At 38.0% G+C, this 271,414-nt stretch overlaps 54 protein-coding genes and 1 non-coding gene across 75 annotated transcripts in view; 26 read left to right on the top strand and 29 right to left on the bottom strand.

Annotated features, from left to right (window-relative positions):
• The window catches only part of LOC18785088 (cytochrome P450 90A1), a 4,196-nt gene extending 426 nt beyond the window's left edge, over window positions 1–3,770 (bottom strand). Inside the window, exons 1-6 of the mRNA XM_007220328.2 lie at window positions 2,803–3,770; window positions 2,087–2,236; window positions 1,763–2,008; window positions 640–726; window positions 358–436; window positions 93–199 (exon numbers count right to left, since the gene is read on the bottom strand). Of these exons, the coding sequence (XP_007220390.1) occupies window positions 93–199; window positions 358–436; window positions 640–726; window positions 1,763–2,008; window positions 2,087–2,236; window positions 2,803–3,321 (1,188 nt within the window). The 5' untranslated portion in view covers window positions 3,322–3,770. The remainder of the gene's footprint in view (window positions 1–92; window positions 200–357; window positions 437–639; window positions 727–1,762; window positions 2,009–2,086; window positions 2,237–2,802) is intronic.
• Window positions 12,078–15,173, bottom strand: LOC18785344 (high mobility group B protein 1). Its single transcript, XM_007218446.2, has 8 exons — window positions 14,974–15,173; window positions 14,328–14,418; window positions 14,086–14,214; window positions 13,925–13,982; window positions 13,765–13,809; window positions 13,241–13,321; window positions 13,076–13,159; window positions 12,078–12,401 (listed from the first exon to the last, which is right to left on the bottom strand). Exons 2-8 carry the CDS (start codon window positions 14,399–14,401, stop codon window positions 12,360–12,362), a joined length of 513 nt encoding a protein of 170 aa, XP_007218508.1. The 5' UTR covers window positions 14,402–14,418; window positions 14,974–15,173; the 3' UTR covers window positions 12,078–12,359.
• On the top strand, window positions 15,545–17,789 carry LOC18787018 (chlorophyll a-b binding protein CP29.3, chloroplastic). The gene is made up of 2 exons (XM_007218722.2): window positions 15,545–16,237; window positions 17,211–17,789. Exons 1-2 carry the CDS (start codon window positions 15,710–15,712, stop codon window positions 17,529–17,531), a joined length of 849 nt encoding a protein of 282 aa, XP_007218784.1. The 5' UTR covers window positions 15,545–15,709; the 3' UTR covers window positions 17,532–17,789.
• On the top strand, window positions 22,321–25,484 carry LOC18787074 (protein yippee-like). The gene is made up of 6 exons (XM_007220415.2): window positions 22,321–22,565; window positions 22,775–22,895; window positions 24,229–24,272; window positions 24,823–24,931; window positions 25,016–25,071; window positions 25,164–25,484. Exons 2-6 carry the CDS (start codon window positions 22,800–22,802, stop codon window positions 25,246–25,248), a joined length of 390 nt encoding a protein of 129 aa, XP_007220477.1. The 5' UTR covers window positions 22,321–22,565; window positions 22,775–22,799; the 3' UTR covers window positions 25,249–25,484.
• LOC18785506 (arginyl-tRNA--protein transferase 2) lies at window positions 26,180–30,151 on the bottom strand. Of its 2 annotated transcripts, none has more exons than XM_020557711.1 (6): window positions 29,755–30,151; window positions 29,364–29,402; window positions 29,051–29,201; window positions 27,786–28,928; window positions 26,897–27,203; window positions 26,180–26,746 (listed from the first exon to the last, which is right to left on the bottom strand). In XM_020557711.1, exons 1-6 carry the CDS (start codon window positions 29,912–29,914, stop codon window positions 26,639–26,641), a joined length of 1,908 nt encoding a protein of 635 aa, XP_020413300.1. In that variant the 5' UTR covers window positions 29,915–30,151; the 3' UTR covers window positions 26,180–26,638. The 2 variants fall into 2 exon arrangements, with proteins under 2 accessions (XP_020413300.1, XP_007220533.1); XM_007220471.2 differs by having other exon boundaries at window positions 26,180–26,755; window positions 29,755–30,149.
• LOC18785319 (mucin-1) lies at window positions 31,879–36,121 on the top strand. Its single transcript, XM_007218891.2, has 5 exons — window positions 31,879–32,704; window positions 32,906–33,023; window positions 33,587–33,701; window positions 34,286–35,320; window positions 35,548–36,121. The coding sequence occupies exons 1-5, from the start codon at window positions 32,518–32,520 to the stop codon at window positions 35,800–35,802; spliced, it is 1,710 nt and encodes a 569-aa protein (XP_007218953.1). The 5' UTR covers window positions 31,879–32,517; the 3' UTR covers window positions 35,803–36,121.
• LOC18786247 (clathrin light chain 2) lies at window positions 36,911–40,155 on the bottom strand. The gene is made up of 3 exons (XM_007218696.2): window positions 39,581–40,155; window positions 38,298–38,451; window positions 36,911–37,517 (listed from the first exon to the last, which is right to left on the bottom strand). Exons 1-3 carry the CDS (start codon window positions 39,952–39,954, stop codon window positions 37,164–37,166), a joined length of 882 nt encoding a protein of 293 aa, XP_007218758.1. The 5' UTR covers window positions 39,955–40,155; the 3' UTR covers window positions 36,911–37,163.
• On the top strand, window positions 41,577–45,383 carry LOC18787408 (probable LRR receptor-like serine/threonine-protein kinase At3g47570). The gene is made up of 2 exons (XM_007219636.2): window positions 41,577–44,557; window positions 44,673–45,383. Exons 1-2 carry the CDS (start codon window positions 41,830–41,832, stop codon window positions 45,089–45,091), a joined length of 3,147 nt encoding a protein of 1,048 aa, XP_007219698.2. The 5' UTR covers window positions 41,577–41,829; the 3' UTR covers window positions 45,092–45,383.
• LOC18785144 (LRR receptor-like serine/threonine-protein kinase EFR) lies at window positions 45,574–48,720 on the top strand. Its single transcript, XM_020557437.1, has 7 exons — window positions 45,574–45,791; window positions 45,884–46,203; window positions 46,333–46,933; window positions 47,075–47,169; window positions 47,287–47,772; window positions 47,957–48,172; window positions 48,260–48,720. Exons 1-7 carry the CDS (start codon window positions 45,574–45,576, stop codon window positions 48,718–48,720), a joined length of 2,397 nt encoding a protein of 798 aa, XP_020413026.1.
• Window positions 49,332–51,562, top strand: LOC18785502 (pleckstrin homology domain-containing protein 1). Of its 5 annotated transcripts, none has more exons than XM_020557892.1 (3): window positions 49,332–49,941; window positions 50,768–50,857; window positions 50,959–51,562. In XM_020557892.1, the coding sequence occupies exon 1, from the start codon at window positions 49,446–49,448 to the stop codon at window positions 49,875–49,877; it is 432 nt and encodes a 143-aa protein (XP_020413481.1). In that variant the 5' UTR covers window positions 49,332–49,445; the 3' UTR covers window positions 49,878–49,941; window positions 50,768–50,857; window positions 50,959–51,562. The 5 variants fall into 5 exon arrangements, with proteins under 5 accessions (XP_020413481.1, XP_020413480.1, XP_020413478.1 ...); XM_020557891.1 differs by having other exon boundaries at window positions 50,768–50,868; XM_020557889.1 differs by having other exon boundaries at window positions 50,768–50,900; window positions 51,016–51,562.
• LOC18785562 (anthranilate synthase alpha subunit 1, chloroplastic) lies at window positions 51,694–56,496 on the bottom strand. Its single transcript, XM_007218887.2, has 11 exons — window positions 56,349–56,496; window positions 55,736–55,908; window positions 55,448–55,637; window positions 54,524–54,675; window positions 54,057–54,172; window positions 53,720–53,966; window positions 53,570–53,626; window positions 53,322–53,474; window positions 53,024–53,104; window positions 52,557–52,643; window positions 51,694–52,458 (listed from the first exon to the last, which is right to left on the bottom strand). Exons 1-11 carry the CDS (start codon window positions 56,494–56,496, stop codon window positions 52,135–52,137), a joined length of 1,728 nt encoding a protein of 575 aa, XP_007218949.1. The 3' UTR covers window positions 51,694–52,134.
• LOC18787234 (probable zinc metalloprotease EGY2, chloroplastic) lies at window positions 58,562–62,613 on the bottom strand. Of its 2 annotated transcripts, none has more exons than XM_020558441.1 (12): window positions 62,253–62,613; window positions 62,097–62,181; window positions 61,901–62,020; window positions 61,518–61,571; window positions 61,315–61,422; window positions 60,982–61,056; window positions 60,796–60,901; window positions 60,590–60,683; window positions 59,966–60,119; window positions 59,466–59,673; window positions 59,067–59,227; window positions 58,562–58,967 (listed from the first exon to the last, which is right to left on the bottom strand). In XM_020558441.1, the coding sequence occupies exons 1-12, from the start codon at window positions 62,408–62,410 to the stop codon at window positions 58,719–58,721; spliced, it is 1,572 nt and encodes a 523-aa protein (XP_020414030.1). In that variant the 5' UTR covers window positions 62,411–62,613; the 3' UTR covers window positions 58,562–58,718. The 2 variants fall into 2 exon arrangements, with proteins under 2 accessions (XP_020414030.1, XP_007219012.1); XM_007218950.2 differs by having other exon boundaries at window positions 62,097–62,169; window positions 62,253–62,612.
• LOC18784564 lies at window positions 63,026–65,965 on the bottom strand. Of its 2 annotated transcripts, none has more exons than XM_020556330.1 (6): window positions 65,766–65,965; window positions 65,375–65,470; window positions 65,190–65,303; window positions 63,925–64,195; window positions 63,676–63,801; window positions 63,026–63,539 (listed from the first exon to the last, which is right to left on the bottom strand). In XM_020556330.1, exons 1-6 carry the CDS (start codon window positions 65,787–65,789, stop codon window positions 63,316–63,318), a joined length of 855 nt encoding a protein of 284 aa, XP_020411919.1. In that variant the 5' UTR covers window positions 65,790–65,965; the 3' UTR covers window positions 63,026–63,315. The 2 variants fall into 2 exon arrangements, with proteins under 2 accessions (XP_020411919.1, XP_020411920.1); XM_020556331.1 differs by having other exon boundaries at window positions 63,408–63,547.
• Window positions 72,900–76,948, bottom strand: LOC18784874 (auxin transporter-like protein 2). Its single transcript, XM_007217882.2, has 9 exons — window positions 76,416–76,948; window positions 76,016–76,212; window positions 75,711–75,896; window positions 75,496–75,608; window positions 75,197–75,380; window positions 74,987–75,084; window positions 74,266–74,473; window positions 73,794–74,051; window positions 72,900–73,354 (listed from the first exon to the last, which is right to left on the bottom strand). Exons 2-9 carry the CDS (start codon window positions 76,190–76,192, stop codon window positions 73,139–73,141), a joined length of 1,440 nt encoding a protein of 479 aa, XP_007217944.1. The 5' UTR covers window positions 76,193–76,212; window positions 76,416–76,948; the 3' UTR covers window positions 72,900–73,138.
• Window positions 82,104–85,065, bottom strand: LOC18784557 (syntaxin-31). Its single transcript, XM_007218213.2, has 6 exons — window positions 84,586–85,065; window positions 83,796–84,046; window positions 83,533–83,678; window positions 83,340–83,378; window positions 82,600–82,797; window positions 82,104–82,481 (listed from the first exon to the last, which is right to left on the bottom strand). The coding sequence occupies exons 1-6, from the start codon at window positions 84,803–84,805 to the stop codon at window positions 82,322–82,324; spliced, it is 1,014 nt and encodes a 337-aa protein (XP_007218275.1). The 5' UTR covers window positions 84,806–85,065; the 3' UTR covers window positions 82,104–82,321.
• Window positions 90,691–92,614, top strand: LOC18784599 (nematode resistance protein-like HSPRO2). Its single transcript, XM_007217875.2, has one exon. The coding sequence runs from the start codon at window positions 90,891–90,893 to the stop codon at window positions 92,340–92,342; it is 1,452 nt and encodes a 483-aa protein (XP_007217937.1). The 5' UTR covers window positions 90,691–90,890; the 3' UTR covers window positions 92,343–92,614.
• On the top strand, window positions 93,560–96,394 carry LOC18784926. Of its 3 annotated transcripts, none has more exons than XM_020557950.1 (3): window positions 93,560–93,678; window positions 93,918–95,600; window positions 95,920–96,394. In XM_020557950.1, exons 2-3 carry the CDS (start codon window positions 94,186–94,188, stop codon window positions 96,173–96,175), a joined length of 1,671 nt encoding a protein of 556 aa, XP_020413539.1. In that variant the 5' UTR covers window positions 93,560–93,678; window positions 93,918–94,185; the 3' UTR covers window positions 96,176–96,394. The 3 variants fall into 3 exon arrangements, with proteins under 3 accessions (XP_020413539.1, XP_020413538.1, XP_020413537.1); XM_020557949.1 differs by having other exon boundaries at window positions 93,560–93,823; XM_020557948.1 differs by having other exon boundaries at window positions 93,560–95,600.
• LOC18785329 (glycosyltransferase family 64 protein C4) lies at window positions 96,552–100,344 on the bottom strand. The gene is made up of 5 exons (XM_007218268.2): window positions 99,366–100,344; window positions 98,385–98,781; window positions 97,906–98,069; window positions 97,703–97,773; window positions 96,552–97,072 (listed from the first exon to the last, which is right to left on the bottom strand). Exons 1-5 carry the CDS (start codon window positions 99,560–99,562, stop codon window positions 96,912–96,914), a joined length of 990 nt encoding a protein of 329 aa, XP_007218330.1. The 5' UTR covers window positions 99,563–100,344; the 3' UTR covers window positions 96,552–96,911.
• Window positions 104,885–106,782, top strand: LOC18785337 (probable aquaporin PIP1-4). The gene is made up of 4 exons (XM_007218706.2): window positions 104,885–105,428; window positions 105,557–105,855; window positions 105,969–106,109; window positions 106,356–106,782. Exons 1-4 carry the CDS (start codon window positions 105,092–105,094, stop codon window positions 106,449–106,451), a joined length of 873 nt encoding a protein of 290 aa, XP_007218768.1. The 5' UTR covers window positions 104,885–105,091; the 3' UTR covers window positions 106,452–106,782.
• On the top strand, window positions 108,068–111,140 carry LOC18787395 (eukaryotic translation initiation factor 3 subunit F). Its single transcript, XM_007218714.2, has 6 exons — window positions 108,068–108,456; window positions 108,631–108,710; window positions 109,202–109,431; window positions 110,219–110,340; window positions 110,420–110,533; window positions 110,740–111,140. Exons 1-6 carry the CDS (start codon window positions 108,232–108,234, stop codon window positions 110,827–110,829), a joined length of 861 nt encoding a protein of 286 aa, XP_007218776.1. The 5' UTR covers window positions 108,068–108,231; the 3' UTR covers window positions 110,830–111,140.
• Window positions 114,925–115,978, top strand: LOC18785280 (WUSCHEL-related homeobox 7). The gene is made up of 2 exons (XM_007220794.2): window positions 114,925–115,320; window positions 115,481–115,978. Exons 1-2 carry the CDS (start codon window positions 114,975–114,977, stop codon window positions 115,675–115,677), a joined length of 543 nt encoding a protein of 180 aa, XP_007220856.1. The 5' UTR covers window positions 114,925–114,974; the 3' UTR covers window positions 115,678–115,978.
• On the top strand, window positions 116,731–120,717 carry LOC18784970 (26S proteasome non-ATPase regulatory subunit 7 homolog A). The gene is made up of 10 exons (XM_007218656.2): window positions 116,731–117,097; window positions 117,985–118,077; window positions 118,159–118,240; window positions 118,786–118,882; window positions 119,033–119,108; window positions 119,270–119,328; window positions 119,414–119,536; window positions 119,693–119,750; window positions 119,887–119,972; window positions 120,261–120,717. Exons 1-10 carry the CDS (start codon window positions 116,911–116,913, stop codon window positions 120,330–120,332), a joined length of 933 nt encoding a protein of 310 aa, XP_007218718.1. The 5' UTR covers window positions 116,731–116,910; the 3' UTR covers window positions 120,333–120,717.
• On the bottom strand, window positions 120,710–121,799 carry LOC109947486. The gene has a single exon (XM_020557785.1). The coding sequence runs from the start codon at window positions 121,418–121,420 to the stop codon at window positions 120,830–120,832; it is 591 nt and encodes a 196-aa protein (XP_020413374.1). The 5' UTR covers window positions 121,421–121,799; the 3' UTR covers window positions 120,710–120,829.
• On the bottom strand, window positions 122,901–125,085 carry LOC18784943 (uncharacterized acetyltransferase At3g50280). The gene has a single exon (XM_007217872.2). The coding sequence runs from the start codon at window positions 124,690–124,692 to the stop codon at window positions 123,196–123,198; it is 1,497 nt and encodes a 498-aa protein (XP_007217934.2). The 5' UTR covers window positions 124,693–125,085; the 3' UTR covers window positions 122,901–123,195.
• On the bottom strand, window positions 135,172–136,624 carry LOC18787682 (formin-like protein 5). Its single transcript, XM_020556999.1, has one exon. The coding sequence runs from the start codon at window positions 136,510–136,512 to the stop codon at window positions 135,442–135,444; it is 1,071 nt and encodes a 356-aa protein (XP_020412588.1). The 5' UTR covers window positions 136,513–136,624; the 3' UTR covers window positions 135,172–135,441.
• Window positions 139,652–144,513, top strand: LOC18786352 (peroxisomal nicotinamide adenine dinucleotide carrier). The gene is made up of 11 exons (XM_007218210.2): window positions 139,652–139,958; window positions 140,047–140,124; window positions 140,238–140,312; window positions 141,248–141,378; window positions 141,611–141,665; window positions 141,981–142,091; window positions 142,873–142,941; window positions 143,009–143,116; window positions 143,257–143,325; window positions 143,865–143,919; window positions 144,048–144,513. Exons 1-11 carry the CDS (start codon window positions 139,878–139,880, stop codon window positions 144,227–144,229), a joined length of 1,014 nt encoding a protein of 337 aa, XP_007218272.1. The 5' UTR covers window positions 139,652–139,877; the 3' UTR covers window positions 144,230–144,513.
• On the top strand, window positions 144,633–147,517 carry LOC18785525 (probable signal peptidase complex subunit 2). The gene is made up of 5 exons (XM_020557530.1): window positions 144,633–145,015; window positions 145,105–145,256; window positions 145,461–145,542; window positions 146,809–146,951; window positions 147,086–147,517. The coding sequence occupies exons 1-5, from the start codon at window positions 144,914–144,916 to the stop codon at window positions 147,180–147,182; spliced, it is 576 nt and encodes a 191-aa protein (XP_020413119.1). The 5' UTR covers window positions 144,633–144,913; the 3' UTR covers window positions 147,183–147,517.
• Window positions 148,540–154,375, top strand: LOC18786976. Its single transcript, XM_020556403.1, has 4 exons — window positions 148,540–149,314; window positions 149,589–149,704; window positions 152,408–152,651; window positions 152,739–154,375. Exons 1-4 carry the CDS (start codon window positions 148,940–148,942, stop codon window positions 154,110–154,112), a joined length of 2,109 nt encoding a protein of 702 aa, XP_020411992.1. The 5' UTR covers window positions 148,540–148,939; the 3' UTR covers window positions 154,113–154,375.
• On the top strand, window positions 162,320–166,028 carry LOC18785811 (coronatine-insensitive protein 1). Its single transcript, XM_007220373.2, has 3 exons — window positions 162,320–163,457; window positions 164,141–164,612; window positions 164,815–166,028. Exons 1-3 carry the CDS (start codon window positions 162,985–162,987, stop codon window positions 165,625–165,627), a joined length of 1,758 nt encoding a protein of 585 aa, XP_007220435.1. The 5' UTR covers window positions 162,320–162,984; the 3' UTR covers window positions 165,628–166,028.
• On the bottom strand, window positions 170,152–172,522 carry LOC18787368 (transcription factor DIVARICATA). The gene is made up of 2 exons (XM_007219200.2): window positions 171,260–172,522; window positions 170,152–170,860 (listed from the first exon to the last, which is right to left on the bottom strand). Exons 1-2 carry the CDS (start codon window positions 171,649–171,651, stop codon window positions 170,380–170,382), a joined length of 873 nt encoding a protein of 290 aa, XP_007219262.1. The 5' UTR covers window positions 171,652–172,522; the 3' UTR covers window positions 170,152–170,379.
• Window positions 173,343–173,415, top strand: TRNAR-CCU. Its single transcript has one exon. It is a non-coding gene; the product is annotated as a tRNA-Arg (tRNA).
• LOC18787612 (laccase-4) lies at window positions 173,532–176,589 on the bottom strand. Its single transcript, XM_007220767.2, has 6 exons — window positions 176,360–176,589; window positions 176,007–176,158; window positions 175,468–175,712; window positions 175,248–175,376; window positions 174,128–175,048; window positions 173,532–174,014 (listed from the first exon to the last, which is right to left on the bottom strand). Exons 1-6 carry the CDS (start codon window positions 176,456–176,458, stop codon window positions 173,884–173,886), a joined length of 1,677 nt encoding a protein of 558 aa, XP_007220829.1. The 5' UTR covers window positions 176,459–176,589; the 3' UTR covers window positions 173,532–173,883.
• Window positions 177,969–178,484, bottom strand: LOC18784692 (the record flags this gene model as incomplete). The annotated part of the gene is made up of 1 exon (XM_020557436.1): window positions 177,969–178,484. A coding segment is annotated over one exon (516 nt), but the record flags the coding sequence as incomplete, so codon positions are not given.
• On the bottom strand, window positions 179,274–182,014 carry LOC18785964 (sedoheptulose-1,7-bisphosphatase, chloroplastic). Its single transcript, XM_007218014.2, has 8 exons — window positions 181,693–182,014; window positions 181,371–181,490; window positions 181,089–181,274; window positions 180,818–180,899; window positions 180,461–180,682; window positions 180,174–180,274; window positions 179,986–180,057; window positions 179,274–179,863 (listed from the first exon to the last, which is right to left on the bottom strand). The coding sequence occupies exons 1-8, from the start codon at window positions 181,807–181,809 to the stop codon at window positions 179,582–179,584; spliced, it is 1,182 nt and encodes a 393-aa protein (XP_007218076.1). The 5' UTR covers window positions 181,810–182,014; the 3' UTR covers window positions 179,274–179,581.
• On the bottom strand, window positions 183,281–184,772 carry LOC18785322 (bidirectional sugar transporter SWEET9). The gene is made up of 7 exons (XM_020557435.1): window positions 184,750–184,772; window positions 184,416–184,459; window positions 184,279–184,315; window positions 183,956–184,166; window positions 183,666–183,827; window positions 183,459–183,578; window positions 183,281–183,349 (listed from the first exon to the last, which is right to left on the bottom strand). The coding sequence occupies exons 1-7, from the start codon at window positions 184,770–184,772 to the stop codon at window positions 183,281–183,283; spliced, it is 666 nt and encodes a 221-aa protein (XP_020413024.1).
• Window positions 187,545–190,125, top strand: LOC18784623 (uncharacterized protein At2g39920). Of its 2 annotated transcripts, none has more exons than XM_020558690.1 (5): window positions 187,545–187,651; window positions 188,353–188,507; window positions 188,834–189,278; window positions 189,400–189,600; window positions 189,778–189,871. In XM_020558690.1, exons 2-5 carry the CDS (start codon window positions 188,441–188,443, stop codon window positions 189,782–189,784), a joined length of 720 nt encoding a protein of 239 aa, XP_020414279.1. In that variant the 5' UTR covers window positions 187,545–187,651; window positions 188,353–188,440; the 3' UTR covers window positions 189,785–189,871. The 2 variants fall into 2 exon arrangements, with proteins under 2 accessions (XP_020414279.1, XP_020414278.1); XM_020558689.1 differs by having other exon boundaries at window positions 187,546–187,651; window positions 189,773–190,125.
• On the bottom strand, window positions 190,237–192,985 carry LOC18785960 (L10-interacting MYB domain-containing protein). Of its 5 annotated transcripts, none has more exons than XM_020558685.1 (4): window positions 192,918–192,985; window positions 191,578–191,917; window positions 190,904–191,500; window positions 190,369–190,800 (listed from the first exon to the last, which is right to left on the bottom strand). In XM_020558685.1, exons 2-4 carry the CDS (start codon window positions 191,893–191,895, stop codon window positions 190,369–190,371), a joined length of 1,347 nt encoding a protein of 448 aa, XP_020414274.1. In that variant the 5' UTR covers window positions 191,896–191,917; window positions 192,918–192,985. The 5 variants fall into 5 exon arrangements, with proteins under 5 accessions (XP_007218000.1, XP_020414274.1, XP_020414272.1 ...); XM_020558683.1 differs by lacking the exon at window positions 192,918–192,985 and adding an exon at window positions 192,068–192,908; XM_020558684.1 differs by lacking the exon at window positions 192,918–192,985 and adding an exon at window positions 192,123–192,908.
• LOC109947731 (glucan endo-1,3-beta-glucosidase 2) lies at window positions 193,710–195,500 on the bottom strand. Its single transcript, XM_020558688.1, has one exon. It carries the CDS (start codon window positions 195,323–195,325, stop codon window positions 194,159–194,161), a length of 1,167 nt encoding a protein of 388 aa, XP_020414277.1. The 5' UTR covers window positions 195,326–195,500; the 3' UTR covers window positions 193,710–194,158.
• LOC18785046 (uncharacterized protein At2g39910) lies at window positions 195,961–199,525 on the bottom strand. Its single transcript, XM_020558687.1, has 9 exons — window positions 199,344–199,525; window positions 198,734–199,268; window positions 198,552–198,638; window positions 198,221–198,411; window positions 197,558–197,753; window positions 197,175–197,239; window positions 196,668–196,769; window positions 196,470–196,569; window positions 195,961–196,179 (listed from the first exon to the last, which is right to left on the bottom strand). The coding sequence occupies exons 1-9, from the start codon at window positions 199,382–199,384 to the stop codon at window positions 196,168–196,170; spliced, it is 1,329 nt and encodes a 442-aa protein (XP_020414276.1). The 5' UTR covers window positions 199,385–199,525; the 3' UTR covers window positions 195,961–196,167.
• On the top strand, window positions 202,018–205,204 carry LOC18785295 (LIM domain-containing protein WLIM2b). 4 transcript variants are annotated; one of them, XM_020558692.1, is made up of 7 exons: window positions 202,033–202,154; window positions 202,257–202,301; window positions 202,775–203,001; window positions 203,513–203,612; window positions 203,697–203,731; window positions 203,850–203,939; window positions 204,703–205,204. In XM_020558692.1, exons 3-7 carry the CDS (start codon window positions 202,867–202,869, stop codon window positions 204,919–204,921), a joined length of 579 nt encoding a protein of 192 aa, XP_020414281.1. In that variant the 5' UTR covers window positions 202,033–202,154; window positions 202,257–202,301; window positions 202,775–202,866; the 3' UTR covers window positions 204,922–205,204. The 4 variants fall into 4 exon arrangements, with proteins under 4 accessions (XP_007218462.1, XP_020414281.1, XP_007218461.1 ...); XM_007218400.2 differs by having other exon boundaries at window positions 202,018–202,301; XM_007218399.2 differs by lacking the exon at window positions 202,257–202,301.
• On the bottom strand, window positions 206,900–211,947 carry LOC18785200 (probable sugar phosphate/phosphate translocator At3g11320). Its single transcript, XM_007218672.2, has 6 exons — window positions 211,626–211,947; window positions 211,115–211,332; window positions 209,178–209,645; window positions 208,456–208,559; window positions 208,112–208,340; window positions 206,900–207,427 (listed from the first exon to the last, which is right to left on the bottom strand). Exons 1-6 carry the CDS (start codon window positions 211,672–211,674, stop codon window positions 207,281–207,283), a joined length of 1,215 nt encoding a protein of 404 aa, XP_007218734.2. The 5' UTR covers window positions 211,675–211,947; the 3' UTR covers window positions 206,900–207,280.
• LOC18787378 (60S ribosomal protein L35a-1) lies at window positions 214,719–216,659 on the bottom strand. The gene is made up of 5 exons (XM_007218565.2): window positions 216,545–216,659; window positions 216,401–216,436; window positions 216,021–216,249; window positions 215,872–215,914; window positions 214,719–214,978 (listed from the first exon to the last, which is right to left on the bottom strand). Exons 1-4 carry the CDS (start codon window positions 216,574–216,576, stop codon window positions 215,873–215,875), a joined length of 339 nt encoding a protein of 112 aa, XP_007218627.1. The 5' UTR covers window positions 216,577–216,659; the 3' UTR covers window positions 214,719–214,978; window position 215,872.
• On the top strand, window positions 217,591–220,188 carry LOC18787052 (uncharacterized protein At1g04910). Its single transcript, XM_007220777.2, has 8 exons — window positions 217,591–217,924; window positions 218,227–218,337; window positions 218,455–218,525; window positions 218,613–218,701; window positions 218,805–218,937; window positions 219,019–219,248; window positions 219,357–219,833; window positions 219,915–220,188. The coding sequence occupies exons 1-8, from the start codon at window positions 217,591–217,593 to the stop codon at window positions 220,186–220,188; spliced, it is 1,719 nt and encodes a 572-aa protein (XP_007220839.2).
• LOC18786939 (immediate early response 3-interacting protein 1) lies at window positions 220,503–222,959 on the top strand. Of its 2 annotated transcripts, XR_002270248.1 has the most exons (4): window positions 220,503–220,762; window positions 221,882–222,130; window positions 222,257–222,299; window positions 222,781–222,959. XR_002270248.1 is itself a non-coding variant. In XM_007220449.2 (3 exons), the coding sequence occupies exon 2, from the start codon at window positions 221,886–221,888 to the stop codon at window positions 222,117–222,119; it is 234 nt and encodes a 77-aa protein (XP_007220511.1). In that variant the 5' UTR covers window positions 220,613–220,762; window positions 221,882–221,885; the 3' UTR covers window positions 222,120–222,130; window positions 222,781–222,959. The 2 variants fall into 2 exon arrangements, 1 of the variants encoding a protein (XP_007220511.1); XM_007220449.2 differs by lacking the exon at window positions 222,257–222,299 and having other exon boundaries at window positions 220,613–220,762.
• Window positions 223,251–226,204, bottom strand: LOC18784819 (proline transporter 1). Of its 3 annotated transcripts, none has more exons than XM_020557685.1 (8): window positions 226,012–226,204; window positions 225,633–225,894; window positions 224,999–225,223; window positions 224,800–224,894; window positions 224,434–224,623; window positions 224,164–224,288; window positions 223,843–224,058; window positions 223,251–223,758 (listed from the first exon to the last, which is right to left on the bottom strand). In XM_020557685.1, exons 2-8 carry the CDS (start codon window positions 225,724–225,726, stop codon window positions 223,381–223,383), a joined length of 1,323 nt encoding a protein of 440 aa, XP_020413274.1. In that variant the 5' UTR covers window positions 225,727–225,894; window positions 226,012–226,204; the 3' UTR covers window positions 223,251–223,380. The 3 variants fall into 3 exon arrangements, with proteins under 3 accessions (XP_020413274.1, XP_020413273.1, XP_007220393.1); XM_020557684.1 differs by having other exon boundaries at window positions 225,633–225,915; window positions 226,029–226,204; XM_007220331.2 differs by having other exon boundaries at window positions 226,029–226,204.
• LOC18786904 (L-type lectin-domain containing receptor kinase VIII.1) lies at window positions 229,028–230,460 on the bottom strand. The gene has a single exon (XM_007218147.2). The coding sequence runs from the start codon at window positions 230,338–230,340 to the stop codon at window positions 229,276–229,278; it is 1,065 nt and encodes a 354-aa protein (XP_007218209.1). The 5' UTR covers window positions 230,341–230,460; the 3' UTR covers window positions 229,028–229,275.
• Window positions 240,450–241,217, bottom strand: LOC18785364. The gene has a single exon (XM_007220296.1). It carries the CDS (start codon window positions 241,215–241,217, stop codon window positions 240,450–240,452), a length of 768 nt encoding a protein of 255 aa, XP_007220358.1.
• LOC18785022 (transcription factor MYB25) lies at window positions 243,134–245,652 on the top strand. The gene is made up of 2 exons (XM_007218743.2): window positions 243,134–243,634; window positions 244,466–245,652. Exons 1-2 carry the CDS (start codon window positions 243,223–243,225, stop codon window positions 245,449–245,451), a joined length of 1,398 nt encoding a protein of 465 aa, XP_007218805.2. The 5' UTR covers window positions 243,134–243,222; the 3' UTR covers window positions 245,452–245,652.
• Window positions 246,736–250,801, top strand: LOC18787529. Its single transcript, XM_007218375.2, has 2 exons — window positions 246,736–247,449; window positions 250,131–250,801. Exons 1-2 carry the CDS (start codon window positions 247,082–247,084, stop codon window positions 250,366–250,368), a joined length of 606 nt encoding a protein of 201 aa, XP_007218437.1. The 5' UTR covers window positions 246,736–247,081; the 3' UTR covers window positions 250,369–250,801.
• Window positions 253,756–256,542, top strand: LOC18785123. The gene is made up of 3 exons (XM_007220929.2): window positions 253,756–254,395; window positions 254,645–255,025; window positions 255,698–256,542. Exons 1-3 carry the CDS (start codon window positions 254,096–254,098, stop codon window positions 256,355–256,357), a joined length of 1,341 nt encoding a protein of 446 aa, XP_007220991.1. The 5' UTR covers window positions 253,756–254,095; the 3' UTR covers window positions 256,358–256,542.
• LOC18786213 (18.1 kDa class I heat shock protein) lies at window positions 257,995–258,861 on the bottom strand. The gene has a single exon (XM_007218484.2). The coding sequence runs from the start codon at window positions 258,673–258,675 to the stop codon at window positions 258,211–258,213; it is 465 nt and encodes a 154-aa protein (XP_007218546.1). The 5' UTR covers window positions 258,676–258,861; the 3' UTR covers window positions 257,995–258,210.
• LOC18784604 (7-deoxyloganetic acid glucosyltransferase) lies at window positions 259,134–260,716 on the top strand. The gene is made up of 4 exons (XM_020557434.1): window positions 259,134–259,496; window positions 259,582–259,777; window positions 259,871–260,480; window positions 260,563–260,716. Exons 1-4 carry the CDS (start codon window positions 259,134–259,136, stop codon window positions 260,714–260,716), a joined length of 1,323 nt encoding a protein of 440 aa, XP_020413023.1.
• LOC18786183 (UDP-glycosyltransferase 76F1) lies at window positions 261,286–263,041 on the bottom strand. The gene is made up of 2 exons (XM_007217918.2): window positions 262,429–263,041; window positions 261,286–262,289 (listed from the first exon to the last, which is right to left on the bottom strand). The coding sequence occupies exons 1-2, from the start codon at window positions 262,898–262,900 to the stop codon at window positions 261,376–261,378; spliced, it is 1,386 nt and encodes a 461-aa protein (XP_007217980.1). The 5' UTR covers window positions 262,901–263,041; the 3' UTR covers window positions 261,286–261,375.
• On the bottom strand, window positions 268,045–270,069 carry LOC18785098 (UDP-glycosyltransferase 76F1). The gene is made up of 2 exons (XM_007220995.2): window positions 269,154–270,069; window positions 268,045–269,037 (listed from the first exon to the last, which is right to left on the bottom strand). The coding sequence occupies exons 1-2, from the start codon at window positions 269,611–269,613 to the stop codon at window positions 268,124–268,126; spliced, it is 1,374 nt and encodes a 457-aa protein (XP_007221057.1). The 5' UTR covers window positions 269,614–270,069; the 3' UTR covers window positions 268,045–268,123.
• Window positions 270,162–271,205, top strand: LOC18785066 (17.8 kDa class I heat shock protein). Its single transcript, XM_007218458.2, has one exon. It carries the CDS (start codon window positions 270,493–270,495, stop codon window positions 270,988–270,990), a length of 498 nt encoding a protein of 165 aa, XP_007218520.1. The 5' UTR covers window positions 270,162–270,492; the 3' UTR covers window positions 270,991–271,205.

Here is a 271,414-nt window from a genome sequence, read left to right as displayed (position 1 = left end):
TTCATTTTTAATCACCAATTAGAAAATAATTATAATAATTAAAGAAAACATAATAATAATTACGAAGACACGGGAATTAAATTAACTAGTACCTGCCACCTCCACGGATTAAAAGTGCGAGCGTCCTTGAAATGATCTTGGTCTAGATGTACAGCACGAAATGATGCAAAAACCTTCCACCCTTTTGGAATTGTATAGCCTGTTTCGATATTTTCGACCAATTATTAATACTTTGTGAGTTGAATTTAATTGTCGTAGGGTACATGTTTTGTGGTGGTTGGTAAACATTAGCTTGACAAATTCATTAACCTAGTGCGATAATTCATTGATGCTGTGTGGTGTGGAAGAAGTTGTTACCTTTGATGTGGACGTCTGTCATTGCCCGCCTAAACACCCCGCTAATTATGTTTGCAACCCGCAATGTCTCGTTGACAACCTAAACACAAACAAAACATAAAAATGAATCAACTTTTTAAGATTTGTATTTATTTAACTTAATTGAATGAGATTCGATTCATCTGTGTCTACGCGTACATAGATGATTGGTAACTGTTGATTCAAGTAAGTTTCATAATTGTGCATGAACCGTTGACATTCACTCACACACACGTAACTGTCTTGTAAATTAACAATACTTACGCATTGAGTGAATGGCATTGACTTATAATCACTCCATTCCAGAGTCTCTGACGACTTCTTTTTTGCCCTAATTTGGTCATGTTCCTCCTGCAATGAACAGTTAAAAAAAAACCATTACCATTTGATTCAGAGTCAAAGACAATCCAACGGTGACGCTTGAAGCATCGCGTGTGTGCAGCACAAACAACAAAAACAATCCTAGGAATCGAAGAGGGTACACTCTCTAAGGGTGCTGAATACATTGACATCACCTACCCCTCTTTGCACCGTCGGATTTTTTTCAAGGTCCTAGAAATCAGAACTACACGATTCCCAAGGACCCAGCTTTGGGACCTTCGGGTCCAAAAGCCATAAAGTAGGAAGCATGTTCAAATGACCGAAATACCCCCACCCGTTGCACGTGAAGCAAGGAGAGAGAGAGAGAGAGAGGCGATGTGGTCAAAAAGACCAAATCTGATGGAAGCCTGACAGTTTTCACAGGACGCCACACAGGTTCAAGCGTGCAGTTTGGAGGGAGGGCAGGCCATCATTTTGTCCGTTGGTCTTATACGAATGTTGTTCTCTCTCTCTCTCTCTCTCTCTCTCTCTCTCTCTCTCTACTCTCTACTCTCTACTCTCTACTCTCTACTCTCTGACTTTATCTTCTGTACTTTCCTCTCTCCTATTTTTGACCACCTTTCCTGATTTCCGTAGGGGCAATTTCGTCTTTCTAATATAAAATTACAGTGAGTTACTAAATTAGCTATATTTTATGATAATAAAAATGACATTTTTTTAATCAACAAACATGTACAAAAACAGATATTTCTGACAAATATTCTGGCGTAACGTAAGTAAGTAATTATCAGCCGTTGATAAAAAGAGATTTAATAATTTATCAAAATCATCGATCGATCCAAATTTATGAAACGCATCAAGAATTTAGATAATGAAAATGAGGCGTATATGTGAGTTAGCGTCAGAGACAGTGACCCTGCCCGTCTTATACCTAAATTCGAATTTCCCTCTCCGCAAATTAGAAATCCAAGATAAGCTTGTAAGACTAATAGGCCCACTGAGGGGAAAAAAAAAAGTTAAAGAGAGAGAAAGAAAAGGGTGGGGAGTGTGGGGAGGAGAGTGGCACCTTGAGTTGAGCCTGGGCCAGAGGTGTCTCAGTTAAGAACTTGACGGCAAGTGTCATGATTGTTGAGGTGGTTTCGTAGCCGGCGACCAGCAAAGCAAGCAAGAAATCCACGATCTCCTCGTCGGAGAATGCGTTGTCTCCACCCAAAAGAGCACCCAACATGTCCTCTTTTCTCTCCCCTGCCTCACTCTCTTCCCTCCTCTGCCTCACTATCAACCTCAATGCCTCTGCCACCTTCGTCCTAGCCTTCAGAATCATAATAATTAATAATTAATTAAGGGTAAGTATAATTATGAAGAAAAAAAAGAAGAGGAGGAAAAATACTTTAATGGCCCTGCGGTAGGTGGTGGAAAAGAGAGGGAAAGGAACGCTGAAGAAGCCTTCAATTAGTAGGACGTACTCTTTCCGTAAACCCTCAGTCCATTCACCTGGATCAAAGCTCATTAGCTGCTTCACTGCTAGCTCAAAAGTTATCTGCACATAATTTATTAATAAAAAAATTCATTAAATTTAATCCCAATTTGTAAAAGAATATATGGAGGCGAAAGTGACAGAATCATAAGATATTTTATATAATAAATATAGATGAAGATGTACATGTGCAGCATCTAGCATGAACATGATGACTCAAAGAGAATGATTTTGTTTTTTTTAGCCGTATACACTTTTAAATGTGGTAACGTGCCCTGCATGTATGTCACCCACTAAGCCTAACTAAAGCCCATGGGATCCAAGTCACCTCCATTTCTCTTTGACGTCAACACACAAACTTACCCTATAAGATAGATATCACCATATATTTTTCTTTTATTTTTGCCAACATTAGAATTTAAAACGAGATTTTCTCACACATTGTCCGTAAGTCAAGATCTTTTTACGCCAACTAATTAATAAAAAAAGCAGCGAAGATATTCTTAAAAACAAAAACGGAAAAAAACTTTGTCAAATCTCTTTTCTTTTAATTTCAAACAAGAAAAGTAAATTGGTTCAACCAGCTATCTATTGGTACTTTACCAAAGAGGTTTTAAGGTGTACCCTACCTTCTTGGCCTCCTCCATGAGAAAGACCCGGTCGGTCCAGGAATCCATATTGAGCCGGATCAACCGGTCTATATCGTCCAACAGATGGTCTCTTATAATCGAAGAGTTGGCGAAGCTCATAGTGAGAGAGTGCATTCGCTTATGGAGGCTGCCCTTCATGAGCAGCAACGAGTGCTTCCCCAAAAGGTTGGATATGGAGCTCGGGTAGCTACACTCGAACAGCTTCCCTTCGTTCTGCAAGATGAACCGGTTCGTCTCCGGGTCGGACGAGAACACCGTCGGCTCGCCGAACACGTGGGTGGTGAATATGGGCCCGAACCGGTTCACCCTCTCGTCGATGAACGGTTCGGGATTCTCAGTCTTGTAGGCTGAGATCAGCTGCAGAGTCTCCCCTATAAGTGGCAACCCGAGATTTCCCGGAGGCAGCCTTAGCCTCCGGCATCGAGAGTTCCTAAGGAAAACAAAAATGAAGCTAGAAAGGACAGAAATAGCCACTAGAAATGAGAAAAGGAACTCCATGGTGAATTTTAACTAGCTAGATAGAGAGATATCTCTAAGTATATATATATATATGAATATTTGTTTATATGTATATCTATGTATTTGAGTGTATATATATTGGTGGTGTGGTGGGTATATATAGAAATGGGAAGGAGGGGGTTATGGAGAGAGGGAGAGAGAGAGAGAGAGAGAGGTGTGATGGTGATATTAATGGAGGGGGATGGTGGGGAAGCACACGGGGGGTATCGATAATCGAATATGGATGGATGGATCTGCTGCTAATAAATCCAAGGAAGGAGGGAAGAGAGAAGGGGAGGGTTTGCTGGGAAAGAAAATTAATGTCGGATATTTTCGTATCTGACAATTCTTTTTTTCTTTTCTTCCCCTTCTTTCTTTCTTTCTTTCTTTCTTTCTCATAAAACGCTTTTTTTCTCTTTCCGTCTCTCTCTAAGATAAGCGTCATGAGACTTTGTTGGGGGAAATATGGGGGGGAAGAGAGAGAGAGAGAGAGAGAGTAGCTGGTTTTGGTGTGCTTCATGTGGTTTGGTATGGCTCGTATGAGTGAGTTGAAGTGTGCCTCTTTGGGCCGTTTGATTGGAAGACTTGATGGAGTTTTAGTGAAAAAGATGGTGGGTTAGGATGAAAACTTGGGTGGTTGTCTCTTGCCACTTGCCACTTGGGATGCTGAGTGAGTGGCAGGACAATTCACTTAAAAAAAAACCTCTCATTTGTCAACATCTTTTTTTCAACAAGTATTAAACATGTTCAAATTGTGTACTTTATTATAATATTTATATTTCCTTATTAGTCACATACTCAATTTCTAAATACGGCAATACATGAATATAGTTTTTCTTCTCTAATAATTTGCATACAGTCCTCTTCCTACGATAATTAATACTATATTTTTTAGATATGGAATCGTTAGACCATCCTAACCATGAGGAACGTATATAATTAATTGTCTTCATCATATGATTTTTTAATTAGTCATTAATTTGTTCATGTGGCGCACACAAATGTTAAGATATCTTATTTAGTGGTTGGGTTGGAGTATAAAATTACAAATTATATAATGCAACTTTTAAGTACACGGTGTGTGTATATATATATATATATATATATAAAGCAAATAAGATCAAAGTATATAAAGAAAGGAATAAGATCAAAATATATATATAGCAAATAAGATCAGATTTTAATAAATATTTTAGATAAAAGAATTTCTATTTAGACTCGACTCAAATACAAGTTCAAGTTTATTTTTGAACGAATGTGAATAGTAGATCGCTAAATTGAAAGTTATGTATTTTCAACTTTACTTATACAAAAGAATCATTAATTACGTACAAGCATTTCATATCTTGCTTAAATTGAGGTTTAATGTTAGCAAAGAGAATGTCACGATCATGATTCATGCCTACTCTGCTCAAATGCTAATCCTGAATGTTTGATACATATGCATTAATGTAAAGCTAGCTTTCCCTTCATAATTGTTTTTTTCTTTCTTTCTTTCCAGGAGGAAGACTATTATACGCTGGAAATCAATCACAAAACCTCTTCCTTTTCATTGTCATTATCAAACCGAATTATGATTAGCAAAGATAGAAAACTATAAGTCCATCCGAATTCTCCCTCCCTCTCCCTACAAGGCATGGCTGAGGGTGAAGCCAAGGGGTGGGTCGTGAGCCCCACAAATGAAGCTTCTAAAAAGAGGAAGATAGTTTAAACATAGTAGCAACCGGCCGGCCACGTGTATACAAATAATGAGAAGTATGATGCAATTATAGGGTTTGGACTTTAAATATGAGGTGATGATAGCCACATTGCTCTCAATCCACATGGTCCCCATAACACTACATTAGGCTCTCTTTCTTTCACCCACTCGACAAGTCACAACCCCATAAAATAATGATCCCTATGAGAAAGAATCTCCCACTCACAACCCAACCCCTCCTTTCATATATATATATATTGGTATATCAAGCTTTTCATGACAGAACCCCATCATCATGCATGTGTTTGTGTTGTGCCCTTCAACTTTTTTCTTTGGTTCACTTCAACTGTACGAAACCTATAATAAAACACACATTCTTCTTCAATCCCCATTCATTAATTTGATTTTAAATCAACCCTCTGACTTCTTAAATATTTCTTTGTAGTTCTCTCTCTGCTTTTGTTTAGAGTATGCGATTCTCTTGTAATGAGGTTGTAACTCCAGTAATCAAGAGTATTTATCCCTGCCTTTGAGCGCGCATAGAGCCTTTGATTATGTCTCGACGAAAGTCCGGTTGTTGTGAATAACGTATTAAAGCAATTTCGGCTGTTTGATCAGTATTATTAGTTTACACGAAATACGTGCAGGATCATCATTAGGACCATCATACTTGCCGACCATCGATGAACCGATCGGATTAACCAACCAAAATTAGCTTCAGTCATTATATATTGAACAGAAGCAAAAGCCTCTGTAACGGTCGGACGATAATAAAAAGTCATAACAAACCCTGTAACTACTTGTACTAAAAAACAAGTAAGCGTAATTCCTCCTAGACTGCAATAATGCTAAACTAAATGATACTAATTGATTTGATGTTGTAATTGGTAAATTAATGTCCAAAATGCTGTGGAAATTATTCTTGAATGAAATCTGAGTGATTAGGTTAGAACAAGAAAGCATTAAAAAAAAAATTGAAGTCAACCCCACCCCTTAAAAGAAAAGTTACAACCCTAATCGTGAGACATTGCTCATGCAAATCATCATCAAGGGGTGGGCTTCTAGTAGATGAAAGTTGCCCCCACAACATCTCATCTCACGTGTGAGGTGACAGTAGTATATATATATTTAATATTTTAGGGTAAGCTAGTAAATAAGCGATCATGTACATATGCAGCATATTGCGTCCTTTTTCAAGGGCCCATAAGGGCAACTCCATCAACTCTACATATGTGCTAGCTACTTGGCTCGACTGGTCGCTGTAATATCCAAATTCGCACTCACTATAGTGAAGCTCAGCCACATCAATGATCTCAAGTATGGTGCTCTGCTCCTCCATCAAAACCAATCTTTTGGATCCAACATCCCAACTTGGTACGGGTCCGTGCTCTTCCCACTGGCCACCCTTATATAATTAAGTACATCAATCAATTATACAAGCAATATTCAAAATCGGAAGTTGAGATTCGAATACAAAATTTCGAATGCAATTTAACAACAAATCATTATTAAATTATGAAATTTTCTAAAATTAACGACAAACGATAGAAAATATTAAAAGAAAAACACAAGCTAGTCAGGAGAGTGAAAGGTATTGAACATGAAAATATTATTTATATTAGGTTGATTTGCCGACACTAAATATATATATATATATATTCATATAACTATAAATGGCTAAGAGGCCAAGTATTTCCATTCCATTTTACCAACCGGTTTAGTTGCTGCATATCATGCATGATGATGAAGTATGAGTTTTCAATTTGAGGTCCCGACTTTTGTTTTCTTTTTCTATCAACTTTGGGACACCGCAAGGCCAAGCATCAAGATCATATAGATGTAATTGTACTGCACCAGCTATAAAGCTACAGAGGACCACGAAATCTTATCAAATCTTGGATTCATTTATTCAAATGTAAAGGGGACCAAATAATTCATTAATTTCCATCATTTAACTCAGATTAGAGGAACACCATAATTCAAATTAGTGTGTTTTTTTTCTTCTTATTTTCCTTTGATGAACACTTGAATTTAAAATCCTCTTATTAATTATGATTAAATTAATGTTATTATTTTAAGTGTTCTTCTTCTAATTGAGAAGAAAGAAGAAAGAAGAAAGAAAAAAGAAAAAAAAAAGGTTTTTGCTCCTAAGACATCCTTTTCATGCTGAAAGTGAGATTCATATGTATAATATTTAGGGTTCCATGATGAACGTGGATCAATCAGTGAAGGTGGACTAGTATTTCCATGGTCATTTTGGATTTATATATATGCGGAGGAGAAGTATTTGTGGAAGCCCATGCGTGCAATGCAATCATTGGCCAATTCTCATCCATTAATTTCTGTGTCTGTCAGATAGCCAAGCCAAGGACATAGATGAATTGGAATTTTTCGTTGCATACCAATAATGCAAGATCGATGAGCACATCAATAATTGTCCTATTGTGACAAATCAGTAGGAATATTCAAAAGAAGTTCTTCACTCGTCAATTTCTCAATTTCATTGTTCATGTTACTTAATTTGCTACATAGATACGTGCTTAACTTTCCCATTTTTGTATTTAAGATCAAATGGAAATAGTGAACAACTTTGAAAGCCCTCGTGTTAGGTTTATATAAACGATGAAAACGTCTCTGTTTACTATCTGTTTTATTTATCAACACATATTGAGTAACGTGAAAATATCTACCTACAAATTGATGAATTCAGAACAATTCAACAATTCATACTCCAATATTTTATACAATGAAGAGTCCGGTTCGAAAGCTACCCCTTCAAGTATGGAGAGAGATGGAGAGAGAGAGGGAGGGAGAGCGGTCAGAGTCAAACTAGGGTCGGGTATAGGGCTATAGGGTAAGGTAGTCAAGGTACTGGACACGAGGTCTGAGGCACACACGTGTGGGTGTGACGAAATTACAAGATACCCTCCCTCCTCAATCTGGTGTGTTTGGAGTGTTGTGAGTGTGCACTTTTCAACGTCTGCCCAATCTCAGACACGAATGGGTGTGTCTGTCTGTCAGAAGTGCACGTGTGCCAGTCTTTATAGCATTTGGAAAATTGGAACACTGACACTCTCAGCGACTCAGATGAAGAGAGAGAGAGAGAGAGAGAGAGAGAAGATTAGATTGGGATTTGATGGATGATATTGAATTTGATCATCATGTACTTCTGGGGCAAGTTCACATGCACTCCCTATGGTTTTTGTCTGTCCGCTGCCCAAATGCCTTGCTTCTCTTCTCTCTACTTCCTCCTGGTTTTTTTTTGCCTCCAATCCATTCACAACAGCACAACCAATTTGTGCCTATGGCTTGCTTTTTCTTAAAACTTGGTCACATTAATTCAACCTTGGCCCCTTGGATTTCCATCCGATCATTTTGTTTTCCTACAATACACAAGAGAAAAGATATGCATCACCTGGTTCCTGGTCGGGATAAGGTTTAGGAATAAAACTCGAATACTTATAAATTATATTAGCAAATTTGACAACCCTTGTGTAAGTTAATTTATATAGATTTTGAAGAAGACAGTTTTTTGTTTCCTTGTATTAAAATTTTAAGCTTGAGATCTTTCTCGATTCCATTTCTACAATTAGGTGTTTAAAAATTAAAGTTTGAGTTTATTCTAATTTCAAATATATCTTATATAAGTTTGAATGAATCATTTACTATCTCCGTGACATGCAAGTCATCTACCTGTCATACCTGTAGTGTTGTGGAAAATTGTGCATCGACAATCACCGATTAAAACCAGTGTGTGCTTATATATAGAGCTATTCAACACATGGGCTCATTCATTTATGTATATTCCACATGCCAAACTTTCCAATAGTTTGGTAATTGTCTAATTTAGATAGAAACCAATCAAGTGATTGATCCTCTGTTTATACCTATGGATTAAACTAGATGATAAAAGTCTAAACGATCCTAAAAATTTGCCGTTTAAATCTCTCCTATTTGACTGATTGGTTGGTGTCCCTATCTCCCACATGTAGAGCACATGTAATATATATAATCAATAGAACATGTTCGTATCTTAGCTACTATGTCTTATCTAGCTAGGAGTGGAAAAAGGCCATGCGATTATGCAAAGAGCACACTAGGAATCTTTTGATGTTTTTTTCTTTGTATTTTTTATATTTGCCTATTAAGAATGAAAGAGAATTACAATGGATTTTGTTGAAGAAATTACAAAACGAAAGAAAAAAAAAAGGCCAACTTGAGGGGTAGTGGGGTACCCTAGTGTGACTATATTCTTTCCAAAGAAGAGATTGGAGAAAGTCAAGCATAAAAGGTGGATTGCATCAATCAAAGTTGATAGCCACACAATGTCTGGGTTACTATTTTTTTTCTTTTCCCGAAACAGTAAGAACGTAACCTTAAATGGAGATTCTTGCAATACAGAAATTCTAAAAAATTATAAATAAATAGGTACAAGCATTACAGAATAGTGAGAAATAAAATATAGAATTTGAATCTCAACTTACTTGAAGTTACAGATCAGGAGGACCCAAAACCTGCAACAATCAGTACTTCAAAAAGATCAAGCCAGAAAACAATCTCTCAAACATCTCGGAACAAGAAACACACCTGGAAGTGGAGGGGCGGGAGAATTTGCTTAATTAGTACCATTTAGATAGATATACACTGTAATTTGTAACCCATTGGAACATTACACAATTGCACAATCTTTATAAAATAATATTCCACATTCATGGTACCAAAAGCATTGGAGTCAATTCTCATTGGAGATGGATGTTTAGAAACTCCTACCCCAAAGCCCCATTAAAATATTAATGATTTTTTGTGACATTTTTTTATCTCTAAAGTAGTGGTTATTGATAAACTTGATTGACATTGTCTGCCAAATTCCCTTTGAATCTTTAGGGTTTGGTTGCTTTGTCTCTAATCAAGTGGTATTAAATCCAAAACCCCACTTATAATTCTTCCTTCCTGTCTTTAATGCCTTTGTCATTTGTGCTTAAGTACTGCAGCATTGAGGACTTTCTTCACCTCCACCAATCATTTTATAATCGACTAAGTTAATCTCTTGAGCTTAAATTCCAATAAATAATCCACCCCATCATCTTTTTTTTCACTTTGCACAGAAAGAGGTTGAAACAGCAAAAGTGAAACACGGTTAAGGTTCATCTTTTGAATTAGAGATGCTTACCTTCTTGTTTTTTGCATGAAAAATGGGGGACAAAACAAAGCTTGCCTACTATTTTCTTGTATGCTAGGAGTCTAGGAGTAGCTGGGTTCATTAGATGAATATATTGTCGGCATTTCGCTTTTCTTTTTCTCTAATTTTCTCAAAAAAAAATTATGCCAATCACATCCATTCAATAGTACCTGCCAGAACCCGGATTTGAAACCCTTTTCCCATTCGAAATTGAAACCATTTCTTGACTCCTTGGCTAGAAAGATGTTATGTACTGACCCTTTGAATTACTGTGCATTTAGTTTCAATCGCTTCTCAATCCTGATAAAATTAAAACGATACAAAGAAGATTAACAAGATTCATGCGTAAAGATGACACACAAAATTAATTTAGTAAAGTACGCCTATGCTACAACTTTTGCTAGAATTGAAGCAAAAAATTATTAGATGAGCACACGTGCGGCCAGCCGTGAATCACTGCGACAAACAAATTCCGACATGAGGAGTGGATAAAAAAGATAGTTGACAGCACTAGATCCTAGTAAATAGTAGTAAAGCACAGTAAACATGGGGTTTAGACTTTGGTGGGAACTGACATTGGAAATGATTAGTGTTGAGGATTATGCATGGAATATAATCATAGAGATTGAATTATAACACATATCATGATTGACATTATAAACAGAAAAGGAAAAGCAAATTGGTTTTTGTAGGGATTGTGGGAAGCTTTTCTTTTAATCTTTTTTTGGCTCTTCTCTTTAGCCCTCTTTGCTTTTTGGTTGATGATGATGGCACTTGTAGTCCACTCGGGGCATGTTGCATATCGTTACTTGCGACCATGTGACCATCACATTCTCACTTTCTGGCGACATGTTCCCACATCGACAGGTGTGTGAAATCATGGCTTCTCAAATTCTCCATCACCATTTTCATACACAAGTAAAAGAAAAAGAAAAACCCTAAACCCTTTTTCTGTAACTAATCTAATCTGGTTTCTTTAGCATATCCTATCTGTTTGATCAGACTAATGTAAAAGCTCAAGTATATATTTTTTTTAATAATGGCTTGGAAAGTGGTTGCCCTTTCATTTGTACTGAAAAAAAAAAGCATTACCTTTTCTATAAACCCATGTTCCTAACCATAATATTTTTTTTATTTATATTTTATGTTCGGACTCAAAATACTCATCATAGATCCTTTCATGGGTGGGTTATTACAATTTGGGCCTTTGTTGCTATATTAAATTTCATCATTTGTTGGCCCAAACTAAGCACATTCTGAAATTTGTGCATAATAGTGGCCCTCTCAATTTGGAGAAGAGAGATCTGACACCGGTTGATTTTTATTTGGTCACAGTTTGGGAAGAGGGGTTGGTGCCATTGGATGTTCGAACTTTTAGCACTTCTACCTCATTGTGCCATGACAAAGAGTAAGGGTAAGTAACAGCAAACACTATTCAACATGAATAGTGATTTTCATAGTAATTTTTTGATGCATTTCCACCAATTGCCATGGCAACTCAAAGACAACTACTATTTACATGAGATATGAGAAGAGGAATTTGTATGAATTTTAATATGAAAAGTGAAGAACATGGTTATGTATTTATAGAAAAAAAAATTCTAAATTTTTTGTGTACTTTTCTAAATTTTTTAGGTATTTAAATTAGTCATTGACGTCACACTAACATCATGCCGACATCACCTTGCTGAAGCAACATCCCAAGCAAGTTTTGCCTTCGAACTTGCCCAGTTTGGTAAGCCCACTTCTTGTCATGGCAACTTTTCCTTTGTGAGGGTTGTTTTTGGAGCCTAGGCCCTCCTCTTTTGCCATGGAGGTGTGAAAGTGCTCTTAAGACCACCGATATGCCGGCAAATTGCCCCTTGGCGTACCAGTTGATTTTATAAGCAAAAATATTTGATAGATAACTTGCACAATGATTGTTAGCAAAATAGAAGAAAATATTGTAAGATTTCATGCACGGCCAATGCGCATGCTTAAAACAGGATATATATATATATACAACAACGGTAGGGATTGGGTACATACATATATAGACGTACTGCAAGGGCTCTGCATTCCCCCTCAAATAAACAACCATATTTAACATAAGCGAAAGGCGTGTAAACACAAAGTCCCATTCCGTGGGCTTGAGATTATGGGCCAAAATAGTACCCAGTTTCAGTCTTCATCATCATCGTCATCTTCTTCTTCATCGTCTTCCTGCAATTTCAAAATTCCAATTATGTTAGGATGCTCAGAGCAACCTTCGAGACGTAAAGTATAGAGAAGACGTTTGTACTCCTATTCCACAGAAAAAGAGCATTTCTTTGATTTTTTGTGTGCACCTAATCATTTGAGTATTGCAAGCTGAAAATTCAGGCAATCCAAGGGGCAGTAGCTAGGCTGGTAATTATCCAATAGAAATCCTAAAATATCTTCTTTAGCCAGGTATCAACAACCAGAAATGGTAATAGGGCACAAATGCTTTCCAAGTTCTTGACTTGTTAGTGATTGGACTGTGATGCCAGAAAAGAATGAATACACTGAATGAATTTATAGTTTCTAGTAGGATGAACTAATTTTTGTTCGGATAAAAACAGTGAATGTCACAGCAACATAAAGTTGGGGCTGAATATCTTCAATTATGCGTTCACAGCAACATAAAACGGAGTGGATTATACAGGTTTTCTTGATAATAAAATGAGCTCATGCATTATTTCAAAACCAGGAGGTTGAACTGACAGCAACTTCAAGGCAAATTACAATGATAACAAGGGCCTTTTTTAATTATCGGATGAAAGATCAGAATGCATGCAAGATGTGAAAAGTATTAAATAAAGACTCAATGTAGCAGGCAGTAGTACAACACAAGGATTCATAGCTTCAAAGATTACCTCTCCACTCTCCTCTTCTTCATCATCCTTCACAATGGGTTTTGACCTTTCAGCTACTTCTTCTTCTTCATCATCCGTGTCCTCCTGACAGAAGACATAAGAGTCAGGAAAGCAAACATGAAGAAAGGTGAAGGGTTTGTTTCTGTTAAAGTACAGTCTATGTACCTCTTTGTTGTTGTAAGCTTTCATAAGCTTTTCATACTCTGATTTCCTTTTCGCTGCTTTAGCTTCATATGGAGCTTTCTCCTACCAATGCCAACCCAATAAGAAGATCAATTAGACAAGAAATGCAAGGGATCAATCTATTGTGAGCCAGGACTGAATCCACAGAAACAGAATTGAGCTTATAGATGCTAAGAACTTATACATCCTTTGCACAATGACTAATTAATATTGTCTAAATTTCCAACTCAGCACACAATCTAAGATGCAAAAATTCGCATTTGACGGTTCATTCCTTTTAAACGAAATCAATAGAATCGTCTATATAATTCAAATATGAAAATTTTCAGCCCCATGTAATAACAACTATGAAGTGCTCATCACCCGAATGGCAATGACTTGGCATGGATCAAACTTCCAAAGTCATAAAAAATTTATGCATAGCCAGGTCCACTGAGAGCACATTCTACTGTCCTTAATACATCACAATATTTCAGATTACTTTCAGAGGATACTATACTACTTACCGCATGAGACATAGATTTCCACTTTTCTCCTCCAGCTTTCCCCACCTTCATTTAAAGCACCCATGATTCACATCAATATCCGACTATAGATGAAATGGCTAACCAAACCAAATGTCAACACTTTCTACTAAATGGAACATAAACTATGAAAGCTGCTTACAGCCGACACAGCTTTCACATTCGGATGCTCTTGCTTGTAAATCGTTCTGAACTCTTCTCTGTGATAATTAGTTAAACAGTACGTCAGTATATCTCATCTAAGGATTCATTGAAATAGTCTAAAATGATTCCCTTCTGCATTTTATTTGGAGAGATACTTACAGAAAAACAAAGAAAGCACTAGCAGGCCTCTTTGGTTTGTTAGGGTCCTTCTTGCCCAATTTTGCATTCTTAGCAAGTTTTCGGCGGCTCTTGTCAGCCTCAATCGCTGCCTTTCGCTTTCCAACCTTTCTGAATTGAAGAAACATAAACATGACATTACCTTTCAAATAAAGCTATTTAAGTCTCAAACCCGACTACAGGCTTTAAGAAAGTCATCCATGAATACCATTTATGAAAATTACCTGTCCTCTACTACAGGCTTTAAGACTTCTTTCTTCTCCTTCCTCACAGGACCTTTGCCCTTGGAAACCTTCATTCTCAATAGACTAATTTCTGACACAACACAATTCAAATAAACATAACTGCCAACTCCAACCAGAAAAGTAAAATGAAAAATGCAATAACAGTTAAAAAAAACTAATTATTGATTTTAATGAAATTTTTGATATTTTCCTTTTCCCTTTGAGAATCTTTTAGGAGTGATCAAAGTCATGCAACCATCCAGAAATAAGTCAAATTATAGCCCTCTAATACAAGCATATTGCTACGTTTGGTTGCCGAGAAAATCCAAATCCAGGTTTCTTAACCCATAAACCCCATATTGTAACAACTGGTGATGGTTAGGTCAAACAATTCAGCTTCCAAAACTTTAATCAAGTTATGCTATTGACATGAGATAAAGTTTTCTACTTTACTTTCTCAGCAGCCAAGCAGAATTCTTACCAGATCAAAGCAATAAGACAACTGGAAAACTAGATTGAATACCCACCCAGATGTTAAATTGTCAACAAGGAAGTGAATTATATAAACATGCAGACTACAAACTTAAAAATGAAGAAAAATAATAAAATCATCTGAAGAAATAAAAAAGGGGGAAGAATCACATGCCTCTTGTTTTGCAGAGAAGGAAACGCAACAGGGGAAAAGCAGAGCAGAAGAGACTACAGAGTAAAGCAAGTTAAGCAACCCAAGACAAAAAAAGTAAAGAGATAATTGTGGGAGGTCATCATGTCCATTAGAGAGAGAGATGCCAAGAAGATATTTATTGAAGGTCAAGTAGATGACACGTGGAAACCTTTTTGGAACTATTTGTAGTTGACCATTTAAGAATATATATGAAAAATTTTATGCTACATGTAGATGACACAGTCATACACATACATACAGCAAGCTGACTGGATGGGTTTTGGATTGGTTAGCAGCAAAAGCACAGTCAAAGTTTTATCTACCAAAGACAAAGTCAGAGTAAACAAAAATGCACAGTGAGAAGTGTTGAGACACTTGCTATTGTCACCAACATAGAAGCTCATACTTACATGATAAAAATAGTAATTTTTTGTGGTAAAATATACATTGCATGGGCAGTAAAAGTAGAAAACAGAGGACCACCACCCATAAAAAGAAAATAAATTGAAGAAAAGAAAGAGGTGAAGCAAACATATCCCACAGCTACCTGATATCCAAGAGATAAGGCTTTGGCAAAGGTAAGGCCTAAATTAATCATTCACATTTTCAAATCCTTCACAAAATACAAATCCCACACTATTATTTATTTTTCACATTTATATAAACACACTCACCAGTCCCACCCCCACTCTGCTCCAATTTCACACCCAACTAAGGCATGGCCACCACCACAGCCGCTGTCACTACCTACTTCTTCGGAGCCCGCCTCCCAAACCCCGGACCCAGTTTCGGGAGATTCCAAGCCCGATTCGGAAACTTCGGCGGCTTCAGCTTAGGCACCAAGAAGTCACCGCCACCTCCACCACCAAAACAAAAGCAGAAATTTGACGACGGGGAACGACCCGTATGGTTCCCGGGTGCCGAACCGCCCGAGTGGCTCGACGGGTCGCTGGTCGGGGACCGGGGGTTCGATCCGTTCGGGCTCGGGAAGCCCGCGGAGTACTTGCAGTTCGATTACGACGGGCTGGACCAGAACTTGGCGAAGAATGTGGCGGGTGATGTGATCGGGACCCGGATCGAGACGGCAGAGGTGAATCCGACGCCGTTTCAGCCGTACTCGGAGGTGTTTGGGCTGCAGAGGTTCCGAGAGTGCGAGCTGATTCATGGGAGATGGGCGATGTTGGGTGCGCTTGGCGCTCTTGCTGTCGAGGGCCTCACTGGGGTTGCATGGCAGGACGCTGGCAAGGTAATATAATTATTCTTTAATTATTGATCAATTATTAAATGTGAATTTTCGTGTTTATGTTTAATTTTCTCAAGCACTTGTTTAAGTTTTAATTTTTTACGTTCCTCAAATTAAATTTTCATTAATCTGATGGTTGTTTAGTATTATTAAGATCGAGCGCAGTGCAATGTGCTTGCTTAGCTTAGCTTAATACGCATATTGCACGTAAATCAAATAGTATGAAAAATAAAGTTAAGAGTAGAATGAAAATGGTAGTAGGCCTTTTTGTATAAGATAATACCAATATCATGAATGAATAACATAAGAAAAATACTTGTAGCTTGAGAGTATTTAAACATATATAGCTTAGATTTGTATCCAAATTCTTTTTTCATCGATACAATATATGTGTATAACAAAAAATAATAACGAAGTATAAATAGAAAATCTTTCTCGATTGAAAAAACCTTAAAAAAAAAAAAATCATTATAGTATACAATCTTTGAGAATGGAGTGGATAGAGATAAAGATGTGTGTAGAAGTAGAAGTAATATTTGCCTCACTGTCCATCCCCATTGAAGTTGTATATTTATTTATTTAAATTTGAAGGACACATAGGCCGTATCTTGTATTTTGTATGTATGTAAGGAGGTACGTGAATATAAGCAGCCACAGTTTTTTGGTGATCGTGTCTTCTTATTATCCATGCGAAAAAACATGGTGGCCCTAACTCCTAAGGTAAGGTCCTTATTGACGATGAATTTGGTGATAGCAATGATGAAAATGATGGCCAAAGAGATCACGCCAAAATTCATTTTTGTTCTCTACCTCGCTTTAATTTATTTACTTACTTGCCCATTAGACCCAAAGATTACACAAATTAATATATCTACAAAGAAGAGAGAGATTCGAATTTGAATGCAATGGAATAGGCTCACTGTCTCGACTAACTAGTTAAAAATGTTATAATTTGATTATTGTCGTTTAAAAACAGGTTGAACTGATTGAAGGATCATCATACCTTGGGCTTCCCCTTCCCTTTTCCATAACCACTTTGATTTGGATCGAAGTGTTGGTGATTGGGTACATTGAGTTCCAGAGGAATGCTGAGCTGGACCCAGAGAAAAGGCTGTACCCGGGTGGCAAGTTCTTTGACCCACTGGGCCTGGCCTCTGACCCGGAAGAGAAGGAGAGGCTTCAATTGGCTGAGATCAAGCATGCCCGTCTTGCCATGGTGGTCTTCCTCATTTTTGGCATCCAAGCTGCTGTGACAGGGAAGGGCCCTGTCAGTTTTGTGGCAACCTTTAACAAATAAACTTTCAAAATAATAAACAACCCACTTTCGTCCACAAAAATCACGATCTTTTCATTCATTCTCTTCCTCTCTACCCAAAGACTACGAGTGCCCTCCTCACTTCTCTTTTGTATATTCCTATAATGTTTAATTAATTGCTGTATTAGGTGTCTGCACCTCTATACTCTTGTTGCTTTCATGTCTTAAATAAGGTGTTTATAAATGTATAATGGAAAAAAGAAGAAGGGGAAAATCAGATTGTAACATTATTATTAGTAACTCACACTTCAGTATTTAAAAAAAAAACAAGGAATAAAAATGTGTAACATGTGTGAAGCTATCAGCCTATGAGCATGACAGCATTCTTTACACGAAAGTCCAAAATGAGGCTACATCTCATATTTAAAAGAGGGCCCAACAAGTTGATGAGCATTTATTGGGCAGTGGGTTCAAGGACTTATGGATTTTTAGCACTATAATGAGGGGCTTTTATATGTTGAGGGGTTAGAGCATTTTCATTTATTTGTCATGATAAAAGATAAGAGTTTTTATTCAAAAAAAAGAAAAAGTAAGGGAAAGTAAGGGTTATATTATTCATGTGAATAGGATTTGCCCTAGCATTTTTATTTTTATTTTTTTATTGCTTTTTACTTATTGCCATGACAATCCAAGGACAATTACTATTTATATGGGATTAATTTTATTTATATGTATGATATCAATTTTTTTCTTCACTGACATCATTGCCCTCAAACAATAGCTCGGACTGATCTTGCTTGCGGACCTGCCCAGTCTTGGTGGAGCCCACCTCTTGCATGGGCTGGATTTGCTTGGTGGGATGTGTTTTGCCACTGAAAGTGCTCTTATAATGAGGGGGTAAAATCCAGCAGTCCAATAATAAGTATGCACTTAATCGGACGACTATTAACGACCCCCTCATTATTTCCCCTAACTATTACCCCTCATTGTAGCCTCTTAGTGCTTATTGTAGGTTCAAGGACTTGTACAATGACAAATAAAAATAGGGGAGTACGTCGATTCGAAACCAATACAATTTAGTCAATTCGCATCTGATCCAATATAGATTGGATTGTGATTTTTTCAATCCGATTCATCATATTAGATGTTTAAGTCCAATTCGATCTGATTATTGGATTGGATTGGATTGGATTGGATGATTGGTTTTGATTATGAAAAAAGACTAATGAAATATTAAACATTTATCATTAGGTTTAATCTACAAACATATTAATAGGCATAAATGTAAAATAAAAATAAAATTATAGAGAAAATTATTTTGATTATATAATATATTAAATATAAATCCATTAAATGAATTAAGATAGTCATAACTTTTCAAATACAAATACCTATAAGAGCAAAATAAGCATAAAACTAATTAGATTGGATTGGATTGGATTTTCATGAGCAAATTCAACATCCGATCTAATCATGTTGATTTTAAAAATTAGGAATCCAATTCAATTCGCCAAATTATCGAAACCGTTTGAAATTAAATTGAATTGGATTGAATCAGTTAATTTGAATGAATTGGATTAAATCTTGTACACCCCTAGTGAATAAGAGGAAGCTTACCTTCTATGAAGCTATCACCTTGTTCACCCATTTGATATTTGCTCATGTGATGGTAGGGTAAAGTTCCCCATTGTCTCGAAAATCATTGAGTAGTCAACAAATCAACTTTCTTTTGTGTGCGAGCGTGCTATTGCTAGCAATGAAAATCCTAGCAGACTTCTTAAAAATAGATAACTTGCGCCCCCCAAGTTACTGATTTATAAACAAGCGATTGTGAATTTGGGTGAGGAATATCTCCCAAGTAAGTTCTTTTCTTGCCTCAGACTGGTGAGGAATTCACAATTTTTCACAGTACAAACTGGTAGTTTTTGTCAGAATAAATGATAAGAAAGTGAACTGTTTTTAGGATGAACTGACTTTTATAAAGCCCAAAAAGGGAAAACCAACTCTAAAAAAGACAAAAAGAGGGATGGACTTCCATTTCTGCCTGGATCGATGATTCTGATTCGGGTTAGATTGGGTAAGTCTGTACTAGACTGGACTGTCAACAACTTCAACTGTCAAGTTTCAGCTGTAAATCGATACCAACATTCGAGTTTGGCAGAGCTTTAATATATTTCAAGCCCTGGAAAGCTTTTTGAACTGGCATAATTGGGACCTTTTCAATCTGGAAGGGGCATAAGTGACTGGACTTGATGATTACTGAGTTGGAACTGCACTGTGGTACTTGTTCTGCTTGATCAGGGCTCTTCATAAATTTGTTGAAGTTTTCATATTTGTAAAACCCAAACTCTACTTGATTTGGCTTATGCTGAACCAAATTTGTAACGAGAGAAATCTCATTTTGAATGACTTATTTGTCTAAGTCTGAACTGAAGTTGGAGATTTTGATTTGTAGCTGGCTTCTTTCTTGTGGCTCAACGAGCTTTTGGTTGCTCAGTGTTTAGAAGTTTTTTGAGATCAAGAAATCATTTTGAGTTTTTATTTTTGATTGATTTTTTGGTTGTCCTTTGATCTGTTCACCTCCTCTCATATTTATAGAAAATGCTGGAGTGGGTATTTTAATCTTTTAATAATGGACGGCAAAATTTTCTAAGAGAAAGATCTTTTATTTTAAATGCAAAGAAAAAGGGAAGTTATCTTGTTCTTGCAGAGAAGAACCATCAATAATCAATTTCCATGGATGTTTTTTTCTTGCTTTTCTGAAAGAAAGACCAACTCTTCTTTGTTATCTGTTTGTTCTTGGTAAAGAGAAAGAACACAATTTGACGTGATGGTCAGTTTGCTTTTCTTGTTTGAACAACTCCCTTGCTCCCCACTTATCTCTTGAGATTGTAGTTTGCTTATCTCTTGGAAAGATTGTCACATCCCGGGATCGGCTCCGCGCTTTGGGCCCCTCCTCTCTGGCCCGTACAGTTTTGTTTCTGGGAGCTCACGAGCAACTTCCCAGTGGGTCACCCATCCTAGGATTGCTCTAGCCCCCAACTCGCTTAACTTCGGAGTTCCTACGACTCCGAAGCCAGTGAGCTCCCAAAAGGCCTCGTGCTAGATGGATGCGGGTGTGCACATATAAGGCACATCACCCCCTCTCCGTTGGTTGATGTGGGATCTTACAATCCACCCCCCTTAAGGGCCCGACGTCCTCGTCGGCACACTCGCACCACATGGCAGAGTGGCTCTGATACCAAATTGTCACATCCCGGGATCGGCTCCGCCGTAGCACGATATTGTCCGCTTTGGGCCCCTCCTCTCTGGCCCGCACGGTTTTGTTTCTGGGAGCTCACGAGCAACTTCCCAGTGGGTCACCCATCCTGGGATTGCTCTAGCTCCCAACTCGCTTAACTTCGGAGTTCCTACGACTCCGAAGCCAGTGAGCTCCCAAAAGGCCTCGTGCTAAATGGATGCGGGTGTGCATATATAAGGCACATCACCCCCTCTCCGTTGGTTGATGTGGGATCTTACAAAGATTACCTGCTCTGATGCCGAATTATATACAAAAGGATTCTGATCTTTTAGCCGCAGAGTTTCAAAGAAGTCTTTCTGCTAATGACCTGCTTTTATTAATTCCCAATCAACTTTCTTGTGATAGTTGAAATTGTTGACTTTCCAAAAAATCTGCTGATCTTGTACTCTGAGTTTTGAGATGAATGATGAGTATTTAGATGCTGGGCCCAATCCAATTCTTTTATTGATCTGTTCTAGTGGTCAATTGCCATTTAATTTGGCATTTTTTACAACTCTGCCATTTCGTAAAAGACGTGAGCCTCTGATATAGTTTTGGGTTTTTTTTTTTTTTTTTTTGAATCAAAGCTCAGTCCTCTGTTCTTTTCTGTTTTGTGAGTCTTTCTTTGCCTAGATGGACTTGCGTGTGAATTTCTTTTTTTCCCAAACACACCTAAACTCCAATCATCTGTACAGTGAATTGATTTCTTATTCATAATATAATAAAGCAGTTGGTTAAGATTTGACAATCTATGTATAACCATTTCTTTGCAATTTTAGTGGGTGCTAGATGCCTAAAAGTATCTCATCAGCATAGAGTATAAAAATGCCCAATGGGGTCGGCTTTGTTAATGTGTGTCACACTCCCACCCACCCTCTCTCCTCCTCTCCAATAATAGCATATAAATAACTTGATAAAGGGGTCCAAATTTGGTTTCCACTACCCTTGGAGTTTTGCAAGCCTCACTCAACACATTCGAATCTAATTACCCCTTTTAACTTATTTTTATTTGGAGAAGCTTAAATAAAACTAAACTAACTAGGTATAGCTTGAAAAATATGACTCAAATCTTGGGTAGGTACCAATTTGAATTTGTCTTCCTCAAGTTATGAAGGGCCTTTGGGAGATGGCAACACGTTTCTCTTTTGAAAAGCTTGATGCGCCGTTTCTAAAACAGAGAAAATGGAAAAGCTTGTTTACCACTCTTTCTTGCAAGAAATTAATGTCAAAAGTTTCTTGACACACGAGACGAGGATTAAACAAGTTAGCAGACGAGATTAAACAGGTTGTTCGCTCGGTAAGAAAAGTTAAAAAAAACCATAACAATTAGTGCTGGCGATCATGATAAGGAAGAACAGCTTATATTGCAAGTGTCCACGTGATTGACGCGTTCTTAGAGACCCCTTTTTCTAAGCAGTATCATTCATTTGTCTGTGAAGCATAAGCATTACCTAACCAAAACAATAATGCAGATAATTTCAGTTTTCTATATAACCAAAACATACATGAAATGGAAAAAATGCGTTGATGTAATTCTAAATATGCAGAAAACAGAGGTGACCATTGCAAAACCAACAAAACTATGAATACGAATTTATTTTTTCAACAAAGCAAAAAAAGAAGAGAGGCTATTTTATTGCATAAAGGGCCATAAAAAAAAAATAAAAAAACCGTAGTATACACGTCTTGTCTGGTTGCCACTGTAACATAAAAGTGGTATTATTTGTGAAAATGTGATAGCTCAGGTCCACATTTCTTGCAACTACAGACTGCACCAGAAACAATAAGAGGCAAAGGTAAATAAATATTCAAGCAATTCTCTCCCTGTCTTTCTCTTTTTCCTTTCTTGCATCTGCCTTTTCTTTCTCTGTTGGCTTTGTTTTCCATTTCTTCTCGCGCAGTAGATTCATCTCTTCCGTATCAATCTTCTTTTGGGTTTTCTTTGATTTTAACGACGACCCTTTATCTGAATCTTCATTTTGTCTTCTAATTTTTGCTGGTTAAGAAAATTTTGGGTGCATAGTGGAGGCATGGGGAGGTTGTTTGTGCAGAGTCTTGAGGGGAAGATCTATAGCTGCAAGCACTGCCGAACCCACCTAGCTCTTTGTCAGGATATAGTTTCCAAGGTTGTTAATTTGATCTCTCTCCAGCTTTGATCAGTCAAAGTATTCTTTTCTGTGATATTCTGCTTAAATTTTTATACGGGTATTGATGAATTGTTGCCTGTTTCTGTTTTTTTTTTTCCCTTGGAAGATAATATGTATGCTGTTTGATGGTATCCTGGGTCGAAGACTCAAATGTATTAGTTAGTCTGCTTTTGTGATGATGAATTTATGTTCCTTTAGTTACTCTTGGAAGTTGGTTTTGTCTAACTTGAACTGTAAGGCAGCGTTAATGTGATAAAAAGAGGGTTAATTTGGTGTTTGATAATCATTAGCACAAGATCTCATTAAGTATGTAGTTGATTCCCTTATTGTTTCTCATAGTTCTTAAATGGTAATTGCTTTTTTTTTTTTTTTTTTTTTGGTGAGCTTGATAGTTAGATTTGTGTTGAATATTTAATTACCGCGTTCACAGTAGCGTATCTGTTAGTTGAAATTTATTGATTAATGAGGTAAGGGATGTTATTAAGGCATTTGGATCCTATATCATAAGGTAGAACTTGTATCCAGGACAAAAATAATGCTGCATTAATTATTTCACTTGCGGGAATGCAAAAAGGACTTGATACTAGTTTTTAATGAAGAGGACAGCTAGAACTAAATTGAAGCCTTATCCTCTTTTCAACTGAGAGAGGACATGGTGGCTTATGATATAGCTGTTAGAATTTGGGGTATTTCCCAGTCCTCTCTGAGGGCCATGCTACTGGAAAGAGATTATCCAGTATGCCCAGTTTGGTCACGTCACATGTGAGATGGTGTTTATGGTTGGCTGCTACACTTACTCGAATTCTTTCATCAAGTAGTATGAAATCTGCAAAAAAATTCTTGTTCATTGCTTTCAAGTGCGTCTTTAATTCCATGGGTGCTTCTCAAACTTACCAAGCACAAATAGATCATGGCCTTCAGTTTTGGCACGTTTTCTTTTAGCTTTGATCAAACTCGTGACACATAGCTTTGGACTCTTTGTGTCCAGCTGACAAAACTAGTTTTAGAAGATTTGTCCATGAATGAGTGTACCTATAATTTAAAATAAGGTAGGGCTCTAAGTAGAGTGAAATGACAGATGGTACTAGTCTGTGCTATCTTTAATTTTTAGATAAGGAGGTAGAAGAAGATGACGGTTAGGATTTATTTTGATAATCATTCAGTATTATTAAGGCTTGTTCTGTTTCTTCTTTGATGTAGTTGCCACTTCTTTTTCCCTTTTCATTTGGAGTGTCCAACAAATGTTGATTGGTAGTTTTATTGGAATGGAAGCACATTGTCTGACTACATGTTTTGCCTGTGTTTCATTCAGTCTTTCCACAGCAGGCATGGGAAGGCTTATCTCTTCAGTAAGGTGTAAGTTTTTCTTGATATTTGGACATCATTTCCTTGTCTGATGCTGAGACTAGATCCACTGGAGAATACTTTATGTAAACCAGCAACCCTTACCGAACTTAGCCGATACCAGATGGAAGTTACAGATGCTGGAATAGTAAAAGAATATCCTGTTTATGTTTTTACACATGATCAAGACACAAAGCATGTCTCAAGCTCATCCTAGAATTTGATTTATTAGAAACATTAATTGATTGCATGTGTGCTTTATTGATTATACAGCACTGGTCAGTTTCGGTTTCACTGAATTTTACAAGAGAGCTGCCATCAATAGCTTCAAACACTCAGTCTCTTACTCTTAATTTTCATTTGTAGCCTGTCAAATTATGCCTGAACACAGCAGAAAGTCAAATGAAATGATGTGATATTGCAGTCTGAAATAGGATAATCTTTGATAATCATCATGGGCATTCTCATTTGCAAGCTCACTCAACAAGATTTGTCATTAAGCAGTATATGATTGCAATGAGTTGCTTTTAGATATGTGATTCGCATCTCCAATCATTTACAGAGTGAACGTAACCTCCGGAGAGAGAGAAGAGAGAATGATGATGACAGGGTTGCACACTGTTGCCGACATTTTTTGTGTTGGATGTGGATCAATAGTGGGGTGGAAATATGTAAGATTATGAGGCATGAATAGAATTGTCATTATTTACGTATACTTGTTTTCTGCTGTTATTGGTTTTGATGTTTTCTTTCAGGAGACTGCCCACGAAAAGAGCCAGAAGTACAAGGAAGGAAAATCCGTACTTGAGCGGTCAGTAGTAGAGTCATATGGAGAAACAAAATTTGAAATCCAATCTAATTCAGTTCAGTAAAAATAAGGTTGTGAGTTTCATTCTTGAGCAGGGTTAAGATGTCGGGGCCTGACGGGAGCAATTATTGGGTCAGTCATGAAGCACAAGTTGGAAGCAGTGATGCAGATGATGTTTGATGGTTACCCTTTTTCACATTCAATTGTACATTCTTTGAATCTCATCCTTCTTCTTCTTCTTCTACTCATGTGAATTATTAAGCTCTTAATTCCTCATTTCGGCAACTATCTGAACTTGCCTTCAATAACATCTAAATGTAAACATTTGACTGTGTTCAAATTCGATTCAGTTTGCTCTTAATGTAGCCTCTTTTCAAAATAATACATCTGGTTCCAAATTATGTTTGTTCTTAAAAGGTCTGTGTTGTAAAAGGAACTCTTTTTTTTAAAAAAATTTGGTTAACAGTTGTGTGATGGAAGCACTGGTGTTGCAAATTGCAATATTGCCATCATTCGAAACTATTCCCAACAATATGGCGGGAAAAAAAGAGAAAAAAAGTTGGCTGATGTGACTTTGAAAATCCATCTCCATGCCTCCTTCCCTGCTGCTCAAATAATTATAAAGCATCCACCTTTTTCTTCTTTTAGTATTTTTTCATTTGCATATTGAAAATTTGTGGAAAGGCAGCTACCAAACTAATAATTCGGCAGCCCACATAACAAGAGAAACTCAAGCAATGGGAATAACATTTTTTAATATTCTTAGCCAATAATACAATGACATGCGTAATAATTTTTTCATGTATCATTGTGTTATTGACTGAAGATAACAAAACAATGATATCCTTGTTACAATTTTTTTTTCCTGCGTAACAGATGGTGACCAAATTAGGTCTACGAAGCCTAAAGCTACAAAACCATCTTTATGGGCGTCATTCTTTATCATTTTATGACTTCAACATTTTTCTCAAATTTTTTTTTTTCTTGACTCTTATGGTTGCCTGTGCATCTCATTCAAGTGGGCAAGCCTGTGAAAAGCTTTTTCTCCTTTTACTGCCCTTTTTGTTTTATACAATGTGGTGAAAGTAAAAAATGGTAAACTAATCACAGAAACGAATCACAATATGCGATGACTGCTCTGAAAGACAAAGCAAGCAAGCTTTGTATTTTACGCAACTCAGACGAATTTACAAAGCATAATGGATGTCTTAAATAGAGGAAAGCTATCGTGTACCAGGAAAACACGTGTGATGCTGTGTCTAGATTTTGAATCTGAAAACCCCATTCGTTTCAATAGAGAAATGATGCAAATGGATAACTTGACATCAAGAAAAACATACAAACTGCAAGATGAATCTGGGGCAGGAGTCTGTATTGACTATAGAACATAAGCCACGGAACAGCAAACAAGTGTCCAACTCAAAATATGGGGGAACTCGAGATTGGCTCTGGCTTCTAGCCCCGGCTAAAATGACCAGACATTGAGTCGAGCAGAAGAGTCGGCTCCAACTACAATATATAATGTTTCATATGTGATGAAAACTAATGAAGGCTCGTAAGAACAACCAAATCACTCCAGTGAATAAACCATTCGCTCGGCCAGGGCTTCACCTACAACTCTCATATATCTGCGCAGCTGGAACTCCAAGTAACTCCTTTCCGACGGGCGAAAAGCAAACTTTAGATCCTTCAACAGAAACACAGTGGCGTAACCATGAAGACAAGAAAGGGGTTGGATTTGGGTGGGAAGCTTAAGTAGTTTTAAATCAGGTATCTGAAAATTTCAGACATGCTCAATGAACACCATAAAAAAATTGAATACACATACCTTGAATTTCACACGAGATCCCTTCAATCCGATTAAAATGTTATTGACATCTCCATCTTCTACATCAACAGATGGCAGATGTTGTTCGTTGTCTGAGCTTCCATATTCAGGCTCCATCATCCCTTCATCGTCATACATAAGAAAATCATTAGTGTCTTCTTTCCCAATGTCATCATGTTGCACTTCCATGACATCTTCAGAAACATGAGGCAGCAAGGACTCTCTATCTTGTAAAGTGGAAAAATCCGATAGAACAACATACGGCTTTCTATCAAGCAAAGGCTTAGCAATGGCAAAAGGAACCCACCTGAAGTCAAACTTTCAGTTTGTTAGCCACCAAAAACTTGGAATGTCAGGGCACTAGCAAATTTTCTTGATTAATATGAAAAGTAGCTTCAATTGGACATGTAGATGAAGTAGAAAATGATCTCATATGAAAACTACAGCTTGCATGTTTCTAATTATCAAGAGAGCATCCCTCACATGCTGAAGATCCAGGAGCTTGAGAGTCCAGAGCATGTTAGGAGTAACTCACGGTTCTGTTTTCTTAAGTTTCCCAGATTGCTTGATTACATGTTCCCAAGTGACTAGGGTGTAGTCAACCTAATCACCACTCAGAAACAGATTAGATTAATGGCCCTTTACTTTAACCTAATTCTCCCATTTCCCAGTGTGCTTGTGTAACCACCTCAACTAGATTATTTGTAATCTCAACCTGGATGCCCTCCACAAAAATCATTAACTATGGTAGGCAAAATGTACAAGCAGGCATATCAACCACAAATGTACAAATGAAAATTTTCAACCTTATTTGTTTTCAACCTAATTAGTAAAGTGAAACTCTTAATAGCTTTCCATGGTCAGCTGGTATATGCAAAGGGGAACTTACTGGTAACGTAGAGGGCAGAGTAGCTCAGATGGGGAATATGCTGCTTTGTATCTCATCTTACTGCAAGAGTGAATGTAATAACCGAGATAATAATACTGAAGAGTGGAGCAATGGGCTTGATTCTCTTTCACCCAATTTATTTCTTGCAGTGCTGAATACTTCCCAGGTGATAGGAAGGCAAAATCTGGGTCCCAGAATAAATATTTACTTGACAAACATCTAGGGAGGATATCTATAACACCGACTGCAACAAGCTTTCCATCAATCACATATTGCTGATGGAAAGAGCCAAAGCCACAAGGTGGAACTGTACCATCACCAGTTGGAGGAACAAATATTAAGGGAGTATCAACCAAGAACCTCTTATATGAGCTTTCCGTAACATGATCAGGGGTATCATTATGAACCATCATTTGATACCGTCTATACAAGGCATACTCTTCTGAATCAAAACTGGACCTTTTCAAATGAATCTCGAGCCTCCGCCTCTTTACCTGAGTATTTTCAGAGCTATTTTTCAAACTGCACCCTTTACTTTCAGAACTGGCAGCAGATCCTTTAGAGACACTAACAGTTTGAGAACTTTCATATGCAGAAGCATGTTTTGCAGCAGAATAAAAATTTAAGTGTCCATTGCAAGCCCTGACTGACAGACCAGAAGTTTTTGCCAACTGATTCAAGAAACTTTCTAGCTTTTCAGCAATAAGTTTTGGAGATGGCCCATTTTCATCTGTAATATTCCTCGACAATCTTCCCTGGTTGCCGTCCTTCTGATCTGGTAGAGACCGCTTTATAGTAGCCGCTATTTGGAAAGCAATATTGGTTGAGTATAAGAGATCTTCTGGTCCTTCGACCAAAATCTTTCTTTTGGCTTGTGAAACCTTTTTAACGGAAGCCTTTGGAAATTGAATGTCAGGAAATTCCCCACTTTCAGAGCAAGCATGAACTATGTTACCAACTTGATCGGATAAGAATCGCATAATGTTTTCTTCCCCATCCTTCTCTACATTGTTATTGGAAGAGGATTCCTTCACAGCTAAGCTTGAAACTCCAAGATGGGTATGGCTGCATGTGTCCTTAGAAGCATTTGGATCCTCTACAGACTCCACTGGTCTTTTACAATCCAAGGTACCTTCTAAAAACCTAGGCATAGATCATTTGCAGTGAATCAGGATAAAATATATAAACCAGAATAAACATACGTTTTTCTAGAAGTTTAATGACATGGAGAAGGTGGAGTGTAATAAAAGGCAACATAACAATACCTTTGCATTCGCCTAGACACCCGAAGTTGCTCTTTAGAAGGAACAAAATCACCGGCCTTCAGACGAATAGTATAAGCAGGGCAGCATGTTTTTTCCATCTCAGGTTTGTAAAGGAAACAGCCAGATCTTCTCCAACCCCGGTCAAGAAGGTCTAGCAAGAGACACATAAAATATAAACAAAAAAAATTCAAGGTACGACTATAATCACTAAAATGATAATATTTTGATCAAGAGAGGTTCTTTATCATGGTTACCAATACAATAACAATAGTATTGTTCACAAAATATAACGAGAATCCAAGAGAAAACCAACCTTGGTAGTCATTGATCGTAATGCTTTGTGTCCCCAATCCTGTTTAACCAAAGTGACATTAAAAATGTATCAGAAATATCAAATGCACGTAAAAAGGAGCAAAAGAACTTAAACACAGGCGATGACTAATCACATAAAAGACATATGCATGTTTGTGCTAAAAAGTCTGCCAAATTCGCATTGCTTTTAGAAATCTCATAACTTGTTAGCAGATAGGAACAAGCACGACGATTTCAAATTTCAAATTAAACCATATAATTAAATTCCTAAACCTGTTCAAATTTTAGCAAGATCAACCAAATTATGAAGTTAGAAGCGAAAACTTGATCAAGCACAGATAAACACAAAACGGAAGAGAGAGAAAGGGTTGATTAGAATCAGAAAGACGGACCATGAGAGATACTGGAGCGAGCAGACGATTTGCAATAGCCGCAAGAGCTTTTGTTTTTACCATAATCGACCACCACGCTTTCCCCTCTGTGGTTACTGCTACGGCTGCTGTTTCTGCTGCTGCTACTGCTTGCCTCACTTTTCTTCGTCTTCCCCGCCATTTCCGATTTGATCCTCTCAGCCCAGCTCAGTTCTGCTTTTGCATCGGAGACTCTGGACCGCGTCTTGCCTTCCGAACGACGTCGTGGTGCGCGGTACCAACCGTGCGACCCTCTCCTTCTGATCTCGGCGGCCGATTTTCAATTCAACTTAATTGTTAATTCATTTGCATATCTGACTTGATTTTTATATAGTATTTAAAATATTTTATTTTCTGCGGAGAAATGAAGGAACAGAGACTCGGGAACTTGCTGGTGAATTTAAATTGGGTGTATTCAATTCATACTTATAAAGACTTTTTTTAAGTGAGTGACTTTTATAGAGATGACAAATTCTTAAATACTTTCATAGAGTTGATAAAAGTCACTAGTAAATTGGCAAGACTTTTGCTCTTAACAATTAGCTTTAAAAGTATAGAAAAGTCATTCATTTAATAAGCTTTTTAAAAGTCATTAACTTTTTGGATACCATCAAACTTTTAAATACGTTTTAAAAGTCATAATTGAATACCACAAAACTTTTAAATACTTTTTAAAATCACAATTGAATACCACTAGACTTTTATATACTCTTTAAAAGTTTAAATTGAATACCTCCAGACTTTTAAACTCTATAAAAGTCATTAAAAGTTTGAATTGGATACACCCCCCTAAAAGTACAATTACTCATCTTCTTTCAGCAAGTTATTCTCTTTACTTTTTTTTCATTTTCTTTCCTCCCAAAAAGAAATCCACGGGCGACCAAAAACAAAAGGAAATCAATCAATGAGCGGCCGAAAAAAACCTAAAGGGGGTATCAAACCATCCAAACCATAGTGCGTGATTTGATACATGTAATGGGAATTCAAAGAAATGAAATATAATAAACAAGAAATAGGAATCGCATCAACTATCCCCTCTTAATTGATTTGATTTTTGATTTTTTTAGTATTCGATGAAAGATTTTAAGTCGGGGTCTACATATTAAATGCAGGATAATTCGATAATGAAAATCATTTCTCTTTCTTATGATTTCAGTGGATAAGTTTTCGAAATTGAATCAAACCATATTGGTTCGGTCCAAACGTGGTTTTAGAAATTAATTTAGTATATAATATTTAATTTACCAGAAAGTTAAATGTGTAATCGAACCATATCATTCATACAAATTAAAAATATACAAATGCATTATTTTTTGTTTGAAGGTAATATATTATGATGCCAATAGTCCTAAACACCCTTTCCTATTGTCTAATAAACAAAATGCAAGACATAACAACAGTTTTCTTATCATGAAAGTTCAACTAGCAATACTTCAAATTGTGTGAACATTGAGTGTAAGAGAAGTAGAGTTGAACTTTAGGTATCTCTCAATTTGAAAAGAAAAATATCACTAAATCAAGGGTTGATTGTTGAACCAACTATTCCTCTTATACAAGCTGAATTTAAATTTGATTGATTTGAAAAACCATAAGTAGCTATGATTAGAGATATATCAAAAGAAAAAATGCAGACATTTTTCGAAATAATCGAGAGATAATATAGTTAATAGTCCTTTATATATTTCGTTTAATTAAGGGATCCAAAATTTAAAATCCATCAAATCTTATAATACATCTCATAAAAATCAACAAAAAATACCTATTTTAGAAAACATTAGGAAATGAAAAAATGGGAAAACCTCTTTATTATCCAAGGTGAATATTGATTTCTTCCATAATTTTTGTCAAAATTGAACTAAATTAAACTATTATATTATAATTAATTCAATAACAATTTTGAAGTGAAATCGATCCGATATGCCCACCCCTAGATAATGTAACTCTGGAGTATGATCTACGGGACATCCAAACAAAAACAATATTCATCTTGACAGAAGGAAGACAATCCTCGACGGCATCTATCAGAATTACATAAAAGTACATGCGCTTAACTGCAAATACAACCACTTCAAATTTCAAAACAAAAATGAAATAAATTAGAAAAGAGGGCATTATCGTGATTATCTACCCACCAAAAGCCACAACCTGAAAACGTAGGCTTTAAGTGAGAGAAACAACGAGAGCTGCACGGTGCATCTCCGTTCATTTTCCCCATTTCAGACTCCAACTCTTTCCTAAATTACCATTCGATGCCACTCCTCTTCCCCCTCACTCTCTCTCCACTGTGAAATCTCCGATCTTCCAAGGATTCTCTCTACAACTTCTACTCGACTCACCTGCGTTTCGAGCTTCGCTTCGCAAAATGGCGGTTCCTTGAAGCTCAATCTCTTTTCTCCTCTAAGCTTCCACACACTTGAGCTCCGTTCCTCAACAATGGCGGTTCCTTATAGATGAGGACAGTTCAAGATTTCATCATTCTCACCCTTCTTACACTCCTATTCAGCTTTTACGCTTGGAAGAAAGTGAAACAAAATGCTAATTCGTAGCCTTCGAATTTGTGCACCAATTAACCCTCGGTTTCAGATCTAACAGTTGCTGAACTTCGTTTGGTGACGACGGCAACACGTTTTCTGCTACAATAGTTGTTTGAGCGGTGGTTGGAATCAGGTTTTAGTTTGTTTATTATTATTTTGATCTGTGATTATTGGGCCTAGTCTTGGGTTGCCTGGACTTTGCGTTGTCGAGATGAATCGTAGTTTTAGGGCTCAGGAATCGCAAATGCAAGCGATGATGAAGCAGAGGCAGCAGCTGAGAGCCTCAGTGAGGAAGGAGAAGGAAGAAGAGCTCGCTTTGTTCCTAGAGATGAAGAAGCGCGAAAAAGAACGAAATGATCTTCTTCTTAACAGCTCTGAAGAGTTCGATGCACCATTAGGTACTCTTTATGCCCAAATATTTAAGTTTTGGACTGCAATGTAGGATTGCAAGTTTCGTGTTATTGATCGTTAATGTGTGTTTTGCTTGAACTGATGCTATGATAATCTGTACTTCGCTTGTATTGTTGGGAATGTTGTCTATTTAGGCGTTGGTCTTGATTATTGATGTGTTTCCAATTTGGTAACCCCTATATTTGCAGGGTCGAAACCCGGAACTTCTCCCATTTTCAATATTTCCTCATCAACGCCAGCACCTCAACGCAAAACTGGTGCTGATGATTTTCTCAATTCAGACAATGATAAGAATGATTATGATTGGTAATGCCATAATGTGTTTTACATTTTCTTAAAGTAAATGTTATGTATAGGCCATATATATATATATATATATTTTCATTTATAATGTTTGTAGGCTATGATTCTGAAAATTTTCTGTATATTATGGAACTTCTAAATTAGGTTAATCGTATCCTTTAAACTTAGGATGGTTGAAGAATTTGAGTTTTGTTCCAATTATATCATATGAAATGTTTTGGATTATAAAGTTTTTGAACACAGTCCAACAGTACGCGATATAGTCTGTGGCCTGCTGATTACATGCCTAATGTGGGGTGAGTTGGTGATTATCAAGGTGGCCAAACCCTGTTGCCTTCCCTTCGTTTTACTTCTATAGATCTTCATTAGAAATTTTGCATACCTATGCAATATAGGAACTTCTGAGGAAGGAAATGCATGACCATGGAGGTGTTTTAATAAATAAGAAGTCTGTACAGACATGTGCGTTCGTTCTTAAAAAGCATCTTAAATGACTAGTGTTGTCTAAGTTGGCATTAGTTAATTTATTCTGCTTTAACAAAAAAGCTTTTTTATTCTCCTTTCAGGCTTTTAACTCCACCCGGGACTCCTCTTTTTCCTTCATTGGAGATGGAATCACATAGGACCATGATGAGTCAGCTTGGAACCCCAAAGGCTCGTCCTACTGTACTCAAATCTAGAGTAAGCATTTCCTTAAGTGTATCAACTGGGTTGCAATTCTAAGTGTAAGTGGGTGGGATTTATCATTATATGCATGGTAGTCGACAAACTTGAACATTAGCATCGATCTTTAACCTTTTAAAAGCAGAAGCCACCAGTTCGTATGGAATTTTATTTTTTAGGACTTTCTTCTTTTCTCTGACAATTAATAGTTATGCTGGACTGTTGTTAATCTTTCGAAAAACAAGGGTTTCATTAGGAATCAGAGAAGTTGCAAAAGATATCCTTAGGATATGAAGCTTAATTGGCAGTTACATGAGTATCTGAACTTTTGAACTAATTCTACATCTGTCAAACTTTACGTTGCTTAACTTAGAAACTGCATTTAAAAGAAAATTACTTATCTGTAATATGCAAGTTAGAGGAGATTCGACTACTATTGAGCTTAGAATGTTCTAATAATTGAAATAATGATGATGTTTCTCTCATTTATCAGTCTTTTGAAATGAGGGTGGATTTCATGGTAATTTTAAGTTCATGAATTTTGAGTTCTAATTGTGCTTGCGTTTCAGTGTTTCTAAGTTATTTCTTCATTTTGGTCATAGTTAGCAAACCCCCAGCCAGAACCTGTTGCTAGGAGCAACTTAGTGTCTAAACAATCAACTTCTTCCCCTGGGTTGAGTTCTTCAAGTTCAGGGACCCGGAGGCCCTCATCATCAGGAGGTCCAGGATCGAGAGCTGCAACACCAACTGGACGGCCCACATTGACTTCTGCGCCTAGACCTTCAAGATCGTCAACACCTACTTCTCGAGCAAGCTTGCCATTAAACAAGTCCACAAATTCTGCAGCTAAGCCTACAGTTCCCACAACAAAATCCACAATTCCTGCACCTAAATCTACCATTTCTGCAACTAAATCTACTATTCCCTCAAGATCCTCTACACCGTCAAGGTCTATGGCAAGATCTTCAACACCAACTTCCAGACCCACTGTACCCCCACCCATGTCTGCATCAAGTTCAAGAGCATCAACACCAACTCGTCGACCGTCCATGCCATCCACTACACCTAGTATATCAGCTCCTCCATCAAGGTCCTCTCCATCAGTTTCCAAGCCAGTTCCTGCAACAGCAAGAAATCCAGTGCCATCACGTGGTGCGTCCCCTACAGTGAAATCTAGACCATGGAAGCCCTCAGAAATGCCTGGTTTCTCACTTGATGCTCCACCAAATTTAAGGACAACACTTCCTGATAGACCACTTTCAGCCTCTAGAGGTAGGCCTGGAGCACCCAGTTCTCGATCTTCTTCTGTTGAGCCTGGTTCTAATGGAAGACCAAGACGGCAATCATGCTCTCCTTCAAGAGGACGGGCTCCCAATGGCATTAGTCATACAAGTGGGAGCTCTGTTCCTGCATTCAGTCGGGGGCATTCTAAAGTTAATGACAATGTGAGCCCTGTTTTAATTGGAACAAAAATGGTCGAGAGGGTAATAAATATGAGGAAACTGGCACCACCAAAGCAAGAGGACAAACATTCTCCTCATGGTAACCACTCTGGGAAGTCATCTTCATCCCCAGACAGCTCAGGCTTTGGTAGAACACTCTCAAAGAAATCCCTTGATATGGCTATACGTCACATGGTAAGCATGTCTTTGCATTTTATGAGTTGAGACTAGAATCCCTGGTGTCTTAGTACACAATTGTGCTTGTTATTCTATGGAAGTATTTCATATTCTCTGTGGCCGAAGATAGTTTTCCCTCATTCCCTCAAAGTTGCTGAGCAGTCAGAATTTACTTGATTTTAGAGAAATTGTTTGATTCAAGTTTGGTATCCTTTACATTTTCCTGATTCAACTGTTTGATGCAGGACATAAGGCGAAGCATTCCAGGTAATTTACGACCTTTAATGACAAATATTCCTGCATCCTCTATGTACAGTGTGAGATCAGGGCCTGCGCGAAGCAGAACGGTTAGTGTTTCAGATTCTCCTCTTGCCACTAGCAGTAATGCTAGCTCCGAAGTCAGTGTAAACAACAATGGCATTTGTTTAGATGGGAGTGAAGTAGAAGATAATGGCAGTGAGAGAGGTGGTCGATCTCCTGCTAGTGTGCGGGGTAGGTAATGGTTCGGGGTCCTATTATCCCACATAAACTGCATCTCTAATCTACCTTGTATTTTTAGTTTGGGTTCCAATCATCTTGATAGTCAAAAGAAAACCAATTTCCCGAGACACCTGACTAGAATTGTGCCTCTATGCTTAATGTAAAGTTTATTGCAAATGCTGGCGGTGATGTAATTCATGATATTTGTAATATTAGGAAATCTAGTTATGTGCTGAACAGCCTTTCTTGGCTCATTTTCTATGGATACTTGTATCGAAAAGTTAGATCCCTGTTATCGGTGAACCCGAGATTATTTTGCTTCCTAAGTCCTTACCCCGATCTTTGTTGAGTTGAATGTTACCATTAAAAGTAAACTTGGTATTTGCTGATTACTTTTACAAGGAAAAATGTTTCCTTCTCTAAACGGCATCATGGAGAAATTGATAGTGTAGCGGAAGTAGTTGTAAAAGCATACTATGCTCATTTGAAAATTAAAATTGCTTTGTATGAGCCAATGTAAAACAATCATTTTTTTTTTCTTTCTTTCTGGAATTTAGGAGTCAACCATTGGCTGTTTTTGTTTGCTTGAAGTCCTAGTTTCATCTACTGCGTCTGCGTCCTCAAACTTTAAGGACCACTGGTGTTGGGCATTTCAGTAAAAGCCAGATGTGCGACAGAAGAATTTCTCACCTAAATTTCAGAGCTGGACCACTTTAATATTGAGTTCCATCATGCATGCATCTTCAGGATCACGACACCCAGCCCATCAATGAGAAAAATAAATTTACCGTCCCAAATTAATAACAAACACACATGGAAAAATTATCGCACATATCATTGTGTTATTAATTGAAATAGCAAAAAGTGTTATCCACATGAGAATTTTTTAATCATTTCATTCCAGTGCTGTCTCACCAAACTCTCAAGATTGCAACAGTTGCTTCTTAAGGTTCCTCTTTCCACAAGTCGGACGCCATTGCAGACGCAACTAGCAGTCTGATTAATCAATACCCCACGAACCAGGGCCTTCAATTACATTCAACACGTGCATACCATTTACTTATATGAATGAAGTCATTTTTACCAACCAAAAAAAAAATGAATGAAGTCATTCTTTCAACCAGTAGATGAAAATTTAACTAAAAATATTATTAATATGAGCATTCTTCAAGAGCTGCAATGAGAGGTGGATTTACCAAACCTACTGAAAATGAAATATTATCATAAAATTTGGATTCTAATTCACTTTTGTACATATAAAACACAAAATTTTAGAACTGAATATATCCATCAGAAATACGTTCAGCAAGAAAAACTCCACAATACTGCATGAAAGTACTTGGTTACTACGAAATAATCCTGACAAAGATGGCCAGTAAAATTATGCAGCAGCAACTACAGCCTCAGGGGCGGCTGCCACAGCAGCAGCCTTGGGTGGAGCAGAAGAACTACTGGGTTTAGCATCATTAGCAGGGGCTGGTGCTGGGGGTGTAGGCTTAAGGTGGGGAGGCGTATTATGCTTCAATTTTAAAAGTATCTGCCTCATCCTTGAAAGTTCAGTTGGCTTTCCAGGCTTTGGACCTTGTACCACAATAATGGAAGGTTTCTTTTCCTGATCCTTCTTCCCTCTCTTCTTCTCTATAGCTGGCACCTCATTGGGAATGAGATCTGCAACTGCCTTCCAGTAGTTCTTGTCTACCTCAGCATGGAACTTCTCTTGACTGGCCAGGAACAGCTGAGAAACGCAAAAATACAAGTTCAAAACAATATATGTTGGGAAGGTATATATAACTCTTTACTTCTTCTAATCTTAGAAATCTTAGAAGTTAGAAGAGAAATCAATTAGGATATTTAAAGGAGAAAGAAACTGTAAAGTAATGTCATTTTTAAATCCCAACAAAGTCCAAATGAGATCCCCAATTAACAAGGTAATGACACTTGAAACATCAAGAGTTCATTCTGGTAGTGGAAAACTCACAATATACATGCACTTAAATGCTAACGCTGAATACACTGAGAAATCTGTTACCAATATCTTAACAACAAAAAATCAAAATCAAAATCAAAATCTTACAATGAGAAAGAGGACACATTTCAGATGATTTCTACAGTACTATTAGTACTTAGTTTACAATGAGGGATAACAAGGAAACAGTCTACCTGAGGTTCATGTAGTGAATCCCAGATAATTGTGATTATCACTTAGTTTAACTAAGTCTTCAGTCCTAGTAAAGAGAATAAAAGTTATAATCTTCTATGTATCAACAAGATCTGGCTCTTCTTCAACGCCTATTTGGACCCATATTCAATTATTGAAAGAATCAGCAATTCAAGAACTAATGCTAGATGAAATAAATACACTACCGGCATCAGCTCAAATGATCTTATTATGCATGCCAACAAAAACTTAAACTTGAGACAGTGAAGTATGAAGTTAACATTAGTACTCAAAAGAGCTCATTTAAAACAGAGAATAGTGCTAATCAAATCTTTCTGAAAGTTCATTTGATCTAACCTTCTCCCTTTCCCTGTTAGCAGCTTTGTTATTCTCACAAGTGATCTTCCTCTTCTGGTAGAAGTCAATCTTGAATTCATTTGCTTCCTCAATTATTTGGTTTAACAACTCCTTTTCCCTCTTCTCCTTCTCCTCCAGCTCAATTGCATTCTGTCTGAATGCCACAAAAGTTTGGTTTATGAGAACTCCTTTACAAACCTCACATGATTCAACCATTTAATTTTCCACCATATTCTATGCAAACTTAAAAACCAGACAGTGACGAATTGTTTTTTGCTTCGCATTGACCTCCGAAATTTTATACAAACAAATGGCATGGTAGGTCCTGTTTAATTTATCAGAAAATATACAGCAATTCATAAAGAATTTAACAAATTCACTTCAGTAATTTAACCAATGCCCACTAGGCATGCAATTCTTAGAAACTACTGAAACTAAAAGAACAACTTTCTCTCATTCAACAATAATATTTTAAAACGCAATTTTAACTGAATTGCACAAAGAGTCATAATCTAAGGGTGTTGTTAAACGAACCCTAAAATTAATTGAGTACACCCTATGATCTAAGTACACCCTAATATTTAAATCAAAATGTAAAATTAACTAAGTACACCCTATTTTAACTACCAAAAATACCCAGGGTACACCCTAATACCCTATCACACAACACCAAAGAAGAAAAAAAAAGAAACTTTGTCCCATTCGTGGTGGTCCACAGGACCCTTGTGAATGAGCTGCTAGCGCTATAATTCTGAATTTATCTGCGCTGCCACAATGTCCAATGTCTGTAGCATGCCCAGAATTTGTTTCATTAAGAAGAAAAAAGGGTTTTTTACCCCATTGAATAGTGTTTAAAAACTAGCGAGAGAGAGAGCTCTAAGAAAGAGATAATAAAACCATCAAAAGTAGATTTCTGAGTTTTGTAAAGACCATTATCTCCAGATTTACATAATAATTTGTGCCTAACAAACTTTCTGATTTATGTGCTGCTTATACAGCAAGATGCAACTCCCACACCAGTATGATAGCAAATTATGTTATTTCTATATTTTGAGCTTCAAACCTTCTATCAATATAGTTTGCTCTTCTAAGAAGAACTAAATACAGGTCTTCTAATCTCCAATAAACCATTAAAAGAAGAAGAAAAATCTTTTTCCGCACCTGGATTCTTGATGGCCCATTTTAGATTAGGATAAATTAGTAATTCAATACATAGTTTGGCAGATAGATTGCTCAACAGAAATATTGGTTCTATTGCAAACAAGCGAAATTCGAAACCCTACCTCCTCCACTCTCTGAGAGCAAAGCCTTCCTCAGGCAGCATATCCGACGGAGGCGGCAAAATCGGATCGTTGGATTCGCCGAACCCTCCATCGAAGCCCTGGCCGTTCGATTCAGGGTAGATCGACGGAGGAGAAAGGCCCTCCGTCGCCTGCTGAGCGGCGTACGCGTCCTCTACGGCGGAGCCGTGGAAGAGCGGCGAGTCAGTGGCCGAATCCTTGACCGACTCCGAGTCGGCAAAGTTAGTGGCGACGAAGGAGTCGAATCGCACGGAGGGGAGACGGGGGTCGTAGCCTAGGTAACCATCGTCGTCGAATGGGCGAGTTGACCCGGTGGTCGGAACTGAGTCGTCTTCGGGTTGAGTGAACGAAGCCATGATCAATGTACTGACACGTATGAGAGGCCCCTCTCTCTGTGCTCTTACCAAGCGAAGTGCTCGCAAAGGCAGCTAATTGCTGGAGAAATATCAGTAAGTTGCGTTGTGCTGGGCCGCAATATTGGGCTTTAATTGGAGATATGGGTTCAATACACATGTTGGGCCCACATCCATTTCACATGCTTTTTTATATCGGATAGGTCTGATTTTCAGACGGATGGGAATCACGGAATTCCAATTTCAATCCAAAAAAATTCGGAATGAAAATTCAATTTCAATTTTGTTACAAAAAAGTTCAGAATTTCAATATCCATTTCAATTTGGAAAACTCAAAATTTTTGGAATTTTTTAGAACTTACATATTTCGGAATATTTTTGGAAAATTACGAAAACTACTTCAAAAATCTAAACATGCCCAACCATTTGAAGGATTAAAATTGACTTCAAATTGAAAACTCATACGGTAAGCTTGGAAAACTATTATAATGATAGTACTTATATGTTGTTATCAGTTATGAAATAACTTGTTTATGTCTATTTGGTGATCGAATTATATTTAATTCAACATGAAATTAGTAATTGTGTGTACTTTAAGCTTGAAACCCCAATATATTTAGGAATTTTGAATTTTCGAAATCTCTATATACATTCCAATTCCAATCCAATTTATATCGGAATTTTTAAACTTCAGAACTTTCGAATGTTGGAATTGATTTGGACTTGCCAACTTACACCCTTAATTTTGGACTTTTCTCAGTAGGGGAGAGCCCGATATTTTTTGGGCCACCATTTGTCTCTGCTTATGAAGTTCACTACAAATGACTCTTGTCAACATCAGCTGTTTAAGTCTTAAATTTGCGTCAACTTACAAAAGCGCTTCATGCTTGCTTCGTAAAAAGAGATTGTCAACCTCTTCTCTATTCAATCCGTTTCTTTATTATTATTATTATTTTTTCTCACTCTACAAGAACAGTGTCTTTTATCACGTACGAGATCGTTTATAAATACCTTGGTTTCCAGTTACCTGAATATCAATAGCTAGAGTTGATGCAAGTTTTATTTTCAGGCAAAAGTCTTTGCCTCAGCTTCATAACTTGAGCTTTACTTCAAGTATGGTTATAAGAGTTTGCTCAATGTTTTTCATGCAACTCCTCCTCCTTACTTCAGCCTCCTCACGTTTAGTAGGACATGAGGTGGATAGGAATGACTGGTAATAACACATGCAAAGGGTCCAAGCGGAAGATGGGGGAAGTAGCCATCCGCACAAAATGTTGGGGACATTTTGAAAAAGATTAAAGGAGGGAGAAATATTTTTAAAAGAAGACAAAATGAACAAAAATACCCTTATTTATTTTTAAATTTTTTAAGAAATCATTTATATTTGCATGTTTTTGATTTGGAAGTTGATGGGTGTTTCTGTCTTTTTTAGAATTCTTTTTTTATGGATTTTAGGGGATGGTGTGGGACGCGTTTAAAAGATGTGTGTTTATTCCTTGCAAATCCGCGTGGTTCCTATTTATCCTTGATTTTGTCTCTACAAAATAAAATCAATATTATTGGCAGCCAATTTGGACTTTTCAAATTCCTCGTCAACATCAACTTTTTAAGTCTTTGCGTCAACTTACAAACACACCAAGGCAACTTCAGTAATAAGCAGGGACCATCAAACTCTTCCCTATCCAATCTGTTTCTTTATTTCTCTCTCTCTTTCTCACTACAAGAACAATGGCTTTCATCACTTACCAAATTGTTTATGAAACCTTGGTTTCTAGTTACCTAAATATCAAGAGCTAGAGTTGTTGCACTTGCAAGTTGTAATTTTCATGCATAAGTCTTGCCTCAGCTTCATAACTTGAGCTTTACTTTGCGACCTAAATGGGGTTCCCTCCAAGTATGATTATAAGAGTTTGGTCAATTTTCATGCAACTCTTCCTCCTAACCTCAGCCTCCTCACGTTTAGTGGGACATGAGGTGGATAGGCTGTCCTTGCTTGCCTTTAAAGACGAAATCGTGAGTGATACCATGGGCATCCTTAGCTCCTGGAACGAATCCCTGCACTTGTGTGAATGGCCAGGCATTTTTTGTGGCCGCAGACACCAGAGAGTCACAGGGCTGGACCTCCGATCAAGCCGGCTGCAGGGCCGCCTATCTCCCCACATTGGAAACTTGAGCTTTCTCAGGACATTGCGCCTCGAAAACAATCTATTCCACCACACCATCCCTCAAGAAATTGGTCGTTTGTTCCGGCTACAGATGCTGAGTTTTGATAACAACTCCTTCAGTGGTGCTATTCCATCCAGCATATCGCGTTGCTCTAACCTCCAAAAACTTAGTTTATTTGGAAACACTCTTAGTGGCAAAATTCCAATTCAAATTGGCTCATTGTCCAAGCTTCAGGTACTTAATTTAGGCACAAACAATTTAAGTGGGGAAATCCCATCTGCCTTTTCAAATCTTTCTTCTCTTGAGATGCTAGATGTGCAACAAAATAATCTGCATGGAGGTATTCCAAGTAGCCTTGGCCAGTTGAAAAGTTTAAAATATCTTGCATTGGGTACAAATAATTTGTATGGCACAATCCCTCCCTCCATATACAACCTCTCTTCAATTAAACTCATTTCTGTGCTTGCAAACCGACTTCATGGAACTCTTCCTCCTGGCTTGGGCCACACTATATTTCCAAACCTTGAATCCTTTTCATACCATATGAACCGATTCAGTGGACCAATACCAATTGCAATCTCCAACGCATCCAACCTTTCATTGTTTGGAATCTCAGGAAATATGTTTACCGGAAGAGTGCCTAGTCTGGCAAGGATGTCCAATCTGTTTCGGGTAGAAATGGACAATAACGGTCTTGGAAATAATGAGGATGGTGACTTGGATTTTCTCTCTTCTCTTGTTAATTGCACCAATTTAGAGCGATTGGATATTAGTGGCAATAATTTTGGAGGACTGCTACCTGACTCTATCAGCAACCTCTCAACAAAGCTCACGGTAATGAAACTGGGAACGAATCATATACGCGGTAGCATTCCTGTTGGGATTGGAAATCTCATCAACTTGGGGGTTATAGACTTTAAGGTAAACCTATTGAGGGGAGGTATACCAAGCTCAATATGTAATCTAAATAACCTGTATGATCTGTTGTTGAATCACAATGAGCTGTCAGGTGCTCTCCCATCTTCTCTGGGCAATCTAACTAAGTTAGGCAGATTAAATCTCATGTCAAACCACTTACAAGGAAGCATACCACCAAGTCTACGTGAATGCAGGAATTTGCTAGCTTTGGTGCTTTCTAACAATAATCTTACCGGTCCCATTCCACATGAAGTCATCAGTTTATCATCCTTGTCCCAAGTGTTGGATCTATCCAGAAACCGTTTCACAGATTCCATTCCGTTTGGAGTAGGTCTTTTGTTGCAGCTTGCTTCCTTGGATCTTTCCAACAACCAATTATCTGGTGAGATTCCGAACTCTATCGGGAACTGCATAAGTTTGGAAAGTTTGCATTTGGAAGGAAACTTGTTGCAAGGGACCATTCCTGAAGATTGGAGTTCTTTGAGAGGCATTGAAGATTTTGACCTTTCTGGTAACTACTTGTCTGGTAGAATTCCCAACTATTTGGAGAGTTTCCTCTTCTTGCAGTATTTGAACCTCTCATTTAATGATTTAGAAGGTGCAGTGCCAATGAAAGGATTTTTCCAGAATACAAGTGCACTTTATATCATGGGAAACAAAAGGCTATGTGGAGGTACACCTCAGTTACGATTGCCCCGGTGCATCTCCAATCAATCTAACCAAGAGCCTAAGCCAGAATTATTTCCATGGCTGAAATTACTTACCTCAATTGCTTGTGGGGGAGTTATTGGACTTGTCTTACTCTTGTTCTTTGTGCTTCTTCATCCATCAAGAAAAGCATTGCGCTTTGTGCTTCTTTCAAGAAAAGCAAGAGTGAAGCCAACTTCAGGATCATCGTGGGGGGTTTCACTCTTGAAAGTGTCATATGGGGATCTCCTCAAAGCAACTAATGGTTTTTCTTCTCGGAATTTGATTGGTGCTGGTAGTTTTGGTTCTGTGTACAGGGGAATTCTCAATGAGGAAGAAAGAATTGTTGCAGTCAAAGTACTCAATGTTCAGAGTTCAAGAGAAAGCTTTATAGCTGAATGTGAAGCCTTGAAAAACATTAGGCACCGAAATCTTGTCAAACTATTGACCGTGTGTGCAAGTATCGATTTTCAAGGAAACGATTTCAAAGCTTTGGTTTATGAATTCATGATGAATGGAAGTCTAGAAGAGTGGCTGCATACTTCAGTTCACAGAGTAGCTGGGGCACCCATTGTACAGGGGCATTTGAACCTTATTCAGAGGATAAACATTGCCATTGATGTAGCTAATGCTCTGAATTATTTGCACAACCACTCTCACATGCCAATAGTTCATTGTGATTTAAAGCCCAGCAATGTTCTCCTGGAAGGTGACATGACTGCCTGTGTTGCTGATTTTGGTTTAGCAAGGTACCTCCCGGATGCTTCGCTTTCACTTCCTACACATGAAAGCACTTCCAATGTCATAATGGGTTCCATAGGCTATATTGCCCCAGGTAAGTTTGATTGTTGCTTCAACCTCCTTCTGACATGTACAAGAAAATAATAACTTCCTTTGCTTTTTAACTTATAACTTTATGATCCAAATGTTTCTGTGCAAACAAATTACAGAGTATGGCATGGGAAACCAGGTGTCAACATATGGAGATGTGTATAGCTACGGAATCCTGCTATTGGAGATGCTTACAGGCAAGAGGCCTACAGATGATATGTTTAAAGATGGTATGAACCTGCACAACTTTGTTCGAATGGCTTTGCCTGAACGTGTAGAAGAAATATGTGATCCGGTGCTTCTTCAAAAAAAAGAAAGCAGCACTCGTAGTAATGCCACAAACAATAGGAACAATATCGAAGATGATCAAGGACAAAGAATAAGGAAGTGCTTGGTTATCATTGCTAGGATAGGAGTTGCTTGCTCTGCAGATTTTCCGAGAGAGCGGATGGACATTGGCAATGTTGTAGACGGATTATACCTAGTAAGGGATGTACTAACCGGAACCTGGATTCCTAGAAATCATGTGACCGCCTAAGCAATACGACTGAGTCAGGAAATCAGGCCTATTTGTTGAAGTTATGATTTTTAATTAATCAAACTCTTAGTTACATTTCACAGCTAGCAGAAATGAATAATGTAGCATCAAAATAACATAATCAGAATTTGAAACTGATAACCTTCAAATTTTGTTCTGTTCAGATTCTTTCTTTCGAGCATACATCACCAGTTTGTCCTTTTCTTTTCTTTGACTACCAGTTGGAGAGTAGCTTTCAAATCCTTGTTGAAACTTGAAAGTAACAAACCTTATCATCTATTTGCTCTCTGTGTCAAGGGTCAACAGTATGAATAGTTTCAACGACCTTTGAAAATTGAAGACAAATAATTGTCCGGCAACCCGAACACCTTTGTCATGATGAAAGTACACTGATTGTCCTGCCAACTTATACTTTGCATTTTGATACTTCACTCTGCCTGCATAATTTTATCACCGGCCTTCCTGCTTCTGCTTTCTGAATAATGGATCTCCATGGTCCCAGCTTTTGTGCATTTTGGTCTATACACCTTCATGTTATGACTCTTCTCTTTTTTATGAACTTTCTTTCACCTTCCACTGCTGCAAATCCATTTGGAAACGGAACTGATAGGTTGGCTTTGCTCAAATTTAAAGAATCCATACTCACTGATACGCATGGGTTCTTGAACTCATGGAATGACTCCTTGCATTTCTGCAACTGGTATGGAGTCACGTGCAGCAAACAGCATCAAAGAGTAGCAGCCTTGAACCTAGAAGGCTCTGATTTGCATGGAACCATATTTCCTTTCTTAGGTTCATCAACCTTCGAAACAACAGCTTGTCTGGCAAGATTCCACAGCAAGTTGATCATCTGTTCCGACTGCAGCATCTCACTCTTAGTGACAACATGTTGGAAGGGGAAATTCCAGTCAACTTGAGCTACTGCTCTGAACTGAGCATCGTAAGTTTCAGATCAAACCGTCTCACAGGCAAAATACCATCAGAGCTTGGCTCGTTGACAAAGCTTTTGACACTCAACCTTGGCACAAACAATCTGACAGGAGGCATCCCATCTTCCTTGGGAAATCTTTCATCAATCACACAACTTTCCTTGGCATACAACAATTTGGCGGGCAATGTTCCAGAGGAATTATGCCTGCTGAAAAGCTTTTTTTTTTTTTTCAATTGGGCCCAATAATCTCTCTGGTATTATACCTTCCTCCTTTTTAATATATCATCTATGAACACCTTCTCACTTACAGATAATGAATTCAAGAGCAGCATTCCACCTAACATAGGCCTCAACATGCCTAATCTCCAACAGATCGGAATTGGTGGAAATGAATTCTCTGGGAACATCCCAGCTTCGTTTTCGAATGCTTCTCAGTTTCGAATACTTGATATTACAGAAAATAATTTTTTGGGGCAAGTCCCAGAAAGTTTTGGAAATCTTGCAGATCTCCAGTGGCTTGGTTTGAACAACAATAATCTAGGAAATTATTCAGATAATGACTTGGGTTTTATAACATCCTTGACTAATTGCAGCAACTTGGAAATTCTTGATATGAGTTTGAACAATTTTGGAGGTGTTTTACCCAACTCTGTAGCCAATTTGTCAACCCAACTCACTAAACTCTACCTTGGAGTCAATCAAATATCCGGAACGATTCCTGCAACACTAGAAAATCTCAATAACTTGATAGTCTTGGGTATGCAGGCTAACCTGTTTACAGGTTCCATTCCTACTTCTTTTGGGAAGTTCCAACAGCTGCAAATATTGGCTTTAGATGAAAACCGATTATCAGGACAGATTCCATCTTCCATAGGAAACCTCTCTGAAACTGCTTCAACTCTACTTATCAGGCAATAAATTAGAAGGAAGCATTCCTCCAAGTATTGGAGACTGCCAATATTTGCAGTACATGGATATCTCACAGAATAGATCATTGGTCTTTCCTCCTTATATGTCTTACTCAATTTATCACATAACTCACTAACTGGCAGCCTGTCTGTGGGAGTGGGCAAGCTAAAGAATATCAATGCACCGGACGTCTCTGAAAATAATCTGACTGGAGACATTCCAGAAAACATGGGAGACTGTCTAAGCCTTGAATTTCTTTACCTTCAAGGGAATCTCTTTCAAGGAATCATACCTTCTTCTTTGGCTTCTTTGAATAGTCTTCGGCGTTTAGATCTTTCATAAAACAACTTGTCAGGTCAAATTTCCTTCAATAATCTGGAGGGTGAGGTAATAAAAGAAGGAGCCTTTGGAAACACAAGCACAATATCATTGGTTGGAAATACCAAACTTTGTGGTGGTGTCTTGGAACTGCAGCTTCCAGCATGCCCCATCAAAGGACCAGAACACAGAAAGATCCATAGTTTCAACCTAGAGTTCATAATTGCTTTAGTGGTTGGATGTTCTCTTTTGTTTTCGTTCTTGCTTGCACTGTATTGGAGGAGGAAACCCGAAAAGAAATCACCATCTGCAGTCTCATCAATCAACTTCCTTTCGAAGGTTTCATATGAGACACTTTATAAAGCTGCCAGTGGATTCATTCCAAGCACTCTAATTGGATCAGGTAGTTTTGTCTGTGTATATAAAGGGGTCCTTGATAAGGAAGGAAACGTTAGTTGCTATAAAGGTCCTGAACCTCCAACAGAAAAGAGCTTCCAAGAGTTTCATGGCCGAATGCAACGCAGTAAGAAATATCCAGCACAGGAACCTTGTTAAGATCTTAACATGTTGCTCCAGCGTGGATTACAACGGTAACGAATTCAAAGCTCTAGTTTTCGAATATATGTCAAATGGAAGCTTAGAGGAGTAGTTGCACAGAGAAAATCAATCAAGGAGTTTGAACCTTCATCAAAGATTAAACATTGCAGTTGATGTGGCTTCTGCATTGTATAATCTCCATGACCATTGTGAACCACCAATCATTCACTGTGACTTAAAGCCAAGCCACGTTCTTCTTGACAATGACGTGATTGCTCATGTAGGTGACTTTGGGTTAGCAAGACTCATATCAACCGCCACGCATTCCTCTGAAAATCAAAGCAGCACAGTTGGAATTAAGGGAACCATTGGCTATGTTGCTCCAGGTAAACTCTCCTACTACTTTAGAACTTCTTAAATTTCTATCAACTGAATCTTAAACTGCCAAACTTTGATTGTTTTATGAGTTGCAGAGTATGCAATTGGTGGTGAGCCATCAAGACAAGGGGATATATATAGTTATGGGATTCTTGTATTGGAAATGTTCACAGGAAGAAGACCGACAGAAGAAATGTTCAAAGATGGTTTCAGTCTCCATAACTTTGTTAAGATGGCAATGCCAGAAAGAGTTATGCAAATTTTGGACCCGGCTCTCCTCGCCACGGTAGAAGAGAAAGCATCTCCTGCTGCAGCAACAGAAAATGAAGTAAACTACATCAGTGGCTACAACATTGAAATTAAGGCAGAAGAAGAAAACATCAACTCTGAGAAGCTAGGCAAGATGAGCCCATATGTGAGCAAGTGCATAGTTCCAATCCTTAAGATTGGACTTGCATGCTCAGAAGAATCACCAAAATATAGAATGAATATGCAGGATGTCACCAGGGACCTGCACCATATACAAAATTGTTTCATTGGTGTTGATATTCGTTGAGAGCGACTAAGAAGAAACTAAATAAGAAGTTAGAAATTATTATATGGTACTAGAATACGGTCACATCATTTACATTTGCCAATGTAATATTTAATGGTGTTCTGCTTGTCTTATGGTGCAAGAAAAATAATAGATACATGGACAGAGGAAATAGAAAAGAGGAAGTCATATTCTATTTCTTTTCCTAGTTACCAAAGGAGAAACCATGTCATATGGTACACATGATGCTCTTAGAATTGTACAGCTGTTCAACATCATAAGCATGGCCAACCTGTTCAACATCATTATAGAAATGTACAGCTGCCCAATCTTAATTATCATAAATAAATAATTTAATCTTGCATCTAATACCTAACAGTCCAATGACAATACCATCAAATAACTAATGTCAAGGTTATTTTGTGCCCTTGATCCACATGGGTTATATTATAAATCACAAAAGGACCTAAACTAGAAATTGAACTTTTTAAGAGGATAAATAAAAGTCAACTGGATCCATTTTCAATTTTACAATCTTCATGGGCTAAATCATTCATTACCACATTCACATTTGTTCCCCAAAATACGTAAAATTAAGTAAAAATATAAGATAAAAATCTTAAATCTGTTGGTCGGGTACGGACAGATTTTTATTTATAATTCTCCTACCTTTACGGTTCCGTTCCGTCCGCAAGCGATTCAATTCAGCGCTTCTGAAAGCCAACCCGAACCTGACCCAAAGTCCGATGGCGAGCCTATGGCGAGCCGCGACGGGCCAGACGGAGAAGCCCAATGACTACGACGGAGTGGAGTTCTGGTTAAACCCTGAACGCACTGGCTGGTTGACCAAGCAAGGCGAGTACATAAAGACGTGGCGTCGCCGGTGGTTCGTGCTCAAGCAAGGCAAGCTCTTCTGGTTCAAGGACTCAACCGTCACGCGCGGCTCCAGCCCACGTGGCGTGATCCCGGTGGCTTCCTGCCTCACAGTCAAGGGAGCCGAGGACGTCCTCAACAAGCAGTACGCGTTCGAGCTGTCCACGCGCTCCGACACCATGTACTTCATCGCCGACTCGGAGAAGGAGAAGGAGGACTGGATCAACTCGATCGGACGGTCCATAGTGCAGCACTCGAGGTCCGTCACCGACTCCGAGGTCGTCGATTACGATAGCAACAAGTGATGGGGGAAGGGGCAATTTGGTCAGATTACTACTCTGATGTGAGCCAAAGAGCTATAGCCTATAGGTGAGTGAGAGCTCCGACACTCGTATTCATACCCCTTGTAATTTTGTACGTGCATAAAATTCGGTGGACTCGTTATGTGTTTGTGTTTCATCTTCTGTAAATGAATTTTCAGATCTTATGGTGCTTCGTCCTTGCAGCAATTAAACTCTTTGTTTTGTAACGATCAGATGTCAATTGAATTACCTTCCATTTCTGGCTTTTGATTTTTCATTTAGGTGTTAAATTGAGCTGCTTTACTGTAAGGGTTTATTGCAATTTCTGATTCACTTAAACTGAGTGTTACAAGTTGTTTAAATTAGGGATAAATTTGATCTAGTTTGGATTGATTAATTTCAAGTAAGATCCAATTGCTTTACTCAGTCGATTGCGTGCTTCAAAAACTTCATGATAGTTCGTATGCTTGAAGTATAAATGACCCATAATCTCATTGAATATGTTACAATTAATTTTTTGGTGATCCAAGGTGGGTTGTGATTATGGCAGTGCTTAAGGATTGTAGTTCAGCACCCCATGGAAGGTGTAATTGTTCAGTATTATTATTGAACAAGTTTAGGTTTCTAAGAGATAGTGGACTTTCTGAATTTTAGCTTAGAAGTCATCAGATGAAATCTTTTGATTGTTTCTACTTATAAGGGTTCGGAGGAAACCTGCTGCTCTAGTGGTTAGAATTTGATTGTTTCTAATTACTCTAACTTTGGGATGGAGTTGGAAGTTGAAATCCTTAAGAAAGTTATCGGTTTTGTTCATCGATGTCATGTTTGTGCTGTATTTAGATAATGGAAAGCATCTAATTTCATGCCTGGTTTGGCTTCCCTTTGTTTGTCAGTACAATCACAAAGAGCTTTACAGCCTCTCTGGAGCTGTGTGGCATTGCTCCTGTGGAATTGCTTTACAAAAGTTAGCCAGCTTAGTGTCTGTAAGCATTAGGTGGTGGAATGAGGAGGTCTCTTTGTGAAGTGGTAGAGCAACAGAGATGACATTTTTCCTCTCTGATTTAGATTTGATGTCTGTCTGTAGGATATGATTGATGGAGAATAGCCCAACATGACACAGCTCCCCTTGATTTTTTTAAAGGTAAACGGTAATCCCAGCCGGCAAGCAGAGATTGCTATTCTGAAAAGGTGTATTTCTTGCAACATGGGTGAGCATATTCCTACACAAGGTGTCAACAGTTTCCCCCATCTCTGGAATTCTAGGTTGAGGACGGTTACTCTCTGACAATGTTGGCTGGCAACTATACGAGGCCAGTTGACACAAATCAAAGCTAAGTGAGTTATTCCATGAGCTTAGTGTGCTCCAAGAACATCATCATCATCTATGGCATCCTTGAAGGCAATCAAAGCAGGTTTAGCAATCTCAGTAAGCACAAGCCTGCGGCAGCTGCCTTAGTAGATCAGACTTCAGAGTTCATGCAGAAGCCCACAATGAGGACAGCAGGCATTAGTGTTAAATATCCCCTTGCCTTAGTAGATTAGACTTCAGAATTCATGCAGAGTTCACCCTAATTACCAAGCAGTCTTTGCTCTTAATTCCATATTGAAAATCTTAGTCAAGTAATCTGATCAAATAATTGCTTTGGCGTTAAATAAATGCTGGCCATCCCTTGGTCGAATTCGAATGACCTTTTTTTTCTTTGTTCTTAGTCATAACAGTATTTTATTAGATTGCAAGTCATGATTTTGAGGTTATCGAGTCTTCTACATCCATTGGTGATCACTTCACCAGAAAAATTATGCACGCCAAGGGATGTTTAAAAAAACCATGGGTGTTTTTCTTTTCTTATTTTCCCCCCTTTCTGAAGACCTGAACATAAGCAAAACCCAAACCACGCCACTTGAGCTAAAATCAGATGCAGGTTTATATTTTTACTGTAAAATATTTTTAGCCAATTGTGATTTGAGGTGAATTTAGAAAGGAGATTCAGATATTTCAGAATTTTTGGGGCAATCCATTAAATTGAGTTCGAAATCCGAACCGTTTTATTATATTGAAAGGTAAATATTATACAATATCATGCGTATTATTCCTACTCCTTTAAGAGTTCTGCCTTTGGTTACTGAACGCGTATTACGAACTATGTATGCTATCTTTCTCTTGACAAGTTGACATTAACTGTGGGTGCCTGAGAACTTCACTTCATAAACAAGTTGTTGAAGGTCACAGCTCCATCTACTTGAGCCATCAAAACAGACATCATTGATCAACAAATGCTGCCTCAGCCAAGTCGATGGCACGAGCAAGACCAGCAGCTTTGTTCTGGCACTCTTGGTTTTCGTCATCGGGATCACTGTCAGCCACAATACCAGCACCAGCTTGAAGATGAGCGACCCATTCCCGGCGCTGGCTGGCATCTTTGTAAGAGTACAATGTGTCGAAACGGGATCCTGTTGTAAACACCATGGTCCTTAGAGCTAGCGCAATGTCCATATCACCAGAAAAGGAAACCGCTCCAAATCCACCGCTGTACGGGCCACGCCTTGCTACCTCCAGCTCATCAATCAACTCCATGGCCTTCACCTACATTAGATCATAAACGATGATAAGATTGAGGAGAAGATTTCTAAAACTTTAGGAAGGTAAATTGCAAAGGGAAGAAGTAAAAGTTAACTGGCAACCTTTGGTGCACCACTAACAGTTCCGACAGGCAATGCAGCTCGCAAGGCATCCCAACAAGTGAGATCATCTTGCAGCTCTCCCGTAACCTGCACCAGAGATTGTGATATTTTCACTGGAAGCAGATTCTAAGTAATTCTATACCAAAAACAGATTGTAAAAGTAATTTTTTCCTTAACTATGGAACATTTAGAAACCACAACATTTGGATCTGAGTGCACATTGTGATCAAAGGAAGGAGAAGAGGTCGGAATACAAAAGCCCTAACCGACCCCAAACTCAACCAAATCGGAGAAAGAGGAAGTTGCCGGAAATTTATTTATTAAAAAATAAAAAATAAAAAGATTTCACAAACAATACATCAATTTCCTTCCATTGGCAACCTAATGTCGCACATAATTTGAACAAGTACAGAGAACTGCAGTGACAAGTCATTCCTTTAACATCATCTAAAGGCATAAAGTCTTACCGTGGAGCTTATGTGCATTACATGGGAATACCGTTCAATTTCCATCAATCTATCTACCTTCACGGAGCCGAATTTGCAGACCTATTTCAAGCCACATTACCAATACAAGTTTAAAATTTTTGACATTTTAGTTTCCAATAATCAACTTGAACAAGCAACAATGGAGTATGCATAACATGAAAGATGACTTGCAATTACTTTTATCCAACCAGGACATTATATATAAGTTAAGGAAGAGCTGAAAGTTGAGTGATTGCACAATAATGTTCACAAGATTAGGTAATTGTTTAAGAGAAACCTTTCCAACGTCATTCCGACCCAGATCAACTAGCATGATGTGCTCTGCACATTGCTTTTCATCATCAAGTAGCTGCTCTTCTAACATTTGATCTTCTGCAGTTGTCTTCCCCCTTCTACAAGTTCCAGCTAATGGCCGATTGATTATCTTTTTCTGTTTATCACATTAGAAATATGAACATTCCCATTTCACCAAGGAAAAACACTAGAAAACTAAACAAATGTATAAAAATTGTATGTTATATTTACCTTTTTTGCACTCATTAGAATTTCTGGACTTGAAGCAACCAGGATACACCCTCTAGCCTACGTGGATATAGATAAAAGTCACCATTGTAATCCTAAACCTACAAATATTGGCCAAACCAAAAAGAGATTCACAAGGAAAAAGACACAAACCTGCAAGTAAGTCAAATATGGACTGGGATTTACAGTCCTCAAGGCTCTATAAACTTCAAATGGGTCAGCAAATGTTCGGCGTTCAAATCGTTGACTTAATACAATCTGGAAAATATCCCCTGCGACTATATGTTCTTTTGCATGATTTACTATGTTCTTGTAAGCCTCGCTTGTCATGTTTGAGTTCTTTAATGGAGGACCAAATTGGCGAGTATGTAGATTCATGGAACCTGGAGATAGCCTTGGGCTAACAATTGCAAATTGGATCAATATGGTCTAAATGAAACTACAAAAGGAAAATGTACTCATAGATAAAATAAGTACAACAGTTACTCACACGTCAATGTCGTGTACTCTAGCCACTAATTTCTCCAAACGTCTTACTCCATCTGTATAAGCTTTCTCAACTGAGGAGTACCGATCTAGCCTCACCCAATGAATCGCATAAACTCTCTGAAGTGAAGAAAGTTACTAAAGCTCATAAGAACCTCAACAACCCACAACCGAGTCATAGTAATTAGATTACCACTCAAATTTTGAGAAAACCATTCATAGGTAATTGGCAATGAAAATTTTGGCATAGGCCTCCTTTTTAATGTGGCTCTTAATGAGCCAAAATCTTGGGAAGAATGTAAGAGCATCCAAAGAATAGATAGGAATCAAATGCTTTCCTTCTTGTTAAGAACAGAATTATGAAACCTGTCTACGGTCATATTTGAAGAGAATGCATGTATGGCAAAAAGATAAGGAAAAGGTATGCATATCAAACTTCGTGTAAAAAGATTTCTGTAATCGGAAGAGTACCTTCTCCACATGATCAAATACTATTACATCATCATACAGCCCTAAATGCATGTCTGGAAGATTTCTGTCATCCTTGGGGGCCTTTGAGAATGGCAGCCTTCTTCTTTCCACATACCGAACTGTATCATACGAAAAGTAACCGACCCAGCCACCTATTCATAAACAGTTTCTCATTAAGTGTGGTTCTAGGAACTGTAAAGAGAAACTACTATTGTTAGAATAACAAAGGAAACACCAATTACAGCATGCAAAATATGACCAACCAAATGGATCCTAGTAGTAGATTCTAGATAAAGATGAGAAATAAAGAAGTGTATCAGTCCAGCATCTAGTTAATGCTGGCTTTCATCAACTGAAAGCCTGCAATTCGTAAGATTCTTTCAGAGAGCAAGAAACAATTGGATTCAAAATTTAAAATTACTCAGAAATAGCGCAGAGCCATTGAAGGCGGTAAGAGAGTTTTGACAAAAATATGTACATATATTGGTAGAGATATATCTCTACTTTTCAATGTCACAAAGTAACTTCCTCTGTAGCGTAAGTGCCAACTGCCAAAGCTTCTCTACGCACACACAATAGAGTGGTTATCCTTGCATTCATAACATAAGAGTTGAAATTGTGAAGTAACTTCAAAGGCTCAGGTTATCGAAAACTATTTAGTCAGTCCAAATTGACAACCAATGTTCTTTCTCCTGTGCATCTAATGTCAAATATACGTTGTTCACGGGACAATACAACAATTTAATGCTTTATCCTTTCCATATACTTGTAGACAACCATATTAGCTTGAGCATAGTGAATCTGACAAACAAATTTGGAAATTCCAGTAGCATACAATCTAGCAGAAAATCTCTTAATCACAACTATGATACTTAGCAAGGTATTATCATAAAAACCTATAACTCATAAGCTCACTTCTCTTACCACAAAATGCATCTGGAAGGTCATCAATAAGTTGGGGACTCCAAGTCTCTGAGATTCTTCTTGGAATAGCCATTGGATCCTCTACAACCTCCTCAGTCAAACATCTTTCTTCATGATCCATTATCGTCACCTTATTTTCTTTCGCCACGATTTCCATTGTTGGTTGAGCTCCAACAACACTGTAACGCCCCTGGTATATCCAATGCCACACTGAATTATGATTTACAATCAAATAGACCTATGAATTCAAAAAAATAAGTATCAGAGCATGTTTAGCAGAATTGAAACCTGATTGTTTTGCTCCACTGACTCAAAGAGAAAGCTTGGAGCCTCTCGATCGTCTTCCTTAACCAAGCATCGGTACGCCAGAACTGGAGTGAGGTGGTCAGAAAAAATGCATTTGGAAAGGGGAACCAAATTTCCCTTCTTTGAAGCTTCCTCAAACTTCTTTACATCATTAGCTGACAAATGAAAATCAACAGTAAACAACCAGAATAAAACAAAACTTAAAGTCCCTCAGAACCAAAGCTCTACATAATTAGACTCAAAACATATATGACAAGAGGTTGCTTTCTTTCCATTTTCTAAACTCTTCCTTCGCAATTCCATTAAGCCTCCCTCAAAACAGTGGAGCAATTAGAAAATAATTTGTTCTTGATGTTAATTCTTTTCTTCTTTTGTTTCAAATCAAATATACACATAAAAGAAAGACATTTGAAATTGGTAACATTAACTTAAGTAGTATAAATTTCGTTTCTTTCCCGTCTCTTCTGCACCCAAAAAACGTAAGTAAATTAAAACAAACAAAAAATAGGAAGTCTTTTTTTAGCTTTTGTTCTCTATTTCCCGCATTTTCTAAGCAACCAAACGGTGGAAATAAAGCAGAGAAAGGTCAAATAACCTAAGGACTGGTTCGAGAGAGAGCAGCATTTCGTTCTAGGGACACATGCAAGCGAAGTTGAGCTTCTGCTCGAAATGCCGATGACCGGAACCGGAGACAGCCGGTGGCTCGCCGGAACCAAGCGCCGAGAGATGCACGGGGCTTGCATTCTTACAAGGGAAAAATGGGGTCTCTCTCTCTCTGTGTTCGGTGTTTGTGGTGGTGCTCTGGGGTGTGCTCTCTGCGAAAAATGGGGTCCAACTATTGAAACTGGACAAGTACCAAGAAAAGTGTGTGCATGTAACAGTTTGCTTGTTCTTATTTATCCTTGTCTTTTTTGTTGCCTTTTAAATGATTTTTTTTACCCTTAATTTTCATTTACATTTGGGAATTGTCAAAATTTTCTCTTTGGGATTTTTTTTTCCCCTTTTGATACGAGTTACTCCATTTGGTTTGTCACCAACCACTTCATGCAAAATTTACAAATAGGTGAGATCAGGCGTAAGAGCGTTGGGATTCAGTCAATCAATGTCACCAGATTTGGCATTTTCAATTTACATCATGGTCCTGCACTATGAGTTGGTCGTTTTCTTTCATTATTCCAAAGGGGAATTCGAATTCAGAATTCGTTTAATAACATTGGAAAATGAATTTAGAATTTTAAAATTGTCAATTCATGCACGTGAATTAAATCAAATTGTTGAAATTTTGAAGTACACCCTTTGGAAGCTTTGTGGAGCCAAGGCCTTTGGGCCCATACATCTCCTCTCTTCCTAGTGCACGGTGCCAAGTATCTGAAATCTGAATAGGCAACATTTTTTTGGCAAATAGATGGTAACATATTTCCTTAATGAGGGAAGAAATAAACGGTACATTTCAATGCCAATTAAGAATCATATTTTTGGATATACAAATCACATGCCAAATATTGTTATGGCAATTGAACGTATATGGAGAAGAAAGCAGAGTGTATAGGAGGGACTAATCTTATCCAACAAAACAGGAAAAACTTATCCAATAAAATACGAAAAATGTTATCAAAGCAAATAGTCACCTACCTACCCCTACCCCACCCTACCCCTATAGAATGCATCCTACATTTTTAAGGGTGGTATAAATTAAACATTAGCTCAAATATATCATTTTTTGTAATTATCGTGTAATTGTTGCTTGTAAAAATAAATTAGTATTGATTTTGAAAAAAAGTTTTTTGTTATTATAACCCAGTCAGACGAACTGGGTTTGATGATTTTCGAATTATTATTTTTTGGAATTGCAATCATTAATAACAACGCCGCTCTCAAATTTTAGAGTTGGCATGGTTTTGCTATATATATCATACATGTCTGTCTGTGGTCCCGTAATGAGGAAATTGAGCACAACCAATGAGAAATTGTCCTTTCGGATCCCCTTTAGAGTTTGTTCACTTTGCCAGTTCCCCTGCCAACATCTGAAAAGCGTTTTTAATTTTTGAAGGCATGTTCTTTTTCTTTTTTGGCAAAAACTAAAAACAAAAGCAGAAAAAAAAAAATGGTGTCCGTATTTTCTATTATTATACACTCTCGTTTGGTACACCGTGTTAGACTCTGGTATGAGTAAATAGTCAATGTCTGGTGTTTGGTGTTAACTTGTATTATTTAATTACTTACTATTTTATACGGGTTGGGCTTTTAATACTCTCCTTACTCGACTAACTAATACAACTCACACACTCTGATTTAGATAATACACGCTTAATTATACAGCTATGGAAAAAGAACACACACGTTTATGTGAAAAATCCGACAACATTGTTTTCATCTTCATCTCCCTAGGGTTCTTCTCTGCTATCTTCTCCAAGGTTTTTTTACTTCACTCTTCTCTGGGTATCCATCTCTCTCTCTCTCTCTCTCTCTCTCTCTCTCTCTCTCTCTCTCTCTCTCCTCTCTCTCTCTCTCTCTCTCTCAAAAAATATGTTTCTTCCCTCTTCTTCTTTCTTCATCTTCTCTTTCTTTATATATTTCCTCTTTTATTAATTTTTTGTGAAAATTAGGTTATGAGTTTTTTGTAAAAAAATAGTCTAATTCGATGTTATCCGGAATAGCACCAAAACATAATGTAACTTAGTCAGACTATTTATCCAGAACAACACCAAACGCCTTATAATATTATGGATACTCTCCGGAACAGATTAATACTATCCGATAGAAATTAGTCAGTATAGTCCGACGTACCAAACGAGAACTAGAATCTACTACACAAGGTTTTTTTTATTTATTTTAAAAAATCACTTTTATTAATAAATAATAATAATTCACGTGAATCATTTGAAGAAGAACTACATGCTATATAAGGATGTTGTATGTGTCAACTAGAATCTGAGCCAATATGTATGCACGAGTCAGTTTTCCCTTAGAAACTTGTAATGACTTCCTCTGTGAAGGGAAAGGGGTAAGGTAAGCATACCAGCAACCCCAGGAACAAAACTAATAGGCCAAGGCCAACATACTTATCGTCAGGATCTGTGATCTCCTCATAGAGGGGAGCAATCGGACCCCTCTGCAAGAAGAATATCAGAGCTACCCAATAAAATGCCACATCACTAACTAGTGATGATAATCCGAGCAGCGCGATTGAGGCACCTGTGATGCGAGTTGCAGCCTGTCATATGAAAAGACCCATCATCAGTATTATTTTACATCAGATTTCCAACTTCAAGCTTCTAGTTTAAGTTGTAATGAACTTGAAATGGCCGCATACCTTTCTTCCCCATATGGCAAAAGAAATTCTCCCCCCATCAAGCTCTCCTGCAGGAATGCTGTTAATGGCATTGATAACGAGTCCGGCCCATGCCCATAGCAGCAGAGGGTTAAGAGATATGGGAGTGCCTTCCTTGAGCGCATCACCAAGAAGAAGCTTTGCTATAAAGAAAAAAAAATGTCAGAGTCAATATCTTCTCTTAAGGAAACAAAGCCCTGATTTTGATTGTTGAAATAAAGTCAATTCCCTACATAATCAGATTTGGTGATTGAAATGAAAAGTTAAAATAATCCACTATTCTAAGAGCTATGGAAGATTCAGCCACACTTGAACATGCAAGCACATTATTGATCACATAAAGCATCTACATGCCATTTATCTCTAAAATAAAGTGCTTACCAATACCCCCCACAAGAAAGCACTCGTGAAAAACAGAAGCATCGACAACAACACCGATACCATCGCTAGGTGGTAAGAAGAACCCTAAAAGCAAAAGAACAAAACCCAAGGAAAATCCAGCCAATGGTCCTGCTGCTGCAACTTTCAGAAGATCTTCACGCTTGGGTACAATATTTATAATTCTTGTAATTGTACCAAAAGAGCCTATCTGCCAGCAAAAAGCTCATTAGAAAAGAAAATTGAAATGTATCAGTACGCACACCTAGAAAGCAAGAATGTCTGCCTCGTGATACACCATGCATTTTGTACATTAAATTTTCATTTCTATACTTCTCCTAGCACAAGTAGATGATTCCAGATGGTAATCAGCCTTACATGCACACATACAAACAGATATTTACATCTATGTAACTTGTCTTATAATAAGAGAAGAGGGGGGGGAGGGGTGGGTGTGGGGGGGTGGGGAAGGGGGGGCAACCACATCTTCTTATGAAATTCACCTGCCAACTAGGGACGAAGTATGGCACTCCAAGCATGACTCCAGTGTTTTTTGCAACTAAAACATGGCTGAGCTCATGTATCCCCAAAACAGATGCAGTTACAAGGGCTCCAGGTAGACCATTCTTTAACAGTTCAAGATTATCATAAGCTGACCTGGGACATTAAAAAAACGACGTCAAATAGCAAAAAGAAACAATAATGTTGTCCCAGGTAGTCTTCTCAAAATTTAAAATAAACGCTTAAAAAACCAACATATTAGAAACCATAACTCAAATTTAGGGAAAGAAAACTAAATTAGCAATTTTCTTAAGTAAACTTTATCAACAAGGACAAAAGTGAGATGGAGGAGACTTGTGGAAGAGGACAAGGGAAAAGGGGGGCATATCTGCTGAATTACTTGTCCTTGCACAAGAAAAGTTGGCTCAAAGTAAAGTAATCACATATACAATGGCAAATAACATCATGCAGACGTCTGTTTCAAACAAATTAGCAAAGAGAAAAATCTCCTAAAGTATTTCAGATCATGAGTGTGCTCTATGTTCAAAAGGATATATATATATCTAAGGGTATAGGTAAATAAGAAGATTAGCATAATGAGGATACAAGAAAAGAAAATTGCATACAGTAAATTGGATTGCAATTCAGGAACATTTCGAAGAAGTAGAGTAAACAATGTGACCAATCCAAAAGCACCAGCTGCAAACCATTCTGGGACCGCTGCAAGATTGACACCAAATCCATCATCGTAACAAATTGTAAGGTTTAGAAAATGATTTCTGCCTACAATTTCCATGGAAATCCCGTAACAGAGCAGTAGCTAAATAATCACCAGTTGACTCTGGCTGTAATGTCCTCCGTGGAACTACAACTGCCACTGGTTGATCATCCTCAGGATTGACTAGAAGGAAAAGCTTATATTCATCCCCAAACTTATCCTGCAAACAGATTGTGAAGATGTTAACAAGGAATCGGTCATAAATTTGAACAGTGAAACTAAAGAAGGATAGAAATATACCTGCATTCTCTTTGATATCTTTTCGTAACTTTTGGCAGCCACTCCTCGCAGGTTTCCTTTAAATAGTACTCCAGCCTGGCAGAAGTAACACAACAATCGGAGATGTACAACCACACGGGCTAGAAAGCATATCTTAAGATTTCAAACGCTTGCTATATTATCAGCATTTTTTCAATTCCTTTCTGTAGGATAGTTTAAGTCCACGGATAAGCATGTAAAAGTTCCTACCACCCATCCATATTGTCATTACCCAAGTTTTCTTTTTCACTTATTTCCAGTAGAGAAATGATATAGACATAAAAAGGTAAAATGAAATTTAACCAGTCAACTTACCTCATATGGATCCTGGGCTGTCACAAAAAAGGTATCAAAGCCAAAAACTTGGTTCTTAAGAATATCAAGTGTTTCCTTTGGAATCCGGATTGATTCACCCTGCTGTGGCTGTTTAGGAAATTATTAAGAAGAAGATGTTAAAAGAAGAGATGAAAGGAAGAAGTATCTTCTCATATAGGAAAATTAAAGAACTTCATAATCACCTTCACACCTGGCAGAGGTGATCCACTAGAAACTTCTACATTATTATCAACATCCTGTTTCAAACACAACCTTAGCGCATTAAGTATCAACAGAGCTAATTTGAATACCCTGCTCATCAAAATAAATTATTTATCGTCGATGTCTGTAGTAGAGAAAGATTGAATATTTTATGAGAGAACAACTTTCAGGCAGGTGGCCTCTTCTGTTGGGAAACTGATATCTGAAGGACAATTTTATGACATGATTTCATGCAGGACCACCAAAGGTCAATATTTTCATGTATAACCAGTGAATGGGAGTCAATAAATAATTATTATTAAGAAGTGAATCTAGAAACTCCAAGATGTAAAGGGAAGATGAGTTTTTCAATGACAGACAGTACCTGCACACCAAATTCAGCCTTAGTTTCAGCATCATTGTTTATTTGGTCTACAACTATTGGCGGAGAATCAAGATGGGGTTCCTCAGAATCTCCACCTTCATTTTCATTTACTTCTTTTTCCTACAATATCAAGATGAATGAGAAACATACTAATGCTGAGAAATCAACACTAACAATAATAAAATTGAAATTGCACCTCATCATTATTGCTATCTGGTTCGGTCTGCGTCTCACTCAATCTACAAACAACCTCTTGCTTCCTCAAATTTCTAAATTTCGCACTATAATCAGATTCCAAATAAGAAGAAGAAAACAAAATAATTATTTGATGAGCTCATACAGAGAACCTTACCTCGCAACGTGGTAGAGCTTCAAACTGCTTCTACGACGGTGCCGTTTTCGCCAAGAACCCATCGAAGCAGCCAAATAAGGCTGAATACGAAGATCGCAGCAAGAGCTGCACTGCGATAAGGGGACGAAATTCCCGTGAAAAGTTGCCGATAAGTTCATTTCAATTGAAAGATAGTCAGCGAGAAGCTCTAATTCAGTTGAAACCCTAGCGCCATTGAAACTGAGATAACGAGGGTTTATAGTTTGAGAAGCTTTCGTTTGAAACTTTGAAGCTTCGGAGTGTCGATGAGGCGAAGGAGTCTTATCCTCACAGAAGCATACAAACGCAGAGGAAATATCTGTTTTCCGTTTCGTTGGGTTAAATACGCGCGTAATGATATCTTTTATTTCTTTTTGTTTATTTATTGAAATTTGAACCTCGGATTACGAATCAGGATCATTCGAGCATATTAAATAAAGTCCCTAAATAAATTATTTGATTTCGCCAAAAAAATGATGTTTCAATCTGTGGTAACGAAAAAGGAATATACTTTCCTCTTTATCAATTTTATCTTTATTATATGAAATTTTTTTTTTATTCGATATTGGAGGAGAGAGTTTGCTCACACAGACTATCAAAGTGTTGTGAGGTTTTTAATCAAACTTGAAGGAAACATAGCACAGAAGTGTTTCAATAGTTGTCTTCTTAAGCAGTGTAACAATTTTTCTCTTCTTTCCTTGATCTTCTTGTAAATCAAAATGAAACGAAAGGCTGAATTTTAAGATGGAAAAATAAGTGCAACGACAAAGTATAGAACATAAAAAGCACCAATCAGATCATTTACATAAGCACCAACAAACTAACTGACAAAAGCACCCACAATCTTTCACTCTCTTCTTGTAAATGTAATTTGGGTTCCAATAGCTTTCCAAAATGTGCATTCTCTTCTCTAGAGTTGCACTGGTTAGCATCGAATATCGGCATGATACCTATGACTGACACAACACCATATTCGAATAATCTAGTATCAGTGTCACCAAAATATGTGATTTCTAGACAAGACTCCTATTTATACATATTACAATTACGACATCAAAGTGAAAGAGCTTTGCATATCTTCAGGTCTCACACCCCACCCTGACTTGCGCTTCCTCTTCTCAGCTGGCCTGATAAGTAATTTACCTGACTCTGCCAATGGACCCGGTTGTAGTTCCACAGGACCTTCCCCATCATTGCTAAAAGCCCAGCCATAGCACGGTTTATGCCTCCGCGGTGCAAGGGTATCTACCGGGAGACACTCCTCAGCACCTGCAAAACTAGTGCACATTCATAAAGGAGTGGAACTGAAATGATAAGAGTATGAATGAAAACTGCCAATGGCTGAAACTGTAACATCTATAAATATTTAGGAATAACTTCTCAGCTGGCCTGATAAGTAATTTACCTGACTCGGCCAATGGACCCAATTTTTGTTCCACAGGACCTTCCCCATCATTGCTAAAAGCCCAGCCACAGCAAGGTTTACACCTCCGCAGTGCAAGAGTATCTACTGGGAGACACTCCTTAGCACCTGCAAAACAAGTGCACGTTCATAAAGGAGTGGAACTGAAATGATAAGAGTATGAATGAAAACTGCCCATGGCTGAAACTGTAACATCTATAAATATTTAGGGATAATTAGACAATCATTTACCTGTAATCTTAATCAGTGATGCATGAATAAGTCCATTAGTCTGTGATGTAGAGTCACAAGCATCCTGAGTCTGCAATTTGCTGTCCACAGCCCCTGAGAAGGTAGGTAGAATAACAATGCTTGAGGGCCCTACTGCTGCTGATGCATCATCATACGGAGCAGCATCATCTGGAGCTGCATCATCTAGTGGAGCAGCGTCATCTGGTGGAACAGCGTCGTCTGGTGGAGCTGCATCGTCTGGTGGAGCTGCATCGCCTTGTCGAGCAGCATCCTTCAAAGAGTTCAAACCAGTATTATGACTAATTTTATACAATTAAGAGCAACACAAGTCAAGGTGAAAACCAAAATAACACCGGTGAATGCTGTTTTAAGGCATAAAACTAGTGCAATCTCACTGAAACATCAAGTAGAAACGAAGAGAGAAAACTAGGATAGAAAACTCAGAGCTTTTGATTTTTCTGCGAAATGAATCTTAGTAGATTGAAAGGACGGAGTAGGAGATTGCCACGGTGATGCAGTAGGGCATATAGTAGATGAACCAAGAATTCCAGGGCCAGAATGTGGAGGGACATAATATTGACTATGAGGTACACTCTGATGGGCCAAAAAAGAACCAGGGTGTTGAAAACCAGAACCACCTGAATTACCATAATGACCACCAGGTAACCAGGTTGATAGAAAAATTGGCCTGAACCATAAGTGGAATTACCTTATGAACTGCTACCATGTCTACTCTTATTATATCTGTTTCTGAAGTTATTCCAGCCTCTGTAATACCTGTTTCCCTGAGAACCACCTCTGGAATTCCATTGTCTATTAGAAGACGAACCATTATAACCTGAAGTACTATTAGAATAACTGTGATCTGGAGTCGGATGCTGATAACTCTGATCCTGAGAATATGGAGAACCTTGGGTTTGATGAACAGGAGTTAACTTGGTCTTTGCCATCATAGCAGTAAGGAGTGGTGTGTTCATGATAGATGCAGCTCTATTCACTTTCTTCAGCAAGAAGTAGAGCGCGAAGCTCAGAAATAGTAACAGGTACAGGTCTTGCTCGAATGTGAGATTTAATTCACCAGGCTACCAAATTAATGTCATTAAGATAACGTCTTCGTCTGAAGCCACAAACCCAATAAGAACGCCAAATCGAAGAGAGTAGGAAGAATAAATCTCAAGGCAGCAAGAAGCCCCAATTTTCCCCCAGCACATTGTACAACAAACGAAGCAACTTTAGCACACAACAATAACAAGCAATCAACTTACCCTATTTTCAGCACCATCTTGTTGTTTTTCAAGAAGCTGCTCAATTAGGAGTTTATAAGAAAACTCTTCGATAAAGGGCCATCCTTGGTCTGGAGATCCTCGCACTCCATAAACCTGAAAGCAAAACCTTTTGATACGTCAAACAAAACCCAGAACCCAAAACTCTCAGAAAACAATGAAGCCACCTTCAGTAGCTCTTTTACTGTGGCACGAACTAGTCTCTCGTCAAAACCCATTTCACGGGTCATAGCATCAATGGCTGCATCCATGCGGGAATCCCTCTGCAAATATTAAGTGGAGTAGAAAATAAAATAAAAAACGTGTGAGAAATCAGCTGAACAAAAATTTGACTTTTCTAAAAAAGGAAAAGAAAAAAAAAACATAAGAAGAAAATGTGAGAGCATGGCCAAACAAATGCAGGTCGGATTGAACCATCCGAAAAGGAATTAGGAAAGACAAACATAAACTTGGGAAAGAAAAGGAATGATGGGGTAGTAGGACGAAGAGGGTGCGCTTGACTAGTGAGAAAGTGAGGGAAAATACGGGAAAGTGTGAGAAAATTAAAAAAGGCCAAACCTTTCTGGGTCGTCCTCTAGCCATTGTCACGCTCAGTCGAACAGAGTCTGAAGGCCCAAATCAGCTACTATTTGCTTTTACTCGAAATGGAAACCAGCAAAGGAACTTGGAGAGGTAGGTGAGCTGCGAACTTAGTACCTTGAAAATTCCTCCAAAAAATACACTTCAATCCAGGTGAGAGTCTGATCATTGCATATCAAGTGTTTTAGAAACCCATTTGAAATAAATTTTTAGCACCCTAAAGCTAAATCCAAGCTCAATTGTATTGGGGCTTCCGGTTGTGTTAGTTCCTATGCTGGGCTAGCCCCAACTTCTTATATCTTTGGGCTTGAGCTCGGTTATCCATTTCTTTTATCCTTTTCGCAATGAGGATATAATAATTGCTTTACATAAAACTTCATAGATGTTTATGTTGGCGTGACTTGTGGATATTGACTTACTTTCCTTACACACTAAGAATTCCTATTATAATTGTAATTGATTTACTTTAATTCCTGATTTCCTACTGTAAATAGATTTAGGAATTTATTATTTACTTACCCATTCAGGTTTTGTTGTATTATAAATATGACCTCCTACAAGGAGAAGAATACACAGAAAATTCCCACAAACAAATATTCTCTCATAGTTTTCATATTTTAGCATGGTATCAGAGCGGCGATCTTGGGATTGCTGACTCTAGTTTCTAAACCCTAGCCGCCACCATGGGGGAGGATGACTCTTCTAATCCTCATGGCGGTAGCACCACTGCTTCCTCCTCTCCTTCTCAACCAACCATAGCCGAGTTGAGTGCCCAGGTGGCTCAACTAATGCAGATGCAGACTCAGACCTCGAAATTGATCCTAAATCAGGATCCTACCAAGACGACCCCGACTTTGACTCAGACGACGACCCCGACCTCGAATCAGACGACGACCTTGAACCCGAATCAGACAACGATTCCGACGACAATTACCTATGAAGCTTCCGCTGCACAGATTGGCATAAAGTTGGATGGCACCAACTATGCCCTATGGTCCCAAGTTGTAGAGTTGTATATCTCTGGCAAAGACAAATTGGGATATATTAATGGCGATCTTCCGCAACCTCCTTCGACTGCTCCAACGTTTCCTCGCTGGCACACCGAGAACTCTATTGTGAAGGGATGGCTTATCAATTCTCTGGAGCAGAGCTTGATTGGCAATTTCATTCGATTTTCAACGGCAAAAGCAGTGTGGGATGCAATTGCCACAACTTACTATGATGGCACTGACACTTCTCAGGTTTATGATCTGAAACGACGAGTCTCTCGTATGCGACAAGCTGGTGGCTCCATTGAAACCTATTACAATACTCTCCAAAGCTTATGGAGAGAAATTGATTTTCGTCGTCCAAATATGATGGAGTATGAAAGTGATATCAAGCGCTATAATGATATTCTGCAGGAAGATCGAGTTTACATATTTTTGGATGGCCTTGATGATCGTCTTGATAAGGCCCGAAGTGATGTTCTTCACATGACTCCATTCCCTACTGTTGACCAAGCTTATGCCTATGTTCGCCGTGAAGAAGTTCGACAAGCAGTGATGATGGGTTCATCCGATCGAGCCACTGGTGCTGGCTTAGCGGCCAAGAGTGCGCCTCGATCAGGTCCCCCTACTCGTGCCGGCCAGCCCCATAATTCCTCTACTGCAGCCCACCTTCAGATCCAGTCATATGCTACTGCTGCTGGTGCGCCACTTCCTAAAACTATCCCACCTTCCCGTCCCAAGGCTCCGACTGATGGAAGTGGTTGCACGCACTGTGGCAACCTCAAACATACCCGTGACACCTGTTTTAAGCTAAATGGTTATCCTGATTGGTGGGAGGACCTCCGCGCTCGCAAGCTCAAAGAAACTGCTAGTAATTCTGGCCGTGCTGCTCTTGTCTCTACCGAACCCTCATTAGCCTTGTTCCCGCAGGTAGATTCTCCTGATCGTCCTGCGCTTCCGGATGTCTCAGGTAACTGTGGTTATGCATTTCATACTTCTGATCTACGAGATACTACTGGTTGGATAATTGATTCTGGCGCCACTGATCATATGACCTTTGATCCGAATGATTTTTTGCACACCACTACACCCCGCCGCACAAGTATTGCCAATGCAAATGGAGTTACCTATCCTGTGACAGGGGCCGGCACTGTTGCCCTTTCACCTTCTCTGTCCCTTTCTAATACTCTACTCGTTCCATCTTTGTCCAATAAATTAATGTCTGTGAGTCAGGCAACTGAACAACTAAATTGTTGTGCACTAATTTATCCCAATTTTTGTTTACTACAGGATATTCTCACCAAGGAGATCATTGGGCGTGGTACTAAAAGAGGGGGGCTGTACTATGTGGATGACTTCAGTATGGGACGTGCCAATAGTGTGAAGCATCCGTCTGATGACAAGCACCGACAAATTTGGCTCTGGCATCGACGTTTGGGGCATCCATCTTTTGGTTATATGAGACACTTATTGCCTGAATTGTTTTCTGTATTTAAGGACTCAGATTTTAAATGTGACACTTGCATTTTAGCCAAGAGTCATAGAGCATCCTATCCTTTAAGTATGAATAAAAGTACTATTCCTTTTGCTTTAATTCATTCTGATGTTTGGGGACCCTCACCTATTTCTACTCATTCCGGTATTCGTTGGTTTGTCACATTCATAGATGATTGTACACGGATGACATGGCTTTATTTGATGAAAAATAAGAATGAAGTATTTTCCGTGTTCCAATCTTTTCACAAACAGATGGAAACACAGTTCAATGCTCGAATCCAGATTCTTCGCTCTGATAACGGTGGAGAATTTGTTAATCATGATTTTCAGACTTACTTCCAGACACATGGCATTATTCATGAGACAACTTGCCCCCAGACACCACAACAAAATGGTGTTGCCGAACGGAAGAATCGTCATCTCCTTGAAACAGCCCGTGCACTTCTCATTGGTGGCCATGTTCCTCGTCATCACTGGGATGATGCTATTGTCACTGCTGTCCACCTTATCAACCGCATGCCATCTGGGGTCTTGAACTTCAAAACTCCATTACAAGTGCTCGCGCAACACGGGCCTCTGCCCTCTGTTTTGGTGCTTACCCCTCGCATTTTTGGCTGTGTGGCTTTCGTTCATCTCCACAAAAATCAACGAAGCAAACTTGATCCATGTGCGCTTCGTTGTGTTTTTTTGGGTTATGCCACTCATCAGAAAGGCTACCGATGTTATCACCCTCCTACCCGGCGAACCTATGTCACTTTGGATGTCACCTTTCTAGAATCAGATATGTTCTTCTATGACCCAGCATCCAATTCTACTCTTCAGGGGGAGATACCGAGTGAAGAGCTCAATTGGAGCAGCTTGGAACATGAGGAGATTCATCTATGCACGAAGATTGCTCTCGGCCAAGAAACAATAACAATCGATCGTCCCGAGTCTGGCACGTGCGAATGCTCTCTGCCAAACAACGATCGATCGCCTGACCCTTGCGAAGATGTTTTTGATGCGAGTCATACTCTTACAGATAACTCAGAACAACAAGATGAAGACCCCCCCTCTCATTCAACAGTACCAACGAACCAATCTCCTGAGAATATCTTTGAGGTAAATACTCCTACTAGACTTGTGCATTTAGAGGATAAAACTATTGGATATCAATTACCTTTCAGGCAAAATCGTGGGAAGCCACCAAACCGTTATTCACCTGATATTGGCAAGACATCCAAGTATCCAATTGCAAATCATGTATCCACTGAGAAGCTGTCTGAACCACTCAAGGCTTTTGTGCATCAGTTGTCTGCTATCCATATTCCAACCAAGGTCTCTGAAGCATTGAAAGATCCTAAGTGGGTCCAAGCTATAAAAGAGGAGATGAAAGCTCTTGAGAAAAAATCAGACTTGGACATTGGAGACTATACCACGAGGAAAAAAGACTATCGGATGTAGATGGGTGTTCACTATAAAACATAATGCAGATGGATCTATCGAGCGATACAAGGCAAGACTTGTGGCAAAAGGGTACACACAGACCTATGGTATAGACTATGAAGAAACTTTTGCACCAGTTGCAAAGTTAAACACCGTCAGAGTCTTATTGTCCCTTGCAGCTAATTTGGATTGGCCACTACACCAGTTTGATGTAAAGAATGCTTTTCTACATGGCGAACTCACGGAGGAGGTGTACATGGACATTCCTCCTGGATATAATACTACTCAGAGTGGAACAGTTTGCAGGTTACGAAAAGCATTGTATGGATTGAAACAGTCACCACGTGCATGGTTTGGACGGTTCACCATGGCAATGAAGAACAATGGTTTCAAACAGTGCAACTCAGATCATACTCTGTTCTTGAAACATCGAAAAGGGAAGGTAACAGCATTAATAATCTATGTTGATGATATGATTATTACTGGGAATGATAAACAGGAAATATCACAGCTACAAGACTATTTGGCTACTGAGTTTGAGATGAAGGATCTAGGTGGACTCAAGTATTTCTTGGGAATTGAGGTGGCTCGATCGCAGCAAGGCATATTTCTCTCTCAAAGGAAATATGTCTTGGACTTGTTGACGGACATAGGAATGCTAGATTGCAAACCTGCGGACACTCCTATTGTTCAGAATCATCATCTTGGAGAATATCCGGATCAAGTTCCAACTAACAAAGAAAGATACCAAAGGTTAGTGGGAAGATTGATCTATTTGTCACATACTCGACCAGACATTACTTATGCAGTGAGTGTTGTCAGTCAATTTATGCACTCTCCAAGTGAAGACCACATGAATGCAGTTCTTCGGATACTTAGATATTTGAAGTCTGCACCTGGAAAAGGACTTATGTTCTCAAAGCATGGTCATCTAAATATTGATGGTTATTCAGATGCAGATTGGGCAGGTAATGTAACAGATAGAAAATCCACATCGGGTTACTTCACATTCGTGGGAGGTAATTTGGTGACATGGAGGAGTAAGAAACAGAATGTAGTAGCTTTATCCAGTGTAGAAGCCGAGTTCAGAGGCATGACTAAAGGGATTTGTGAACTTCTTTGGTTAAGAAAGCTGCTTACTGAACTTGGGTATAAACCTACATCCACAATGAATCTCTTTTGTGACAACAAGGCTGCTATAGCCATTGCACAAAATCCGGTTCAACATGATCGTACTAAACATGTTGAGGTGGATCGACACTTCATCAAACAGAAGCTTGAGGCTAAAGTGTTTCAGTTTCCTTTTGTGAAATCCGATGATCAATTGGCGGATATTTTGACAAAGGCAATTTCCAGTAAAGCATTCCACAATTCACTGGATCAGTTGGGCATTGGCGACATCTATGCACCAACGTGAGGGGAAGTGTTGGCGTGACTTGTGGATATTGACTTACTTTCCTTACACACTAAGAATTCCTATTATAATTGTAATTGATTTACTTTAATTCCTGATTTCCTACTGTAAATAGATTTAGGAATTTATTATTTACTTACCCATTCAGGTTTTGTTGTATTATAAATATGACCTCCTACAAGGAGAAGAATACACAGAAAATTCCCACAAACAAATATTCTCTCATAGTTTTCATATTTTAGCAGTCTAGAGTTAAATGTTCACCTAAAAAGAAAGAAAAAGCAAAGTCCCCATTATTAACACACTCTTCACTTCACCTTGGTTCTTTACTTCTTTATGTTGGCTTCAATTCCACAATTCACCACACTCAATGTTTTAAGAGCACCTCTGACTGATGTGTTAAAAGTGCTACATAAATTTTCAACAGTTAAAAATGATTTTTCATTTCACTCCAATCAATATGTTATATGTGACTTTCTACTCTTTACTGTTTATAAAAAAGGAAAACGTTATTTTGTGTTTTTGGTGCTCGTTTGACCACTCTATGAAATTAGTCATGTCATTTTTCACCTTCTGATTATGTCTTAAATTGTGTGATAGGATTGACCAATACTTGACAAGACATGACCCGCTAATGGAATAATAAGCATGAACAATTAGTGTCAAATATAATAACTCAGTTTTGACTCAAAAAAAAACTTGTTGAACTGGTATTAAGTGAAGACACTGACTCATTTTCATTATCATCTAAAAAAGTCTTTTTTCCAACAGTCTGCGCAGTCGGCAGTGCAAATATTAATGTTACAATTAAATGCTTTTGTAAATTGCACCAATTCATAATAAACAACAGATATCGATGTGCTAATTACTAATTGCCAAACAACAAAATGCAATGATAATTTTATAATCTAATGGTGCGTGGAAACGATACAGCTGTGGGAAGGAAGAAAAAAATGAGTGAAACATAAAAGATAGGCAAGTTAGGAACTGGTTCCAATCACAAAATCACATCAAAACCAAACCTTATCGAAAGCTTTAGTCTTTCTAAAACATGTTCTGCACCTTACGATCAACCCATCAAATTGGAGGTCAGCTTCACCTCAAGATTAGAGTCCAAGCTTAGAGGAGATTTGGGTTTGGTTTCACAATTGGATTATGAACTTCGATAATGGAGTTTGATTTTGTTGTTACCTAAAAATGGTTCAACAAGAATTAATCTATAGAAGCGCAATCGCATCAAATATGTAACATTTTGGAGAATGAGAATAGAGAAAATATCGAGTAGGGCTAACTCATGCGGCAGCTCTAAGTCTCGCACCCAAACTCACTTCTTTGTGAGTGATGAAACCCCGTATGAGACAGCCATACTCAAGACTTTGGACATTTGTAACAGATTTTGAGCTGACCCTCAAACATGTCCAAATCACTGCTGAGTTGCACTCCCATTCCACATCATCAAGTAGTAGCCCCCACCATTTAAGTTTGACCAGTCAAACCTATATCATACGCAACACAATTAGGCGGCAAAATGACAAGCGTGAATTGGGTTCATATGATTGAGGAAAAAAAGAAAAAAAAAATAGAGGTAGTGAAAGGAGATTAATTTCAGATTCTTCATCATCACAATACATAATACGTTTTGGGTTCATGTGGGCTCGCATGGAAAGGTGTTTGATAATAAACAGAAGTGAATGTGGTAGCCATGTGAGTCATATCATCAGATGCCCGGATTGGGTTCTCTCTTATAATCAAGGGTAGTCTTTTTTAAAAAAATTTGTAGGCACCATGTTTATATTAAAATCAGCAATGGCCTTTGATAATTGATTGCACTAGCATAGTTGATTAGATAGAAACACTTATAAAAACAAACAATGAAACACAAAAGAAAACATCTCCAACTCCAATTCACCATTCACAATAATGTACTGATATTTATAGAGGCTACACGGAATGACAAGGCTGATACAGCACAACCATTTGTGGGGGAGAGATGCTGATGCCTCCCTGAGAATGATACAAAAGAAAACTTAGTGATGTACTGGTGGGGAGGCTGAGACTTTGGGAGGGCACTGGTAGCACTTGGCGAACAACCCAAAAGTGTCAACTTGCTTGATGAAGTTGGTCATGCTAGCCCACCCACCGAATCCGAACCCGACTATGAACACCCACACCACTATAAATGCGTTCACCACATACATCCCCGTCCAGCTCGGGAGGAAAAATGGAAGCTTCTCTGCCGCATTCTGCACACACGAAAATTACCCGATTGCAGTTTAGTAATGTAATTTTCTGCAATGCTGTATGATTAAATGAGTTGCATACATAATGTGTTGGATCAGATCACATGCCTCACTGTGAGCTAGTTAGGGAGTATGACCAATAATGTGGGTATGTAGGCCCAACTTAATCAAAGAGGTGAGTTTGGCCTAACTTATTACAAGATCAGAATAAGTGTGAAAGGTACCACATACTGCAAGAAATGGAAATTTCACCAACCTTATCCAGGTCACACAAACATTTAAATCCCAACCATTAATAAAACTTGTGGGGGGGAAAAAACCAGCCTGTTGCATTGGAAGTCACTTTCAACTTCCAAGGATTACTATAGAAGTAAAACTGTATATTCCATGAAACAAGACTCAGAGTGCCCTGTTCTCTAATGAGGCTAGATTGGAGCATTACCTGACGAGCAGATGCAGATCTGAAAGTGAGCATATGGGCTAAGGCGGGGATGATGTAGACAGTGAAGCTCACCAAAAGAGACCCAACAGCTGAGTTAATGGGACCAAAGAAGGGGAATATGATGGCCAAGAACCAAATTGGTATCACCACAGGCAACCTGGCAAGAGCCCTCAAGCATATGCTCTTGGTGTCATGCATTCCTATGACTTTCTCCCACACAAAATACAATGGCGTACAAGCAAACCCAAATGTGATAAACTGTAACATGCCAACCACATGAGAAAAAATTACATCAGCACAATCAAAATGTTCTCAATCAATCCCATGCTTGAAAATTATGCCTATGAATTGAAAGCAGCAAACCATTATAAGCTTAGGCAATAACAACTTTCTACATGTTCTATTAACAAAGTGGCAAAATGGCTAGGAAACAACATGTACAAACAATTAGAGTCTTGAGAAGGATCATCACCTGGTGAATAAGCATCAAGGTGACCCCGGCATCGCGCCATTTATTCCGGGGAAGGAGGGCAAAGGCGTTTGAGTGAGTGAGGAGTTGGTCCCCAAAGGCCCAGTACACAGCAGTTGCAGATGGAAGGGTGAGAGTGAATACATAGAGGGTAGCAAAGAGATATACATACTTAAACTTCTGAGGCTTCCACATTGCATGCATAATTTCCCTGCAAACAATAACATGATCCTGCAGTAAAAATCTAATCTGGATACACAGCTTGCCCACCACAATTGCACTAAAGTGCTTTTAGAACAGAAAGTTCTGTTTTTCATTTTTTATTTTTCCTTATCTACCTAAAAGCTTTATAATAAAGAAATTAGACTTTATGACTAAGAATATATAGCAGAAAGATTATTTTTCTTAATTCAATGGTAAGGTGTTGTCAGTGACACAAAGTCAAGATTATCTATAACGTAAATGAGAATATATTTTTTAATATACACCACAAGGTGCACAATCACCATCTTATTCGAGTTTTATTCTGTCATTTTCATTTTCCTGTCATGATATTCTCTTCTCTCACCAACCCATTAACGGCAAGCAAAAGCTGCATAATGAATATGGCCACTGTGTAAAAAAGAAAACCATTCTGGAAAAAAAAAAAAAAAAAAAAGAGGGAACATCATGATTATATTATTTCAAATTAAACAATAAAAATATAATGAAACTAAATACTCACACAGTGACGGCGTGGCCGCCGAAAGTGTAGAGTATGTTGGTGGCGCCAGTGAAATACAAGACCATTCTCTTTGGTCCCGAGTGTGTTACACCCTCAGCCTGTAAAGCATGTTTTAAATCTTATGAAGAAGAAACAGAGTCGAAATCAACGGAGGATAAAGAACAGAGATATGACTCTGGAACAATCAGGACCGTTGATGAAACTAATTACCTGGCCATGAACTATGGCTGCAATGGTCATATACCAAGCAGTGTAGGTGGTCATGCCAAGCCCAAGAAAAGACCAGATTCTGTAGTTGTGGAAAGAGGGTATGAACACAGTGGTGGCACAGCAAGCTCCGAATATGTACGTCCATGTCCTCTTGTCCAGATTGTCATTTATATAGTATATGTTGCTGCATAATCACCCATTAAAAAACCCAAATCAGTAATTAATTATGTATTAAACAGAACAAAACCCATGTTTTAATTTTGTCTATAAAAATTAGTCATAAAATAAAAAAGACAGACCTTGCACAACCTATGAGTTGGATAACAGATCCAAAGAGAAGGAAAGTGCAGTTGAAGGCCAATCCAACGGCTTTCCAGTATGGACCCAGTAAACCATCTAACACTTCAAACCACTGCTCAAAAATTTTCAAAGAAAGAGGTTACTTTTTTAACTTTCTCAAGTGGAAATGGTTTTGCATTGTGAGAAATGTTGGAAGCTAAGTAGTTTACTTTACCTGTATGACATGGTTCTTGAAGCTGACATTTTCTTTTTCTTTTCGACTTCGGTACTCAACGTAGAGAATACTGATCAGATAAGCAGTCCAGCTTCCCAAAATACCATAAAAAATTTGGAATATGATGCCTGAAAGCATGCCCAGTTGGGAGAAAGAGTATGGCAGAGTGAGCAGAACCTGAGCAACCTGTTTTTTTGTTTTTCATCAAAACCCATCAGAACAGAAGAATGTTCAATTATCAGAGAGATAACTCAAAGATAGTACTTTAATATTTGAATTGTGACTTGGGTTTTTGTTAAATTTACCTGATTTGATGCACAGCTAAACCAGGCATCATAGACGGAGCCACCATGCCAGAGAAAGCTTGTGAGGCTAAAAGCAGACTGCTGATCTGGTCCTTCTTCTTCCTCTCTGTCATCATGATGATCAGTTTGGTTGAAGCTTGAGACTATGGCCTCCTCTGCTTGTTTCTGAGGTTGCATTGTTGACAGGTGAAATAGATCTGCAACATGTAGCAGACAGATTAATCACTCCAACAAGTTAAACCAAAAAAGGCAAAAACAGAGGGCTCAACTCAAAACAAAATAAAATTTTATGTGGATGAAAATTTGTGAAAAGAAATAAAGGAAAAGCAAACAAAAAGAAAAGTCATTTCCTGTAACCAAGTAGAGAGAAAGGTACCCAAGTCTGAGAGGTTTCAGTTACCTTGTTGGGAAAAGAGAGTTTGTTTGAGATTTATAATGAGGAAGCAGGAGGAAAGGCTGAGAAGCTTTTTATGGAAATTGGACAAATGTCAGGCTCTTCGCAAATCGTTTACTTTCTTCAACTCCTCAGTCGGGGAGAGAGAGTGCTTTATCTCGTTTTCCCTTTCAACGAAAGAAACCAGAGAAGCATGCAGAAGCAGTGCCACTGCCACTTGTATTGGCCGTTTCACAAAGATTGTCACTTTGGCAGTTGCCTTAAATACTGAAACTTGAAGAAGACTTAACTCAGACGCAGCCAAATTCGATAGGTTAATGCCCTCTCCCCTGTCAATGGGCAGAGTCTGTGTGGCAGAGCCAAAGAGAAGCACAACAAGTAAAGGGGGTGTCTGCCTCTTTTAAAGAAAAGAACAAGAAAACTTTGAGTTGCTGTTGTTTCTTGGGGATTGATTTCTGGGCTTTGAGAATAGAGATCTGACAAAAAGGAGCACCTGAGGCTAAGGGAAGAAGAGTGGCAGAAAAGTGCACTGCTTAATGTTATTTAAGGAGCAATGTTAATTACCTACCCTCTTATTTTTCCTTTATTACTTTTCTCATTCATTTTATTCCACGTGTATTTTACTCGCACACAACTCAAAGTATTTAGTATGTTCAATATATACACATTAAGGTCTCGTTTAGTTCATGAGAAAAGAGACTTGGGGATGAAAATCAATTATTTTCCCATATTTAGTAAGTCCAGGCATGGGAAATCGTTGTCTAGCCCATGGAAAAGTAGAGGGAAAAGTGAAATCATCCTTCCAACTTGGGTTTTGTTTTACCTCCTCATGAAAAAGTTTGAGAAAATGAACCAATATTAAATAAACATTTTTCATTACCATTTTGTCCTCATTAACAATTTAGAATTACAATATATCATTAAATGCATTCTTTTTTTATTTAATTTAATATGGGTATAATTAAAAATTTATACAAATTTTGTTTTCCATTCCTACTCAAAACAAATATGGGAAAGGAAATAAAGTGATATCTCCTGATTATTTTCCTAACATTACCAAACGTGAGAAAGGAATCTTCCATTTCTCATCCCTTGGGAAATGATTTTCCCTCAAATTCATTCCGTGAACCAAACGGAGCGTAAGTGAATGGAGAAAGTAAGGAAAGACAAGAAGAAAAGTAGTTAGCATTCCTTTTATTTAAGAAACAAATTTCAAACACAAATCTATGTAACATTCCTTTTATTTATGCTACGTGAATTTCACTCACACACAAATTTATGTACTTAATTTTTTCAAAAATCTCTTTATTCTTTTTACAATACATAGATTTCTGTGTGGGTGAAATACACGTGGCATAAAGTGAATTGAAAAGACAATAAGAGAAAAGTAATAGAAAATATCGCTAGCATTCCTCTTATTTAAGAAATAGATAAGACAATTTAATTACCACAACACCAAATTTATACTCTTCTCTCGATGTCTCAGTCTCTGTGTTTCCATTAACTGTTGCATAAATCTTAGCTTCAATCAGTGTACTTACTGAGATTCATTTTTAGGGTTCACATGGTGCAAGCAAAATATTTATACCATGAACCGACAAATGTGCTGGTAATAAGTCTCTAATTAAATTCAAATGCAAGGTGATTACAATCATTTTAGGGTTTGCTTAATCTCTTAAGAAAGCTCTAAGGGGCCCTCTGCTAGTCACTTGCTCAAGAGTAAAGAAGACTGAAAATTGTACTTATTTCCATTAAATTACACCTAATATTATTTAGTACGCAATCGTCTATCTCAGCATTTTATTTACTGTATATAACGTAACCTAATAACAAACTTCAATAAACTTTTGCAGATTGGTATCCATAATTTTCTTTTTTGAAATTGGTTCGAAGAGATTTGATTTTGATGATTGAAATTTTTTGTCGAGAAAGTCTCGTTCTTTGAGAATTTGGTGAACTACTCTTTTAACATGCAGTCAAAAAGTTGGCAGAATCCAACCTTTTATTAGACACTTTCTTCTTCCTCTATCAATATCACAATTCATTAACGTCTTTTTTTTTTTCTTCCTTTCTTTTTTTTTTTTCTCCCTTCCCTATCATGAGATTAAATAATAAGCATGCTTAGTGGGTGGAGGGGCCTCCTCCTCACTTGGTTCCTCATCTTTACTTAGCTTTTCCATAATATGCTCCCTGTCTCCCTTTTCTCATCTGACTGATCTGACTCATAATTCATGTTAATTTACTTGCATGGCTCATTAATTAATTTATTTAGCAACATTATCCTACCCTAATCCAATAGTGCCTATCAAATCAATTGCATGACCAAACTCACATATCTTTGCCATCTTGTAGACTAAAAAGGGAATCATGAGGAGTTAATCCAGCTCTTGTTAACTTGTTATTATCAAAGTAACCCTACCTTGTTTAGCTTTGCGAATACTAAAGCATATATATTACACATCACGCGTGCCCAACAGTTCGAAAGAAAAAGAAAAAGAAAGTATTAATTTTGGGATTAGGGGGAGAATTAAGTTAATGATTAAAAAGAAGAGTTTAGTACACATCTGGAACAGTAAAGACAATTTTCAAAACAATGCCAGCTAGGACTTTATATATACTCACACTCAGCTCAGTGGGTATTTCATTCATTATTTGGTTGACTAGCATCCACCCATAGAGAATATATACAGTATTATTCCACGAATCTAGCACTGAATATATAACAACAAGATGGTGAATTGAAAAAGAAACCATTTTATCTCAAATCCATGACAAATATCTAGATTCAACTTACCCTTTTGTTTAGTAATAGTTGTCTCGATTTGGTTAGAGAACGCGAGACAAGTTCAATATTCACTAGTCATTCTATTATAGTGATAAAACTTTGTCGTGAATGTATTGACCCGTAGTAAAAATAACGTTAAAAAGAATCTTTTTTTATCTTTTCGTATAATTCAAAATAAAAATGTTAGGTCCTGCACTTATACAATCTTTGCAAATTGCACCACTACATCTCTAATCATATCAGCATGACAATTTTGGGGGATGAAGTGGATGTTATTTGCCAAACTCATACGTAAGAGAAAGGGTCCAACCATCCCATAATGATCAGAAGGAATTTATGGGGTTACCCCACAATAAAAGAATATTACTTGAAATAAGACTGAAAAGGAAGAGATTGGATTTATTTGGCTTTTTTCCGTATCAGCAAAAGCTTCTATTAGGATTTATTTCAGAATAGAAAAATATTTAAGCTCCAAGCTTTGCTCTTTATATCTTATTATTCTTGGAATTTTCCGTCACTTATTTTTCCCTTCAGAATCTGTCTTATAGTTACAAAGCATCCTAGGACATAATTTTTTAACCCAAAAAAAGGGATCTAAAAAAAAATAAAAAATTGTACAAGATCCATTACATTTGACATGTATATATGTCACGCCAACCTTTTTACCCTTAATGCAATTAAATCAATGGGAATTAATAATTAATTTTTAATTAGGACCAAAAACTATTAATGCTGACTAAAACTTTCATCATTTCTAAACACATTTTAGAGTGCCTCACCGGGCCACACTACAAATCCATTGGTTTTATTTAAGAGTGCAGTACACAACATTTTAATACAAAATCAATCATTGGTTTGGAATAATGCTAGATGTTTAATATTTCATTCTGTTTAAGCTGCTACTCACACATTATGAGTGCTATTCCATATAAAATGTCTGCAATAATAATAACAATTCCTCGAGGGAAAAGACATAGACGTTATAAGAAAAGCTTTTGCTCATCTCATTCATGTAATATGTTTAGGAGTGTTTTTGGAAGGGTTAAAAGCGTTTTTTGACAACATTTGATAAAAAAACTTAGAAGTGCTTCTGGGTCATAAAAGCGCTTTCTGACTTCCAAGTGCTTTTTCACAAAGTATTTCTATTTCTTAAGAAAATTTCAATGTATTTATAATAAAAGCGCTTATAAGCATAAGTACTTGCTAGAGAAACAATTCCAAACTATCATTGATCGGAAGCAGCATGAAAATCTAGTAATCTTTGTTCTAATTTTCAGGTTAATTTGGATGAATAAATATTAATTATTAGGTCGACAATTTGTGCAAATAATTAGTGATGATGGAACATTATTATACTTAATTACACATGTTTTTGTTAGATCATGATGATAATCATACACACTTACATACACACTAATCTTCTGCTCTGCGTAAACTTTGATTATGCTTATTTTATACTTGATTATTTCGTTTACCAACCACAAAAAAGATGATTAGTGAGCCTTTGGAAGCATATACTTCAATACCTATATAAAAGTTCCATACGAAACTGAACAATCCCATCTCAGTTATGCAACAAAATCAAGGAAAGATTTACATCAAACTAGGTTGGGGAAATCAAAGCAGACAAAGACATCAAAATGATTCCAAAAACTTCAAATCATAGTCAATAAGACCATCATGTCCTCTGCACTACAAGCAAAATCGATATTTTTCAGCTCTGAATATTTTTTTTTCTTTCTTGCACCACACTTGACACTACCATATTATGTATATTGTGTAGGGTTTATCTCTAGATGTCTGCCATGAATGTGCCTACTGTTGTTGTAGGCAGCTAGGCAATTAGGTCTACGAGTGTCAAATTCCACTGTTCATGTGTTAGTTTTTGCACGAGTCTTTTCAACGGGCACCTTCCACCACCTACCAAATCTCAATATATCATGCCTTGCAGACTTGACGACTTGATTGTTGGACTTGTGTCTGCCATTAATGGCTCCGTTGGTTTTGCATCTAACGCTCGCAGAAAATGCGCAGCAACAACTCACTTACCTTTGTCCTTTTTTTAGTTTTCTTTCTCTTCATTTGTTAGGCTGTAACTTCTGTTACTGTTCTTACTTCAGAAAAAAAAAAGGCAATCAAAGTCTCAAAACGAAGCAAATGACCCACTAGTGTAGTGTAATCGTTTGGAGCAATTGTTTCTTTATGGGTTCAAGTTCTAACACTCATGTAATGTGTGTGAATTTAGTATTATATCGCCTCTCTCAATAGAAAATGTATTAAAAAAAAAGTTCTCAAAGAGAAGTTCTTGTAATATAGTATTGAAAAAAAAGAGGAAGAATCATTTCATTAGAACAACATTCAATTAAAAAGAGACAGATAGATGCATTAAACCTTTGGAAATTTAACCGCCCATTGAGACATACGTTACTATAATAGAATTTTATAAGTGATTTGTAGTTCAAGTGATTAAAATCGTTCATAAATTGTTAAAAGGACCCAACTTTCAATTCTAACAGTTAACAGCTTAAGATTCAAATGGGGTAAACCCGTGAGTTTGCTAGGTGGGGAGGACTTGACTTGGACGAAAGCTAGACCATTGTTGAAGGTCATCGCTTCGCAATGCAGCTAGTACCTAGCCTTGAACCCTTTTGACTATGGGGAAGTTAAAGTTGCACATCCAACACCAAATTTTCAACGATTTGGTAGAAGGGGCTATCAGCAGTACAGCGAGTTCATCAATCTTAGTCGCATGTCAAGGGTTAGGTTGGTGGGCCAAAGTTGAGATTTAACCAATTCTTAATTTTGGTCCATTTTTCTTCTTTCCGTTAGTTAATCACACTCACAAAGTTCAAATCACTTGTGCATGTATATGCGCGTGTATCTGGGCCAATTGTGGGGAAAACAGAGCAAAGAAGACAACAACCAGAGCTTCATATCAATTTATCACGCAGGCAAACATATGCAGGCTATAAAGAATGCTAATACTTGAGAATTGAAAAATGGGCATGCCCATTAAATATACAGAACAAAGAACCCTTTTCTACTTTCAATGATCAGGTTTGGGGAGGAAGAAGCCTGAATACACCATGCAGCAAGAATTCTACTGCTGGGTTTTTGATACCAAAATTTAAGCCACAAAGAAGATGAAGACAATCAGGAAAAATACCAAAATGGCAAATATCTTGATTATAAGCCACCTATTTGATGATATTCGGTTGAGATTCCTTAGTAAAGCGTTGTGTGCTCCCTCAACATTTGCCAGTGATTCTTCCATGTTGTCATCAATCCTGCTCACGACAACCAGCTTAGTAAAAGTGCATCCAGTATTCTATGATCCAACTTTCATCACACTAAGAGACTGAATAATAAAACATCACAAATTTACAAGCACCAAAAAGAGAAAACCTGATAGCCAGTTCCCCTTGCTGTGCAACCATTGTAGCCAAATGTGTAAAGATGCCACTCAATTCGGAAATTGTAGATTCTACATTGTGTAGAGCAACAGCCCGGCTTTGTGTATAATTTTCTTGCCTTGGAACTACCTGCTGTAACATGGACATTTCCATTTGCTGTGATGGAGGGTTATCTACAGCTAACCTTCGTCTGTCTTGGCAATGTTTAAAACAAGCAGTTATTTTCCATCAACATACATCTATAAACAGATATCAGAAAATCAAATCATTTAACAACTTATTTCTGGCAACTAAATAAAATAATCATCAATACCAGAAATTCAGAATGGAGAAAATTGACAAGTGCATCCTAGTTTTTGTTGAGGGATGACAATATGAAATATGAGTTCGATTGTAATAGCTGCATTCCAGATAATCATCCAAGTTGATGAAGGCCCTATGCGGCCTTCTTAGATGCTTTCCGGAAGTAAAGCAGACAGTGGTGCACTTCTAATTAAAAGGAGGGTGGTTGAAAGTATTGGTTATAGCCGATGTAGCAGATACAAGCATTTCAGGCACGAATAAAAGATGAATAAAACTAATACTGAAAGAACATGTGCTTGTCATATTTATGACTGGAAGTACGTGCACATATGCATGCAAAGTGTATGCAGCAGGTATTGGTAGAGAAATGAGAGAAATGACAAAAGGAGATGAATAAGAAATTTCAATTTTCTTTCGGAGCTAACATACCTCAGTTGGCTGCCAGCTTGAACTTCATTTGATGGCAATCTGGTGAGAGAGAGAGAGAGAGAGAGAGAGAGAGAGAGATGAAACGATAAATAAATTACTGGTACATGAACGGTGGAAGGCCTAATATACTACTAATTGACAAACATCAGAACATAAACAGAATTAGTAGATCTCTTGAATACAAAATACTCACGGTGACGGTTGCAAATTTCCAGGTGCACTAGTTGTAGTTGACCAGGGAGCAGGTTCGCTCACACTTTTTGCAGGTTGCCGGAAAGGGTTATCTCTTGATGCATTTGTAGAAAATATCTGTTTCCTATTCTCGTGAGCCTTGATATTCTGAGGGGACAAAAAACGTAGAGTTGTAAGGAAAAAAACGTAGAGTTGTAAGGAAACAACCAGGGACATGGACAAAAAAGACGCTGACCAAGTGTACAAATCAAAACAAGCACTGACCTCTGTTCTAGTGGTTAATACATCTTGAAGCTGTTTGGTAGCCGTCATAAGTTTGCTTTTCAAGTCATCACAGACGGCTGTTGAATGAACAACTTTGTCCTGGGAATAACTTCCATCAGCTATTTCCATTCTCTGAATGGTTTGCAAATCGGTAAGAGCCACATTCAGTGCTGTAATGTCATTCTTCACTAAAGCAGTTAATTCCTGAATTTCCATTATCGGATCATCAAACATAGACGACCTCTTTGCCACTGCAGATTAAAACATGGCAAGCACAAGCCTTAGGTCGACATAACCTCAACCACCCAATAAAATTCTGAGGAGAATTCAAACCCAGTAGGAAAAGTGAACTCACAAATTACAATACTAGGTTTTGTGAGCAAAATTTTAGGCAATGCAATACAATCAGTTGGAAACGTAAGTAATAATCTGAACACAAGTATAAGAAATCATATGTGACGCTTAATTTTCTCCAATCATCGTCAATTATCAACAACAAAAATCAGTAAATCAATAAGTATTTCAGAACTCTAAAACAGCTCCTTAGCAATATCAAAGATTTAGCTTTCATATCGCTCTCGTAATGGAGTGGTTGAACAAAGCTTAGCTGAACTGTTAACAGTTTAAAGTAAACAAATGCATCACATTCGAACTTCAATTTTGTAATTTTCCTACATTTTCTCAGCCACCAAACAGCTAGGCATAAATACACAAATACAAGCACATACGTATATAGAGCACGGAAGATTCAATTTTGGAAATGAAAAGGAGAGGAGCAAATGCAAAATACGCTGGGTAAGCCTTGAGATCTTCTGAGAGGTTTCCTGTATCCCCAACCCGATTCGGGAAGCCTTCTTGTTGAATTCGGATCCAGAAGAGGAGGGTCCCGGAGGTTTGGACGGAGATGAGACATTCTGAGGTTGCTGAACGGCTGTGATTCCTCCGATTTTCTGGAGGGTCTCGGACAGTGATCGGAACTCCGAGGTCCGATCACGGTACGTGAAGGCCATTGGAAACGACAAGCCTCAGATGGAAAACGGTCGAGAGAGAGAGAGAGGGAAATATAGGTATTGGTCGTTTGTCGGTGGTTGGATCACCTGCAAACCGGAGGTCAGCAGCAACAGATTGCTTGCTTCCTAGCCCTTGGAGTCGGGTCCCCTGACGCACTAGGCCCAGTCAACTTCCGCCATGACAACCACAAATGCGTGAAATTATGCCAATAATTTTAATATTGAAAATGAAATTGGTTTGTATATTTTCCACTTTTGCAACTTCACGTTTTCAAATTTCATATATGAATTTTAGTAGAAAATGTATAATCCCTTTTGATTGTCAAATAATTATAGACATGAATGAGACATGATCACTAGATGTGATGAAAATATATTCGTCTTAATTAATGATTTAAAATTTGTAGTAGAGGTGGGTATTTTAGTTGGATAAACCTACTAATCCAAGTTCAATCTCCATCTTAGATGGGACTAAGATTTCTTAGTTCAAACCCGATAATTTGCACAAAGATGAAGAAATCTTCAACTCGAACAGCAACCTGAAGAGTTTAAGGGGATTGAACGCGCATGTAAATGAGATTGGTACTCTATTTTAGCCAACTAATCTAACTCCCATAGGCAAAGAGTTTATATGTTTAATCACTCGACATTATATCTTATGAAAATCAAATCCTTTACAATTGTTGTTCAATCCCTCAAATGCTATTGGGTTAAATTTTTGCGTCCAACATGTTCAAATCACTATAATTTGGGCAAGTTTGAGTTTCCAACCAGCCCATGCTCATTCGACCCAAAAAAAGAAAAACCAGCCCATGCTCATACCTCCTCTTGGGTCAAGCCTAATTTGTTTTCACGAATGCATTATCTTTTGCGCCTGTACAGCCCAGTTTCAATCTCGGTTAGATCACAGCCATCGGATCCAAAAACAACAAGAAAGGAAACCGTCAGATCTAGGTTTTCACAAAAACCCCAACTTTCTCTCCCTCTCCTCCACCCTACTATATAAATCTCACCACCATCAGCCATTTTCATCTTCTACACGGATGCCCACGAGTTCTTATGTGTAAAGATGCTCACCTAATGCTCTTGACTTTAGTCATATTTTTTTTTACTTGTTCTCTTCCTCAATAAACTTTTATCGCTTCTCATAAATAAATATAAATAAAAATATTCGTAACATACAAGCATACTCTGAAACATGTTGACCGTAAAATGGTTCGAAACAGCTTGCTCTTATTTTATATCCAAAGTGGCTCTATAAGTAAAACCAAGCTCATGCATCCCATGTTGTCCTTAACAAATAAAACCACACCACACAAACATATCATTTCACATTCATATTCACATCCAAAACAAACATAATCTGATAAAAACTCATAAAGTAGGTTAAGCTGCTCCTTTCATGCCTCAATATTTCCCACGATTTGGTCCCCCTGGTTCCCTTGGGCCCGGACTTAACAAGATTTCTGGAGTATTTTTTATGTCCTTTTGACTTGCAAAAGAGAGGCAAAACGGCGGCAAGCCTTTGAGTCGTCGCACGTAATGTCTATCCACTAAAACATCAAACTATAAACAGGGGAGGCACGCTGGTCTTTGTTTTTGTTTAAATTAATGTTTTTATTAGTCTGCGTGACTGTTTCTGAGTGTATTAAAAGAGCCATTAACCTTAATTAATGCTAATATTTTATAAACATTTCAAACTTGTGGTGGGGTAGGTACGTACGTTTTGGTTTCTTCAAGTTATCTCCCACAACAACTGATGCGCATGTCTAATTAGGTTTGTTCAGTCATGGGTCATGACGCAAGAATGGCCGACGAAATTATGTTGAGGCAACAAATCTCATTCTTAACCAAATCATGTTTGTTCTCTTAATCTCGGATTTGAGTGATTGATTACGTTGGCCTCCCATTTCTCTAATCTTAGATGAGTTTGAGTAGTGCACGTACGGTGTTCAAATTATAATGTTGTTCTCTTGTTTTTTTATTTTTTATTTTTCAGAGATTTTTTTGTGGTTGCTTCTAGTGCGGTGCACTATCTGTGATGATTGATGGATAAGAGAAGCACCTGGAGAGGAAAATGAAATGGTTTGTGACTAGGGTTTGGAATAAATTATTATTCCTGGATAATATCATGCAAACACGGCAAAGAACAGAACAAACAGACATTTTTGTTTTGTAATTGGGGGGCGGGAGATGCTTTGATTGGTTTTCAGCCATCAATTTCAGATAATGATGTCGCATGGTAATTCCAATATTGATTTCAAAGCAAATATTCTTCTCATCCCGATGATCAAAATGGCTGCACGATAGGCTAAAAAAATGGCACGTAATTGAATGGTGGTCCGTTCTTCTTTTTGAGTTGATTTCTAATGGTGCTAACTATATAATGGTATTGGTAGAATTCAAGTCACAAAATGCGGACTTGGTCAAATTCATAGAGCATTGGTGGACCTAATCTTATATTCCCATTACGTTTGGTAGTCTAATCACTTGTTAAAAGAAGATCAGCACAAAAACACTAGCATAGAGTTGATCGATAGTCATTTATGAGTGGTTCATAACCGTTCATATTTTATAATACTCATTTGTATCAAAAATTGACAGTCATCCAGGTGCGAATGAGCACAGAGCCTCAATAGCATATATCTAAAAAGATACCGATTCAATCCTATCAACAAGTGGATAAAAATCGTGGAAGAAAAGGTAAGAACAAGTTGGGGCCAATTCATGGCATCCGGTGCATGATAGCCAATAATGCCCCACTTTCTGCCTCAAAACATGCTTCCTTGCTAGGAAACCACTCCTAGCCCACAATTGACTTTTCCCCAAAGTCAAATAAAGCAACACAGACGGCCTTTCTGCCCCAGTTAAGTTTAATAAAATCCTTCAAAGAAAGAAAGAAATAAATAAATAAATAAAGGAAGTTGTATTATTTGCTCACAATAAATAGGGTTACATGCGTCCACGACTGTAACCAATCAATCAATTTACACTAGTTATTGTTCATGCCCATCTACCTATTTTCCTCATTAAAAATGATTTTAAAATAAGTTGAGTGCAAAATAAAAAGTACCCAATTTTACTTTCTCAAAAAGAAAAGAAAATAAAAATAATAAAGCACCAAACTTTTTTATTTGGATTGCTTTTGCTTTGATGAGTCGGCATACGAATATATCCATATTACCATACACCTGCACGATAATTTACGGCTAAGCCAACTAACTGTTACCATCCCAACTGTCTCTAACTCGCTAACTTGTAACAATGTACGTGAAACATGGCAGCATCGTGGTGGCTTGTTAGGCACCGCCGGCGGAACAGTGATAAGCCCACGTGTAAACGGGGACATGTGAAGTAGATGGCGCACGTGATGCGCACGCCACGTGTTGGGAGGTGGGGGCACGTCACATGGTACCCGTACCCCGCGTGGTTCGTTGGCCAGAAAAGGGACGCCGAGTTGGAGGGCACTTAGATCGCGTCCCTTGCTTCGGTTGGCCAATGGAGGGAAGACACGTGTGGCAGTTAAAGGCGGTGGGATTGGCGGATTTTTGTTGCGGTAAACGCGGGAGGGGATTGAGTCCAATCCTCCAACTAAACGAAGCTTCTTTTGGTTTGGGAATTCGGATTTGGCCGACGCAAACGACGTCGTTTCGAAAGAGGGCGAGTGAGTGGGTGACAAGGACTTAAAAAGTTAAAAGAAGAGGCTTCTTCTTATCCAAAGCCAACGGAACGTGTACAGCGAGCAGTGCAGTGCCCATAATTTGAATTGAATGGAACGATGAAATGGCCACTTGGTTTTGGTTCGATTAAATTATTGTTGTTATTTGTTTGTCTGTCCGTCTGTCTGTCTGTCAGTCATATGGATAATGTAAATGCGAATGTAAAAGTCCGCCCTCATTTTGCTGCTTTTGTGCAAATCTTGGAAGGCAACAATGTATGAAATAACAACTTTTATTGCAAAGATCTAGCATATAATAACAAATTGGTTTTGAATCTTACGCTAAAAGATAAAGCTCCGAAAAATCACCTTTCTCGTAATAACATTCCAAGCCTTTTGAATATATATAGTATGGCTGAGTGAAACAAAACACATTAAGAACCAATATTAAGCCCTTTGTCCAGACCCTAGAGAGGTCGGGGCTTTATCTAGTTGCGAGAGTATCAGAGCTTGCTCCACATTTACGGCTTAACTTTGACCATAGTTATTTTTTGTCTCTTGATTTAATTTTGACTCGCGTTTGAATTGTGTGTTGAAACTTTCATTATTTGACAAATGTTACATTACGAAATTAATGAAAGATGAAAGGGTGAATATTTATGTTATCCATGCTCTCTTTATAATTATTTATTTCTAAAGAGCATATGTTCTGATTATCCTGTACAATATTCGATTGAAATAGCAACAAACTTCTTCAATTTATTCATCAAAAACATAATTAGCACCCCAACAAACAATACATTCAAAAATCAGGTATTCGTTTTGCCCTCTTATACTTGGAAAGAGAATCGCGGCCTTTTGGACTTGAGCAGCAAGTAATTATAAGAAAAAACCCAAAAACCCAATCAAGTTGCCTTATTTTATCATTGTATATCCAATATCAATGAGCCTTCCATGGCTCACACACAAGATGAAAAGCCAATAAAACATTTGCAAGCTGTACAATCCTATCCAAATAACAATACCCAGTTGGCATTTACTTGTTTTTTTCTGTTTGAGAGTAGCTGGTTTGGCTTCAATCAAATCTCTGAGGAGCTGATTATGAGTTGAGTATTGTTTTCCCGTAATGGATAATCGTAGAAAATTAATTGTATTTTTGTATCTTCCATCCCATGTACTAAAAGGACATGTGTTCGGTCGTTTTCCTGCCCTAAATGCCTGGGACAGATTTTTGAGTCTCCTAATTCTATCCCTAGTTTACCGACAATGCCATGCTTCATAACTCATGTCACCTTCTTTGGATTTTGACCGATTGAGAATTATACACAAACTGTTAGCTTCTTTAAATAAAGAAACACAAAATTATAAAAATGAATAAGAACGGATTTGACAAGGGACAAAACGTGGAAAACCCAAGAAGCATCCTAGGCAAGCACACCAATAATTTTTCATTAAAAATCAACTACGACAACTATTGATCGTAAACTAAACTTTTAGGATTTTTGAGTATTTTGAATGTTTTATCATTTTATGTCTTTTACTTTATTTATATATATATGTTCTTATCCAACAAGTTTGGATATAAGATTATGAGAAACTTCTTCTCTCCTCCTTTGAGAAAGTAAAATTCTATCATGCAACATCAAAATATACGTAATTTTATTGTCGTCATCCCTACAATTCATGACAATTCTATTTGAATTTACCGGTTGATAAATCCGCGTGAGGTGTTTAAATAATATTTAATTGCAAGACATATCCAAATTCTGCCAACTTTATAGGATACACATCCAAGTATCAATCAGAGAAAACAAAGAAGATATATGTCGCCGTAAATTAAGAACGTAATTATAATCATTGACAGATTAGTAAGGGATTATCTATATAATTAGGAAGCTGGCTTTAATGTTTTATTTCCTCAGAAAAAAGGAAAAAAGAAAAGTCGGATGGAATGGAAGGCGGTGTGGATGTAGTGGTGGTGGGTAGTAGATGGATGTGCTTGGTTGACCATGGTCAAACTTCAATGGTTCTACTATTTTAGATTCCATTTCAAACAAAGGCAGTTTCCTACTTACGAAGCTACGTACAGTACACATACGACGCGCCGTATTGATAATAGGCTAGTCGTTAGGTGATATGGATAAGCTTTGTGTGTGCATAAATCTATTATATAAAAATGAAAAGAAAAGAAAAATAACGTTTTCTTTTATTTTTAAAATTTTGATTTTTTTCAAAACCACGACTTTCAAATTCCTCGTTCTTCATGCCCATATTCCACACGCCTTTTCTTCTGTATGAAATTTCCGTTGCCCTATAAATACCCATCTCTCTCTTCCTTCCTTTGTTCAAAATATAAACAAAATCCAATTCACAAAGATAACAGCCCTTATTCAAATTCCTTAACCATTTCATTTCTCTGCTAAAAACATGGTTGATTTAGATTGGAAAGCCAAGATGGTCTCCTCTGACATACCCAGTAAATCCCCAAAGCTCTCCAACAAGCTCCACGTTTCGATACCCGGTTCGTTTCGCGCCGCACAAGTCCAAACTGATATTTCGGAGGCTTCCGAAATGGCTTGCTCCACTTACGAGCACTACCTTCGCCTCCCGGAGCTCCGAAACCTCTGGAGCTCCAACGACTTCCCCTGCTGGAGAAACGAGTCCGTTCTAAAACCGTCCCTGCAAGCTCTCGAAATTTCGTTCCGGTTCATCTCGACCGTTTTGTCCGACCCGAGGCCGTACTCGAACCGGCGCGAGTGGAAGCGCCGGCTGGAGTCGCTCACCACCGGCCAGATACAACTCATCGCGATGCTGATCGAGGACGACGAAGAAGACAGCGAGACACGTGGAGCCGCTCCCATCGTCGATCTGAGCACGTCGTACGGCGAGCTCGCTCGGAACGGGAGCTCAGCCGAGGTGTGGAGTTCGGGTGAGACGACGGTAGTGAGCCGCACCAGCGAGGCCAGCTTGCTTCCGCGGCTCGCCACGTGGCAGAAATCAGAAGGCATGGCGCAGAAGATCTTGTACTCGATCGAATGCGAGATGAGGAGCTGTCCGTACACGCTAGGTTTGGGAGAGCCGAACCTAGCCGGAAAGCCGAACCTGGATTACGACGCCGTTTGCAGGCCGAGCGAGCTGCATTCGCTGAAGAAGAGCCCGTACGATCACATCGACAACTACGAGAACCAGACGGTGTACACCACGCACCAGGTCCTCGAGTCGTGGGTGTTCGTTTGCCAGGAGCTTCTCAAGCGAGTCACGCGCCGAATCGAGGCGAGAGACTTCGAAAAAGCCGCTAGTGACTGTTACCTGATCGAACGGATATGGAAGCTTCTGGCGGAGATCGAAGATCTCCACCTTCTGATGGACCCGGACGATTTTCTGAGGCTGAAGAACCAGCTCAGCATCAAGACGGTGGACGATACGGAGTCGTTTTGCTTCAGATCGAAGGGGCTGGTGGACGTGACGAAGCTTTGTAAGGAGTTGAGGCACAGGGTGCCGTACATCTTGGATGTTGAGGTGGACCCCAAGGGTGGGCCCAGGATTCAGGAGGCGGCGATGAGGTTGTATTCGGAGAAGAAGATCGGATCGGATTCGGACTCGGAGAAGATCCACGTGCTGCAGGCGCTTCAGGCGATTGAGTCGGCGCTGAAGCGGTTCTACTACGCGTACAAACAGGTGCTGGTGGTTTTGATGGGTAGCTTGGAAGCGAAGGGAAACCGAGTCGTGGTGAGTACGGAGATATGTGACTCACTGAGTCAGATATTCTTGGAGCCGACTTATTTTCCGAGTTTGGACGCGGCAAAGACGTTTTTGGGCGACAGTTTGAATCACGAACATGGAGGAGGAGGAGTCAGACGGAGTCGGAGGAAACAGTGAGTACTGTTTGGCGCGTTGACTGGTTGGGTTAGGAGGTTGACTGGGTCTCCTCTTCTTAAATTGTGTGTGACGGAGACTTATATTAAGAGAGAAATTTTTTTGAACTTGTTATTTTGAATGTTTCCCTCGTGGATTTTTGTTATATGTTGTAGGTCTTCATGTATGATTAAATCCTGTAAAATATTACCATTCTTATAAAATATTTAATTTTTTATTTATCCAAGGAGAATGTAATAAGCCCAGAATTGGAACAGCAGCACATGATTCTTTTCTCTTCCTCTCCTATGCTACATAACTGGACTTGATTGGTTCTCATGGTTTAACTTGTGGTCTGATTACGAAGAGAGGAATGCTTCTAGGGACGAACTGGTTCCAGGGAAACTTGAGTGCTCGTATATCCGAGAAGCACTTGTGTGAAACGAGAATATCACTGTTTTGTTAATAGCGTACGAGTCTCCCGCAAATAAGGCCTACCAATGTGCTGTGTTGGACTATGTTAGCTTCACATGGGCTCGGATTCAGGCTTCAATCTCACCAGTGTTTGTGAATTGGGCCCTCAATGACCTTGGGTCCAAAATTGTTAATGTAACCTCTTATGGTAGCGTCAAAATTTAGTTTCAAACTCTGTAACTCAGGTGTATCCGAAAAAAGAAAATGGAACTTTCTAGACTAATGGGAGGAGAGAGAGAGAGAGAGAGAGAGAGAGAGAGAGAGAGATTTCCTCAACAACATTCCACCTGCACAGTTACACGTGTCGATAGAAATAGACGACAGGTGTGTGGGCGAGTCTGTATTATTTCGCCAAGTGTCAACTTCAATAGTAATAGGAGAAAAAGGCGGTTGTTAGTCATCGCAGTTCGCATGTGACTCGGTAGTCCCACGTTTTCAGAAACCTTATTCGTTGCGAACAAAATCTGATTTTATTTACCAAGCGAAAGAGAATTTGATTTTCTGGCTGATTAATACAAATCAGAAAAAACTGTCATGGACAGACGGTCCAATGGGGTCAAGTAGGAAGGCGAATTCATACACGGAAAGAACTATAATTAGCGGAAGAAATGCCAATCGTCGCAGTGTACCAGTAGCATTTCTCCACGTGTGGGTGCAAGTCTCTCACCTGAAAATACCAAACCGAAAATTTCTACCTTTCTACGGCCAACAAACAAGCAAAGACCCTGAAAGGTTCTTATTCTTAACTTGTGTTGTATGTTTTTGCTGTGTCTCATTACAGTTTTCAAATTCGGGTCTCTCACTCAATTTCCGGAGAAAGAGAATAACTCCAAATTTCCGCTGAATATTCTCTCCTCCATGGTAAAGGACTTTGTCACGTAAAACGGTGAGGGTGGGAACCCATTCAAGCCATGGTCATCATCAATGCAGATCATTTCATGATTTCACACTTGTTTTTTTCTCTAATCACTCTCCTATCTTTTTAGAAAAAAAAGGGTTTTGTTTTGCAATGATTTGAGGCGGTGGGTTGGGTGAGATATTGTCATGTATATATATTTATATGTATGGATTGGAGATTATGAATTTTTTACTGATTAAACGTGTTTGCCCTTTTACCCATTTCAGGTTGGATTAAAAGGGACTTCTAGAACCCGGTTAGACTTTTGCTGCATCCAAAATCATAAAAATTTGCAGTCCTTATATGAATATGATATGACACCTTTTTAGACTTTTTTGGTGCACGGGATTCGTGGGACTAGTGTGTGACTGTTTTTTTTTTTTTCCTCCATTCTACTCTTTCTTTTCTTCAATTGTCAGTTGCTGCATCTGTGCCTCTGTTTTTGGGTTTTCTCTGTTTCTCATCGTGTAGCTTTTTTAGGGTTGATTATTAGATATGGGATCCGGGGTCGTTCATTGTTCTAAGAGTTTGGAAAGCATACTTCAGGTTTCAGTACCGCATCCACTTTCTTCTTCTTCTTCGAAATCATCGCATTCAATTTCTTTTCCTTCGCTGACAAAACCCAGTGGAAGCAGTGGAGCTTTGGCTGATGGGTTCGTCCATCGTTTGGTCTCTTCTGGGTCGAGTAGTTTGAAAGGTCGTAACTCGAAGCAACGTTGTAGAGCCAATTTTGATGATTTCTCCTACGAAGAATTATCGAAGCAGATTGAAGATTTGGCACAAAATTTCAACCTTTCTGAAGAAGATGATGAGGAAAGTGAAGAGGAACCACCTTTGGTTGTATCGAAAATCTCGAAAACGTCTCCGGTTTCCATGTTCCCAGAAGGTCAAAACAGCAAATCTAATGGCTTTTCATTGCAATCTTCAAGCTTGAAGCTCAATGCTTTAGAACCTGCTCTTCTCGGTATTCATCCAGAGCCACCAGACTGGCCAGAAAGAAATGAAATTGTTAGAGCCACCATTGAAAGAAAGGCCAACAGCCTTGAGTTTCCTATGTCCCTTAGGTTAATAAAGAAGAAGCATCGCCAATGGGAAGAGAGCCCCAGAGGAGAAGCAGGGGAGTTTACTTCTTGCTCTTTGAACAAGGCATTCTCTTCCATGGTGTTCATCGTACGCGAGCTTCATAGCAGCGCTTTAAGTATAAGGGAAAGTCTTTACTCTGAAGACTTGCAAGAGATCGTAGCTAAGGTGCAGAAGAGAGAAATGAACATGTCATTTGTGTGGTTGTTTCAGCAGGTTTTCTCGAAATCGCCGACTCTCATGGTCTATGTGATGGTCTTGCTAGCAAATTTCACAGTGTACTCGATGAATAATAATGCTGCTGTTGCAGCTATACCTTTGCCTGTTATCACCGAGATTTTGACTGTGACTGAGAAAAAAGAACAGCCCAATTCAAAATCTGATGATGCTTCCGAAGCTGACATATTTTCTGTGACTGATTCTAATGGGGTTGTGAAAAGGACCTCGAATGAAGGCGTAAATGGTGATGGTGGTGACAAAGTGAGCCCAACAAGTTCAATCAAGAATGCCATTGTTGATCCTGAAAAGATGTATGGTATTTCGTTGTTCAATCATGAAGAGTTCACAACCGAGGAGGAGGTGAAATTGTGGAACTCTGTGGTAGAGGAAGCTTCAAGGATGCAAGCAGAATTGAGGGATGAGGCCCTTGATCATGAAACCCTGCAACAGTTTGTGTCGCCGGTGACGGTGAATGTCGAACCAGATTATTATGACGAATACTTTAGAACTGATGTTTTGTACCAGATAGGTTTAGCTAAGGAGCCCGATAATGCACTCCTACTCTCCAACTATGCACAGTTCCTCTATGTCGTGATGCGTGATCATGATAGGTGAGTATCATATTATCTTCTCCAATATGCTTACTGTTTACATTAATTCATATTTGTTTGTTGCCTTGTTTGCTTGTCTGAATCTAACTTTTACCAAGGAAATAAACCTAGCCCATCATTTTGGTGAAGATGAGTAAGACTAGCCAGCCATATATGTTTAGGAATAATACTTGTCCATGTTTTGTAAGGTTGGACCATGGAGGAATTAATATTAGACTTAGATTTGGTTCTGTTTTTCGATATGAAAGCTATGGCAAGTGTCTGATGAGAGGACTTAATTATGTGGTCCAGTTTGTGATCTGTGTTTTTTGGGTTGCAGGGCTGAGCAGTGCTTCAGGCGCGCCGTGCAAGGGGAGAAACCAGATGCCGAGGCTGTGAGTCGATATGCAGACTTCTTGTGGATAGTAAGGAAAGACCTCTGGGGTGCAGAAGAGAGATACCAGCAAGCAATGGCAACTGAACCCTGCAACCCCTACTATGCCTCCAAGTATGCCAACTTCCTCTGGAGCACTGGCGGCGAAGACACCTGCTTCCCCCTCGATACATCCTATGATAACTACAACCAAGTTTTGTAATTTGATAAATAAGTATGGGCTACCATTACCATCCGGCAGTGCCAGGGACGTGTTACTGCTCCAATTAAATTATCTATAGGAAAGAATTTGACCAAGAATGTAAATAAAAACCTGTCATTCTCATTCTAGACCAGATTGACTGCAGAGTTAGCATATACCTAGTTTTGTACTCCAGTTTGATCGCAATAAGAAATGAGTTTGGCATTGAGTTTTGACCAATTTTCTGTTGTCTTTTTTTTCAAGGAAATCAATTCAATTCCGGGAGACTGATTTACTTTATAGTGTCTAGTCCATATTGAAATTCAAAATTATTACCATTAATTATTCTATCACGATCATCTCCATATGAAAAAAAAAGTAACAAGGCTAAATCATATAAGGAGATTCAAAATAGAATAATCCGTACTGGAGGTATAATTTCTGGGATGTGGTAAATTCCTTGAGTGTCATTTAACCAAGATGCCAAAAACACAAAAACACCGTATGTTTCTACAACAACCTGATACTAGATTTGGAAAATACCTATCTCATTACTCATATAGCAACTGCCTGCCTCGTGTTACAAGGTAAGAATACAAGAAAATCAATCTATATATGGGCGTGCTAAATTAGCTGCTGTCACAAAATGGCACACATTTCCTAGAATCCAATATTATACAACTCGGGAACAAAGAAGTACCAGAATAACTCTAACAGGACTGAAGCAATTTGATTGATGGAAATGTAAGCTCTGGAATCACCAAAACCAGATGTTGCGACTGTCAACAGCCTTCACAGCCGTCGGTTCCAATGGCATTCGTCCAAACTCGGCAACAAATCTGTCGATGCAGTGGGTTCTTTTTTCACTGTGACCTCCTAAGCTACTGATTCCAGTTGAACCAATCTCAAATATCTTGCCTGAAGAAAAGCACGGCAATACATAAGTACCAGAAAAGAAAATAACTGAGATAGAATAATGCGGTAGTGTATTGCAAAGCACTTCCTGATATACATCAAGCAAGGTGACAATTTGCTTTGGTTACAATGTTTACGAAAGTAAAAGGCTATGGGAGCAGGAGTTAGCCTTCCTCCCCAAAATCACAAGAGAAATTTATGGCATTTCCATCATTGTTATATTACTATTGGTGAAAGCTTTAGTTCACATATAAATGTTTATATTGGACTCAATTTAGCAGGGGTGTCCTTGACCAAGGCACTTAGAAGTTAGAACAGGTATCATCTCAACATTTAAACGCTCTGAACCGTCATTCTAAGTTTCATCATGCCTGCTGCATTATTCGATTAAAACTTTATTTATGATCCAGAACTCATTATGGCTTGTCTGCAACTCTTGTAACATCTTTCTGTAGAAACAAAAAGTTGTTTTTTTTAATCTCATTTCAACCCTATTCAGATTATAAGGACCCATAAATAAGCAAAATACCCATTCATTGCATGGCATATAATAAAACTACAATGCCGAACACGAAGATGCAAGGAAACAAAATTAAAACCAAGTATGTAAATTAGCATAGGATATGTGATTACCTTTCACCCATATTGGAGGAGCACCAGTTGCATTTGCTACGAGAAAAGACATCGCAATGTCTTCACAGTTCCTGGTGAAATCCAACCCAATATTAAGTTCTTTTGCATATTAATAAAACAAACATATGCACACAAACACAGCTCAATAGATGAATGCACAAAAACAGAGGTAAGCGACAAATGAACAAAGAAAAAGTGAAAACCTGTTCTTGGTTATAAATTCTCTGATTGATGCTGGCATTTCATTTGTGTACAGACTTAGGTACTTTTTGTGGAAGAAGGCTGCCTTAGACAGTACCATACTGTATGTACCTGTCCACCAAACTGACCACCATCCGCCATAAATGTAGTGATTCTTATCACCTTTCTGCACAGAGAGCATATTTTTATAAGACAGCTGACCAAGTGTGCCATAATGAGTTCTCAATATTATGAACAAGAAATGAGTTTTCTTCAGTAAATGGTAATGGTCTTGTTGTAAAGGTTGTCTAGCCTAAAAAGTATAATTTCGAGCTTAAATGGATCAATAAGAACTTGAAACATCAAACAGAAATTAAGAACAATATTCCAACCAAGAAGCTTGAAGTAGAGGGAAGACGGCAAGAACTTTGGTAATACTATCTCTACAAGTGGACAAAACTTTAGAATAACTATTGCAGCAAGAGGAGAAAATGAGACATACGGTCGGATCAACCCAGTGCATGCGAGGCACGAATCCAACCATTGTATCTGATGCACTTTGCCAAACATCGAAAGCAAATTCTACTGAAGGGCAAGGGAATATAACATCATCGTCAATTGAGAAAATGGCATCTGTTCTCAGATCCTTAATTTCTTTAAATCTGTTGTTCAAGCTGTCTTCGGTATTGATATCAAATTTCAGTTCAACTTGTCGCCCATCTCTAGTATTCAATTGTACAATGTGGTATAGAAATTTTCTCAGAGAATCTGAAGGAGGACTTGGCTCACTCCACACAATATGTATCGAATCAAGCCGAGGGCATCTAGAATAGTGAGAAATTGACTGCTTCAAAAGATCATATCTCTTCCAAGTGTTCATTACAATAGAGTATCCTTTCCTGCATAGAGGTTGCACATTTCATTTCGGCATGAATACACAACAACTGGTATCTCGATGTAAGCAACAATACGCCAATCAATAGCATCCAGCAAATGATAATCTCTGTTAATACATTAAAAACAGTCTAGGAGTGTAAAATTTAGAGACACATATGAGGGCAATATAGAGCCAACACAATCTTCCCAATCTTTCCATAGCTAATGTTCAGTTTCCATCGGAGTCATACCTGCTCCTAGGAATGATCTAATATGGAAATATTCTCAACAATCGAAAATTAGATTCATCAATTCATTTATCTCCATTTGACCATATAACAACTCAATTTCATCTCTATATACTCAAAATCCAACAAGTTATAGAGAAGTTTGGGATTTTATTGAATCTCTCCTAAAAAAAGTCGAAAAGAAAAATAAGTTTATTCAGCAAACATCAAATATAAACCCCGAGCTTAATTATTTTCCAAAAAAAGAATAATTGATGTGCAAGTGGATAGCTGACTAATCCGATACTTAAACCTATAATTAGCGACTAATGCGGGAAGGATATGTGGAGCTGTGGAAATATCTAAACAACAGTACGAACCGTGAATCAGAGAACCGCTCCAGAGCAGCAGTGTGATTGGTCCATCCCATAAAGTCCGAAGCTCGGCTGGCGAGCGCGATGAGCGTGAAGCCGATACAACAGCAGAGCAGAAGCTTGATCTTCATGGATCCAACGGTCGAGATCAACGCCTGCCGCAGCCTCTGTACCGTTCGACGGTTCCACGAGCTCCCTCTCATCACCGCGTGGCTTGGCGTACTCGGCTGTCGCGAGCTCGCGAGCCAAGCCCAACCCGATTTGCTTGCCCGAGTCAGAACGAGTGTTTCAAGCACAAGTTTCGAACTCAGTCTCCGCCCTTCTGCAACTTCCCATTAATTAAAATCTCTCCGTTTTTGTGACTCGCCGGCAGAGATGGAGAGATCGTTATGGTGCGACGCGGGTGTAAGTACTATGGGGCAAAGCCCGTGCAACGACGAGAGATGGACGGCTGTGATGAGATTAAAGTTGGAGACGAGTAGCTGGTGATCCTATCGTCCGCGCTCTAATTGACGTCGAAGCAACGTCCGCACTCACATTTTCGTCTCAGATCGGAGGGGCAGATGGGAGATAACTTCTTGTTTTGGCTCCTGTGAGGTGGCCGGAGATCAGTTAGGGTGTGAGGTGGTAGACGGAAAGTTTGGTGCAAATGAACGTGTACGACATCAAATAGGTTGGCGTAACGGATTGTCTTCAGGTGATTGTTGATGATGATCGATGAAAAAAGAGCACCATCTTTGAAGGGAAAAATATTTATTCTTTCCGGCTGTTAAAGTGGACTAGGAGAACGAACCTCTTTGTCAATTTTCAATGGGCTTGACGACGTCGTTTCTCGTCTCTCCATTCCATGCGTCTATGCCGACTCTTTGGGAGTGGATCTACCTGTATGAGGATTAAGGTAGCTATATGATGTTACTATCATTGTGCCACGAGTTAGGTTTGAGTCTTTTCTTTTTCTTTTAACTTTTCCGTTTGTAAGAGTCAATGTTCGTATAGGGAATTAGCCTAATGTCAAAAACATTGTACATTTGGAACCACAACAAATCCGATATTCAACTACTACGTTTGAACAACAGTAGATTGATGATGATCGTTGATGCTGTAAAACCCACCTACAATATTGGTCAAATCGAACTCACACACGATTGTCACTAATTCTAAGAGTATCTTCAAGGAAGATGTCAAATACTAAACATCAAATTTAAATTTGATGGCTGATGTGGCAATTTGATATCTTACACAGTTTTACACTTCACCCGATATGTCAAATTAAATTATTATTTTATTACATTTTAGTGTTGATTTATTTTTAATTAAAAAGAAAATAAAATAAAAAATAATAAAATATTCATTTGACATCTTGTTTTTGGGATGTCAAAAATAACATCTCAACCTTTAGCTTTCATTTCACATCATCTTTGACACATCGATTGAAATGATGTGAAATGTTATTTTTAGTCGTTAAATATTTATGTAACGACACATGAATTGGAGATGCTCTAACATGACAATAACCGATGTATATGTCAAATTCCGATGTAGTGTCACTATTTGCAAAGGGTACATCTCAATTGATTTGTGAATATATAGGGACACATAGCGCAACACTATTGGACACCTCACGTTCAAACTTCACGTTGACCCAATTCCAATTCCTGATCTGAAGGCCCCATGAAAAGGACTTATTAAATTATGGTCCAAAGTCCAATCAACTACTTGGGCCTTGTAGCAACTTAAACAGCTTCGGATTAAAGACCTTCATTATTTAGCCCCAAAATAAAAATAAAAACTACTCTTATGTTTTTTGGGAGTACAAGCTAAGCGATAATCTCTAAACTCGCACATGCTACTACGACGGTGTCACAGAAATGAAGGTTTAAACTTAAGACTACTAATCTGTAAATCAATACCATTTTTTACACTAAACCCCATTAACTATGCAATGCAACAACTCGCTCTAGTTGAATTTAACACAAATTAGCTTCCTTGTTTACAAAGTGTACTAATCACACGTCCCCAGAGGCACAACAAATTAATATCGCATTCGTGACATGGGAATGGGATAAAAATTGGAAGTACTTGTGTATTTGTTTCTTATTTTCTAGGATTTGTCGGCTATAAGATTTGTGCTGTTAATGTCATACGTCGTCGTCGTGTGGCAGAAAATCTAATTTTCTTACGCTGAAGGCAACAAACTCATGAAGAAGCCAAAGAAGATTTGGTCAAATTTGTCGTCACCTTTTGTCAGTGCTATACAGTAGGAGCACTCAACAATGCATTTTAAAAACATGAACAATGCGCATCACACGAAGAAATTATGAAACTGGGCGGTGAAGGTCGGTTGTCTTTAATTGCATTATTGCTCCTGGGATTTTCTTTTTCTTCTTCTTCTGAGTCGGTAAATTAAATTCATCGTGGGAAGAAAAAAGACACACCAAGCCCCATTGATATATAGACTAGACATCACAAAGTACAAAGAACCAAAGTACATAATGAAAAAAAAGCGCACCAATACATTCTCCTGCCACTCCCAAGGATAGATTGTGGGCAATGTGCCAATTAATAATCAAATTAAATATCTACATTAGGTTAGCGAAAATGCCGAAGTAGCATTCAAGTTACCTATGCATTCTCTTAATGTCACTTATATTAAAAAATTAGACCTTTACAATTCTAGGGTTGGATGTGAAATTTCAATGGTCTTCTTTTGATAAATGAATATATTATTCATTTGGTTATCAAATATTTACATCTCCTTTACACCTCCACGAGATGTAAATGTCATTTTTCCTTCAATGGGTTAGATGTAAATTGGAGATATAAAAAGACATGGAAGGAAATGATTTTATATCAAGTTGAAGCAAACGGATATTTCATGTATTTTGGTAACTATCTCACCTTTTATGTGTTTGGAGCCCACCATTTTTGCATTATCTATCATCCTTTTCAACATGTGTGACTCAACGAATGAAGATGTAAAATCAGATGTAAATGTCCCTTTTTTTAACATTTTCGCCCAAATACTATATTTGCATTAATTTACACTCCACCACTTGAGCAACTTCCATTAACTATAAGTGTAAATGCCCTTTACATCTCCCCTTACCCTTGCAATGGAGATGCTCTTAATTTTAATGTGGAGTTGGTTCATGCATGCTTAATGCATGCGTTTTATCCATGTTAGTATAGATATAAAAAAATATATAAAAAATAGTTATTGTAGGAGGGAGGGGAGGCCAAAGTTTATTTCTAAGGGAAAAAAATAATTATCTGCAAGTTTCTTTGCTTCATTTGCTAAGAACAACCAGGATATGTTTTTTTTTTTTAATTAAAAAAATAAATGAGATCAAGTATGAGCAAAAGCAATTTTATCTCGGTGATAATACCTGGGTTCAGATTTAAAGAGCATGCTTTGATTATAATGTCTGCCACAACGGGAGTCATTTAATCTGTTTGCTTGCAGCCAAAGTTTAAGTTCACAATCATCATTATATTGAAGCGTTATTTCTTCTTTTGTCTTTGTATATTCATCCCAGTGGATTGGTTGCTAGATAACTCCAAAACTGGTTGAATTATTATTATTTGCATTAATCCCTCTGTGTTAATTTAATAAATTATCCTTGACCCTTGCTAATGTTTGTTTAATGGGGACTGATAGAAGCTAATTACCTAACCACCTGTTAATCATATTTCATCCGAATATGACAGAGCATCTCACTTTTTGGTTGCAGCTTTTTAGAATTATTTATCTGTTTCTAGGGTTTTAAATACAAATCCATCTGGGTTATTATATATTTAAATGCAGCAAAATATAAAGACTACCTGGTCAGGCTTGCCCCAGGAACATCATGTGCTGCCAAATCAGCAACGAGCAAAGCAGTGGCCCTAATCCACCGGGCGGCTGCAGCTACCAAATTATTAGAATCAAATATGTGATAAGCGGTTTGTCACCACTTAATACAAGATTAACAACCATAATATTTGTTTATGGTTTTAAAATGGGAATAATTGTCTCTTGTGTGTGTGAGTGTTATCCCACATGGTCTTCATTTAAACATAAATTACGATTTTCCAGCCACTAAGTATTTTAGGTTAAGCATGGCAATTTACAGGTTAAAACTTCTGCTCATATCAATTTGTGAGTCCACTTGTAAAGCTGACTAGCGACTACCATGGTGCCCATGTGGTCCAGATGGCACCACGACCCCATTGTAGCTTTCATTCAATAATTCTGGTGCCGACTCAATATAATCATTTTATGATACAAGTAATATTGACAAAGGAATAAATTTAAGACATCGAATACAAAGATAAATACGACATAGAAATTCCAGACAAGTATTTAAGTTAAAGAAGAAATGATGGCGTGGCGGGCCAGGCCATCCAAATTCCACCCACATGTGATGCCTCTCCGAGTTCTATGTGGCCTATAATTCTGAGCCAGAACAAAACGAGGGAACATTTATCTCATAAAGAATTGGAGATGATGAAATGCAACAGCGACGTGAAACATTATTTATCATTATCCAGAAATGTCATTGCAATTTACAGATAACTATACCATGAGTCTATTACAAATGCATTGACAAATTTAATTAATATATGCATGAATATAAAAAAAAATCCTATGATTCCATTACAACCGTTGTTAATTGTTTTCTAAGAAAAGTGGCAGCTGTCAGCATACAGAGCAGCTCGATCCTGCGAGTGATCTTTGCACATTGAAGAGATGATTGTTCATGGGATATAGGTTATAAAATTCTCATAACCAACCAAAAAAGTATCAAACTCATCATCACAGGATAAATGATTGAAGGTTTCTTAACCACCTGCCACCTAGCAATTAGCATAAAGCTCGGTTAATTAAAATCACGAGCCAAACATGATCAGCTCTGCTGGAGCAGACTTATCATTGATCGTGGTCCAGCGCTAATTAATTGAAAATTTCCGGTGAGACAATCTAACCACATTGTCCGTGCAATCACTCTGATAAGAAAGAAAAGCAATCCGACCACATTACATGTGCAATCACCTCTCACGAAAAATAAAGATTCTCACTGTTGAAGTCCAACTCAACTCTACACTGGTCCAATAGAGTTGGTGGCACGATATTATAGCATCGCCAAAAACCTTACATGTCACGAGTGCATATTTATGATAGCATCTTGAAAAGAAAAAAAACGTACATGTAAGTTGCATCGGGCCCATATATCTTTTCTATGTAGCCGGTGTATGTAAGCTTTTTCCCCATCCAATACGCAGTCTTCAGCTCGCTGGAACCAGAACTCATGAAGTGGACCCATTTCTTTGTGTAGTTCTGTCTCATCTCAGCACTGTGGCGGATGTGATTGGACGGTGCACACTGTTCAGTATTATCTCATACATTCGTGAACACAATCGCGCCACGTGGAAAATAGTGGAAAATAATTTATTTTCCTTACGTATGTCCCATTTCTATGAAAACTATTGAAATGCCTATAAAATGATTGGTCGGCCACATGACAAGAAAATATAATCAAATTAAAACACCCGTTGGGTCCCGCCACCACCCGCCCTCACTTCATCAGCTTCTAACTCAGTCGCTACACTTGCTATATATAATTGCACGCCACAACCCACTCTCCACTCAAACACCCACTGCTCTCTCTCTCTGTCTCTCTCTCTCAGAGTCTCTCACATCAGATAGATCAGACGGTCTCTGTGCTTGGTTTAGTTCTGTAATTAAAGCGAAAATGGAGGGCAAGGAAGAGGATGTCAAGTTGGGAGCCAACAAGTTTTCGGAGAGGCAGCCGATTGGGACGTCGGCTCAGACCCAAGATGAAGGCAAGGACTACAAGGAGCCGCCACCGGCGCCGCTGTTCGAGCCCGGTGAGCTGACGTCATGGTCGTTTTACAGGGCTGGGATCGCCGAGTTCATCGCCACCTTCCTTTTCCTGTACATCACCATTTTGACGGTGATGGGCGTCGTCAAGTCTCCGTCAAAGTGCTCGACGGTCGGGATTCAAGGGATCGCTTGGGCTTTCGGCGGTACCATCTTCGCCCTAGTTTACAGCACAGCCGGCATCTCAGGTAACTACACTCCCCAAAATGCACCCAACTGAGTTGCAAGTCAAGGTCTTCTGAGTCAGACTCCGTTGGCACCATGTATCAGTTATTTTTCCATGATTAAGTTAATTAATGGTTGTTTAATTCGGCAGGGGGTCACATAAACCCGGCGGTGACGTTCGGGCTGTTTTTGGCCCGGAAGCTGTCGCTGACAAGGGCGGTTTTCTACATCGTGATGCAGACGCTTGGGGCGATCGCCGGTGCGGCGGTGGTGAAGGGCTTCGAGAAGAGCCGCAACTTCGAGTTGCTTGGTGGCGGGGCCAACTCTGTAGCCCATGGCTACACCAAGGGATCAGGGCTTGGTGCTGAGATCGTTGGCACCTTTGTTCTTGTCTACACAGTTTTCTCGGCCACTGATGCCAAGCGCAGCGCCAGAGACTCCCATGTTCCGGTATGTATGCTAATTAAGTGTTTGATCATTTTCCTTAGCCTAGCTGGATCGTGTTAATTTGTTAACTGGTGATTAATCGGTTGTTAATTTGAATAATTGGGTTTGATTAACAGATTTTGGCACCTTTGCCTATTGGGTTCGCTGTGTTCTTGGTGCACTTGGCTACCATCCCCATCACTGGAACTGGTATCAACCCAGCTAGGAGTCTTGGTGCTGCCATCATCTACAACAAGAAGCATGCATGGGATGACCATGTAAGCCTTTCTGATTGATCTATTTTTCTTTTTAAAAATACAAGCCGTATCATAAACGGCTATAAATTAAGGAGAGAAAACTCGAATTTGAGTGCAAGAGGACGTATTCACTACCTAATGCTAGATTCAAACTTGGATCCAATAGTCTTTAATTTCCCTTTCAAGGAGGACCCATCTAAAAGTTTGAGAGCAATTTAATGATTTTTTTTAAACCCTAATTTTTTGTATTTTAAAATAATGTTGCAGTGGATTTTCTGGGTTGGACCATTCATTGGGGCAGCACTTGCAGCTTTGTACCACGTGGTTGTGATCAGAGCCATCCCCTTCAAGTCCAAGTCTTAAATTTCTGTGTTAATGGTTTATGATGATCGTCAACATGATGCGTACGTGTACTTATCGAGCTCCCTCAAGAAGCCGATCGATCGAGTTTGTTTATTTACTTTTCTGTGTATGGTTGTTAAGTGTATTTGGTGGTATTTTGTACGTATTTCAGCAAGTGTTAATGAGCAGCAAAGCATGTGTTTGATTTGATCTGCTTCAAGAATCAACGGCCCTGGTTTCCTTTCGTTTTTAGGCAAAGGCCCCCATCTGATGTGAGTGCTCATTGTATGTAATTTGGCAGTGAAATGTGTCCTTTTCAATTCAGAAATAACACCGACCATTCCTACTTTCATCTCATCTCCACCACACACAAGCAAACAAATTGAAATTCTTTCTTTTTAAATTTTGAAAAAACCGAGAGAGAGAGACAGAGAGACAGAGAGAGTTGTTGAAGTTAGGTGGCCACCTAGCAACGGATGAGGCTGTGGTTTTGCTCTCTCGGTAGGTTCTTTGACTTTGAGAAGCTCCAGTCCTTTCATCATCCTGTGCTGCATGTCAGCAATTTGCATAATTGTGAGACAGATTAAAAGAAATGAAATGAGCTTAATTACATATCTCAATAATTAGTCTGGAAAAATAAAACCCACATTTCATCTAATCATAGCATTACAGGACCACTGACCTAATCTCATTTAAGACATGCCAAACTTTTGTTGAAAAAGAGAGAGGAAAATTCTCAATTTCCATCCATCATTATCGTCTAACATCTTAGCATAAGAGCTAACAGAATCTGGACTTACAGATCATAGATCTCAAGTTCGATTCTCTACGGCATCATAACAAGCACCTCAAGTTTGCTCCTTTGGCGGCCTTCATGTGACTTCAAATTTGACAACCATTCATGCAATAAGCTAGTTTGCTTAATAGAAAATCCTAAACACATCCAAACTCATTTGTCTTTAGAGCTAATTATTCATCATTCTTTATACGCTTTTTGGAGTTAGTGTTGGCAGCTGGCACATCAACATGTGGGAAATTTGAAAAGGGAAATGAGCAGGTTGCAATGGAGATGGAGGGCAAAATAAAAAGGAATATAACAACAAACGCATGGTTGGGATTGGACAGGTGACCATACTTTATGTTTTACTAAATTTCTTACAATGCAACTTGAGCTAGAGCCTGTTTCGTGAGGTTGACAGAAAGTAATAAGTAAGAAGATGAAATATCTAATCAATTTGCCCAAAGTTTAGTAACGGAAGTTGTTATTGACATTCAAAAATAGTAATAATGTACTTCTCCTTTATTGTTTAATAACTTAACTTTTTCACAATTCAGAGCCACAAGAGGAGTAGATGACTATTTTGAAAAGAGTTAACATTGTTTATGCTATGAGCATAAAAGTAATACTCTTTTTTTTGGTCAGAGTATTTGATTACAAATTTTGCTACGAAACTCCTATAATTTCTTTTATTATTCCACACGTGTAAGTAAACTCAAGAAAAGAAATTATAGGAGTTTCATGGTAAAATATAGTTGGCTATATTTCTCTAGTTAGCGTTTTTGTCGGCCCATTAGACATATGGTGACATGCTAAGCATTGGGCTAAAGTCAGCCTATTCACTGTTTACAGTTAAAAGGCCGACATACAACTTCTTTTCAAAAAAGAAGAAGGTAAAGTCCAATATCTCCTCTCATCTCTTCTCTATCCACCAAAACCCTAATTGCTCGCGCCATCCTTGTGCTCCTTCTCTCGCAAACTCTCTTAGCCCCAAGCAAACCAGATCCATAACGCTGAGAGAGAATGGCGGTGATCGAGCACACAGTTTTGCAGTTCTCCACGTCTTCGTCATCGAGCTTGTCGGCGAAGGTTCATCCTCTCGTCATCTTCAACATCTGCGATTGCTATGTCAGGCGTCCTGACCAAGCCGAGCGCGTTATTGGCACGCTCCTCGGCTCTGTCCTGCCTGATGGCACAGTCGATATTAGAAACTCTTACGCCGTTCCTCATAACGAGAGCGCTGACCAGGTCCTCTGCTTTCCCTGATGTCTTTGTTTTGAATTTTGATATTAATTTATAGTGATTTTAATTTTCCCCCTTGCTTCGTGCTTGGTTGATGTTATAATTGTAGTTAATTAACTTAATCTTCTTCAAGATCAGCTGACTGATTTAGTAATTTTTTGTGTGATGTCTACTTTGCAGGTTGCTTTAGATATCGATTACCATCACAATATGCTCATATCCCAGCAAAAGGTGAATCCAAAGGAAGTCATTGTTGGATGGTAAATGTCATGATGCCTTTCTCTTATTTTAGTTTTCTTAGTTATTGATATGCAAATTTTCAGGCAATTTTTGTTGGGAATTCTAACTATTTTGCGTGTAATAATAATACTCATTCTGACTGAATGTTTCTTCATTAGTGTGATTTGTGTTATAATTCAGTGCGTAACACATAACTTATTGACATTTGTGGAGTAGAAAACTTCAGAAATTTATCAAGTTTTCTAACTCTTCCAATGGGATTTTCTTTAACTAGTGGTTAAGCTCGTTGCCAAATATTAAGAATTTGTAAAAAGGAAAAAGGATGTGGTGGAAAATTTGTTTAGTACATTTGTGGTGATAGCATGAAATCAATGGTCCCCATGTTAGTTTCGTGAAATTTGAACATGTATTTTAACCTTATATATGCTAGTATAAACTTATGTGATGGAGATTTGTAATATTTCCAAGTTGGTTAACATGTTTATTGTTGTGGCTGTATGAATGCTTGTAGGTATTCTACTGGTTTTGGAGTTACTGGGGGTAGCGTATTGATCCATGAGTTCTATTCTAGGGAGGCTCCCAACCCTGTTCATTTGACCGTTGATACTGGATTTAGAAATGGGGAGGGTACCATTAAAGCCTATGTTTCAGTGAATTTGTCTCTTGGAGATCGGCAACTTGCAGCACAGTTTCAAGAAATTCCTCTCGATCTTCGTATGGTTGAAGCTGAGAGAGTTGGATGTAATCTTCTAATCCCTCATTGTTTTCAGTATCATAGTTGATCCATGTTTTCTCTCATACACACACAACACCTTCACTTCAGAATCCTTGAATAATTTTCTGAATTGATTGAACAAAAGTAACTTGTTCACTAAGCTTTGGAGGAAACTCGAAGGAACTTGTTATTCTGAGCATTAGTACAAATACGTGATTACATATTTCAACAACAGTTTGCTGACCTTGTGAAAATATGGGGGTTCTACTCGTCAAAAAGGAGCAGTTTGTTTGTGGTTGACTAACATTCTGTCAAGCATTGCGTTCTGAACGGTTATTGTAGATAGACACACATGCACGTATAGAACCCATTCACACACAAAATTCTCTCTCTCCCATCCGTTGGATCAAATATGGCAAGTTGGAATGTATTTAGATGCATATGACTCCCCGTGCATCTGAGATTTCTAGATTTGATTTGACAGTCGAAATACGTGACATTGCTTGTGGACTTCAGCAGAGAAGAATTGTGTGTATTTGTATATATATTAGATTACAATACTGATGAAAATGAAGGTTTGGTTTAAAATAGGAGCTGCAGTGTTGCTTGTTTCTTTTAAGTCTGTTATATTTCCGTACTGCTATGTGCTTTTCTCATCAATCAGAAATCGCTTATGTGTCATGTTTGTCTTAGCTTTTATTCAGTATATTGGTTGAACTCAAGCTTTCTACTAATTTTTTTGCATATGATTGTTTGGGCATTTAAGCATGATGCTAGTCTGGTTTGAAATCATATGTTTTTCCATGATGGCAGATGATATTCTAAAGACCACAATGGTTGACAAACTCCCTACTGATTTGGAAGGAATGGAAGCCTCAATGGAGCGACTCCTAGCTTTAATTGATGATGTTTACAAATATGTTGACAATGTTGTGGTTAGTAAGGAGGTTTAACCTTTTTATGAGTCAGTCTTGCTTGATTTTTCTTAAATTTGATAATGGATCTTGTTTTCAGGAAAGTCGTGTTGAACCCGATAACAACATAGGGAGATTTCTCTTAGATGCAGTTGCATCTCTTCCGAAATTATCTCCTACAGCTTTTGATAAGCTTGTGAATGACAGCCTGCAGGTACTAATATAGTCTGATTCATTTTGTTGCATCAGGAAGGATTTAGTTTTAGTATATTTGTTGACTTTCTTCAATATGTTTCCAATTGATGTTCTTATATTTCAATCTTATAGAACCTGTGGAGTGGGTCTAGTTACTAATTTTGCTACCTGGTTTGCGGGAGATTGTCTGACATGAAACTTGTCCTTTTCTTTTGTTCCTTACAGGACAATTTGGTCTTGCTCTATTTGTCAAGCATCACCAGGACACAGCTCACCCTAGCCGAAAAGTTGAACACGGCTGCGCAGGTTCTGTAATTCCTATTTGCTTACAGAATCTACTGTCAAGACAATTCTACTTTTAAGAAGTCATCTGTTAGGGATATATGGCCAAGTGTGAGAACGTGGCCTTTGTTTCCAGAGAAGGTTGTAATATCTTTATTTCATTGAAAGTATAGGTAGGATTTTTCAATCATTTCAAGATTGCTTTTAACTGTCGGCTAGAAACATGATCATTTTTGGAGCTAATGTTATGGTTCATATCTCTCGTTTCTGTGCATTGGCGTGTGAGGATTCTGCTTTATCTTTGTACCTTTACTACATCTAGAATAGGATGTTACCTTTTTGCTGCTTCTGGTCATTTCTGAATCCGTTATCCATACTTCGCTTTTTAGTAGCAGAACAGTAAACTGATTTGGGATTCCTACTTGGCTTGGTCTTGTATCCCGTAGAATGAGAGAGCATATGCCTTTATTTTCTTCCAATACAGATTCACCATGGAAGCCTTCCCCGAACTGCGCGTGATTTTCAACTTTATGATGAAGGTGAAATCCGAAATATGAACGATGGGTGTTGTATTCCGTAAACAATATGATAATCTTCATGTTTGGGAGAAACGAGTGGAAAACTTGAAAGTTAATTACTGTCAAATTAACTTATCACGGGGCATCTACAACTATATTACTTGCATTTGATAGTCGTACGCGATCTTTAATAAAGTGCCCTTGGGGACAACTCCAGAGTTCCCCAATGAATCTGTTGAAATTACCGGATGGGAAAATGTCACAGATCCTGGTAGTTACATAAAAAATCGATGCTAGAGTAGAGAATTCGAACTTGAAAATGTTTTTGAAATTGTGAAGAGAATTAACTCTACTAAAAAAGATTTAGTGAGCAAATGTGTTTGGTCCAACGAAAAAGGGCATTGACTTATAGAGTGTGTGAGAAAATGGAAGAGGCTACAATGGGGAGTTTAAAGTGAGGAGGTCAATCCTACCATCAAAACATTTAAAATGTTTAAGTCTCATGATTTCTTTACATTTTTTTTATGTTGAGATTGACCTCTTTAAATAGCCTTCTCACTTTAAACACCTCATTATAGCCTTCCTGGTGAGGAAACCTCCACCCCCAACATTGCTTGTATAAAAATAAAAATAAAAAATCTAGTTGGTTATCAGTGGTAGCAACAAACAGAAAGGATGCTAAGTACATATGCAATTAACAAGTGGAATTATTATGATTATAGTGGGTTTCAGTAAGTGAGTTTGGCCTTTGCCCATTAATGAGATGCCAGCAGGCAGCAGCAGCAGCCAAGCATGATTGGATGGGATATCCACAACGTCTTAATCCCCCAAAATCATATTCTCTGCTCTCTTATAAAATATGAACGGTAAGTAAGTGGGCTGGCTTTTGGCCTTTTTGTCTGGATGATGGCGGTGAACCTTCCACTGCTGCTTAGTGCTTAATTATAAGCTGCAATGGAGACAATAAAGTCGAAAAAGGAGGGAGATTTTTAGGGGGCGGCCTGGATTTCACGCGTGCCCTAATTCTAGCTAAGCCTTCTCGAATCTCACGTTTTCCGCATTCACCCTCTCCACATACACATAATAAACACATCTTTCTCGTTTCTCTCTGTCTCAATCTCATGTCTCTCAAACTCATCTCATATATATATATATGAATGAAAAAGTTTGTGTAGGGTGTAGATGGACAATTGCAAAAGACAGCCAAACAGGACAGCATGGCACTTTTACCAATCTCCCCTTTCAAATGTTTGATTTTAATTTTGAGTCTGGTTTGGTCTCCTCTCATCTCATCTCAGTCAAATGTACTTGTTAGTAATTATGCATTCATCGAGAAGCATGCGTTCCATTAGCTGCTGGCCTTTCAGCCTAGCTATATGATATCATATGATAATCAATCAAGTTTCACTCATCTTAAAATTCATCTAAACAAAACAAAAGACATGTTCCTCCAAGTAAGTCTCTGCTTCCAAACAGGAACATGTTCAAGATGACGGGTAGGATGGGTTGGCACTAACCCAGCAAACCCTAGTGCGCTTGTACTATATCATATGTGATCATCGTCACCACTCACTCACTCACTCACTCACTCACCTGCATAACATGTTCTTTAATTAGGTTTAATTAGTTTAGTTCAAATTAATTAATTAGTTAAAGCTCCCAGGAGTTAGCCAGACCACATTCACAGACAGCAGTCAGCTAACTATTGTGCCAAGTGCAAACAGACAAATATTTTGCTCGTGAATACAAACATATCCTCGGGAATTGTCGAAAGTGTGCAACACAACTTGGCACTGCGCTACTGCTCTTCTCTTGACTACCCAATTACTAGATTTACTATTCAAATTCTTGAGAGACCAAACCAAACCATGCATGCTCCAAGACTTTTCTTGGGATTTTGTCACACGCTAAATATAACTATAATAAATCAAATGGATCAAGACCATTTCCAGATTCACAAGCAAGCATTCACAACATTTATTAACATTTATTATGTTAGGAGAGATGTCGAGTTCGAATTCCACCTTTTCACGATAATACAATAACATGAATTGATGTTGTTTCCAATTTCAGATCTAGGACGGATACTATATGCAAAGTCTCAATACCAAACCATGCACTAAACTAAACCCTTTTCTTCGTTTTGAAGGTATGTTTCAAGTTACTATCAAGTATATTAATGTTACATACTATATTTCAAAGAGATCTCAAGTTCAAATTTCACTTTTTCATGATAATACGATAACATGCACCGATGTTATTTCCAATTCCATATCTAAAATGGAAACTGCATGCAAAGTCATCATGACATGACTATGTATTCAACCATGTATGATATATTCCCTGTGTAAGGACAAACCCAAAACTACAAAATATCACCTAGACTTTTGATCACTCCCAGAATCGTGTACCTACAAGCAAATGATAAGTGTGTTTTAAAATTTGTTGTATATATATTTGAAGCTAAGGATGAAGCAACCAAGTGACTGGAAAAAGGGGCATGTAGTTGCTTACGACAGGAGGCACATGACATAAGAAAATCCAATTTGTCCCCCTCTTTTGGCTGGTCATGACTTGTCCCTCCCCCATATTTCAATTTGGTGGCTTTATTGTCGCTTTGTTTATGTTCCCACACACCCTTAAAAGGAGATTTAACCCCACACTATTTGACTGAGCTCTACTTAGTCTTAGGGTCAACCTAACTCGGTATCTTTGTCAGTCTGTTGCGATCACAACCGTCCAATTTGGATCAGACAATGTGAAATTTTGACTTTCACTTGCATCGATCTTTCTTTTGAAAAATTGCCCAGTTAAGATAATCCATCAAATTGCACTCTTCTATATGATCTTTAGCAACACACCAACATAATTAAAAATGATGCTTGGCTTTACTCACGTGTCCTGGTGGTCTTGGACGCACTAGATTAGTCTACTATTCTAGAGCATGAGATTTACAAAACTCAACATCTTAGAATAAGCATATATACGAGAATTCTTCAATAAGTATTTTATGTTAAAAATTAGTTATATATTTATATTGTCGATCGTTGGATTGCATATATATTGCATATTAAATCTACCAATACATCTAGTGAAAGCAATCACACAGTCGAGATTAAAAATACGTAACAAATTATTACCTTAAATACTTATAGAAGAATCTCCCCGATATATATTTTAGTGCAAAGCATAAAAACCCTAAAGAAAATTTTATATATCCATATGAACTCAAGGAAATAAAAAATGCTGTTAGAGAGTTTCAATTACAATTTTATGCATTATTAGTGAAAACTCACATCTTGTCTGCTCGACGACCAATGTTGAACAGTGGCAGCTTTCACGCATGTCTCTCTATTTATATCTCTCAGCACAAAAAACCGGGAAAAGATAATTGAAACGAACAAATCCACATAATTCAATCTCAAATTCCCTAAAAACAACGCAGATTAATATATAAACAAAGGGTTGATTTCAATAAAACAAAAACCTACTCCGCAAATAAAAAATGTAACACAAAAGATTAATAAATAAAGTATCCACTTTATGGTATTATATATGCACACGGGTTCACACTGTTTTGAGTTCAGAAGCTCAGAAAGGAAGTTCTGAGGCAGCAGAGACTTGTTTCGTTTCTAGGCATTTGAAGCTGAAAAATCAAATATGGATGAGGGCATGTCAGGGTTTTGCATTAAAGCTGCGAGTTTTCGCGGCAGTGGTGGTGGTGGCAATGGCAATAATAATGGAACCAAGTGCGGGCGTTGGAATCCGACTACTGAACAGGTTAAAGTTCTAACTGACCTGTTCAGGTCTGGACTCCGTACGCCGAGCACTGATCAGATTCAGAAAATCTCCTCTCAGCTAAGCTTTTATGGAAAGATCGAGAGCAAAAACGTTTTCTATTGGTTTCAGAATCACAAAGCCAGAGAAAGACAGAAACGCCGCAAAGTTTCCATCGATGACAAGGATTTCACTCGTCGAGATCATGACAAGATTTCTTCTCCAAAACGTACGCTATTAGTGGCTGTTAAAAGATATTTTCTCTTTGAAGTAACTGTTTTTTTAATCTCTCAGATCACTTTCTCAAGAAACAAAGAGAAACTTATCTTTTTTACTCTTTTTTTTTTCCTGCTCTTTTAAATGTTTGATTTTTGTGGTCGTCTTTGCAGAACTAAATCAAGTTTCGGAGCCGGCGAGAGTGATTGAGACCCTTCAACTTTTCCCAGTAAACTCCTTCGACGAATCAGAAGCGGAGAAGATGAGATTTCATGCAAACGAATACTGCAAAGAGGCTACAGCTTTTGCTTACAGGGTTGGGACAGAAATGGACCATCCACCATTGGATCTGCGCTTAAGCTTCCTTTAAATTACAGGCTTCAATTGTTATAAGAAAAAGAAAAAACTTCTAGTTAGCCAGCTTTATAGTGTAGAGCCATGGCTGTCATTTGTAGAATTTAGGGTTTAGCTGGTGGCAGGAAGAAGGGTGAACAGAAAGGGAGGGTGTGGGGGGAGATAGCTTGGAGTGGAAAACTTTGTAGCTGAAAATTTTACGTAGTAGTGAAATTAATTTTAAAGTTGGTTTAAAATATTGGAAATTCTTGGACATTCTCCTCTGCATGTGCTCAGAAAACTTTGTTGTTATTAATTTCTCTGTGATTTACTCTGTTGGGTTCTTGTTTTCCACATGAATGCTTGGAATTTGGAATTTTTGCGTCCTCACATGAGATGTGTCTCCTTGGGCTGCATAAATTGTCCATGCTATGCTTACTCTTGGCCTTGGGTCTGCTTCCAGCTTTGAATTTCATGTCCTAATCTACTTCCCCACTTCCCCACAACCCTCATTTATCCTTTTACAAAGTAAAACTCATCCGCTACTCTCCTATCCCTTTATATTATGCTACTACCAAAACTATTATTCAGTAATTTCATTTTGAGATTCTAAACCTGCCCTTTCATAGTGTTGTAAAGTGATTATTCTTCAAAGGGCATCTAGAATCTCAGGGATAGAAATGGAGAAGTGCATGAGGACCTTATAGAGAGGGGGGTCATACAGTTTTCCCTCTCACACTCTTCATCACGTGCGACTCATATAATGGTGATAGGAGCCGGGTATATGCTTTGCCTGTTGAATTAGAGAGGGAGAAATCGAACACTAATTTTTAAGCGCATTAGTGACTATTCGTAACTACTTGAGCTATAAGCTTATTGCTTATGGATCGAAGATTCTTCATAAAAGGTCCCAAAAAAAGTATATTTTCAACATGTTAACCTAATAATACCTATTTTGACCCAAGCTCAAGCCAGTTAAAGGGGCCCAAAGGTAATATAGCTGTTCCAAACAAGGCCCATTAAGATTGAGGCGGTTTTTTTCACAACTTGGGCTTTGATGCCCAACTAAGAATCCCGAAACGAACAAAGCTTTTCATAATATAAAAAATGTATTGTTCGGTGAAAGGCGAGAGGAAAGCGAAACTGAGGAAGAGCAGCAAAGCAAGCAGGTTGAGTTGGAACACGCCAGCTGAGGTTTCCTGGAGAAGAAGCTAACTCAAAATTCAAGCAAAAAAAGAAAAAGTTCAGTTCAAGAAGAAGAAATTAGGAAATGGATGTGATAAAAACGCAGCAAATCTCAGCGAGGCCGATCGAGAAGGTGATAGTTCACCCTCTGGTTTTGCTCAGCATCGTCGACAATTACAACAGGGTCGCCAAGGACACTCGCAAGCGCGTCGTCGGCGTTCTGCTTGGCTCCTCTTTCAAGGGCACCGTTGACGTCACCAACAGCTATGCCGGTTCGTATATTTCTGTCCGTCTTTTAGTCCATCTGCTTCTCTTTCGGTTCCTCGGCTCTGTTTGGATCTCATTCCTTTTTTACTTTTGAAATATGTTTATTTTATCTGGAGATGAATTTTTCCCATTTTGATCTGATTATGGTGGTTTTGATTTTGAATTTTGCTCCAATTGTGGTGGATAATTCATTGCTGCTACAGAATATTTTGTCTTTAGGTTATGACATTGTGAAAAACAAGGTGTATTTTTCTTAATTATTCAAAAAAATAAGTGTGCTGTTGCCGCTATGAGCTTAAACTTGGAATTGGCTTAACAAAGTTAAGTTACATTTTGAATTGTATGCTGCTATATGAATTCCTACTTGTGTCAAATTTCAAATTTGCTATGTAGAAAAGTTAAAGTGATAACAACTGATTGTGGCATTCTAGACATGCTATTTGATCAGGCATTTATAATTTTAACTCAAGAGGTACTGAGGTTGTTGTAGCCTAAATATGCAAAATTTGTGCTTTTATTTTCTTTCCAATTGTATAGACCTGCGTAGTTTGAAAGTGTATTAGTTTATTTACGGTACCGTGCACTTTGTATGTTAATTTCCTGTTGCATTGTAGGTGCTCTAGTTGTTAGTATCTACCACTTATATTCATGTACTATTTTAAGTTTCTTGTTTATTGATTTTCCAACAGAAAGTTAGGCAGTATCAGCCTTGAATTCCATGATTGTATCCTTAAATTTGACGAATTAGTTTAGATTTTGTGTTTGTCAGGTTTTTGTTATACTAAAATATTTTCTTATTTGGCCTTTTCTATGTTCTTGATTTTAAAACCTTTATGTTTCCAGATCAAGTGCATTACTTTTTACACAAATAATATTTGATCTCTATTCACAGTGCCCTTTGAAGAAGATGACAGGGACCCTAGTATTTGGTTTCTTGATCACAACTACCATGAGGCCATGTATGCCATGGCGAAGAGAATAAACGGTATTAGTCGAGAAAATTCTCTTATTTCCACATATGTACATTGTCGGTTATGATGAAAAATTGACAAATAACTTTTTCCAGCAAAGGAGCATGTTGTGGGATGGTACAGCACGGGTCCAAAATTGCGAGAAAATGACTTGGACATTCACGCTTTATTTAATGAGTAAGTCGACCAACCCAATGCAAACCAGCGCTCCTTGTACTTAAGATTGCATACAAATATCATGAATGTTTCTAACATCTAGTCTGATTAACAAAATTATGTGGAGGGATAACATTGAAATAATTTGAGTATTCTAAGGTTGACATTGTTCAAATTGAGATTAGAGAAACCGTATTAAGTTTTTAACCAACAAAAAGGAGCAGAAGTGTACCTCTTTCTTTCCTCTCTCCGACATGCACGGTACTATACCATTTTGCTGATCTAACTTGAAGATATAGAAAAACAAGAACTAAGATGTCTGGGAATTTGGAAACCTTGTGGTTGCGTGTCAGTTTTCTACAAAATAGTGATGGTTGGTTATAAGGAAGCACTGTGCCTTTAAGTGATATTCTTGTGCAGTGGTACAATATGCTGCCTTTCTGCCCCCCTTTTTGGTTTTCTAACATGGGGAAGCCTGCAGCCTACATGAATATCTGTTTCCTTTCTTTGTCCTTCTAAGTTCTCATTAATTTTTCTTCCTTTCTCCATTCCGTTTGATTTTGCAGCTATGTCCCAAATCCTGTCTTGGTCATAATTGATGTCCAACCAAAGGAGCTGGGTATACCCACAAAAGCTTACTGTACTGTTGAAGAGGTTAAAGAGGTAGAATCACCATTTTTTTTTTAATTAAAAAAAGCTCCATTTTCTATTGTTCTTGTGTACTATTAGCAACGAAGCTCTATGGTTAGTGTTACTTTTAACTTGAAATCCAGTTTCATGCAAATTTGAATTAACATTTTAGTTTGATTACAGAACGCTACCCAGAAAAGCCAGAAGGTGTTCGTTCATGTGCCTTCTGAAATTGCTGCCCATGAAGTTGAGGAAATTGGTATGCCGATGGGATAAATAACCGGTGCTCCCCCTTTATTAGCATTGAATCAAAAGAACTCCCAACTTATTGCATGCAGAGATCAATTTCTTTCTTTCTTTTGTGGGTTGGTGAGTGAGTATCTAGTTCTAGTTTTGAGTTACCATGTTACTCTTTAACAGGAGTGGAACACTTGCTTAGAGATGTGAAGGATACAACCATCAGCACTCTTGCAACAGAGGTCTGGTTTTTACTTCTTATTCACACACAGACACATGACAAGTCTAACATGAATACAACAAACTTAGTTTCCAAGTCTTGTACAGGTTACAGGGAAACTCACAGCCTTGAAGGGATTGGAAGCAAGACTTCGAGAGATTCGGGGTTATCTTGACCTTGTTATTGATGGAAAGCTCCCTTTAAACCACGAGATTTTGTACCATCTACAGGTTCGGTTTTGGCGTAACCTATATGTAGTATAAGCTAGAATCATAATGTCTCTGTCTTTTATAAGGTTTTGAGTTCTTTCTAATTTTTGCCTAGTCTTAATATTTTCACCATACCACCTGTACGTTTTCTTATTTCTCTATTCAAAATCCTTGTAGGATGTGTTCAATCTACTTCCAAATCTTAATGTTTCCGAGTTGATCAAGGCTTTTTCAGGTAAATAAACCTGCTGTGTTTATTCTGCCTCTGTAGATATTTTATCATTTAAACTGCTTTACAGTTAGATTTTTGATCCGTGCTCAAGTGCCTATTCTGCTAAAATGTTGAATCATGTCCTTGTTGTCATGTGCAGTGAAAACAAATGATATGATGTTGGTTATCTATCTTTCTTCTCTCATCCGAAGTGTTATTGCTCTTCACAACTTGATTAACAACAAGGTAAGATGCATTTCCTTGAATGTGTAATTCTAATATAGGATTCCTCACCTTAGCAATTATTCCTTCGGTGTTTGAGGGTGAATGAGAAAACAAAAGGAGCATGAAAAGGCCACTATTCATTCTTGTTCTGTCCATTATGGTTCTAGCTTTTCCGCTGTTTCATTGAGCCTGGCTTGTCAAGCAATGTGCATGGTGCTATAATATTGTCACAAATATTTGGATCTTCCTTGATTTTCTTTACAAACTTCACATAATGTATTCTGATTTGAAAATTTTGGAATATTTCAGATGCACAATAAGGAGCATGAAAAGGCAGAAGACTCAAAACAAGTTGCTGTACCAGCTGCAGCCGGAAGCTAAGAAGTATCTATATACGGGTTGGAGCTTTGAGGGGCGTCATCTGTCGACTAAGATAACTAAAATGCATACTCTCACTTCTTTCCAGCCTCGATGAATTTCAAGTTGGAATTGGAGGGATGCATAGGACATGGCCGATTTAATAATTACCCCTAATTTTTTGCCATGTCCCGGATGGTGCTCAGTTTCTTTTAAACATATAATTTACGGGTTGTCAAGTGATGACGGACATATTCATTTTGTACTCTAAAACTTGGGTTGCTTTGCTTCCCATCTTACTTTGTAGACCCATTTCATCTGTTTTATTAACCTTATGACTCATTTATGCGTTGTTACAATTCTACCATTCTTGATTGTGTAAACAAAAAAAACAAATTCCCTTGCCTAAGAACTTTATTAGTATAATTGTGTAATAAAAATATCTAGAAAGAATTACAACATCTCATATATATGTTTCTACAGTAATCCAAGTACAATGTTACAAAAATTCACGAGTGAACTCAATCTTGTTCCTCAGGCTGAACTGATTGTTGGAACTCAGCATCCATGATCACTCCATCCATGATATGCACAACGCTTCCCTTCTTCCTCAGATCCACTCTTCTGGATCGAACCCTGTTGACCGTCAACGCTCCATCTTCCTCTTTCGAGATATACAACACAAACCCAGATATCGAATCATACGACAGCTCCTTGTCAATCGGCACATTGACTGAAGCAAGCCTCCGAGGAACAGCCGAGAACCCCAATATTCGAGACATAATTGCATACGTGTCGTCATTCATCTTCTCCCCCACTAAACTTTCATTTGGGCTGAGCCTCAGATCGCGCTCGAAAGCTTCCTCTGAAGGAACAAACACAGTGAAAGCAAGATCTTCAGGCAACATTTCAAGCATCATCTTCCCAAACCTCCCTATCGAAAATTTGTCATTCTCTGAAGTTTGTTTACTTGTTTTTGTAGTGGGATATTGCAACCCAAGCGGGATCTCTGGAAGCCTCAGCATTGAGATTGTAACAATTAAAAAGCAACAAACCAACACAGCCCACCAAACGAACGCAATCGGATTTCTCAGAATCCGGCTTCTGCTCATCGTCTTTGACGATCCTGAATCGCAGGCGAGCTTTCCGGCGCTCGGGATCTTCCCACGTGGCTCTTCTGCAAGCGTTGGATTTCGGCTGCTGAGGTCCCAACTCTAGGAGCTTCACACTGGCGTGTTCAAGCACCTAGCGAGCCAGTTGAGAGAGCCTATGATTTGGGATACGTAATAGAGTTTCTTGCATTGCATCAAGGTTGGAACGACGTCGTATGGTTTCTGGACTCATCGAAGAGGCTAAGATGAGTGAGGCCCAAAAAGTGGGCCTTTCAAGACGGACAATATTATTTCAGTAGGCTAGGAATCGGGCTTAATCTCAATTCAATAATGTTTGTGAAAGGCCCAAATGAAGATTATATTTTGCCTTTGTGTTCGTGGTGCATATGCCAATATTAAATACACAATTTTGTTGGAATTTTTAAAAGCTCTATATACTTGTTACATCTCCAGAAAAATTTCAACCCAAAAAATGATTAAGTTCCTCAACTTTTTTGAAAATTTTATAATCTTATTTTTATCTTTAAAAATCTTAGGACACCCGGACATGAGAATGATATGGGTTAATTGTAGGTTTCCTTACCATATGATAGGATAGGTCCATTTGGATTTTGACATCATAGGTCTCTTGTTTGGCTTTTCACTCTTAGAGATTTCATGTATAAATTTGAGAATTTTCGAGTTTCAAGTATGAAGTTAGTATTTTTTTTGGGTCCGAATATGAACTAAGCATTTTTTAGGGTTTCATGTAAAATTTTGTGGTGTTGATGTTAGATTTAGCTTTTTTGTCATTTTTGGGGTTTCATGTATGATTTAGTTTTTTTTTTTTTTAAAGGGTTTCAAGTAAGGACACACATCATAACACACATTTTAGAGTATTAGATTAAAGCACATTTAATGATTGAGATTGCATATATATACACAAACTCTACTCATTCATAATGAAAATGCCAAGATTTATACTCGATATCACAAAATGTTATATTAAATCTTAAAAATACTAAATTCATCCATGATGCTTCAAAAAGCAAAAATCTATACTCCAAGCGCTCAAAATGCTAAATTCATACATGAAACCTTCAATTGCCAAAATCTATAATTGAAACCTAAATATTCGAAAATCTACACATTAAATTATAACAAATACTAAGTTGATACGCAAAACTCTGGAGAATTCCAAAATCTACCATCGAAACCCCAAATTGATCAAATCTAGACACGAACCTGAAAAAAATACTAAACTAAGACACAAAAGTCCAAAAATACCAAAATCTTACTCGAAACCCAAAAAAAAATGCTACATGAACCCATAAAAAATGCTAAATTCGTATATGAATCCCCAAAATGACAAAATCTATACACAAAAGCCTCGTGAATGCTAATAATGTGTACACGAAACGAAACGAAACCTGGTGATAAGACTAATTAATTTTGTTAGAACGTTGGCCCCACAAAATCAGAACAAAAAAAACAAAAGAAATATAGTTGAAAAAACAAAAGTCAATAAAATTATAATTCATATCTAAACGAGACACACACCAGTAAACGAAACAAAATGACACAAATACACAGATCAACATCCCCCCATCCATTGGCCTCTGAACCAAATCACCCCCGTTCATCCCAAGGACGCATACAATCCAACGGTCAGCAGCAGAGTGCAGATATAAAAATAGGGACCTTGATCAACCGCACCCAACCATTTCCCCTTCATCCACATCCCTTTTTCTTCTTACTTTTGTTTTTATATAGAAAATATGACATCATCCACAAGCTCAGCTCGACACGTATTGCATGAACTCAGAGTCCGTTTCAAGCAGAGCCATAGTGTCAGGCGCCAAAACCACCTCAAGATCAACGCTCCCAGCTCCTTCCCTCCCCGGAAACGCCGATATCTTTCCGTCAAATTTATTCGCCCTCCCGCTCCGAATTGCTAATGGTCTCCCCCACCCGAAATCGTTGTCGTACATCGGAAATCTCGGCGAGCTCCCCATCGTCATCGTCGCACCGTCGAAGTTGCCAAGCGGAAACACCCGCGGGTCCATCTCCCAATCCTCTACGACACCTCGCACCTTGTCGTTGTCGTGCTCCTTCACGTTCTTGTTCAGCTGCTCCGCGCACCACCGTGTGTCGTTCGACAGCACCTCTCCCGCCGTCGCGTACGTCGGGATGCTCTGGATTGCGTTCCCGAAGTAGTACGCGTCCAGCTTGGGCTCCAGCCTGTGACGGCAATTCACAGCCATTCTGAATGTCGTCGTTTTCGAGGACGGCAATTTCCTCGCGCGCGTCACGGATCGCCAGAGGAGCGCGCAGAGAGACTGAAACGACGAAATTTCGGGTGCCGTTTTGGCGTTGGAGTTCTTGAACCAGTTTTCGATAATTGATGTCACTCTGGCGCCGTTTGAGTTGTTAATCTCGTAGGGGTCGTTGCTCTGCTTCCCGAGAATCTCAACGGCGCTTATTAAAGCGTCGTCGTTTTGGAATTCGGCCCATTTTTTACTGTTGGTTCGGGATTTGAGGTTTTGAATCGCTTCTGTGCTGAAGCTGAAAATTCGCTCGCGCAAAGGCTCGGTGAGGGAGAAGGTGACTTTGGGACCTCCTTCCGGGAACCGGAGCACGGCAGGCGATATGATAACGGAGCTCCGGCTGAAGTCGGGCTGCTTCGCTATGGTAAGTTTCTTGTTCTCATTAGGTGATGATGATGACGACAGTCTGCAGAGCTCGGCGAAGGTGTTGAAGAAGTTCCAGAAGGAGGTGCCGTCGGTGACGGCGTGATTGAGAGCGCAGCCGATGAAAACAGCGTCGCTGAGCTCGGTGACCTGGACGGCCAGGATTGAGTTGTGGTGGCCGGTGTAGCTGACGGTGCGGTCGAAGGGGAACAAGTCCTTGACGCAATTGGGGACGTCAGTGGGGCCCAAAATGTCTCGGGTGGAGAGACTGGGGGCAGAGGCGTGGATGAAGTCGACGCCCGCGTCGTTGCAGGTGATGTGAACGTGACCGTCGGAGTAAGTGGTCAAGCGGCCGGCCAAGGGAGGGAAACGAGAGAGGCTCTGGGAGAGAGAGGCTTTGAGGAGGGGGATGAGAGAGTGTTGGATGGGGAAAGGAGGAAGAGGGAAGAGGAGGCCCTTCTGGATGTAGTGGCAGGAGAGCATGGGGAGGTCGGAGACGGAGAGCTTGAGGTCACCGAGTGTGGAGGGCTGGTCGGGGAAGACGGTGGACTTGGCCACCATTTGAGTTTGAGTTAGAGACGTTGGCGAGTTTGAAGAAGGCATTTTGATTGAATGATGGGCGCCAAGTGTCTAATGGTGTGGAGGAGGGTTGGAAATGTGAGTAAACACTGAGGAGGAGGAGTGAGGAAGGTGTGAGAGTTGGGAGTGGTATTTATAGGGGGTGGGTTGTGGTTTTGGATGCATGAATGTGCTGACGGGGGCTGGTGTGTTTCTTAATTTAGTAATTTATTGCTGATTTGGTTGTCATCGTTTATTTAATTACTTTAATTCTCTTTTATTTTTTTTTATTAACGTTTCATGAAGAATATGCGAATGGATGGGTCGTGGGTTTGTATCTGATGATACATTCACTCTATCTCTCCTGTCTGCATATAATTTCCTAATCATAATCATCATCAGCATCCCAAATCGTAGCTGCGATTGGAAACCACGTGTTAGATTTCCCGGCTAGTTTCTGACATGCAAACTAATGAAATTACAACGATTGTAGTTTTATTAGTGGAAAACTAAAACTAATTAAAAGGCTAGGGTTTTTTTTTAAAGTAAATACATGATGAAAATTTGAGAGAAATTCAACGAAACGAGGAAAACTTCATTGATAAAACGAAAAGTCCGAAGACACAATAAGTCTAACCCAAACTCAACAAATCACATAATAAGACGTCTTAAATAAGAAATTTACATTAAAGCCAATGAGCTGAGCTCAGCCTGCGGATATTTCGGATGGTTCTCAAAAGTCCTTCTTTATAAGAGATAATATGAAGTCTAAGCACCACCATGCCAACTAAAAAATATTGAACGTGTTGACTGTCGACAAGTTAAGTTACAAATTAATTATTAATAATTAGAGTTATTTACAATAATATCCTTTAAAAATTTCGGTTTTTTCACAAAACTCCTTGAGGTTTTAGAAATTCCATGTACACCCCTTAAGGTTTTAAATTGTTTTCACAAAACTCACTTTTAGTGATTTTTCATCCAAAGATTGATAATTTTATGCAAAAAAAATTCTCCAAATGACAAAGTTGGACTTTGATATCATATTGCATATACTTCATTGAGGATAATGTTGGCATTTGCATAAGTTTTTTTTTCAATGAAATCATCAAATTTTGGACAAACAATCAATGAAAAGGGATTTTGTAAAAAAATTTAAAAAAACCGAAACCTGAAGATGTGTTCATATAATTTTTTAGACTTGAGGCAATTTTGTGAAAACATAAAAAATCTCAAAGGGTGTCAGTGAAAATAACTCTAAAAATTATTCTATAATTAAGGAATGAATATTGAAACAGCAGCGATGCATATTGGATTTCAGAGATTTTACTCACTCCAACAAGAATCTGTGAGATTTTCTCTCATATATTCAGAATCTGTGGAGATGAGATTTTCTAGTTGAAATCTCTCACAGGTAGCAGTAGATCCTCCAGCAATATCCAATGGAGTCCGCCTTGAATTACACAATTCCCATACATAACAAGATACTCATGCCTCCCCCCACGCATCCAATTAAACACATTTATACTACCCGCACTCCTTTCCATCAATATACTGCGGATTTTTCACCCAAATCAAATCATGACCATAAATCATATTTACACACGTGCAAATTTATCTTTTTCTTTCTAATTTTAATAATTTAATTATTCGTATGTGTCGGCCTGTGATTAATTTGACTCTTATTTATAAAGAGCTAAGAAATATTAGTACATATAATGACAATTAAGTGAAAATAAGGGAGAAAAAAAGAAGTGAAAATAACAATTTTGGCAAACGAAAGTTGATTGAGTTGGTAATGATCATTCTCTTTTGCTATCCAGGACTAGGTTCGAGTTCCGCGGCTTACAATTTCTCTTGATGTGTAATATGTAAAAATAAAAAAGGAGCTGAAACCCCATTTGTAAGTCCTCAAATAGATCTTGGTATGTCATAATTCTGGGATGAGGTAGCCTCCCCTTTTCCTAAACTTTTTATCATTAAAAAAAAATAACAATTTGGTTTTTCATTTTTGTCCACTTGATCTCTATCTGATTGCATCCAAGTAGAGACAGTTGTTTTTGTTTCTTCATCCCAAGTTGTCAACTAGCTAGGCTAGGGTGATTGATGTTTAATTTACTATATATTATTTTCTTATTATTATTTCGCCAGGAGCCTACGGTAATATTGCCACAGAGTTTGCTTAAACAGCACTCACTTGCCAGTTAGCGTACTATGAGATAAACTTTGTGAAGATTCCACGATAATCAATTTTTTTCTCATGCAAAAACTTAATTGAGTAATTAATTATCCATGTAATTAAGAATAGCGCCGACTATTTACATTCTGTAGGTTGGCTGTCATTCTTCCGATCCCTAGAAAGGTCGGCCCCCCAAGAATCTCAACTGTTTGGTCAGCTAACCTTGAACTGTCCTCTGCAAAATTAATTAAGCTTTATTTGCCATATTATTATTAATTATGTTGTCATAAGTACATTTATTTATTTTTATTTATTTATATAGCATATGTTTGAGATTACCTGATAGAAATATGGTCGGTTAATTAAGTTATATGCAAGATTCTTCTAAACTAAAACCGTCAATTATGATTTGTCGGCGTGTGCCAGGTTTTAATTGCTAATTACTATTTAAATGCTAATTAAGCATAATTAATTGTATGTATGTGGCTTAATTAATTGTTTGACTTAGACGGTCCATTGCTCATTTATATCATTATATTGAGAAAAATATTGTATAAATGCAGTACCAAAAATAAAAAATATAGTATTGTGACAGCCCGTGGTGTCTAAATACTAAGACCCATTTTCTTATTTGGGTTTTAATTGTTGGGATCCATATAGTTTTGGCTGCAGCCTCCGTTGATGTCTGCCACGTGTATGACAGACAGATCAAGAGTTCCAATCACCAAGTGTACGTTGCAAGTGAACCTTGATATCTGCCACGTGTATGCCAGTTAGAACCCAGCTGCCACGCGAGCTAGTTGTTCAATGGCAAATTGGCCATGCTACTGCTTGCTTGTGCATTTGCCCCGAAACCACCATCATCGGGTGCCACGGTCCTTTGAATCTGAGACATTTTTATTTCAGTTTTGTTTCTTCTGGAATAAAGTAAACAGTAAAATTTTGGTACAATTAGTTCTTATTTTAATGGTTACTTTCTTTCTAATATCTTGACCAAAAAAAAAAAAAAAACTTTCTTTCTAATATTAGAAACTCGAATGGGATTGGGTAGCATTATCTACTAATCTTTTTAAAGAAATATAATTGTTTTTTATATGATGGGTGGTGTAATTTAAAACACAAATTTATTCCCAATTGCGGTTAAAATTAAAATGTTCTCACTTAACTCCTATAATATATAGAAACCACTAAAACTTTCTCACTTTATCATTTCTGTCCATTTTCATCACTTAACCCCCATCACACCTCCATTGCACCCCACCCACTCTCTCTCTCTCTCTCTCTCTCTCTCTCTCTCTGTGCATCCATTTCATAAGTAAAACACGGGGCATCCATTTCATAAGTAAAACACTAATTAAGCCTATTAGGAAATACCCAACATGTCAAACTAGCATTTCTATTATTAAAAATTAGATATATATGTTCCAACCAACATAATTAACGTTTTTCAACTTTTTGTTTTGTTGATGGAAGTGATGTTCTATTTTAATATAAATTAGCCTTTCCGTACACGTTTCTGCTTTTGCGAGAGGCCTTTAAAAAAATATATATATATTTTAGAATTAAAAAAGATAATGGATAGTTGTGTTTCAAAAAAATAGGATCCATAATAATTTCAATTCTTAATATTCATTAACCAATGACATTTTCTGGTATTTTGAATGTTTCACCATGCCTTTTGCTTTACATATGTAGATTATGGAAAAGGAAATTCAACTTAGGTACAGAGTGAGAAGCACATTCAATTTAGTCAACTTAACTAAGTCCATTTTTATAACTTTTTAAAATTATTAAAATAAGAGGTTTCCTCCATTTCTTCAATAGAAAAAACGTATTGTGCATTGGGCAATATCATGGCCGTATAACGTTTGTGTTCCATTGAACTTTACGGATGATGACAAATGTGTCCACTAAATGTTTTTGGTGTTTCCAATCAAGACATACAGATATTATTTTTTTGGAGAAAAGATGGTATTTCAAGACATCCAGATTATGCTAATCAGGTTCAGATAATTCAACAACCATCACAATCACAATGGGCAAAGGTCAAGTCTTGTCATATATTAATGTGCCAAAATTACAAAATGGCGACTTCCATTAGAACCATTGACTATTTTATATAAGAAGCTTTGATGAAAGTATTTAAAACATGTTGACGGTGCACCCCTTTTTTTTTTTTTTCTCCTTCCCTAACCTTCCTACTTTGTAGTTGTTATAGTAGCCTTTTTCTACTTTACTCTTGTAACACCACATTAATTTTTTGGTTTTGGTATTGCCCCGTCGTTCTATTGGTCACCGACTTTGTTTACATTGGCAAAATTTACTGTCCACCGACTTTGTTTACATTGACAAAAATTATTGGCAACACCATGTAATAAACACAATAATGTAATATATGACTTCTATGTGAGTAGTGACGAATCCATTTTTGACTACCGGTACATTATGGCCTTTGCTATTACAGGCCTCAGATCATCCGTCACTCTTTTTGAAATTTTCTAGTAATGTTTTTTAAGTTTTCTAGTAATGTATATATGCATGTTCTCTTTATGTTGTTATGCAAACAAATGAAATTAAAACAATCGTGAAGCACAAACTGAGAACAAACCTAGGTTAACTTTCATCTATATTATAGGTATGTCTTTTTATTTATTTATAACTTTTAGTACGTGTATTTGACCAATGTAAAATGAAAGAGCTATAGATGTTGCGTTACTTAAGAGCATTTTTATCTATAGTGCCACACTAAAGGATAAGGCCAAGTAAAGGCAGACACTATTCACGCGAATAGTGTTTGGCTTAGCAATATTTTTTATGTCTTTCCACCCATTGTCATGGTAACCCAAATGCAATTATATTCACATGGGATTAATTTTATTTTTATCTATGAGATTAATAATAATAAAATTGCTAGGTATGTATAAAAAAAGATTCTGAATTTTTTGTTAAATTTTTTTTAAAAAATTATTCTCTAATTAACATCAGCAATCTTAGACCACAACTCAGGTTATTCTTGTCTTCGAGCCTCTCCAATCTTTGTGGAGCCCACTATTTGCCCAGGCTAAATTTGTATGGTGGAGTGAATTTCTTCAGCCTGAAAGGACCTTTTGTCGCGAGACTAGACTATGCGGTGAAAGTGCTCTAACAACTCATGCCACCGACCCTTGGTATTTCACATGATGAAGAAATGAAGGTACATTTTTCTTGAAAGAATCTATTAATGGCCCTTTTTTATGCTCAGTGACGTGACCTACTTCTTAGGTTTACTTTTTGTTTTTTATGCATGAGAATGACACATTGACAAAGGTCAAAATGTTGACAATACAGAGAATACAGAGTATATGAATATTATCATGTAGTGAGCAGTGAGCGTTCATGTATCTGGGTTTTGGACAATGGACAATGAAGCAGTCTGCATGAATATATTCCCGTTGACGTTCTTTGAATTAGGGCATAGCCTCCTAGGCCGGCCAAGCAGTGCCCATTCTGAAAGGTTCAGCCCACCAAACTCATCCTGCCGTGAAAAGTATTTTGTTATGATTGACGTTACGTTGTTTATATTTTTTTTACGACTTAATGCCGATCAGCGTATTTCTAAATCGATATGCCCTAATTCAAACGTCGTCAATCATAATGAATTCATCTAGTTTGTCTAGATCCATCTAGCGTCTTAAGTAGCATACAAAATGTATAAAAAAAATGAATTGCCCATTTCCTTTTTATTTTTGATAATATATAAAAAGGTCCTGTTGATGAGCAAATCCGCAGAGTTAGTGCATAAAAATGATAATATTGTTCTCACATGAAAGATTATGGGTTGATTTTTTTTAGTAGAGGTGCAATTTTGGTCAAGGTTTAAAGAAACAACAACAAGTGCGCTGCGCAACACAACACAGCACAACAGCAGACTGACTTCGTTTAGGATTTTCACTGAACACCTAGAGTGCACCTCCTAGGTTGAGCAAAGGTGCAATATGCAGCACCTATAATAGATTTTCCGACAAGGGGAGACACCTTAATAGGTTTGCCACTGCGTGTAGTGTGTGTGAATTTAGTATGTCATATCTCATTTCAATAGGAAAGATTCTCAAAAGAAGTAAACATGAGCAATACCATATTATGAGACCTCATTAATCAGACTACTCGCAAGCCAAATAGTGAATTAATGTCCATAACTACAATTAAAATGTTAATTATGATAGAAAATTGTTAGCTAGGTTGGTTGAAGAAGGTAGTTAGCTTAGGTAATTTGGATATATATGATGATGAATATGGTGACCGAGGTTTGTAGGACAGCTTGTCCTATAACTCTAATTAAAAGACAATTTCATTTATTAATTGGCATTCGAAGCATAAATACGTACCCACGCTCTGCAGGCCATGTAAGAGAGAGAGAGAGAGAGAGAGAGAGAGAGAGAGAGAGAGAGAGAGAGAAAAAGGGTAATCAAATATTGATGCTCTAGACGTGGTCATTTTCTGTCACATTGCTGCTACCTCCCTCCCGTCAACTACTACTACAACTGCTGCATCCCGACAATCAAAACCAACTGCGCCTCAGCTTTGCCTTTGACATCAAAATATGTATGTATATTTTCTTATTGCCTTCATTAATACATCGTAGAAGAAACGAAGCATGATGTTTGTCCAAATAAAAAATAATATACATGTATCCACTTTCATGGGCACCAAACTTGTAGGGTAGGCGCACCACAACTATAATGGACCACCAAAAATTGTCTCGAGCTCCAATTTGTACAAAATTCATATACAGTGATATCCATGATAGTTTATACAGATATGGTTATTATGCCTGCCCCAAATGCATGCACAGGGATAGGGATAGAGCTAGCTGTGGTCCAAAACTAAGTAGGATGCCCTATTTGATAGAATGGTAACTTTTCCTCCTTTGTCATCTGGTGGTATTCATTCAGAGCTCCAACTTTGCTTTTCTTGCAGCTATAACAGTGCTGGTTCGAACTGCATGTTGTACTTTTTTCCGTTGTCGTATCTAGTTTTGTTGTAGTATAACTCAGAATTAATTACGCGCTAAAACTAGCGAGAAATATAGAATTACATTAAGAAAAGAAAAGAAGGAAACTTGAAATTCCAAATGCTAACATGTTTTGTTGGTGGGAGTAGTAGCTAGTAGGGTATTGTTCTATTGGGAGAAGAATCAATTGCAGGAAAGAATGTAATGAGCACCATTCCCTTCCACCCTAGCTAGGGTTTGATATATTTCCCTCTTTCACTTAATGTCCACCAAGAATGATGGTAAGTAGCTGTAGCCTGTGACATCTGCGCAAAAAATCATTATAGTTTGGTGCTTGCCAACAAAATTATACTAGACAAGTTAAAAAGAAAAGAGAACAAAATTATTCTAGGCGTGCGTTGCTGCAGTTTCCTAACCCTCCTCTAGTTGCTGATTGCCCTATTTTAGTACCCTATATGTCACGTCAAATGTATATATATAGCCTCCTAATCTTTGTTTGATTCTTAATCATGATTTTCTTTTTTTGTTTTGTTTCCTGCTGCATTTCATGTTATATGGACTTGGTGCTTGCTCGAATATCTCTGCTTTCTGTGGATACCAAAATGTTCGAATTAAGAACAGATTACGAGTGGTGTGTGTTCCTAACTATGAATTAATTGTTTTGTACCATATATCTCTTTGTTTTCAAATGATGATTGCATTCAACTTGTTTTTTCTAACTTGTATCGATTCACACCGTAACTTGATTTGTGTTAAATTTCAGAGAGATGGAACAACGATCCACTACTAGCAACACATATATTGTCCCTAACTTAACCACTTACAAAAGTCAGTAAATATAGGATTTTATCACTAAATACCTCGGTTATATTAGTTGTGGAACCATTTGGGACTTATCAACAATTTTTCTTTTTTTTTTTGGCTCTAAAGTTGTCTCTGTCTTGGTCACAAACAACCACTCAAAGTCAAAGGAAAACCCAGCAATTGAAAATGAATCTTACGTATGTATATACATTGAAAGAGGCCAGAAGAGGTTCTCATCACTCCGAGTGGATAAGTTAAATTTATTTAGTTATTGGTAATAATGCCTCTAATCTATTGGGATTTGTTTTTTTTCCAATTAACCTAATCATGTTTAACATCATTCATCCAATAATTTAGGGAAAAAAGTGAGATAAGTTCTTGACATCAAAGTGGATTGAAATCCAATTCCAATTGAGCTTCCCTTCTAAGATGGATCCATGTCTATGTCCGAGGAGATGTACGTACATTGGACACCATGATTGGATTTGTGCAAATGGTCCCATCTCGTAATCCGTGCTCCACTCCTTTGGAATGATGAATAATTGTGTTGTGGTAGTCAAATTGAGTTCATTAGGGGCACCATGTTTCATTTTATAATTATTTTTTCTTTCCTAAAAAACCTTGGTGCAAATCCAAATCATGTGGAAATATAGGGTTTTGGCACTTATTTGTGTTCGTTTGACGTAGTTGTTTTTCTGTTTGTCGCTTTGCTCGAGTGCTTGTGCTTTTCCAGCACTTGTTACGAGGACAACACAAAAGTGGAGGCAGAGCCATGTAGAAATCAAAAGTTCAGTGTTTGTAATGATGAGCTTCTAATTTTGGCAAACGTGGGAAGAAAACAGTACCATTGAAGGTAGTAGACGTTTCAAATTTGAAGTATAAAGGTTTCAAATTTGAAGTGTAAGACGTGGACAACATATTAGGTAACATGAGAGCGCGTATGATCGTTGAGTTTAATACGTAAATAGTCTTGTTTTAATATTATAAAGAAAGTTGCGATTTCAAGAAACCCTAACTCATTATAAACTCAAATTAACTTCCTTAATTTTTAATATGAGACAAATAATCTCAACAACCACCATACCACTTGTCCAGTGTTCAGTCGGCTTCAATTTTAAAATGAGAAAAAGAAAAGAAAGGAAAAGAGAAAGTGTTTGTTTAGGTTGGATGGATATTGGGTTTGGGCTTTAGCAACGCATTGGGTGATAAGGCTGGATTGGACCGGACCAGTCAGTCTCAGATGGTTTCTGAGAGATCCATGGGTTATTTTTTGAGGAGTCTGCCTTCCATTGCAGTTCATCTGCTCGCAAGTGACCCAGCCCATTTGAGAGGCCTCTACTTGAACCCGTAGGAGTATTTAAGTGAAGATCCTCAAGTCTTTCAGATATGTTGGAAGGAAGAGGATTGGAATAGAACAGAAAACAGCACAAATTTTTTTAAACATAATATATATTGTCTTCTAAGATTGATGGATCTCCAAGTTCATCTATATTACTTTCGGTTTCATTCCACTCATTAAACTTTTGTCAAAAAACCAAGATCCCTTCAAGCTATCCAATCTTTTATTACTCGACTCTGACAAAGATGATAGAAAATTACAAAACTGTGATTTCCCGGTCCTCCTCCATGAGTTTCATGTGTTAAGTAACCAGATGGCAATTAACACATGAAACTCATGGAAAACGGCTGGAACTATTCCTGTCGAGTTGTACAAAACAAATGGTCTTGTTGCTTCTTCATTGTCTCCTCTATCGCCACACAAACCACTTTAAACATAGCAAAAATCGTCTTTTCATTCCTCAAGAGTATCAATGACAGATATGACTTAGGTATGGAGGTATTGTATTGATTGGACTCCATAGGGTTGAAGCTTGGTAGGTTTTTACAGTTCCAGGGCAGCTCCTGGTTCAGTTCCAACAGTCTTGAGCATTGGGAAAATCCTTGTTGCATTGGAAGAGAATAAGGAAAGGCTTCATAAAACCTTGAAACAAACATCACTGTCTAATATCAAAAAGCATAGGAAAACCCTTGCTGCACCACACACGAGACAGAGGTAGAGAAGGCGAAAACCTAAGATAACCTTTGAACCATACACACCAGTCTAGAATCACAGCAAAGATTGCAAGATACATTTAGCTACGGTTCAATTATCGTCAGATTACAGATACCCAACTTTCATAGTTGTGAATGTGAGCTAGACCCAAAGTTCAAACACAAAACCCGTTTCCCCAATTCGAAATTTCTTCTGCTCTCAATCATATCTACTAAAAAGAAAGCCTAAACTCAGAGCATGAATTTCCATCCCACGAGACGAGCACACAACTCTCCGGCTATACAAAGTTGCTTTGAAGGTTACACAAAACCTTCCATCAGTCAAAAGCTCAAGTTGAGCTGCTCAACCATCCATTCATCTAAAAACTGCTTCAAAAAAATGTATGCTTCTTTCTGCCAATTACCAATTAACTCTCTTAAACAATCCAAATATCACCAGTAAACCAATCAATCAAACCCTGTTACCGTACCAAGTATTTGAGATCAATCATACAATTCATTCCAAGAAAACATATGCATTCGACAAAAGCGAACAAACACATTACAAGCTCCACATGAAATTCATTAATAACAAACCAATATTTATTCCATAATAAAACACTGATTTAACATTAAACTCTTGTCTTACTTCAACCAAACGTCCATAAGCGCCAAGCTTAGATCAAATTCCACATAAAATATATATACATATACACCGATAAACCGCAAATTAACATTGCGCTTTAGTCATTAAACCATACCTCAACCTCCGATTGAATCAATCAATCAATCAATAATCGGCACGATAGTTGCTGTAATCGTCACGCTCACGCAACTCATTCTCAACCCTCTCCGCAATCTTATCTTCTTCGTACCTCAATCCCTCATCCAATGCCAGTCCACCTATACCTCCCGCCACTGCGCCCACAGCCAATCCCGTGCCCAGCCCCATCTTCCCACTCTTGGGCTTCTGATCATAATTCGAGTAGTCCAGTGGTGCGGAAGGCCCGCCAGGCCCACCAGGACCACCCGGCCCACTGTAACCTGCCTGCCGGTCGAAGAACGGCCTCGGTGGAGGCGGAGGTGGCGCGCTGGAGTAGTACGCCGGATAGTAACTCGAGTACGGATCGGAATACGAGTTGTAATGGTACGGCGGCGGCGGCGGTGGGGAAGCCGATGGAGTCGGAGCCGAAGCTTGTAGAGAAGAGTACGGCGACGGCGAGTATGACCTGTAGTCACGAACAGAGGGTGGAGGCATAGGGGCGCCTGAGTAAAAATAGCTGGGCGGAGGGGTCATATGGTAATCTGGCGGCAGAGGTCGTTCTCGAACGGCGAGCTTTACGCGGATCTTACCTTGTGGACGGCCCGAGGGGCGGACGAGCTGGAAGGTGCGGATTCGAGTGGAGTCATCCGGGTCGGGCAGGTCCTTGAGTGGGACCCGGAGGGTGCCGACTAAGGGCTTGGGAGTGTCGGAGGGTTTGGAGTGGAAGATTTCGAGGGTGAGGAAGGAGTCGTGGACGGGGAGGGTGAGTGGGACGGTGAACCGCTCGTTCCAGACCGGGCGGGTTGAGCCGGAGTCGTCAGATTTGGTGGCGAGTCGGCGGTCTGAGTCGACCCAGAAGACCGCGTAGGGCTTGAGGTCGCCGTTTTTCCAGTTGACGTTCTTTAGATGCTTGGCTGAGACGATCGTAAGGTCGAGATCGAGATGCTTCGGCGGTGGAGGGCGAGAGGTGGCCATCAGGGTTAGGGTCTCTGTGCTAACGTGCGCGGGTAGGGGTGCGGAGGGTGCGTATGATAATGGACAAGAAGGAGAGATGGGATTATTGTCGTGTTGGGGGAAGAAGGTAACGTTGGGCCGCATATGAAATGACGATAATACCCTCCCCTTAGTAAATTACTGAAAAAGAAAGGGTAAGCTTTACACGTCGGTTCAAATCCATTGTGAAGGATAGTTTCACCTAATCACGGAGAGATTGACATATTTATATTTGGTTTGTGTTGTGTAAAGTCCTTGTAGGTTACGGATTGTGAAATTTTCCTTTGGAAATTGGTAATTCCTCAGAATATTAGGAATCTAATTTTGGGTAAAATAATATTCCTACTTTTCTTTTCGATTTGACCACACAAGAAGTGTTGATTTCCAGGGTCGGACCTCCAAAACCCGATTGGATTAGGAAATGTCCGATTTGAGTCATGGGATGTGGGCTTGTTATGTATGGTGACTTGACTAGGCCCACTCAAATTTAACAAACCCAAGGGTGTATGTGTGGAGTTTTTTTGTTTTTGCCAGAACAAACGATAGTATATTTACAAGATATTTTTATAACGGTCAATATACCAATGCAACAGTCTAATATGATCACAATAAAGCTACATTACAATTAAGTATTGAACTCATAACGAATTAATCTGAGATTTCTTTCAATTAAGAGGAGACAAATATCATTAGACCAAAGAGTAGTTGGGTGAGTGGATTTTGTATTGACTTTGTTATTGCTGCAAAACAGACGCATTATGCTCAACATAAAAACTCTCTTGAGTGAAGGTTGTCTCTAACAATAATATCTTTGATTAAATATTGCTGCAAGCAACAACCCAGTCTTGAAAGTTCTTTGATGCAGTAAGTAATCTATATTTCATATTCTAACCTGTTATGAAGAAAATTGATTGATTAGCGTAAGTGCTTTTGCCACGTTACTTAAGATGAAACTAACGACAATTACTAATATATCAATAAATTGCATCTCATCAAAGACGTCCTAAATTGTATTTCGAACAATCTAATTGTACCAAACAAAAACTGGGTGAAGAAACAAACAAACAAAGAAACCAGGACCTACTTAGGTCGTCTGCAGTCTAATGATCAGCGTTCCTTCACTTTCATAGACAAAATTATGTGGCCTTCAGCCTTGACCAGCCCAGGCCCTTCATTCCTCACGAGTCCAAACCGGCCTTCCTTTTTCTGATCCATCTTCTTTGGCAGAGGGATTCTAGCCCTGCTCACGCTGGCTATGCCATTAGAGGTTCCTGGCTCGGTGTCGTTACTCCCCCTCATGACCTCTACGTTCAGGTGCCCCCAATCCAAAAGGCTGGTCCTCAACGGAATTTCGCATTTTCCGTCCCATCTAGGGTCTGGTAAGGCACGAACAAAAGGAGTCCGATACTCTGTGCCGGGTTCAACCCACACAAGAGCTCTGTAAATCCGATCGGAAGCACAGATGGTACTGCTACTTGGGTCGTCAACGCCGTCCGCATGGTATATGGTCACACTCAAAACAACTTGATGGTCTAAGTCACGTTGAAGCAATAAGCTTTTTCCTGCAGGTATTCTCGTGTTCCTCATCAGGGCTTTGCTCCGATGTCCACCATTCTTCATGTTAGAATGGTCATGTGCCGATGCCATCCTCCCCATATATACCTACCTATACCGGATACGAGAGAGAGAGAGAGAGAGAGAGAGAGAGAGAGAAACCTTATGCAGTTAGAAGAGAGTTGCTGTGTTGAATCCTTATCGTAATAGGTGAGGATGCATGCTTAGACGTTGGCTAGCATTTATATACGAAAGAATTTATGTGGCCAAGGAACTCGTAATGGTGATGAGGCCAAATACAAGACCAAATTGATTTGGAATGAGGTATAAGTAAGCAGGGCACCGGGAAGAGAGAGAAAACCCAAGCAAAGCTTTCCTATCCTATATAGGAACTACTTGCCTATTTTCTCTTCCACAAATCTAACACTATTATAATAGAATTATTCGTATTAATTGCTATGTGTAAAACATCTATTCTTATCACTTTAAAAATATTTTAATAATTTATCGCTTTTCTTATAAATAAAAAAATATAAATATAAATATAAATAAAAAATAAAAAAAATAAAAAAAAATATATAAAATAAATAGTGTTGAACATTCATGGTCGACCATGATATGCCAAAAAACAAAAAACAAGAAAAAAACAAAACAAAAACAAAAAGTTACAATGGAACAAGGTAAAAAACAAACAAAAATAATCTAACAAAAAACACTTCGAATTAATGCCTGATTTAATCTATCATTGTTCAAAATAGGAATCGAAAAATAAAGAAGACATCAAAACTATGCAAACCCAAACACAAATTGTGGCCCGTAACAGCAAGATGTTCAACATCGCAATATTTATAAGTTAATGAAGTTACCAAAAAAAAAAAGATGGACAATTAGATATTATAAGAACGTATTTGTGTTCCTTCACACAACTTTGAGAACTCGCTAACTCAGTTTGGGCAAGAGCAAAGGTAGAGTTGAGATTGGATTAAACAAACTTTAAAGGACAAACGGTAGAGTTCAAATGGTACGCCAATGAGCATCCTTATTTTGATATGGCCTCATCATTTCTCCTCTCATTTAATATATCCGGTTAGTTTCCAATATTACCCTTTAAAATTAAAATCGCTAAAATATTTATTTTCCTTCGCTTTATTGTTTGTCATTTTATGTAAATGAATCTTTCATCCAATTTATTTATTTATTTTTAGAATTTAAAAGAGTTGTTTCTGCAAAATTATATCAGTGATGAGTTTTTTTAAATTATAATTTAACTCTTAATAATGTTAAAAGTGTCCAAGGCTATAGGAGTCCATTTCATCAAAGTCTTTATTTAAGATTTTTTTAAATTGCAATTTCTCACTCACCCACCACTAATATAGAATTTTAAAATAAAATTAAAAATTAAAAAAAAACACACTTAAAATTACAAGGTGTGGTGCAATTGGTAAATTGTCATCTCCAACTGACAAGCTACCTAGTGTCTTAATGATAGGAGTTCGAAACCTGTTAAAAGCACTTTATGGCTAGAGACAAGCCGAACCTTAAATTAATCCCACCATTCTAGTGTGGAGACACTCATTTATCCAAAAAATAAAAACACACTTGACTAAATAGTGGATTGGAAGGATAAAATGGTCCTAAAGCGAAAGCACCTACCAAAGCGTCATATGCTTTCTTGAACGGAACAACTAAACGAGGAAAAGTTATGGGACTTCTGATAGCGAGTGCCATCAGCGTGACTGCTCCCCGTTGATTGGTTTCGATAAGGCCAAAGTCAGAGATAGCCTTCTCTCTCTCCCTTCCTCTCCAAAAAAAGTAAAAAGGAAAAAAAAAAAAAGGAAAGTAGATCTCTGATCCCTCATGGCTCCCTACACTTTGCCGAGAAAATAAGAAACCCCTGTATATTTTATCGAGAAAATATGTCGGACGCTTTGATCAATGGCCTGGCCGGAGCTGGCGGCGGAATCATCGCCCAGCTCATCACATATCCTCTTCAGACTGTATGAAATTTTCTAGTCTGTTTCAATTGTTTCTCTTGAGCTTTTATTTTATTTGATTTTTGTTTAAATTTGGGGTCGTGATCTGTAGGTTAATACTCGTCAACAAACAGAACGTGGATTGAAGAAGGAAAAGAGCAAGCTCGGAACTATTGAACAAATGCTTCAGGTATATATATATATATATGTTCGCCGCGTTTGGTTGCTGAGAAAATGGACACATTTCTCTGTTAATTTCCATATATCTTATTGTTAGGCGTGTGCGTGGTAATTGATGTGCAGGTTATAAAACATGAAGGATGGGAACGGTTGTACGGAGGTTTGGCGCCATCATTAGTGGGCACAGCAGCATCTCAGGTGAGCAAAGCTTAGCTTCTCATTCTTATTGTTACTAATACTATGATTATAAAATAGGAGGGAGGGAATGTGCTAAATATTTATGTGCTTCCGTAAAATTCAAAATCACTGTTGTTAGCTGAGAAATTAAAGAAAAACAGAAAATTTGGAATCTTACAGCTTTTAACAGAACAGGAACTAATTTAATTATCTTGTAAAGGAGTTTGGCATATATACAGATGTCTTTTATAATATCTCAGCGACACCTTGATTTGTATTCTACATTGGCCAAAACCCTGAAGGAAAAAATGACAGAGAGCGGTGGTCGCTGGTTTTTTTTCTGTTACGTTTTATTGGCACCTTTTTGCATTGATTTGATACAGTTATTCTCTTGATTAGTAACGGCTAGTGACTGCGATAGTGATATCCCAAAACTATCTGACCTCCATTGTTAGGCTGTCTGCATGAAGCAGGCATGGCTGGCTTTTGACTCGTGTATCAGATCACCTAATCAAAATACGTTGTGTGTATTGGCCCAGTTATCTTCTATTTTGTTAGAATATGTAATTTGGATCGAGTCCATCAATCATGTGTTTTAGTTCAGAATTCAGATCATCTAAGAAGTCAATATTCACAAATCAATGCTTTCGTTACCTACATTGATCTGTACCATCAATGAAAAGTGAAACGAAGTATTTTGGTAATGTATATGCAGCCCTTTGAATAAAAAGTGAAACAAGGATGCCAGCTGGAATGTGCTTACTCAATACTATCTACCTAAACTTTAATGCTCTTTATAGTGCCGTTTGAGCCAGAACTTCCATGGTGTTACATGATATAGGGCAGCTTACATCCTTTTAGCTCAGAACTATAAACCTTTTTTTGCATAAATCTGCATCATATTTGTTTTAATTGGTTGTTTGGTTTCTTACGTAATTGCTATTTTATTGGTACAGGGTGTTTACTATTATTTCTATCAAATATTCAGGAACAAGGCTGAAGCTGCTGCACTTGAACGTAGGAAGTTAGGGGTTGGTGATGGATCTGTTGGAATGCTATCTTCATTAGTGGTTGCTGCGTTATCTGGGTATTTTCTTATGCATGTGATTATGACCTTACGACATTCATTGTTTCATAATATATTCAAAGCTATAAATCATCATTTACTTAAATAGCTGCATTGGATTTTTCTGAAAACTCTTAATAAAATGCAAATATAGCTAACAAAAAAGATTTCTCAGCGCTTATGGTAGTATTTTTTTTTTTCCTTGTTCATGGGATTTGCTGCTGAAAATCTCACCACAATTTTATTCTTGCAGGTGTGTGAATGTGCTGTTCACAAATCCTATATGGGTAGTTGTTACACGCATGCAGGTAAAGATGAAATTCATTGAATCTCCAAATGTGAAAGTGACACCAAAATTTGTCTTTGCTGTCTTATGTGCGTATTCCTCCTTTTCTTGTATCTATGTTTTATGCTAAAAGTGACCTTTGAAGAGCACTGTATTCCGGGATTTAGAACTTATCTCAGAATTTTGAAATACCTATGATGTTAGTTACCAATTTAACCAAATATTCTCTTCTTCTTATGTGTAGCTAATTTCATAAATTGTGCTTAAGGATCACTCTCACCAAGTATACAAATTTGATGTTATTAATTTATCGTTTGCTCTCTTTTTACACTGTTAGACATACAAAAAAAACTTGAAGAAGTCCGAGCCTGGTCCGGAGCTATCAACTGCTCAAGATGAAGCAGTCCTTGCTGCAGCTGAGCCTCCTCCCTTTGGGACAACTCATGCGGTTGGTATTATGTTTTGTGTTACTCTTAATTCTTTGGCCTCCACCCAGGTGGGGGTATTGGGGTATTCATTTACTGATGCATAACTCTTATATGGCTGCATATTACTAAATAAGTTGGCTTGAAATGTTATCAAATTTGTGTATTAAATTAAATATTATATGATTGCATGATGTATCTCTTTTCAAAAAAGAAAGATTGCATGATGCATCACTTGAATGAATAATATTTTCACCCACAGTGGAGGACTTTTACGTAGATGATAATATTAGGTTGATATATTGTGGATTAGCAATACTGTTCTGGTCCAACAGACTTTATCAATTGATCTGCAAATTGATTGATCACCCAATTGGTAACAAAATGGAACATTTGCATAAACTACCAACTAATTGTTAACTCAAATGTTTGAATTTTGAAACTAAACTGGTTGTGGAGCACGGTTTTTCCAAGAGATGGTAAACATGATTGGTCATTCATCTAGTACTACTGAAGGAAGAGCAACTGTGCATGGTTGATAGTAAAGTGGGGTAAATCAGACAGCGAAATATATACCAGGATAAATACAGTTTGGAATGCTGCTAATTAGCTTATTTTTATATGATGATGTTGTCATTGTTTAGACAATTCACAACAACTTAATTATTGAGTGGGCTGGATAGTTGTGTCTATAGATTTCAATATTGGGTTTAGTTTTCTGATTCATACAAGTTTGGCTTCAGTGCCAGACAATATTTTTCTTTTCCAATATTATTTCCTTAACTTTGTAAGGAACATGTACAGATCCAGGAAGTTTATGATGAAGCTGGAGTTTTGGGTTTCTGGAGAGGTGTATTCCCGACATTGATCATGGTATGTAAGAAGTGTGTCTTATACAGGCTAAGGGGGTATGACTAATTGTTTCTGCTTTTGACCACAGGTGAGTAATCCTTCCATGCAATTTATGCTGTATGAAACTATGTTGAAGAAGCTAAAGCAAAGACGTGCTTTGAGTAAGAAGGATAACAGTGGGGTTACTGCTTTGGAGGTTAGTTTCATCTAGATCTTAAACTTTTAAGCATCCCTAACCTGATGTAAATTTTTCATGATATACCTTTTATTAGAGTACTTACAGTACTAGTACTATGTTTCTCCCCCTTGAGCTAATAAATTGCCTAATTCTGGTAGATATTTCTTCTTGGTGCTTTGGCGAAACTAGGGGCTACAGTCATGACTTATCCTCTTTTAGTTGTGAAGGTAAATGACGTGACCTTATACAGATCTGTATTTGTGAAGCAATGCATACTTGAGTTGTTATGTGAACGGATTGCTATTGAAATGTGAAATGCTTGATCTAGGTCAAGGCATTTGAAGTTAACTTAGTGAACTGGAGTAAATGGATAGAACTTTTAAATCTCCTCTGGATTGAAAAGACATGGATATGTGCCACCGTTTTAAATTTTGGCTGCTTGTTAGTTTTGACTTGAGCAATACACTCCCCCACAAAAGAAAAATGAAAAATGAAAGAAATATTTTTGTGTAAAGAAAGGATTGGAGGACTTGGGTTGAGCTTCTGGCTAAGATTTGGTTAATGAGGGGAAACGAATAGTAAAAGATTGAGGAGATGACACTGGGAAGAGACAAGATAGTCTTGGTTCTGTATTGGATTTGGTGTCATTAAACTTATAAGTATATAAAGAAAGACTTTTGAAGTATATTGTGATCTCATCCATATAAATACTAGTCTTTTAGTGTAATTTTTTTTCAGCTTCTTATTGATTCTCTTGCTGATGCAGTCGCGGCTTCAAGCAAAACAGGTTACAACTGGTGACAAAAGGCATCATTATAAAGGTTTGAATATGACTATTTATTCATACATTGAGAAACTAAAATATCGAAACAACAATTCTGTATATTTGCAGATGAAAATATCTTGTTTGTGAATTATGATGTTTCATTATTTTTGGTTTTACGTTTAGGCACATCAGACGCTATGCTAAAGATGATTCGCTATGAAGGATTATATGGGTTTTACAAAGGGATGGGAACAAAAATAGTACAAAGTGTACTTGCAGCTGCTGTTCTGTTCATGATTAAGGAAGAGCTTGTTAAGGGTGCTCGGTTCTTGCTCACTAACAAAGTGAAATCAAAGCCTCCATAGTTGTGAACCTAACCTCTCTTTTTTGGCCACGCCTTCACCTCCCCATTCCCAATTGGTTTATTTCATAATGTTATCATTGCAAGATCAAATATTTATTCGAAATGTATTCGTCATTGTTGGCAAACTGGTACCTTGAATATAAGGGGATTTAGAGGGATCAATTTGGGGTAATCTGGTAAGTTTACCCTATTTTATTTTTAGACTTAATTCACCATGTGTATATTATACTGGAGACCCAAATTACCATTGGGTAAAATCAACTAATAACATCAATAAGTTTGTTTTCAATAAAAAGTTTTGTCACTATGCCATTTTTCATATTACTGCATTTTGTAGTATGTTCGAATAATTTTACTATTTAACTCAGGATCAAATTTTTGTTTTTGTTTTCAAATTGGAAATTATTATTAGTACTTACAAATTACAATGCTTATGGAATAAGACGATCATTTCAAACATCTATGAAATTAACCAAAAAATACATGCAAAGGCAAGTATTTATCAAGAATTTTCTTCCCCCCAAAAAAAAAAAATCCCTTTATTACTCCCACTGAAGCTGTGAACGTTACCCGCTCCTTCACTCACTCTCTCTCTCTCTCTCTCTCTCTCTCTCTCTCTCTCTCCCTCGGAGCCATTTTCAGACAAAAGCCGTCAAACCCAGTTCTCCAAATCTCCACCAAAAAAATGCAAGACAAAAACTCAGAGTCGGCCAACAGAAACCCTAAGAAGGCCAATCTCTTAGATCATCACTCCATCAAACACATCCTCGACGAGTCTGTTACTGAGGTCAGTAGTAATTCCCCTCGATCTGTTTCGGTTTCCAGGTTTTCCATTTTGTTCTATTTATTTATTTATTGTTTTTGTAATTCGAATAGATCGTGACGAGCCGTGGATATGTGGAAGACGTGAGGATGAGCAATATAAGATTGTTTCTCGGAACAATTATAATCGTAATTGCTCTCTTCGCTCAGTTTTACAAGAAGAAGTTCCCTGAGAACCGAGACTTTCTCATCCTCTGCATCGTCTTATATCCTCAAAATTCATGACATTATGCTTTTGCTTGTGTTTATCTTCGTTTAATTGATGAGAAAACAGTTATTAGATTATTTAATTTGATTTGATGCTCTTTTTGCTTGGTTTCATGGCTTAAAATTTGATATGTATTTTACTGCTGTCGCATAGTTTTGGATTGATGTTAGCTTCAAGTGTGTTTGATCTTTGACTCTGGCAAGTATATAGTCTTCAATGGACTATTGCAGCTTATCATATACACAAAAGAGAAGAATGCCATCCTCTTTACGTATCCTCCAGCGGTACGTTTCTCTTCGACATTCAAAATGTAGCTACGATGATTGATTACATGCTGATATTTTACTTGTCGGTTACTGAATCTTTGTCTGTGTGATCACGCTGATATATGTATTTTCTACTATGTGCTGATAACCTAATCGCACGTAGGGGTGTGATTTGATAAACTCTGATATCAGTCTATATACTAGGACTTACCATGCTTTCAATTCCTCATGTCTAGCTTCCTTTGTTATATCTACTATTGAATACATCCATACCCTAGTTTCAATATAAAATATTTTGTATCCTTGTCTTATATCCCATTTAAGGGTTAATTTTCAAAGTTTTGCCTTATGCTACTGAATAGTGGCTTTGTCACCTGCAATTTGGATTAGGGTGTTTGCTTGGTATTGTTGACTGGAGTTGAGTGACGACTTATCAAAGTCGGGGGGCTCTCTGGAACATTTTACGTGTCTCTATTCATATGTACATATTAAGCTACCATACTGTAACATAAGTGATAAGCTACAGTCATCTCAGTTACTCTAGTAGAAAGTCTAAAGAACCCGAATAATTATATCTCCTTGTTCTGTAATAAGATGTATCCTCCCTCTTGTATATGCATTATGCAATTGGGACATGTCTTAGACATTAAGCACAATCTTGTATTCCCAGTAGGGTGGAACATGAAGAGTTCTCTATTGAAATGCCCATTAAGGGTTTCTTGTTCATTCTTCTCGCCAACCCCCCGTTGACTCTGACTATCCATGGTTGTTAGGTCACGTGTGTTGTGTGTGCAGAATGATGATTGCTTGATAACGGGGAGATTTTGACTTTTATTTTCTCTAGTTGAGACAATATGTTTATCCTTGTTAGGAGCAAGAATTAAAATAGTAAAATCCATTTTGGAATTTTGTAACTTTCTTTTGACAGGTTTAAAGTAAAACAGAATTACTCTCTCTTATCAGACATGTGTTACACCTCATCTTTGTTTTACACCCCATCTTTGTTTACTCAGTTGGTTTATAGGATCCCATTATTTTATTTTCTTGTTTATTCTTACTATTTGGAACCTAACCCTATATATCAGCCATCTGCAGTACTCTTTCATGAAGAACTTTTATATTGAACCACAGATGCTGCAATAGAATTTTATGTGTATATAAAATATGATTGTTCCTACAAGTTTATAAGTTATAATGATCAATATATATTGGTTAGTTCACGCATCTAAATTTTCAACTCGTAAAATTTTGTAAGTTTTATACAAAAGGGAATTATTCACACAGGATTCCTTCACAAGCACTGGATTGGTGGTCTCTTCCCAATTGCCAAGATTCTCTGATATGTACACACTTGTGATAGCAAGTGCAGACCCCAAATCTATTTCCTCAAATCAACCAGTAAAGTTTACCAAGAGTGTTACTCAGTGGTCTCTCTCTCTCTCTCTCTCTCTCTCTCTCTCTCTCTCTCACACACACACACACACACACACACACAAGAAGAAAGAAGAAAATATGCAAATGCATGCATAATCAATTTTGGCAACATTTTGGAACATTTCAGGTTCACCAAGGATGGGATTTTGGTGGAGGGCCTCTTCTGGAAAGATGTTGAAGCTTTAATAAATGAATACCAGAAAGAACCAAAGAAGAGCAAGTGACAGGAAAACTGCTGAATAGCACATTTGATGGGGACGCTGATTGGAAGAGAGGGTTTCATTTAGAGCTGTCATGTGATCATAGATGTTGCTCTTTGACAATGTGACTTTTTGCTCTTTAGAACCAAACCAGTGTACATTATATTCCGTCATTTAGAAAACAACCGACCGGATGAATTGATGAAATCTTGAACAGTTAGCTTCTTTTGTTACCCAACTTTATAAAGTCAAAGTTCTAGGACTGCCTAAGTCTGAATATACTCATATTCAGTTCGGTGTTATTTGTCTCCCGTGACCTGTTTTTTTCCTTCTGTTTTATGAAACTTTACTTTGTTTAATTGGAATCATTGCATTGGAATATTAGCATCCCCTACCCCAATCAACGGCCTAAAAAGGTAAAACTAAGAAAAGCGAAAAGTAATTGTCTCAATAAATACAAAGGGACCTACAATGAAAGACCTTTTTTCATGAACTAACAAATGACATGTTTACTTACTAGGAATCGTTATTAAAAGATAGATAATTTTTCCAATTATTGAACTAAACCCTAAATTCTAAACTTCATTTTTATGTTGATTATATATAATTAGTAAACAACGTAATGAGAATGGCTTCGAGCCAATTTGGCATTATTGTGCTATGAAAATAATTGCTATCAGATTTGCTGTGAGATAAAATAATTTGGCATTTGGTAAACTTTTTGTTAAAAATGTTGTTGGTACTATTTTTCGAATAATCAGAAAATAATTCATGCATAATTATTAAATCCAACGTCTCTTTCCTGCATAATTATAAAATAAAAACACCTCATTAGTTGCTTTCCCTTATAACTTTCTTTCACAATAATTTTTAACAATAAGTGATTTTGTCATAATTTATCAAACGAGTTGTGCTTCACAAATTTTTTAAAAAATCACTTATCACCCCAAATAAGTAATGCCAAACAAAAACTTCATATACCAATTGCTTACTTTTCATATTCCAAAGTTTCTTGATGCCTTACTTTCTCATTATAAATAAATAAACATATCAAGTCCTCACAACCAATCTTGGCCAGAAAAAAAAAAAAAAAAAAAAAAAGTTAAAGCACCAATCAAATATACGTTGTTTAGTGGATTAATTGTACTTTGCTTTGTTCGGTTGTTCCTCAACCATCAGCCTCCTTTTGTCCAAAAAAAAAAAAAAAGAAGCCCTCAGCCTCCAATGCGTGCGGACGCTACCAGCCAATCTCTTATCGGGCGGAACCCGTGGCGTGGTCCGTTGAGCGACTGACGTGGCACCTCCTTCAATGTTTGGCTTGACGGATAATCGGGTCCCACAAAGAGATTGATGAGCTGACGTGGTGCCTATGCAATCACGCCCCGGATCTGAAGACCAACACAGAATCGCATTTTATAGGCGGTTTTCAAGTCCGCCTCATATTTCATTAGTCTAGTCCCCTCCCAGGCCCAGCTGTATTATAAAAACCGACCCCAAGTACCATCCGTCCTCTTCCATTTTCGCAACAGAGACCATTTATTTCCTGTGGGAGATATTTTCTTCCCTCTCTGAAAAGCTCTTATCTCCTTCTCTCTATCCTCACCCACGCAATTCAATCTTCGTTCTCCGACTCGATCTCAATCTCAATCAGGTTCTGGTGCTTCAGATTCAGATTTGGAAACCACAATTTAAAAAAATAAAATTAATAAAAAAGAATTAAATCGAATTAGGGTTTCGAATCTATCAAAGGCGATTTAACGGAAAATTCCCAATTATCCGCGATGACTAGCCCTGGAAACCAAGATTTACATACGAATGACGAGATCGATGGCGTCGATCGCATTGCGGATCAATCAAACGGTGAAGAATTGGAGAACTCGTCGTCCTCGAATGGCGCTGAGAGCTCCGGCGTTGGACCAGCGTCGAGGAGTGAGATTGGGCTCGAAGAGCGATTGACGGACATACTTGTTGATGAAGGGGATGGAGATCTGTTGCTCCAGCAGAGCAATCGAGAGGACCGTGTTTTGCAGTGGCTACAAGCGCTCGATATGCAGGTTATGGGTGCGTGTCGTGCCGACGAGAGGTTGAAGCCCTTATTGAAGAAGAATGCCTCGAACGACGTCGCAGAAGGTCGATTGTTAGCTCAATTAAGCCAGGTATGTTATAACCATGATCTCAAAGAAGTCAATGTAGAAATTCACTGATAAAGCAACTTGATTTGAAGCTCCGTGTTGCCATTTACAGTATTTGTTGGGGGGGCGGTTTCAAAAATTGGCACTGAGGCTACAAATAATTGCTAGATGCTTTGTGAATAGGCTGAACTGTTGTTGAACATCGGTCGAAGTAGGGGATAATTTTTGGGATTGTGGTTATTTTTTTGATTTCTGGTTTTGCAAAATGATGATCTCACACGTTGTGTTTGATGAACAGCATTTCGAGCCAGCAGAAGTTGGAATGCTAGCGAGGTGCTTCTGTATACCTCTTGTTTCAATTCGTGTGGGAAAGATCAACAAGCAAGGGACTCTCTTGTGCCCCACTGCTGCTAGGTAAATATCAGATTACTATATCTCTTGATGCACTTGTTTGGTATCTTTGTTTGTTTGAAAAGTTGTTTGTAATTAGTATTAACTCTAAAATCTCTTTTCATGTCTTGCTCTTTTGCATAGTTGAATAAGAAATGAACATAGCCTATCACTTAGAACAAGTAGTCTGTGCATTTAGATAGCTTTTCTGAAATCACCGACTTTCAAATTAATGAGTGTGCTTCGTTTTGCCCTCTGTATCCCCCTTTCATTTTACTGACAAATTCATGTGTGGCAATACCTTCTCACATGATGATGCTGCATTGGCGTTTATATCTATAAGTTTTGACAGAAAAGGAGAATAAATAATGTTTTTCATCATGTTTCCAAATGATTGAAGTGCGATTGTGCCAGAATATCATATTTCTAGTCTGGTCCCTTCCACTTAACGCTTTATTTTATATTGGGGGAGGTTATATTGATATGAAACAATCAATTACCATTCTAGCCTGATTACTAGGATTTTCCGGAATCACTCTGGAATCTATTATGCTAATGCATAAATTTACCTCCCTGCATTCCATGTATATATGTAATTCAAGCATGTCTTGGATGTGTTACTTGATTGTACTATACAGTCTTGCTTTTGACATTTTATGCAGGCAGCTGGTTTAAAATATACCTGATGTTAGTAATGTTCTGATGTTTCGCAGTTAATCAAACATATTAATTTATGCCTGTAAGTTCATATTTGTCGATATTAATTTCCAGGTCCCCGTGTATATAAGTATTGGTTGTTTGCTTGTGGATGTTTAATTTTTGTTCAAATCATTCATCTAGCATTTGGAGGACTGGACTGCATTTTCATGTTGATTATAAACTTAAGAAAGTGATTTTCATCTTTATAGAAATTTTTTGAAAGGTTCACTTAAGATATTCCTGAATTTTTTATTGTGATTCATAATCGAGTAAGCTCTCTCTCGTATGGGTAGTGACATACTGTAGGTACTTGAAACACAGTTTGTTATGGCTTGACGAATGGGAATGGGAATGTGGTACATCACCTTACTCTGAACATGGAACAGTTAAGGTTTGAGTAAAAAAGACTTGGTGTTCAGTTAGAAGTTTGCATTGAGAAGACAATCTTAGGTCAGATCTCTTTTTTGGTTTTGGCCTCTTCCGTAAGAAAACATTATAGTCGCTAAAGTGTTACTTATCATGTTTCATTTCAGAATTATAAACAAGAGTGGTAGATGTTTGGGATCACCAGTCTTAGCATGTAATTGAAGTGTAATAAGAAGTTTGGAATGACTAATATTGTGGATTGTGAGAGTAGTAGCATATTATGGTAGCGATGGAAACACTCATTCATATGAATCATGTTTGACTAGTAGATTGTATTTGTTTGTTGTAAACATTACCACATCTTGATGTCACTTTGCACTGCATGGCGGTTTTTTGCAGTCAGACATTGGGAAGACGTTTTTGAGGTTAGTTAAATGATATCAGTTTATGAAAAGAATAGGACATTCATTTACCATATTTAAGCAGAATGATTTCAGCTGAAGCATACAGTTAACCTTGAATGCTCTTTGCTCAGCATTTGTTTCTACTTATCTTTTACTTATTATTAGTCTTTTGTTCATAAAATGATTTATGGCTATTCTGATACTCTTTGTTGCTTTTCTGTTATTAGTGTCATTGAAATTACTGTCATTAACTCGTGGGGGAGCATGAGTTCAGTGGGTAGAAAACTAAAAAAGTTAGTGGAGAGAGTTTTGATCTAGCATTGAGTTTGTGAACAAATGTAATGTTCTGGGGAGTGTATTGCGTGATTAATGTTTTTTGTAGGTCGTAGGAGTCCATTTTAGCTTATTAATGGTGACAATGTTCATTCTTCCAAGTAAATATGTCTTTTGACTTGTAGGTAATGTGGCGTATTCTATTATGATCTCTGAATTAAGAGGAAGTAAAGGTAGTTTCATGATCCTATATTATATAGTTTGCTACTGCTTTTTAGCTATAAATGATTGGCATTATAATAGAAATTAAAATGGAGTGTGACAAGTTATTGTGTTTCTGAGTTATGTCATTGTCTGCCTACTGTCTTCCCGAAGTTTGTTTGATTGAACAAGCTGATTTTTATGTTATTAACAGCTAGTTATTCTTTCCTTAATTGGCATTATTTTGCTACTCGTATGTCTAACTTTCTTCCAATTATATGGTGTATAGACATCCTGTCACTTGATTCTTTTTGTTTGCTTCTACATCCATAGAAAAGAGAATCTTTGAGCATTGTTTGTATACCTTTCATTTATGCTGATCACTGGAAGAGCCCAAATGTTGGAGGCAACTCTTTAGTTGTCATGTTTTATGATTGTTGAGTCAAAATTAGCGTTAGTTCAACTCTGAATAATAGTGTGTGGTCCTGCTTTGGTGATTTGTTCTCCTAAAATGGAAAACAGATATACAGAAGTTAGAGAGGGTTGTTGTGACCTTTGTCTCTGACCTTGTACTTAGTAAATTACTTGCTTGAATTTAGTTTTGATTATTGTCAATGGAAAAACCAGAAGAAAAAAGAATAATAAGGAAATACCTGTGGTTAGCGGAGAAAGAACAATTAGATTAACATTAAGTGATTGGGCCTCTGCAGTCGTTGAAAGTCACTTAGGTTTCTCATGCTTATTTCTCTTTCTAAGCTTTCGTTATCTTTTCACGTTGTCTCAGGGGTAATTTAAATCTTACAGTCTTGCCAACATCTAATTTACGGCTTTCATTCGTTGGGGATGATGGTCATACAGATAGACTTTTCACTTTAAGTAGCAAATCTCAGTGTTCTGCTGTAGAAGTCAATGAGATTCCAACGGACAATTCTGGCCGGTCTTTCCTTACTAAAATCCCAGGTGGCCGGGTTTTTTACTTTTGGTGTTCTGAGACATCCCGACTTTTGGGAATTGAATTGCTTGCAAAGGTATGTATGACTTACATAATGAACCTGTCTGGACAGAGCACTTGTTTGCTATTATAATTGCTAACTGATTCTTCACCCCTGTAACAGATGAAGGATCTGATCAAGAGGAAGCCCTCCATAGCTGAGTTAACTGGAATCAGTGAATCACGCCTTGGTTGCTTTGCAACTCACCTTCGTGCCTATCTGGTGGGATCAACAGTGGGTGGCAATGCAGGAAGTTCTGCAGGCTCCACATCTGATGGGGATACCACCACAGAGCTATCTGATACAGCTCAAGATGGACAATTCTCATCCGCATCACCAAAATCCTTGCGTTCACGGCATAGTGTCAATCAGGCAACGAAGGCAAATTCATCATTTCAGGGTAGCCTGAGCCCAAGACCAAGTTCCTTCAAAGAGGGCCTACCCAGAACCTTGTCTTCTTTGAGGAACATATCCAGGGAAAAGTTGAGGAGGCGAGGGGACATGTACCTTTCGGGCATTGACATCCCAACAATTGCTTCATCAATCACAGTTGGTGCATCTTGTCCCAATAATGCTGAAATTGACAAATGTCCGGAAGTTATTAGAAGTTGCTCTTTATCTTCTTCAGGTTTCCTAGAGTCGCTAGGAAAACTGGCTGTCCCATCAACCTTGAACCCTGCATCACAAGTTCCTTACATAGTTACTCCTCTTTTATCTCCTTACTATTGTTGGTGCCCTCCAGGTTCATCAGATTTGCAGTTCTCACCAGAACTTCCTGAGCTTCCCGGCTCATCAATTGAATCAGCTTTGCTTCCACCACTTTCTTCTTTATTACAAGCCAATGTGCCCTCAAGCATGTTGACAACAAAACCACCACTTAATTTGGCTGATGCTCCCTTGGTTGATTTCCCTGCTTTTCTCCCAGACCCATTGGTCAGGTTACCAAGGCCAACTTCTCAGCAGATCCCAACTTTCACACCGTTGATGTGTGACCCAATTGTTCACATTCCAGTTATTGATATTTGCTCTTCGGGTCAAGGGTACTTGGTCAGCGCTGGTCCTGCTATTTCAACTGCCATTTCTCCTTTGCACCCGAAACTTGTGAGCATTCCTGAAACTGATTCTATGGTGGAGAAGGGTGCGAGAGAGACACTGCGGCGACTGCTAATGAGTGGTTCGACACAGAGTGGCTCACAGCTGATAGATGTATTGCCTGCCATGCTGTCAAATGCACATGAGAATCGAAATTTGCTGGTTGGTGGGAGCCGGGGTCTGTATAGTGGAACCAGGGACGTTGATGTAATTGCAAACAGCATTGCAGCCATGGGTCTGGTTTCACTGTCTGGGATATCTACCAGGGGAACTGGTTTAGATAATCGTAGTATCCACGGAAATTTTGATATGCAGGAGGAGGGATCCAGTGGATTGGATGGATCTTGTTCGGAAGATAAGGGTACCTTTTGTTCGGATTTTAGGGTAAAAAGGGCCGATGAATGACAAGAAGAAGAAGAATAATAATAATAGAATGGTGTCCGTTTGTTTGTTGTGTGGTGTTGTCCCAAGCAAGTAGGTATGTGTTTTTGGTTCTACTTACAAATGTAGATGATGATATAGGTGGCCGTAGTTTAGGCCTTTGGAATTGTAATTAGTGCTGCTGATCCCATCCTGAGGCTGTGTTCCATATTGTGCCGCCTCCATTGTTCTTGTTCATGATTAGAAGAAGATGAATGAAATTTGTTTTACGAATCATGTTGTCGACATCCTTCGTCTACTTATGACTACTTCCGAATTCCGATCTTGTTTATAGCAATTGACTGTTAAAATCCGTTATTTTCACCTCCATAACCATGGAAATCAACACTTGTTTATAGAAAGATAGGATACTTTGAACTCATAATTAAATTAATATAGTAAAGTTCAGTCTGCCCAACTCAAATGAAGCAGCTTGAGAACAACAGATACGAGTACGAGGACACAGGCAAACAGTCTTAGATCTAGATCCCTGACCCTGATGAGTATTTTAAGTAATGGACCAATATCATTTGAGGTGGTTAAAATTTAGCAATTGATTTCTCATCTCGAAGCCTCCTTTTTCATGATACAAACGGGACTTTAATATTGTGTGACTAAAACTTAAACGTATGTTCCTTTTTTATATTTATTTTAATATATGGATTAGTGTTGATTAGTGTGTTCCCTTGGAGGGTTCTGACACAATTACTCTCATTCGAATTTGAGTGGAGGAGAGGATTAATTAATTTAACAAACAGGATTAAACCATAGCTGAGCACAACAACAAAGTACATTGGCTGATAAATAAAAGGATTTGAATGAATCACCCAGTTGAGTTGTGACTTAAGAATAGCTGAGCCTCAGGAGCTGACCAGTAGACAAGTTGCTAGGCATCTAGGCATGAGAGAGTGGGGCCTAAATAGTTGGTTTTATTTTATTTCTTTATTATTATTATATATATTATATGGTATTATTTAAAATGGAATTCCAATTAGGAGGAGCATGCCTGAGCATCTTCATGTCATGCCATGCCGACTCATATAAGAACAACCAATGAGTCACAGATAGAGGAGATACAGCTACGGCCACATCACCACCTTCACACTCAAAACCCTAATTTAATTTGGTAGCTGCCAATGTCATCAAGTCCATATACTAAAAACTAGATGATTCATATTATTGAAATACAATGTATAGGATGTATAGGATGTTTTTCGAATAATCTTATTTGAGAAATTATTCAACTGAAGTTCTATATATAATAATATATATATTATAATTATGTAGTCCCAGGATATTTTTCACATAAGTGGACCGAAGCTGATACTATCACTACAGACAATTACCAACTACTAGATTTTAAAATATTATTTTTGAATTATGTTATGACATTTTTTTTTGGGAAGATTATATAGATGACATTTACATGCAGATTTCAAATTGATTCTTCTTTTATTGGAGAAAATATGTGATTACTAGACCGACTACGCACATACGTTGCTGCATACACCAAGAACCTTCCCTTTTCTTTTTCTTTTTTTGAACTTAAACTATAATTTTATAGGTTCTAAAAAAAACTATAATTTTATAGTTATTGTCCCCCACAAACGATCATCATCGATCTCACACACATTTGAATTTGATAGATCCTAATTTTGATGGTTTCATTTACCGGCGGATTCAATTTTTTTTATTTTTTATATAATAAATGTGTAATTTTAAAAGGTTAAAAGGTTAATTATTTTTTTAAAAAAAAGAAAAAAAAGAAAGGGAAAGTACATCTGCTTTCTCCTATGTATGAAGTTATATTTTCTTTCTTTCTATTATTAAAAGAAAAGGATGTGCTAATTAAGTCATGTTCTTTTAAAAGAACATGACTTAATTAGCACATCCTTTTCTTTTAATGCTCGGATTGAGAAAAGATGTTGAATTTGCCATCTTGAGAAAGAATGCTCGGATTGGAAACTAACTCCATTGGATTAATTTAAGCCAAACGATTAATTTAAAAAGAAGAAAAAGAAAGCTTGTTAAAAACCTTTTTGTTATAGCCCTTTTTTCATTTCTTAAGTAGCCCGTACATTAAAGCTTGTTAAAGTCCACAAATTGTTTTTTTGTTTTTCTTTTAAATTCGGTCCAAAATGACGTCGTTTTGGCCAACATGTTTTTATAAAATTTAAAAAAAAAAGCTACGCGCAACAACAGCCAAGGGTGCATCAATAACAGCGCCTGCAAGCCTTGGTTGAGGCAATTCGTCGAACACCTGGAGTGCACCACAAAACCTCAGCAAAGAAGCAATATGCAGCGCTTGAAGAGACTTTTCTGGGAAACCTTAATAGGTCGGCCAATGGTTCCATTAATATATTTCGGCTTTTTGGTCTTGGACTCATCATTTACGTCAGACGAAAGTAAAGAAAAAAAAAGTTGAAAACGAAGCCCTTAAAAACCCTAGTGCTGTGAACTTAAAGATCCATCCATGCCCACCAAAGTTTTGCTTACGTGTGTCAAAACCACAAGCTTTGTAAAGGAGGCCTTAATTCTTCGTTCAATTATTGGTCCCCATGATCTGGATATTTCAATAATAATGGTGATGAGGGAAGGAGGATGACAACGACTTATTCCATTGTCATGTTGATTTTCAAGTACACACAACTGGAGTGTTAAAGTCGCAGCAAACTCCTGCTTCCTCTCTCATCCACACTTCAAACAATTAAGCCATTTGTGTTTGTGAGGCCTACGATAACTGGCTTCTCTAAACCACCCAACCTTAATTTGTTGCTTCTATCCACCAAAACAAAAAAGTCAATGCATTAGTTAATTTAGTAGTGTGTGTGTGAGAAACCTCCCTCGCCTTAGACTATGTTCACCAAAATATAAAATCAATTGCTAATCTTTCATTCAATTAGTCGCTTCAATCATGAAATGTGCCAAAGAAAAGTAATTGATCATACCTATAAAGCCTACTTGCTTTTGTGACTTAAATTGGCGCCACTAAATGCTCATGTTTGAATAGGGTTCTACATAGGGGGTGCACAAACAAGAAAGCTTGCCACATAATTTGCAAACCCTTGTATGAACTGCAAAAACTAATTAGACTTATTAATTAAGTATGAAAAGCCGTTAGGGTGTTTAATTTGGTGGTGGACCATCGACCATGACAACAAACTATTGCAGCCAATAGGCTAATTAAGTAGCTTGGCATTATTAGTCATAAAGGGAAGTCATTGTCCTCTACATAGGTCAAAAAGAGATTAATATGTTGGGAAACACAGGCATATATATATATATATATATATATTTTGGACTAAGATGCCTCATCTGAAAGAAATATAAACATATACTATATGCCTCATGGGACATGGATGATGAGAAATATATTCTCTACTTCAAATAATAATATTATTCTATCAATAATCACATACTCTGCACCATTGGTTAAGACATCTTAGGGGTCAAACCTTTTAAGCACTGACTGCCCTCTGATTAGCATCTGCTTAATTCAAAATCATCAGATTAATGGGTGCATGTACACCAACCAAGATTAAGTAATTAAACAAGGGATTAGTTAACCATAACCAACATATATATATAATTTTTTTTAAGAACAAGTGATCGTCTAAATTATAAAAGAAATGAATTTTTCATACATATAGACACGATCAAAAGATAATAAGATTTTAACTTAAAATCTCTTATCTGCAAATAAAAGACCTTTCTCAATGAATTAGACCTCATTACCCATCCGGCATATTCTTGTATATTCTTGAACTTAACATTAACACTGCTTTTTTGTTTTTCAACGGATCGAGTGCCCGTTAAATCAAAAATGGAAATCATTGCCAAAACTATGGGCCATATATATATACAGTCCCGATCTCTTGGACCACAGGAGTCCAAGAGATTTGTGGTCACTCACCGTTGGATGTAAATTCAACGGTTCACTCAATCTTGAACTCATTTTAAGAAACTTTTTTGAACCATTAGAATCTTTGGTGGAATGGAAATAAATTATAGTTCAGGGGAAAATTGCACGGCATAGCATAGTAGGAGATCTGTTGTTCCATTCATTGACAAATATTTGATGTGATTGACTAAATATTTTCCACTAGAAAATAAACGATTCTTACCCTTTTTTTTCTTTTAATTAAAAAATATTAAATTTGACATTTTCACATGCAATGAAACTTCTTAGAGCAATTCCACCGCTTCAATTTGGCCCGAGCAAGAGAGGGCCCAAGCCCCAGGTCGGGCTTCAGCAGCTTGGGTAAGAGGTGGGTCAGCAAACCGGGCAAAACGAGCCCAAACTCGTGCTTGGGGGTTGTTGACGTCAACAACGAAAGTTTTATAATAAAAAAATCGAAAAAAATTCTTTAAAAAAATCAAAAATTTCAGAATTTTTTTTAAAAATAAATACCTAGCTATATTATTCACTTCCCACACCAAAACTCTATACAAATTCATCTCATCATATCTCATGTGAATAGTGGTTGCTCTTGGGTTGCTATGGCTGTCACATCCCGAGATCGGCTCCGCCGGAACACGATATTGTCCGCTTTGGGCCCCCTTCTCTGCCCTCACAGTTTTGTTTCTAGGAACTCACGAGCAACTTCCCAGTGAGTCACTCATCCTGGGATTGCTCTAGCCCCAACTTGCTTAACTTCGGAGTTCTCATGACTTCGAAGTCAGTGAGCTCCCAAAAGGCCTCATGCTAGATAGAAGTGGGCATGTGCATATAAGGCACATCACCCCCCCTATCCGTTGGTCAATATGGGATGTTACAATGACAATGAGTGACAACAAGCATTTTACAAGGGCTGCCACTATTCATGTGAATAGTAACAATCTTTACCTTAACCTTGCCATTTACCATGACAAATGAGTGAAAGTATTCTTAAACAACACTAATAAACCACTTGTTGTTCTTATTTGTACAGTGATTAACAATAACAACAAGAATTAAAAAGAAATTAACAATAACAACAAGAATTACAAAGAAATTAACAATAACAACAAGAATTACAAAGAAATTAACAATAACAACAAGAATTAGAAAGAAATTGCTTTTCTTTCTCTTTTTTTTTTTAAAAAAAATCTGATAAAGAGATGTTTGCAACTTGTTAAATAAATTATTATTAATTCACATTTGTCACATTCACTCCTACTACGTAAAAAAGAAAAAAGGACTTGGACTTGGACTTGGCTACACAACTATCTTTTAAAAATTAAAGAAAAAAGAGAATTGTGTAGCTAATATAAAGATTCACATTTATGATTCATATATGACGTTCTCATTATAAAACGACTTTAGAGAAGCATCCACATCTTCTTCTCTCTCGATAATCTAATAACAATAATAATACTTGAAAATTAGACCAAGCAAAATACTATAGTGATTTGACATCGTCCTTTTTAGCTATTGGACACCCATGTCATGCTCAACTCCATCTAGACAACTCTTGGACCTAGCGCTTCAATTTTGTCCAACACCATTTTTATATTAATCAATAACCTTGTAATTTCGTTCGACATTATACTATATAGTAATTAGAGCATTTACAATGGACTCCTTAAACCATCTTCTTAGATAAAATTTAGGGAGAAAGTAAGAAAACTCACCTCCAACCATGCTCCCTATCTAACTCCTAAAATATGGAGACCTCTAGAAGCTCCTAAATCTGAGAAGAGAGAATGAACTTCTAGTGGCTCCTTATAATTTAATGCTACCCTATTTAATGAATATTTTAAAACCTTTAATCAATATTGTCTATTTTTATATTATTTTTTCATAGAGATTGACCATTTATGTCGAATTAAAATATAATTCTAGCATTTATAACTCTCTAAACTAGAGAGAATGATTGAAGTTGAAATTTTATAAAGAGTTCATAAAATAACTTTTGTGTATTTGTAACTAAATTTGAACTAAAAAATAGAGAGCATGATCATAAATGCTCTTAAAAAAAGAAAAAGAGAGAGAAAACAGATAGAGAGCGTCGTCCAGTGCATTCCAACAAGAAGTCAAGAGAGTGAGGTAAAACGCAGCGGATAGATGAGGCAACAGCGCAGACAAACCTCCAATCCCTCTCACCACGTCATAATAAGATTTCCATTTATTGACTTGGACACGTAAATCATCCTTTGCGGCACAGCTGTCCAACAAGATCAGGTTGCTGTGGCACAACCCCTTGCCACGTGGCTTCCCTCTCATAAGTCCAAGGTTACAGCACTACACCATAACGTGGCTGCATTTTTTTGTAAGGAAAATACTGGCACATTGTTTTAGAAAATATCCATTATTACTTTTATATTAATTACAGTTATTTTATTTTTTGGTATTTAATAAGTTATTTTTATGTTTGTGTCAAATAATGATTTACAGAACGAAGAGAGAATGACTCTCACTAGAAAATGAGGCAAGTAAGGTTAGGGTTTAAGCATATAATTCATATATTTTTTTTAAATGAAACTAATGAATTGATGCGGGTTTAACGACTAAACATGATATTAACACTGTTTAAAGTTACACTTTTAGATGATTAGAACACAGCAGTCTCGATCTCTTGGACCACAGGAGTTCAAGAGATTGTGGTCACCCACCATTTGATATTAATCCAATTGTTCAAAAAAGTTTCTTAAAAGGAGTGCAAGAGTGAGTGAACTGTTGAATTTACATCTAACAGTGAGTGACTACAAATCTCTTAGACCCCTATAGTCCAAGAGATCAGGACTGTAGAACATAGTGCATACATATCTCAACTTGTTCAACACTTTTAATTGCATTGTTACCTACATAATAATGGTGGTTTCCCGATTTGATGCTAATGATCTATTGAGCTTGTATGGGCACAAAAACAAGACAAATAAAGAAAGAGAAAAGTTCTTCTACAACAGGTTCTATCTTTATAAAGATTGCCCACTTTATGCTTTCTGGATTTTTTCATGTAACAAAATCTTAAAAATATATTGTTCTTTCAAATTATACTGGATTCTTTTGTTTCTGGGTTCATTTAAATTACGAGTAGGTGAATTATGAACGTCATTATCAACCTATAAACTAATAAAATGATGAAAGCAACATGCTTGAACAAATGGAAAACAAACAAAGCAAAAACTTTTGCTTAAGGCTAATGCAGATTTCCTAAAAGCAAAACAGAGTGCATACATAAAGCCAAAAAACATTATGATTAAATTTCAAATGACCTTTAAATTGTCCTCATTTAAGGTAAATTTTCAAAACATAATAACTTCGGGACAAATATGTTAATAGCAATCTATTTTTTTTTATTTTTATACAAATGATTTTCTATTTTTAACACGACGCGAAATCTGCATGAAAAATTAACAGATTAACCCGCACGATTAAATTTAAGGGTCATTTTCGGGTCAACTCACCATGACCCGTTTAATAAACTAGTGGATTTCGAGTCAACCCGCTAAAATTCCTATGTAACCTGCAAACTCTCTAAAATACCCTTGTAACCAGCTAACCTGTTTCTTTGTTTATTCTTCATTTTTCTAATTGTTTTTAGTTCAGTTGCTACCACTTAGCGGGTCAACCCGATACACAACTCGAATACGAACCTGACATGACATGACCCATTGTCAACTCTAAACTACGGAGAGGGATATTCGAACTCGGGTGCATAGTGGATAGCACATTCATTCTAGCAAACTTAACTAATCTCTCGTTAATAATAACCTATTGGAAGATTCTTCAATAAGTATTTTATGTTAGGGATTAGTTACATATTTATAATCTTAACCGTTTAATCACATGTATGCTGCATATTAAATCTAACAACATATCTAATGAATACAATCCAAATTTAAAATTAAAAATATATAACCAATCCTTAATATAAATACTTACTAAAAAATCGCTCATAATCTATTAACAACTCTTTGTATGTAAATATGAAATTAAAAAAAAAAACTTTTTCCTACCATAGGAAAAAAAACAGAGTAGTCTGTATTTTTTTATCCTTCTCACTTACCTCACAGTTTAACCACTATCCTAGACAGCATCTCCTGCAGTGACAGAGCTATTGCATCACCTGACACCAACCTATTACAGGGCGCCACGGTGTCAACTTTCTACTCCTCCCATCACTTTTCAAACGACGACGTTCGTTGGTTGCTTACATTTTCTTTTGTCGTTTTCTCTTCATCTTTTCCGTCTCCTGCCCGCTTTCCTTCACAACTCCACTTTCGTTTTTTATGAGGCGCATAAAATTGAAGACCCCTAATCGAGTTCTGATCCAATCCCCCATCACTGTTCCAGCCGTCGCCGCCCGATTCCTTCCAGAAAGATCCCCACTGTCCGCTTCCTTCCCGGACGATCCTCACAGGTCTTTCTTCTCAGATCATGTGTTTCGCGTCCACGCTATCTCCATGTTCCCTCGCTCCTCCATTGGTCGCAACCCTGCTCCGTCCTCGATCCGCTTGGTTCGTGTTCCGTGCAAACACCACTTCAGTCCCAACGAGCTCCTCGTAGATCGTGCCAGACCCGCGTTTCTTTTCTCTACTTCTGTCACTTGTCGCCGCTCGTTTCGCGACACGTTTCGGCGTTTCGTCTGAGATTCGAATTTTGTAACGGCGGTGTGGCGTTGTCGTTTTGATTTTTGGATTGGATTAGGAAACTTAACGGTTTTGGGTCTGTTGGTTGGAAGCCATAGTTTCTATTTTTGGTTTTCGCTATTTTTGGAAATATTTCGAGCTGAAAGAGTTGGAGAGTCGGAGCTCCGAATCCCAACCCGATCTTCACAAAAGAGATTTAAATCTTCCACTGTACTCTGAAATTTTTGCTTTTGGTCACTAGTGTCCCAGTGGAGTATTTTCATTCTCTACGTTTCATTTGGCGATGGAGGATCGAAACGTGCGAAGTGGAATGTCCGATGTGGTGATAGGCTGCGTGATGCCGTATCTTCACGACGCTAAGGACCGCGACGCAGTGTCGTTGGTGTGCCGGCGATGGTACGAGCTCGACGCTCTCACGCGCAAGCACGTGACCATTGCTCTCTGCTACACCACGAGCCCCGATCGGTTGCGGAGGCGATTTCAGCACCTCGAGTCCCTGAAGCTGAAAGGGAAGCCGAGAGCGGCGATGTTCAATCTGATACCGGAGGATTGGGGAGGCTTTGTGACGCCGTGGGTGAAGGAGATCGCTGAGTCCTTCAATCGCTTGAAGTCTCTGCACTTTCGGCGAATGATTGTTAAGGATTCGGACTTGGAGCTCTTGGCTCAGTCCCGTGGGCGCGTGCTACAGGCGCTCAAGCTTGACAAGTGCTCTGGCTTCTCCACCGATGGCCTTTTGCACATCGGCCGCTCCTGCAGGTATCAAAGTTTACAACTTTGGCTGAATAAATTTTACTTGCGTTGAATTTAGTTGTGGACTTTCATCAGAAATGATGGCTGCATTCATTGTTTTGCTAAAATTTGGGGAACAAGTTATGTTCTTTCCATTAGTTTTCGTTTGAGTATTGAATGATTGACATACATAGAGAAACCATTATGTAAAAAACCAAAAAAGAAAATTTTTATTGCTGTTCTCTTGACTTAGCCTGAGTTCCGCAGTCTGGTTTGCGTTACTGATTAAAACTTTATTTATAGGGATTGATTCTGTTTCTTTCATTATATCTCATACAATTCATCACACTGTTTCCTGTGTTATTTGATCAGTGGAAAAGTTTTTGTTTCGGACAGCTCTTAGTACTTTTGTGAAGGATTAAATTACCATAAATGGTCCCAATCAACCTGAAAAATTAGACTTGTGGATAGCTTTTAATGCAGATATGGTTTTATGTACTCTTATTTCGATTCAGAAGTAATTTCTGCAAGTTAGGGGGTGGAAACTGTATTTTGGTCGTTTTGTATACGCATTTCTTATAGGAAAATTTATATGCTGTCTTTGGAACTTTTGGGGGAATGCATGTTTGCAATCATTCTAAGCTATTGGTTCTGTATCTTTGATGCGGAGAGACATTATTGATGTTGTTTATCATTATATGTTTTCTTAGGAATTTGAGAACCTTGTTTTTGGAAGAGAGCTCCATAGATGAGAATGATGGTCAATGGCTACATGAGCTTGCTTTGAACAACTCTGTGTTGGAGACTTTGAATTTTTATATGACAGATCTTATCAAAGTCAAATTTGAAGACCTTGAACTCATTGCAAAAAACTGTCGCTCCTTAACCTCTGTGAAAACTAGCGATTGCGAAATCTTGGAACTCGTGGGCTTCTTCCGTTCTGCAAGCGTATTAGAAGAATTTTGTGGCGGTTTCTTCAACGAGCAATCAGAGAGGTACTCTGTTGTATCGTTACCCCAAAAATTATGCCGTTTGGGTCTAACGTACATGGGAAAGAATGAAATGCCAATAGTATTCCCATATGCAACCCTTCTCAAAAAGCTGGATCTCCTTTATGCATTGCTCGACACTGAGGACCATTGCACACTAATTCAAAGGTGCCCCAACCTGGAAGTGCTTGAGGTAGTATTACGAAACCATTCTGTCTGCTTTTTAATTTGTTGTTGTCATGTGTGCGTGCAAATGTGCATGAGTGTGTGTGTGTGTGTGTGTACAACAATTACATATTAACTTTAATTTGTCTTGTCTTTAATGTTTTTGTTTTGGAGTGGGAATCGTATTTGGAACTTTCATATGAACTTTAATTTGTTTCTGTCATGGACAGACAAGGAATGTTATTGGAGATAGAGGACTAGAAGTTCTTGCTCGGAGTTGCAAGAGATTGAGGAGGCTCCGAATTGAGCGAGGTGCAGATGAGCAAGGCATGGAGGATGAAGAAGGTGTTGTTTCACAAAGGGGTTTGATAGCATTGGCACAGGGCTGCCTGGAACTTGAGTACTTGGCTGTGTATGTGTCAGATATCACAAACGCATCTCTGGAATTCATTGGGACTTACTCTAAGAATCTTTGTGATTTTCGACTTGTCTTGCTTGACCGAGAAGAGACGATAACAGATTTACCACTTGACAATGGGGTTCGAGCTCTTTTGAGGGGCTGTGATAAGCTCAGAAGGTTTGCTCTGTATCTCCGTGCTGGGGGCTTGACCGATTTGGGACTTAGTTATGTTGGCCAGTATAGTCAAAATGTGAGATGGATGCTTCTGGGTTATGTTGGGGAATCTGATGCAGGGCTTTTGGAGTTCTCTAAAGGTTGCCCTAGCCTGCAAAAATTGGAAATGAGGGGCTGTTGCTTCAGTGAGCGTGCACTGGCTGATGCAGTAATGCAGCTGACTTCCCTTAGGTACTTGTGGGTGCAGGGGTACAGAGGATCTGCTTCGGGTCGTGATGTTTTGGCAATGGCTCGGCCGTATTGGAATATTGAGTTAATTCCCCCGAGACGAGTTGTTGATCAGCAGGGGGAGGGAGTAGTGATGGAGCATCCAGCCCATATACTTGCATACTACTCACTTGCTGGACAAAGAACAGATTATCCAAATACTGTTATCCCCGTGGATCCAGCATCTTTTATTACCTCCTAGAGTTTCTGTATATACAAACCTTCTTACGTTTTTTTTTTTTTGTCTTTTTGTTTTTCGAAAGCAGTCCTTTTCTTGCCACGCCTTGTTTATAAATTAATGTAACTTATTTCTTTTTGATCAGAGGGTTTCAGTTTCAAATTTCATTTCTAGACTTTAGTTCTGTAATAAGTTGGTGTTTCCCTTCCCTGTGTAACTTAAAAGCACTTGCACTCTTTGAAGCGGTACTGTATCAGAGTGCCCTCTTTCCAGGGCAATTAGCTTAAACTTCAACTCTCTAGTGGTGACTTGTATTAGCTAGTCTGCTGAGTCAATTTGCTGGAAACTATATTCTAGTTTTGGGAGCATTTTGTAGGGGATGTTGCAAGTTTTTGAATAAAATTGAAGAGTGATTTTGCTTGCCATAACTTGATTATTCTGTTAATGTTAAGTTGAGATTCTGATGATATGTTGCTCTCGCAAATTATATGATTTTGGCTAAGATCGAATGCCTTGGGACATATTTCCAACTTCCAAGTCCGATATGAAAGATAAAGATTCGGGGTCCCTTTGTCTCTGTGGCTTCTCGATATTGAGACTTGGTCCCGATGATTGGACCAACAACAGCCCCAAACTCTATCAATGCCCAAGAACGGGCCCTTTTGGAGTAATGGGAGCTGAGCCTGGGTGACCGCTATTGTGGCACATGTTTTAAACTTGAATACAAGAAGACGGACATAATGTCTTGACTAGTGACCTGATTCATGTTGGCATATCACTCTCGATCTCATCATAAGAAAAACCAACTTAAACATTGATCTAAATTCATAAGGAAACAAGTTATGGACTATGGTCAAGCTACTAGTCTTGCGGTGATAGACTAGGCCCAGTCATTCGATTTTCTGACCCAGTTTGATCCAACTTGCCTAGCTATATCATTCTCTAAAGTAGCAGAAAAACTTACTTGTGACAAGGATAATATTGTTTTACGTTATTGATCGGAAATAACAAAAAATGCTATCCCTATTACATTACAATAAGAAACTGAGAACATGTTTACGTGAAATGAGTATGTGGCGCATGACGGCAGTGGTTCTATGATGCTGACATGTGTACACTACACGGTGCTAGCAGGAATTCGAATATAATGCATTATTATTATTATGTCAAGAGCAAAACACGAGAATAAGAGAAAATCAGTACTCGAAAACTGTCAACGTATCAATTCAATACGAACATCATTAATATGACTTTATGGCCAAGAAATAAAGAAGAAAACCATAGAAGAACTTTTTATAGTCTTTCATTGAAAGGTGGCACTAGTAGTGGGTGACTATCCTCCATTAAGATCAAGTCAATTCCAATTGATAATGGAAGAACAACTTCTCATATAACCTACTGCATTAGTTCAATTTGATAATGGAAGAATGAAAATCCTTGTCTCCTTTATCGGAAGTAGGAGCTCCTACTTTTATGCTAATTACAGTTTGACATGTAAATTTTTCTTTTCGTGTTTTTTTAAGAATTATTTATGCATATATGTCAAACTTTAATTTGCATGCAGTGTTTATTAAAGAAGCAAATTCTCATAATTTTTTTTTTTCCAAGTTTTCTTGGTCGTTCACTTTAGACCAACCACAGCTTCTTCTCTTGGCACAAAAGATGGTGGCACTAGATGCATCAAATTCTCCATTAAAATGGGAATGTTCTAATATAGACTTGTTTGACTTTATTTTTTTAACTTTTTGGCTTCGTTTTGGCTTTTTTTAGGTGTGGCTTCGTTTTGGCTTTGATACAGTACCTTAGTGTACTTTGTTGGGGTAAGTCTTTGCTGACATAATTTGGCAAATTGCAAAACTATAATTATGCTTAAGAATGGCATAGTGACCTAGTCTTATCCTCTTATACCACATTTATATACTATATTCTTATACCATATTATGTGGCAGATGAGGTGTATAATAACATTAAGACTTATTATCGCAAAATATCCCTAAGGTTTACGAAACTATCAGATTGCATCCTTAAAGTTTTTTTATGTCACTCATGGTCCTCAAGGTTAGTATGTGCAATCACAAATGGTCCATGCCGTTAGGTTCTGTCAAAAACTCATTTAGTTTGCTGACGTGACATACATATATATATATATATATATATCACAAAACATCTCTGAGGTTCACACACCTATCACAAATGGTCCCTACGAATTTGTTTTATTTTTTAATTTAAAATTCATAAAATTTTGATTTTCTTTTTAAAATTAATTATAAATGAAAAAATTATTTATAGAAGGATTTTAATCTTGATAACCATTTATGAACCCTAAACCCTGAGTTTTTTTATTTTTAAATTTTATAAATTTTAAATTATTTTTTAAAAACTCCATTAGTTTGTTGATGTGGCATATATATAAAGCCCACATCTACAATAACATAATGTCACATTTAAAAAAAAAAAAAATTTAATTCATAAAATTTTAAAAAGAAAACAAAAATGTTATGAATTTTAAATTTAAAAAATTAAAAAAATTTCGTAAGGACCATTTGTTATAGGTGTGTGAATCTCAGGGATGTTTTGTGATATATATATGCAACATCATCAAACTAACGGAACCTAACAGTAGGGACTATTTGTGATAATGCATATTAACCTTGAAGACCACGAATGACAAAAAAAAAATTAAGGATGCAATCTGATAGTTTCGTAAACTTTAGGGATATTTTATGATAATAAGCCTAACATTAATTAGAAAGTATCAATAAATTATAAAAAAAATATGTATTAAATTAATTTTAATTAATATGGTTGTACAATTCATCTGCCACATAAATTAGTAGGCAAATACGGTGGGAATAGCATTTCTCAATTAGATATGCGGGAACAAAAAGCTTTCTTGGCAGATTATCCTAAGATCCATGTGGACCAATGAAGACGTCATCAAAATTGGAGCCTAGTGCATGTACCTTTGCTACACCAGAAGGATTTGATGTGAAAGATGATCAGAAAATTTAATTAGTAAATTAATTGTTAAAAAGACAAACAAAAAAAGAGACCAATGGTGGTACGGTTTTGCCTTCTCAAAGGTTCGATTCAAATTAGAATAAAGCAGCCAGAATGCTTTCTCATGCAAGTTGCTGAAAGATGACTGATCTTAGAAGAAAAAAAAAAGATTAAAGTTGATGGTTTATGTCATATACCGAAAGAAAAGAAAGTTCATAAGGATAATCATATTGCTCATGTTGCTTTGGAACTTTTTAATGCTCAGTGTGTGGTTTACAAAATGATATGTGCAAAGTGACAGTAACCCGCACTCAGTGTTTTTCACACACAGTCCCAAGCAGCACACACAGCAATGGTTGGTAGATAAAACAAACACAGTGACAAAGCGCAGTAAATAACATAATTATTTATTATTTATGAAAAGCTGAGGAAGATGAGAGTTTTGAGACCAAACAAAAGGAAAAATCTAAAAACCCATCAGAGTTCCAAGTTCAAGAATTCATTCTGCTAAACTTGCTCTGCAGTCTTGAAAATCCGTTTTTAGGTTTTTAGAAAAGCTTCAATCAAAGTAAAAGTATGATGCTTGCGAAGACTTAAAAAAATGGCACTATGCTGATGCAAAAGTCTGGCCACCATTAGCAATGGTATTGGATGAAACAGGGAAAAATATCAGAGCACAGGCCAAGTTGGATTGGTAGAGGGAGGAAACGATGGTTTGAAAATTGTAAAATGCATTGGCATTTCCTTACGTGGATGATCCTACATCCTACGATGGAATGAAGCAGAGGATGCTTATCAAGTGGAATGCAAACTCAGCATCTACTAGTGGATGTGGAGAGTCACTCGGTCAATTTGGCCATATTGGATGCATAAAGCAAATAATGGCGGAAAGTTTTGTTAAGAGAGAAAAAAAGGTGAAGCAATTAGATACTGTGGAATTTCTGAAAGAGTGCCAAGTGAGTCATCAGCCTGTTTAGCCACATCATCCAATGACATGGCTGCTTTTCCCCAGTGGTTGCAAGATCATTCCACGTGTGAAACAACCATAATCAACCTCAGCCATTCCAAGTGCAAATCCATAGGGTGTAAATAAGACCACGCACCACTAGGAAACTGCCAAAAAAAAAAAAAAAAAATCTTAAATATTCTCACCTGTAGATCTTTATAACTTTATTCTTGGTCTATGGTTGATCTTGAGATGCAGAAGTTTTGGATTCTTCTCAGAAACTAAATAAAACAGAGAAAATGATACTAAAATTAAGGTCATATGCCTGCCCGAAATGTACATAATAGTATGTTATATATGCACACATACAATCAAGTAAAATACTTTGACAAAAGAAAAAACAAAAGATCATTTCAGTCAGTTCAGTGCGTGCATGTGTGTGTGTCCACCTGAAGTTTCTTACAGCTGTTTGAGATATTTGTCCCCAAACTTCAAGCAGCTTACTTCACTGATGTCTGCATGTTTATTTCACAGCTCAAAACTGCAGTTACTTTGTAATGCTTTCACAGCTAAACCATCCTGGGGGATTTGGACAAACTCAATTCCTGAAGGGAAGAGCAGATTTACCATTCATTTCAACTTTACAATTCAGACATTACAGTTTGAGGCTTTATGGGATTTTATAATAGTGGAATGTTCAAGAACTATGTACGAAATCAAATCCTTATTATGCTAATCACACACAACCGTGATAAAGAGCCAACATTGAAATTCTGCAGAAAGTCATTTGCTTGGATTTTCAATCCAGGAGTACAACAAAAGGGGGTGTTTTAACCATGTATCTGATGTCTTGAGGTCTGCATTAGATACATCGAATTTTGGGGTTTGGCATGAGCAGCAAAATTAGCACTGCTGTAGAGTTTTTGCAACTGTAGCTTAATCCCTTCTGCAGCTACATCATACGGAGACGACTCGAAAAGACTGCCATGAGTGGAGCCAAAAACCATGGCTCCTCCATCATCACACGCATTCCAGTCAAGTAATGCTTTTGGTGATTCAGTGGACTTCTGCTCTGGTGGAGACTGGTCTAAAGGAGGCCTATTATTTTCTGATGGAGTAGTGCTTGTGAGGTTGACAGTCGTTATGTCGTGGATGCTTGGTCTTCTTTTATCCTTCCCTCCTGAGTGCTGCCTCATAAAGTATTTTTGAGCATGGCTTGCCACTTGTGTGGGAGTTTTAGAGATTACAAAATTCCTGGAAATATTTCTCCAGTCCCCTTTCCCATATTTTAGAAGTCCCATCAGAAACCGCCTGCAGGTCATTACCACACATTCATGTCAAAAAAAAATATCAAGAACACATAGAGAGATCAAACTATATGCCCTACACTTGGGATGTGGAAAACTCCATTGGGTTTCATAACAAAAAGTTGGAAATTAAAGAAAACAACAGTTCATCTACATATTTTCCTCTATTTCCATAGAAAACGAAATGATAGGTATTGGACATAGCGATTTCCACAAATTGAACTAGACCTTTCATATATAATAACCATCTTTTTCCTTAGCTATTATTTTTTCTCTTTACTGCAATTCAAGACCTACTCTAGTTGATCAAATATAAATCCAAAAAGATATTCGAAATAGTCTAACCATTTGAACTAGCAAAACAATTATAGACAATCTAACAAAAACAACGAAGGGAAGTCACCTGTGCTCCTCTTCTGTCCATGGAATTCCCTTCTTCCTTTCCTGATCAGAACCTCGAGCTGCAGAAGGCCTCTTTCTATTAGCATCAAAATTTCGATCATCTCCCAAGTCCAATGTGAAAGAAGATGTAAGGTACCCTGGAATTGGAAACCTCCCAGATTCTATTTCACTAACATCTTCTTCCAGCTCCTGATACTGCTTGATCACATCGATAACCGTCTTCCCCGGTATCATTGAAGCCACCTTCAGCCACCTGTCAGGCGTTTTCTCATCAAACATAGCCAGAGCACTCTCAAACTTCTTGTTCTCTTCTTTAGTCCATTCTGAGCTCTGGCTGTCTTGGATGAACCAGTTAGAATCAGCCATATATGAAGCTGGATACAAAGTCTCCATGCTTACAAGTCCTAATATCTGCAATAACTGCTTAAAAGTTCATGTCAAAGTTATTGACGTAAAGCTTCAAGTTTCAGAAGCGATGGGAGACTGAGAAACAGAGAGCAGAGGCAGAGAGATTTTGAAGTCTTACAATGGCTTAAAAAGGCAATCAATTCAGAATCTTTTACTGGGAATCAAGAATCTCCTTTTCTTAATAGCATAAACTAAAGAATCTTAAAAAGACCCACTTTTGGGAATCGAAGAGAATCTTAGAAAAACCTGAGAAATCTGATTTGGTTCCTGAAGGTGTAATCCTAGAAGGAGAGAGGTAAAACCCAGAGGAAATTTCGGAATTTGTATCAGAGAAGTGGAGGCTTTCAAAGAAATTAAGCGCAAATAAGCTCAAAGGTGAGGCCTTTATAGCACTCTGATAGCAACCTTTGGCTTAAATAAGTAAAATTTTAGAAAAATTACCAAAAAGGAGGCTGAAACATGAAGGACCCAATCCAAGAGCAAGAGGGTCGGCGAAGGTGGACAAAGCAAGACCCAGTTGAGGAAAGGAGGGATTCTAGAGAATCACGGCTGAGAAAAGCGGGAAAACATTTACTAGCTTCGTTTCTTTGAGGAGAAGTAAGAGAAAAGATAAATGTATATATAGATGTATATATAGATTAGGAAAAGAGAGGGCCAAGCCAATGCGAGAATCAAAATATGAATCAGAACCACTTCACCAGTGTTCTCTATGGTGGCTGAGTATATGGAGAGTTCCTGAGAGCGAGAGAGAGAGAAAGGATGCGTGATAGGTGGCATATCCGGATTGGACCGTGGTAAGATGACTAGTCCACAGGTTCCCTCTTAATTCTAGAGAATTTTCTCATACCCGAAAAGAGAAATAAAATTAAACAAATCTTGGGTGTTTTTCTTTTATTTTTTCCTTTCATGGTGGGGAATAAAATCTTGGATGTTTACTTTTTCTTCTATGGGCAAAACTAAAGTTGTTTGTTAAACTAAAGTTGTTTGTTATATTTATCTCCTAAGGTTTTGCCTAGTCTCCGGTTTTCTCTTTGATTAAAGGTGTCGGTCAGTGGTTAAGAAATGTTAGAGTTGTGTTGTGACTTTTATAAAACAATTTACGAATATGGTATTTATTTGTTCCATACTCATGTTGGTTTTATGAGTAAATTCCATAAATAAGAACCACACGTAGAGAGAGTTTAAGTTCCTACCAAAAGGAAAAAATAGAATTAAGAAGTATTTTCTGTTAAAAATTACGATTTCCGATCAATAACATTAAAATATACGTGATAATACTTTCACGTGACATAACATTATTGATCAAAAATAATACATTGCAACTAAATTTTTCTGGAGAAGAAGACGGAACCCATATTTGAACTTCAGGTAGCTGAGCTGCTGAAGTGTTTCGACAAAAATAAATAAATAAATAAAAACTTCTGATCTGAATGTGTAAGTAGGTTAATATCAAGACATTGGCTTTAACTTTACTTCTTTCTCCGCAATACTTTCCCTATTTACAAGATGGAAGCCACGTAGTAGTTTTGGGTAAAAAATGATGCCGCGTATAATTGGTCCAAGATTGCGTCAATAGTTTGATCATTTGTCGCTCGTGCAATTTTTTATTATAGTTCTTTGGCCTTTTTCCACCTTCCTTTAGTTAAATAATCTTCAACCGCATGCATTATCAACAAGCGCCTGTAGCTCAGTGGATAGAGCGTCTGTTTCCTAAGCAGAAGGTCATAGGTTCGACCCCTATCTGGCGCGATAGTTTTTATTATTTTTTTCTTTGTCATTTTATGCCCTAAACGTGTTTATCTTTTGGGCATAAGTCAAAAGTAGTTCAATGTTTATAGTGATTAAAAGGATAAAGAAGAATCTAATCATTTTGAAATCCAACAACTTCTTTAGATTAAGCACATACTAACAATTCATACACGACAAATCCTTTGGGGTGTGTGTGTGTGTGTGTGATGCTGCTTTTACTTTCAACCCAAAAAACGACAAAGTAGGTGAAATTGAAATTGTACAGTCATTGAGTTTACCCTTTTTTATTCACTTCTTTTGAGAGCAGCTGTTCCTATTTTCTCCTCGAACCAACCAGAACCAGCCAACCATTTTCATTGTTTTCTGCTTCTCAACTCAACTCAAATTCTCTAGATACCATGCACACTCTTCTCATGCCTTGAGCCTCAAGCATCCATTTTAATTTTATAGCCGTTTGGATTGGAAATTCTAGCAGGTTGGAAGGTCAGCAGGAGGTGGTCGCAGAGTCTCATTTGGGCCTTTCCCATTTTCCACTAGAAATGGCATCTTAAGCCCCCAGGTTGTGTGAACTTCCAGGTGGCAATGCAAAAACCAAATGCCTGCATTCATTCACCACCACAAACAACAACAAATTTCCAATCAATTATAAAATTGTTAGCCCATAATTTAGTTTTAAAGAAAAAGAAAATATGCGGCTGTAGAAATTTATTACCTGGGTTATCTGCCCTGAATCTGATTGCAGTCCATCCACCAGTTGGTACTGAGATTGTGTTCCTCTCAACAGGATCAACAAGATTGAATGTTTTTGGGTCCTTCTTTGGATCGAAGTTACCAATTCCTTTCCCAACCACAAAGAAATTAAAGCCATGCAGATGGGTTGGATGGCTCTCTGGTGCTATGACAGCAGTGCCTTGTAGCACAATCTGAACCGTTGAGTTGTACCCCAGCCTATATAGTCTTGTCCCATTTGTGGTCTGCATGTTAGCCGTAGAGTTGCCGGTATAGTTGAAAGGAATTGGTGGGTTTGCTGGGAAATCAAGTGTGAACACTCCCTTTGTGTTGTAGTAATATGCTTGAAGGAGGGCTATAGTTGGCATCACAAAGCTAACATTGTTAAAAGCAGCCACTAGCTTGCTCCCATTGACACATGTAGCACATGGATTTACACCAACTGCAATGGTGAAAAAGAGTGAATGGTCTATAGTTAATGGGACATTAGCAGGGTACTGTTTCGAATTAAGGCTTCGAAGGGAGTCCATGAAAGTGTTTGTTACTGGTGTTGCATTTTGAGGAGGAATGCTGGTTAAGAAGGCTTTGGGATTTGCAGGGGTTCCCTTGTAGAGCAATGAAGCAATTGAAGTCAAGTTGTCAAAGCCAACTGGCGCATCCATGAAGGGAGAGGCTGCTATTAAGTATTTGCCAATTCCCCGATTTGCAGTTAAAATTGCATTTGTAGTTTGGCCTGGGCTGATGAATATGGTGTCAGTTTGGAATGGCTTGGTGTAGGAGGCATCAACTTCAACAACGGTTAGATTGTGCCCTGCAATCTTGAAGAACAAGTCATCGTTCAGCGCTGCGTTTATGATGCGTAGCAGGTAGGTCTTGCCACTTTCAACATGTAAAGTGTAACCCCCTGCAGATGTGCAAAACACAAAACTATTTACATCCCATAATCACTTCACTTATATACAGGCAACTTATATGTATTATAAGGTTAATTTTGGAACATCACATGTGTTTTGTATTCTTTTTCCCATGCAATGAAGCAAAACAAAAGGCCTATTAGGATTTTGAAAACAAAAAACAAAATTAAGTATACCCCATATCAGTACCCTGAGAAGAGCAACCAGGAACTGGTCCTGCATGGCCATTGATAGTGTGCGCATCTGAGACATTTGGTGGCAGGCCAGACTTTATAGACTGATTGACGACAGCTTCAACATCTGATTTCCACCATTCAGCTGCAATTCAAATAATAAAGTCAAATTACCAGTTTACCAATTTACCAAGCTGCAATTACCAAAAGCACCTCATTGAAAATTATCAATTTACCTAATATGACAGTTTTTTCCTCATCAGGTGTAGGAAAAGGGTAAGGAGTGCCTCTTTTAGGTAAGATAACAATGGCACCATGTAGAGTGGCCCTTAGCCAAGAGGTATGTGCATGCCAGAGAAGTGTGCCCCTTTGGCCTGTGAGTGTGAAATTGTAGATAAAGTTTTGCCCAGGCTGTATGGGGCATTGTGTGATGTATGCTGGTCCATCCGCCCAAGCTGTTCCAAGTTGCCTGACCCCATGCCTGCCATTACAGAATCATATGATCATTATTTATTAGTATGAGATTAAATGTGACAGAAGCCACATCAATGAAAAATAATACACCATATGGTATGCCATGTTGATGTAGTGTGTCGAATCCACCAAGTCGGGTTTAGGATTTGCGTATTAATAATAATAGTACACGTGTTATAATTTGGGTGAATTTGATGTACCACATTAGCATGTATCAGGTGGTGTCTCGGTTACACACAATAATGACTAGCTACAATTTCTTTTGGAAAGAACTAGGGTATGGGAGTTGAATAATTCTCACCAGTGAATTGTGAGATTGTGATTTACATGGTTGATGACCCTTACAATTACAGTATCATCTTCCCTTGCATACAAGGTTGGTCCAGGGAACTTTCCATTTACGGTGATGGTGGGCTTAGATGAACAAAGCTTTGTTGTATTTTTGAAGACCACCTGCACATGTAACCCAGCCATTTAATGTCACACTAGTTTTTCATGGGTTTTTCAGTAATCTGTTGAAAGCAAAAGGCAGGCAGAAGGCCCTCTCCCCTCCTAACTTATGCTATCATAGATGGCAATCGCTATTCTAAGGTCAAGTAATATGAGCTTAATTTGAAACAAAGATGGATATATATATGTCCAGAATGCACTTACACTAAACTTATAGTGTCGAACCAAGGACTGAACGAATGCCGGGTACAAGAAAGCAACCAACAACAACATTGCTCGAAGGTGAAGCCTGCAGGACTCCATGTTTGCCAGATATGTGAGTTAATTGTTGTTGTGTTTTGAGCTTGGTCGGGCTGGATATGGATTATGCAGTAGTAACATATGAATGACTGACCACCTTAATCTTATAAAGAAGCAAATGATATGTGATAGAATGTTGATTTAGGCCGCGTGGTAGGAGTTAGGTGAATGAGAAATGTGAGCCATATATCATATATATATATTTATGTATTATTCTACTGAAGTTTTCTTGCATGTTACACAATTGAAGTAGTAACCTGTCTACGTTGAAGCAATTTCCAGTACTTGTTGCCACTTTCATTGAAGGCAATCCGTGGGAGAGTTGAAACCTACTTCTCAGCTGCACAAACACAATCGAGGTGAAACCTACTGCTCAGCTGCACAAACTCTCTCTCTCTCTCTCTCTCTCTCTCTCTCTCTCTCTCTCTCTCTCTGCTCTGTTTCTCGAAGGTTTGAGGGCTTTTTCCGTATCCCAAATATTTGTGCATCTATTACTAATATACTCGAACACCACTCCTAATTTTCTCATAATTTCTAGTTGTATTGCTAGTCTATTGCTGCTTAACTTTGCTATTTCTAAGTTTTTATACATGTTCTTTTGGTATATTGGATATCATGGAATGGAACCCATAACCTCTTGTAATCTTCTAGTCTTTTTTCCCATTTCCCCTCACCATCGGTGCTACCCTGATGGATTTTTCAAACTTGAATTGGAAGAATTTAACTATGTAAATTTTGTCTTTTGAAAATGAAACCTTTTTGTCAATGTACACCAGAGATCTAGACAAAAATGAATGAAACACATACATAGTCCATTCCATGATAGAACGTCCCACCCTTTTCTTGATTTTCTAATTAAAGCCTTGAAGACTCAAATAGAATTTAGGGTTATGAATAATTTAGTGTATTCTATTCTTCTCACAGGGAGGTATTTATAGTGATACAAGTACAAGCCTATCTAGGAAAGGAAAAAAGAAATAAGCACAACCCCGGTCAATCCGGTATTCCTATAATTCCACATAAATACAAAATCAATTACAATAAAGAATAATTGAATTGGTTCACGCCAACATGAAGAAGCGTAGTCAAGCATTTTAAGTAGATGTAGTGGAGTCTTAGAATGGTATAGGATAAGTGTGGCGGTGGAAAATGAACCATAAGTATATTTGCGTTTACAAAAAGGGGAAAGAAACTAGTGGAAAATGGTTGAGGAATGGTTTTCATGGACTGAGACGGCATCTTGTCCTGTCCAGAAGCTTAAAAATATGGAAACTACAGATGGGATTTGTAGTAACAGCTCAACTTCCCCATCAATTTTAAATATCACATCTTCTTCAGTATGGATTCTCAAACACCTCTTTTTTCTCATTATGGCAGTCTCTCTCTTTCTCACCCTCTTCATAATTAGTGTGTACTGTGCAATTCAAAATAGGTCTATCAAAATGAAAAGAAAAATAACAGAAATTGATTAATGAGTAAGCACTTTTAACAAACACATGTAAAATAATGCTACTTAAACTTTCTTGGATGCTGCTTCTATAGCAGCCTCAATCCTGTTAATGCAAGATTTATAGAGAAATCCTAGATAATCTATAATGCTGTCCTCACATGTACCTTCCAAGGGGTTTACCTCAAATGACCAGTCAACTAGTGTTGAATCATTCCCATAATCTACAAGCTTTACTGAATTCACAGACCCATCTAAACCTACATTGCTGGCTTCCAATTTGTACACATAATTATGTCTTGATGAATCTATGGACACCAGCTTCTCCTTGATCCATGACCTGTCTCCATCTTCTTGTGGGAAAATGAAGCCAGAGACTAACCGAACATAGCCCGGAACACCTTCATCTCCAGCTAAATCAGTGCAGCGCTCAACCATTGGCATCCATTCTGCTAGTCTTTTAGTTTGAGAAACCATACTCCAGACTTTGTCTATAGGTGCATCAACAATGCCACCGACTGATCCACGCCATTTTGCAATTCCGGCCTCAGATGCCTGAAGAAAATGGTAACTTTGACTTATATGATTTCACCAAAAGTTTAAGGAGTTTCAAAAATGGCATTGGAATAAAATGATCTTAGGTTAGTATGTCGAAAAATTACATATTATGACGGAGACATAAAAATCGCCTTGCCTTTCATTTATCGAGAAAATTGAAAAGAAAATGTGGAATTCATACCATGCTTATCAGTGTCACGTTTACTTCAACTGCAAACTAAGTCTGCAGATTCACCTAGATTACAAACAATTTGATTGCGGGAACTACCCTTCTAGGCATGAAATCATCCACAAGATGCCCACCCCATCAGAAGGTTTCTCAATCAAGAAATCCATAGTATTTGGTGAAGGAATCCTATGTAATACAATTAATGGTTTGGATTTACCTATGGAAGACATAGGGGTTGGAGCTTAACCAGGGGATACTCCAAGGCATAACTTAGGAATTTACAACATTTGGGATTAATACCATCTTAAACTACTATATCTGTTTATCTAATTATTTAATTAAGTTCACACTTTGTTGTTCCATAAATTACTGATTAATATATATCTGCCATTGAGAAAGATTTATCTTCTACTGAAAGATGTGCAGCATGAACTTTGCTCTACAAACCATCTTGCCTAGACTAACTTTTTTAACCTTTGACAGCTGATTTAGACAACATCAGTTTAGTTAGGTGCATTGATTCAGCGGCTACAGCTAAGGAACATTAAAAACATGTTTGATGAGAACAACATGACTCGTTCAAACTGAAGCAGGGGTCAAAATCCAGCAAATGGACCAACAAACTTAACAGGATATTAATCATATGGAAAACATTTCTACTTTGGACAATTTAAAAACCTTGGGATGCTTTGTAAACACGCACCTACTTGCTATAATATTATGAATAAGGTGCACAATCTGCACATATACCTAACACAACTTTAACAAGTAAGCCTTTGAATCTGATTGTAATTTGAAAACCATAAATACACATGTGAACTAAAGATTAACTATAAACCAGCTTGATTGATCCATTCATTCACAGACTTTTAACCTTGTAATTCTTCTCCACCATATTGGAAAATTTATGCACCATTATACAAATTTCTGTATGAATAGCAAACTGCATAGCTTAGGCTGCAGCTCCGACAGGCACACCTGCCTTGAGCCTGGATGATCCGTATAGAGTTTCTTCGAACCGGATTATCTCATTTTTGGATCCATACGCAACTTGTGTTCTGTCATCCAGATTAATGATCACTTTGTCTAACACAGACTGGTGACCATCACTACTATAACCTCCAGCGTTCTCGATTAATAACCCCAATGGAGCTACCTCAAATAACAGCCTGAGCTTGGCTTTGGTAGTTGGAGATATCACATTTGTGAAAACTCCTTTCTCTTTTACAATTATCTGCAGGTAAAGAAATCATGAACTTTTTAACTTCTTAAGAGTGCCAACCACAAAATTTCAATTTTGTGTGGATGCCAATCTCACTAAAACTAGGAGACTGATTAAGGAGAAGTTGAGAGGACCTGATTGACATCTGGCACCATTCCTCCGGTGTATCTCAATGTGTATTTCTCTTTTACATAGTAGTTGATCAACTGTTGTTCATAAACAGAAGAACTTCACAAAAATTAATGGAACTACTTGGTGGTTAATAATTTACTGATATAAGTACTGCAGTAGTAATGCAATATTGCTTTAGAGGAAATCAAACCTTGTCATAGTCTGGGTTGTCGAATGTGGCTCTCAAATTTCCTGGGGAGAATAATTTCCCTTCACCAATCTCTGTTGTCTCCTTGACATGTTGCCATTTTCCTGACCAAGACAATGTGAGACATTGATTCATTCTAAGGTCAGCAGAATTGAGTACCTCATACTTACGATGAACTGTTTTTTTTTGGGTTCATAGAAGGTTTCAAGGTGGCAGCAACAAATTTTAAAATGGCATATGAAGAACAATGGTTGCTTAAAGAAAACTTGATGACATTGTTACAACCTCACCTTCATCTAGAAGAAGAAATTCGTGGGTTCCAGGGAAGCCCTTGATAGCAAGAACATATGTAGTCCTAGGACCATAAATTCCCATGGCTGCAGCAACTTGGTCTCTCCCTGTTATCCCAGTTAACTTATCTCCTGGCCACACACCAAAGATAGTGCCTACAGTGAAGTTTGTGTCAACAATGCTGGAGCCGTCGAGTGGATCAAAAGCAACACTAAATCCACCTGTTCAAATTGCAAAAAGTCCGATAATTAGGTCATCCTTTCGATCATCCTTCTGAAGAAGATATAAATTTTAAGATCATAGAGCAATTCATTATAAAATATGAAGTTTAATTGCACATGATAGGACTTGCGGACCTTCAACTGGGCCTCCCATGTCTTGGAGTTCTGGAACCTCTTCAGAGCAAGCATATTTGCAGAAATGTGAGTAGCTTAAAGCCTAAGCACCAAATGTAACAGGCATTAATTTTATTCCTGACCCTGAATATAAGGTTGTATTCTGATACATTTGAGGAAGAATGACTATCAAAGTTATGAGATATATATATATATATGTTGTCATCAAAATTTCATCCAATCATAAGCAAAAGCAGGATCAAAACTCATGGTTTGCTTGTTTGGTCTTTACCTCGAATAAAAGCTTGTCAGCAAGCATGTCCACCGCGAGCTGCTCATCCCCAAAGGAATTAATACATGCCGTTCCTCCACAGGAAGCTGTTCTCACCTTGAAGGAAATAGTCCTTAATGCTTCTCCCATACTTATCAGCAACCTAATCAGTCCCTTATCTGGGGTTGCCTTTGCAAGGAACACTTCCTATAGCCACAATTTCATTTACAAACTTCAGTGCTGCTTATACATATTAATTCTTAAGTTATGTGGAACAAAGCTTGTTTTTGTTATGTAACTCACCAGACTCTCACCAATTGCACATCTGGTGACAAGGGAAGACTGTTTTGTTTTTGAAACCTTGAGTGATGATCTTGGCACTTGTCGTAATGGTTCTCCGAAGAGGGAGCTTGATTTCAGGCTCTGCAGCAATCAGAAGGGTCCAATAACACCATGTAATAATTCAACTCACTCAGAGAAAATTCTAAAGAGAGCTCTCTTTGATTGGTAACATATTTTCTGTGTGCATATAATCATCAACATCTATAAGTGGTGAAAGCCTGGAGGTTTCATGATGTAAGTTTACATATTTGTATAAATGAAATGGTGAGTCTAAATTACAGACCTTGGAGCTGAAGGATGGAGAGATGGAAGGTGGAGCCACAAGTGCAGTGGAATGCTGATGGGTTGAAACACCAGGCAGGAATGCCCTGGGTGAGCAGCAACCTATGCTGGCCTCCATGCTTCGGGCAACACAAAAAAAAAAAGTACTCAAAAGGAAGAATTTAATTTATTAAGCGCAAAATAAAGCAAGAGCTAGCCGCTTTCTCTGAAAAGATTTGGTTCTGATCAACAACACTGTCTTTGAAGTTTGTTTTGGGTGAGAGCTCGCTTCCCCTGAAGTTGGGTTGGGGGTTGTGGATACTAGATAAGCAGTAAATGGTGTTTTGCCATGTGGCGGCTGCGGACAAAAGTGTTTCTGTTTTATGTGGTGAGGTTGATTAGGCATAGGCATGGCTCTCAATCTCAAATGTGTGGCTCTCTCTGCTCTACTCTGCTCTGCTCCTCCCAAGAGATATAGATATATCAGATATGAAAAGGAGTCCCACTGTTTGTAAGTTTGTGCCCAACGGCCTTTGTTCTGCTTACGTACTATTGCCATCTCGTCTGTTATTATTCATATAGGACCTCAGTGAAAGCAGATCCCACCATATAATCACTACAATAGTGAGTGTAAGCAACCACGTAATTTTAAACAAACACTATCAACACAGAAAATATAAGCACGCTATGCGACCCCTAATCAACAAATGTGTGAACCTAAAAAGAACTCGATTTGCTTAAAAATATATATCATTTTAGCTAAAATACTTTTTAAATTAAAATATACATATAAGTTTCAAACATTCTCAGAACCGATATGCATCGATATATTTTGTTGATGAGAATAATGATATCGAAATATTGTGGATAACGAACCAACAATCTGCTCTTTATGTCCGAAAAAAATAAAAGAAACGTTTCCTTGTTTCCTTCCCTCTCAATCGGAACTATAGTTCTTCTTCTGCAAAAGGACCGCGAACTCTCTTTTATTTTCCTTCTTCTTCTTAATTTAATTGAAAATTTGTTTTTCTCCAGTCTGTATATTATACATTATTGTGATGATGGTATTATTGAATTGAATTCTGTATCTTAGCTTGGCTTCATTTATAGGTACGTAACGTATAGATGAATTAGAATTTTGTATCTCATCTTGGATCAATATAACTAAGTACGTTTTGACTAAGAAAAAAAATTTGGGATTTTGACAGAAAGCTGGAAGACTAACCAGCTGCGACAAAGGTTTGCCGACTACGTATTCATGGTGTAATGTACAGTACAGTGTATGTTGTAACATGCACAATCACATTCACTAAATTTTTTTTTAAAATTTGGGAGGATTATTGAGTGCCATGGTGACAGACACAATTATATATTGTTTGTATTACACACTATCGATATTCATATTATATAAGCAACAAAAATATCAAATTATAAGTTTGTTGAGCTTAATTATGCAGTAGGAAGGAACTATACGCGGCCGTCGTTTGATTCCTGCTGCTGCTTGTTGCAGACATACGTAGGCTGCATCAATGTATTATCTGGTCTGGCAGTCGGTGATGCTCATGAACTTCTTCACCTATCTTGACTGCCTTATTTTTTCTCCATCATCTTTAATTCTTGTATTTGAGGTATAGGATCATCTGAGCGATGCCTAATAAGAATCCCAACACATTTGGAAACTTCCCGGCCATACAATGAGGACGTCAGATTAGTATAGGATATGAAGTTAGTGACATATCAAAGTCAAACTCAAGAAATGAAATTAGAAATTGGTACTGGTTTACTTACTGCAATGTAATAATCCTTTACGAAGAGCCCGTACAAGAACCACAAGGTGGCACAAATTGTCAGGGAAAATGACAAATAAAATGGCATGTATTCTACACTTTTAGTTCGTATCACTATTCTCTGCAATAATGAAAAATACATGTCAAGCTGAGCAGATTAATTTACCGTAATGCAAAATTTTTGGAAATTAATTTGGACAAAAATTACCATGATGAGTAAAGGAGCAGCAAAGACAGCAATGCCAAACACAGCACATATCCATCCAACGGTGCTAACGCGCTTGTCTTCTCCTACAAGAAGGAATGTGACCGCCACCACCGACCCAAAGGCCGCTACGTTCAACACCAGTATCTGTATCATTGTAGTAATCTGCATACGGTGTAGAAGCAGAGCATCTCCATCAAAATAGCCCTCGAATTGCAAAACATATAATTATCGATAACATGTCAATAACAAAATGTACAAAACGGAAAATCCGTCATTTTAAAGGCAGTGACCTTGTCCTTCTTGGATGCATATACAAAGTAGAATATGAGGTAAGTAATTTCTATAACGCATCCGATGACATTGATGCTGATGATCAAGGCAGCATTGGTCTTGAGGACACCATAAAACAATAACAGCATTGCACTAAGAAGGGCAACCACATAAGGTGTGGATTGGAAGCCTTCTGATGATTTGTTCTTGTATATTTTGTAAAACGTTGGTCTGAGAGAGAGAGAGAGAGAGAGAGAGAGTTAGCCTATAATGCAATTTATTCATAGAGATATGTGAAGGGCAATAACATTTAAGTAGCTTCTAAATTTCAAAAGGGTCTTACATTGGCGCCAAGAACACCATGACTGACACGATGTTACCTATGAATAATCCCAGATTGGGTCAAAATCAGATAACAAGAATCTAAAGTAAACCAACTTATAACTAAAATCACAAAAAATTTAGATATACATATTATACCTATGAGACCGAATATGAAAGCCAGTTGTTCATTACTCTTCATTCTGCTGGTGATGATGACTTATCTCCTTTTCCTTTTTATTTATTTATTTTTGTTGAAGCTCTTTTCAGCGTCTATGTAGTAAATTTGAAGCTGAAAAAAGTTTTAAGCAATTCATCTCTCAGATACCTTCATTTTATAAGCAAGATAAATTGACTACGTAATATTAAGTGGGACAAATTAAACCTGATTTTATTATATTATTATTAGCCTCTTTTGCATGTGTTCTTGCGCATGCGACAATCATTTATTTGTATCACTCATGCTATGCTACACGTAACTTAAATATGTTACACCTCAAGAAGCATGCTCAACATGTTAAATCTACAAAAACAATATAGGCAGCAATAAAAACCAACATGTATCTATCTAACTGAAGGCACGTACGTCTTTGCTTCGGCTTCTTCAGCATATATAGTTCCATTTCATGCAGCATAATTTGTATGGAGAAGGATTACTCACCTCCCTTAGCCTCAATCAATTTGCAGGATCAATTGACAAAGTTTGTTGGATTGGACCAACAGTATTGCTAATCATCTAAAGTAAAAGTCCTCCACTATGGTGAAAATATTATTCATTCATGTGATGCATCGTGAAATCATATAATGTTTAATGCGCAAATTTGATAACGTTGTCGAGGTCAAAGAATTAAGAGTAACACAAAACATAACCGACCGCATGAGTAACACTATGGTGGTGGAGCATGATGGCTAATAGCCAGAAAATAATATTATACAATATAGAAGTTTCTAGTAAAAGCCACAACAAAAGGGACTAGAAAAAGAAGGCCAAGTCGGTGGACTTGGTGATGTCGGCAAAGAAAGCCTATAAATAGGCATGTAATGTAATATAGCAAGGTGGAGTGAACCAATAAGCTCCCAAACTAAATGGGGAGTGAACAAGACAACTCCCAAACTAAGGGAGCCAATAAGCTCACCAAGCTAAGAGAGAAAGAGGGTCAATAAGCCTATATAACAAGGAGGCCAATAAGCCTAAATACTAAACACTTTCTAGTTGAAGAAGGCCAATTAGCGTACACCTATGTACTATTTTCTTCCGATGTAATAAAATTACTTTATTTCAACTATTATCCTGTTGTCCTAAACCCCTTAATCACATAAATCAACAATGGTATCAGAGCAACACCACTCACAAACACTCATCACACACCACCTAAAATCCAACACATTCCAACACACATCCATCACCAACCCCTACTACCTACGTTCAAGTGCAGCAGCTTCAGCCTTGTTCCTGAAATTTTAAGCTTAATGAGAGATATTGATGACTTATGGACCTCTTCGGTGGGACATAGCTAGTGCCATGCAAGCTTATTATTGCTCTCTTCTTTCTGAGTGAACTAGTTTGCTTGTTTTGCAGATCGAGACTCTGACTCATGACTATAAAATGTCAAAACTTTTTAATGTTAACATTGAGTTTACAGATTTTCTCTTATACAAGAAAAGTAATCATTTATTTTCTCTTATACAGGAAAAGTAAAAATTAATTGTTCAGGGCATAAAGACTCTGGCTGCATCAAGCTTGGGGCAGTTGGCGGTGCTCATGAACTTCTTCATTAGGATCATCTGAGCGATGCCTAATAAGAATCCCAACATACATTTGGCAACTGGCCATCCAATGACCTCGTCAGATTAATATAGGAGATGAAGTTAGTGACATAATTAGCCTTAAAGTCAAACCCAAGAAATGAAATCAGAACTCTGGCTTTACTACTTTACTTACCGCAATGTAATAATCCTTTGTGAAGAGCCCGTAGAAGAACCACATAGACATAGTGGTACAAAGTGCCAAGAAAAATGACAAAGAAAATGGCAAGAAAAAGGAGATAAGTCATCATCACTAGCAGAATGAAGAGTAATGAACAACTGACTTTCATTCTGCTGTGTTGGTGATGATGACTTATCTCTTTATTTTCTGTTGAAGCTCTTTCATAGACGTCTATGTAGTAAATTTGAAACTAACCAAAAAAGCTTAAACATTTCATCTCTCAGATACGTACCTTCATTTTATAAGCAAGATAGATAAGAGTTAGGTTAGGCCACTGACCACGTATGTAATGCGTGATAAACCAGGATACCATCTTTTAAAATTTGTTGTTTCTTTATTCAGGAAAAAGGGGTGATAGAAAATTAGTGTATTTTAGTCAAAATTCTGAGTGACCTACCTAGTACCTAGTACCTACCCCTCTGGGGGCATCAAGACTGTGGGTGCTCGCAGAAAAAGCGCTAATTATGGCTGATAAGATAATCAGATATTGGCTCAATTCCTATTGAATTGAAGAGGAGTTTTTTGCGTGTGATCAATGATCATCCCAGCTTGTCTCTACAGATTATGACAACGGACAACTCTCACAACAAGAATATTCATGTTGACATCTATATATATGTAATATATTATCAATGATCAATGATCATCCCAGCTTGTGTCTACAGATTATGACAACGGACAACTCTCACAAGAAGAATATTCATGTTGACCTCTATATACCAGACAGTTGTCATACAATAATGTTTCTAAGTCGATAAGGTTTTCACGTTTTTTTTGTTTTTTGGTCGAAAGAAGGTTTTCACGTTGAAGTATCATCAATGCATCTTTTTCATTCACGTGTGATATTGAGGAGAGGGTAGTCGAACTTAGGATCTCTGATGTAGAAAATACTCTTAACTATTTGAGATACATATTTCTTGACTTTTTTATATTATTTATTATGACTAATACTATGAAACCAAAACCAGTGATTGAACATTAATTTAGAGAAATTAAAACAAAACACAAATTTAGAGTTGGTAGGAAATTCTACTCGATTGATTGGTCCACAAGAGATTATGAGTTCAATTTCTTGTAATAGTTCTCAACCCGTTGCTATAGAAAGGGTTTGAATAAGAATTTCTATATTTTACGGGAAGATTTAACTTACTTTTACCATAAGTTTTTTTTTCTTGTCAATAAAATCATATCGCTTTTTTTGGACAACAACGAAAATCATAAGTGGCCTCAATACAGAAATTTGCGTTTTTGACCAAACTACCCTTGAATTTTGTAATCATATGATGATATGGGTACTTTGTTGAAAGGAAGCTTCTTTACGAGAATTCGAGAAAGAGAGAGCTGGATAATCTACTCCTTGTTTTAAGACAACTCTCCTCCATCTTTCCAATGTATCTCTCCCTCTCAGGTATTCTCCATTTCCAATCTCTCTCTCTCTCTCTCTGTAGCTTTTGTTGTTAAAAAGCCATCTGATTTGACTTTGATTGTTTGTTGAGATTTGACAAGATGATCGTCAGCTTGTATTATTGGTTTCATGGCTAACTGTGTGGGGAAATCATGGAAAAAGAAATAATATTGGATTAGTTGAGAGTGGCAATTTTGTCAACCATTTGGTACTTATAATGTAAATGGATCGGATAGCTATTAATGATTTATCTTATTAGATGTGATTCTAATCTAATCAGTAGATGATTTTGTTGACCCAGCTCATGGTTTTATGTATTTTTATGGAATTAGGTCATCAGAAGGTTTAGATTTGCCTAAATTGATGCTGTTTCTTGGGTATGGCTTAACTGGAGATGGTTCTGATTTGAGTGGTAAATTTTTGAGTGATAGAATCAGCTGAACAAGCTGCACGCTTAAGTGGATCATGGATGCCTCTCAAAATTGAAATATTATATATCTATGGATTCTTGGGTGTTCTGGATCATTTACCTGTAGAAAATTGCGATTTCTTTTGTTCAGCACAATGTTGTACGCATAAAATTTGAGAATCTGATATATGCGGTTTTTTTTTTTTTTTTTTTTTTTTTTTTTTTGGGGTCTGAATCTGATATATGCGTTTGGTAGCCGTTTACATGATGTTTGATGTCACTTTGTAAATTGCAGGTGACCCTTCTATTTCTATGGACTGGGAGGGGAGCTGGAGTTCTTTTGCAGACTAATTGAGCCGGTGATTGCTGCTTGGATTATAACCATGTCTGCTTATGGCCATCAAATGGAGCAGCAATACTCTGCTCACAGTCTTTCAAGTAGAGGTTCTGGTATGTGATACCGTGCTGCAGATTGCAGGATTTTCCAACTTAATTAGGCTGTCCTAAACTACTGGTGGTGGTGTGGATTTGTTGAGAAATATTTAAAACCTTATCTGTGATCAGAAAATGGAAAGCTAGTATTAGCGTTTCTGTACAATACTTGTGTTATTTGCTTCAAAATAAACCTCTTGCTAAAATTATGCATATTGTCTTTAAACATGTTGCTCTTGAGCTCTTCTGCATGTTCTTGCGTGTTATACCTTTAGGCCATATAATCAAAGCATGTTGAGCTTAATTAATCAGCTGTTGATCTTGTTCCATTTTCTTGGACACAGGGAGGAGGCAAAGCAGTTATGTAATGGACTCAGGGTTCTACATGTCGTCTTTTGCTTCCACAATCTTCATTGGTGCACTTGTAACTGTTGGGGTAATATTAATCACATTGCTGATTGCGTTGACCGTAATGCTGCAGTCTTGCCAAAGTAGGAGCCATGGAGTCATTGAGATTGAAAAACCAAGTTATGATTACAATTACTGCCAGATCATCTCTCTGCATGTGGAACTCAACAAAGTTGAAGCAGACCACTTCCCTTCAATTTGCAGGGTTGTTGCCCTTCAATACATCAAAGAAGGCCAATATGCAAGAGATTTAAATTCTACCGTGTGGATGATTCAGAATTATTTCAGTACCCTAAAACGTGACGGTGTGGATGTGGTCTTGATGGACATAGATGACGTTCTTTCTTCAAGTCCCCAGTACATTAAATTGTTAGTGGACCGGTAATTTTCCGTTTAGTCTCTGAGCACCTGTTCTTATGTGAATTTTCTTTCACATGTTAAAGTAGTTAGTTCAGGTTTTTCATGTTACCCTTTTTTCATTACAAATTGTCTTTTTGCACAGAGATGATCAATATGGTTCTAGTGATTGTGTGGAAGAGGCAAAGCAGCTGAAGCACGTATATATTTTGAGACTGTACATGAAACTTCATGCTAGTGGGTGGCCTTTGATTTTGCTATCAAGAAAGCCAGAGACGCAACTGAATTCCTCCATAGAGTATCTTATATCTGCAGGATTTAGAGCTTGGTCTTCATTGATTATGAGGTATTGTTATATACGACCCCTTCTTTCTTTTATCTCTGTATATAAAACTACTTACTGAGAGGCTTCAGATTCCTTGGAACTCTATTTGCCTTGTGCCAGTGATGTATGAATGAAGATTATTGTATTCAATATTTTGATGTCAACTGTGTTGATTGATATGGTTGCCTGGCAGATCAGAAGATGATTTGCAAATGGATAGTTGTGACTACTTCTCTAAACAAAGGGCTGCAATGCAGAGAAAAGGCTTGCGCATAATAGGCACTATAAGCAGTCACATGGATGCTCTAACAGGCACATCTTTAGGAGAGCGTATTTTTAAGCTTCCAAACCCAGTTTATTACAGTTTTTGAACATCAAAGTTGAGGACGCACAAGTTGGCATATTTGTAGTTCATATAGATTCGTCTGGAGATTTTGATTTTGAAATCAATCCTACCATGTAAATAGCATCGGTTCTGCTTTGAGTGTTCTGTTGTAAAAAAAAAAAAAACATTATTCGTGTTATAATTGTTGTAATTATTCTTCATGACTTGCACAAAAGGCAGTAAATTGCCTCAGTTTTACCTCATTTTTACTTTTTCTTGTGATCATATTACTTCACTGGTTAATACGATAAACGATATTTTAATCCGGGGGAGATAAACAATAGCTATGATAAAATCCAATCACTTTGCCTTTGGCTTTGGCTTCCATTAAAAAGCAACTCTACTTGCTACCTACATAATAGCTGTCTAAAATTACAAGAGAAATCCAAGAGCTAACAAGCACCCTAGAACAATGGAGGACCAACAGATTGCAGCCGCTGCAACCATGCAATCCTTACACTAGGCTTTTTCAGTTGAAGAAATATTTCCCTGTATTCCTTTTTCAGAAATACATCTAATGCAAACAAATAGAGCTCGCTTCCTTGTTCTACGTCCTCCATGGCATCAAGACAGGCAATGCACTCCCCAATACTATAAGTTTGCTTGCCAGGCATAAAAGAAACTGTTACAGCATCAAGATGCTCAACGTCCCTCTCTCGGTTCACTGTGCCTGCTTCTTCTATATGCAAAAGAGATGCACTCAAATCATGATTAAACTTCCTCCGCCTAGCAGGGGGCTCTGTCTCTCCTGTAACTGTTGTTCCATCAAATATGGTTTCCAACTTGTCGGTGGATTGAGGTTCCTTAAAGCGGAATGGTGCAGCTTCTGGGTCTGTCTGTAACAAAACAAAACCAATACGATTTACCAACCCAAAAATCATTAAGAACTCCCTGGTTTTCAAATAGATAGAAACAGTTACTGTCAGTTGTATACAATACCTCTAAGTAGTTGGCCCAATCTTCATCATTTGCTGAAAATCTTCTGCTGTTTGGATTCCAACCCATACTACTTGTGCCAATTAGCTTACACCAGACTTTCCATTGTTCCTTGGTGATATCCCAGTGGTTCTTCAACTGTAACCTATTATACATAAGGCCAGTTTTTTGTTGAAAGGATTCAACAATAGTCCTCCAACCGTCCTTGGTAAAATGTGTCCCGGGTTTATTCCCCTTTAATGCCTCTTCTAGACATAGATCAAGAAATACTTCATGGGTTGCAGGCATCCAAATGGCCTTTGTCTTTGGCTGGGATGAGCTAGATATACTCTGCTCACTTGCAGTTGTTCTACGGTGTTTAGACTGACCCATTTCATAACTCCTTAAGGGAATGGCATTCGAAAGATGCTCATCTCCCCCCTCCACAGTCACTAACTCTTGTTCTTCGGAGTGCAGAAGGGAGGTGTCCGAGCTATTACTTTGCCTCCGAGAATTAGAAGGTTCCATATCTTCAGAATCCATAGTTCCAGCAAAAACGATTTCCAGTATGTCAGGGCATGGGAGTTCTTTATACTGAAACTGTGCAGCTTCTGGGTTTACCTGTGACAAAGCACTTGCAATCACTAATCTAAAATTCATGAAGAACCTCCCTAGTATCTTTCTTCAATATAGCATACCTGTACGTAGTTAGCCCAATCTTCTGCACTAGCACCAAATCCATTGGTACTTGGATCCCATTTCATACTAACTTCAGCAATTAGCTTAACCCAGACTTTCCACTGCTTCTTGGTGAAATCCCAATGATTCTTCATTTGTCTCTTACTATACCTTATACCTGTCTTTTCATAGAATGATTCAATAAGATTCCTCCAACCCTCCTTAGTGAAATGCGTCCCCGGCTTATTCCCTTTTGACATCTCTTCCAGGCAAAGATCAAAAAATATTTTGCGGTGCCCCGGCGTCCAAGTGGCTTTTGGGGTTGATGGGCTAAGCATCCTTCACTCAATTCCAATTCTTCTGCCATTTTTCATAGGCGTGATACAATGCGAGATTAGTTGTTCATTATTATAGCACAATTGAAAACAAAAGTGTAGACTTCCTTGAAGTCAAAACAAAAACACAGAACACAAGGAGGTATTTAATATGAACTTCAAAAAATGGGAAAACCTCGAAATAAATAAGAAGATGAAGAAGAATTCTATATTGCAAGACAGCTAGAGACCTTGTTATTCTCCTGTTAAGTGTCCAACTGTCAACATCAAGGCACCAATTTAAGAAGGGCAGAAAACAAATGTCAAAAACCTTTGAATCATCAAGTTAACTTTGCAGTCCAAACATAAAATAAAAACCTTTTTACAATTACTACCGAGTTGATATTGTTGTTGATCACTTGCTTGAGTAAAAGGATTAAAAGAGATGATCTGTATTGCCCCTTAAATTAATGATGCAAGTTTCTAACTTTATGTTGAGAAGATAGTACATGAAACACCCCAAATGCAATAAGCAGAAAACCAAAATGAACCCCCGACTCAAAATGCAGTAACAATTCAAGAAAATAAACTACAAAGAAAAATACTTGAAATGAAAGGCTAGGCCTCTAAAACATGGGCGAGGAGGTCGCAGTTCGCGGGTGGCCGAGCGGGTCGCGGGTCGAGGCCTGGTGGTGGTGGTCTGTCGTGCCACAGAGAGAGAGAGAGAGAGGCAGCGTGAGGTAGGTTTTCAGTAGAGTCAGGAAAAAAAAGGACCCGACCCGCCCAGGCCGCCTAGGCGGGCGCCTAGGCCGATTTTTCGAACACAAAAAATAAATAATATCCATCTGAGGCACAGGCCATAGACGAAAGCAGAGCCTCGGAAGGGGCTTCAAAAGCTCTTCTCAAGTCACATATAATTTACCATAATTCAGAGGCATATGTACAATTCGCATGTGAATACAATCTCTGTAAATCTAATATAAAATTCAGCCATATAAATTACATAAATAATAAAAGGAAATTGAAACGAGGAGACATCCCCATACCTGGGATTTAAAAAGGGCCGGAATTGTACTTTCGCAGCAGAGTCCCCTCGAGAAGAAGACGACAGCAGAGTCCCCTCGAGTCGAGACTCTGAGTGTTTCTGAAACGTAAAATCGACGGCCCACTACTAAGCCCAACTACATTAGAAAATCTTTTTATTTTTCTGGGTTTTGCAATAGGCCCAAGCCCATGTATATGGTCATCAAACAATTTTCCCAGTCAGCCCACCATTTTTTTTAGTACAAGCGATAGTCTAAATTATAGAGATGAGGATTTCTCACACACATTCACACACAACTATAATACCGTAGAGATTCGAACTTAGATCTTTGGTCTAATCTGTAAGTCAACGCCCTTTTCAACTAGGCTAGACCCCGTTGTCGCCCACCGATTATTAATACAGGATGGCTTTCATCTTTTTCAGTTTTCTGTTTTTGGGATCTTTTTTTTTTTTTTTACTTATGAAAGTAGCTTTTTTCTTTTTCCTTATTGCTTAATTTATACTACACTTGTAAATTTGTCTTGCTTAACTGGCTAAATTATGTAGCAACCAAGATCCGTGGTAAACAAGGCAACTTCAACTTTTGCTGGTATTCTTTTAAAATGTGATAGGTTTTGCTGCATTTCTCAAGTTTCTTGCACATCATGAGTTTGTAATATTGCATAGATTATAACTACCAACAAGTTTGCTTTCAAAACCACAGTGCCAAGTAAGATGCCAATTTTCAATTTTAAGCTCATCATTCAGACCATCCAGATAGGCAGTAAGTGAAACTAAAAGTAAACCATCTAACTGTATTTTTCACATAATTTTCTCTGCAAAAAACATGCACTGAAATCTGTTCACACCTCAAGGAGAATGGAAGTTCAATTGACTACATCACAGAGACTATTTCCTATACAAAATAACCCTAATGACAGAGCACAAAAAGTAATTCCATTGGCAAAGCAGCAGCCCAAATTGAACATTTATGAAGCCCCAACACCATCTTTAAAAGGCACATACAAGAAATTAACAACAACACTTTCTCCATAAACCCAATTGACAAAGGAGCCTCCAAATCCGAGTGCTACTTTCTTGGCAATGACAGTAAGCAACTGAACCTAAATCACAGTCTAAGAGCAAAGACCAAGAATTGCCCAACTTCCATGATCAGCATCTCAAAGAAACTTCCAAGAATCAAACAACAGAGCTACCCAAACAATGAAACTAAGTAGCTGAAGCTTAATCACAGTCCACAATCTAGAGTAGAGAAAAGGATCCATTACCACGCAAGAAAGCAAAGACCAAGAATTGGCCAACCGCCATGATCAACATGTCAAAGAAACCTCTGCAATAGGACCCAGAGAACTGAATATACTTGTACTTGGCGGTCAGATTGGGGTAGAGTATCCCCCAATTGCGCCCCTTCCTCATTTGCTTATCAAGCAGCTCATATATGTACGTCTCGGACACCCCTTCTTTCCTTAACGGCGAGCCTTTCCCGGACCTCAGATGACACAGCAGACCCTTGAGGTACAGCTCGGCGTAAATCGGGTTGGCGTCAATTTCGTTCGGATCGGTACTGAAACTCGGCCACCCAGTCTCGGTCACAATCAGCGGAATATTCTCGTAACCGGCGACGGCCATGGCGCTAATGACGGCGTCGACCATCATGTCGAAGAGGTTCCGGTACCGGACTCCGGTGGTGAGGTCGTCACGGAAGCCGAAAGGGTGCTCCTGAAACAGGGGAAACCCGATTGGAATCTCGCTGCGGATTTTGTAGAGTTTGTACGGGTAGATATTGACCAAGAACGACGAATTGGTGTCGCGGAGGAACTGGAGCAAGGGTCTGACGACGGTGTCCAGGGCGGGCTCTAGAAATTGGGAGGAGGAAGGGGGAAACGGCGTCGTAATGATGCTGATGAAAGAGAAGGTGGTGGAGACGGAGATCTTGTGGATGCCGAGGTCGCGGAGGGAGAGGTGGAGGTTGCGGATGGCAGGAAGGAGGAAGGTGGAGAAGTCGGGGGAAGATTCTAGAGGGTCGTTGCCGACTGAGATGGTGGAGATCTTGGTGCGGGGGTAGAAGGGGACTACGTGGACGTAGAGCCAGCGAAGGGCGTTGGAGCGGTTGGCGGCGAGGGGCGGGACCATCTGGTTGGGGATGGTGAGGAGGAGGGTGGTGTTGGAGTAGAGGAAGGCGCGGACCAGGGTCGGGTCGGAGGCTTCGAGCCGGAGAGAGCGGAGGCCGAGGGCGGCGACGGCGTGGGCCACCTTGTCTGGAGTGGGTGGCATGGCGTACGTGGCCGCGGTTCCGGCGGAGTAGGTGGCGCCGATGGTGGTGGTGGAAGTGGGAAGCGAGGTGCTTCCGGAGAGGAGAGAGAGGGTGAAGAGAAGGGCGGCGAGAGAGAGAAAGAAGTAGGAGGACATGGTTATGGAGCTTCGGAGGGAGTTTCTTGGGGTTTGAATGGAATTGAAAATGAGGGGAGAGAGTCTTGGAAGGTGTGATGTGGAAGATGGTTATTAGTTAGTTAAGCTGTTGGAGAAGAGTTTTGGCGCGAGAATTGAGTTTCTTGGGAGGGCGTAGTGCGCACTGGGTGTAAGCTTGTAGAGAGGGGGCTCATGCGCCCACGCGATTTGAGGCGGTGAATGGAATGCTGGGCTTATTTGTATAAACAGATTGATGGACTGGATATGGCTTGTGGATAGACTTCCAACGTTCAGCCCAGGCCCAGTATCAATATGCATTTGCCTTAGACGAGTTTTTCTTAATAAAGAATTGATCTAATTCCTAATAACTGAAAAATGTTTTAGTTTCCTTATCATTTGATAGGTACTTCTCTTTCCAATATTAAAAGAAATCCGAGTTCGAATCCTCCAACCCGTTAATAAAAAATTGGAATGAAATGTTCTTCCAATCTCAATTTATACATGGCATCACTCTATTGCCCCCGTTCTCTTGAGCTAACATGTATTAGCTTCTTATCAGCTATATTGTGAATTTCTCATTGTTTTTTGTTGAATTTAGCTCAACCATTAGCATCATCAGTCGGATCGGGAAAGGATAAAAGAGAATAGGTTAGAGGTCATTTGATGAAGCACATTGCTACAAGTGATCAAGTGACGATTAAAATGGGGAGAAATTTAGGGGTCATATTCAAATACAATCTAACTGCCAATAAAGACAATGTTGTATGTTATCAAGAGTCATATTCACATCTGCAAGTCATCTCCTTCTGTACACAACAAGACTAAACTTTTCTCCCACATGATCATTGGGCAACCTGCATCACAAAACCATGGATTACAAACATTAAAATTCTTTCACAATGAGACCTCTACAGAGGAATTTAGGTGAAATGAATAAATAGCAGAAGCACAGTAAAGCACCGAGACTTGAGGGCAGCCCTACCCAAATTAAGTCCCAACTGTTTCACATAATATTATTGACTACCAAATTGGATCAAGTAGCCTACAAGGCATGGCTACATTGTTAAATTCTCTTTCGCTTTGATCTTATGCTGAGAAGTGCGGTGAAATTATAGCATATCTGCTGCATGAAAAGGTAACTTACCATTGTTGTTTTTGTTTCACCCAAAGAGGGAACAATGCTTGCCAAGTTTGGATCATCTCTGTGCTTGCCCCAGACTGTTTCAAACTGCATTCCTTTGCATCTGGGAATCACAGGAAGGGTTTTAAATAAATAAATGATAATCAAGGAGGAGGTTCATGTAATTGCTGTACGAATATGGGGAGAAGGCATAATCCTTACTGGTGGAGCAGGATCAGTATCCGAATAACAAGATTTCTAATTTCTTCACGAGACCTTTTCAATGCTGCTTCCTTGTACAAAGCAGCAAGTTCATCCACCAACCTGAAACCAAGCGATGAATTAAATAATACCCAAAATAAGGGATTCCATGTTTGATGTTAAAGATTACATGCATGGAGTCAAAACTCAGCAGCAAAGACAGGGAAAGGGTGAGTTAATAACTTGAAGCAGAAATGGCTGCAAACTGGAAGTGGAGTAGGTTCTGAAGCAGGATTTAAGATATTCAAACCCATCTTCATCCATGATGGGCAAAATTCAGGTTAATAAGAAACCAGTACCTAGCAAATAGCCTACTTGGAAGCCAGTCTATATTGAACTACCTTCCTCAACAACCTTCTAGACAGAACTAGTCTGACTCCACTCTTCCCCTAGATGAGCCCTTGGTTTGGAAGAAAATAGAAACTATTACTATGGATTGTAAGAGTGTTCATCAATTGGCTTGTTTACCTTTCCACATACTGTGTGTTCCTAATCCACGTTAACTTTATAATTGTTTCAATCTGTTTGAGAACCTGCAAATAATACAAAGAGGAAAATTTTCAAAATTATTAATATAAATTATAATTTCAAAATATCAAATTTATTGCAAGCCCTAGAATGAAAAGATCGGTGGGAGAAGCCATATCTCTAGAATTTGTGCAAAAGTGTAGACCAAGTGTTGAACATTATATTTAGCCTAGGGGTTAAAGCTTTCGCACATGGTACTGAAAGCCTGGATTAAATCCTAATTTATCATCAACCAATAGTAACATTGAACCATAACTCACTGCAACAACCCATCAAGAGATGCACACTAAAGATTATAATTTTGATGAGGAAGATGCTCTCACCAGTAAAACAGTCTCGTCATCATCAGCATGCATCCACTGAAAGAAAAGAGGGAAAATGCGCCTGAAATGAGCTAGTAACACCAGACCAACACCATTAAAAAGTGGCTCTATATGACGAAGCCATGCAACACGGCGCTCCTTGTTCCTAGGTTGGCGCTCCAAGTGACTTAACATCTCGTTTAGCATCCTATCAAACCTATAATATATTGGGAAGGCTATTTATTATTGTGATAAAACATGCAATAAGTAAATAACTCAACAATCAGAAGATGTAAATTGAAGTGTCAAGGTTGAAGTAACCAAGGCAGGCAATAAACACTAGCATTTGAACAATTTAACAACAGCTAACTGTATGACTCAATTACAACAATAGTGCACGAACTCATCAAATCCAATGTATAAGGGAAAAACTTGATAATTGCAGTCAGCTCGAATGAGATAGTTATCAAAACCAAGTGGAATCTCAAAGTCAAAAACTTAAACTAGTCCATTGTTGGCAGCGGTGATATAGAGAATTTTTTATATGCTGTCAACTTTCTATGAAGATGTCACTGTCCACCAGAATGATTATAAACCTCACACATGTTCCTTCAGTTTTCAACCAACCTCCACAAGAACTAAGAAACATAAACAATCACAAAGCACAGGGAGAAACAAGTATACCATGCACTACGAGGATTACTTTGCTGGGTACAAGTCACAATAAGTACGGACATCTCCACCACAAGATGCCATATCTCATCACTAGAAGCAATATTCTGGCAGCATGCATCAAGAATCACATCTTGATACCAACCAAGCTCAGCAGCATACACATTTTTCGCAATATGTATAAAGCTAAGCATGCCCTGCCCCTGAAACAAGGCATAAAAGAGGAGCATCATCCATCTGCCTTAACACACATATCCTTGCTATATTACAAAGCAACTGATTCATGGAAGTTTAAACACAACGAAAATCGAAAGCCAAACACGAATGCACAGTAAACACATACTTTGATCTCAGGGGACCAGTGATCGAGAGCCGTTAAAGCACAAGGAATAACCAAAGCAGACAACTTTCCCAAATGAGGATAATCAATCTACAAAACAAGGATAAACCAATCGTATCACTAACAATAACAAGACACCAAATTTTAATTCACCATCTAAAAAGAACAAATAAATGAATTCACACCTGTGTAACAAACCACCTAAACTGATAAGCAGCCGCAATGGCAAAGCCAACGGGCACTCTCGCTGAGGCCGCTGAGACCTCATCGCAATCCTCCGATTTATCGATGGAGCTCTCCTTAATCCTGTTCTTCAACAATGGAAGAACCTCAGGCATCAATTCTATCAGTAACCTCTTCTCCTCAGGAACCGAACCACAATTTAATCCCAATTCAGAAATCTTCGCGTTATTCTTTTTACTGTAAGCCATGGAATATGCTTTTGAAAGTTTGAGAAACGCCAAGTCTGCAGCGGCCGAGAGGTGTTTGGGGATCCATGAGAGGAGGTCGTGGATAGAGGATTGAGAGGAGGAGAGTAAGGCACAGGCGAAGGTGAAGTCCCTGATTGAGGAGTGGAGTTGAGTGTCGTTGAAGTTAGGGCTTGGTGGAGGTTGTTTGTGAGGGAGGAGAGGTTCCAGTAGGGCTTTCAAGGAGACGTTGTTGCCCTCTGGTTGAGTGCACTGAGCTTTGCTCAGAGATTCGGAGATTGGCTCCGATAATCTGAAAAATTACAGACAAGCAAGGTTAGACAAAATTAATTAATAAAATTTGAGAAGAAGAGAGCTTGGAGCTTACTGGATGAGAAGCTCGCAGAGGGTTGAGGACGATTCCGACATTTCCGACTCGGTTCGCCGTCCGAGTTCTCAACTATTTTACTTCCTGCTTCTGAATTAGCTTGATTGATTTCGGAGGGAAAAGGGTGCTACTCGACGTCGTTTTTTGGGTTTGTTCAGCCAACGGCATGGCGTTGACAAGCCAATGTCAAAGCAGAACGGCCAATACAAAAGTCGAGCTTGAGATTCCTGCAATTAAATTGAGAGAAATATCGACGAAAAAAAAGGTTGAGACAAATATCATTTTGACCAAAAGTGTAATTCCTTTAATTTTACTCAATTTAATTTAACTTGTTTAAATTTTTTTGTAAAATTAACTAAACTCAACCAAATCAACTTATATTATTTTGAATTGATATATAATCCCTAAATTTATTCCCGAGTTTTATTATGGTCTTTTAACTTTCTTATTTATGCCAACTCAGTTATTTTTTATATTTTTCTTCAATTTTAATTACGTGATGTACGTTTTAGGGGTAAACCCGAAATTTGAGTCCATTGCAAGCGATCAAAGGCAAAATTATGGCTAAATGAGGGTTTTATTGACGAATTATGGTTTGATTTAGGAGATTTTGGTGAATTAGGGTTGTAATTTTAGGGACATATAGGTGAATTGGGGTTTCAATTGGGAGAAATGGGTGGTAGTGAGTTGGTAAGTTGTTTTAGAATATACTTGTGCTATAGATATGGGCTTAGTCAAATTGGCTAAAACATATGCACTTCTCATTCTGCACCTGAGTTCAAATCCTCCTCCCTATAGTTTAAATTAGTTTAAAGTGACGAAGTGACTGAATTGGCACAAATGAGAGAGTTGAATAACCAAAATGGCACGAAAATTAATTGAATGAACAAAATGGAACTCGGATATAAATTCAGGGTATTAAGTTAAAATATTTGTCGCACTTTTTATTTATTTATAATCAAATAGAAACTTCATTAGATAAACTTCAACGATACAATCAAATACATCAACAAGACATTTAAAATACCAATTCCAAGAGGGCAACAAACTAACATGTTAAAAACAAAACTCTCCAGTGAAATTATTCACTAGTCTAAAAGTTAAAGACGAGAAGAGAGGAGGGGCAGTGAAGCTTCTTCCTCCTCCCCCTCTATGGAGTTTTCCTTTATGACTCACAAAGGGAGAGAATGACTAGAGTTTCTTTGGACTAATATTTGTCGCACTTGACATTTCTCTTATTAATTGTTAAAACTTAAAAGTTAATACCAACAATTAAAATCTCTAAAATAATTGAATTTAACGCTATCTTTATAAAATATTCTCTATTTCAAATAGTAAAACTTCTATCAACTATAATTTTAATTTACACCTTTGAGACCAAATTATGATTGTCGTGGGTTGAGGTAATAATAAAAGGCCATAATGTTGTAGTTCAAGCGTGGCCTCTCCATGTTTCAACTCACCACTGAAGATTTTGTTAAAACAACAGTGTTGGCTGTGACTGAGAAGAACAATCCATGTTGGTTTGTCCATGGACCCAGCTAGCTTATCCAACTCATTTGCCACCGCCAGCAAAGCTGTAAATTAAATTTTGTACCGAATAATTCCAGGCAACTAAAATTACCATCCACTCGCTCGTAAAATAAAAAAATTTAACAACTGACCTCAAGTATCTTTAAAAATAAAATAAAAAATATTGGGAGAAAAGAAATTCTGGAGTTTCGAACTTGATGTCAATCAAGGGAAGAAAAAGACTACAACTACTGTAGTAACCCGCTCAATACCTCAAGTATGTATTTGATTGTATTTCCAAATCACATGTATAATATTTTCTGAATAAATTAATTAAAAACTCTCAAATATAAACATTTTTTAACAGAGTGGCAATGGATCTTACATTCTCTTGGGAATGAGATGCTATGTTGAGTGCACGTAATTGGATAAATATTATGTTAGGCTCAGCTTAGAAAATTCGTTATATTGCCACCCAAAAAGTTGCTTCCTTCTGTTTTTTTTATTTGTTGGTAACCATTTTGTCCTTTACTAGTTCAGGCATTTTCTTCTGGGCTAAATTAGTAGGTAAATTACGATGTTACCCAATTTTGTGGTGCAATAAGGGCCCCGTAAAATTATAAAAAGTTATATTACGTTACTGCACTCAAGTATAATCCTAATATATGCATTTAATTATACTCTCTATTGTACTTAAATTCCATTTAATTTATTCACAACAATTTCATCCACAAATTACTTTACTAAAAATGAAAAGTTTGCAACTTGTATGTTGCTATGGATAAAGACTTTTCTAAAACAGGAATAACATTATTTTGTTATTTTCGACTAATAATAGTATGACACGGATGATAATACTTTCACGTAACATAACATTATTGACTAGAAATACCAAAACAGTCATTTTTCCGTTGTAACTAAGTTGTTAGGATTCTTTGTTACTTTTTGTTGGTTTTCAGGTTCGTTCCACATAACAAAGAAAGGACATATTAAGGGTGAAACTAATTTTAAATTAAAAGAAAAAAAATGGGACATGAAAAATAAGAAGAGGGGTCAACGTGTAAATTTGCAGCCAAAAGAGGGCGAAAAAAGCCGCGTAATTGAGTCGTTGAACTTGAACCAAGACAAAGTGGAGCCAAAGTGTCGCCAGCGCGGATATTTTTATTCCATTTTATTCATAACGCCTAAAAATCTCTAATTGGATTTGGGGGGGTCTCGAATATAATTTCATCGTCGTCATCCACCACTACGCTGTATCCGCTCGCTGCAAAAAGTGCTCGCCATCTCCACCTTTCTCCAGTACGCCAGGACCCATTTACTTATTGTTCCTCTCATTTCATCTTTCAAAATCTATTCTTTTTTCTGTTTCCATTTTTCATTTATTGACATTTTCAAGCTCAGTCAATCAGCCTTAAAGATCCACCATTTTCTCACTTTATTCAAAGGGTACGCTTTTTCCTGACCCATAAGAATTCTGTTGACTTCATTTCACCATCTCTGCTGCCAGATCCTCATTCATTTGTTCTTGCATTCTTGTGTGGGGTGTGTTTAAGGTTGGATCAGAGATTTTTTTTTCTTAAAATAAAAAATAAAAATCAGCTATTTGTGTTCCATGGGCTTTCAGATCGGTTTCTCAGAAAGTTGAGCGAAAAATATTTGATTTTTTTTTGTGTTGGGTTTTTCTGTAGATTTGTTGTTAAAGCTGCCAAATTGTGTAACTTTAAGGTTTTACCTCCTCCGAGTCAAAATAGTTGCGTATGTGTGGCTTCAGCTAAATTTTGACGTTTCAATGAATCACTGTAGTTTAAATTTTACATCTTTTATTTTATAGTTTCTCAGGAATCAAGCAGAGCTCATTTTATTCTCAATTTCACTTCATCTGACTGCCATTTTCCCCTCTGGTTGATTGTTCATTGCAGATAGAAGGTTGAGAGGAAGGCCAAAATCTGCGTCGAAGCCTGTGGTGATATTGGATAATAGAGAAGAATCAGATCTAAAAGCATTAAGAAGCATGTCTTTCATTGGCACCCAGCAAAAATGCAAGGCTTGTGAAAAGACAGTTTACCCAGTAGAGGAACTCTCTGCGGATGGTGTGTCCTACCACAAGGCTTGCTTCAAATGCACCCACTGCAAAGGGACTTTGAAGGTACTCAACCATCTATTGTGGCTCATTTTCTGCTTTTGTTGTTGATTTTCAGTCTGAGTCGTGTAACTTGGATGCATCATTTTGATTAGATTGAAAGCAAATTGGATATGTTTTATCCCTTCTCTTCTGCTACATTTTTTAGCTGAGCATTATTGATTTACTGTTACTTCCTACTGGATAGGGATTGCTATATTCGAGGATTCTTAGTACAATGCAAATAAACAATAATCTCGTGTATGAACTAACATTTTGCTTTGTGTGTGTGTGTGTGTTTTTTTTTCCAACTTAATTAGAATGCCTTTTTTTTTTTTTTGGATTTTTCGTACAATACAAAGGGTATTGTAATATATAGGATTATTTGTGCCATAAAGCTGAATCCTTTTTTATTAAGATATGCAACTTACAGAGTTGTTTATGGAAGTTCCTTCGTTCTTGTGCTTGTGCAACTTACAGAGTTGTTTATGGAAGTTCCTTCCTTGTTGTTAAGCTTTTGCAATTTTTATGTTTACAGCTGAGCAATTATTCCTCAATGGAAGGTGTTCTGTACTGTAAGCCCCACTTCGAACAACTCTTCAAGGAGACTGGCAATTTCAACAAGAACTTTCAGTCACGTATGTCTTTCTCTTTTCACTGATGAAGTCCACCTTTGATAAATTTTTTTGTGGTTTCTTGATTACCATTTTAATGTGCAACAGCTGCAAAGTCAGCTGAGAAGTTAACTCCAGAGCTGGTAAATTTTCCTGACAACATTACATTACGTCAAACTTAATTTTGTGTGAACAAATTTTTCTTATGCTGTCTATTGGTTGGCGTTAAGACTGATTCTCAAATGCTTGGGTTTGTTTCAGACTAGATCACCTAGCAAAGCTGCTAGCATGTTTTCTGGAACACAAGAAAAATGCGCTACTTGTGGTAAAACCGCTTATCCACTGGAGAAGGTAGTATCCTAAAATATGTCTTTTGTTGATGATTATCCTTTATACTACTCTATTTTCCCCCTCTCTTTTCTCGTCCCAAACGTGAAAGAATTACGTTGGCTGTAGTGTCCCATTGTTGCTTTTATTAAGTTTAGCACATGTTCTATGTACTATTCCTGTTTATAATCAGAGGTGTTGGAGGGTACACAAATTTTGCATGACCTCGGTTGTAATGAATGAGTTCCTCTGCGTTAGTTATTTGAAGAAAAGGGACTAATTTCTTATATAACGTACATAGATATGAATCACAGGCATAGTGAGCTTGTTTCTTGGCTAGAATGTTCAGTATGTGTGGAAGTAGGATTTCATATTAGAAGTCAATTTCCAATGTGAAAATTTGGACAGAGGTGAGCAAGTTTAAAGAAAAAATATGTGCTGATAAGCCAAATGCTATTTTGTCAGTGTCCACATGGAACAATATCAAAGTTAGAGCTCCCCACAAGATCAATAAACCTGGCCCTGATTCTGTATGCCCCTTCCCCCTAGGGGTGATAAAATGGAGGGTCAAATAAAATATTGCACAAATTGTTTTGCCTATGTAAAAGAATTTTCTTTATGAAATGCTTCAATTCCTATACAGTAGTGGTGTCTGCTCTGCATTATAGTTCCAATCCTCCATTGACTCCAAATTTGAAGGAAAAACACACACACACACACAAAAACAAAACAATATTGAAAAATCATGTGAAACTAATTTGGGTTTATTGCATCAAAATTATTGCAGGTGACAGTGGAGAGCCAGGCCTATCACAAGTCGTGTTTCAAGTGTTCTCATGGCGGCTGTCCTATTACTCCATCAAATTATGCTGCCCTGGAAGGCATTTTATACTGCAAGCACCATTTCTCCCAGCTTTTCAAGGAGAAGGGGAGCTACAACCATCTTATTAAGTCTGCATCGATTAAGCGCGCAGCAGCAGCAGCAGCATCCATTCCAGAAGCATAAATGCCATACTTTATGGTTTGATTACATGGCTTTCTTTTGTTTAAGAGTGTTATATCCCCCTCAACCTATGCTTTCCATGGTGGAGTGAGAAACTTGATTCTTATCTGTTGTCTCTTTGGCTCATCAATCTTGGGCACATTGTTGTGTTTTGCTTGATGAATGTGGTGCGATTCCGATAGTTGTAAAATGAATTTCTTCAGGACTTTATTTGCAGTAAGTTTATGTTGTCACCATTTTGTTCGACTTTTTACGAAGATATGAGGAGTCTATATTTTCGTTTCATTTTTCTGATTCCCTCTCATGTGAACTAGAGATCACCTTATAGTCACTAGAGAGCCATGTAATCAGGTTTTATTGATCCTAACTCTAAGGTCCTGGCTAATGTTGATCGACAATTTGTGTACTGAAACATGCCCTTCCTGTTACCTAATTACACCAATATAAAGTAATGAAATTGAAAAAGACTGGAGCCTTTTGTCTGTACCCGTCTTCCCCACCGTAAGCCGGCCGAAACTTGAAACTCAGAATTAATGAGACTTCAAACGTGCTAAATGTAATCGTAATTGGAGGGAAAGTATAATACAGGACAGTCACACAAATACAGCAAAAAAAATTTCGAGAATATTCAGGAAAAATTAAAGGACATTCGATGGCAATTCACTCAACCAGAACAGCAGCACTTTTTAGAAGCGTTGTTTATACTTGCGTCAGATTGTGCTGTTAAAGAAGTGAACTTGATTCTGGTTTGCCTTTTCTGTTTCTCTTGCCTGAAAACTGGGTTTGTAAAATCAATGCTTGCTGCAGTTCTGTGAAGGGTGAAGTGCTCCACCAGAGGTGATATATTGGTTCAATCTTTTGCATGCAAAATCATACTTTGGACGAGGTTCGTTTTCTCTCTTGTTTTACAGATTCATGTTTTCCTCCCAGAAATAGGTGAGAATAGGCGACTTCAACCCATCATGTAAGCATTGAATTGGTACTGAAATTCTAAACACAGAAATGTTTGCTTGTGTTGTAGTCTTCTAGACATAAGATGTTCACATCTAAAGAAGTAATCACTATAGAAATAGAGGAGCCGGTTAGTTTAAACTTTTCCCTAAGGTATTTGAACTCATCCACCAAGGCAACCCAAGTAAGAAACCAGCTGCAAAGGCTTTGGATCTGTCTGTTCTTGAGGATGAAATTGCCAAGCCTGAGATGAGTTACAAAGGGTTTTACTTGGCTCCCAAGATAGAAGAGGAAAACGAAGCTCAAACAGATACCACACACCGAGTGGAGAAGAAGCCAACAAAGCTGAGCCTGTAGCGGATAGCAAGCCTGAATTGGAGAGCAGAAGCCAGAAGAGGAGAATAAGGAGGGTGAAACTCAATGCCACAGCAGCTGCAACTGCGGAACAGAAAAACAAGCCTCAAGTGGAGACAAGGGCTGAAATTGAAGTGATTGATCCATTAAAAGTTAGAATGAAACTGAAATTGATTCTGAAACTTAAATTGGAGCTGAAACAGAAATTGAATGTGGATTTGAGTAGTTTCATTCATCTAATCAGATTGCCATCCTATTCCTACCTATTAGCTCATAGGTATCATTGAGCTTGTTTGTGATTCAGAGTTGAAAAGTTTCAGACTAGTTCATGATGCAAGTTCATCTTCTTGAACAAGTGAAGCTATTGTCATCTTATATCTTGAATGAAGACCCCCTAGTGTAGTGGTTTGAAGTATTTATTTCCTCAAGTAAAGTCCTGAATTCGAGTCCTAGAATCCATGTAGTATATGCGAATTTAGTATATTATCTCCCCTCTTAATAGGAAATGTCCTAAACATTTTTTTGAAGACATTCTTTCTGATGTGATCATTGGCGCAATGATTTCATTTAGAGTTCATCAGAAAATGGTCAGCAAACAATGTAGTGGCTCTTTTTACAAGTTGCAACTAACAAGCATAAGGCTTTAAAAACCTCGGTCTGAGATACAAGTACAAAATTGTGAAATTATGAATGTTTTCTTTCATTAATTAATCAATATAAGAAATGTTAATAACAGACTGATTGTGTGGAGACCAATTCTACAACCCTTTTTCTGAAAGAATAAACGATAAAAATATATTTCCTCGGTAAACCCAAAGCTGGGAATAATAGAGACCATACTAGTCACTTATTAAGTTTCCTACTTTTGACTTATCCTGCGTTGTTGCTGATACAAATGGAAGCCACGCACTTAGGCCTCCAGGGGAAAAATAGAATTCGTGGAGGCAAAATCCCGGCACCAACATGTGGCGCCAACTTGCCTCCAGGATGACCACCGCTGTTCTCGCAGTAAGGAAAACAAAACATAGGAAGTTCCACCAGTGCTTTCCTAGAATCATCATTTACTTCGTTTCTTGGCTTCACTGTAAAGGATCACTCCAAAGACTGTGAGAGAATAACCCATCATTCCAGTCACGGAAACAGGGTTTCTAAAAATTAATATTGAGACCACCACAGCTACAGCTCCTTTAGCATTTCCTAGTACCTGGATAACCACAAAGTTCCATATGTTACAATTGACCAAAAAAAAGTTCTATTTGTTACTTGCAACAAGACCAGGAAAAGAAACATTAAAACTTAGTAATGACAATACGAAAATGTGAGAACTAAATACATCATTCTTCAATTCAATCAAGCATAAACTGCTCAATATTTCACATTAAGCATGATCATTTCGTCTGTGAACATATTTAACCAAAATGGAGGAGACGGAGCTCCTTTCATCAGTCAACATAGCCATGCAAACAGCAGAGCCACTAATGATCCAATAAGAACTTACCCAGCTACTTAGGGTGGCTACATGAACCAGTTTCTCAAGACCAACATACTTTTGGCCATACCCTTGGCCTAATAGTGCCTTAATCTAAAGCAAATTGGTCCTAGATTATAAATTCAGCTTATTATAGTGGTTACGTCCCCATATCATACATTACTGCCTATAAACAGAACTCGTCCCCATAAGTTAGGATGATTCATATCCTCACAACAAAATTGAATATCTTTCACCAACTTAAACCCTAACGATAGCCCTGCAACTTCAATACTCCCCAAACCATACTTGTTATTCATGAAATCTTCTGAATGCTAGAACATTACAAGTGTTTAACAGCATTCATAATACATTCTGATTAACAATATACAAATGCCTGGATCATGAAGGGAGACAAACCTGAAGAGTCAGAGCACTGGTGTGTTTTGTGACCAAGAAGTTGGTCAGATTTACAAAATATGCCAATGCTGAATTGAATAGTAGATACCATATGATCTTGACATCATCTCTTGCAAGAGCTAGTGTTATACCAACCACATTTTCTTCCATGATAAGTGTTGCAGGAAGTAGGAAAACAACAGCTATCGGAGCCATATATAGAAGGAGGTTCATGGAATTCAGCTTCTCCCTGGAATATAGAGGCAAGCCATTCAGTGCCCATTTTCAGTTTAGAGAGAATTCAATGAAGAAGAAATAACTAATGCCATCAACTTTAACCAAATACAGAATGATAGAGCAAATACCCTTCGGAAGAAAGCAAAATCCCTTGAAGCACTGATTTAAGTGCCCTTGCAGCAGTTGCTGCGACACAAATTAAGAAACCAAACAGATGGAAGCTTGGTTCACCCTGTGGCCATGTAAAAAGATCAAAACTATTAGATGCATTGTGGTATGGTCGAATCAAACTGAAGGTTCATAACTTAAATTGAAGGCTCCACATAATTTTGTGAAATCCCAACTTGACTGGCTATATAATCTAGGCAAATAGGAAAAAGCCACCCACTTTCATGCACCCAATGGTAATTTTAAATCAAAGATATTTATCTTCAAGGTTCCAAGACAGGAACTCACCCCAATTCAGCTAAATTTTTGTGCTATCTCAGCTTGACAAGAACTTATCAGATCTCAGGTCCTACCCAACTAATATCTCAGGTTCAAAATTTATGTTGTTTTGGTAGATCTTCTCACAACTATTTTTCTCTCAACTATCAGATTTTAGTTCCCATCCAACTATAGGACAGTTAAAACCAATTGGAATTATACACAAAAAGAACAACCCAATTGCAAAAACTGCCACCAATCCATCCCAACCCATATCCCACCAATTCACAGACTGGTTGCTCAATTCTCATCCAAAGCAGCTCATCCCAAAGCAAACCCATTTCCAGAATTCACAGTAATTCTCCGTTATATACTTGAGTTTGCAATAATAAAGCAAAAATTAACAAGAAGGAAGAGCTCATACCCCACTTGCAATGATGACCCCTGTAACAACAGGAACGAGGGTGAGATAGGTGAGCCAAGCTTCCCTTTTGAGAGTCATAAAGTAGGCGAAGACCGCAGTGAAGAAAGGCGTGGTGGCCCCAATAGCCTGGTTAAACGAGACCGGCAAATACCGAAGCGAAATGTTCCCAAAAACGACCGACACACAAAACACAAGGCTCAGCGCCGTGATCTTCAAGAATTGGACCCGGGATCGAATGGTTTGCATAGGAACCATCTTCATCCAAGCAATTGCTATGTAGCTGAGCAAAGAACAGGCGGTCATGTGGCACATGGTGAGGAAGATCGGGTACTTGAAGCCATAGTTGCTGAGTAAGTACTTGTTCAGCAGCAGAACCCCAATGTTGGATGAGTACCAGGCGGTGACAAGCCCGATCGTGAACAAACGGCTCTTGCCCTTCATTTTATGAGGTGGGTCTCGATGGGACGGCTGAGATTTTGAGGCAAAACCAAGAAAGAGTTAGGTTCAGGTGAGGCGGGATCTGTTAGGGTTGGGGCATTGGTGAAACCCAGGTAGAGAATGACAAAGTGGGTTATATAGAAACATGGGTTGGCTTCCCATGGATCTGAGAATTAAGGTTCATTGAAAACACGCAGAATTTTAAGAAATTTAAATGAAAAACAACGCGAAAAATAAAGAATTTTTTAAAAGTAACAGGCAGAGAGAAAGGGGATTGAAAATGGAAATGGGTCTCTGTTAAAATTAAGAGAGGCTGCGTCGTTGGGTCAGAGTTTTGAGGACGACCGACGAGGAATGTGCCTCTTCTGGAAATAGGGGACAAGAGAGAGAGAGAGAGAGAGAGAGAGAGAGTTTTAAAGCAGAGAGAGGTAAACGCGTACGGGAGAATTCACTTCATTTCTTTTCTTTCTTTGTTGTTATTTAAGTTATTAGTTTAATTAGTTTTTTTCGTTTTTATTTTTCTTTTGTTGTAAACTATAAGCAAAGTAGACTTTGACTATATTCAGTTTTTAACATAAATTAAATTTGTATATATTAATTTTAATTTTAATGACCATATTCAATTTAATTGTATAATTAAATTTGCTTCATTTTTTTCCCCATAAAGATTTTGACTTTTAACTTCTTTTTTCTTTTTCTTTTTTTAAAATGGGAACTTTTATGAAATTTATTCCGGTTCATCAAATTTATTTTTTTATAAAAAAATAATGCCATCATCAAATTTACTTTGACCTTCATTTTATAATGTTTTGGAATGCATTTTTTTGTAATTTCCATTTTTGGTTTACTTGTATACTTTATATCTTGACATAAAGTAGAAAATTGGAATTACATTTGGACCCCTATTTAGTACGACGGCAATGAAGAGGAGGACGTGTATGGAATGGAAGTGTGGGATTAAGAATTGTCAACGAAGAAGAGCTTCTTCTACGGCCAACGCGCTTATTAGAAAATTAAAAGATGTTAGGCAAGCTTATGCGAATCTGGTCACCAATTGATAAAAAATATTCAAGCACTAGAAAATTGGACCATGCATCATGCAAGGGACTAAATGAACATTATCATTTATCCGATGCTTGTTCTTGTTTGTATGTGTTTTTTTTTTATTAAGATAACAATAAATTTGTTTGGTAAAATTATTGACTTACATAATTTTGGTTCTAAACTATATGCCCTTAAATGGACTGCTTAGGCAGAAAAATTACTTCAATTGATTGCTTAAACATTTTACCGATCACGCGCATTGTTTGTGTGTCAGAATATATTTTGCAATACTGATAACGGAATCATATTTTTAAATCGCATTATATGACAGTTGATTCTATATGTAATGAATGATCTTCCATGCCGCATAAAATGATTTTAAAATGTGATTCACATAGCACCCAGTCTTTGAATAAAAGAGTTAATAAAAGCAAATTGAGAAGAGAGACTCCAACCTTCTTATCCGGCCATGTATAAGAAGAGCCCAAAGCTGGTAGTGGTTGACCTTCAACCACCTCTTCGAAACCTTCATTACTAGCTGCTGCTGTGCTTGCACCCAATTCAAAGTTTCGAACTTTTGTGCTTCTGAAACTTGTGAATGATAGTGTAGAAAAACTTGCACATCTTCTTGAAGAACAGACAAGAACTGATTTACTCAGTTGCTTTGCACCACCTGAAAATTCCCAGAAATGTCAAAAACTTTCCCAATTGCCAAAGTAGCAGAATTTGTGTCTCTTTGTTTGGAATCTGAGCAAATTTTTGAAAATGGAAGAAATTAATCCTAAGATGACCATTTGGGTTCACTTAGATAGCCAAATTAAACAACATTTTACATGTTATCCATGAATCTGGTGTCCTGTTTTTTTAGAACTCAATATTATTTTCAGCAACCAAACTCCAGAATTCATCTGAAGTACCCAACAATTTAAAATACTATTTTGTGCAATTAAGAGAGAGAGAGCATACAATTGAAGGGTACAAGAGGGGCTGAAGCAGTCAATTGAATCTGTGCCATAAAAGAAGAAAAAACAACCTCTGATTTTTTTCTGTGTATGTTTAGGTACCAAAACCGAAAAAAAGAAAAAGAAAAGAGAGAGGGAGAGAGAGGGAGAGAGGAAAGTGGGCTAAAGCCTAAAAGGGTTGTTAAATTTTGTTGAGTTGAGCAAGCGAAGGTGAATTTCTGTTCATGGCTACCTGAAACCACTGTTGTTGTGTTGAGTTGAGTTGAGCAGGTGAAGTTGAAGGTGAAGCTCTCCTGGTGCTAACGTGGCATTGGTGGGTTTTGACCTGCAAAGTACAGAGAGCCGAGAGTGAAGTATATTCTGTTTCTACTTTAGCATTAGTCTGGATGGTGAGAGAATATCCAATACTATCCAATCCGATCCTCCCCTGTGTGGCAATTGGTCCAAGTTTGATAATTTGTCTGGTTTTTCCACCAGCTGACAGAGTTACCAAGGCATGCCGCCAAGTGGTGCTTATTTTGTTTTCATGGATAAAGATTTTGGTCACAGTCAAAGGCGCCTTCAAGCTGCAAACTACAACATAACATCATATAGGTCGTGATCACTCTTAACGTTGAGCCTAAAATATCTTAAATCAATTGTTCTTTTAAGGAGCGTTTAAGTAATGCAGTTTGATTACAACGAAGCCATGTTTTTCACTCTAATATTGACTGTTTTAATTTCTCATGTATTAAGATATAGAAGTTAAAATCAACGAACTCTTCGTTTAGTAGTATTTATCTTCTTAAATATTAAAAAAAGTTACGAGTTTGGTCGAATCATCGTTCTCTACTCATGACTCTTGATTAAGGGCCATAACTGGTCCCGATTGCTGACTTGGATGGTGAATGGGGATGCTTGCTCACTTTGAGGTTAGGCAGTGAAGATGAGTCCAAGGTCCTACAAATGGAGAAATTTGTACACACAAACTTAGCATAATTCAGCCCATGTGAAAATGCTGAAAACCCGGGTCGTGCAATGACAAATAATAGTACTAGTAGTATATGTAGTTCCACTGGTTTCCAATATATCTGTTGAAAGTATGCAATGTAATGTAATGTCCTGCCAAACTTATAGATAACCCTGATGAAAGATCATCCGCTCAAATCATTAACTTCAGGACTTTTGGATTTTGGTGGTGCTGAGCCAGATGTTCTAAAATCGAGAATCCTATGCATTTTGATTCTGGCACTTTGTTTGATGGAAAATTTTATGGGATCATCAATGGAAATGTACCCTTAACTTTGCAACCTTATAATACGCTTTTTTTGGACAATGAGGTTTTTTTTTTTTTTTTTTTGGTCATAGTTAGGAAGAGGGATGGGGGAAAATTTACATATACGGATATACTACGAGAATTTGAACGCAATATCATTAGTAAGCACGCCAAATGTGTGGACTAATTGGATTAACACCTTATTAGTCTTAAACAAAAAGTTGAAGAAGCCCATTTTTTTTAAAAATCTCTCTTTAGATTTTCTCAACAACAAAAAAATATCTCCGAAGATTTTCTGTGTTGTTATTATTATTCTAGTTAATTCCCATCATCCTAAAATGCAAGAAAATGCAGAAGAAGAAAAAAAAAACAATTAATGAGATTAAATATGTTGAAATGTCACATCTTAGATGAAAACGATGTTGCGCACCTCGACGCCTCAAACTTTGAAATGTCTTGCGCACGAGGCCTGCAGTTCAAGGAGCAACCAAATGTTTATTTGCCATTTGGCCTAACTTCACATTCTTACAAGGACAAATGGGATTAGACTAACTAATTTTATGCCGTTAATCAAGTTAGCAGACGCTTGTCCCATCTGTTTTTGGTCAAACTCAGTTATCCACCTTCCCTGTTTACTGACACTGAGTTTAAGCATGCAACTAGAATTTACGTTGATTACTGAATACTGATTAGCATACCAAACTCGTGATTAAGACGGGTCATAATTGGTTTACCATGTTTTGCATATCTGACCGGTGTGGATCTTAATGGACTAGTATGTTAAGAGAGACACAAATGACAGAGTTCTAAGGAACAAGGACAATAGCTCAAATGGCATATATGGAGCATGAGCTAAAAAAGAGTACGTCAAAACTTAAATCTTACAATTTTGATCACGTGGTTGGCTTGTGAACGTGGTCGACATTTGCCTACCTTATAGTTTAAACAACTACTTTTACATCACATGCCATTTGATTACAAACGAAAGCAAAGCTCCACTCAAGGGTTTTGCATCCACTAATAGCATGCTTACAATTGTGTGTAACTGCAAAACAAAGGCAAAATGACCTAAACAACATGTTAAATCGCCACAGTTTACGTGCCTTTTGTTTATGCAGTGTGCATTGGAGGGAGAGATCATCTTTCGATAGTTCTTTTATTCTTTTAATGCCCCTTTGCGTAATTGCATTTTACTACATGGGTTTTTTTTAGTTCTACTTGGGCTTGAGATGCAAACTTTTCTTGGTACCCTTCTTCGCACTTTGGTTTTAGCCAGGCCCTTTACATTGAATTTTACATCATCAATCAATTAGCTTCATGTAAATTTACATCATCAATCAATTAGCTTCAGTTTGAGGGGAGCTTCTATAATGAGGGTTTCAATCCAGCAGTTTAATAACAACTACACCTTAGCTATACATTTGATCGAACGACTATTAAAAACTCTCTTATTATAACCCCTCAAAACTCTCTTATTATAACCCCTCATTATAGCCTCCCTGCAGTTTGAGCCGTTTTAGATCGATCGTCTGGGGACCAAATCTTTTAGGCAAGTTTGATTAGTGACCAGTGAGGCAATATGAGTGAAGCAAATGCCAGGGCTCTACAACTCTGTCCAGGCATAAGTAAACAAACAAAGCATAACCAAAAGCATAACACAACCAGCACATTAGTTTTCACAATCGTATATAATGACAAAAATAGGCATCATCGACAATGGCTACAGGAAAAAATGGTCATATGAAACCACAATGTGAACAAATGGGCTTTTTAAGGGATCGGCCGTTGCCCTTATTGGGGAATTTTAATATAGCATTTTACAAAATTAAAAACCCAAATTGCAGAAAAATAGCCAACGAGAGAATGCTGCTTCATTCAAAACTTTTACTTCATACTCAGTTTAATGAATATTCAAACACGAAGTTGAAATGGTTGGACGATAAGCATTAAAATTAGTGACTATTGAATGATGTTCTGCCATCCGAACAAACAAAACTGACTCCCCTTCAAACAAACAATACATCTAAATTGGCTCGTAAAAACCATATAAAACTAAGAAGCCTTCAAATGACGAATCTCTGTCATCTATAAGTCCTGAGCAACTGCAAGAAAGAAAAATGAGCATAAGGTTAGAACCAGGGTAGAAAGAGCTTTTGCTAGAAACTCAACAAAACCAAAAGAAGCACAGCGCAATAGGATCATGTCATAAACAACAAGCATCTCTATCCTAAGAACTGCAATATGATCTCAAGTTTCCAGATCGAAATTTAAAATATAGCTAGAAACAAAACAAAATTGAAATATGTATTGCTGCAAACTAAATAATTTGGACAGCAAAATCCGCAAGTACAAAGAGAAGGGAATCAAATCAACACTAGCTTAATGACTCAATGGAAAAACCTCCAATGTATCTCTACCAGACATCAAAATGAGGACGAAAAAAAAGATATCATGAAAATGTAAAGTAATTACTAAAGTCAAAACCCAGGCATCAAAATTATGTAAACCAGTAAAGGCTCACTGGTGAAACCCACAGATCAGTAAAGACCTAGCATGTAATCAAATGGAGGATTTCAGAATCAATTGAGACAACACAGTCAAAGGTATTACCTTCTAGGCAAATGTAAGCAACCAAATCCTACCCTACACTATGCTAAGCTAAAATGTCAAAAGTAATACAAAAATCAGCCAATAATCACAAATGTAAATATATATCTGAATGTTGAACACAAGGCACAACAAAACTATTGCATTCTCCATAATTAAACCGCAAAAGCTCAATTTCACAAAAACACAGACATGAGTTGTGTAACAATAAAAGACAAAAACACATGCTGAAGTAGCATATTCATCCACATTGTATTGAGGCAAATCCAGAAAATCTTACAATGCTAAATCAAAACTTCAAATACAAACAGCCATGCACAACATACACTGCATACAAATAACAGTAGAACTAAAAATCAAAGCAAAACAGAACTCAAAGAAAAAGTACCTTATATATTGCTGGGATACATGAATACCCTAACACGAGCACCCTACAAAGGAAGCACAAAAAAAAAAAAAAAAACACAATCAGAAATGGCATTGATAAAAAAACTACTACACATATAGCACACTAACATATTTAATATAACACAATACCATGGATTTGGGTGGCAAATTGGAAGTGAACTTAGCACGAACGATGCCACTGTTACCATGAGGCCTGGAAACCTTGCCCCAAATGCAGCGGTAGTGGCTCCCATTCTTCTTCACCTTGGCCTTGTAGATGTACGCCAAGCGCTTTCCAGCGTACCATGCCACCTCCTCTTTGGTGTTCACTCCATTGATCTGAATCAAGGAGGTGCCTGGGTATTGGTTCGACTTAGACCTAACCAAAACAATCAGTCAGCTCAAACCCTAGTCTCCATTTAGCTCACAACCGAAAAACAAAATCAAATCTTCTTCAATTTTAAGGATTTATCAGTAGAAAAACAATTGCAGCCAAACAATAACAAAAAGCACAATACAAAATCAATTACCTTTTGTATCCGAGAACGGTGCCCCCGACGTAGAGTCTGATATAAGACATTAGAGTGAGAAAGTATTACAAATCTGATACATGTAATCGGATTAACATTTCCAGAAATTAGGGTTTTGGGGGAGGCAAGAAATGGATCAATTACCTAATTCGTTCTCCTTGGCGTTCCTTCACCATTTTTGCGTTTTGGGGTTTATGTCTCTACCAGTAAGCAACCACAGACGCCTGCGTAGAAGAAGCACTAAAACCCTAAATTGGTCTGCAAGAAGATTACGGTATTTATATAAAAGAGAGTGACTTTGTAGATGGGCCTTATTATGGGTATGTAACCCACTATCGATTATAAGAAGGCCTAAGTAAGTACCTATAAGTCCAATTAATCATTTCGGATCCTAGCCCAACCCAAATCTGAAAGCTTTTGTATTTTGATTTTTTTTTTTAATAAAAATGATCATGCTTCTTGGTCTAGTGTTATTTTTCTTCTCAGTTGGAAGATATCCTAAATTCAAAATTTCCCTCCCCGATGATTGAAAAAAAAAAAAAAAAAATTTCTTTTGTAGGTTTATAGCTAGAGTTAGGGATACCAGTGTAAGAGATTTATGTTCAAACTATTCAAATAATGTTATTTGTATCAATCTATTCATTATGCTTATGTCAAGTAGGTTCCGACTTTGTATAAAATATAGTGAGTAAACATGTTTATGAGTCAATCGGGTCTAACCTGTTGGAAAATGATCTTGACTTGTAGACCAGTGATTTTAGATTTAGCAAACCTTTGTGTTTATGGTAATTCATTCAAAAATAACAAAAAAGGAAAAAAGAAAGAAAGATTGTTTGGTGCAGGTGGAACACCATCAACATTTCTTGTGTACGTTGGGGGGTTTTGCTTTGGATAATATGCGGTGCTTGCTCTGTTTGAGTTTTGAATTACCAACACAAATTATATATATAGCCAATAACATCACAAACACAGAGCCTCATCCGCCTTATAATCCGCTCCCACTTTAAATTCTAAACCCATTAAATAAAATAAAAACGAATTGAATTCACAAACTTTGTAACACTAACACAGGCCGTTACCTCCTCAACCCACTAAACTAAACTTTAATCTCCTCCCACGTTCCCTCTCTCTCTTTCAAGCTTCCATAACCCATTACTCTGCAAATCCTCTGTTTCTTTGTTTCTTTCTCCATGTCAAACTCTGCTGCTGATCATCACAACTCATGCACCAGGTCAAGGAGACGTGTGCATGAAGCCACAGAAGAACAAGATACTCCTGTCAAGTCCGATGACGCCAACGTTAATGCTGTCTTTTTTCGCCGTAGAGTGCGCAGGTTGTCTGAATTCTCAAGAGGGTGGTGCAGATGGGCTTCCATGGTTTTGATGGTGTTAGCTTTTGTGTCAGTGCTGTCCAAGTTTGCTTTGCTCAGTACGTTTCCGGAATTGAGGATGATGGAAACAATAGGTTTCATTCGACCAGGGATATCATCAACAATGCAACAAAACATGGTCAGTGAAGGTGGCAGCAATTATTTGACTCAAATACAGGAAAGTTCCAGGTCAGATTGTTATATTTTTTTTCTGCATTTTATATCCTGTCATGAAGGTTAAGAAAGATATATAAGTTTAGTCCAAATATTGCTATGCCATGTGAACAAATTTGTTATGTATTGAATAATCTTAGCTCATATTAATGTCAGACTCAAGATTGATGCATGCTCACTTGCAAAGTTGCAGTTGGGTTTAATTGGATCATCTGTCATTTTATGACTGATAAGACTTTGATATTCTTCTTACAGTTGGGGTATCATTTTTTAGTAACCTGAGATTGTGATCCCATTTTTTATTTGATTTCTGCTAGTCAGACTGGTGATATTTGGGCGCCACCAGAGAATGCTAATTATTACCAATGCGTAAATCGATCGAAGAAGGACCTTCGTACGTCCCGAAAGTTTTCATCCCCAATGAATTATCTTTTGTGATACTACGTTGGAAACTAGTCATCACAAACAATATGAATCGTTTTAATTCAATTATAAGTTTCATTTGTAACAGGGAATGGAACAGCCACAAATGGCTATCTCCTAATTCGTTCCAATGGTGGATTGAATCAAATGAAGCTTGGGGTAGGCAACCAATTAAGTTAGCTTCTGTGTTTTGGGACTTTCATGCTTTTCGTTCTTGGGTTTCTTCTGAATAAATTGAACTTGCAGATAGGTGACATGGTTGCAGCCGCAAAACTTATGAATGCCACTCTTGTTCTCCCTTCTTTAGATCACAAATCCTTTTGGACCGACCCGAGGTTAGGATTCTTAATTAATATTATACTGGCCCATATTAGATTAGGCTATTGCAGTTGAAAATTTAACATCCCTTCATTCTCTTTTTAAAAATGATTTGTTCAGTGATTTTAAGGACATTTTCAACTGGAAGAACTTCATGGAGGTTTTAAGAGATGATATCGTAATTGTAGAGTCACTTCCACCAGAGCTTGCGGATGTGAAGCCCCGGGTTAAGGCTCCGGTTTCTTGGTCGAAGGTATGGTCAAGATTGTTTTTAGCCTTTTTCAATAAAACCAGTGGGATTTGAATCTAACGATGTGTAACAATTTGTGACCAGCCCAGTTACTATAAACAACAGATGGTCTCATTATTGCAGAAGCACCGGGTGCTTAAATTCACCCTCACAGATTCCCGACTTGCTAACAATGTTGCTACCTCAATCCAGAGGCTCCGCTGCCGTGCTTTGTTTAAGGCACTGAGATTCACAGCTGAAATCGAACAACTCGGGATGAAGTTGGTTGACAGATTAAAGAACAATGGTAGCAGATACATTGCTCTCCATTTAAGGTGTGTCCAAGAAATTAACAATGTACTTGACAACAAAATGTGTCCTTCATATATTGTTTCTGTATAATTTTCTAACCAGTGACAAGCACATTATATTTGTACATGCAGATATGAGAAGGACATGCTTTCTTTCACAGGCTGCAGTCACAATCTTACCCAAGAGGAGGATAGAGAGCTTGAAACAATAAGGCAGCAGACGCCGCATTGGAAGCATAAAAGGATCAACGGCACAGAGCAGAGACATTTAGGACAATGCCCCATGACCCCAAGAGAGGTTTCTGTGTTCCTTGAAGCAATTGGGTTTCCTTCAGATACAAAAATATACATAGTGGCTGGTGAGATTTATGGGCAAGAAGGGCTTAAACCAGTGCAAGACAAGTATCCTAATATATTTTTCCACTCAAATTTAGCAACTGAAGAAGAGCTACAACCATACAAGGACAAGCTCAATCAGCTTGCTGCCTTGGACTATATTATAGCAGTGGAGAGTGATGTTTTCATCTATTCTCATGATGGAAATATGGCCAAGGCAGTCCAAGGTCATAGAAGATTTGAAGGGTTTAGGAAAACTATCAGCCCTGACAAGTAAGCATAACTATTGCCCAATATATTAAACCAAATCTTCATTTAAGCTCTCTCTAATATTCAAACTTATGTGCCTTGCAGACGAAGGTTTGTGAGATTGATTGATAAGTTGGACAAGGGTGTGATAACTTGGAAAAAATTCTCGTCCCGGGTTAAGAAGTTACACGAAAAAAGGATTGGAGGACCATATCGCAGAATTTCCAGAAATTTGCCCAAACTTGAGGAGAACTTTTATGCAAATCCTTTTCCAGGTTGCATTTGTGAAAGGTCTAGTGGCTCAGACTCAACATCAACAACAACAACAACCCAAAAGATCACAACAGGGAGACGAAAGTTAAGAGGAAGGGTGTTTTAAGTGTGGCTCGAGCTGTAGATATTCATGCAAGATCATATCTTTAGCTAATGTAGCTATCTCAAATCATGTACATAACAAAGTGTACTGAAGCAGCAGATGGGTTCTCCCTTAAATATCTGTTCTTTGTGCATTTGATGAATCTTAGATAGGTAGAAAACTAAGAGAAGCTCATATTGGGAGATGCAGTCTCTAAGGTTACAGAAGTTTTGAAGACTGTTGGAGATTAGAATTTAGTCTGCTTCCCCCTTTTGTCTAAACGTTTGTAAATTATGACACATGACATGAGAAGGTTTTTCTTTTTCCATTTTCTTTTTCCTCTTTTGGGTAAAGAAAAAATAAAAATAAAAATAAAAAGAAAAGGCTAATTATGACAATTATTACTAAGGCGCTGGCCCAAACAAGGATATACATTCAGCAGGCTCATCCGGCCCAACACTAAACCAGAAATTTTAAAAAGAAAGAAAAAGCAAGCAGAAAGAAGAAGGGCACGTTCTACTTGTTCCTGTAGTCTTCGTTTTAGCCATTTACACCTCCAATCCAAGTCTGTCTCTCTGAGATCAGGTGCTAGCATCAGGTTAGTGGGTTTTTATTTTCCTTCCCAATCTCTAAAATGGCACTTGTATTTTATCAATTTCCCATAGCATTTGTAATTTGTAAGTTTAATATGTATTTCTCAATAACTGGGTTGTTCTTGGAATCATTTCTTCCATTGAAGCTGCCCGGGTTTATATTTAAGCTTTTACATCTTCAATCTGACTCGGGTATTCATGATTTTTATCTATTACGCATAGATTTACATGTGTTTTGAGCTTTACCGCTCTATTTGAGGGGATTCGATTTCCTAGGTTGCTAGGTTTTGCGTCCCATTGTTGGAAAGGCCAAGTTTGGTACTCTGGGGTTGTCCCATTTTTGGAAAAGGCTAAGTTACTGTTGTTTGTGGCAGAATGCTATTAGGTTTTATTTTTTCTGAATATTTTAGAATTGGTGTAAAATGTTGTTGTTTTCTGGGTCAACAGGCTGGTCATTGGAGCTTAGTTTTCAACTTATGAAAAAATCTCAATAACATAACCGATTCATCAAAGATCTAGTTAATAATCAGCCTGGAAGAGTTCATTTCAGTCCTATGTTTTAGATACTAAGGTCGTAGTCCTCACCGGAATTTTATATATTCTCCACATCAAGGTTAGGAAACTGAGAAAGCACAAACAAGTGCTCTATGATTCGCCTACAGGGTCTAAATCTACTTAGGTATTGTAAGCAATGTGAAATTTTCATCTACAAATAGATGTGGACTCTTGCATAGCCATCAGTGAACAGCTGATGACTTGGCAGCTGCATTTAAACAATATCCAGGGAGCCATCAGTGAACAGCTGATGACTTGGCAGCTGCATTTAAACAATCATCCCTGGATACCTTCATACTCTTTGGTGCAGTTGCCCGTGTCCATTTACCGAAAAATGCAAATAGGACTGCATGTCTTTGAGACTATGGCAACTTCATTACAAATGTGAAATCAATTTCTCCGGAGAATCATTATATGCTTTCATTTTCTGCTGCACAGAAAAAGTTGTTGAACTGTTCTCCTTTTTCTCATTTACGTATTTGATTGAAGAGGGGATCAGGAATGGGGATTAAATGCCTAAAACTCAGAGGCATTTGTAGCTTATATGAAATAAGTTCTTCATTTTTCAGGTAAATGGGTTTGATGACACTACTTGAAGGCTTTCTGCTTCTTGCAAATGCACTAGCAATATTAAATGAGGACCGCTTCCTTGCGCCTAGAGGATGGAGCCTCGCAGAATTCTCAGTGGGCAGGACAAAGTCAGTCAAGGGACAGATTATAGGTCTCATTTACGCAACACAGTACTTGAGAGTTCCTCTCGTACTACTCAATACCGTCTGCATTGTTCTAAAATTGATATCTGGGTGATGCAAAATTAGGTAAGATTTCTATGTTTAAGGGATAATATCCTCTCTTTTTTCTTATTTGCATTTGTTTGTTAAATATTGTAAGATTAGTACAAAGTTCTAAACCCACACTCTTTGTATTCTTCTGTTTTCCCCTAGTATCATAGTGTCCAAACAAACTTACTGTTGAGCTTTCGCTCAGGTGAGGTTTCTTTACTACTCTGTTGAAGTGTATGTGTTAACTCTTAACATTTTTATCTGCACAGCCCTGAGCCAATATCTCCTGGTTTGATGTAGTATTATGCAGTTGATAATTCAATAGTATTTTGACAACATATGAAAATGCCATACTTTACGTTCACCCTACAATAATAAAGGCGACGGGACAAGTGAAAATTTGGTTAATTAGGAAAGTATGTATATCATATCAATTATTCTACCAAGTAGCCACAACTGGTTGCAAAGTTGTTCTTACCTTTGTATTGTGCACAGGAATATTGTTAACACTTAGATTTAATGTTCAGTCTAATGGAACACTATTATATCTATGAGAGCATTCTTTCACTCGGGGTGGTCATCACCTTAGCTTGGCTAGGTTCTTTTCTGTCTGGGTAAAATCTGCTAATGTCATAATTTTATCCATAATGTCAATGAAATTTTCTTTTCTTTCTGAATGGTTGCAGATTGTTCTGAAGATTCATCAAAGTGAAATGGGAAATCTGCCAAATGGATCTCCGGTTTCTTGGAAGGCTGAAGCATTAGGTTGATTGATATTGTTTGATTGTTGTAATTTTGAAATAGCTCTTGCACCTCATTGTTCGGAAACTATTTGCCAACATATCAATTGTGCATTTGAACGTCACTCTCTGTCTCTCATCCTTCCTTGCCTTTCACTTTTCTATCTGTTAGCAATCAAAATTCCCTTAAAATTTATTCAAGGATATTGCTGCGAATGTGTTGACGTTTCCAAAATATTAACTGATAACATTCCCCTTGTTCCTACTCTGATAAACCTTGAACAGTACATGGAGTAATTATCAAACATATAAACTAAGAGAAATTTTTTACTTTTTGGATGTGATAGAAGTTATCTTAATCCTATCAGTATAATATCGTATGCGTTAAGATGTCATGTATGCTACTTGACTCTGGAGGAAACAAATCTTCGAACAATTAAGCTATGCTATTAAATGCCTAAGCCTTCAACATAAGACGGGCCTAACTGCCAAACGTGAATGAAATACATTTTGTGGGATCAAATGAAAAAGGAAAACCTAACCTAATCATAGATCAGCAAATACATGGTAAGTTTTAGAATCTACTGCTATGAGCCTCAAGGCTGAGATTAAAGCTGCAACGGCCAAAAGGGCAAAGAAACCAACATTTAGCCAATGCCAGAGCTTTTGCGCGGAAGTGAGTGTGTCCTTCTTTGCCACCAGGTACATGTGGTTTGCAAGAATAAATGTGAGAGGGAATGTGCTGATGGCTCCCGTGAGGCTCATGAAATCTCCAAGGAATGGCAGAAGGGCTGAAACCAGTGTGTTAATGGCTAAGTAGCCACCTCTAACAGTAATTCTGAATGTTAAGTTCTGAATTTTCAGTGGACTTCCTTTAATACCAAACTTTGTGTCCAGATACTCATACATTGGACTTGCAAATATCTACAAGCAGCAATAAGAACATGATATGAGATTTTCCAAAAGTAAAAAGTCGGGGGTTGAAAGAAAAAAAAGAAAAAGACATACATGCAAAGCAATGACTGTTTGCAGGAAGGCAGCAATATTGGCCATTGCCTTCACCCAAATCGGCCCGTTGACATTGTTGAGCAAATAAGATGATGTTTTATTTCCATATGCCCAATACCCTACAAAACAAACGGCATACAGTGGCACAACTCCAGCTGTAAACTGAAAGTACAGAGCCTTCATCATGTTTTCAACAACTGGCTTCCTCACTGTAGCCTGTCACATAAACACAGCCAAACCAAAGTGAATTTGGAAAAATACACAATCATGAAGTTTCTCATCTAAGCAACCGAAAACTTTAAAGATTTTAATTCCAGGTACCTGTATCTCTGGTAGCATTCCTGTGTTGAATGCAAAGACCAGGCTAGCAGCCGCTCCGATTGTGGTAAATATTCTGCTTATTTTTGTCCCCGGGATGTCATAACTCCTGGCCGGTGCTTCAAGTCCTATAATAAAGCACTACAAATTCTTAATTTAAACTTATTGAACAAGAAACTGGCATGTGCATGTTCCGAATTAAACTCAAAGCATGATAAATCCAGGCAATTTAAATAAAGAAAACAACTCTTGTTCAATAAATATGATTCTTACCATCTTGAAGTGACAAGACGAATGCTATAACAATATATATCAAGCTGAAGACTGTTGAAAACCCCAGCCAAATCCTGAGAGCTGACAAGTGTGGTATCCCTATAGCAAATATTGCACAAACAACGCCAGAAATGGCAATAAAATGCGGAAGCTTCATGGCGTGGTCATCCTTGAACAGAACATACGCAGCCTACATGGCAAATGTAACGGCTACAAGTTTTAGGAAAATAAGACATAATCTATTCATATGCATAAAGTCCAATCTAAAGGAAACAAAAAGCCAGGAAACTAAAGGCAAAAGATTAATTGGATATAATATGCAAATGTGACAGAAAAATGCAAGCCCATGTCCTCATTTGATCTCACCTTGAGGGCCTGACCAGCCAAAATGATAAATCCCGTGTTAATCATGAAAAGATTGACATATTGCAATCCCCATGTAAGTGAATAAGCTTTCTTGCCTGCAATCAAATAGCCCCCACCAGGAAACAAAACAAGGAAACATAAGCCACAAAATAAGAAAGGTATATTCAAGAAATGAATCCAACCAACACATTTACTTTACCATATATAAATCCTGCAAGATCTCTGTATCTGATGTGCCTAACCCCACCATATTCATGGAGCTTAGCAATAAGAGCGTTTGCATAGAGTGATATTGCAGTGGCTAGAATTAGACCGATTACACCGCCTATCCAACCCAGAGGAATCATTACATTTCCAGAGTATCCCAGCACATACGCACTGTTGATACCGGTGGTGAGGACAAATCCCACTTGAAACCATGAATCTATGGAAACCAAAGAGGTAATATGAGCTCACAAACAATGAAAGCAATTTCAATATCAATGTCACTGCCACTGAGCTATTTGAAATCATTGAGCATTCGTTTATTACAAATCACAATTCAAAAACAATAATTTCATGAATTCCAATTAGGAACCAAATAAACAAAATCAGAAAAACGATTCATTTCCCTATTGAGAGCCTCAATTCCAGACAAAAATATTGCATGCATTCACTTTTCAATTCAAATACATTATGGGGTTTTGGAAATGATTAAAACCAACCATTACCACAATCATTTCCTCATCGACATTATTGAATTTTCAAAACAGAACAAACAAACATAAACCCAGATGAAAAAACAGGGAGGTAAATGACATGAACAAACGAAACTAAAAAAATGAAATGAAAACCTGTGCTAATCTGATGGGCGGTTTCTGGGATTTCGGCAGTTTCTTCCTCATGAAGCTTTCTAGAACCAGAATAGACTTCACTAGTAGCATCCATAGTCAACTCTTGATGTTCTCCTTGCCCCTCCAGTAGCCACAGCGTGCTCTGCTCTCCCTCCTCCTCCCCCTCTTCTTCTTCTTCTTCTTCTTCTTCTTCCCAAATGTATGTCACAGCCAGCGTAGCCCTAACCTTCCCTTCGTCCTCCCCTATTTATAGGTGCCTCAGCTGGAAACAAGCATAGAATTCCTTTCAGCCAGCAATAAGGAGGCACCCAATTTAGAAAATTATTAAAAAGTTGCAATCTTTTCACAAATTACGCTCGTAAAACAAACAACATCATACGTGTTAAATACACTCACTCCTTCTTCCTTTCCTTTTTCTTCTCGTTGACCTCACCACTCGCATCGCTTTGCTGCTTTGTTGGAGGCGCGTGTCAGATTTTTGTGCATTTCGAAGACTGTTAAATTCTCATCCCGTGGGGTTCGTTATACATTTTTCCCGTCTTAAAGTTGTCGCCAACTGCTTTCTCTGGGGAGAGTGCACCAATTTTGACCATTCACTGTTATATTCAGTGTCTTTCTGCAATTGGGTTCTTTTTGGAATGTGGATCTTCAAGGTGGTTATTGATCTAACGGATCAGAAAGCGCCACGTATTGTAGGTGTAAATTATCGTATTTACTCATAATTATTGGCACGTTTTGGTGTTGAATCTCTCCAAGATTTTTATTTTTGTTTATTCGACCTTCACGATATCTTAATATCTTAAAATCGATGGGCCACCAACCCACCGACTGTTTTGACATGTTGATGTCTTTAATTATTCCTTAATTTATTCCAATTTGTACGCATATGAGATCACTCAACCATTTTTTCTTAATTTGGTTGCTGGGAAAGCCGCCAAAAGTTTTGCAACATCATGAAACATGAACTGTATGGTAAAAATTGAAACTTCTGTGAGAAATTTAATATTATATTTAATATTAATTTTCTATTTGAATGGAAATTAATAAAATTCATTGGGTTAAAGACATGACCCTTGGGTAAAGACATCTTCAATTGGGGGGTGACAACTCTTCAAACTAAGGGATACATTGTTTGGGGTGACAACTCTTCAAGACCAAAGGATGCACTGTTTGCCTTTTCAGATTGGGATACCTTTTTGGAAAGGGTATTTCATCATCTATAAATAGAGCAATCCTCCTGCAGTTTTTATTCATTCAATCAATTCTCTAGATACATACTTTCATATATAGAGAGCATTAGAGTTTGCATAAAGAGAGTTTCCTGCATAATTTTGGTTCAAAGTTCCTTGTGAATTGCAGTGCTTCTTTCATAAGGAGGGGAGTCGTTGTATCCTGGGAGGCGAACGCTAGTGAACCATAAGCACCAGTGTGGGGCGTAATTCGTCTTAAGGTCAGAGTGTCTAACACTTGCCTCGACTCAATTAAGGTTCTTTTAATTACATACTACTGTTGTAAAAATTTGTTTTGTTTGTAGTATTTATTTGTTTATTTTATAGCATTTTAGCACTATTATTTCCTACAACTTCTACCATTACCGGCCGCCATATCTCTGCCTACATGAGAAAACAGGCCGGCGTCACGCCATGGTTGCTGGTGGCCGGCCCTCTGTCTCGCATCGCACTTGTAGGATTCCGGGACTGAAGGAGGGGTACTGTGTGCATAGCCATACTTATTTTCATACACGTATGATGTATCCATCCAACATCATAGTAGAACAATATGTTAATATTAAGAATCGGGATTATTCCAACTCCAGTGATAATTCTTTGCACAGGTTCGAATCTTACCTTCATACTTAAAGACACAAAAAGTTAATACTTTTCTATAGATTTAGAAAACACTCTATGCAAATGCAAGAATGCATATGCTTCAAAACACCTTCAAATAATTGCACGGTGCGTTTTAGACTAATGAGTGAGAATAGAATGCCACTCATGTGACACTTTTGGAATTTTTATAAAGTCAGTGATTTTTTATTTTTTTTTCATTAATAAATTGGATGTGCAAGTGACTTGTAATCTTTGCACTTGAGGTTATGGGTTCGATTTCCCTGTCTCGAATATGCTTCTATAAAACCAACATAAAAATAATTGAATGCTATTCACAATGATTAGATGGATACAGAATCTCAAATCAATAGTAATGGTGGGTTTTTATTTTATTAAACCATCTTTTTGACTGAAAATGACAGATAATAATGGTGGGTTAGTGACCATGAGAACAATTTCAGAGCAAATCCATATTCATGGATTCCCAGAACTTGCGTAGGATTGGGCAATATAAAGAAAAGACGTCGCACTGAAACCCACTAGGGCAAGGTATCTATCTTTCTTTCTTTTATTTGCTACCACTAAACCTTGGTGCCTTAATAAGGCTGCTTTTATAATTTCATTTTCCACTTATTTATTAGGTTTTGGTGACTGATAAAGTGATGCTATTGCTTCAAAGCTATGATATTTTTGGTTCTCTGTGATAAAGAATTAGAAAAGAAGATGTCTTCATGCACTTTTTCTAAAAGCTTTCCACACATAAAGTCAGTCATTCATATCAAGTCCCCAGTGCGCTTACAAAATTCATACTAACTACATATTGATTGAAGCAGATCCATAGCTAGCTGATGAGAGGCCCAGAGCCAATAACAACCCTCTCAGTTCGTAAGCCTACTTGGAATATAAAATGGCTCCTGACTTGCCAGACCAAGACATCCAGTCTAGCATTCATCAAGAACAACATTGTTGTAGAAAACTCAATCCCAGAGTCAGAGAGGGTATCCTACACCATGCCACTAAACCAATTTGGCATGGTTTTTAAAGAGGCTCATAATATCTTCTTCCCCAAGTTTCAAAATCCAAATTGTCCAATGTTTTAAGCGGCAAACAGACACTGACAACAATACATCTCATTGACATGAGCAGAACCTTCAAATTCTTTATTAATGGAACCATACAATGGGGAGCAAAGCTATGTCATTCAAATTAATGTATCGATTTGAAAGTAGAATGTAGCATCGCTATCAACAATGAAAGGGTCTTACAACAAGCTAAGGGTAATGCTGAGGAAGTTCCTACGAACTCTCCCCATAATGCTAATTAGACTAAGGTGAAGAAGGGGAAGGTGAGGAGACAGGGCCATCCTCGAATCTATACCTAGCCTACCATATCGAAAATTTTGTTAACTCTCTATTTCATTTCTTGAATGAGGTACTACAACAATAAAGAACCCTTCAGCTAAAAAGGAAAAACAAAAATCAGCAGGCTCGTCACTTGTGTTCCTTCTACTGAGATAACTTCCTTATGAGAGGACAATCACATAAAATCTACTATAGAAACAATATAGCCTTTCAAACTGGTAATGCAAATAATAAAATTTTCATGCTACATTGCACAAAATTGAGCTACATATAGTGCCTGAAAAAGACAGAGCCATATATATACACGACATATTTGATCATCAGAGCTGATTGATCAAAGCTGACTATCTAAATGCACAACCATAACAACAGAATTCATTACATTTGTTCGTTACAACTTGCAACAACATTAGCAACACACATTCAAAGCAAAAGGTGGCACCTTTATATGCTCTACATCTTGACACTATCGGCATCCTTCTCTACAACTACATTGATCTTCTCATACCTGAAATCCACAGGCTTCACAGGAAACTCAGCAGGGAACACCGTGTGCCTACTAATGATAATAGCCCACAAAAACAGCACCATAAAAGCCACCAATGCTCCACAACCAGTCACGAAAATCATCCCAGCAAGAACTGTCAATGGACAAACACGCCGCTTATGCACACTCAAATGCTCACCATGCTCATCCAAATATCCCCTTGGATTCACTGGAAGAGAATGCATTGAATTTGGAATGTTTCTTAGCCTAAATGACCATGAATACACACTGCTAATCTGCGACGAATTGCCATTCGAATTTGAAGAGCTAATACCTACATACACATCCTCATTTTTCCACATTCCCAACAAATCAATTCCGTATGCCGTAATCGGATTGTAAGGCCTTGGTTCACCCAATTTACTTAGCCTAATTTCCAATCTTTTCGAACTAGCAACATAATCAATCCAAGATTTCAACTTTTCTCCACTGTTAAGCTCTAAATTCAATGAAGAAACATTACCAACAGTGAGAGATACAAAGCTACCCACATCGACCCCTATATGATTGGCATTTAAATCGTTTACATTTCCATTCATTTCAGTGTCAAATTCAATACCCAGAAATCGATTCTCACCGTTAAGCCCAAACGGGCCCTTACCCGAGAATGTGGACCCAAAATCTTTGGAAGCCAAAACCAGTAAAAGGCCGTCGCCACTGCCAGGCGTCATCGAGAAGGTGAATTCCGTGGAAAACGACGTCGGGCTGCTGAGATTGGCATCGAGAAATTTGAAGGGCTTCTGGCGAAGTAGAAGACCGGAGCTTGAGACCGATGGCCGGGTAATGTTGACATAGGAGCCAGCGTCTACGGGCTCGGCGTCGCCGAAGAGAGCAATTTCGGAATCAAAGTTGGGGTTGTTGTTTAGGGATTTGAGTGATGAAGAGGAAATGGGTTGTAGGGTCAGGAAATAGAACGAAGACAGGAGGAAAATCAAGGGGAAATTGCAGCTGAAAATGATGAATTTCGCCATGATATTTGCAGAAACCGAGTCTTCGTCCACTTCCCGAATCAAAGCGGATTCACCATTTCCCTATTTATTTCATCAAGAAAACCATTTTTCTATATATGGTACGCATTTCCCATTTTCCTTTGCCCAAAAATAGTAAGAAACAAAGAATTCGCAACATATATAGGAGTAACGACGTCGTATCGCCTCCACACCCCGATCTTTCAAAAAGCACGAGTCAAAAGTCATGACCATTGGTTTTTTTTTGGTCAATTTCACCCTAATGTTTTTTTTAAAATTTTCTAATTTTGAAATTGCATTCATAATTCAGGCAAAAAAAAATCACTAACTACAAAAGACAATTACAATAATAGAGTAATCTAACATCAAAATTAAGACAATTTTGTGCACCTCCACTAACAATCACACAGGATCGAAGAAACACTAGTATAGGCATCTCAACTAAGATTGCAAACTTTACAAAAAAGATATGAACCTTGAAAAACCAAAATCATAGCAATACAAATAAAACTCTCACAAAAGAGATGAAAACTACACAGAAAATTCAAAAAATCTTTGTGACTTATTCTAAATATGAAGAAATCGCAAAAAGGATGGTTGTATAGATCCTACAACGAAACGTAGGTGGAGATTCGATGCCGAGACGCATCTACCTATGATGAGTGGAGGAAAATCATAACAAAACAAAGACAAATAGAGGAAACTTTCTGTTTGTGAAAATGGGGAAAGAGAGGAGAATGGAGAAGAGAAGAAGGGAGGAAGAACAGTGATGTCCTCCCCTTTCAAAGTGAAAATGCCTCTAGAGTGTTTTTTGAGAAAGTGGGAGTTTCAGAGTGAGTTTTGTTTTGTTTTTAATTTTTTATTTAATAATAAGTTTTTTAAAACTATTTTATCCCTATTACATTAATGTGTAGTCCATTAACATTTTAGTAAATGAATGGTATTTTTTGGGTTTCTGAAATTTTTACCGTTTGATGCCTCTGTCTAAATAGATTATTATATTTTGAATTGATTTATAATAGGTATGGGCACGGTCAAAATAGTTTCGGAAGAATATAACTTTTTTATTTTATGAAAGGGAGAATCTATATATATAAAGCAAAAGGCAGAGAATGGTGAAACATTCAAAATACCAGAAAATGCTCTTGGTTAATGCAAACATTAAGAATTCAAATTATTAATTAAATGAGGATAATATGGTAAATTCACACTTTTTCATATTTAAAAAAATTAAAAAAAAAGAAAAAGCAGATAATGGATCCTATTTTTATGAAACACAACTACCAATTATCTTTTTTAATTTTAAAATAAATTTACTTATTTTTTTAAAAAAACCTCTCGCAAGCGCTGAAGCGCGTGCAGAGAGGCTAGTACAACATAATATAAATAAACTTTCCATTGTCTTCCCTAAAAAAGATGGAAGTTTGATAACAACTTAAGGCAATGGTCAACTTTATACACATCTCAATCAAATTCCCCAAATAATGAGGAAAATAAAATCAAATAAAATCCTGCAGATCCCCAATACATGGCTGAAAATTGTGTTTCACAAAGCGCAATATTAAAAAGAGAAAAGAGATGGAAGAAATTGGAGTGTACGGGTTTGAATCTGGAGGCAAGTCAAGCGTTTTGGGCCCCTCTGCAGTCTGCAGAGCAAGGAGCATCCAATTCCTTTCAGATCGCTTGCAAAGAAAAATTCATGCACTCTGGTTTTCTTTTGGCAGTTTGTGTCCTTGACAAAGCTTTGTGTAGTGATAGAGGGAGACAATTGGAGTACATATCTTACAATTGAAGATAATTTGTGCATGCACTCTGGTGGTGCCCCAACAATTCTTCCTCTGCTTGGACCCCATGAGCCCATTTGATTTGAATATTGATCACCCTATTCGTTTTAGTGAAGAATCAGATCATTACTATTAACTAACATAATGATGATCAATAATCACAGCGTAGACCGCGCATATTCTAGTAGAAAATTGCTGATTTTCCCTAACTTTGCTTAGATTTAGGAAGCTTCTGCAATGATGGAATTCTTTTATGCTTTTCTGCATCATTGACAAAATTCAACATGAGGCTCATTACAATTTACACATAGTAAATTCTATACACATGTTGTGAGAGAAATGTATGTAATCGACGCACACGTATTTTAAGTACATCTACTCAATTAATAATAATTAATTGAGGAAAGTGAGATGGTGGAAGGTTGTGGCCATGTGACAAAAGGGTGGTGGGAGAGTGTTAGGCATATGTATGAGGTATAACAAAATGACCCTTTATTTCAAATGAGAGAGCAATGGCTAATTAAGAGGACTTTTTCTTGATTAAGGTCTCATCACATGTGTGTGATGCCTTTGCCTTTGCCTTTGGCTTCGGTACACTCAATGTGAGGCCCAGAGTAGTGGGAGAAAAAAAGGAAGTCTCTCTAAGTTTATATATATCTCATCTTCCACTGCCTTGGATTCTAATTAAAGTCTTCAAAAGCATGTGATTTGGAGACTTGACTTTGGGCCATAGCAATGTGTGGCCATGTGTTAGCTAGTCTGTTCTGTTGCGACAAGCATAAAATAGAGTCAGCAAAACTTGGTTCATGCTAATTGAAAATGGATCCCGAGCCTCTTCCACCTAATGCTAAATACAGAGGTAATTAGTCTCATACTATTTCTATGATAAAGTTACCTTTATAGAAGGTCAAAAAATTGAAAACAATCAAATTGCTGAGACGCACGCAATCATCAAAAGTTTCAGAAAATGGGGTAAATTGTAACCCAAGACACATGTAGAAATTATTATCATATGGCACTGTTTTAGTTGCAATGTTCACCTAGCTAGCTAGCTAGCTTCCACTAATTATCCGTTAATCATGACTCATGAACACGAACATCAAAACTTTACTACAAATTTTTAATATGCAACCTAATTTTATGTTTCGCTTTATACAGGTGTTTGAGTAAAAAAGTTGCAAAAGATCCTTCTGGTTTAATAAAACTCACCTGCATATATATGTTGCTTGAGAAAATGGATACTGACTGCAGAATTTAACATTCGAATATCTTCACCATAGATATGTAATCTATATTATTAATTTCCTTGGGTTGGGTTTTAACCTATCGTTGTTGACAAGCACATACACACTCACACACCGTATGCAAATAAAATTAACATCCATGACAGCTATAAAGAAGGAGATTAAGATTTCTGGGTTTTAGCGCCCAGATGCATCCCCAGGGAAATCAGATCCAACGTGTTCATATACCAAAAATTACATGAATTTATGCACAACTTAAGGAATCTTAAACATATATCACAATAAGAGATTGCATCAACATGAATTTACCACTATCAAAGTATATACGTCCCTTCAAATTAAAATTACTAGCTCAAGGACAACACAAATCAGTTTACAAACCAAACTAAACTTGAATGTTTGAGGTGCATGTTTTTTTTTTCTTCATGTTCTTGCCAAGCAAAAAGCTATAGCTAGACTGGAATATTTGAGGCAAAGTTAATGAAAACATTCAAATGTTGGTTCTTGATGAAACTATGAGTTTTGAAAGCTAGCTAAAACGAAAAACCGAAAAGAAAACATGTATGTCTGGAAATAAGAGAGATTAATCATGCATAGAATATATATAGGTAAGTTTGAATTACCTCAAAGGGAAGAAATCGGGGAGTTAATCGGATGAACTCCTTGATTATCTATGGTTGTTGATGCGCATGATATATATATATCTAAAAGTTTGAAGCTGCCAAAGGAGATATCCAAAGGGATAGCATGATCCAAATTAAACCATGGAAGAGATAGCTAGTTGGGATCAATGCGATCCCTTTGGATGCTTCCTCTAGTTGCAGTATATATAAAACCAACTCAACACTAATTTCTTCCTTCAAATCTCTCTCTCTCTCTCTCTCTCTCTCTCTCTCTCTCTCTCTCTCTCTCTCTCTCTCTCTCTCGTGGAGAGGAAAGTGGAGTTTGAGGGAGCCTTCAATATAAGGGGAGAAGAGGGAGTGAGTGCTGTAACAATGACCATTACTTCTCTTTTTTGTGCCATTTTTTTTTTAACAACCTCTTCATCTTCCATGTTACTATTCATTGTTATTTATTTATGAAATTAATCATGAGGAAATGTTGAATTTCCAAAGATATTTATATAATTGTAGACCCCATTCTCAAATAAACCAGACATTTGGAAAAGGTTATAAATTGTGTGTCAACAAGTTGGTACAATAGTATTAAATTTGTAGTTTTATTTCTCATATATTCTCCTCATCTAAATCAAGGTCTGTGGTCCAACCATGTTCCCTCTCACACCAAACTCTTTATATATATATATATATATATATATAGCTTTCTTTCACAGAGTATTACATTCTCATTAATTTATTATTAATTAATATCTAATATATATTCCAAATATCTGTCAACGATAGGACCCTATGATTGAATCTGAAATTAATACGTATTAGCTAGTGGGATCCACAAGTAATTTTGAAATTTCATAACATTAAATTAATTATGCGGTTCATCAAGATATATAATTAATCAAGGTCCACACTCCACATCTTGGTTTTAATTGTCAAATGCAATTCATTAAACTAACAAATAATCCATCAGTTTCATTAGACGGACAAATTCGATCTGTCTGCTTACTATTTTCTCTTTAAAATAGCTACAACGTTTACAACAAAGAGGAGAAGTTACGTCGTTTTACTTAGAGGTTGGAAAATCTAGTCCAATCAAGTTTCTTTCTATCTAGTACCAATTAAAAAGGAACATTTACCTACCAAAAAGGAAATGATCAGATTATAAAAGCGAAAAAGGAGGTCGGCCTATTCTTCTTATCTTTCTTTTTTTGTTCACACATATCGCCAACGTGAAAGTATTATGGAAGTTTGAACATAAGACCACTAATCCATAAATTAAGGTATTTTTTCACGAGACTAAACCAGACCTCGTTGGCGGTGGACTATTCATTTTTCTTTTATTTCCTTCGTACACCAAAGGGGAGGAGGACCATTACTATTAAGAGCTATATATAAATGATGCACATGCACATGGATAGGCACCACAAAAATAGGGTATCAATCTTACCAACATGATTAGTTTCCCAGCCGCGCACTCACCACAAAAATAAGGTATCAATTTTAAATAATAATTAAGTAAATGTTGGATAAAAAATAAAAAGTAAAAAGATGAGAAGTAAATGAAGTCGGATATTGAATTTTACATGTTACCCCCCCATGAGTATATATTGTGCGTAATATTAATATAATATGTGTATGTGTGTGTGTTTATTTTATTTTATTTTGGTCAACAACATATGTGTGTTTATTGGATTTTACCTTTTTCCTGAATCTGGCAACCTTTTAAAAACTCCCCATTTCTTGTTAGTTGATAGTTCCTAACGAGAAAGTGAGAAACTGGTTCCATACCAATGACTTGTCATTACTTCACCGTCCAAATAGGGTCCAATACATACCTGAAAGGGGAAACTAACATCATTCCAGTGCTTGCTAAAACATGGTGCTGCTTCTCGAGAAGTCATCTCAGCCGTTCAAAACGTGAGGGCCACATCAGGATTGCTTAGTTGACCACTTCAAGATCATGATGGATGGTGCTAGATCTTGTCCACACTGATGAAGCATGGATGGACCACGGCCACAGAGCAGGCTTTGTCCATGGTGCTCTCAAGACCCTACCACCATGCACATATTTACCTTCCCGCACATAATGTGTAGTGGGGTAATTTGTGTGGTTGGCTTATACTGTCTGATGTGATTTCAAAATAGGGTTTGGTTCACCTCCGACGACAGATGTCCCTTATTACAGGAACACATAAATTATTTTCTCTCAGCCTCTCAGGCATTGTAACCCTGTTGGAGCAACAGGACCTTGAATGAAAGCCAGCTGCCAATTGGTATTTGGCATGTTGCTGCCCTATATAATGTTTCATGTCTTCATCTCCCACTTAGTGCCAACATCTCCCACTCACTTTTTTTTTTTTTTCCTTGTTGAATTAGATTCATTTCATGGGATTTTGGGTACTAAGTTTAATATGTGGTTAGGAAGGACAGTTGGTCATCAAGGTAGTGAATCCGCTCTTTTGCACTTAAGTTCGAATATCCTTTTATATAAACTAGAGTAATTTTCACTATCGTCCGTACTCTGTATATTAAAAATAAAATAAAAACGACATACATATCTAGATGAAAGGATTTCTATTTTCATGTTAACCGTCAGAAGGCTTTCATCTTAAGTAGAAGTTTTTCAATTATAATGAGGCAGAACTGAGCTTTTGCTTGTCCTATTAAATATATATATGAACTTTAATTGGAGTTATTTAAAATCATCTCTTTGGGTGGTCCTACATTCAACTATTTCTTTATACTATTTGTTGGGTGTGGGAGGTTTGGACCACAAGCATTGGCACCATTATGAATAACCAAGATGAGAAAAAAAAACTCTGCATTCCCATCCATCAACTTGTATGAATGCTCAAGGACAATAACATAGATCAAGACATGTGGTCTGGGTACTGTAGATCAAAAAAGATTTTCTAACTTTCCCCTTCTGAATTACCAGTATATGCTACCCCTAAGATTATTGTCTTGTATTATTATTAGAAAGCTAGAAAAATCAACTGGAATTCCATTCCACGTGACAAAAGCTGAGTTGGTGCGCAACAAATATATGATTTGATGATGTAGTGTCAACTTCTTTAACCTAATTTCTGCAAACACGACATCATCCAAGACCCAGAAACAAAAAAAGTTAAACCAAAATTTAAATGCTGCTCATCTGAATCCCATCTGAAAGGCTATATATATAGCTTGCTAGGGTTCCACAGGCTATATATATATATTCCATTGTCATGCTACAGCTACAATATAAACAATATTGGGTTTAATTTTCAGACGTACACACACCTGTTTGTTTGTTTTCTGACGATAGCCATAGCTATAGTACTATATCTAGCTCTCTCCACATGGATTTTGAATGTCACATGGAACATGGATTGCATTAGGTTAGGAGGGTCTTTAAAATAAAGGACAGATCAATCAGTGCTTAGGACACCATCCATGCCCCATACCCCACGCCCCCTCTGCCCCTGACCCAACTTGTTTGGCATCATAGTCAATAGCGCTTTCAATCTGGTTCTGTGGGACTTCGATTTCCTAGAGACAGTGTCTGGTAAGGAATTAGGGTTTTGGACCCTCACATGCAGACGATTATATAAATTTCAGTATTATAATTAATTTATTTTGCTGGGTGCTGGGAACGGACGTGATGAATTTCAAACTTTGGAGTGGCTGGCTCTCTAGCTAGCTAGCTGTCACATTGGATCCCTTTTTCTCAGCTTAATGTGTTTAGCATGCCTCTCATTTTTCTGCAATACCTTCTTCTGTGCTAAATTAGAAAGTTCCACCTGATATTATCGTATTTGATGTGTAGAGTCTTCTCATCTGCAGACTGCAGCTTTGGAAAAAAATAGAGTGTATAAATATCTTGTCTGATAATCAGAATGTGATGACAGATAATAAACAAAATAAAAAAATTAGTAAATTTGGCTTACCCCTTCCAAATTGAATTTTCCTTAACTGTAACTCATCACATTTTGTTCCTATTAATAAAATTCATTTTTTATAAATAAAAACTCATGACTAGGATCCAACTCATCAAGTTACCTTATCACGTTCAAGATCTGATTTATTATAATTTTTAGATGACCAAAATACCCCCACATCTTTGCAATTGTTGTTTTCTCCGTTGATTGTTCTGAACCTACTTTCAACATATTTGATGCTATTCAATTGTCATTAATATTCAAATAGTTTTTTTTTTTTTTTTTTTTGGGTTGAAATGAAACGATGATATATTATTACCCATTATTAATGCTAGGAAATGATTACATTTGATTAGAAACTAAAACATCAAATGGTGTTTTAAATTGGCTTAAATTTAGGAAATTTTTAGGGTCAGTTTTAAGTAAGTCACGTTTTGGGCCTATTTGAATCTTGAAGAAGCATTTAACATACCTATCACGTTTTTAGCATAAACTAATGTACCTGTTTCTTATGAATAATCTACCCTTTTTTTTTATAATGAATAATCTACCTATAATCTACATACCAATTTTTGTGTGAATAATCTACCTATTTTAAAAAATATATATATATATATATATATAAATCACGTTCCTTTAAGTTAACTTTATTAACTGAGTGGAAAATTTGTAGGATTAATCTGTTATAAAATAATTTATGGATTTGTTTTTGTCTAAATTTTAGGGATTTGATGAATATTGCTATGCTAGAAATAAGGGAGTATTAATTAGAAATCAAGGAGTTAATGACATGCTTCAAAATATAAAGGTAAATGACATATAGTGGAATTTAGTTAATAATACTTGGACATATCTATCTTACATGGCAACGTATTTCAAATTTCGGTTTTAGTTAAAGGTTTAATTTGTAGGTTGATTTATGTTTGGGATATAAGAGTTGTAAGGACCTAATATTGGCTTCACATAAATTCTCAATTAGGATATGTATTGTATTGTTTAGATCAATATTAGGATTCACACAATTGTTCTCCACCACCACACAGCTTCATGAGGTGAACATCTGAGTCACGTCAAGGAGACGGAGCACCAGAAATTCCAGCCCTCTAAATCCTTGTCACGAATTCATTTGCGGGGCATTTGTGTCGGCCTAGAAAAAGGTCATTATTCCGAGATATATCTTTGGTCTTTGGTGATGCATGCACATGCTTTTGATGCAGTACTAGTGATGCATACATATATATATATATATATATATGTATGGATCCTTTTGAGTTTGCAGACCTATATTTAGCAGAGCAAAGCAGAGCAGGTAACTTGGGTTGGTCGGTCCATGCACTTTGAATTGTTGGATAACATGCACATCTTAGTTTGGTGTTCGATCGTCATTGTCATCATCTTGCTTCGGCCATTGATGTTGCATGCTTTGCCTTTTGTTCTTCTCTCTAGCTTTGAGAAAAATATATGCTTCTGTTTCTTTCCATATGGAAAAAGGGTTGCAATAAAAATAGGTAAAGCAAGTTTTTGAATTGTAAAATCAGTGTCGTGGCCGAAAGAGGGTCCATGTGATGAGTCTAGTGGCAATCGAATAGATGCTCTTCTTTCATTGGCAAAGTTGGCACCCAATATGCGATTGACCACATGGAATGGAACAAATCTTTTATTATTTTGAACACATGCATGACCAAGTGTAAGAACTTTTAGCTACTAATTAATATAAACAGTTTTTCTTCCAACGTTATTATCGTGCAAACGATATTGTAAATATGGATAAAAGTAAGGAGAAATAGTAAAAAAATACATAATATTCACATAGTAATAATGTGTGGATGTCTGTATAAGATAAAATCTGTTAATATAAATATGTAAATTGAAATATAAATGTCACAAGTTTTTCAAATGAAAGGCACTAATTGGTGTAAGAATTTTATAGTGAGGGTCTTATTTATCGCTTTTAGAGAAGGTTCTATCTCTTAATCGTTGTATTAGATTAATCAATTTGATCTAACAGATAAAAGATAAAACCTCATCTAAAAGTCATATAAAAGGGCCTCATTATAGAATGACTCATAATTGACGTTTCATGTGGGCAACATATGAAAACCAAACAAGATAGTAGGCCAAGAGCTCATATAAATTATGGGCCTCGGACACGGCCCCAAACTTGGGTCCAATATGGGGCTGGAGCACCCCCAACAGAAATCAAATGGGTTGGATTGGTTCCCTCAATATATTTTCAGTGTTCTAGCCAACCCAAATGGGTTGGATTGGTTCAGTTTGACTGGGTTTTTGCCTACCCCTGACTCCTTAATTGTGTCCAAAATAACTTGGTCACGGTATTTTGTATTGAACGTTCCTCTAACATTTGTTTATTAAAAATTGCTAACCTTGGTCAATATAAATCTTTAATGATTATCTGAATTTGACTTGAATTGTTCTCTAACACTGTTTTTGACTGGTAAACAAACGACGACATTTACAGTAAAGCTTAATCCAGAATCGGATCCAGCTTCTCAGCATAACTGAATCACCAGACGAATTAATTTCATGTCACAAACTTTTCTGGTGAACATGTTTGCCCAAGAATCTGTGGTTACTTTTCGGAGAAGACATGAGTTCCTGAGTAACTGCCGTGTTTTTGTCACTCAATCTTCTAACATAGTCTTTCTTCTTTGCTCCCGTTGTTGCATTATTTGAGCTCTCTTTCAGCATTGGAATTGCGTACCAACAAACAGACGTGCATAATATTGCAAATGACCGCCCAAACAAAGCCAACAAAACCAAAATGAAGATTATAACCAGTGGCAGATAATAAGCCGGCCTTCTCCACTTGTCCGATTTCATGTTCCAACGCCACAATGTCCTCTGCTCACTCTGTTTTTCAGGTTCCAATTTTGGTGGCGGCTTGACCTCTTTCACGGCTAAGGACGAAGGATCAATATTAGGGGTTGCATGCTTTTCTTCGTGATCAGTTAAAGTCTTGGCTTTGTCTTCCTTTTTGTCCCTGAGCTTAACCACGATTGGAACAGGAAGACTTGTATCAGTCGAGTCCTTGTACACAAAGCGGACGAAGCTTATGTCTTTTGAGTCCGGTTGAGCATAAATCTTCTGTCTTTTCTCCTCAAGATCAGCTACAAGTGCAGAGAACTTGTCAAGGCCCCGGCTTGAATACGGGTTCTTGGTGTCCCTGCTATGTCTTCTGTGAAAGCCAGTGCTTCTTGATCTTGAAGATTTTCTTGGTGGTGAAATCATGGGTTGGTCATCATCTTCATCAACTTCTTGGTGGTGGAAAGTGGCACAGCTGAAAGGGCTGAACATGGTGGTGTGGTGCGGTTTTCAACTTTGAGGGATTTGTTTTCTGAGCAGGTTTATTTGGTTGTAGTTGGAAGAGAGGAAGAGAGAGAGGCACATATACTTATTGAAGGGCTTGCTCTTTGCTGAGAAGGGCATATCCAAACAAACAAGCCTAGTCAATTTAAGGGTTTGAAAAAAACAAAATCCTGTAGAAGCTTCCTGTGTCTACATGGATTTTGGAATTTTTGGTGCCGTTTGACTTCTTGGGGAGGAGGCAAAATTAGGGATATACATGTGGAAAGAATTCTACACTGAGCCAAAAGACAAAAGGAAAAAAATAATGAAGCATATATACCTAAAAAAGCTTGAAAAGGTCCAAAGTTAATGTCAATATGATTTACATCAGTTCTTCCAAACGGCTACGCGCATACATTTTTCAGAATCTTAAACCCAATAAGTAAAATAATTTCTAGAAGGGACACTAAACAATTATGAAGGTTGAAAAAGGTTGCAAAGGTTAGTTGGTAAGGGTTAAAAAAAGTGTACATAATTTTCGAATATATATATATATCTCATATGAAGCATGTGATGTTTGTCCGTGTTGACAAGTAATCAAAGGAGAAGTGTGGATTATGGCGAAGATTTAATTGCAATCATTCATCTACGTGATAAGTGTTAAAACACCATTTGTTTTTAAGGAGGTTAAATTTTTTTTCTAATAATAATATGCGCTAATACCTAAACACACATCAAAACTGATATTTGATTTGTTTTTTTGTTTCTATGTGGAGGTAGGGCAGAATATATGAGAAGGCTGCAGCTTATACAGTGACGAAGCCAAAATTTCATGTGTGTAGGGGCCAGTGATAAACATATTAATTAATATAGATTATTCAATAATAGCAATGCGTATAACATTTTAAAATAAAGAAAAAAAGTTGAGTGGGGGCCAGTAACTGCACTGGTCCCTACATGCCTCCGCCCTTGAGCTTATACACGCTTACCTCAAGACTGCAAAGACTTTGAGTCTATAGTGTAACAGAGAAATTTTACATCAACAAGAATATAACGTCCTCCTCCAGAAGTCTACAACTTAAGACATCTAGAAAGAGAGCCCACATGGCCATTATTATTTACTCTAAATCATCTGAAAGAACCTTCTCACCTAAACCTAACCAAAATTTCCTCTCTCTCTCTCTCTCTCTCTCTCTCTCTCGACATTATTTTGAAAGGGAATAAACTCAACTGACTAGTGACTAATTAGAATATAGAGAGCGAGTTGGATTGTCACTTCATGAAATGTAACACTTACCCACTGAGTCTCTCATCGAGTTTCTAAAATCTTTTTACCTTCTGCTTCTGCTTCTGGATTTTGATTTTTGTGAGTATATGGGCTGTCTCATATTCCATTTTCCAGGCAGCCCAATGTTAGTGGCCTGTCACAAACTAGACTACCTGGAAGAACCCATACTCTTGCTCAAGATGGGCTATGTTTGCTTACATGCCCTACAAGACAAAAGCACTTTTGCTTAAACCATGAGAAGAAATGCTTCTCAAACAGTGTCAAAACAATCTCAACATTTTCAGTGCTTAGAAAATTGCTGTGAACCCCAAAGTTTTGATGAAGTTTCTGATTTTACAGAAAAAGAAAAAGGAAAAAAAGAGTTTAGATGAAGGTAACTGGTGAGAAACGGTTTTCATTTATCAACCTACCAAAAGCGGTCACGCTTAAATTGCCCATAACATATACATATGTGTAGGATCTACGACAACAACCAAGACGTCGTCTAGTAATTGCCTGCTCCCTTGAGAAAGTGAAAAGCCCAGCCAGAGTCAACCAAGTCAAAAGAAGTCAAGTTCCAAAGTTTCGGAACCACGCGACGTCGACGTTTTACAAGGACACGTCCGTCATTTAAAAAAAACCGCCGTACAAAACCGGTATCCGAAACGCTCGTAACAAAGGCCAGTCCCACATTAATCGCTTTCCCATTTTGCAGTTAAAAGGGGAGGTTTGCTGGTTTGGTACTTAATGATTTTGAGGAGACTTGTTGTTTTTGCTTGCTGCTCTCTGCTGCGCTTAAAAAAAACCAACCGAACCCCTAACCAACCAACCCCCTCCCTCCCCATGACAGTCCCAAACGACGCCGTCTCCAAACAAGGCGACGACCGCCCTGCCGAGTCCGAACTCGTCCGCGGCACCGAGGCAGAGTTGATCGAACTCGGCGACGCCACCGAGTTGAACGAGGGCGCGCTGTCGAGTGGGAAAGTCAGGGGCCCGTGGTCGCCCGAGGAGGACGCGGTGCTGAGTCGGCTGGTCAGCAAGTTCGGGGCGAGAAATTGGAGCCTGATCGCCCGAGGAATTCCCGGTCGCTCTGGGAAGTCGTGCCGGCTCCGATGGTGTAATCAGCTCGACCCCTGCGTCAAGCGCAAACCCTTCTCTGGTAATTTTATAACCGCCACCGCCACCATTATCGCTCTAAGCTTTACTCTTTATGCATATGTTTATTTGTGTTTGGCATATTGGTTTGGGTTTTGTTGTTCGTTATTTGTCGATTTTGTTTGTATTTGAATATCTTTGATGGAGAGACAGTTACAGAGTTTTGAATTGGGATAATGAATCAAAATCAAGTGGATATTTACCTGGTGTTTCGTCCTGCTTGCTTTGCAATCAACTACCAGTAAATGCATATTGTATACAAATTTGCAACTTGCAATTTCGGAATGGTTTCGAACTGTTTATAAACTAGCTTATCGGTTTTTATTACTTGCATTTGTGGAAATGCTTAGTGTTTTAATCAAAGTACAAGTATAAAGTTTTTAGAAACTTAGAGATGGTTTTTAAGTAGCACAGGAAGGAAGCGAGTTTAGTGCATTCCTGTGTGCTTGTTTTTATCTTTACTGCAGCATTAACATGGAGACGTAAGATAAATGTATGTGGGTTAACTTCAATTTTTGTTGTTTGAGAGAGAGAGCCATTGAGATTTCGCATCTTGTTGGTTCTTGATGATTGAGGTTCTGTTTTATTTCTTCCATCCATAATGCCCTTGTCCCTCTTCTCTTTTTCTAAAATATTGACATGGAGTCAGTCAGATTAGTGAATGAAATAGCTGAAAGTAAACTTCATGGTCTTGTTTTTGCTTGGTTTGGTTTTGTTGCCATGGCACAAAGAGAAAGAGGCTAAATGAACATGATAGTAGCATACTCTTCCATCCACTGTTGCACACTTATTTTCTTTTTCTGAAGCCTTTCCTGTGTAACTCTGTTTATTGCAGAAGAAGAAGATCATATTATAGTTTCAGCCCATGCTATCCATGGTAACAAATGGGCAGCGATTGCAAGGCTCCTTCCAGGTAGAACAGATAATGCAATCAAGAATCATTGGAATTCTACACTAAGGCGCAAGTGCATTGATAGAGGAAAATTCAAACCAGAACCTGATATGATGGAAGATGCCAGCTTTGACAGAACAAAGGCATCTTCAGAAGAAACCCTGTCAGTTGGGAATATTAGTTCATTCAAGACTCCTGAAGGAAGAGAGGTCTTGATGGACAATAGACTGGACCAGTTAGATGAAAGAGTTCAAGCAAAGGAGGGTTGTGGTGTTGCCGAATCAAACTACCATTCTACTCTTATTGCCGGATCAAGTGGCCATCCTACTCTTCTTGGCGAATCAAAAGAGCAGTCATCCCTTTGTCGTCCAGTGGCACGTGTTAGTGCTTTTAGTGTTTATGACCCTCCGAGTGGTCCAGCAAATACCTCTACATTTTCAAGGATAGTCCCAAGTCATGGTCCTTTGGTCCAAACTTGTACACTAGATTTTGGCTTCGGCAACTTCGTTGAAGGTGCTTGTAATGAGCCTATGGTTCCTCTGCGTTGTGGCCACGGTTGCTGTGATCCGAGCAAGGGGCATTCTCAAAGCTCGCTATTGGGGCCTGAGTTTGTCGAGTATGACGAGCCTCCCTCTTTCTCTAGCCATGAATTAATCTCCATCGCAACAGATTTGAACAAGATTGCATGGATTAAGAGTGGCCTTGAGAATAATGGGACCAGGATAACAGAGAATGCTGCAAGCCAGAGAGTCTCTCAAGGGGCCACTACTACCTCGCAAATGGGATTATCAGTACACAACTCAACGAATGACCAAATGCGCTACGAGGAAGGACGTAACAAGTTGATGGGAATGATGACAGAAGTGCTATCAACCCAGGTGCCTAGACAAACTTTCGCAATGCCAACTGAAGTTGAGGGATTAAGCTAGAACTCATGGCTGGTGTTCCTTATTTTTGGGGTATTAAATTATGGCAGTATAATATATGTAATATAGGAACAGGTTGTTTTCACAGCATTTTAAGTTAAAGTCTCCAAGTCACATTTAGAAGACTTTTAATTTCTGGCTGTCTCATTTAAGAAATTAAGAGGCCTTTTCTTTAGGCATACATACATGAAGATATATTTAGTGCTCTTTTTTTCCATTTCACTTCTTTTGCCTTTTTTTTATAAACCAGATAATGGAGGGAAAAATAGAAAAGGGTTTCCGGGCTACGAGCTGCCTGGTCTATGGCCTGTGAAAAATGGGCCAAACCCTTCAGTTACAGGCTGAATAAGCTGATCAGAAATCGATCTTGGGCTCAAAACAAGCTCCAAGCTTGAGCCATACCCACCAATCCAATTTAGAGGACCACTTTTTGAAGACAATAATGCTATATTATATCGGGGGTTTTATGGGTTCCTTTCCAATGCATTATGAAATTAAGAAAAATTAAAAATTACTGTTGCTGCTGCTGCTGCTGCTGCTTTGTTGTCAGTCACCCCATATTTTACGTTTTGACTAAAAGCTTGATTTAGGATGTTGCCGAAACATAAGGTAAAAAAAGAAGAAAGAACAACTTGAGATTGCCTCGAATAATCATGCATAATGATGGAACAGCTGTTGGTGTGGCCCGTACCCACCTATCTTGTTAAATTAATCACAATGAAATCCATGTCCTACCCTACTGTTACACATATTATATTCCAAAAGTCAAAACTACCCTTCACATAACCGATGATTTGGATGAAAGAGCATGGGCAACCATGACTTTCCACCAATTAAAGTGGATGGCCTCAGAAAACAAAAGACTGGGGTCTTCATGTCAGTTACGCAAGTGAAACAGACGTACATGATAAAAGAAACAAGGAAAAGAAAAAAACGGAAGGCAGCAGTGAAGAAGACAAAGAGAAATCTGCTTTTGATGCATACATTTTCTGTGCTCTGTGGAAAAGAAAACAGTTTTTTATAGTCACCTCAATCGCTATTTTCTCCCAAAACCTCATCACTGTCATCACCTTTTTTTTCTCGGCTACAATGATTAAGCAAGCAGCCCATGATGACACCCCCAAAGAAATTAACAAATTTCGCACACTAATCTCGCTTATCACTTGTTTAACCCAAAAAGCCAAATTGAATTTGCAATGTCAATTGATCACTATAAGACACACTAATCTGGTTAGTTTAACCCCAAAAAATAGAGCGGGGTCAAAAGTCCTTTGGTTTTGGGGGACACAAAACTCAGCTTATATGTTTCACCTGCTCACTGCAAACATTGTTTTAGTGTGTGTATTTACAATTATTATATATATATATATATAAATATCTTTCTTGATCTTTTTCCCTCCTCAAATTGACACCAAGTAGGAGAGAGAGGCACAGAGAGAGAGAGGCACAGAGAGATCACCTATCAGCACAGTACCCAGTTGCTCAAAATATAAGAAAACTGCTCCTACTAGTTTAAGCTGTGCTGCTTACCAAGGTTGAAAGAAGTGACAAGAGCTTCTTCAACCTTTGTGGGCATTTATGATCTCGGCCTCACAGAGCCATTACATGAAGATTCTCTCTTTGGCTCTTGGAAATGGCAGCCATAGACAAACCCCACGTTCTTGTTGATGTGGAAGAAGAAGACGGGGGTCACCGCCGGAGGTCCGACGCCAGCTCAGACGGATCAGACGAGGAGGAGAGGTGTTCAAGTGAGTCTGCGTCTGAGATTGTGGAGAGGGAATCCTCTGTGTCAGAGAGTTCAGTGGATCTGGAATGTGAGGTAGCTGAGGTTAAGATGCACGTGGCAAAGGTGGAGAGGGACTGTAGGATTTGTCATCTGAGCATGGATGCAACCAATCATGAATCTGGGATTCCTATTGAGTTGGGCTGTTCTTGTAAGGCTGATTTGGCTGCTGCCCACAAACAGTGTGCTGAGGCTTGGTTCAAAATCAAGGGTAACAAGTAAGTATATCCAACTAAGTAATAAAGATGATATCTTTCTGTGTTTTGGAACTACCCAGACGTTGGGTTTTTGCGTATATGGATTTTTGGTTCATGGAACTTGATTAGTGTTAAATTTGTGTTTAGCATTTTGACACCCAGTTTTTTTTAGTAGCAATTTCAGGAGTAAAATGATATGGTGATGTGATCATAATTCATAACCAAAATGCCAGATTAATTGTTATGTTGTTCTTCTGAAGATTGTGAAATGATGGAAATAGTTTTCCATCTCAAGGTGTTACGAATATTATTTGGGGAGATTTTGCAGACAAAGTTGTCCTACTTAATGCAAAATAAAATTAGAATAAAACCTGTACGGCTTTAGAAGAGTAAAGGAAAAGCATATTAGTGTAAATCAACAGCATCAACCTTAATAAAGCAAAAGATGAAGCACCAGCACATTTGCATGGAATTCCAACTGTGCAAATATTCTTGTCTTGTTGGAACACATACACGTTGCATTTCTCTCACTGCTTTCCGACTCTTTTTCTACCTTTCCGCTTAGACATGCTGGTTGGCGATGCGTGCTTTATTGAAGTCAAATAATTTGGTTCTTGCAGATTCTTCTCGTATGAGATGTTGACTGAAATCACTTTGACTCTATTCAGTAAACTTTTAATAAACATGTATCTATGTTTTCCATGCACATTTATCTTCATGATGGATGTTTTGAGGAAGTCAAATGCTTTTACCCAGTTTCATTTTCCTGATATGGACATACTCTATGAACTTTCCAACTTCCCGGCGCCTAGTGTTGTAAGATGCATTCTTATGAATGGGTTGTCCTGTCAGAGGCACCACAAATAAATTGGAAACTTGTAGTTCAATGGCCTGGGTCTTAGTTGGCATGTCATTGGAGAATGCTTAGCATTTTCCCTTGTATTACATAAGTGAGAGGAAAAATTCTTCATTTTCATTCACCAAATGCTTATTCGATCAATTTTGTAGGTTTATATGGTTTTGGTAGAATCCATTACATGATCAAGTATGAGGAAACAATCATGTCATTAACACCTTTATGCATCTCAGGGGTCATGATGCTAGAATTTATGCACACATCAAAACTCTGGCTATTTTTTATTTAGACATTTTCCTTTTTCTGTTTTATTTGTGAATATGAATGTTTGCACAAGCTATTTTGGAAAAAAATTCACGATTATGTCCATTGCTTCCAAGTAAGCATGTTTATATTCCTTTATTTTCCTCAAGCTATTCCCAGGGTTCTGTTGCATATTCTGTACTGAAACCATTAACCTAGTATTGAATTTCTTCTTTGTGTTTGAAGGTTTCCTAAGGTTGACTTTTTCTTTTTCTTTTTTACCTTCCTTACTTCCCTTAAGACCAAGCCTTTAAGTTGCACGGTGCCCTCGTACTCCTGTAAATAAGCTTCCGTAATTTATTAATAGCCCTTTTAAGTAGCTGCAAATAATCTTCCCTTCTTGTGATCAGTGATTATTTTTTCATTTTTTAGAAATTTCACTCCATATCTAATTTTGGTGAGCAACTTATATGGATAGAGATGGAGTTCGCAAGCACTTTGATATGATTGTTAAAATTAATCTTTACATGCTTTTCTGTTAACGAAAGAAAAAGATAAAGAAATTATCGTGTTCGGGTTTACAACTGAACCACCCCCTCGCCCTTTCTCTCCGAAAAGAAAAAAGGAAAAGGAAAAATAACTAAAATAGAAATTGCTGACGTATTACTTTCTGCTTTCACATTCCAAATTTTGTTCCTGTAATGAATCAAGTCCTTGGTATATGTTTCCATGTATTAACAAGTGCGGTAAACTGCAATGCTTCCTGATGACCTCATAAATTTCTAATATTTGTGCTTGGTGTGTTTCTAAAGGAAAATATGGCAGGAACCAATGTCAATCTGGCTGAGATGTTTAAAACAAGTATATACCAAAAGATAAAGATTTTACATTAGTGTATTAATGGAAGAAAAAAAATCTTCATTGCTTCAACTTATCCAACTTTTCTCAATCCTAATACCACTATTAAAAATGGTACTAGCTTTATCTTCACCTTGATTTTGTGTGTGTTGTAATTGGAATACAACATTCGTGCTTTTATGCAATTATTTTTCTTGTATAGGAAAACTGACATGAAGGCTATTTCAAAAGATTTTGGATAAGTTGGAAGCAACTTCCATCAATATGTGATTATCTTGTTAGGCAAGTTCCCAGTCTCATATGCATGTGTCATTACTCAAACCCAAGCATTGAGCCGGGGAGACGAGTTTTTTTTCACCACACTCCACTTACTGGTGGTTCCATTTGATCTATTCATAGACTTTGAATCCACTATGGGCGTCAGATTGCTAGTTGTGGCATAAGAAATTTGACAACTTCTAATCTAAACCTTCTTATACTAGACAGAGAATGGCTTCTCACGGTAAAAACCAGTTGGGATGCTGATTGGCTGGGGGCTCTATCTACCTACTTTCTTCTATCGTATCTTCGAAATAGGAAATATATTATATCCAGTAGTATCAAATTGATTTAGTTCAGATTGATTAACCTGCAGCACTTTGACAAAAACAAATGAGTTGCTTATGACATGCTTCTTTTGGGTAACATTTGCATATTCGGGTTTATGTTATGTTTGCTTAACTTCATACCACGTATACAATTGCAGGACCTGTGAGATTTGTGGATCAACTGCACGTAATGTAGCGGGTGTGACTGAAGCTGAGTTGGTGGAGCAGTGGAGTGAAACAAATGATACTGCAATGGCCACATCAGCAGCTGCCCCTGTGCAGACAGCAGAGAGCCGGAACTTCTGGCAGGGTCACCGGTTCCTGAATTTCTTGCTAGCTTGTATGGTCTTTGCTTTTGTCATCTCTTGGCTCTTTCACTTCAATGTACCCTCGTGAGAAACTGTTATAAAGTTATGCATTTATCTTCGGTGATGATAGAGGGGTAGCAAACAAGAACTGGGAGGTACTATCCTTATTCCCTAGGTTGGAGTTAGCTGTTTCTCTATCTGCTTGTTGTTTATATATTAGTAAGCCAAGCTAGCTTGAGCAGGTTGTGTAATGTATGTTTGCATTTCTAAATTCGATTTGGACCACCAAAGTAGTTTCTTGTACTGTAGTAACTTCAGATGCTTTATTGGGCCAGAAAAGAGAAGCAACCAACTTATATATAAGATTTCTGGCAGGTGCTTCACTTTTGGAATTGGCGTTTGATGTATTAAGCAGATAAGATGGGTAGTGATGTAATTTAAGTTCATTCCAATGAAAGCAATGTTGTGTCTATTGATGCACTGCAGTCAACTTCAAATGATTACAAGATTTCTCGTTCAAATTGAGACAGTTGCTTCAAATCATTTTACATTTTGACCATAAGGATTTCCGGTAGGCCTTGGCTAATAGTTTGCATGCTTCTCAGACAGTTAAAAACAGTTGGTGACTGGAACAAGGCTTAATCTGACTTTGTTTGCTTAGCATATAGTTAATTGAACCTTCTCCAGCATAAATCCTAGTGGGAGGTTCCTTCTTCTGCAAATAGGTATTTGTATTGGATTTGAAGGGAAATTTTTAAGTGGAGACCTCAAGCTAGACTTTTAATTCTTGAAGCATCATCATGGAGGAAAATTCTGTGGTGCCTCAGCTGTACCGGTGCACCATAATTCTGTGAGGCACCATAATGGAACTGGTGGAAACGTTGACTCCACCACCAGCAATTGTAATTTGTATGCTAGGGTGACTAGTTTAGCTTTCTTGCCATGATTGGACATTGGAATTGAATTGACCATTCACAATGTCAAACATTTATTATGGTTGACATTGAAGCTGCATGCTTACTGCTTGGATTGGAATTTAGACCCCTGAAATGTGGTAAGAGTTTGACAACTCTTATACCCCTGCAAAAGTTGGGTAAGTACGCTTGTGTTGTGCTCAAACTTGGCTTGCGTTAGCAAAACCGTATTAGAATTTTATGAACGGATAATACAGACGAGGAATGCTGAAGTCAGTCACACGCGATCACTTGCTAAGGTCAGTCAGTCGTGCATGATATGAAAAAAGGCTCAAGCTCACATGCAATTTCGGAAGAAATGATAGTTGTTGATAAAATGACAAACAATGTGGGAGCGTGACCTGACAGCATTAGGCATAAACAAAGAAAGAAGAGAGAAATTGGGGTGAAGTTCTAGTTTTAGGTGTATGCACGAGTTGCTGCAAGGAGGGTGCCGTGATTGGCGGTGACGATGTAAATAGGCCACAGACAGAGCTCGTGGTAGGAACTCACTCACTTAAATTCTTTCTTTCTTATGATTGATTTATCCATAACCATAACTTAAACTTCATTAATTTATGATAATGTCATCATTAAGTGATTGCCTCCAAAATAAAATCTCTCTCTATTTTTTTCCACCATATTAGAACAACGTAGCTGAATAACATGGTGTGTTGGACCTTTCTTTCTTTTTTCTTTTTTTTTTATGAAAAAAAGTTTCGAGGGAAATTAGTTGCTCTCACTATCATCACCATAGCATATCCACAATTTTGAGCTGAAATGACTTACATGTGACACCCAACTATTAGTTGCCAGTGATATAAATTTATGTAGAATATTACAAATTCCGAACCAACCTTTTTCTTCCATGGTGTGTTGGACTTTTTCTTTCCTTGTATAACTGAGTTTTCAACCCACATCTAATTCATGGAAATTCTCCTTCTTTCTTTCTTTTTTTCTTTTCCATCTTTTCAATGATTTTACTGGCAGGCACAAAAATTATCAACTGCACCATGAGCTGGCTCATGACTTACGAATTGGACTTACACTCCATGAATCATGATCTCAAAAAAAAATTATTGAAAAAAAATTAAAAAATATATATATATATATATATAAATAAAGTGTAAAAATTCTTCTGAGCTCTGGCCATACAAAATGCATAAGAGATGCCTTTTTGTGCTTTTATATATTTTGTTTAGATATGATTCTATTTGTTAAAACACTAAAAATAAAGCAAGACAGCAATGCATATCTCTTAAACATCAGTTTTTTTGTCATCCCTTAGAATGTCTGTAACAACAACAATATTGTTACCTTACCTCGTCAGTGTCACCGCTCGAGTGGATAAAAGGTAATCTTAAATTAATTATATAAGTATAATTGTCTTCAATATTTTTATATATTTATTATTATTAGATTGAGATTTCATAAGAACGTGCTGGACATGATTGAGGAGAACATCTTAGGCTCCTGGTTCAGCAGCCATTGCCAACACGTGTCACAACCTCGCAGCGACATTCGGTTAATCTAATGCGTATAATTAAGGAGCACGTACAGATACAGCTAATGTAATTTGTAATGCAGCAAAATTGTCAAAAATTCGAGACAGAATTAGATTGAGTGTCGTCCCAAGCAATCAACCACCACCATGCTTAATTTGCAGACTCAATTAAAATGTCGGTCGCATGCTCCGGGATAGCATCCAATGAATCATAATTAATCACTTGATTATGATTAATATTGTTAATGATCTTATCTGTTTTAATGCGTAAAAGTTTTTGCGTCAGATATGCTGCTGTTAAAGGCAGCAAAGTGCCACAGCCATATGGGGACATACTCTCTTTGTCACAGCAGGAGGAGCTACCTCTTTTGCTTTATCCTTTTGTCTCTTTTTCCTTATTATGCGTATTGTGAATGAGCCTTGTTTACTGTAACCTGGTCAAGCTTACACTTTGGCCTAATGATGAAAGAGTGAGCACGAAGCTAGGTTTAAACTACGGACATCGTATCGTAACACCAAAGTTTTACTTAATAAGCGTATTCATATATGTTATATTTTTCTTCATTATGGAGGTATTTATAAAAAAAAATATAAATATGTGTTAATCCTAAATACAATAGGGAATAAATCTAAATTATAATAGGAAAGAAATCTCAATTATAATAAGACTAAATAAATGAGTAAGAAGCAAAAATCCTAACTAAGTAAGGACTCGTTAATAATTTGCCTGCATTTTGTCTTTACTCTAAGGCTTTTTTTCGTATGTCAAAACATGATTATTTTGTATATCAAAAAAGAGAAGAAATGAGAAACTAAGTAACGAGGCTTATATTTAATTGGTTTTAATCAAAGTCACACTCTAGATGTAATTAATTGCTTTAACACTACTTCTACTTTAACCCAATTTTGATTCAACATACCCGTTTTGTTTGGACGAGTAGTTTACTCCATTGGATATCAATTAATATCAATTATAAAATAAGCTAAGAAGAACAAACCAAGTTTCAAAGAGAGAGAGTGAGCGTGCAAACACGACATAGACAAAGTGAGCCACGTTAGAATGAGAGCCATTGGTCGGTTGGTATAATGTTTAACAGCTACAGAGTGCAGAAACACCCTCTCTAACCCTCCTCCCTCCCTTTGAATCAAAGACTGAACAACAACTTCACACCCACCTAAATTCCTCTTAGTATTCTTTCCTAGTCCCACAAAGTTAGCTCTGTTTCCAACCAAAACCCAACAGTCCCAAATATATATATAGTACAATCCAATACTCTCTCCTCCTAAACTCTCCTCTTTTTTTCCCAATTAATATCCGCTCTGCTTTCTTCTGCTCTGCTCTGCTCTTTCTCATAATCATGAAGAAGCTTTGTCCTAATTTGGACCGTGAAGATGGGCTTGAAACCGTCCTCGAGGTCCCAATCCCAGAAGAGATGTTTGATACCGACAATAACAAGAACAACAACACCATCTCATGGCACAACATGAAGTCGTGGATGAAATTATCCAACACCGACCGATCACAGATCAACACCGTCTTTGGGAGCAAAAACGCTGAGGTCCAGCTCTTGCTTGGTGTCATTGGAGCTCCTCTCATTCCCCTTCCCATTCCTAAGGACCACCAACCCATCACCCGCACCATCAAAGACCAACCTATCGTAAGTAATTTACATATATAATCAAATTAGGATAATATTCTTTTACGCGAGTTATGTTGAAAGACTGTGAATTTTAATTACACGTGAAATTCAATATGATTGTGAAGATACAAATTTTACAGTTTGATGACAAGAAAAGCCAAACAAGAGATTAAATTAGAGTACTTATGGACATGAAAATTTTGTTACACATGAAGTTTGCTTCTTAATAAATAATTACTTATTGGGTATTTTATGATTAATTTGTAGGAGGCTTCAATGGCTAAATACATAGTGAAGCAGTACATAGCAGCGGTGGGGGGAGAGAAGGCCTTGAACTCAGTAGAGAGCATGTATGCAATGGGGAAGGTGAAGATGGCAGCGTCAGAGTTTTCCACCGGAGAGAGGAGCTTGAACAGTAACAATAACAAGGTGAAGGTGAAGAGCTTGTTGAGATCAACTGGAGGTGGTGGCGAGATGGGTGGGTTTGTGCTGTGGCAGAAAAGACCAGAGCTTTGGTGCTTAGAATTGGTGGTGTCTGGTTGCAAAATCAGTGCAGGGAGCGACGGGAAAGTGGCTTGGCGCCAAACTCCATGGCACCACTCTCATGCCTCTCGAGGCCCTCCTCGTCCTCTCAGGCGTCTCCTTCAGGTACCACCCCACCTCACCTATCTTTCTCGATAGTTATTTATTTATTTAATAATTTTTGGTGAATCACCATTAGAGAACTCATCTAGATGATTAAATTTGGCAAAATCATGGGCATTCGGGAATTTTTGTCACTTACTTTGAAGGTAATCATGTGCTTTTGGTGGTGGGCTTGCTTTAATGAGTGTTTTTTGTGTTGAGGGAAACTCTGGAGGTAATATGTATTACCTAACTAATAACAAAATAACACGTATAATAACTTTTTCATGTATCATTGTATTATTAATTGGAATAACAAAATAATGATATTTTGTTACAATCCGTCTAATAATAACTTCGTAATCGACAGAATAACTATTAAGAGCCTCCTGATTATAAACTCTCGTTTAATACCCCTCATTACACCCTCTCGGTCTAGAAAAGATAAAGCTACCCACAGTGTCTCTTTTGGGTTCTTTTGACTTGGCCTTAGGAAGCCCTGACTTCTATGTTGGTCTGTCCCCATCTAATTATATGGCCCACTTCAATGTGGTCCCAAGCTGCACGTTTGTGGGGCACTCTCTACCGAATAGGTTTTGAGAAAAAGTCACAACAAGATCAATGTATATAAAAATATTTTTGGTTTTAAATATGCACAAAATACTCATAGTGGAATATAATCGTTGTACTGAACAGGGTCTTGATCCAAGGTCAACAGCCAACTTATTCAGCAACGCAGTTTGCATCGGCGAGAAAGCAATCAACGACGAAGACTGCTTCATCCTCAAGCTGGAAGCCGATCCCTCAACCCTAAGAGCACGAAGCAGCAACAACGTGGAAATAATAAGGCACTCAGTGTGGGGCTACTTCAGCCAAAGAACAGGCCTCCTCGTCCAGCTAGAAGACTCTCACCTCCTCAAAATCAAAGCCTCCTCAGGAACCGACAGCGGCATTTTCTGGGAGACCACCATGGAGTCTTACGTCCGAGACTACAGAACCGTGGACGGCATCAACATCGCGCACGGCGGCAGCACGTCTGTCTCCTTGTTCAGGTTCGGCGAGAGCTCAGAAACGCATTCCAGGACGAGAATGGAGGAGGTTTGGGAGATTGAGGAGGTTGATTTTAACATCAAGGGCTTGTCCATGGACTGCTTCTTGCCTCCTGGTGACCTAAAGAAGGAGGAAGAAGAAGCAAAATGTGGCGCCAATGCCATGGTGATCAGTGCTCATTCAAAAATGCCGTTTAAAATTCGATCTGCTTCTTGGAGAATCAGTGCTTCTAAAGTTGTTGCATTTGATGATGATGTTGAATATGATCCTGACAATAGTGAAAGCAGCAGCGACCAAGAATTGTAAAAATTCGGGGTTTTTATTCAATTTTTGTACATAGCATAATTACTAAGTTTAGATATGTCGCCTGTCACACTTTTTAATAAAATTGGATTGTGGCATGGGCTTGGCCGGGCCATAATGATATTTTTGACAAAAACCATTGACCTATTATGTTATTTACGAAAAAGCAAAATTATCACCCTTCTTCTGGTTGTTTTTCTGATTTTTCACTTTAGTTTAACTATCATTACAATTTAATGATTTTTCACTTTCAATTTTGGCAATATAATGGAAATTTGGATGTGCCTCTTAATTTAGATAGAATTAAACTACATTGTTTAAATTGTCAAAAAAATTTATAAAAAATTCAATATAAGTCCAAAATTGAAAACAAAATTTTGATGCCATTCTCGTAGTTGTTAATCAAGTAAATATTTGTTGGGAAGACATCATCAATAATACTCTTACTTTCATTGTCTTATATGAATTTTTTTTTATTTGTTCTTATGCTTGAAACCTCACAAATCAACCTTATGGATAGGTACAGTTTTATGTTAGTGCTTGCCTATAGGTCTAAAGTTTTATTGTAAGATAAAATATGTAGGTCATTACTTTCGTGACTTAAATTGTACTATATATATAGTAAATATTGCAATAGTTAATTGTTAAAGTATTTTACTTGACGAAACCTTTTTTTGTTGTTGTACAGATGTTTCATGGCAGCAATAGAAGGATTCAAAATTTACAATATGAAATCCATTTAGAAGGAAAGAATCGATACATTAATTTGAATTTTCAATTAATGTTCTTTTCTTATTTACCTCAAAGGATAAAATTAACACAAGAAAAAAAATTAATAAAAGTCAATAAACCCAAATTTATAGCAAAAAAAGTGTGAACTAAATCCAATGACAACTAAAAATTTTAGACTTAAATTAAAGAACCCCAAAATTTATTAAATATTTATTAATAAAAAAAGGGATTCGGATCAGGGAAGTAAAACTCAAAAGAGACTAAAAATTTTAGACTTAAATTAAAGAACTCCAAAATTTATTAAATATTTATTAATAAAAAAAGGGATTCGGATCAGGGAAGTAAAACTCAAAAGAGACGGAGATAGAGACGAAGACGAGAATGGTATTGTCATACTTATTCGGAAATGATATTGTCATAGTCGGGGAAGAAAATGAGGCAATAAAAGATAAATTTAAATAAACAATTTCATTCATGCATTTTTTTAACCTCCAAAAGGTATAAATGTCATCAAATCTTAAAGAGAGGGATGGGCTAAGGTTAAATCCTACACTTAAAAGATAGGAATGGGGGGCTAGGATGGATAGAATCCAATTCACTTGTCAAGGATCCTAACACATACCCGGCTCCAAACTTGCCTGTTGCCATCCCTAAACGCGAGAGTGGATCAGGTGAAGGCTGGGATGCAAAATGGCGTGCTCACTATCACAGTGCCTAAGGAGGCGGCCAAGAAGGTCGATATCAGGTCCATTGAGATTTCTGGTTAATTTAATTTAATTAAGTAAATAATTAAGCTTTGCTGTATTGTTTTATGGTCCAGGCGTCGGTAAATAAATGTAGCTTAAATTGGGTATTTTGGACCGTCCTGCTAAGTAATGTACTCGTTTTAATCCAAAATTAAGCAAAAATTTAACAAACAAAATATAAAAATTTATTATATTTCAGAACAAACCGTACATGAAAAATAGCACTCTGTCACTCAACTCTCACAGACAGACACAGAAACTTAAAATACAGGAAACTAAACACAAGAGATTAACAAAACAAACCAAGCTTATTTAACATAATTACGATTTAGCTCAAAGGGGAGGTGCAGTTGAGTTGATTGAGGTTGAGGATTTAGTTTAGCCAGAGATGTCAATGGCCTTGACCTGTGGCCGCTTCTCCTCCTCCTTGGGCACAGTCACGGTGAGAACCCCATTCTCCATGCTAGCCTTTACCTGATCAATTTTCGCATTATCCGGCAACCTGAACCTCCTCGAAAACTTGCCGGTGCTCCTCTCAATCCTGTGCCACTTGTCGTTCTTCTCCTCCTGCTCTCTGCTCCTCTCTCCGCTAATCTGAAGCACCTTCCCGTCATCAACCTCAACTTTCACTTCCTCCTTCTTCAGCCCCGGGAGGTCAGCGATGAAGATGTGGGCTTCTGGGGTTTCTTTCCAGTCAATGCGAGTGTTGGCGATGGCAGTCGTTTCGCGAGCAGAGGGTGGGATGTTGGCCAGAGTGCCAAGGCCCTCTAAGGGGTCCCAGATGTCAAGAGAGAACGGATCGAAGACGTTGCTTCGTCGGCCACCAAAGAGGCTTAGAGCCATTTGGGTTGAGAGATTTGGGTTGCTTTGAGTGAGGGGTATTAAGCTTTGGAAGATTAATTATATCTGATGAGGTTGGTGTTGAGTGAGGTACATATATAGGGTGACAAAGAAGGTTCAGGCACCTTCATGGTTCTTTTAGATCTACAATAATAATTCCAATCTAAAACCGAGAGTTCTGTAGTTATCCAAAATAGGAACTAAAAACCAGAGACTTCTATAAACTTCCACCAACTTCTTCCAACATGCAGAGCCTCTACGTGTCCTGCGGCAAACCCTGGTGTCAATTTCGATTCTTTCCAACCCAAAACAAAAGCCCAGTGCTATTTTTCATCTCCAAGAGTTGAGTTGGGTTGGGTTAGGTTAGGTTGGGTTGGGCTTGGCTTTACAAAAAGTTGGGTTAATTCTATTTCAGAGACCATGCCACATAAATTTTACATGCTTCAACAAATCAGCTCAAAATGTGTAAATGTGGTCGTTCAGAGATGTTGATCAATGATCACAACTCCTGCATGGTACAGTTCAGAATTGGTAAATATAAGATGCATGCACTCAAGAACTGGGAGCACGTAGTTCCAGACCTCATAGTTTATAAGTTTTCAATGGAATTGGATCAAAGATCAAGTGGTCCTCATGTTCTCATCTTCCCTTTGCCATTGCAAAGTCATGTCACTACAACGCTCAACTTTGCAGAGCTACTCTGCCTTGCCAACTTCCACATTACCTTCCTCAATTCCCACTTCGTTCATAATCGTCTTCTTCGTCACATCGACATTCAATCCCACTTCGCTATCCCAGATTTCGTTTCGACAGCATCACCGACGGTCTACCAGATGACCACCCACGTTCGGGTGCTCGAATGCTAGAGATGTTTGATTCTGTAAGTTGTGTGACCAAACCACTATTCAGAGAAATGGTGATTTCTGCTCAATTGGGCTTGGACTCTTGGCCTGTGTTGTGGCTGATGGGATCATGAACTTTGCAACTGACATTGCCAAAGAGATTGGACTTATGAGCATCTCTTTCCGTACCATAAGTGCTTCTTGCTACTGGTCTTATTTTGGTATCCCAAAACTCATTGAAGCCAGTGAGCTTCCCTTCAAAGGTAACATATATTCCTATAGTTTAGTCCCATGTAATATATTTACATTTGATCTATGAAGTTATGAACAGTCAATTTATTTGAACATGTTTTCAGAAAGCGAAATGGATATTCTGATAACATCTGTGCCAGGAATGGAAGACATTTTGCTGCGGCGGGACCTCCCAGGATTTTGCCGCACCAGCAATGTTGCTGCTGATAAAACTCTGCAATTTGTAATAAGACAGAGCCAAGGCAATGTCAGAGCCGACTCACTCATAGTGAACACGTTTGAAGAACTGGAAGCACCAGCACTCTATCATATACGTGATCACATTCCCAACACTTATGCCATTGGATCACTCCACACCCACCTAAGCTCAAGGCTGGCATCAATCAAAGGAACAGCGCCAATTGCATCAAACAGTCTCTGGGAAGAAGACAGGAGCTGCATGGCATGGCTTGACGCCCAGCCCCCAAAATCAGTTCTCCATGTAAGCTTTGGAAGCATAACAGTCATGACAAGGGATGAACTTATGGAGATTTGGTATGGTTTGGTGTGGTTTTTGTGGGTTATGAGGCCTGACTCGGTGGTGGGGGACGGCGGTGAGGGTCAGGCTCCGGAGGAGCTGTTGGCTGGTACGAGGGAGAGAGGGTACATGGTGGGTTGGGCACCACCAGAGGAGGTCTTGAAGCACCAGGCCATTGGTGGGTTCTGGACAGAGTGGTTGGAAAATATTGGAGAGCATAGTCGCTGGGGTGACAATGATGTGTTGATCTTATTTTGCTGATCAAATGGTGAACAGCAGGCTTGTGAGTGAGGTGTGGAAGCTGGGATTTGACATGAAAGATAGGTGTGACAGAGTGATCCTTGAGAAAATGATTAGGGATTTGATGGGGGAGAGGAAGGTTGAGTTTATGAAATCAGCAACAGAGATGGCAGATTGGCAAGAGCAAGTGTGAATCAAGGTGGTTCTTCTTATTGCAGTTTAGAACGTCTGTTTAGAAAAACAGAATACTCAAAATGCCAGGATCAACAACGCAGCTTCTCAATGCTCAAGCAGCCACAAAATGATCTCACATAAACTCAGAAAGAATAGAGAGAAAAAGCTGAAGCTACCTCACAGATGAGTTCACATTCAATAATAATGTTTTTGCTACAACTCTCATTACAAAATAGAGACAACGTCTCTTCGAGAGACAGGGAGACTTTTCAGCAAAAAGAGAGAAAAGTTGCCTAGAGACATCAACCGACAGCATGCCTCATAAGAGTAATACAAAATTAGCTCATTGAGCCAATAAACAAAGCATATCCAGCCGACAACATGCTCTCATGCTTTCACAAAATGGATAAAATATTAAAACTTGGCTTTGGATTCGTTTGGCTCGGTTTAACTTTCAACAGTCTGATTGACGACATTCGAAGGAGGAGCCTGCAACAAGCCTCTACTTGCGAACTTCTATAAACAAGGCCAACATGATCAGTTTTTGCTTAAGAGAAGAACATAATGCATAAATCAAAAGCTTGGCTGTAATAGAAATCTTGTAGTACTTATAATTGGAAATCTACGTAGTGGTTATTAGATAATCTAGTTCAATAACCCAAACACCAAATTGTGGATTCACTGACTCTGAGTTTTAAAAACAAATGGTTCTAATGACAAAATGTGTTTAACCAATCCATCCAAGGATTGGCATGACGAGCCACCTCGGTTGAAGCAAAGATTTGCCTTCTCCATCAGCTTTAACGCTCTGTCTCTGATCTCTTCCCCTTCTTTCTCCACCATTAGTTTTCTTATTGTTTTCTCAATCATACATCTCTCCATCCCATCTTCTAACTGCAACCCAACCTTCCAAACATCACTTGCATATCTTGCATTCACCAATTGATCAGTGAAACATGGCATGCAAATCATAGGGACCCCCTCACAAACACTCTCCAATGTAGAATTCCAACCATTGTGAGTCCAAAAGGCTCCAACTGCTGGATGAGCCAGTACTTGTTTCTGTGGAGCCCATTGCACAATGTGACCCCTCCCATTCAAACTCTCAACAAACCCACGGGGAAATGGTTCTGATCCGTGGACGAATCCGGGTCGAACCACCCACAAAAAGGGCTGGTTGCTGTTGGCTAGCCCCCAAGCTATCTCCAAAAACTGAGCTTCTTTTACTGCAGCAATGCTCCCAAAGCTAACATACACAACAGATTTCGGTGCTTGAGTGTTTAGCCATGAAATGCAACTCTGGTCTTCTGTTAATAAGCCAGTTGAAGAAGAGGATGCTGCGGAGTCACACTTGTGAAATGGGCCTATTGGGAAAATTGGAATATTGGGGTAAGAATCTTGGCGAAGTGTGGCAAGTGCATGTTGTTCAAGGTCTTCGAAAGTGTTGAAAATGAGTCCAGATGAGGCCTTAGGTTCATTTGCCATGTTGGTTATCAGTTGGTAAAAACTCTCAGGGTCACAAGTGTCCAGTCTGGGCAGGTCTTTAACTTTGAAAGGTGACAGCTCTGTCACTGGCTCTTCTAGTCGAGAATCTAATCAATGTCAAAAACAGAAACCGAATTTATAAGTGCAAGCAATTTTAAACATTAATTTTGTTGTCTTGATATATACAGGCAAATTGCAATGAACAAAGAAAACCAACAAAGAAAGAAAGAAACTTTGAACTTGTACCTTGTATTGGGAGGTAACCCTTTTCCTTCAAAAGTGGAAAAGCAGCATAGACAGCAAAGGAAGCGGCGCCCCCAGTCCTTAACAGAATCCTTGGGAGCTCAAAGCTCTCTGCAACTGATCGAGTGAAGTGAAGGAGAGGATCTGAGATCAAGCAAGCAACAGGGTCCTCCTCTGCATCGGATAACAAGGTAGCCAAGCATTCCCTGAAAGGCTCAACACATTTAGCGTTTATAAGAGAAAGAAGACGGCCAGCTTCCTTCATGGAGGCCTCAGATTCAGATAAGTCGACAGGGATTGAGTGGAAGGTGAAGTGTGGGTGGCTTGAAGGGTTGAGAGAGTTGAACTTGGTGTGGACGATGGTTATGGAGAAGCCTTTGGAGTGAAGAAGGTTGCCCAGTTCTAGCATTGGGTTTATATGGCCTTGAAATGGCAGTGGGAAAAGTATCAATCTCAGACCTCTGCTTTGCTCCATTAGAATTCAGAATCACTGACTGTGTTTGCTTGGCTTCTGATTCTGAGATTGTTGTACTTTGCTACTTGTTGAGTTCTTATAGGCAATATATTTTTCTTTGTTGTGAGATTTATATGACTGGTCAACACAGGCAACCCACACCACAACCCTTTGTGATTGATGGGTCAGTGGAGGGTTTGAATTCAAAGTATGATCTTTTTCTCAGCCACCGAACTCACGACTTAACTTGTAGGTAAGAATAAGAAGACTCAAATGAGAAATTAGCAGGGCACTGGAAATTGCCTACTTAATAACATAAACAACACCCACGTGACCGCATATGGCAACACCCGTGTATATAAGCATACAATCGCTGTATGTATGATGGCAATGTTTGCTAACACCGAAGTGGAAGAATAGAAGTTGGCTTAGTCCAACGGGGTGAAGGTAGTTGAGGAATTGCGTTATCAATTCTCTTCCGTTATAATAAATTATTCTCTCTCCACGCATTTCGGCGTCTACGATGGGCTTATTTTTAAAATTAAAAATTTATTTTAGAATTAAAAAAGATAATGGGTAGTTGTGTTTTATAAAAATGGAATCCATTATCTGATTTTTCTTTTAATTTTAAATTTTTTTTAAATATAAAAAATTGTGAATTTACTATATGGTGGGGGAGGTTGGGATGGGGCGGAGCTTCTGGATTTGGGGATGGGTGGCCTGAGTAAGCTTGGGTGGTGGTTACGGTGGCTGGGGGCTAGGAGGAGAGAAGAGATATTTTTTTTTCATTTTAAAAAAATAATTTAATAATGATTTTAAAATTTTAAAAAAGTAGATAATTTTTTCTTATTTGTTTTGTCCACTAGGAATCCATGTTATTAAAAAATGGATCCCACATTCGTCATATCAGTATGTAACAGATTCACTAACAATTTGGCTAACGGAGGGGGCAATTTGTAGGATTTCCGGGAGTTTGAGTATGTAATCGTAAATGTCTCTAAAATTGGATATAAATTTGAAAATGACCCTATAGTTTGGGGGGTTTTATGTGGTTTGTCCTAAAAGTTAACAAGCTTTCTCAACAGGCAAACAAGCCCCTTTCTCTCCCCTCCCTTTTTCTGTTTCTTTAAGTCATTGGTGAAGTGAAGTTGCTTTTGTTTGGGTTATGCATTTCCAATCTCCTTTTTTGTGTTTGTGGTTTCAAGATTGTCCTGTTTCTGAACTTCTATCTATCACTCAACCTGATTGTTTCTTGCTCTTATGATGCCAATTTTGAAAGTTGAAGACTAGCTGAAGGCAATTTTGTGAATGATAGTTTTCTTCAACTACATGGCCAATGCTTAATCTCAATGTATCTTGTTTGCCATCCGAATTCCATCAAAACAGGGATCTTCTTTTGAAGGTTGATGACTGGTTCGGGTTGCGTACGCATCAATCAATCATGGATGTTGTTTTTGGGTTTAGTTTTTCTTAACAAGAAAATCAGTTGTTGGTTCCTTACTGTTATATGGACAATAAAACATTCAGGGTCAGCTTAGGTGTTGGTATAATTGCATATATGTTGATATTATGTGGACAAATTTTGAAGGGTTTTCTTTGGCCATATATCTGATGTTCTGTTTGTTCTGGTTCCCTGTATGCTTTACTTTTCAGTTTATATGTTTCCTAAGAAAATTCAACAATAAAACTTTTCTTTGAAAGACTTCTCTGCTACCCTGAACATAGAAATCTAGAAATTGTCCAGATGATGGAGTGATATTTGGGAATTAAGTGCATGTATGGAATTTGGGAAATCAACCAGTTAAGGGCCTGTTAATTTCAGTCTGTGGCATAGATGGGTGGAGTGATAATTTGGTTTAAAGTAAATGTAGAGCAGGAGGGAGACGAAAATATTTGAGTCTTTATTCATTCACTGCTGTGCAAAACCAGAGAGAAGATCATGTAACAATTTGGGTAACTAGTCCATTTAACTTACATTCCTATTCTTTTTTTCTGCTTCCTCTCATAATGTGATGTTGTCTCCTGACAGAAGGTTTGGATTTAACAGAGATTGCATTTGACTAATTAAATCCTGACTTATTCTATCATGCTACTCATCTCGATAACTAAACCAGTTCTCAATGAAAAATAAATAAAAATGAGCCAGGTTGGAGAACACAGCTGAAATTTTGACATAATAGCCATAACAGAAAGCTGCAATTGCCATCTCATGAGGCCAGACCAAATCAATCATAGCAAAAACTGGTAGTGGGCATGTGTTGTTTTGGACCTGTTGTTGGTAGGCGTGTGTGGTGCCCCCACCTACCAATTCAACACAAAGAGGCTCCAGTTTCAAACTTTCAACTGCTGTGACAAAAAGTTGAAGGGCTCTCAAGTTGTCCCTGAACAAAAGCAAAGCATGGAAGCAAAATACCAAAACAAGATTTCTTTATGCGCAACGCTTCTTCTCAATAATGCCTTCTCACTTTATATTTTCTCCAAACAATGGAAGCCAGCAGCAGCTTTTCGTTTCAGTGCATTGCTGCCCATCTTTTGTAAGTTGATTAATCTTCAACATTTGGGAGTTACTTTGTGAAAGCAAAGTCTTTAACTTGACTGCCCAAACCAATGCACATTGAGCTACACCCTACCTTGCATGTTGAGCTCAATCCATGTTATCAAAGGCAGTGAGATTCTTGACTTTTGATGAGGTTACATGGAATGGAAGAAAATATGGAACGGGTATACTAGTAATTTGCCTCCTAAACTTGTATCTAACTTTCGATTGACCCCTTATTCTTCCTTTTTTTAAAATTAAGGATATGAACTTCTTTTTTTGGCCAATTTCCTCCATACCGTCTAAATTCTCAACATTTCATCCAATTTTTAGTTAAATTTTTAAAAAAAAAAAATTTTTTGGAAAAAATTGAAGAAAAAGAGTAAACCTAATGTCAACCCCTTCCATCTCCTCCCTTCCTCCTCCCATTCCCCATGACCACCATCCCTTACTCCCAGACCAATCCCCCACACCCACAGACCCTTCCCCCAACCTCCCCCTTCTGTATTTTCATCCCCAAACCCAGGCCATCCTGCCCCCCCTCCTCCCTCCTCTTGGTTTTTCTTCTCCTCCCATTTCCCCATGACCACCACCCTCCACTCCCAAACCAATCCCCTACCCCAAAGACCCCTGCCCTCACCTCCTCCCTTCTGTTTTTTTACCCCCTCCCCCTTGGGTTTTCTTCGTCTACACCTGAAAAGAGAGAGAGAGAGAGAGAGAGAGAGTATTTTTTGAATTTTCTGGTTTTTACTTTATTTTTCATTTTTTATTTATTTTTAATGTATAAAATGATCATTTTGCCCTCAAATTTAACGGCAAATTGGGTGAGATGTTGCAGATTTAGACGGCAAGGGAGAAATTGGTGAAAAAAAGAAGTTCATATCCTTAATTTTCTATAATAATAAAAAAGATATGGGGTCAATCAAAAGTTAGGTACAAGTTCATGGAGCAAATCACTAATATACTCTTATGGGACAAAGCAACAGATAATAATAATATAAACCCAAGCACTTAGGAATATTACCCAAAAAAAGAAAAAAGAAAGAGGTGTATTTGTTTTCTTCACCTGCATTAATAACCCATATCCAAAGAAACTCGAATTTATAACGGAAGCCATGTGCTAGCTGAAAATGCAAATGCCAACGTATTTATTTATTTTTCTCTTCTCTTGGGCCCAAAACCATATTTCTTTAAGTCATGGCTGAGTGCACTAGGGACAACTCATTGGCATTGCTTTGCAATCTATGCACATGGCAGTGGAAAATTATATTCTTTGACTGCCCTTTAAAGAAATGGGGTGTTTTTTTCCGTGCGTTGTAGTTGTTAGAGGTGCCTTATTTTTTATTATAGAGAAATGTGATAATATTTTATTAATAGGAGAAAAATTAATTAGTACTTTAAATGAGTTATATCGTTGAAATTATGCGAGTTTTTCTACACATGTGAACTTAGTTGTCGGTCTAACTAAATAACTTTATTTTTATGTTTTTTCAATTGTGCCTTTGGCCAGAGAGATATCAAAGAGGAGATGGGCAATCCAAGCAATTCATTGGAAAGAGAAAAACATTGGAGAGGGTTTAAAGAGAAATAAACAAAGAAGACATTAGAAGAAAGTTGAAATTAGAACCTAAAGATATGGGTGGCATAATATATAGGACAAACTACATAAAACCCACCAAATTATAGGATAATTTTCAAGTTCATACTTAATTTTAAAGATATTTACGAGTACATACTCAAACTCCTGAAAACTCTATAATTTACCCCTTCCGTTAGCCAAACCGTTAGTTAATATATGGGGTTAATTAGATTTAGGTTTTGAATATTTGGGGAAGATGGTTTTGTTAACTTTGTTTTCGCTTGTTGGGCTTTAGCCTCCAGTTTGTTGCCTTCTTTCTTGAATATGGGCTGGACCCTTATTCCACAACAGTCAACAAGGAAAAAGTCACAATAGCCCCTCTATTTGCATGTACGTGGATCTTATGCCACTTGTCTCTGGATTGCTATAACCATTTCACATATATATCTTCTTTTTTTTCGCCACAACAGTCAACAAGTAAAAACTCTCTGGATTACGAAAATGCCCGTGTCTTCTCGCTATAAATTCCTCATCTTCCCTCCCAACGTACCAACGCAGAATAGCAATTAGCCAAAGCAATTCAAACCAGTTCCATTAGCCAACAAATCAAACACTTTTTCACTCACAAATTCAGAGTGTCTCTGATTCCAAGCTTCTTCGGCGGCCGAAGGACTAACGTCTTCGACCCATTCTCTCTCGACATCTGGGATCCATTCCAGGACTTCCCGTTGATCAGCGGCGGTGGCGAACACGCGGATCAACTGGAAGGAGACGCCGGAGGCGCACGTGTTCAAGGCGGACCTTCCGGGGCTGAAGGAGGAGGTGAAAGTGGAGGTTGAGGAAGGAAGGGTGCTGCAGATCAGCGGAGAGAGGAGAAGAACGACAAGTGGCAAAGGGTGGAGAGGAGCAGCGGCAAGAAGTTGTTTTCTCAACTGTAATTTGCAGCATTTGCTAGGTTTCCGTACGCCCTCCCCACCGACATTTTTCAAGCACAACCCAACTACATTTTATGATACAAAAGATGGACCATCATTTATTAAAAGGAACAGGGAAACAGAGTCTCACTTTCAATCGGTTTGCTGTTCGCTTCTGGTTTTGTAATAAAGGACACATACAAACAAATTCATGATCACTCACTCTGCTTTCCAAAAGCAAAGGATTTTATTGATAAAATATGTTTGACCAAGCCATCCAAAGATTGGTATGAAGTGCCACCTTCTTTGAGGCAAAGATTTGCCTTCTCCATTAGCTCCATTGCTCTGTCTCTGATCTCTTCCCCTTCTTTCTCCACCATTAACAAATTAATGGTTCTTTCAATCTCAGCTCTCTCGATGCCATGCTCTATCTGCACCCCAACCTTCCAAACATGGCTCACATATCTTGCATTGGCCATTTGATCACCGAAACATGGCATGCAAATCATAGGGACCCCCTCACAGATGCTTTCCAATGTAGAATTCCAGCCGCTGTGAGTCCAAAACACTGCAACAGATGGATGGGCCAGCACTTCTTTTTGTGGAGCCCATTTCACAATGTGACCCCTCCCATTCAAACTCTCGAGAAACCCATCAGGCAATGGTTCTGATGATCCATGGACTAATCCGGGTCGAACCACCCACAAGAATGGATGGTTGCTGTTGGCTAGTCCCCAAGCTATCTCCAAAAACTGAGCCTCTTTGACTGCAGCAATGCTCCCAAAGCCAACATACACAACAGATTTCGGTGCTTGAGTGTTTAGCCATGAAATGCAACTCTGGTCTTCTGCTAATAAGCCAGTTGAAGAAGAGGGTGCAGAGTCACACTTGTGAAATGGGCCTATTGGGAAAATTGGAATATTGGGGTAAGTTTCTTGGCGAAGTGTGGCAAGTGCATGTTGTTCAAGGTCTTCGAAAGTGTTGAAAATGAGTCCAGATGAGGCCTTGGGTTCATTTGCCATGTTGGTTATCAGTTGGTAAATACTCTCAGGGTCAGAATTGTCCTTCCCGGGCAGGTCTTTAACTTTGAGAGGTGACAGCTCTGTCACCGGCTCTTCTAGTCGAGAATCTAATCAAGGTCAAAAACAGAAACTAGAAATTATATAAGTTTGTCCAGTGCATGCAATTAGGCAATGAACAAAGAAAACCAAGAAAGAAAGAAAGAAAGAAACTTTGAAATTGTACCTTGAATTGGGAAGTAACCCTTTTCCTTCAAGAGTGGAAAAGCAGCATAAACAACAAGGGAAGTGGCGCCCCCAGTCCTTATCAAAATCCTTGGGAGCTCAAAGCTCTCTGCAACTGATCGAGTGAAGTGAAAGAAAGGGTCTGAGATCAAGCAAGCAACAGGATCCTCCTCTGCATCGGATAACAAGGTAGCCAAGCATTCCCTGAAAGGCTCAACACATTTAGCGTTTAGAAGAGAAACAGGACGGCAAGCTTTTTCCGATTCAGATAAGTCGACAGGGATTGAGTGGAAGGTGAAGTGTGGGTGGCTTGAAGGGTTGAGAGAGTTGAACTTGGTGTGGACGATGGTTATGGAAAAGCCTTTGGAGTGAAGAAGGTTGCCCAGTTGTAGCATGGGGTTTATATGGCCTTGAAATGGCAGTGGGAGAAGTATCAATCTCAGGCCTCGGCTTTGCTCCATTAGAATTCAGAATCACTGACTCTGTTTGCTTGGGCTTCTGATTCTGAGATTCTCATACTTTGCTACTTACTTGAATTCTTACAGGCAATATATTTTTCTTTATTGTGAGATTCATATGACTGGTCTACACAGGCAACCCACACCACAACCCTTTGTGATTGATGGGTCAGTGGAGGGTTTGAATTCAAAGTAAAATATTTTTCTCAGCCGCTGATCTCACGACTTAAAACTTTTAGGTCCTTAGATTAATACGTATGGCAGACTTTTCGATGAATTTGGAGAGCCATACTTATCCTTTACAAACATTTAGTCACCCACAGATGGCAATGTTTGCTAACACTTGAATAAGTCAACGAGGTGGAAGAATACAAGTTGGCTTAGTCCAACGGGGTGAAGCTGGTTGTCAATTCTCTTTCGCTATAATAATTTTAAAAAATAACATCCTTCTCCTCCCGCAATAAAAAAGGTGTATATGTGAAGTTGTTATCTAGGCTTCTTTCTCCCTTGGGCTATTTGTTAACTTTTGTTTTCGTTTGTTGGGCGTTCCCATTGGGCTTTAGCCTCCTTCTTTCTTGAATATGGCCTGGATCCTATTCCACAACAGTCAACAAGTAAAATGTCACAATCCATAAAGGTCTCTCTCTGTCTCTGGAAACCTCTTCCCCACTACAGAAAATACCAGACACTTCTCTTCGCTCCCTCCATCCTCCTGAAATATCAGGAAGGGACGAGGGACAGTAACACAATTACGAAAATGCCCCGGTCTTCTCGTTATAAATACCTCATCTTCCCTCCCAACGTACCAACACAGAAAAGCAATTTGGCAAAGCAATTCAAACCAGTTCAATTAGCCAACAATTCAAACACTCTTCACTCACAATGTCTTTGATTCCAAGCGTCTTCGGCGGCCGAAGGACTAACGTCTTCGACCCATTCTCTCTCGACATCTGGGATCCATTCCAGGACTTCCCGTTGATCAGCGGCGGTAGCAACGCGGTCTCGTCAGGTCCTCGGTCGGAGCTGGCGAGCGAGACGGCGGCGGTGGCGAACACAAGGATCGACTGGAAGGAGACGCCGGAGGCGCACGTGTTCAAGGCGGACCTTCCGGGGCTGAAGAAGGAGGAGGTGAAAGTGGAGGTTGAGGAAGGAAGGGTGCTGCAGATCAGCGGAGAGAGGAGCAGAGAGAAGGAGGAGAAGAACGACAAGTGGCACAGGGTGGAGAGGAGCAGCGGCAAGTTCCTGAGGCGGTTCAGGCTGCCTGAGAACGCGAAGGTGGGGGAGGTGAAGGCTAGTTTGGAGAACGGGGTGCTGACTGTGACTGTGCCCAAAGAGGAGGGGAAGAAGCCTGATGTTAAGGCCGTTGAGATTTCTGGCTAAGAAAGGACTAGACAGGGGCTTCTTTCCAGTAAAAGTATTATCGAGTGTGAATTTAAAATAAAATAAAATAAAAAATATGACAGGCTTGGCATATTGACGTGTGTGGTGTGTTTTTTTTTCAGTTAAGAAGTTAAGATTGAGAGTTTGATGTATTCTCTCAGCTGTGTAGTTGAGTTTTGGATCAGTAATAATAAAATAGTTTTTGGTTTTCTTTCTTCTTTTGTGTGAAAAGATAGAAATTTAAATTGATAATAATTGGAATGGAAAACATCACCGGCAAACAAAATAGGAATCATTTTATAGTGATGTCCGATCTCATAATTGTTGGATTATATTAATCAGTATTCATAGTGATGACCTTTAGGTATGTCTGATTTCATAGTTGTTGAATTATGCTAATTAATTTGATTTAACAGCTAATTAG

Source organism: Prunus persica, chromosome G2, assembly GCF_000346465.2.
Source record: "Prunus persica cultivar Lovell chromosome G2, Prunus_persica_NCBIv2, whole genome shotgun sequence".
NCBI lineage: Eukaryota > Viridiplantae > Streptophyta > Magnoliopsida > Rosales > Rosaceae > Prunus > Prunus persica.
Note: the sequence above shows the minus strand (reverse complement) of the source record. Positions and strands in the feature narration are given on the sequence as shown.

Bases quoted from the DNA above. Each gene is read 5' to 3' on its own strand.
- LOC18787018 (XM_007218722.2), top strand. From the start codon at position 15,710: ATGGCCACCACCACAGCCGCTGTCACTACCTACTTCTTCGGAGCCCGC. The intron at 16,238-17,210 runs GTAATATAATTA...GTTTAAAAACAG, and splicing joins CATGGCAGGACGCTGGCAAG to GTTGAACTGATTGAAGGATC.
- LOC18784557 (XM_007218213.2), bottom strand. From the start codon at position 84,805: ATGGCCTTCACGTACCGTGATCGGACCTCGGAGTTCCGATCACTGTCC. The intron at 83,379-83,532 runs GTGAGTATTTTG...CTCTCTCACCAG, and splicing joins GGAAATTTGCAACCGTCACC to ATTGCCATCAAATGAAGTTC. The intron at 82,482-82,599 runs GTTTTCTCTTTT...TGTCGTGAGCAG, and splicing joins CAAGGGGAACTGGCTATCAG to GATTGATGACAACATGGAAG.
- LOC18785364 (XM_007220296.1), bottom strand. From the start codon at position 241,217: ATGTTCAGCCCTTTCAGCTGTGCCACTTTCCACCACCAAGAAGTTGAT.
- LOC18785329 (XM_007218268.2), bottom strand. From the start codon at position 99,562: ATGAGAGGGAGCTCGTGGAACCGTCGAACGGTACAGAGGCTGCGGCAG. The intron at 98,782-99,365 runs GTTCGTACTGTT...ACCTCTATGCAG, and splicing joins GAGCGGTTCTCTGATTCACG to GAAAGGATACTCTATTGTAA. The intron at 97,073-97,702 runs GTAATCACATAT...GCTTTTCTTCAG, and splicing joins TCCTCCAATATGGGTGAAAG to GCAAGATATTTGAGATTGGT.
- LOC18785200 (XM_007218672.2), bottom strand. From the start codon at position 211,674: ATGGCACAGATTCAATTGACTGCTTCAGCCCCTCTTGTACCCTTCAAT. The intron at 209,646-211,114 runs GTTGGAGTCTCT...TCAAAATCTCAG, and splicing joins ATACATGGCCGGATAAGAAG to CCGTCCCATCGAGACCCACC. The intron at 208,560-209,177 runs GTATGAGCTCTT...ACATGGCCACAG, and splicing joins GGGTCATCATTGCAAGTGGG to GGTGAACCAAGCTTCCATCT.
- LOC18785066 (XM_007218458.2), top strand. From the start codon at position 270,493: ATGTCTTTGATTCCAAGCGTCTTCGGCGGCCGAAGGACTAACGTCTTC.
- LOC109947731 (XM_020558688.1), bottom strand. From the start codon at position 195,325: ATGTCCTCCTACTTCTTTCTCTCTCTCGCCGCCCTTCTCTTCACCCTC.
- LOC18786352 (XM_007218210.2), top strand. From the start codon at position 139,878: ATGTCGGACGCTTTGATCAATGGCCTGGCCGGAGCTGGCGGCGGAATC. The intron at 139,959-140,046 runs GTATGAAATTTT...CGTGATCTGTAG, and splicing joins TCACATATCCTCTTCAGACT to GTTAATACTCGTCAACAAAC. The intron at 141,379-141,610 runs GTATTTTCTTAT...TTATTCTTGCAG, and splicing joins GTGGTTGCTGCGTTATCTGG to GTGTGTGAATGTGCTGTTCA.
- LOC18787395 (XM_007218714.2), top strand. From the start codon at position 108,232: ATGGCGGTGATCGAGCACACAGTTTTGCAGTTCTCCACGTCTTCGTCA. The intron at 109,432-110,218 runs GTAATCTTCTAA...CCATGATGGCAG, and splicing joins TGAAGCTGAGAGAGTTGGAT to ATGATATTCTAAAGACCACA. The intron at 110,534-110,739 runs GTACTAATATAG...TGTTCCTTACAG, and splicing joins TTGTGAATGACAGCCTGCAG to GACAATTTGGTCTTGCTCTA.
- LOC18786976 (XM_020556403.1), top strand. From the start codon at position 148,940: ATGACTAGCCCTGGAAACCAAGATTTACATACGAATGACGAGATCGAT. The intron at 149,705-152,407 runs GTAAATATCAGA...ACGTTGTCTCAG, and splicing joins TTGTGCCCCACTGCTGCTAG to GGGTAATTTAAATCTTACAG. The intron at 152,652-152,738 runs GTATGTATGACT...CCCCTGTAACAG, and splicing joins GAATTGAATTGCTTGCAAAG to ATGAAGGATCTGATCAAGAG.
- LOC18785506 (XM_007220471.2), bottom strand. From the start codon at position 29,914: ATGGCGGGGAAGACGAAGAAAAGTGAGGCAAGCAGTAGCAGCAGCAGA. The intron at 29,202-29,363 runs GTTGGTTTTCTC...GTCTCTTGCTAG, and splicing joins TACGATCAATGACTACCAAG to ACCTTCTTGACCGGGGTTGG. The intron at 27,204-27,785 runs GTAAGTTCCCCT...GTTTGACTTCAG, and splicing joins CTCTGCCCTCTACGTTACCA to GTGGGTTCCTTTTGCCATTG.
- LOC18787074 (XM_007220415.2), top strand. From the start codon at position 22,800: ATGGGGAGGTTGTTTGTGCAGAGTCTTGAGGGGAAGATCTATAGCTGC. The intron at 24,273-24,822 runs GTAAGTTTTTCT...AATCATTTACAG, and splicing joins GCTTATCTCTTCAGTAAGGT to AGTGAACGTAACCTCCGGAG. The intron at 25,072-25,163 runs GTCAGTAGTAGA...ATTCTTGAGCAG, and splicing joins GGAAAATCCGTACTTGAGCG to GGTTAAGATGTCGGGGCCTG.
- LOC18786213 (XM_007218484.2), bottom strand. From the start codon at position 258,675: ATGGCTCTAAGCCTCTTTGGTGGCCGACGAAGCAACGTCTTCGATCCG.
- LOC18784943 (XM_007217872.2), bottom strand. From the start codon at position 124,692: ATGCCTTCTTCAAACTCGCCAACGTCTCTAACTCAAACTCAAATGGTG.
- LOC18787612 (XM_007220767.2), bottom strand. From the start codon at position 176,458: ATGGAGTCCTGCAGGCTTCACCTTCGAGCAATGTTGTTGTTGGTTGCT. The intron at 175,713-176,006 runs GTGAGAATTATT...CTGTAATGGCAG, and splicing joins CACAATCTCACAATTCACTG to GCATGGGGTCAGGCAACTTG. The intron at 174,015-174,127 runs GTAATAAATTTC...GAATGAATGCAG, and splicing joins ATTCAGGGCAGATAACCCAG to GCATTTGGTTTTTGCATTGC.
- LOC18786183 (XM_007217918.2), bottom strand. From the start codon at position 262,900: ATGGAGCAAAGCAGAGGTCTGAGATTGATACTTTTCCCACTGCCATTT. The intron at 262,290-262,428 runs GTACAAGTTCAA...GACATTGATTAG, and splicing joins GGGTTACCTCCCAATACAAG to ATTCTCGACTAGAAGAGCCA.
- LOC18785280 (XM_007220794.2), top strand. From the start codon at position 114,975: ATGGATGAGGGCATGTCAGGGTTTTGCATTAAAGCTGCGAGTTTTCGC. The intron at 115,321-115,480 runs GTACGCTATTAG...TCGTCTTTGCAG, and splicing joins CAAGATTTCTTCTCCAAAAC to AACTAAATCAAGTTTCGGAG.
- LOC18784599 (XM_007217875.2), top strand. From the start codon at position 90,891: ATGGTTGATTTAGATTGGAAAGCCAAGATGGTCTCCTCTGACATACCC.
- LOC18785344 (XM_007218446.2), bottom strand. From the start codon at position 14,401: ATGAAGGTTTCCAAGGGCAAAGGTCCTGTGAGGAAGGAGAAGAAAGAA. The intron at 14,215-14,327 runs GTAATTTTCATA...TCTTCAATTCAG, and splicing joins AAGCCTGTAGTAGAGGACAG to AAAGGTTGGAAAGCGAAAGG. The intron at 13,322-13,764 runs GTAAGTAGTATA...TGGCATTGGTAG, and splicing joins GGAAATCTATGTCTCATGCG to GAGAAAGCTCCATATGAAGC.
- LOC18787408 (XM_007219636.2), top strand. From the start codon at position 41,830: ATGGGGTTCCCTCCAAGTATGATTATAAGAGTTTGGTCAATTTTCATG. The intron at 44,558-44,672 runs GTAAGTTTGATT...AACAAATTACAG, and splicing joins CATAGGCTATATTGCCCCAG to AGTATGGCATGGGAAACCAG.
- LOC18785562 (XM_007218887.2), bottom strand. From the start codon at position 56,496: ATGCAAGCCCCGTGCATCTCTCGGCGCTTGGTTCCGGCGAGCCACCGG. The intron at 53,627-53,719 runs GTTTGTGTCTTT...ATATCCACGTAG, and splicing joins CATATTTGACTTACTTGCAG to GCTAGAGGGTGTATCCTGGT. The intron at 52,644-53,023 runs GTAAGACTTTAT...TCTCTGGTGCAG, and splicing joins TAATGCACATAAGCTCCACG to GTTACGGGAGAGCTGCAAGA.
- LOC18787052 (XM_007220777.2), top strand. From the start codon at position 217,591: ATGTCAAACTCTGCTGCTGATCATCACAACTCATGCACCAGGTCAAGG. The intron at 218,702-218,804 runs GTTAGGATTCTT...TGATTTGTTCAG, and splicing joins TCCTTTTGGACCGACCCGAG to TGATTTTAAGGACATTTTCA. The intron at 218,938-219,018 runs GTATGGTCAAGA...ATTTGTGACCAG, and splicing joins CTCCGGTTTCTTGGTCGAAG to CCCAGTTACTATAAACAACA.
- LOC18787234 (XM_020558441.1), bottom strand. From the start codon at position 62,410: ATGAACTTATCGGCAACTTTTCACGGGAATTTCGTCCCCTTATCGCAG. The intron at 62,021-62,096 runs GTGCAATTTCAA...TTGATATTGTAG, and splicing joins CAGATAGCAATAATGATGAG to GAAAAAGAAGTAAATGAAAA. The intron at 61,057-61,314 runs GTAAGTTGACTG...TACTTCTGCCAG, and splicing joins CAGCCCAGGATCCATATGAG to GCTGGAGTACTATTTAAAGG.
- LOC18784926 (XM_020557950.1), top strand. From the start codon at position 94,186: ATGGGATCCGGGGTCGTTCATTGTTCTAAGAGTTTGGAAAGCATACTT. The intron at 95,601-95,919 runs GTGAGTATCATA...TTTGGGTTGCAG, and splicing joins GTGATGCGTGATCATGATAG to GGCTGAGCAGTGCTTCAGGC.
- LOC18785295 (XM_007218400.2), top strand. From the start codon at position 202,867: ATGTCTTTCATTGGCACCCAGCAAAAATGCAAGGCTTGTGAAAAGACA. The intron at 203,002-203,512 runs GTACTCAACCAT...TTATGTTTACAG, and splicing joins ACTGCAAAGGGACTTTGAAG to CTGAGCAATTATTCCTCAAT. The intron at 203,613-203,696 runs GTATGTCTTTCT...AATGTGCAACAG, and splicing joins CAACAAGAACTTTCAGTCAC to CTGCAAAGTCAGCTGAGAAG.
- LOC18784819 (XM_020557685.1), bottom strand. From the start codon at position 225,726: ATGGATGCTACTAGTGAAGTCTATTCTGGTTCTAGAAAGCTTCATGAG. The intron at 224,624-224,799 runs GTGAGATCAAAT...TTTGCCATGTAG, and splicing joins TGGCTGGTCAGGCCCTCAAG to GCTGCGTATGTTCTGTTCAA. The intron at 224,289-224,433 runs GTAAGAATCATA...GCTTTATTATAG, and splicing joins CGTCTTGTCACTTCAAGATG to GACTTGAAGCACCGGCCAGG.
- LOC18785022 (XM_007218743.2), top strand. From the start codon at position 243,223: ATGATTTTGAGGAGACTTGTTGTTTTTGCTTGCTGCTCTCTGCTGCGC. The intron at 243,635-244,465 runs GTAATTTTATAA...TGTTTATTGCAG, and splicing joins CAAGCGCAAACCCTTCTCTG to AAGAAGAAGATCATATTATA.
- LOC109947486 (XM_020557785.1), bottom strand. From the start codon at position 121,420: ATGAGCAGAAGCCGGATTCTGAGAAATCCGATTGCGTTCGTTTGGTGG.
- LOC18786904 (XM_007218147.2), bottom strand. From the start codon at position 230,340: ATGGCGAAATTCATCATTTTCAGCTGCAATTTCCCCTTGATTTTCCTC.
- LOC18785811 (XM_007220373.2), top strand. From the start codon at position 162,985: ATGGAGGATCGAAACGTGCGAAGTGGAATGTCCGATGTGGTGATAGGC. The intron at 163,458-164,140 runs GTATCAAAGTTT...ATGTTTTCTTAG, and splicing joins CACATCGGCCGCTCCTGCAG to GAATTTGAGAACCTTGTTTT. The intron at 164,613-164,814 runs GTAGTATTACGA...TGTCATGGACAG, and splicing joins CCAACCTGGAAGTGCTTGAG to ACAAGGAATGTTATTGGAGA.
- LOC18784604 (XM_020557434.1), top strand. From the start codon at position 259,134: ATGTGTAAATGTGGTCGTTCAGAGATGTTGATCAATGATCACAACTCC. The intron at 259,778-259,870 runs GTAACATATATT...ACATGTTTTCAG, and splicing joins CAGTGAGCTTCCCTTCAAAG to AAAGCGAAATGGATATTCTG. The intron at 260,481-260,562 runs GTTGGAAAATAT...GGTGAACAGCAG, and splicing joins GGTGGGTTCTGGACAGAGTG to GCTTGTGAGTGAGGTGTGGA.
- LOC18785502 (XM_020557893.1), top strand. From the start codon at position 49,446: ATGGCGAGCCTATGGCGAGCCGCGACGGGCCAGACGGAGAAGCCCAAT.
- LOC18787529 (XM_007218375.2), top strand. From the start codon at position 247,082: ATGGCAGCCATAGACAAACCCCACGTTCTTGTTGATGTGGAAGAAGAA. The intron at 247,450-250,130 runs GTAAGTATATCC...ATACAATTGCAG, and splicing joins TTCAAAATCAAGGGTAACAA to GACCTGTGAGATTTGTGGAT.
- LOC18785525 (XM_020557530.1), top strand. From the start codon at position 144,914: ATGCAAGACAAAAACTCAGAGTCGGCCAACAGAAACCCTAAGAAGGCC. The intron at 145,257-145,460 runs ATATCCTCAAAA...TGACTCTGGCAA, and splicing joins CTCATCCTCTGCATCGTCTT to GTATATAGTCTTCAATGGAC. The intron at 145,543-146,808 runs GTACGTTTCTCT...TTATTCACACAG, and splicing joins TCTTTACGTATCCTCCAGCG to GATTCCTTCACAAGCACTGG.
- LOC18787368 (XM_007219200.2), bottom strand. From the start codon at position 171,651: ATGGAGACTTTGTATCCAGCTTCATATATGGCTGATTCTAACTGGTTC. The intron at 170,861-171,259 runs GTGACTTCCCTT...AATGACCTGCAG, and splicing joins TGGACAGAAGAGGAGCACAG to GCGGTTTCTGATGGGACTTC.
- LOC18787378 (XM_007218565.2), bottom strand. From the start codon at position 216,576: ATGGTGAAGGAACGCCAAGGAGAACGAATTAG. The intron at 216,250-216,400 runs GTAATTGATTTT...TGTTTTGGTTAG, and splicing joins ACCGTTCTCGGATACAAAAG to GTCTAAGTCGAACCAATACC. The intron at 215,915-216,020 runs GTATTGTGTTAT...CTTCCTTTGTAG, and splicing joins ATTTGCCACCCAAATCCATG to GGTGCTCGTGTTAGGGTATT.
- LOC18784970 (XM_007218656.2), top strand. From the start codon at position 116,911: ATGGATGTGATAAAAACGCAGCAAATCTCAGCGAGGCCGATCGAGAAG. The intron at 119,329-119,413 runs GTCTGGTTTTTA...AGTCTTGTACAG, and splicing joins TCAGCACTCTTGCAACAGAG to GTTACAGGGAAACTCACAGC. The intron at 119,973-120,260 runs GTAAGATGCATT...GGAATATTTCAG, and splicing joins ACAACTTGATTAACAACAAG to ATGCACAATAAGGAGCATGA.
- LOC18784623 (XM_020558689.1), top strand. From the start codon at position 188,441: ATGTCTGCTTATGGCCATCAAATGGAGCAGCAATACTCTGCTCACAGT. The intron at 189,279-189,399 runs GTAATTTTCCGT...CTTTTTGCACAG, and splicing joins ATTAAATTGTTAGTGGACCG to AGATGATCAATATGGTTCTA. The intron at 189,601-189,772 runs GTATTGTTATAT...GTTGCCTGGCAG, and splicing joins TGGTCTTCATTGATTATGAG to ATCAGAAGATGATTTGCAAA.
- LOC18785337 (XM_007218706.2), top strand. From the start codon at position 105,092: ATGGAGGGCAAGGAAGAGGATGTCAAGTTGGGAGCCAACAAGTTTTCG. The intron at 105,856-105,968 runs GTATGTATGCTA...TTTGATTAACAG, and splicing joins CCAGAGACTCCCATGTTCCG to ATTTTGGCACCTTTGCCTAT. The intron at 106,110-106,355 runs GTAAGCCTTTCT...ATAATGTTGCAG, and splicing joins AGCATGCATGGGATGACCAT to TGGATTTTCTGGGTTGGACC.
- LOC18785123 (XM_007220929.2), top strand. From the start codon at position 254,096: ATGAAGAAGCTTTGTCCTAATTTGGACCGTGAAGATGGGCTTGAAACC. The intron at 254,396-254,644 runs GTAAGTAATTTA...ATTAATTTGTAG, and splicing joins CCATCAAAGACCAACCTATC to GAGGCTTCAATGGCTAAATA. The intron at 255,026-255,697 runs GTACCACCCCAC...TGTACTGAACAG, and splicing joins CTCTCAGGCGTCTCCTTCAG to GGTCTTGATCCAAGGTCAAC.
- LOC18785046 (XM_020558687.1), bottom strand. From the start codon at position 199,384: ATGTCGGAATCGTCCTCAACCCTCTGCGAGCTTCTCATCCA. The intron at 198,639-198,733 runs GTGTGAATTCAT...CTTGTTTTGTAG, and splicing joins TTAGGTGGTTTGTTACACAG to ATTGATTATCCTCATTTGGG. The intron at 198,412-198,551 runs GTATGTGTTTAC...GCCTTGTTTCAG, and splicing joins ACTGGTCCCCTGAGATCAAA to GGGCAGGGCATGCTTAGCTT.
- LOC18785319 (XM_007218891.2), top strand. From the start codon at position 32,518: ATGAATCGTAGTTTTAGGGCTCAGGAATCGCAAATGCAAGCGATGATG. The intron at 33,702-34,285 runs GTAAGCATTTCC...TTTTGGTCATAG, and splicing joins CTACTGTACTCAAATCTAGA to TTAGCAAACCCCCAGCCAGA. The intron at 35,321-35,547 runs GTAAGCATGTCT...TGTTTGATGCAG, and splicing joins ATATGGCTATACGTCACATG to GACATAAGGCGAAGCATTCC.
- LOC18785964 (XM_007218014.2), bottom strand. From the start codon at position 181,809: ATGGAGGCCAGCATAGGTTGCTGCTCACCCAGGGCATTCCTGCCTGGT. The intron at 180,900-181,088 runs GTAAAGACCAAA...TTTGGTGCTTAG, and splicing joins CTGACAAGCTTTTATTCGAG to GCTTTAAGCTACTCACATTT. The intron at 180,683-180,817 runs GTCCGCAAGTCC...CAATTTGAACAG, and splicing joins CATGGGAGGCCCAGTTGAAG to GTGGATTTAGTGTTGCTTTT.
- LOC18786939 (XM_007220449.2), top strand. From the start codon at position 221,886: ATGGGTTTGATGACACTACTTGAAGGCTTTCTGCTTCTTGCAAATGCA.
- LOC18785322 (XM_020557435.1), bottom strand. From the start codon at position 184,772: ATGTTGAGCATGCTTCTTGAGGT. The intron at 184,316-184,415 runs GTATAATATGTA...GATTATTCATAG, and splicing joins TTTCATATTCGGTCTCATAG to GTAACATCGTGTCAGTCATG. The intron at 184,167-184,278 runs GTAAGACCCTTT...TCTCTCTCTCAG, and splicing joins ATGGTGTTCTTGGCGCCAAT to ACCAACGTTTTACAAAATAT.
- LOC18784564 (XM_020556330.1), bottom strand. From the start codon at position 65,789: ATGGCTAGAGGACGACCCAGAAAG. The intron at 64,196-65,189 runs GTAAGTTGATTG...AACTCTTTGAAG, and splicing joins AAGATGGTGCTGAAAATAGG to GATGCTGCTCGACAAGGCGA. The intron at 63,540-63,675 runs GTAAATTACTTA...CTAGTTTTGCAG, and splicing joins GGGTCCATTGGCCGAGTCAG to GTGCTGAGGAGTGTCTCCCG.
- LOC18785960 (XM_020558685.1), bottom strand. From the start codon at position 191,895: ATGCTTAGCCCATCAACCCCAAAAGCCACTTGGACGCCGGGGCACCGC. The intron at 191,501-191,577 runs GTATGCTATATT...GCTTTGTCACAG, and splicing joins ATTGGGCTAACTACGTACAG to GTAAACCCAGAAGCTGCACA. The intron at 190,801-190,903 runs GTATTGTATACA...GTTTTGTTACAG, and splicing joins ATTGGGCCAACTACTTAGAG to ACAGACCCAGAAGCTGCACC.
- LOC18785144 (XM_020557437.1), top strand. From the start codon at position 45,574: ATGGATCTCCATGGTCCCAGCTTTTGTGCATTTTGGTCTATACACCTT. The intron at 45,792-45,883 runs GTATGGAGTCAC...TTCCTTTCTTAG, and splicing joins TCCTTGCATTTCTGCAACTG to GTTCATCAACCTTCGAAACA. The intron at 48,173-48,259 runs GTAAACTCTCCT...TATGAGTTGCAG, and splicing joins CATTGGCTATGTTGCTCCAG to AGTATGCAATTGGTGGTGAG.
- LOC18785098 (XM_007220995.2), bottom strand. From the start codon at position 269,613: ATGGAGCAAAGCCGAGGCCTGAGATTGATACTTCTCCCACTGCCATTT. The intron at 269,038-269,153 runs GTACAATTTCAA...GACCTTGATTAG, and splicing joins GGGTTACTTCCCAATTCAAG to ATTCTCGACTAGAAGAGCCG.
- LOC18784874 (XM_007217882.2), bottom strand. From the start codon at position 76,192: ATGCAACCTCAGAAACAAGCAGAGGAGGCCATAGTCTCAAGCTTCAAC. The intron at 75,609-75,710 runs GTAAAGTAAACT...ATTTTTGAGCAG, and splicing joins TCAAGAACCATGTCATACAG to TGGTTTGAAGTGTTAGATGG. The intron at 73,355-73,793 runs GTAATGCTCCAA...TCGTGTGTGCAG, and splicing joins GATCTGCATCTGCTCGTCAG to AATGCGGCAGAGAAGCTTCC.
- LOC18786247 (XM_007218696.2), bottom strand. From the start codon at position 39,954: ATGGCTTCGTTCACTCAACCCGAAGACGACTCAGTTCCGACCACCGGG. The intron at 38,452-39,580 runs GTAGGGTTTCGA...TGTGGCATTCAG, and splicing joins GCTCTCAGAGAGTGGAGGAG to ACAGAATGCAATTGAGCTGG. The intron at 37,518-38,297 runs GTTAGATCAAAT...TGCGTTTCTCAG, and splicing joins CTAACAGGGAAAGGGAGAAG to CTGTTCCTGGCCAGTCAAGA.
- LOC18787682 (XM_020556999.1), bottom strand. From the start codon at position 136,512: ATGCGGCCCAACGTTACCTTCTTCCCCCAACACGACAATAATCCCATC.